The 262,108-nt window shown below is 40.4% G+C and overlaps 10 protein-coding genes, 1 long non-coding RNA gene, 1 other non-coding gene and 2 pseudogenes across 69 annotated transcripts; 7 read left to right on the top strand and 7 right to left on the bottom strand.

Annotated features, from left to right (window-relative positions):
• Positions 1-26,397: 26,397 nt before the first annotated feature.
• Positions 26,398-42,669, bottom strand: LOC123573092 (uncharacterized). The gene is made up of 4 exons (XM_065543116.1): positions 42,579-42,669; positions 41,724-41,958; positions 29,082-29,433; positions 26,398-26,526 (listed from the first exon to the last, which is right to left on the bottom strand). Exons 1-4 carry the CDS (start codon positions 42,667-42,669, stop codon positions 26,521-26,523), a joined length of 684 nt encoding a protein of 227 aa, XP_065399188.1. The 3' UTR covers positions 26,398-26,520.
• On the top strand, positions 36,229-36,310 carry TRNAS-GCU (transfer RNA serine (anticodon GCU)). Its single transcript has one exon. It is a non-coding gene; the product is annotated as a tRNA-Ser (tRNA).
• Positions 41,903-45,511, top strand: LOC102130093 (large ribosomal subunit protein eL30 pseudogene; annotated as a pseudogene).
• A 3,154-nt stretch (positions 45,512-48,665) lies between these two features.
• On the bottom strand, positions 48,666-52,971 carry LOC102116250 (protein Tob2-like). The gene has a single exon (XM_065543091.2). The coding sequence runs from the start codon at positions 49,604-49,606 to the stop codon at positions 49,259-49,261; it is 348 nt and encodes a 115-aa protein (XP_065399163.1). The 5' UTR covers positions 49,607-52,971; the 3' UTR covers positions 48,666-49,258.
• Positions 52,972-56,050: 3,079 nt separating this feature from the next.
• ZSCAN9 (zinc finger and SCAN domain containing 9) lies at positions 56,051-64,619 on the top strand. 12 transcript variants are annotated; one of them, XM_074038652.1, is made up of 6 exons: positions 56,051-56,158; positions 57,823-58,311; positions 58,498-58,630; positions 58,806-58,915; positions 61,211-61,297; positions 63,684-64,619. In XM_074038652.1, exons 4-6 carry the CDS (start codon positions 58,852-58,854, stop codon positions 64,298-64,300), a joined length of 768 nt encoding a protein of 255 aa, XP_073894753.1. In that variant the 5' UTR covers positions 56,051-56,158; positions 57,823-58,311; positions 58,498-58,630; positions 58,806-58,851; the 3' UTR covers positions 64,301-64,619. The 12 variants fall into 12 exon arrangements, 11 of the variants coding, with proteins under 11 accessions (XP_073894753.1, XP_073894750.1, XP_073894749.1 ...); XM_074038649.1 differs by lacking the exon at positions 58,806-58,915 and having other exon boundaries at positions 57,935-58,311; XM_074038648.1 differs by lacking the exon at positions 58,806-58,915.
• Positions 64,620-75,802: 11,183 nt separating this feature from the next.
• ZKSCAN4 (zinc finger with KRAB and SCAN domains 4) lies at positions 75,803-83,607 on the bottom strand. Of its 11 annotated transcripts, none has more exons than XM_005553771.5 (5): positions 82,764-83,607; positions 80,830-80,977; positions 79,220-79,302; positions 78,144-78,267; positions 75,803-77,158 (listed from the first exon to the last, which is right to left on the bottom strand). In XM_005553771.5, the coding sequence occupies exons 1-5, from the start codon at positions 83,319-83,321 to the stop codon at positions 76,299-76,301; spliced, it is 1,773 nt and encodes a 590-aa protein (XP_005553828.2). In that variant the 5' UTR covers positions 83,322-83,607; the 3' UTR covers positions 75,803-76,298. The 11 variants fall into 11 exon arrangements, with proteins under 11 accessions (XP_005553828.2, XP_005553829.2, XP_005553831.2 ...); XM_005553772.5 differs by having other exon boundaries at positions 82,899-83,607; XM_005553774.5 differs by having other exon boundaries at positions 82,986-83,607.
• Positions 83,608-107,574: 23,967 nt separating this feature from the next.
• Positions 107,575-109,211, top strand: NKAPL (NFKB activating protein like). Its single transcript, XM_005553729.4, has one exon. It carries the CDS (start codon positions 107,623-107,625, stop codon positions 108,838-108,840), a length of 1,218 nt encoding a protein of 405 aa, XP_005553786.1. The 5' UTR covers positions 107,575-107,622; the 3' UTR covers positions 108,841-109,211.
• A 6,140-nt stretch (positions 109,212-115,351) lies between these two features.
• ZSCAN26 (zinc finger and SCAN domain containing 26) lies at positions 115,352-126,135 on the top strand. The gene is given in 5 exon segments (XM_074038633.1): positions 115,352-115,649; positions 120,016-120,096; positions 120,184-120,501; positions 120,830-120,947; positions 124,335-126,135. Coding segments are annotated over 4 exon segments (1,350 nt in total). The 5' UTR covers positions 115,352-115,649; positions 120,016-120,081; the 3' UTR covers positions 125,234-126,135.
• Positions 126,136-131,397: 5,262 nt separating this feature from the next.
• Positions 131,398-152,622, top strand: PGBD1 (piggyBac transposable element derived 1). Of its 4 annotated transcripts, none has more exons than XM_074038622.1 (7): positions 131,398-131,817; positions 133,675-134,109; positions 135,457-135,606; positions 136,980-137,068; positions 146,943-147,072; positions 147,997-148,093; positions 150,931-152,622. In XM_074038622.1, exons 5-7 carry the CDS (start codon positions 147,069-147,071, stop codon positions 152,489-152,491), a joined length of 1,662 nt encoding a protein of 553 aa, XP_073894723.1. In that variant the 5' UTR covers positions 131,398-131,817; positions 133,675-134,109; positions 135,457-135,606; positions 136,980-137,068; positions 146,943-147,068; the 3' UTR covers positions 152,492-152,622. The 4 variants fall into 4 exon arrangements, with proteins under 4 accessions (XP_073894723.1, XP_005553784.3, XP_073894724.1 ...); XM_005553727.4 differs by having other exon boundaries at positions 135,457-135,613; XM_074038623.1 differs by having other exon boundaries at positions 133,655-134,109.
• An 8,747-nt stretch (positions 152,623-161,369) lies between these two features.
• Positions 161,370-166,239, bottom strand: LOC141410149 (uncharacterized). Its single transcript, XR_012434097.1, has 2 exons — positions 166,017-166,239; positions 161,370-163,685 (listed from the first exon to the last, which is right to left on the bottom strand). It is a non-coding gene; the product is annotated as an uncharacterized lncRNA (long non-coding RNA).
• A 6,010-nt stretch (positions 166,240-172,249) lies between these two features.
• LOC141410148 (small integral membrane protein 15-like) lies at positions 172,250-172,497 on the bottom strand (annotated as a pseudogene).
• A 5,104-nt stretch (positions 172,498-177,601) lies between these two features.
• ZSCAN31 (zinc finger and SCAN domain containing 31) lies at positions 177,602-205,987 on the bottom strand. 9 transcript variants are annotated; one of them, XM_074038637.1, is made up of 7 exons: positions 205,810-205,987; positions 205,580-205,670; positions 192,846-192,985; positions 188,934-189,087; positions 181,437-181,909; positions 180,592-180,742; positions 177,602-180,065 (listed from the first exon to the last, which is right to left on the bottom strand). In XM_074038637.1, the coding sequence occupies exons 5-7, from the start codon at positions 181,815-181,817 to the stop codon at positions 179,377-179,379; spliced, it is 1,221 nt and encodes a 406-aa protein (XP_073894738.1). In that variant the 5' UTR covers positions 181,818-181,909; positions 188,934-189,087; positions 192,846-192,985; positions 205,580-205,670; positions 205,810-205,987; the 3' UTR covers positions 177,602-179,376. The 9 variants fall into 9 exon arrangements, 8 of the variants coding, with proteins under 8 accessions (XP_073894738.1, XP_073894736.1, XP_073894737.1 ...); XM_074038635.1 differs by having other exon boundaries at positions 205,580-205,987; XM_074038636.1 differs by having other exon boundaries at positions 192,846-192,982; positions 205,580-205,987.
• ZKSCAN3 (zinc finger with KRAB and SCAN domains 3) lies at positions 201,671-218,271 on the top strand. 10 transcript variants are annotated; one of them, XM_065544271.2, is made up of 7 exons: positions 201,671-201,721; positions 211,224-211,687; positions 213,022-213,169; positions 214,851-214,933; positions 215,237-215,360; positions 216,467-216,559; positions 216,952-218,271. In XM_065544271.2, exons 2-7 carry the CDS (start codon positions 211,286-211,288, stop codon positions 217,809-217,811), a joined length of 1,710 nt encoding a protein of 569 aa, XP_065400343.1. In that variant the 5' UTR covers positions 201,671-201,721; positions 211,224-211,285; the 3' UTR covers positions 217,812-218,271. The 10 variants fall into 10 exon arrangements, with proteins under 10 accessions (XP_065400343.1, XP_073894729.1, XP_045246539.2 ...); XM_045390604.3 differs by having other exon boundaries at positions 201,683-201,732; XM_074038629.1 differs by having other exon boundaries at positions 201,683-201,732; positions 211,224-211,819.
• Positions 218,272-230,084: 11,813 nt separating this feature from the next.
• ZSCAN12 (zinc finger and SCAN domain containing 12) lies at positions 230,085-250,292 on the bottom strand. Of its 17 annotated transcripts, none has more exons than XR_012434089.1 (6): positions 250,097-250,292; positions 248,893-249,362; positions 244,353-244,531; positions 241,548-242,872; positions 233,362-233,870; positions 230,085-232,127 (listed from the first exon to the last, which is right to left on the bottom strand). XR_012434089.1 is itself a non-coding variant. In XM_074038626.1 (5 exons), the coding sequence occupies exons 2-4, from the start codon at positions 248,907-248,909 to the stop codon at positions 241,584-241,586; spliced, it is 1,485 nt and encodes a 494-aa protein (XP_073894727.1). In that variant the 5' UTR covers positions 248,910-249,362; positions 250,097-250,292; the 3' UTR covers positions 232,457-233,870; positions 241,548-241,583. The 17 variants fall into 17 exon arrangements, 3 of the variants coding, with proteins under 3 accessions (XP_073894727.1, XP_073894726.1, XP_073894725.1); XR_012434093.1 differs by having other exon boundaries at positions 232,225-233,870; positions 241,726-242,872; XR_012434091.1 differs by having other exon boundaries at positions 241,726-242,872.
• Between the last annotated feature and the right edge of the window lie 11,816 nt (positions 250,293-262,108).

Below are 262,108 nucleotides of genomic sequence, written 5' to 3'. Positions count from 1 at the left end.
GTCTTGTTCTGAACACTTTTGGGAGTGTTTTTCTGGAGAACATACCCAGGAGTCAAATTGCTGGGTCACAAGTATGCACAGTGTCAATATCACTAGCAAGTAATGGTTTCTGTTCTTTGTGAACTAAGAGACCTGTCTGGCAGCTTAGCCTGATCATGATAGCCCCTTTTCTGCATGAATTTCTGAGAGCAACTGACAACTAAACCAGGCAGGCATATTCTCATCTGCTAGCAGCCTGGAGTGAGATGAATCTCCAACATAAGAATGAGAAAACCTCAACCTCAGAAATAATGCCTGACTTTTCAGGGTCTGGTGATGCAAACTGATTATACTACTTAAACTACAGTGTAACCTAAGAAGGCACATATCAGACTATGCTATGAGCAAAGAGAAAATAAAATATTTTTCCTTTTTACCTAAGAACATCATCTCAGGGAGTACAGCCATTGCAAAGGTGCTGACATTGGAGAAACAGCAAGGCCAGTGAGACAGTAGTAGGAAATGAGGTCAGAGAGACAGGGGAGAGGGCCTGTAGAAATAGACTTGTAAGCAGGCTGGGCATGGTGGCTCACACCTATAATCCCAGCACTTTGGGAGGCCGAGGTGAACAGATCACTGGAGGTCAGGAGTTCGAGATCAGCCTGGCCAACGTGGTGAAATCCTGTCTCTACTAAAAATACAAAAATAAGTCAGGCATGGTGGTGCACGTCTGTAGTCCCAGCTACTCAGGAGGCTGAGGCAAGAGAATCAGGAGGTAGAACCAGGAGGTGGAGGTTGCAGTGAGACGAGATAATGCCATTGCACACTAGCCTGGGTGACAGAGTGAAACTCTGCCTGAAAAAAAAAAAGAAAGAAAGAAAAAGAAAAGAAATAGACTTGTAAGCCAATTTATGGACTTTTGAATTTTATCCCAAGTGAATTGAAAGTTATTATAGGATTGTAAGGAAAGATATGACATGTCAGTTTTTAAAAAGTCAAAACTTATAATAGACTATATGGGGCCAGGGTGAGAGCTGCAAAAACAGTTAGGAGCTATTTAGGCTTTCTTTAGTTTTTATTTGCATTAATGAATTAAAGCTAATCCAGCAAGGAAATGAGAATGGCTTAGATAAAGGTAGCAGAGGTGGTGATATGTGATCAGATTCTAGATAAGCATTGAAGGCAGTGCCAAGAAGATTTTGTTGATGGATTAGACATAGAGCTACAGAGAACGAGAAGAGGCAAGAATGTCTCTTAAGGCCCAGCTTGGTAGCTCATGCCTGTGATCTCATCACCTTCGAAGGCTGAGGCAGGCAGATAGCTCGAGCTCCGGAGTTCAAGACCAGCCTGGGCAACATGGTAAAACCCCGTCTCTACAAAGAACAACAACAACAACAACAAATTAGGTGTGGAGGCATGCACCTATAGTCCCAGCTCCTCACAAGGCTGAGGGGAGGATCACCTGAGCCCAGGGAGGTCAAGGCTGCAGCAAGCCATGATCTGGTGGCTGTACTCCAGCCTGGGTGACAGAGCAAGACCCTGTCTCAAAATTATTTTCTTTTGACTCATTTTTATTTAGACTCTTAATGTTTTGGCACTGAGCAACTGAAAGAATGAAAGAATGGAGTTACTTTAACAGTGATGGGAGAATGCAGTTGGAGCAGGGATTTTTTGTATTTGTTTTTTATTTTTATTGAACGTGTTAAGTCTGGGATATCTGTTAGTACCTCACACAAAGTTTGGCATTTTAAAAAAAGGAAGAGGCATTCTTGAGACAGCTTCTGCCCCTCAGTCCAGAAGCATTCCCCAGCCACACCTGTCAGTACCGGTGAAAGTTTTAATTACAGGCAATCCCCTTTTCTCTTCACCCCAGACACTGCTAAAGACCAAGAGTTTAAGAAAGCAGTATTTTTCTCAACTGGATTTTTATTTATTTATTTATTTTAAGACAAGGTCTCTCTCACCTAGGCTGTAGTGCAGTGGTGCGATCTCAGCTCACTGCAGCCTTGACCTCCCAACTCAAGTCATCCTCCAGCCTCAGCCTTCCGAATAGGACAACAGGCGCACACCGCCATGCTGGCTAATTTTTGTATTTTTTGTAGAGATGGGGCTTTACCATGTTGCCCAGACTGGTCTTGGACTCCTGAGTTCAAGCTGTCCTCCCACCTTGGCCTCCCAAGGTGATTACAGGCAATTGCAGACTGGGATTACAGGCATGAGCCACTGCACCCGGCCCTCACTTGGATTTTTTTAAAGGATTTAGGCTTAAAATGCTGAAGGACATCCTGAAATTATCTGGTCTAAAATTAGAGAATTTTTTCAAAATCGATAGTTTCTCAGGAAGAATTGCTTATAATGTATTCTTTTTTTTAAAGAACTTTTAATCAAGTAAGTTAAATGTAAATGTTTCCTTAAGTTAGAATGTCAAAATAATTCATAGGAATTGGAGTTGAAATCACTTTTCTAATTACATCTACCCTGCAAAAACATATGACCAGAATTCTGATTCTGATAATAGCAGACAAGGTACTATGAACCAACTCTTCCACTGAGGAGAAGTGGAAAAGCTGGGAATAATGCTTTAAAAAAAAAATCTACCTAATGGCATTAGAGAACTAATTAGAGAGTGAAAGATTGCTAGATTAGAGGAGCATGGAGATAGACGGAGATGAGCCCTGTCTTTGGGGCCATTGTTTTTCTAGGTATCTTCTGATTCTAGGAGGGGCACCTGAGAAAGTGAGTCAAATGTTTGATAAGTTCACAAAAGAAAAAGACACCAAAGTTGAATTCTGGGAACTTCCAAGTTGGGGTTTGGGGAAAGACAGGACTGACTAACTTGCTCACTGATAATGTGGGACCCCAAAGGATGAGTAAGGGTGAACCAGACAGGCAGGCCATCCCAGGACTGTAGCTCACGTTTGAATATTCTTCTGCAGTTGGATTTCAGTGATTCCATAATGCTATAGCTTCCTGGAAATCCTCTCTATGAGGAAATATTATCATAGCTCTCAAATTATTTCTCAAACAATTTTGCAAAACATTTTAAAAGCTAGGCATATGAGAAGAAAAAATGACACAAAGGAAAACCCAACAGAAGCAACAGATAATAGAATACACTGAAGAGGAATATAGAATTGGAGTTATACAAGATTTTTAAATAACTATGTATACAGTGTTCAAATATAAGTGACAGGATTAAGAAGTTTAACAGGCCAGGCGCGGTGGTTCACACCTGCAATCCCAGCACTTTGGGAGGCCAAGGCGGGCGGATCACGAGGTCAGGAGATAAAAACCATCCTGATCAACAAGGTGAAACCTCTTCTCTACTAAAATACAAAAAATTAGCCGGGCATGGTGGCACACACCTGTAATCCCAGCTACTCGGGAGGCTGAGGCAGGGGAATCACTTGAACCTGGGAGGCAGAGGTCGTGCCACTGCACTCCAGCCTGGTGACAGAGTGAGACTCCACCTCAAAAAAAAAAAAAAAAAAGTTTAACAAAATGCCGGGGGGAGGGGGAGGTAGGCGAGGGGGGCAGTTGGGGGCGGACAATGAAATGGAAATCCTGAAATTGGAAAACAACTGAAATAGTAGTGGATGGATATAGCATCAGATGAAACAGCTGAAGACAATAGCTTAGAAAAAAATATCCAGAATGAGGCACAAGGGGACAAAATATGGGCTATATAGGAAAAGGGTAAGACACAGAGAATATAGATCCAAAATATTTGTCATTAGGATTTCAGGAAAAATGAGAGGAAATGAGACAGACACAATATTTACAGAGAGAATTGGTGAGAACTTCCTAAGATTTATGAAGGGTATCAAGCACAGATTCAGGGACCATAAGAACCATATGAACCCCAAATAAGATAAATGAAAAAAATTATTTAGATATATCATAGTAAAACTACTAAAAATTAAAGTCAGAAATATATTGTTTTTTCTTTGAGACAGGGTCTTGCTCTGTTGCCCAGGCTGGAGTGCAGTGGTGCAATCTCTGCAACCTTTACTTCCCAGCCTCAAGCAATTATCTCCTCAGCCTCTTGAGTAGCTGGGACTATAGGTGCACACCACCATGCTTCACTAATTTTTGTATTTTTTGTAAAGACAGCATTTTGCCATGTTGGCCAGGCTGGTCTTGAACTCCTGAGCTCAAGCAATTTGCCCACCTCGGCCTCCCAAAGTGCTGGGATTGCAGACGTGAGCCACTGCACCCAGCGGAAGTATCTTAAAAGCAAGAAAAAAAAGTACCTTAAAAGAAGCAACAATTAGATTGGCAGCTAAGTAAAACAAAGTCAGTGCCAAAAGACACTGAAATTTGTGGAAAGTAACTGCCAACACAGAATTCTGTACTAAGCAAAGCATTTTAAGAACAAAAGTAAAGACATTTTCAGATAAATAGAAGCTGAGATAAATCAACATCTAGAGGTCCTCAAAACACTCAAAACAAAGCTGGAAACAGTACATATTCCCACCAGCAACATGGAAGAATCTCCTAATTCACAAAGCACTGGGTAAAGTACTTGGAAGGGGTCTGCCTCAACAGTGAGTAATAGGTAGCTATATTAGTTTCCTATTGCTGCTACAACAGATGACCACAAGCTGTCACTTAACACAAGTGTATTATCATCCAGTCCTGGAAATGAGAAGTCCAAAATGAGTATTACTGGGCTAAAATCTCTTTTTTTCAGAGCAGAAGAACTTGAGGGGTAAAATCAAGATGTCAGCAGAGATGCATTCATTTAGGGGACTTAATGAGGAGAGTCTGGTTTATTGTCTTTTCCAGGTTCTAGAGGTTGTTCACATCCCTTGGCCCTATTTTTCCATCTTCAAAGCCAACATTGAGTTGAGTCTTTCTCATGTCATATCATTCCAAGCTCTCTTTGGACTCCCCCTTCTACTTTTAAGGATACTTGTAATTACATTGGGCATACACAGATAATACAGGATAATCTCCCTATTTTAAGGTCAGGTGATAGCAAACCTTAAACTTCCCTCTTGCCACATAACATCATATTCACAGATCCTAGAGATTGGGGCATAGACATCTTTGGGTGGGTGGGAAAATTTCTGCCTACTACATTTCCCTAGGCTAAAAATGTGGTTTCTGGTGAGGGTTGCCTTCTTGCTGTATACTCACGTGGCAAAAAGAGTGAGAAAGCTCTTAGGTGTCTCTTAATAGAAGGGTACTTATAATCCCATTATAAGTGTCCCACCATCATGACCTCATCTAACTCTAGTTACCTCCCAAAGGCTCCATCCCCAAATGCCACCCCAGTGGAGGTTAGGGCTTCAATGTGTGAATGGGAGCAGGGGACAAAAACATTCAGTCCATAACAGCATGTAATGGAAATACCATAAGGAGAAGAGAAAAAGGAACAGAAGAAATATTTGAAGCAATAATGACTGAGTTTTTTCCAAAGTTAATCATAAACACCAAGCTACAGATCTAGAAAGCCCAAGAGAATGTGAAGCAGAATAAACAAAACATCTACACCTAGGCATATCATATTCAAACTGCAGAAAACCAAAGAAATAAAATCGTAAGCTAGAGGAAAATTTACTTCGCCTATATGGAAGCCAGAATAAGAATTACATTGGCCTTCTCTTCAGAAAGCATGCAAGCAAGAAGAGAGTAGAGTGAAATATGTAAAATGTTGAAAAAAATCTCACCAACCTAGAATTCTATATTCAGCAAAATTATCCTTCAAAAATGAAGGAAAAAACAAAAGATTTCCTCAGACAAAAAGTGGGAGAATTTGTCGCCCATACACATCATTTGCCAAAAAAAGTTCTTTAGAAAGGAGCATAATGATATAGGTCAGAAACTGTGATGTGCATTAAAAAAAAAAAAAAAAAAAAAGAGCCAGCCAGGTGCAGTGGCTCACGCCTGTAATCCCAGCACTTTGTTAGGCCAAGGCAGGCAGATCGCCTGAGGTCAGGAGTTCGAGACCAGCCTGACCAACATGAAGAAACCCCATCTCTTAAAAATACAAAATTTGCCAGGGATGGTAGTGCATGCCTGTAATCCCAGCACTCTGGGAGACCGAGGAGGGTGGATCACAAGGTCAGGAGATCAAGACCATCTGGCTAGCACAGTGAAACCCCGTCTCTACTAAAAATACAAAAATTAGGCGGGCACAGTGGTGGGCACCTGTAGTCCCAGCTGCTTGGGAGGCTGAGGCAGGAGAATGGCCTGAACTTGGGAGGCGGAGCTTGCAGTTAGCAGAGATTGCACCACTGTACTCCAGCCTGAGCGACAGAGCGAGACTCCATCTCAAAAATAAAAATAAAAATAAAGAAAATAAAGCATTATATTCTACCACCCAGAGATTATGATTGATGACTTTTATATCTGTACATCTTTTTCCATGTTTATATATGTGTATGTGTGGATATATGCATACATACATATACCTTTTACAAAAATCTGATCATATTATGTATGGTATTTTATAACCGATTCTCTTCAGTTTATAATCTTCTCCTTTCCCCGTCATTACATTTTAATATTACCTAAATTCAGCCCAAATTCAAATTAGCCCAGTTTTCCCATAATGTCTTTAAAATTGATTTGCCCAAACCAGAGCTATACAATACCTATGGTTGTTATGCCTCTTAATTTTTTATTCTAGAGCAGTCCTACTGTCTCTTCCCTGCCCCCCTCCCCCCCCCCCATTAAACAGTCTTTTTGATGAGTCCAGGCTAGTTGTCTCACCCTCTGAAATTTTGTTTGTTTCTTCGTTATGTCACTTCCTTTGATACCTACATTCCCTATATTTCCTGTAAACTGCAAGTTAGATCAAAAGGCTTGAAGGATTCAAGTTAAACATTTGGGGATAAAATTAATATTAGGTTACAGGAGACACTGATATCTGGGTGACCCACTATTAAATCACTTTCTTAGTATGATGAGAGTCTGATCCCTCCATTGAACAGCTAATTTTTCCCCTTGTTACTAACTTTGTGGTGTCACTTTGGCACTATGTGAATGGCCAGTTTCTCATCAACAAAATACATAATGTTTGATAATCTTTTTATGGGTCAGTCATTTTATCAAGGGTGACAGAATGATTTTATAAGTATTTCATTCCTTCTACATTATTAACTGACATTTTTATTTATAGTAGAGTTTTCCCTCATCAAATATGTCAGTTTGGTCACTTCCTACTAGGAAGTTATTAGTACTTAGTTTTTTTCCCTTTATTTACCAATTTTTAAGTCCAAGGAGTGGTTTAATAGGCACTTCAAATTGTGACATGAGATTTTAGGACTTTCTCTATGTTACTATTGTAATAGACTTACAGATTTTCATTGAATCAGGGTTTTAATCCACCATAGTCATTACTTTTTTTAATGCTCAAATTGACACATCTTTGGCTTGTGTAGACATCTTAAGTTTTGCGTCTACATCTGTTTGCCATGACCCTATTAATTTTTGAATGCTTGCTTTCTGAGCAAAATTAATTGTTCCAGGCTCACTTTGTACCTCCCCTGTTCTCAGATCTGGTCTCGAGCATTTCTGAAGGAGCTTTGGTTCTTTTTAATGGAGACTAGTACTGGAAAACAAAATCTGGGTGCTAGGGGTGTCCTTATCACTAGAGTAACACTGCCTCTAGACATTTCCTGGACAGAGCTCAATGGACAGTTCTTTTCTAAAAATTCATGAGTTCCTATTGATGTATTCAATTCAGTTTTAACATGATAGCGTTTATTTTTAATAGTTAATTTGTTTCTGCATTTATTTTGGTTAATTCCTTCCATGTGTTCTCCTTTGGTTCATTTATTTATTTACATATTTTAAGTTGTAGTAGATTGTATCAGAAGTGATTCCAGGAAGCACAAGGAGGGATTATTGAAACAGGAAAGGGAAAAAAAGTCAACAAAGTGTGCATTAATGAGCAGGCTATCTTGGATTATTCTGTTGTGTGTTTTTTTCCTAACTTTTAAGCTGGGTTGGTTTTATTCGCCCTCTGTTTCCACTCTCCCTCTATTACTGATTTATATGGTGCTATGAATATTTCCTTGAACACTGATTTAGATGAATCTCAACTGTTTTAAATGTAGTATTTTTATTATTTTTTAGAAAATATGAAATTTATATTTGTATTTTGCTTTTGAACCAGTAATTAGTTGAAAATTTTGAAATTTTTAAATAGAAGGACTTGTTTGTTTTCTGACTGTGTTATTAATTTTAGATTTGTTGCATTGTTATCTGAGAATATTTATGTTCTTGGTACCTTTTAGAATTTATTGTGGTTTTTTTGTGGCCAAATAAGTAATCAGTTTTCATTAATGTTCACTGTATACCTGAAAAAGATAATTCTCTATTTTTAGGGTATAGAGCTTGACATATGTAAATATTCCATAAGATTTAATTTATTGATTTCATTCATTTTTGTTCATTTGGTGTTTTTTTAGGCAGAGGACAAAGTCTCTGTTTTTTTCTAAAACTTTTTATATCTCCTATAATTTTTGCTTTAAGAAAGTTACTCTTGTTATTTTCTGCATAATTATTCATATCTGTTCTATCATCATTTAAACTGTATTCTTTAACATTATAAAGTACTCTTCTTTATCTCACTTTATTCTTTGGTCTTTTTCTGAAATTGAGAGTTTGATGAATTCTTTCTTTTTATTTGTATTTGCTTAATTTACCCTTGTTCATTCTTTATTTGCAACTTTTTTCAATCATTTTATTTTAGTTATATCTCTTATATACATAATAAAATTGAGTTTTGTTCTGATCAAATCTAATTTGATCTAACCGGTAGATGAAGCCTATTTGCATTTATTTATATGACAGCTATGTTTGATCTTAATATAATTTTCTTCTGCTTTCTGTTTACATGTCATACACATGCAAATATATAGACATAAGTATAAATGTATATACACACACACAGATATGTATTGTGTGTATGTATATATGTATATACATATATATGCTTTTTAATGTGTGGTTTGTTTTTACTCATTTTTTAAAAATTACAGTTCTTATAGTTAGGAAACTTTGCATTTGTATACTAGTGGTGTATTTGTTATTTGTTGCTGCTTAACAAATTACCACAAAGTTAGCAGCTTAAGAAGACACACATTTATTATCCACAATATCTGTGGTCAAGAGTCTGGGTATGGCTTAGCTGGGCCTTTTGCTTCAAGGTCTTTTATGAGATGTTGGCTAGGGCTGGCATCTCATCTGTTACAAGGGAAGGATCCACTTCCAACCACACATGGATGTTGGCAGGACCCAGTTTCTTGAAGGTTGTCAGACAGAGGGCCTCACTCTCCTGCTAACTGCTAGCCAGAGGTTACCCTCAGTTCCTTACAACATTGGTTTCTCCATATAGTGGCTGTCTACATCAAAGTCGGTAAGGGAGTATGTCAATGGAAAGAGTTTACTAGCAAGATAGAACTTGGAATCTTCTATAATCACAGAAGAGACATCCTATAAAATTTACCATATTCTGCTGGTAAGTCAGCCATGCTTTATTCTTTCTCACTTCCATACCTGTGTTACTACCATTCCTACTGCCTTGACTGACATATTTCTCTGAACTCCAAATAAAGAGACTATATAATATCCACTGCTAAAATTAACCTAACATAAAGACTGGCCTTTCTAGCTGTCTGTCTCTTAAACTACTATTTTTGGGTTGTCTTTTCTCCTCAAGTTTTGTGGTTTGTTGTTTCAGATGATGATATGAAGACTGAGATCACAATGTTAGGCATGAAGCAGGAATTTTGTTAAGTAACAGAACCACATAGGGAGGAGTTTGATGGATGTAATGAAACTGTGTCTCAGCATGCCAAACATAGAATAGACAGTGAGCCTAATGGCAATTTGGAATTGCACGATGAGGATGCCACGGGTGAAAAAATATATAAATGTGATGAGTATGGGAAAACTTTCACCTGGATCAGAGGCCTTCAGATACATAGGAGGATCCATAATGGAGAGGAACCATACCCATGGACAGAATGTGGAAAGGCCTTCATCACACGTGCAGAACTTACCCAGCATCAGGGGCTTCACAGCAAGAAAAAAACCCATAAATGTAAAGAGTGTAGGAAAAGCTTCAGTGAAAAGGCAGGACTCTTCCAACATCTTAAAATCCACACTGGAGAAAAGCCCCATCAATGTAGTAAATGTGGCAGATGTTTTAGTTGGAGATCAGTTCTTACGAAGCATCAAATTCTCCACACTGGAGATAAACCTTTGGAATGTATGAACTGTGGGAAAGCCTTCTGCCATAGTTCATACCTCATTGAACATCAGTAATTCCACAACAAAGAGAAACCTTATGAATGTAATGAATGTGGGAAAGCCTTCAGGCAGTGTTCACCTCTTATTAAATATCAATGAATTCACAGTGAAGAAAAACCCTATGAATGTAAAGTATGTGGAAAAGCCTTCACTCAGTATGCCGGACTTAACCAACACCAGAGAATCCACACTGGAGAGAAACCTTTTGAATGTCCTTATGTGGACGAGCCTTTAGCCGGAGCTCAGAACTAATAATACATCACAGAATCCACTCAAGGGAAAAATCCTATGAATGCGCTGAGTATGGAAAAACCTTTAATGTGAGCTCAACCCTGATCATACATCAGAGAAGTCACACTGGGGAAAAGTCCTATAAATGTGATGAGTGTCTGAAGCCTTTAGTCAATGTTCAGGCTTAATAAACACAAGTTAGGAGGCAAGCATGGAAACTCTCCTGAGCCTAGAAAATATAAATGTGATAAGTGTGTAAAGACCTTTACTCGGTCAACTGGACTGAGGAACCACAAAAGAATCCACACTGGGGATAAGACATACCAATGTCCTGAGTGTGGAAAGGCCCTCACAAGGGGAGAGGATCTTATAGAACACCAGGGGATTCACAACAAGGTGAAGCCCTATCAGTGTCAAGTGTGTGGCAAAGCCCTCAGTCAGAAGACAGGTCTTAGTTACCATCTCAGAATCCCCCCAGGAAAGAAACCTTTTGAGTGTTCTGAATGCGGGTGAGCTTTCTGCTGGAAGTCAGATCTCAACAAACATGAAAGAGTCCACTCTGAGGAAAAACCCTATACATGTGAAGAGTGAGGGAAAGCCTAGGGGCAGAGAGCAACCCTGGTTCAACATCAGAGAAGCCACATTGTGCCAAGACCTGGGAGTGGGGTGAGTGGTGCAAAGCCTGCAGTGGAAGCTCAGCCCTGATTAATCACCAGAGAATCCACTACAACTGAATACCTTGCCCATGTGTTTGGTGACAACTTCAAGTAGTATCCAGGATTTTTTCTTACTGAGATAAACTGTTTCTTGAACTTCATTGTTTAAGAACATCATGGATGCCACATTGAAGACTTTTTATAAAAATCATAAATACTGTGAAAGTTGAGAATTTAGGAAAATAAACATCAAGGAATTTACCTGCAATTACCTTTTTTAAATGCAATGAAGTATCAGTGGAACAAAAAAGTATACAAGGGCAGTTGTTTAAAAAATATATTTTTCTACTGAATTCTGTTTATTTTGTTTTGAAGTCATTTCAATTTCTGACTAACTTTAACATAGCCTAGTGTTGAAATTACTTGTTTGAGTACCAGTTGAGGACACTGGAATATCTAAGAGCTTGGAATGTGCGAGGTACGTTGTCTCTGTTTCTTTCCTACTTTGGCTACCTGACCAAGCAAGCCACAATCTAGAAGATGAGTTAAAGACCCTTCCACATCTCAACTCCAGAATCATCATTTCCTAGTGAAAAAAGGATGTGTAATATTCTAAGTAGTGTGGAGGACATAGCAATTTTGGCCCCTAGTAACTCAAAATTTAGTGGCGCCATCATGGCTAAAGCCCAGGGTATATATTTTCCATTGTGAACACAGCTCCTTGAGTTCAAATGGAGATGGACAAACCTTTCATTTCAGCATTTTCACCCTCCTACAAATTATATTTCCTCAACTGAAACCCCTTTCAACTTCAGCACTAACTATGTCCCTCACTGGTCAAGGATATGAGGGACTTCTTTGCCGAAGCTGATAATCATTTTCAAACACTGGAAGAATTGCATTTCTTTGTGCTAGTCACAGTGTAACAGCTCTAGACATGACATACTTTTAAGTTTACTCTGCATTGTTAACATTTTATCTAACATTTTCCTTAATCTGCACAGCCAAGAAAACAATAAACCGAGCCCTGATTTGAAGTGTTTGCCAACATCCAGCTTTCTGTGGTGTACAGTACTTGCACCATGGCTGGTTACCAGTCAAATCACTGAAGTCATGGAGTTGAGAAGAGATGTGGGGTAGCACAGGATTATAGATTCTTTCTACTATATAGATATACAGACAACCTCAAGAGCAGAAGTAATAGTAAAATGTAGTAAATTAGAAATTGATATATTTTGAGTATATATTACCTTTTAATAATTAAATTGTAGCTGAGCATGGTGGTGCACCCCTGTGGTTCCCAGCTACTTGGGAGGCTGAGGTGGGATGATTGCATGGGAGTTCGGGGCTGTAGTGAGTTGTTATCACACCACTGTACTCCAACCTGGGTGACAGAGTGAGACCCTGTCTCAAAAAAATATTAATATTAATAATTTAGTTGTCAGTTTTAATAATGTATTTTTTAATGTCTTGCAGAATTCTGGAAAATTTAACACTCAAGCTCTGAGTCTCTTTGGTCAGGCTCCTACCCACCACTAATTCATGTTACCTGTATTTGTTCCTTTTTATGGCTGAGTAGCATTCCATTGTGTGGATAAGTTACAATTTGTTCTCCACTGCTATCATTTTGTCATTTCAGTAGTAGTATATAAATCATGTAGTATGTAACCTTTTGCGATCGGCTTTTTGCACTCACTGTAATTTGTTAGATATTTATCCAGGTTGTTGGGTATATCAATAACTTGTTCCTTTTCGATGCAGAGTAGTATTTCATGGTATATGCGTACCAAAGTTTGTTTAATCATTCATCATTGAAAGACATCTGGATTGTTTCGAGTTTTGGCTATTATGAATAAAGCTGCTGTGAACATTCGTGTACAGGTATTTGTGTGAGCATAAGTCATCATTTCTCTGCAATAATGACCAAAAATGCAATTGTCAGGTCATCTGGTATAGTCACATATTTAGTTTTTTGTTTTTCGTTTGTTTGTTTGTTTGTTTGTTTTGAGACTCTGTCACCCAGGCTGGAGTGCAGTGACATCATCTTGGTTCACTGCAACCTCCGCCTCCCGGGTTCAAGCAATTCTCCTGCCTCAGCCTCCTGAGAAACTGAGATTATAGGCACCTGCCACCACACCTGGCTAATTTTTGTTTTTTTAGTAGAGATGGGGTTTCACCATGTTGGTCAGGCTAGTCTCAAACTCCTGGCCTCAAGAGATCTGCCCACCTCAACCTTCCAAAGTGCTGGGATTTCAGGTGTGAGCCACTGCTCCTGGCCACATGTTCAGTTTTTTTTTTTAAAGAAACTACCAGACCTTGGCGGGTGCCTGTAGTCCCAGCTACTCGGGAGGCTGAGGCAGGAGAATGGTGTGAACCTAGGAGGCAGAGCTTGCAGAGAGCCGAGATCGCACCACTGCACTCCAGCCTGGGCGACACAGCAAGACTCTGTCTGAAAATAATAATAATAATAATAATAATAATAATAATAATAAAAAGGAAAAAGAAAGAAACTACAAGACTTTTCCAGAGTAGCTCTACTATTTAACATTCCCATTAGCAAAATATAAGTGATCCAGTTTCTCTACATTTTTTTCTATCATTTGGTGTTTGTCTCTGTTTTTATCCTAATAGGTATTCTGATAGAACAGTAATTTCTTACTATGCTTGTAACTTCCATTTCCCTAATTGTTAATGATGTTGAACATTCTTTGGTAAAATGTCTTTTCATATCTTTTGCCATGTTCTGATTGCTATCTTACTATTCATTTTTGAGGGTTTTTTATATATTATAGAAACTAGTATCATCAGATATGGGTTCGTATTTTCTCCCCATTTGCAACTTTATCTTTTTATCCTTCTAAGAGGACCTTTAACAGAGCACAAGTTTTAAATTTTTATCAAGTCCCAGTGGTCAATTCTTCCTTTTATGGATCATGTTGATGGTATCAAGTCTAAGAACTCTTTGCCTAACCTTAGATCCTAAAGATCTTCTATGGCTTTTTTTCATAAAAATTTTATAGTTTTACATTTACTTTTTTTTTCTTTTGGTTTTGTTGAGACAAGGCCTTACTCTGTTGCTCATGTGGGAATATAGTGGCATTATGACAGCTCACTGCAGTCCTGACCTTCTGGGCTCAAACAACCCTCCCAAATAGCTAGGACTACAGATGTGTGCCACCACGGCTACTGAAACGATCCTCCAGCCTCAGCCTCCTAAACAGCTGGGACTAGAAGTGTGCACCACCATGCCTGGCTAAGTGTTTTAATTTTTTTGTAGAGACGGTCTTACTATGAACCTTGACCTAAGTATCATGTCTTATATACAAATTAACAAAAAATGGATCATGGATTTAAAAGTTAAATGTTGGCCAGGCACGGTAGCTCCCACCTGTAACCCCAGCACTTTGGGAGGCTGAGGCAGGAGCCCAGGAGCAACCTGGGCAACATAGAAAGACCCCATTTCTACAAAAAATAAAAATAGCAACATGTGGTGGTGCATCCCTATAGTCCCAGCTATTCAGGAGGCTGAAGCTGGAGGAGTGCTTAAGCCCAGGACATCGAGGCTGCAGTGAGCTGTGATCACACCACTGCACTCCAGCCTGCGTGACAGTGAAACTCTGTTTAAAAAAAAAAAATTAATAATTTTGAGCTCAATTTCCTTGGTATTTATTAGGACATTAAAATTATTTCATATTGGATGAGTTGAGATAGTTGGTGTTTTTCAAAGAATTGGTCTATGTTGTTAAATTTATTGTGTACAGTCTGGGCGCAATGGCTTACGCTTGTAATACCAACAACTTGGGAGGCCAAGGCAAGATTGCTTGAGGCTAGGAGTTGGAGACCAGCCTAGGCAACATAGCAAAACCCCCATCCCCACAAAAAAATTTAAAAATTAGCTGGGCATGGTGGTGAACACCTGTAGTTATAGCTACCCAGGAGGATGACAAGAGGATCGTTTGAGACTAGGAGTTCCAGTCAGAAGTGAGCTATGATCACATACACCACTGCACTCCAGCCTGGGTAACACAGCAAGACTTTGTCTCAAAAATAGAATAAATATATTTGTAGAGAATTGTTCATAGTATTCCCTATTATCCTTTTGGTGTTTGCAGAGTCTGCTGTGATAGCTCCTGTTTCATTGTAGTCATTGGTCATTTGTGTCCTCCCTAATTTTTTATTTATCAGTCTTGCTAGAGGTTTTAATTTATTGATCTTTTCAAAAAACCTGCTTTTTGTTTTATTGATTTTGTTATAGTTTTTAAAATTTTCCATTTGAGTTTTGCTCTTATTTTTATTATTTGATTCTTTCTGCTTGCTTTGTGGTTTTCTTCTTCTTTTTCTAGGCTCTGGAAGTGAAAGTTTCAATTATTGATTTGAGACTTTTTCTCTTTTCTAACATATGCACTTAATGCTATAAATTTGCTTCTTCTGCTTTAGCTGTGTCCTACAAATATTATTGTTTTACAATTTTCATTTAGTTCAATGTATTTTTTCATTTTCCTTAAGACATCCTCTTTGGTTATTGACTTATTTAGGAATGTATTCAGTTTTCAACAATTTGGCAGTTGTTCCCTATCTTTCTGTTATAATTCCTAGTTTGGTTTCCTTATGGATGCAGAACACATTCTAGTTCTTTTAAACTTGTTGAGGTTTGTCTTTTGGCCTAGGATATGGTCCATATTGTTATATATTCTATGGGTACTTAAAAATAAATATGTGTTCTGCTGGTGTTGGGCAGACTGTTTTATAAATGTCCATTGGTTGGCTGATGGTATTGTTCAGTTCTTCTGTATCCTTGATGATTTTCTGTCTAGTCCTATCAATTGTTCTCTAATATAATTGTGGATTTGTCTATCTCTCTTTTCAGTTCTATCAGTTTTTGTTCACATATTTTGCCTACCTATTCTTTGGTACAGATACATTTAAGAGTATTACGTCACATTAGTGAATTCACTCTTGTCATTATGTAATGTCCCCTCTGTGACTGGTACTTTTCTTTGTTCTGTAGTCTACTCTATCTCACATTAATATAGTTGCTCCTCCTTTACTTTAACTGATATTTGCATGGTCTACCTTTTTTCATCCATTTACTTTTTTTTTTTTTTTTTGAGAGGGAATCTCACTGTCACCCAGGCTAGAGTGCAGTGGTGCGATCTTGGCTCACTGCAAAGTCCACCTCCCCAGTTTAAGTGATTCTCCTGCCGCAGCCTCCTGAGTAGCTGGGACTATAGGCGCAAGCCACCACACCTGGCTAAATTTTGTATTTTTAGAAGAGACAGGGTTTCACCATGTTGGCCAGGCTGGTCTTGAACTCTTGACCTCAGGTGATCCACCCGCCTCGGCCTCCCAAAGTGCTGGGATTACAGGCATAAGCCACTGTGCCTGGCCCCATTTACTTTTTTTTTTAGATGGAGTCTTGCTCTGTCACCCAGGCTGGGGTGCAGTAGCATGATCTTGGCTCACTGCAACCTATGCCTCCTGGGTTCAAGTGATTCCTCCTGTCTTAGTCTCCTGAGTAGCTGGGATTACAGGTGCCTGCCACTATGCCCGGCTAATTTTTGTATTTTTAGTAGAGATGGGGTTTCACCACGTTGGTCAGGCTGGTCTCGAACTCCTGACCTCAAGTGATCCTCCTGCCTCAGCCTCCCAAAGTCCTGGGATTACAGGTGTGAGCCACTGCATCTGGCCTACTTTTAATATACTTATATCATTATATTTGAAGTAAATTTCTTGTAGACAGCATATACTTGGTGCCGTTTTATTTTTTGCTTTTTGTTTGTTCTCTGTGTTGCATTTTCTTTCTTTCTTTCTTTCTTTTCCTGCTTTCCTGTGGGTAACTGGGACTTTTTTTTAAAGTTCATTTTGATCTGTATATATATGTGTGTGTGTGTGTGTGTGTGTGTGTGTGTGTGTGTGTGTGTGTGTATCTTTGTATGGCATTTTTAGGGGATTCTCCATATATTGCATTTTATGTATTTAAGTTGTCACAGTCTACCAGCGTCAAGTTCCCATAAAGTATTTCCATACTTACCTTTCCCAACTTATAATGCTTGTAAATACATACTCTACATACATTTAGAATTACTTTAGACAGTGTTGTAGTTTTTACTTCAATCATCAAACACAATTTAGAAAACTCAGGAGGAGAAGGAAAGTCTATTACATGGCCAACTCTTGTTGTTGTTGTTGTTTGCTTTTTAGAGACAAGGTCTCACCCTGTCAGGCCAGAGTGAGGTGGTATGAACATAGCTCATGGCAGCCTCAAGCTCCTAGGCTCAAGCGATCCGCCAGCCTCAGCCTCAGCCTCCCAAGTAGCTAGGACTACAGGTGAGTGCCACCACACCCAGTTAATTTTTGTTGTTATTGTTGTATAGATGGGGGTCTCACTATGTTGCTTAGGCTGATCTTGAACTTGTGGCCCCCAAGCAATCCTCCTGTCTCAGCCTCCCAAAGCACTGGGATTACAGTGTAGGCCACTGTGCCCAGCCCAATATTTTTGCTTACTGTGTTTTGTCTTCTTTTCTGGTGTTACAATGTTCCTTTTTTTTTTTTTCATCATTTCCTATTGTTCAGAGAATTTCTATTAGCCATTATTTTATGGTAGCTCTGCTGATAACAAAGTCTGTTTTCCTTCATCTAAAAGTATCTTGATTTCGCCTTCATCCGTAAAGGATATTTTCTCTGGATATAGGATTCTGGACTGACAGTTCTTTTCTTTCATCACTTGAAAAATATTGTGACACTTCCTTCTAGCCTCTATTGTTTCTGATGAAAAATCCCTGTCATTCTCATTGTTTTTCCTGTATTTTTAAGGTATCATTTTTCTTTGGCTACTTTCAGGAGTTTTTTCTTTGTCTTTGGTTTTCAGAAGGTTAATTATTACCTGTCTTGGTATGGATTTCTTTGGGTTTATTATGTTTAGGATTTTCTCAACTTAATTGAATTTAGTAGGTTTATGTCTTTTGACAAATTTGGGAAATTTTCAGTCATTATTTTTTTTTGCTTTTTCATCCTTGCCCCCCTCTTCTTTCCCTCTGGTACTCCAATGATATGAACATTAGCTCTTCGGTTATAGTTCACAGATTCCTGGGGCTGTTTTTAATTTCCTTAGTCTGTTTTCTCTGGTATTCAGATTGGTTAATTTCTGTTGTTCTCTTTCAGTTCAGTGATTCTTTCCTTTTCCCCCCTCAATTCTGCCATTCTGCCTATCTACTGAGCTTTTTTTTATTTCAGTTATTGTTTTTCATTTCTAAAGTTTCCATTTGGTTCTTTTTTCTCCTATTTGCTGAAATTTTCTGTGTCTTTGCTGTGTCTGTTTTTTCTTATTATTTGTTTCAGGCATGTTAGTAATTGCTTGGTCAAGCTTTTTTGTCATGGCGGCTTTAAAATCTTTGTTAGATAATTCTAATATTTGTCCTCTCAGTTTTAATATTAATTGTTTTTTTTTTTTCATTCAGTCTGAGAATTTCTTGCTCCTTGGTATGAAAAAGGATTTTTGACTGAAACCTGGAAATTGTTATATTATGTTCTGAAACTCTGGATCTTATTCAGAATCTTTTGTTTAACCTGGCTTTCTCTGATACTACTCTGGCAGGGGGAGTTTTTCTGTCATGTTTGGCTGGAGTAGAGCAGTTATTATCTAAAAGGGTTTTTTATCTTGCTAAGCTGCCCCTTTCTTGATCCTTGGGCTGCAGCAGCAAGCTTTTGTTACTGTTAAATCTGCTTCTGTTGGCATTTTCAGGTTGCTACTGTCTTCACTTTCAAGTTTAGGATAAATACGGCCAAAAGAAAACCTAAGGAACTCATTACTGGGTAATTCCTTGAATCCTGAGGTTCCTATGCAGTCTGCCTTCTCTTCACCTTTTAAAGACTTCTTATGTTTGTTTTATATATAATCTCCAGAGTTTTTAGTTGTACTTAGTAGAAAGAACAGGGAAAAGTACATCTACTTCACCATCCCAGAATCCTCACTTTATTTTTAATGAAGTACTCTCATTAATTCATCTTTTTAACTTATGTCAATTTTAGCAAAAAATTCTATTTCCATTTATCATTTACTTCTTGTTCTTCAGGGTGCTCCTTTAATATCTCCCGACCCAGACACTGCTGAGGTCACAGCTCCTGTTGTCCCAGATGGTTGTGGATGCAAAGAAGCCTACTGACTAGCAGCTCCTCCTGGAAGGTTTTGTGATAGTAAAGGTGAAGTTTGAGGAAGACCACTTCAGGGATTAGGGTTTTTACCTTCCAGAGAGAAGACCTTCAGCCAGCAGTTTAGACACTGCTGCTACTAGGATTCCGTAGGACCCTGTCTGAACCTGAAAATTATGACACCTAGCAGTCTCTGGGGTGCAATGTTCAGTGAGAACTTTAAGCAAGGCTGATTTTTTCTTTTCTTTTTTTTTGTCAACATGAGAATCAGTCACTATGAAAAGGCTTATCCATTATGAGACTCAATGTTATTAATCTCTTATTAAATAAGGAACATCTTTGGTGCCACATTGGAGAGTGAGTCTGCATGGGTAATAAATTCTGGGAAAAAAAAAGGATTTAGAGAACTTTATTTGTGATTTGACCCTATTCAGTACAATAAAGTGTTCATGCAATAAAATAGCTATGCTGAAACTGCCATAGAAAATTCTTTTTTCTTTTGAAATTTATGTTATTTTGTGCACATTATCTTTATTTCTAATTATTTTTGGTGTAGCCAGTACTGGTACTACTTTTTTTTCCCCCTTAATAGTGATTGATGGTCATTGACATATAAAAAGAGTTTGGTGTTAGATCATTTGTCTCTCTTTCCATCCCACACTGGAAACCTAACTGAGGTTTAGTGGGTGTGTAGCAGCTCCTCCAAACACCCATGCCCCACATTTTCACCATATTACATTTATTTCACCCCCTGGTATCCTATTATATGTAGGTTTTATTTTCATTTCCCTTTGCTACATATTTCATCATCTTGTTCTGATGACTTCCTGTATTGATGCCACCTGACCTAGTCACCCAGGCTCCAATATGTATTGTTATTCTTTCTCTTATTGTATAAACATGTATTAAGTGCTTATTATATGTCAGGCACTCCTAGGCAGTGGAACTAACAGTGGCATACAAAACAGACAGTCCCTCCATGAAAATGGAGCTTATATTCTAGTGAACATGAAGTAAGAAAGAGAGATAAATAACAAATAAAAGCATTTTAGGCACTAGTAAATATCATGGTCGAAATACAATTGGGTTATAAGACAGAGAGGGAAAGATTTAAAGGTATTGAATAGGTAGAAGCTATATTAGTCTGTTCTGTGGTGCCATGAAGGAATACCTGAGACTGGGTCATTTATAAAGAAAAGAGGTTTAATTGGCTCATGGTTCTGCAGGAAGCCAATTGGCTCACTGGCTCTACAGGAAGCAGATGGTGCTGGCATCTGCTCAGCTTCTGGTGAGGCCTCAGGGAGCTTTTATTCATGGTGGAAGGTGAAACAAGAGAAGCATGTCACATGGCAAGACAGGAAGCAAGAGAGCCATGGAGGAGGTGCCACGCTTTTAAAACAACCAGATCTCACATGAAGTCAGAGCAGGAACTCATCATAAGGAGGGCACCAGGCCATTCATGAAGGATCCACCCCCATGACCCAAACACCTCCCACCAGGCTCCACCTCCAACACTGGGATCAATTTTCAATATGAGATTTGGAGATGACAAACATCCAAACCATATCAGATGCTGAGAGGAAAGCAGTCCAGGGGTGGGTCAATCGCTCTAGGAGCATTAGGGACCCATTCTGCCTTTATCTCTGCTACACCATGGGTTGTAGCTCTTTTCCTCAGTATCACCTCATAGTCCAGTGAAGTTCTAGAACCTCAGTCCACATATCTGTTCTAGGAAGGGGGAAAACAGGAGGGCCACTTATTGGAAGCATCACATAACTTTTTAATATTTAATTATAATAAAAGACAGTAGTCCCCACTTATTTGCAGGTGGTACATTCCAAGATCCCCAGTGTATGCCTGAAGCTGTGGATAGTACCAAACCCTATATATACTATGCATGAATTTCTTTTTCCTCTTGACAATTTCACAGATAGAAGACTCATTCTCACTGTAGATCTTAACAATGTCAGCGTATGATCTTTTTTCTTATTAAGTCAAGGACTTTCACCTCTTCACTTAAAGAAGGCACTTTATGGCTTCTATCTGTCATATCCAAATTGCCAGCATTACTACTCTTGCGCTTTAGGGCCATTAAGTAAAATAAGGATTAGTTGAACACATGCACTGTAGTACCATGACAGTCAATCTGATAAGCAGAACAGCTAAGTGGCTAATGGGCTGGTAGCATCTGCAGCTCAGATATGCTGTACAAAGGGATCATTTGCATCCTGGGTGGGACGAAGCAGGGCAGTGAGAGATTTCATCATACTACTGAGAAAACTGTGCAATTTAAAACGTATGAATGGTTTATTTCTGGAATTTTCCATTTAATGTTTTTGAATAGAAGTTGACCATGGATAACTGAAACCACAGAGAGCAAAACTGTGGATAAAGGGGCACTACTGTGCATGTAACACAAATGTATCATCCTGTTTTTCAAGTGTACAGTTTAATAATGTTAAGAATATTCACATTGTTCTGCAACCAATCTCCACAATTCTTTTTGTCTTGCAAAACTAAACTCTATTCCCATTAGAAAACAACTGCCTATTTTCCTCCTGCCCTCAGCTTTCTACTTTCTGTCTCTATGAATTTGACTATTCTAAGTACCTCATATAAGTGGAATGATATAGTATTTGCCTTTTTGTGACTGTTTTATTTCATTTAGTGTAATGCCATCAAGTTTCATCCCTGTAGCATATGTCAGAATTCCTTTTAAAGGCTGAACAATTATCCATTATATATGCATATACCACATTTTGTTTATTATTCATCTATCATTGGACACCCGGGTTGCTTTTACCTTTTGGCTATTGTGAATAACATCGCTATGAACATGAGTGTACAAATACCTCTTTAAGGCCATTCTTTCAATTCTTTTGGGTGTATACCCAGAAATGAAATTGCTGGATGATATGGTGGTTCTATATTAAAGTTTTTTAAGAACCACCATAGTGTTTTCTATAGTGGCTGCACCATTTTACATTCCCACCAACAATGCACAAGAATTCCAATTTCCCTGCATTCTCACCAACACTTGTTACTTTCATATATAGGGGTGTGTGTGTGTGTGTGTGTGTGTGTGTGTGTGTGTGTGTGTATCATATCTGTTAGAATAGCATATATATCATATACATGAAAGTAACAAGTATTGTGTGTACAATTCTCTCTCTCTGTCTCTCTCTCTCTCTATCTATATATATATATACACACACACATATGGTATTCTAACAGATGTGAGGTCACATAACATTTTTATTTATACATGTCATTGGTATACATCTGGTGGTGATGGTAGTGGTGGGGCTTTCCAATAAATGTTCTTGTTGCTTAGGAAAGACGTAATAAATATTGGAATTGGCACTTGGAAACTCTGCCTCACTAATGGCAGGCACTAGACAGTACCTAGTTTTTCAGTGTTATTTGTCTCTGCTTCTCCTACACTAACTTTTAATCCTAACAGAATTCACCTCTGTTACTTGCACACCTAAGCCTATGTGGTATGTTCTGGGGCATGTAAAGATTAATCAGTCATTGAAGGTCTTGCCTACAAAATTTTTATAGCTGTGTACAGAAAATGAGACATGGGCAAAAATAACTATAATAGCCAGAGAATGTTGTACATACTATAGTAGGTATAGATAAAGAGCTTTGAGAGTTCAGATACATGATAGATTTAGCTTCTAAAACGAAGACAGAGGTATTTTTAATTTTTTAAATTTTTCACAGCTGTACATTAACTTGATTATTTTATGTTTTATAGGCTTTACTACAGTTTTGGAAGCATCATTGTCCTGGATAATAGCTGTTATTTTGACTGTTGAGTTAGAATAAACTTACTACTCTCTTATTATTTAGAGAGAAAGAAACTCTGGGAAGAATGTTATATTGTTGCCAATTTTTCTGGGATTTTAAAATTTATTGCAATCCCTGAAAGACATTATATTAAAAATAAGAAAACTGGGCAACACAGTGGTCATGGATGTCAGAATCTGCTAAGGAATATGTAACAAACCGTCTGCTGGAAAGAAAAAAAGAAAGAAAACTGGAGTGCCTAATCATGGTATAACAGACGACTCCTCAGAAGCCTGCAACCTTTGGCCTAGGCTTGCCAAATTACTACCTGAATAGGAGGGATGGCTATTTCAATGCCTAATTTTGGCCCTGCTAGCATTTATGTGCCTCTAATGCTTATGCTGTGGTGGTAGGATTGTAGCTACCCAGTTCACGCAAATAACAATTCAACTCATACGATGACATAACATCACACTGAAGAAGACAAATCAGAAGGTAGCATAACAAATGCATTTAGCCTCATTTATACTTTACTGATATGTAAGAGAAATGATTTAAAATTTTGTTAAATTATCAACAGTCTGATTTTTAAAACATTTTAAAATTATCTTCTTAGTTCCATCTGTCTCTAAATAGATGAAACCATGGGCCTATTTCCCGTGAAATGTTGCCCTAACAGGAAATGATGCTTAATTGACTCCTGCAATGCTAATCCTTACAAATATATAAGCACAATGAGGAACTACCGCAGATCACTAAGAATAAGAATAATTGAATGGAAAAAGACTCAAATTTTATCTTTTTTTCCTTTTTTTTTTTTTTTTTTTTGAGACGGAGTCTCGCTCTGTCGCCCAGGCTGGAGTGCAGTGGCGCGATCTCGGCTCACTGCAAGCTCCGCCTCCCGGGTTCACGCCATTCTCCTGCCTCAGCCTCCCGAGTAGCTGGGACTACAGGCGCCCACAACCGCGCCCGGCTAATTTTTTGTATTTTTAGTAGAGACGGGGTTTCACCGTGGTCTCGATCTCCTGACCTTGTGATCCGCCCACCTCGGCCTCCCAAAGTGCTGGGATTACAGGCGTGAGCCACCGCGCCAGGCATCTTTTTTTCCTTCTGCTTTCACACCATAGCAATCAACACAGAAGACTTCTGTGACCAAATGTGTGGGAATTTCTCCCCACCAACAAGCAAGCAATCTATCCTGTAGCAAACGTCAGCTGGGTGTCTTCTAATCCAATTCAATTCTGACACAATTTACCTAGAGTTAGAGTTGGATCCCATAGGTTAAAGGCCCAGTCCCATAAGATTGCAACCAGCTTTAGATGCCAAACACCAGTAGTAGATTGTTACCCATACTTCTGACCAACCAGTTATAAATTGGGGTTCCCTCTACTCACTGCTTGGTTTTAGTTTGCTAGGATGACTCATGTAACTCAGGAAAACACTATACTTATGCTTACCCATTTATTATAATGAATATTATGAAGGATACAGATGAATAGCCAGATGGAAGAGGTACATAGGGAAAGGTATGTGGGAAGAAACATGGAGCTTCCAAGCCCTCTTCAGGAGCACCACCCTTCAAGAACCTTCACATGCGCAGCAACAAGGAAGCTCCAGGAACCCTGTCCTTTTGAGATTTTATGGAGGCTTCATTATGTAAGCATGATTGGTTACATATATCACTGGCTACTGGTGATCAACTCAAACTTCAGTTCTTCTTCCCTCCCTTGAGGTAGGGGGTGGGGCTAAAAGTTCAAACTCTCAAATAGTATGGTTGGTTGCCCTGGCAACCAGCCCTCCACTTGAGGTTACCTAGGAGCTCACCAAGATTTTTCTCTTTAGAACAAAAGATGTTCCTATAACTCAGGAAATTCCAAGAGATTTAGAAGATTAGTGTTAGACACACTCCTATCATTCAGGAAATTACAAAAGTCTTAGGAGCTGTGTGTCAGGAACCCAGGTCAAAGACCAAATATTAACTCAGGAACCAGGGGCACAGAACACAGATATATTTCTTGTTATATCACAGTATTCAAACTTCATAAAATCAAAGATTTTTTTAAAATCTTAAAAGAATCCAAAGGAGGAAAAAATATCTATAGAAAAATCAAAGATAACAATTATATCCAATTCTCCTTAAAAACCATGTAAGCAAGAAGATAGCGAAATAAAAGTTTTAAACTGTTGAGAGAAAATACTATCAACCTAGAATTCTGAACCCTGCAGAATTATCCTTCAAAATAAAGATTTATTATCTCAGAAATAAAGATTTTCTGAGACAAAGAAAAACTGAGGGAATTGGTTACCAGTAGACTTGACTGGTAAGAAATGTTAAAAGAAGTTATTCAGAGAGAAGGAAAATAATATACGTCCAAAATTTGGATCTACTTATAGAAAGGATGAACATCAAAAAATGAATACATGAAAGTGAAATTAATTGATCTAATAGATAACAATTTGTTCAAATAATAATAGCAATAATGTATTCAATTATGTATGCTTATGTATAAGTGAAACCAATGACAGCAATGATAAAAGGACAGGAGGGTTCCAGGAATTAGGAATATTTTGTTATTAAAAGGTACATACACTACCCAAGAAACAATATAGTGTTATTTGCAGGTGTATTTGGATTAGCTGTAAATGCATATTGCAAGCTCCAGGGCGACCACTTAAAAAAAGTAAATACAGGCTGGGTGCGGTGGCTGACGCCTGTAATCCCAGCACTTTGGTAGGCCGAGACAGGCGGATCACGAGGTCAAGAAATTGAGACCATCTTGGCCAACATGGTGAAACCCTGCCTTTACTAAAAATACAAAAATTAGCTGGATGTGGTGGCATGCTCCTGTAGTCCCAGCTACTCAGGAGGCTGAGGCAGGAGAATCGCTTGTACCTGGGAGGTGGAGGTTGCAGTGAGCCAAGATCACACCACTGCCCTCCAGCCTGGTGACTGGTGACAGAGCGAGACTCTGCCTCAAAAAAAAAAAAAAAAAAAAAATAGTACATACAGAAGGATAATTGATATACTAAGAAAGGAGAGAAAAGTAAATCATATAAAGTGCTCATTTAAAACCACAAAAAGTTAAAACAACAATGAGATGCCACTACACATCTATTAAAATGGCCAAAATCCAGAATACTGATAACACCAAATGCTGGCAAGGATGTGAAACAACAGGAACTCTCATTCATTCCTGAAAGAAATACAAAATACAGCTTGGCAGTGTCTTACAAAATTAAATATACTCTTACCATGTGATCCAGCAATCACATTCCTTAGTACTTACCCCAAACTTATGTCCACACAAAAACATGCACATGAATGTTAATAGTGGCTTTATTTGTAATTGCCAAAATTTGTAAGCAACTGAGCTTACAAAACTGTCCTTCACTAGATGAGTGGATAAGTAAACTGTAATACATCCAGACAATGGAATATTATTCAGTTCTGAAAAAAAAAGAAAAAAGAGAAACTATCAAGCTATGAAAAACATGGAGTTTTTCATATGGAGAAGACACATCCACATTGCTGAATGAAAGAAGCAAATCTGAAAAGGCTACATACTTATGATTCCAATTAGATGACATTCTGAAAAAGGCATAACTGTGGAGATAGTAAAACCATCAGTGGTTTCCAGAGTTTAGAGGGGAGGAAGGGATAAACAGGCAGAACACAGAGAATTTTTAGGGCAGTGAAATTATTCTTTATAATACAGTAATGGTGGATACATGTCATTATACACTTGTCTAAATGTACAACACCAAGAGTGAATGGTAATGTAAACTGTGCACCTTGAGTGATAATTATGTGTCAATAAAGGTTCATTGATTATAACAAGTGTAACACTCTGGTGGGAGATATTGATAATGGGGGAGGTTGTGCTAGTATGGGCACAGGGGATATGGGGGAAATCTCTGTATCGTCAGCTTAATTTTGCTGTGAACCTAAAAGTGCTCTATAAAAAGAAAGTTTATTAATTTTTTAAAATGTGACTATCATCACTCTACAATAGGGCATGTGTGAGAGAAATAAATCCAAGATCACCGATGTAGGAAGCATGCTATCTACTTTCTCTTTCAACACACACACACACACACACACACACACACACACACACACACACAAACACACACCCCTAGTCTTTCCAGATGATCCTTAACTGGAAAGAGAAATATCAGAAAATTTCCTTGCTGACATTATGCTATACTGATGCAGTCTCAAGTTGATGTGGAAAGGAGAGAAGAATAGAAAACAAAGGCAAGAAAATATTGGATGCCCAGCTGTTTAATGCTCAATTCTTTGAGCTTCAATTGTTTAAAGCTCAATTTTTATTTTGGCCATCTCCAACAGAACAGTCTTGGGCATGGGTAAAATTGAACAGAGATTATTTTTAAAGAAAATTAATTTTTAGAAAAAGAAAAGAGGTGAGGAAGACTCCCAATTAGCAGAGGCTGTTCTTTCTCTTTCAGAGAGAATCCATTACGAAATAATTACCTTGTCAGGCAATTAGTAAAGAGTATTGCAAAACAAAAATGTGGAAAGTGTCAAGGATCTGCCAACTCTTTGCTGGACAAGCTATGCTATCACTATTTTAAAAATAAAATTATACTAGTGGAACAATTTGAAGACTGGGTAACATTAATTGAATGAATTCTTAGTCTCTAATACAAGTTGGATGATGACGTAACTTTTCTTTGATGGACCAGCTACCTTCTTATTTAATCATCTGCTCATTTCAAGCCAGTTAGGAGAAATTAACACTTAAGAATATCTACAACCAAGCAAAAGTCTGGCCCAAACTCTAGAGATCAGGAAAAAGTAAGGTAGTGTCTACTTGGGAGAGCAACTACCATCCACAATCCGAAAGACCTGAATGCAAATCCCAAATAAAGACAGTGTTTTGAATGAAATTGGGGGAAATAAAAAATAGTGGAAAATGAAAGATTCATCGCTGGAAGATCAACTGAGAGGGTAAGAAGAATGTTTGGCTTATTTCTTGCCACAATTTATTGAGAAGCAGACATTTTCTCTGAGAATTGTCTCCAAACAATAAATAAGACAAATAGTCAAGGGCCAAAGTTTAATGTAATTTCTTCTAAGGGATTCTTATCTTATCTCCGTGGAAATGCTGGTTCCCAGCCTTCAGCACTGGATTATCAACCGATATACAATCGTATAAACCATATCAAAGATCCTCACCAAGGGCAAACAGACACTCCCAGAAAACGGAGAAAGAAAAAATATTTTAGGGTTTTATTATTCAACTCTGGGTATATGACAGTTTTGTATTCTCCTAAAAGGGATATTAAAGGAAGAATTTTAGGAATGTTTGTAATTTTTTTTTAAGGTAACCACAATCTAAAAAAAAAAAAAAAAAACTAGGGCAAAATCACAAGTGAGCACTGATTCATTAGAGTCTGGGAAAGCAATTCCTTCAACTACAGAACGGGCTTCATCTGGCTGACTGGATAAGGGCTCTTAAACCCAGCACTCAGGCAGTGCTCCAGTACTGGATCAGTTTCCACAAAGCCCTTCTTGCATCCACCTTCTTCGCGTTTCTGGTGAGACAGCAAGTCAGCTACGCTCCCCAACAGATTTTAACAGAGTGGGAGGACAATTTGAGAGAAACATCTGTGGTTTTGGAATGTCCAAAAGCTACTTGGCACCAATCACAAGTGAGTGGAAAATTATGGCCCTGCTGGGCTCCAGATCTTAAGACGGAAAAATGTTGGAAACTCCTCCTGGTCACCATCCACCCTAACATTCCGCTCCCGCACTCGCGGCTTTGAATAGTTAAAAAATTTCAATTTCCTCTACTAACAGTTGGTTTACCCACAGAATGAATCGAAGGGTACTCAACAAACGGGAGGACTCGGGCAGCTTTCCTGGGTTATCACACTATAGACTGATAATTGCAGAAACGCAAAGTGCGCGTCCCAGCAGGGCGAGAATGGCGTTAACGATGGTGACATCGCCCAAGTTCCCTATAATTTACCACTTACCCTTCTCGGCTTTATTCTCCGTGTGTGCAGGGACATGTAATTCTCTAGGAGACGGTGGTCAGGACTTGGTCCCCGACTCCCTCGCGGCTGCGAACAGGGACAGCTGATTTGGGTGGATGCGGAGGTTGCGGCCAGGGGAAGGGCCGCGGGGCAGCGCGTAGAACTGATTATCAACCCAACTCCCTCCTCCGAGCGAGCCGCTGCTCGGAGTAGCGTGGTTCGAAAGCCACCGGAGATACCGAGGGCGCTCCTTAGCTGCTCACTGAGCAAATTTCGCTTTACAGCTTTTGGGTTGATATTTGGGAAACTGGGTCCTAAAAGTGGCTTCCGGTTTTCAAAAAGCTTTGTTCCGCTTTTGATTTTTTGACACCGCGGGTTTCACACCCCACCCCCACCCCCACCCCCAGACTCAAACCACTCAAACTCGATTGCGTCTCCATTGCGCTTTGGGGAAAAATAATTTAAGATTCTCGCGTCTAAAATACGGCGTGATGGTTAAGAGCATGGCCGTGGAAACAGACCCGGGGAAAGCCTCAGCTCGGCCACTCTTTGCCGCGTGACCCTGGGCAGGCACTCACCTTCTAAGAGTGGTTCTGGGATTCTATGAATTAATGCACGGAAAGCGCTTGCGAGAGCGCTAGCCTGAGTTGGCGCTGTTTAGGTGTTTGCCATTATTATTGTTGTTGTTAACGTGTGAGGGATCTTGGAAGACAGAAGCCGGGAATAAAGTAAACCTATAGAGAGATCCCTCCCCAAACCCCGGCCCCTACCCCTGCAAGACCTCGTGGAGCATGTTAGGTTTCGTGGCGTCGCCACCAAGTTGTGCACCTCCACCTCCTGCACTTCGACACACACAAAGCCCCAGCTTAGAGCGTGCGGTCGTAACTACCGAGAGCCTTCAGACCAGTGAGCACTTTCTGCACAGGTTTGAATCCCATGAACGGTGATGTTTCTTCAATTTTGTAGTCTCATTTACTTTTTTTTTTTTTTTAGATTGTCGAGGAATTTCCGACAAATAGGGTATTAAGCCTCACTCAGCCTTTGCTTTTGTCAGCATAGTGTATTTGCTTATCTACTGACACTCTCCCTGACTATTTTATTAATTCTTTCTGTGCAGAGACGACAACATTTGGGATACTCAACGGAAAAAAACGTGTTAAACATATTATAACTTTCAACTATGGAAATGTAAAATACAAAAAAATGGGAAAAGCTCATATGATGTAGCCTCATATATCCATCACTCAACCTCAGAATTAACAATATTTTGTCAATATTTTATATATATTTCAAACTTTTTCCTTCTGCATTTTAAAGCAAGCATATAATTTTATTCATAAAAACTTCACTGTGTAAAAGTGAGAGCTTTTTTATTTTATTTTGAGAAATAGCATTTTAAAACATTATATATTAAAATACTATATCTTACTGCTTATTTACTGGGAATGTCTAATTTTTAAAATGGCTTTCTCTGATTTGTTTTTTCCTGTTTTGATCAGTGTGTTAATTTTCTTAGAATCGACTTAAAGGATTAGGTGAATTACTTCATAGCACAAAGTTGCCAGGGCAGAATTTTGCTTACATGGGCAGCAAGATAATTTTCCTTCTATTGGCCAATGTTAAATACTGATCTTATCCCTATTTAATTTGAACATAATCAACAATATTGTTCAATAACAGAGTCACCTAAATATAATGTCTTTGACAGAGTGTGGTATTTCCCTCATCTCTCTGCTCTAATTGAATGCCTTGCACTTGTCTCTTAAAAATTTCCTTTCCCTGGATTTCACATAGTGCTCTTTATAATTAACCCAGAATATTACTTTGGTGAAAACATACTCTTTTCAGAGGTTTGCACCTAGGATCTTTAGTATTCAAGGCTCACCTGTCACCTTTGCTAAGAAGACGTCTACTAATAAGTTATTTTTATTCCAGTTGATGTGGATACGAAAAAATTAGCTGTCAAAACTTGTGCAAGATTGGAGATATTTTGTTTTTAAGATCTTATTCTTTTGACTAAACTAAATATGTACAACTTACCCTTGTAGTATTTAGAAAAATGGACAAAATAAAGAATATATTTATTTAAAATGGGAAATAAGCCAAGGAATCAGCAAATGATTTCCTGTAAATTAGATTTACTCCAAGAAATAGAAATTCCAGAATATTAATCATTTGTAGTTAAAATCTTGAATGAGAGTTCCCCATGATGGATATAAATCTCGTATTTCCTATAGTCTTTTGAAATAACAAATTCTTCTCCTGACTCAAAGTCGAAGGAAAAAACATTCTACTGCAGACGGCCTGCATAGGTTAGTTTATGACGAGTCTTAACGTGTAAAAGCAAAATTGTCATTTCCACAATACCTACCACTTCCTCAGTCTTTCCAGTTTTAATAAACACTACTTCCACTTGCCCCACCACTCAAGCGAGAAGCAGGAAACTCATCATTTGTCCTTCCCTGTCACCAACTGTTTAGGTTTACCTGAGACTGGGGGGTCTTCCAGAGACATGGAACTTTCTGTGCTGAAACAGAAAAGTTCTTAGCAAACTAGGATGAATTGTTCACCCTACTCATTACTCACAGTGTGTGTCCACCATTTTATCTCCAATATATGTCTTGGACCCATCTACCTCTCTCCATTCCTATTGCCACTCTCCTAGTCTGAGCCACCACCACCTCTCATGACAACTGCTGTGCTGGCTTCCCAACTGATCTACTCACAACTATTTCTGGGCACCTAGTCTCTCCAGAACAGCTAGAATGATCTTTCAAAAAAATTAAAGAGCGCTGGGAGCGGTGGCTCATGCCTGTAATCCGAGCACTTTGGGAGGCCAAGGTGAATGCATCATCTGAGGTCAGGAGTTCAAGACCACCCTGGCCAACACAGTGAAACGCTGCCTCTACTAAAAAAAAAAAAAAAAAAAAAAAGCCAAGAATAGTGGGGTGTGCTTGTAGTCTCAGCTACTCAGGAAACTAAAGCAGGAGAATTGCTTGAACCCAGGAGGAGGAAGTTGCAGTAAGCCAAGATCACACCATTGCACTCCAGCCTGGGGTCACAGAGTAAGACTCCATCTCAAAAAAAATTAAACAGGTCACATTCTTCCCTACTTATAAAACTTCAGTAGGTTCCCATTGCAATTTGGGTATTACAGTATTTATATCCTAAAGATGGTGTTTATTGCCTGTGAGATTTGGTCAATCTCTCCAGTCCCATTTCCTGACTGTCTCTCTTGTTCAGTTCTGTTCAGGTCACACTGACCTTCGCTCAATTTCTAACTTTCCCAGTTCATCCTGCTTTGGTACCTTCACACATGCTCTTCATTCTGCCTAGAACACTCTGTTTCACTTCTCCCACCCTATCTTCTACTCTTCTCTCAGGTTTTATCCTAATATCGCTCATTCACCCAAAGGATATCTATTTGGAGAGAACTTTTCTAATCTCTCAGTTACATTAATTCTCGCCTGTAGTTTTTCTCATGACATTTTGTACATTTTCCACATCTCTCAATAAAATTTGTGATCATGTATTTATTTGTGTTCTTTTTGTTTCATGTCTGTCTTCCCCACTATATTGTATAAACTTTGCATAGCACAGCACCTGGAATAGAAGAGGCATTTATTAAATAACTGTTGAGAAAACAGATATAGATGATGTGATTTCATCACACACAAATACACATTTGTTGTCCAGTAGATATGCAGCAATCTCTCATTTTTCTGAAACTATAGAATGTTAAAAAATGATCTTAAGATAGTCCAAGATGGAACAGTAAAACCCCCCAGACCACTTAGTGATTTAGCTACATTTGTTGGTGCAGGAAAGAGGAGAAAATCAGAACAGGCACAGAGGACAGTGAGATCATCTGAACGCTCTCAGAGTTGAAGGGTTAGGTGTCAGGTTACAAGGGGTGGAACTGAAACATGGGAAGCTAATGCACGGTGCTGAATGAGAATTTTGCTGAGACTTTGCTTCAAAGGGGTTTGTAATCAAATATCTTTTTCTGGAAATCATTTGCTTTCCCTGTGGAAATGGGAAATATACCCCAGATCTGCAATGAAAAAAGGAGGGAAACTATAGTCCTGATCCCCTGTAACTTAGTGAGAATTTAGAAATGAAGTTAGAAAGCTTTGGTAGGAAGAAAGCCCAGGCAGGACCTGGTGAAAAAAATAGCAATTAGAATCACTATGCTAGAGAACATGATTAAAAGAAGGGTTTCCACTGTCCTGAAGCAGTCTGTGGAATCAGACCCTTTATAGGTAGTGTCTGCCAGCTTGAACTGCAAGATGTTAGGGCAAAACTCCATCTTGTCCTACATAAAATGGTTTCATTGGTAAATCTAATGGTCATTTCTTAATATTATACTTTATTTCTCAGCTGCATTTGACTCTGTTCACTCTTATGCCTTAAATAATTTGTTTAAATTTATCTTTAAAAAAATTAATTACTAAGTAACGTATTCATCATGAAAAAAGTAAAATCTTGAAAAAATGTTTAATATAGAAAGTTAAAAAGCTTTATAGTCCCACTCTTAGAGATACCAGCTATTAACAAGTAGTATATATCCTTCTGGATTTTATGTTTATATCAAGCAGAACCTTCCAGAAGTCCAAAAGGTTCATGACATCTTCATTTTCAGTGTATAAAAAAAATAAATCCCAAATAAGATTTGAAAATATTGGGAATATTGAAAACCTTTAATTTCACTCTTAAAAAATACACAGTAGTTGTATGTATAATACATACACAGATATACATACACAATACTCCTTTAAAGATAACATGAAAAGTCTATGTTCAGAACCTTCATAAAATTGAGGCTGAAGCTAAATGCCCCTCACCAATATTAAATATCTAAACTCTCTATCATCAAAAACAAACAACAGTACTATACATACTGTTCTGCAACTTGCCTTTTTTTAAAACTTAGAAGTGGGAAAATAGGCTGGGCACAGTGGCTCATGCCTGTAATCCCAGCACTTTAGGAGGCTGAGTGGGGCGGATCACTTGAGGCCAGGAGTTGGAGACCAGCTGGCCAACATGGCAAAACCTCATCTGTACTAAAAATACAAAAATTAGCCAGGCGTGGTGGCATGTGCCTGTAATCCCAGCTATTCGGGAGGCTGAGACAGGAGAATGGCTTGAACTCGGGAGTTGGAGATTGCAGTGAGCCGAGTTCACCCCACTGCATGCAGCCTGGGTGACAGAGCGAGACTCCATCTCAAAAAAAAGAAAAAGAAAAAAAAAAAAAAAAAAGGTGGGAAAATATTTACAAACTACTATGTATAGAACAGCATTATTTTTATTAATAATCACATACCACTTATTAATGTTTTGCTTAATCATAATTTATTTAACTAAGTATTCCACTTTGGTGGACATTTGGTAGTTTTTTTTTTGTTTTTTTGTTTTTTTTGTTTTTTTGAGACGGAGTCTTGCTCTGTGCCCCAGGCTGGAGTGCAGTAGCGCGATCTCGGCTCACTGCAAGCTCCGCCTCCCGGGTTCACGCCATTCTCCTGCCTCAGCCTCCCGAGTAGCTGGGACTACAGGCGCCTGCCACCTCGCCCGGCTAATTTTCTTGTATTTTTAGTAGAGACGGGGTTTCACCATGTTAGCCAGGATGGTCTCGATCTCCTGACCTCGTGATCCGCCCGTCTCGGCCTCCCAAAGTGCTGGGATTACAGGCTTGAGCCACCGCGCCCGGCCGACATTTGGTAGTTTTAATGTTTAACACGGGTGTGAGGAAAAAGAAGCCTCTCCCAACAAAGCTGAGAACAAAAGTAGGACATTTCACAGGGAGGAAAAAAAGCACCAACATTCTTCTGGTAGAAAAGAAAACTTTCCCCACCAAACTTCTGCACCAAATATCAAAAAGCACACAAACTCTAACGAGTTTAAGAGTCTTCTTTCCTTCCCTCCCTCCCTCCTTCCTTCCTTCCTTCCTTCCTTCCTTCTTCTTCTTTTTTTTTTTTTTTTTTTTTTTTTTTTTTGACAGGGTCTCATTCTGTGGCCCAGCTGGAGTGCAATGGCGGCAATCAGGGCTCACTGCAGCCTTTAAGCCCCCAGTGCTCCAGCGATCCTCCACCTCAACCTCCTGAGTAGCTGAGACCACAGGTGCGGGCCACCACTTCCGGCTGATTTTTGCAATTTTTGTAGAGATAGGGTTTCTGCGTGTTGCCCCGGCTGGTCTTGAAATTCTGAGCTCAAGTGATCCACCCGTCTTGGCCTCCCAAAGTGCTGGAATTACAAGCGTGAGCCACCGCACCCAACCTCAGGCTTCTTTTCTTGATGATCATTTTATAATTGAGGTTATCAGAGCTGGAAGGAACGTTAGGGGTTACTGTTCTGCTTCCCAAGTTGGGTTGGATTTAGTGAGGTAGCTTAGTTAAGAGCCACAATTAGGACCATGCATCCTGACTCCCGCACCAGGGAGTTAACCACCCCACAGGCCCTTCCCAGTGTCGGCAGCAACTGGACTGAGCCAATCTTGTGCTAGACACAAAAAGATTTTCTTTCTTTCAGTGTCCTCACCAAAGCCAAGAGGAGCGCCACTGGGGCGGCTGAGCGGCTCTAATTTTTGTAAAAAAGCGTGTTCTCACCTGTTGCTGATTTATCATAGACTGATCAATAACAACACCTAGAGAAAGTAACAAAAGAGAAAGGAGGGCATCTCCTGGCCCTCGGGCATATTACAGAAGCAAATGAAAAGGCATTACAGTCAGGTTTCTGGTACGTCACATAAAACAGGAATCTAAGGACAAAGTTTAGATTGGGAAGCAAATCAATCTCTCAAATGCAGAATAAAGCGGCAGAAGGACCCGGTGAAGGTCCCAGCGTGTGTCTCGAGGGGCATGCAGGTCAGCCAACTGGAGCCGGGTCAACAGCAAAGCAGCTGAGCTGATTTGTGTCTACCAATGAATGCCGGCACTGGTTCAATCTATTATTAGGTATTTGCCAAGTAAGTTCACTACTCTAAGTGACATCCGTCATTTTTATGGTGGTTGTGAAATGTGCCTTAATTAAGACACCTGACTCAGAGTATAGTTATGGGGATTAAACCAGGAAAAAAAGATTAGATCGTGTTGCTACAAGACTCACTGGGAGCACTACACAGAGGAAGAAACAAGTTGTCAATTCTTCGTGCGACGAGGTGGCCGAGTGGTTAAGGCGATGGACTGCTAATCCATTGTGCTCTGCACGCGTGGGTTCGAATCCCATCCTCGTCGGCTACTTTACAACCCTTTTGTTCCAGGAATCATAAATGACGTGGTAAGCACTTTATTTGGCGAATTCATTCCCCATTCACCAGCCATTTCAATAATTCCCTCTGATCTTTCCTGTTCTCTGCTTCTTTAGTAACACTTGTCTTCGCTGTGAATGTAATTTGTTAGTTGATGTATTTGATTCATGTTTCACTGTCACCCAAATTTTCATTCCTTCACAAGTTTTACTTAGCATGATTCCCCATTGAGGCAACAATTGAAGATTCAATTGAGGGCTATAGAAAACCATTGCCTAAAAAAGTTAAAGGTACTTATGAAATCATAAAGAGTTACATACACAACATTATGTATATTGAACCATATGGGTTACTTAAGGCATTTTCAGCCTAATTGTATACTTCCACTGCAATTTTCATTTATTATCTTAATGCTAACTTTTAAAGCAGTCACTATTGTCTAAGGATCCCTGTCTTTGAAAAAGGAAGGAGAGTGAGAGTGTCTCGTAGAGATATAACAAAGCTTACAAATACATTCCATAGAACATTTCTAGTTAGTAGTAAAGTATTTCCTCCTGAGAAAGGAAAGAAGAATGTCAATATTACGTAGTTTCTATTTGTAACTTCCATCTTGGCTGATCTTTTGAGAGAAAAAAAGGAACACACATAATTTTATTCAATTTATTCAATTATTTTCATTTTAAAAATAAGTACTGCATTCACATGATTCAAAAAGTATGAAAAGTTGTATAGCAAAGTTTTGTCACTAATTACCATTGCCACCAGTAGGACACTCTTATTAGCTTTCATGTATCTTTCCTGAAACATATTAAGACTATTAGTTATAAGACTTGCATATATAAGACTACTAATCTCTCCAAGATATACTATTAAGTGAAAAAAGCATGATGTAAGACAATATATAAGACAATATATATAGGTGCTACTTGTAAAAAGCAGTAAACATACCTGTGTGTGAATATATATATACACATATAATTTGAATATAGCATTTTATGTGTGTGTCTATATTTCCAATACAAATGTCTAGTAGATATACTGTGTCCTAGGCAATATTCATTTGTAAGATATTGTCAAATTTCTTCCGTATAAGTTGTGTTGATTTACCCTCCCAATAAAGTGAAAAGGAGGTCAGTCCACACGTGCTTATGCAGCCCTTACAAGAGAGATTGTTGTTTCAACTAGCATTGTCCCAGATCATCTAAATGGAAGCTTAAGTACTCACAGTGAGGAGGAAGTGATTGAGAATCCTGGATTCTCATAAACTCAGTGACCTTGGTTTATTTCAGATTTTCTGGGTAACTACTGGCAGTTTATACATTGGGCTTCATAAATATTCAATACTTAATGGATTTTTAGGCATTAATGGTGTTGAGCTTTGTGTGATTTGAGAGTACGACTCATTTGATTTTTTTTTAAATGGGAATGATTTTTTTTTTTTTTTTTTTTTTTTTTTTGAGACAGAGTCTTCCTCGTTGCCCAGGCTGGAGTGCAGTGGCACGATCCCCGCTCACTGTAAGCTCCGCCTCCCGGGTTCACACTATTCTTCTGCCTCAGCTTCCCGAGTAGCTGGGACTACAGGCGCCCGCCACCACGCCCGGATAATTTTTTGTATTTTTAGTAGAGTCGGGGTTTCACCGTGTTAGCCAGGGTGGTCTCGATCTCCTGACCTAGTGATCCGCCCGCTTCGGCCTCCCAAAGTGCTGGGATTACAGGTGTGAGCCACCGCGCCCCACCGGGAATGAGAATTTTAAAGTGTCTTAAGTCAGAGGTCTGAAATTGGATCACTGGCTTCAAAGCATTATTAGCTTTTGGCCTGATGCGATGGCTATAATGCCAGAATTAATCTGTCTATAATTAATTATAGAATTAATCTGTCTATAATGCCAGAATTAATCCCTCTAACTCCTGCACTGTCGGTGTCCACCGAGCGGTAATGTGGTGTTAAAGACACTAGCCGAAGACCACCAGGAACAAACCAAAATCAGATTTAATACATAGATGAAGTGACAGGGTATTCCAGAGTAGTGGAGAAATGCAGTTCAACAAGATGCTAGAGAGAGTTGTCTTTTGTAAGGTTTGGGTTCCCATTCGAGGATTCTGAGGAGTCTCTAAGAGAAGCGGGATCAATTCTGGGTTCCTTGGTGTTTCCGAGGCAGGGTTAAGAGTAGCGGGGATTAGCTAGGGATTGGGCGTGGTCACAAGGAGAGAGTGATCTTCAGTATCCCCAGTAGCACACGGATGGGTGTGGCAAAGCCGGTCTGCGCACTCGTAAAAAGGCAGCAATTGCTCAAAGAGGAGGCCATTGCTAGATTTTACAGCTGCTGCATGATCTTGGAAAACAGTGTTTCCTGTTAACTTTGCATCTGGCTTTACCTGTCCTCCCAGTCCCTGGTAACAGCTTTTGGTTTTTGTTTGTTTGTTTGTTTTCAATTGGAGGAGACTTCCTTTCTTTTCACGGTGACAGTTTTCACTCTTCCCAACACTTAGGCAACTGTTCTCTGGCTCAGTGGGGTAGGAAGTTACCCTGAATGCAATTTCTCCTCCTCCGGCCTGAGGTCGGGTTCGCGGTAGGATTGCCAGATAAGATACAGAATACCCAATTAAATTTGAATTTCAGATAAAGGACGAACAAAAGTTTGCATACAAATCAAGCAACACGTGACCTGGTGAGGCCGGGCGTCCGTGAGCGGGCTAAGGGGCAAAGCGAGAGCCGAGGATCTTCGGAAGATGAGGCCAGCGGGTGTCGCATCCTGAGAAACCTTCCCATTCGGCTTTTCCACCTGGCTGCCGAGCAGTTGATAAACCTAAGACAGTGTCCTTTTCTGAGGTCTCCAGGGCTCAGCCCAACTTGATTCACAGAGAAGAGGCATTAAATTACAACGTGAGAATTCTTTCGTTTTGAAACATAACATTCTCACTCCTTGGAATTAAATATATCAACTTGGAAAGGAGTTTTACTCAGTAAAGGAGAGAAATGAGCAGTTACTGGAGAGGTAAACGCCAAACTAGACCCCCAGGTCTGGTTGAGTCTTGAACTCACATCCCCAGATTCAGTAATAAATCCTTACCCAGCCCAAGAGCAGTTGTCTCCACAATATCTAGCATAGAGAAATGAATTGGCTGCTTCATAGTTTCTGGCAAATATAGATGTTGCTATGTTGTCTGCTACCAAGCTGTGCAGTGGCATCAGCTCATGAGACTTTAAGAAGAGCTGGGTTTGGGCTGAGGGAAGAGAAACTGGAGCACAGGGTACTACTTCTGTTTCTGGTGAGGAAGGGGCAAGGGTCCAAATGAACTGGGAGTCAGCTGTAAGGCTGATATCACACTTTTCTGGTGAGGATGGCAAATTTGCCTATCATTTATCACAATTTAAAAGTAGATATTAGAGTTCAAAAATAGACTCATGATATCAACTGATTTTCATAAAAGTTGCCAAGGTGATTCAGTTAATCCTTTAGAGGGGAAAGTAAAATCTTTTCAACAAGTGGTGTACCAATTGGACAAGAGCCATGTGCAAAAACAAAACAAAACAAAAACATGAATCTCCATCCTTACCTAACACTGTATACAAAAATTAACTCACAACGGCCCACAGACCAAAATAAAACCTAAAACTAAACCTATGACTTTAAGATTTCTTAAAGAAAACTTCAGAGAAAATCCTTATGACTTTGTTAGACAAGGATTTTAAAATAGAAAAAAACCATAAATCATAAAAAATTGATAATTTGACAGTCAAAATTAAAAACTTCTGTTCTTTGAAAGGTACTGTTAGTAAAAATGGACAACTCTCTGACTCAGAGAAAACATGTGTAGATTTTGCACAACAATAAGAAAACAATTCCACCCTCCCCAGTAAAAATGGGGAAAGATTTGAATTACACTTTAACAAAAATGATATACAAATAGCAAACAAGCACATGAGAAAACTTCAATATCATTGTCATTATGAAAATTCAAATTAAAACCACTACATGCCTATTACAATGGCAAAACTTTAAAAAAAATTTAAAAACCTGATAATACTAAGTGCTGATGAGGGTATGGAAAAATTGAAACTCTCATACTTTGCCAGTGAGAACGCAAAAATGGTATAGCCACTTGGAAAAACAGTTTTTCAGGTTTTTTAAATGAAGTTAAGTATATTCTTACTCCATGACCCAATAATCCTCCTCGTAGATATTTACTCAGAAAAACTGAAAACATGTCCACCTGTACACAAATGTTTATAGCAGTTTTATTTATAATTGCCAAAACTGGAAACAATCCAAATGTCTAACACCTAGTGAATAGATTAAGCAACTTGTGGTACATCTATGTAATGGAATATTACTCAGCAGCATAAAGAACAAACCAGATAAACACAACATAAATGAGTCTCAAAAGCAGTGTGCCAAGTGAAAGAAAGTAGAAACCAGACTTAAATGCTTGTACTGTATGATTCTATTCTAGATAAGACAAAAGATAAAGTAAAAAATCACATTAGTAATTGGCTGGCTGGGAGTAGAGGGAAAGACTGACTAAAGAGAAGTGAGGAAGAATTTTGGGGTGGGGGTGCTGGAAATGTATATCTTGTTATTGTAGAGGTCTTTGCATGACTACATGTGTCTGCCAAAATTCATCCAACTACATATAAAAAGGTAAATTGTACTGAATGGAAATTAAACTTCAATAAACTGATTTTTTTAAAGGTAGATATCATCACTTCGCTATTCCACTTCTAAAACTCTATTCTACAGAAATATTTGCATAAATTCAACAAGGTATGAACAAGAGCATAAAAGAATGTTCAAGGTAGCAGCCTTTGAAAGAGGGTTGGTATGAGGTTGGTTAAACAAATTGTGGTGCATCAACTTAATTGTACTACTATACAACGATCAAAAAGAATAAAATAGACAGGTAGTAACTGACATAAAAAGCGTGCTGCAAAACAATATTGTGTGGCAGTTTCTGTTTTTGTAAATATAAGTCTAGAAGTACGCATACAATTATATATTCATTTTTAAGTAGCTTTGAGGAATACACGCCAAAGCCAAACTCTTGCAGATTATTATTCTTTTTATTTTTAGGAATTGAATGGGTGGTGCAAGGGCTTTTTGGTTATTACTAAATTTGCTTTTGCAACGTCTGAAGGGGTTGGCAGGCAGAGGAGCATATAACTTTACATCATTTTAAAAATTGGGGTGGGGCACGGTGGCTCACCCACGTAATCCCAGCACTTTGAGAGGCCTAGGCGCAAAGATCTCTTGAACGCAGGAGTTGGAGGCTGCCCTGAACTAGGATTGCACCACTGCACTCCAGCCTAGGAGACTGTGCGAGATCCAGCATTAACTAAATAAATAATCTGTAAAATACAATTAATAGTCACTTACATAGGACTCCAGAGTCAATGTTACATTCGGCGCTGACCACCTACTGCGTTGACCTTAGTGGTGACGGTAGTGTGAAGACTGTGAAAAAAGTAAAAGGTAGAATTTCCACCTGCAAAGGATTTGTCGTGCTTTGCCTGGCAGAGATGGGGTGTGGAAGTGCTGAAAAGCACGGGGCGGGGGCGGGGGTGAGGTGTTAGTAGTGTCTGGGCAAAGGAATTGGGAGATCTGATCTTCGTCCAGCGGGACCATTTGGGTAGCCCTTTAAGGGTCTGAGGAAAGATTCTTGAAATTCATGGGTTCGGAGATTCTCTGGCGACCATCCAGGAACCTCAAGGTAGGACACTAAGGTGGGATTGGGGGATGGAATCTCAGAGCAAAGAGCAGTGGGTGCGCCGACGTGTAATCTTTACTGGATGCGTTCCCAGGTCCTTCTAGGTTTAAAATGTCTGAATCAGAAAGACCAAAATTTAAGAATCGGAGTCCAAAGCAGGAAAACAACAGAGTGAGGAAGATTTACTTAATAAATATTCCTCAAGCACCTCTTACTCGTTGGAGTGCGCAGTGAGAGCAGGAGCTGCAATCCGGGCTGGCCAAGCTATGGGTACTGTGCTTCCCCACTCTTGGCAGAATCTTGCGGCCCGGACCTTTTTCTTTCGAGGAATTTCCTTTTTGATCCAGATCTAATTTCTTGATTTTTGTTTGTTCGTTTTGTAGAGACGGAGTCTTGCCAAGTTGGCCAGGCTAGTCTCCAACTCTTGGGCTCAAGTGATCCTCCCACTCGGCCTCCCTATTCGCTGGGATTATTACAGCCAGCCACCGGCGCCCAGCCTGTTGGTTTTTCCTCCTTTTGCACCTCTAGTTCCCGCGAACTTTAAATACCCTGGCTGACAAAGCGCGCGCTGCCAAAACCGTGTGTTAGGTGGAAGTTGAGTTCCCCCTCCGCTTCAGTTTCTATTCTGAGCTCTGCCATTCTCTCAGTTCCTGTAACTGCTCTCACTCCAGCGAGTCAGTGGTAGTAGGAATGCTTGTAACCGCAAATGCAGATGAAATTAAAAGATATTATTTTGTTTAATGCTCTGCAATATGATTGAAAAACCTGGTTGCAATGTATTTCTACAAAACATACCAGACAACCTTTAGAAGAAATGGAAAATCAAACATACCAATTAGAATAGAACAAATAAAAGTTGTCAACAGACTTCCCCCAGAAAAAGCATTAGCTCTAACAGTTTCACAGATAAATTTTAATAAACCATTAAGGAACAGATAATTTCAATGCATTTAAAATGATTCCAGAATGTAAAAAGCAAAGAGAATATTCTATTTTTTTCAGAAACAATTCTAAGAGTGATCTCAAAACTCATGATAATTACCAATAGGAAAACCCATTTTTCATTCTTTCTTATGCAGAATCCTAAATAAAATGATAGTGTGCTGCTGGATAGAATCCAGCAGCACGCTAAAGGAATAAATAATTCACAATGACAAAATGGAGATGAGCATAAGTATTATTTAAAATAGAAAAATATTTAAACGTAATTCACCACATTAGCATACGTGAGGAGAAAAAGCATATAAGGATTTAGGTAAATGTGGAAATGGCATTTGGTTGCATTAAGATCCATTTTCTTGGTTGTAATTATTGAAACTTTTAATAAAAGAGGATAGCTCCTTACTTCACATTAGAAAACATATCTAACTTACATCAACGGTCATCATCCTGCTTTTCAGAGAATACATTATATGCATTGCCTTTGAAATTAGCAACAAGTTAGAAAGATGTCCACTTTCATCACAAGAATTTTGTAGTGTTTTGGGTTAGTCAGAATTATTTAAATAAATAAATTCAAAAGAAGGAGATAAAAGTATCATTACATTAGATATATGAAGGTACACAGGATTTATTTATGAAATTAAATATATTTATACAAATAAATAAGAGAAATCACTTGCCTTCCTACCCACACACACAATGGAAGAAAAGACCCCATTTACAATAGCAACAAAAGAGATAAAACATTTACAATAGCAACAAAAGAGATAAAACATTGAGAAATAAATTTAGAAGGAAATTACAAGATGAATATAAAGAATGCTTTGTCAATCTTCTCTACAAGTTAGTCTACATATTTAACATAATGCCAATACAAATTAAAATAGAGTTTTGTTTTCAAACTGTATATATTGCTTCTAAAGTTTATATGGAAAATAAACAACATTAGTAGCCAAGTTCCATATAAACAACAAGTTTATATGGAAAATAAACAACATTAGTAGCCAAGAAAATTCAGAAAAGAATAATGAGGTCTAAATACCTTTTGGGTATTTAGACATATTTTAAGGCATAGCGAATAAAACATTGTAGTACAAATAGGATAGAAAATCCAGAAGCAGGCACAAATATTTAAGCATTTGATAAAGTTGACATTTCAAGGCAGTGGAGAAAAGATGAATTATGCTGTAAAGGGTACTGGAATATCTAGATAGACATCTGAAAAAAATAGAGCATAATCCACATCTCACATCTCACAACCAGGAGATTCAAAATTTAAACAGAAAAAAATAAAATCCCATAAAAGCACTAAAAAAAATAAATAAAAGAGGGAATTTTCTTTTTATAGTTTTGGCAATGAGGGAGGTCTTTCTAAGTATCACAGAAAACCTAGAAAACACAAAAGATTATTAAATTAAACCACTTAAAAATTTAAAATTTCTGTATAACAAAAACCACGAACAAAGTTAAATAGAAAAATTCTGTGTTTATCACAAAGGACTGATTTCCCTAATACATGATAATCATACAAGTCAACAAAAGAAATACTATCACAGGCCACCTGCAATGACTCACACCTTAATCCTAGTACTTTGGCTGAGGTCGCAGATCATTTGAGTTCAGGAGTTCAAGGCCAGCCTGGCCAACATGGTGAAACCCTGTCTCTACCAAAAATACAAAACTTAGCAGGGTGTTGTGGGCACACCTGCAGTCCCAGCTACTTAGGAGGCTGAGGCCCAAGAATTGCTTAAACCTGGGAGGTGGAGGTTGTAGTGAGCCAAGATCACGCCACTGCACTCCAGCTCTGGGCAACAGGGAGACTGTGTCTCAAAAACAAAAAGAAACACCATCACAAACAGAAAAAAATGGAAAAGACATAAACAGAAAATTCACAGGAAGGAAATATGCATGAATACTAATTCATTCAACCTCATTCATATTTAAAGAAATGTTCCTTTCTCACTCCCTTGCAGCATCCTGATGGCTGCTCTTGGTTGGAGGCCATCTGGCACCTAAGGCAGGAAAATGGTGGCTACAAAGAAAACGAAAAAATCGCTGGAGTCCAGCAACTCTAGGCTCCAACTTGTTTTGAAAAGAGGAAAGGATGCGCTGGGGTACGAGCGGACTCTGAAGATGATCAGACAAGGCAAAGTGAAATTGGTCATTCTCGCTAACAACTGCCCACCTTTGAAGAAATCTGAAATAGAGTACTACACAATTTTGGCCAAAATTGGTGTCCATCACTACAGCAGCAATAATATTGAACTGGCCACAGGATGCGGAAAATACTACAGAGTATGCACACTGGCTATCATTGATCCAGGTGATTCTGATATCTTTAGAAGCATGCCAGCACAGACTAGTGAAAAGTAAACCATGCAAAAATTTCCTTAAATAAACTCGCCAGAGCTTGTTTTTTAAAAAATGTTCATTAATACCACAATAATATGCCATTTTTTACCCATCAGACTGTCAAAGATCAAAAACTTTGGTGAAGGTGGGAGGGGAAATAACTTTCAGGTATTGTTAGAGAGCTGTAAATTTTTATAACTACTTTGAGGGCAATCTAGCAGTATGTACACATTTTTAAAAATTATATAATATATAATGCTTTCCATACAAACTTAAAACAATCTGTAACAGTAGAAACTCTACAGATTTCATAAATCTTTTTGTTTTGTTTTTAAACTAAAAATCTCTAAACATGCTAATGTCCCATTCCAAAATATTGCACAACATTCTGAATACAAACCCCTTGATTATATTCTTCCTTCACTAAAGAAAAAAGCTCATGACCCTGCTCTCCTGGCTCCTCTCTAGGCTTGCCTCAATGCCCCCTTCCCATCCCTAGAGAGAAAACTAGAGGATCCATAGCTCACTACATTGAGGAAAAGACATCATTCCAGACTAACAGTTTATGTTCTTCACAAGATAATCCACCTTCTGATTTGTTCCTGGGAAAGAGGGATAGATAAAGACAGGATGGGGAAAGTGGAGAAAAGATTTTATTCTCTTTTCTAAAGTTTGTTTTTCCTGAAAAAAAAAAAAGTTTCTCTCATCTTTTTAAGGAAAAATCTTAAAAAGTAAAAAAAAGGCCGGGCGCGGTGGCTCAAGCCTGTAATCCCAGCACTTTGGGAGGCCGAGATGGGCGGATCACGAGGTCAGGAGATCGAGACCATCCTGGCTAACACGGTGAAACCCCGTCTCTACTAAGAAATACAAAAAAAAAAAAAATAGCCGGGCGAGGTGGCAGCGCCTGTAGTCCCAGCTACTCGGGAGGCTGAGGCCGGAGAATGGCGTGAACCCGGGAGGCGGAGCTTGCAGTGAGCTGAGATCCGGCCACTGCACTCCAGCCTGGGCTACAGAGCGAGACTCCGTCTCAAAAAAAAAAAAAAAAAAAGTAAAAAAAAATGTTTATTATGTTAGAAATATACATCTATTATACATACCTCTTACATTTTACAAGTATAGCAAATTATTCGATACAAATGGACATCAAAAAACATAAAAAAAATTTTAGAAAGTTTTCCTATGAAACCAGGTAAATTAGTACAGGTTTCTGTTTTTGTTTTCTTAAAAAAATAAAATTGAAGCAAAAATGCCTAGATTTGAGACAAGACAGATTGAACTGGGCTCTAGAGCTCAGCACTGAAGTCATGCTCCTGAACACACAATTTTCCTCATATTTCAAAAGACACAAAGGGATTGGTCACCCCTTTCTCCCTGCATGTAGTGAGAAACAAGCTGACCTAGATGTGGGTGGATGCCGGTGTGTGTGGATTGATAGGAGGGCTAGAAGGAGATGTAAGACAGCATCCAACCTTTCCCAGAGAGAAGCTATCTGCTGGGCCTATCACCTATGTGGGAGCCGTGAATGAGGGAGAGCGTGGCCCAAACTGGGCTGGCCCCTGAGAAGTCTAGGGGAACAGATAGTGCTGGGCTGAGAAATCGGGGCACTGCCTGCTGGGGGAAGTAGAGCTAGTGCCCACTGCAGGGAGAGAAGGCTGGCAGTGCCTGCCTGGGCTGGACCCACAGCCACAGCAGTTGCCCACTTGAGGTCCCTGGGGAGGATGGAGTGAGTGTGGCGGCAAGGGTTTTGGTGCTTTCTGGTGATGGTACCCTGATGCCAAGTGCCCCACTTGCCAAAGAATAAAATGTTTATTACCCTGCTCCCCTGGCTCCTGTCCACCTTTGCCTGGCCTTCTAGGGTTGGAGAAACAAACCCTCTTCTAGCAAAGGCAGAGGAGCAAACACTCTTCTGTGATCCAAACACGTCAGCTGGGAGTGCAGAGTCCCTGTCCAGGACACTACCCCTCACTGTATTAAGGTCCAGTGGGGTTAGGTCAGGGCAGTGAGGGGGATAGTAGGAAGTACTGAGAAGCTCTATCAGGCAGGGGCACAAATGTACTCAAATAACATCTACAACCAAAAGACCAAAAGTATCCATTCCAGGCTCAGGGCTGCCCACTGCAGATGCTGACTCCAGTATCCCACCCTGCTTCCCTTCTCACCCCCATAGGTGCTCAGGTAAGCAGCTTCCTACGGGGCTAAGGTCACACAACAGGAGGGTCGAAGTCCAGGGACTTCTCATAGGCATCAGAGGCTTGGGTATTCCCTTTGCCCGTCAGAGCTAACCTATTTTTTTGGTGGAGGTGGTCAAAAACAAAAGTGCAGATCCCTCTGCAGTCTGGAAACCAGTTCCTTCTGCAGTGCTTCTCTCTGGGAGTGTCTTAAGCTTAGCCATAGTGGTGTGACCCCACCACACACACTGTAAAAGGACTGCTAATACTCCTAGCCCACTCCCCAGCCTCACTCATTAATAAGCATTTGTCGCAACCCAGAATCGCATCTACAGAGTAAGTTTCACATGGCTTGGAATCCTTTAAAACTGGACAGCAAACCACACACACACACACACACACACACACACACACACACACCACCTCCCTACCCACAACCTCTGGCCCAGGAGAGAAGAAGCTGCATGAGAGAAAGAAAAGGCCATATGCATCAGTGGCTGGGTGGCCAGGGCCTTGATGATGGTCTGCGCCTGGAGGGAATGGTGAGGTGGGGCCTCAGGACAGAGATGACAGGAATTAAACTAGATAAAATGCTAACCTTCCTGTAGCCACAAACATCAGCTCTAGGGTGTGGGGGGTGTCAAGTGGCCAACTGGCAGCTCCTTGTGGCCCAGCCTGAAATGGAGTGGGGGCTGGAGTCAGTCCTATTTTGGTGGCAGGGCCTGAGAAGGCCTGCCAAGATTGGATGGCTTTGAGTGTGAGGATAGCTGGGTGACAGAGGCAGTGACACAGGCCAGCCTCTCCCTGTTCCAGGGAGGGTCAGGCTCCAGCTGCAGCTCTTCCTTCCCTGTGAGCTTGGACACACCAATCCTAAACCAGGAGTGTGAGGAGGAAGGGAGGAACAGGGAGCAGAAATCCATTTCTGGACCATTCTTAGCAAAGGAAGCCACCACTTAAAGATGTTGTATAGAGAACTACATGTTAAAAAAACGAAGACAGAAAAAAGAAATATAAAACCCAAACCAACCAAATTACAGGCCGATGGGCGAGTAGTAAGTGGTAGGGGGTAAGTTAAACACATTTTGGTGCTTTGGGAGCCCCTCCCATTCCGTGCCTGCACTAGATCTTTTTTTGTAGAAGTGAGAGTGAGAAAATTGAAAATCTTCTTGTACATTTTTCTTTTCCTCTTTTTTTTTTTTGCCTTTCCTTTTCTTTTTCTCTCTTTTCTGTGGTCTTGGGTGCCTGGCCCCAGGGCAGGTAGACGGTCAGTTGGCCAGCACCATGGACTGGAAGGGCTGACTAGGATATTGCATGGTGTTCAGGTTGTAGCTGAGGCCTTCCATGAAGGGTGGCTTCTCCAGGAAGAGGCGGGTGGTGCCACCTCCAAATATCTAGACCATGCAGAAGCTGCTGTTGTTGCAGGTGACAGTCCCACTGCCTCCAAAGGGGGATGGGGTGCCACTGCCCTGGCCATCGGCCCCATCAAAGAAGAAACTGAGCGAGCCGCCACTGTTGTACTTGAGACTGTACGTGGCCTTGGGCGAGAGCTAGGACTGAGGGCCCGGTTGAGCGGGATGAAGTTCAGTGAATGCATAGACAGAGAAAGACTCTTGTGTTTCAACAAGCTGTTGGTGCTGAAGCGGGCCATGGAGGCTACTGTGGTAGCTGCTGGCCACCTGCCTCACCGCTGGCTGCTCCTCTACCACTTGCTGCCCCACCGCTCTTCTTTATCTTCATGGAGCCTAATTTGGTGGCAGCAAAGGAGTCTATGGTGAAGGTGATGGGCTGGCGAGGCAGAGGATGAAGGTGGGGTTGGGTGATGGGAAAAGCATGGCGACGGGGAGTTGGACAAGGAGCTGTCCTGGCTTCCGGTAGGCACGAGTATTCTGGTCGTCAGGGTTGAAACTGCTCTTGATCTCCATGTCCAGCTCTGGGGCCCCGCAGCCCTCACTGTTATCCAGGTACAGCACTTTCACTGCTCCCTTCTCGCCAATCTGGTTGGACACTTCGAAGGGGTCAATCCATATGCTTATCTCCTCAGGCACATTGGCCCGCACATCTTCCACTGCCAGGCCACTTCGCTTGGCGGCCAGCTCCCCAAAGGGGTCCACCATCTCCCCAATGTGGACATGGTGGAAGCCAGAGCCCTTCAGCGGTTTGTCAGGGTACCAGTGGACTTCTTATTTCTTTTTCAGAAGCGCCAGAGCAGCTTGTTATACAAGAGTAGAAAATGATGAAGTCCAGGGGTACTTTCATCTCAAGCTGCATGGTCCTTTCCTAGGCAGAGAATCAGCACAGGGCCGGTGCACAGCCTTGGGCTCCGGAAGGCTTCGGGTCTCCGCCGCGGCTGGGCGCTCTGCCGGCCTCGGGGCGGCTTCTCCCTCTAGAGTGGCCCTGAGCGCGCGGCGGAGGTCGCTCTGTCTTCCTTCCCCGGAGCCGCGCGGCCGGGGGACGAAGTCCTTTTCGTCGTCGAGGGTTGGGGGACGAAGCAGGCAGCTATGGGTCATGACTCTCAAAAATGATTCTTTCAGCTCTTACTTAGGAGGTCGGGCGGTTGGGGGATGGAGGGCTGGCGGGCGGCGACCGGGCGGGGAGAACAGACCGGAGGGTGGCCCGTGTCGGGGGGCTGAAGAAGCTCCGGGCTGTGGCCGCGGCGCGGTCCTGCCCTCCTGGCCCTGCGTCGCTCGAGCTGCTGGCTTTTCTCCGCGGAAGACCCCCACCTTCCAGCGCCCGGGCCTGAAGTCTATACATTTTTTAAATGTGCATATTCTTTGACGCAGGAATTCTACTTCTAGGAATTTATCCTAGAGACAGACTCACACACGTATTATATGTAAGATAATACGTGTCTGAAGCTCAGCAGGGTTTATAAATGGAAAGTGATAGGAAATATTAATAGCTTAATTGCCCATCAATAAAGGACTGGCTGCATAATGAAATAGTATGCAGCTGTCAAAATAGAGATGCAGCTTTGTATGTATGGCTACAGGAAAAATTTCTACTATTTCTGTAAAATCCCAGGGCAAAATTATATATAAATATTTGCTTCTACATACCTAAAATATCTCTGAAAGGCTGTATAAGGAATGAAGGCCGGGCATGGTGGCTTACACCTGGAATCCTAGCACTTTGGGATGAGGAGGGGAGCATATCACTTGAGCTCAGGAGTTCGAGACCAGCCTGGGCAACACGGTAAAACCCCGTCTTTACTAAAAATACAAAAATTCTTCAGGCATGGTGGTGCATGCCTGTGGTCCCCAGCTACTTGGGGGGCTGAGGTGGGAGAATCTCTTGAGTCTGGGAGGTGGAGGTTGCAGTGAGCTGAGATCGTGCCACTGCACTCCAGCCTTGGTGACAGCACTCCAGCCTTGGCGACAGAGAGAGACCCTGTCTAGAAGAAAAAAAAGAAATCAATACCTTTGGCTGTTTCTAGTGAATGAAATTACGTGACTAGTGGTAGGAATAGATTGTATATTTTTATTTAACAAATTTTTATTTTGAAAATGTTTAAATATGCAAAAAACACAGAAAATAGACTAGTGCATATCCAGGATCCCTTAATCACAGTTCTGAAATCCATAAAATTCTAAAAACTCCAAATCTTTCCTCCATAAATTTGGCACTACAATCTATCTGAGGGGAAAACCTAAACTTCTTTATAGCCTTTAACTCATTTAAAGTGACTAATCATAAATCTCAAAGCAGAAATATTGAGGTGTTTGATATGCTCTGAAACTCTGCTGGAAGTTACATTATATACAGTGTATGCACATTATCTTCTAAAATTAAAAAAAAAACAAAAACCTGAATTTGGAAACACATCTGCTCCCAAAGGTTTATGTATTTTTAACTTAAAGAAAAGATCACAAGGTACAAATTTGGAAAAAGAGAGAAAAGACTGTATTTCTTCTTAAGGGTTACAGCCTGCCAGGTGGCCAAACTGCAGGCTGGGAAGCCTTCCTCCGGCCACATCCAGAGACAGGCACTTTGAAGGAGGAGGGGTTGAAGTGGAAGCTTTATACTGAATGAGTTGACCAAACATACATATTCAACAGGTTACTGAAGGAGCTATGAATATTCAGGAAGGGGCCATGACACATGCACATTGAACAAACATGCATGTTACATGTTCACTTTGAAGTGGAGACTTAACATTTGCATGTATTACAACTAGGCTCTATATGTCAAATGGTCACTTTAGGACAGGAGAGCACAGAAGTGCGCAATCTCTGTAAAAGGGCTAGAATCAGTCCATGATTGGTCTTATCAGGAGAAAGCTACTGAAATCAGTCTCATGTCCAATCAAAGCTATAGTTACAGTTGATGGAAGAAGGTACAGTTAGTCAGCATCTAGTGTAGCTGCAAATTGTTTGAATATTGCTTATCTCAGGGCCAGTGCTTGTTTAGCTGCCAGAGAAAAAGGAAAACCTGTGTCAGTTAGAATATAGTTTCTTCTTTAAGTGAAAGGATGCGTGACTTAACCCTTCCCTGGCATGGACTTAGGTCCTGCTTATAATTTGGTATCTTATTGCCACAAAGAATCTATTCTATCAGTCTAATGATCTCTATTTTAACTTTAATGCTGGTCAGTTGTGTCTAAACCACAAAAGGGAGGAGGGTATAATGAGTCGTCGTGTCTGACCTCTCACTCTGTCAGGGCTGGGAATTCAGTTTTTAAGTTTTTTCTGGTATCACTTTTGCCACAAGGGGTCTGTTTAGTTGGCCAGGGTTGGGGTGGGGATTGGATTTTATTTCTAGTTTATGTTATATAATGTGTAATGAACATCTATATACTTATCATTTAGATTTTATAATTGTTCATATTTTGTCATATTTAACTCCCCACCTTTCTTTCTCTCTGCTGAAGTATTTTAAATTAAATTATAGACATCATGGCGTACCATCTTTGAATACTTCAGTACCCATCCCTAAAAAGTAAGAACATTTTCCTGCAGAACTACAATATCGTCATCACACATAACAAAATTTAAAATATCACAGAGATTTTTCAATGCATGCCCTTTTGTACCTCTTATATTTTGAATCCTTGGCTATGTAACTTATTCAATAAACAATACAATTTAAAATTAAAAATAAACTGAATAAGACCTTTAATACTTAAAATTGCCAGAAAGCTATGGGAGCTGCTCAAGGCACCATTAAGGGACAGGAAAGGATTTACAAGAACAAGTTGAACCGTCTCAAAAAAAAAAAAAAAAAAAAAAAGGAAAAAACCGAATCATTATATTTTAATGCCCACCTAAGTTGAGGCTGGTGTAAGTGGGGCTTTCAACAAGTCAGTACTGACAGAGCATGGTAGGTATGAAAAGTCAATCCAAATCCCAAAGTGTCTATTGCTTTGAAGAAAAGTTTTGTCCTCTCCATCATGGAAAGAGTTGAATGTAATCAATTTACCATCAGGTGACTGGCTGTTTCCACTGTGATATTACATCATATCTAGGGATTAGGATTGGTTTTGGCTCTTGCAAATTGGATTTCAACAGAAAAGCTTTTGTCTTGTTTTTTGAGCCTATGTACGGCCTTCATCATGGCAGGCATGGTCCCTATGTTCAAAAGTTTCTTGAGCAAATGCTGAAATAGCTGAAAAAAGAGTTGCTGATATCCATAGAGCAGATTGTTAAGCAACAAAACTTGGGTCTGCTTCTCCAGTGCAGCAAAGCCAAACATTGACACTAGGATTTGCAGTGAGAGAAAGTAAGGCATTTATTGCAGAGCACCAAGCAAGGTTAATGGGCCACTAACACTTAAGATCTGAAATCTTTGTAAGATGGCTTACAAGCAAGAGTTTTTAAGCCATGGATGAGGGGGTTCTCCAATGTGAGTTAAAGGCTGGAAAATTTCTAGGACTTCCTTATCCATCTTCTGGTTCCTGTTTGTCAAGGTCTATATGACAGTGACCAACATTTTCCATCTAGTGGAGGTCCTGGTTTCTGAAAAACAACTCAACTCAAGGACATATGTCAACATGTTATCTTTAGTTTCTATAAGGAAACAAACATCTCATGACTGACTCACTTGAGTGACTATTGTTTGTGCTATTATTATCTTCTTGCTTAGCAGGTTATTAATTTATTTCCCTAGTTGCTGGTTGCAGGGTGCCCGGAATTTCCCTTGAAGGGACTCACAATTTTTCCTTTATTTTCAAGCTTAAGGAGGGATCCCAGTAGGCTGTGAAGAGGAGGAGTCCATGTTCTCTTTCAACATCATCTTGTTCACTTGCTTACTGAAACCCTCTGACACAGTAGGTTAATGAAGATTCATATAGGATACAAATATTTGTACATTTGGTATCCATTCTAAGAGATCTATCCACATGCAAGCTAGTTCCATCAATAATCTCTTTGTCACCAATCCTCCAAGTCCTTCCTTCCTTCCTTCTTCCCTCCCTCCCTCTTTTCCTTTCTTTCTCCCTTTCTCTCTCTCTCTTTCTTTCTTTCTTTCTTTCTTTCTTTCTTTCTTCTTTTCCTTCCTTCCTTCTTTGCTTCCTTCCTTCTTGCTTGCCCTTTCTTTCTTTTTCTTTTTTTGCTTTATTTCATTTTAATTTTTTTTAGCTTATGGCATAACCCACAGCAGAGTTAGTATCTCAATACGTCTGCTTCTAGATTCAGGTAATCCTCAACCTTTTGGACTGATTTTGCAGTCAGTATTTCTTGTCTTTGAGTTGGTATGGCATTTTCAATATTCAGTGGGGATTTCCAATTATAAGTTAAAAATAATCTCTTCTGTCCCAGGACACTCATCAAAGTATTGCTATAGTGGAATCTTCCCCGAAACAGAAAAATGAAAGCTAGTCTCTATCAGGGCTGTTTAACCACTGTGAAGTCCAATGTGCTGCCCACTTGACTCTGAGCTGGAGCCTGCCTGAGCCCTATAGTTGACCCACTTAGCAAACACGTATAAACCAGTGAGAGACCCTAACCAACTGCCAGTGAGACATTTAAGAAGTTTCATACAAATATTAAATCGCGTTTACTTGTCACAGATGGTCATCCAAAATGGAAAAGAATAACATATTTATATAGTCTATTCAAGTCCAAGAGAAGTTGAGCATTTACTCTCATTTCATAGTTTGTTAGGAAAGTTTGTAATGAGGGATTTGCAAGTGAACATGTTATGGTGGAAAAAGTGATGTGAATTTTTGAGCAAATTTTCTGCATGTTAGTGCTCTTGATGATTATATACTTATCGGATATTTGAAAGAAATAGAAGTAAAGCATAAAACTCAGGTTTATTTAATGACCTCAGAAGGCTAGGCTGAGGAAAACAATAAATAAATTTTCAGAGCTACTACCGTTTTGGAGTTTAAACAGATCATGGAGCCTCCATTAACACACAAGATACTTTCTTACTGCTTTAATAAAATAAATGATAAGATTCTGTTAAAACAAACAGAATATAATTTAATCTATGTAGCACCATCATTCTAGTTGGCATAGTAAAACTGATGAATGACTAACAGCACCTACAATTATGCTCTTTTGTACCAATAAAGTTTATTTAAGGCTGGGCATGGTGGCTCATGCCTGTAATTCCAGCACTTTGCCAGGCCGAGGTGGGAGGATCGCTTGAGGCCAGAAGTTAGACACCAGCCTGGCCAAGAAATCGAGACACTGATCTCTACCTCCCCCCGCCAAAAAAAAAGCTGGGCAAGGTGGTGTGTGACTGTAGTCCCAGCTACTCAGGAGGCTGAAGCAGGATTGCTTGAGCCAGGAGTTGGAGTCTGCAGTGAGCTATGATGGTGCCACTGCACTCCAGCCTGGGTGACAAATTTATTTAATTGGTTTTGGTTTGATTTTGTATTATCATATTATTACTAAAACTCCAGAAAACTTTTATAGCAAAAACAAACAAACAAAAAAACAAAAAGAAGAAAGAAATAAAAGGAAAGGAGGATAGGAGAAAGGCAGGAAGGGAGGGAAGGAGGTAGGAAAAGAGGAAGGGAGGGAGGAAAGAAGGCAGGCAGGCAGGCAAGCAGATGCCTAAATAAAGAATACGTAGGGGCCTGGACAAATAAATTGCTTTATGGACTATTATGCACCCATAGAATAAGTTAGACCTACATGATGAGTAAAACTGTTTAGGATATATGAAGTGAAAACGCTAAAATAAGCGGGGGAGAAAAGGCTAAATATAAAATAATGCCGCCGTGTGTGAGAGGATCACAATGATATACAAATTCCAGGCTAACGGTGGCAAGTGGCTGCCTCAGGGAATGGGACTAAGGAGGGGTAGGTGGGGTTTGACATTTTACTTTATTAATTTTGGTATTGTCTGAGGGTTTTTTAAACCATAAATAATGTATTAATTTTAAAAATGCTTTTAAAATCAGCATTTTCAATAGTTAACGGTCTATGCTTCATCAACGTTTTCCGTTTAAAACCTGTGTGCGGCCCATACACGTATGACATTCTGTTTATGTGATCACTGCTGAAAAAGAACTGGACGCCAGGAAATTAGGGGTTGAGCCCGAGGCAAGGTGGACGCCGGACAACGAGACACGGAATCCTAGACCGGCCCGGAAGTGCCTCTGCTCGTCCGCCTTCGAGGAGGGGTGGGCATCTTCCCCGCCCTACCATTGTTCGTGCAGCGCGCCTAGCAACCCCGGGCCGGTAACCCCCTCTCCCTCCTCCCGCGTTCCGGGTCTCGTGAGTTGGCTGTGGGGGCCGGGAATGGAGGAGTGTTGGGGAGGGTGGGGCTGGGAAAGGGGTGTGGAAAGTGAACCTCAGCCTCTGGGAAGTGGGAGACGAAGGAGGGGGCCGCGGTCAGTGCCGGCCGGCTTCAGGCGTCCCCTAGACCAGGGTGGTCATCCCCAGCTGTGGGGACATTGTACAAGAAAGGGTTGTAGGAGGACTGCGAGGCGAAAGGGTCACCTCGGTGAATAACGACAACAGGCTTAGGACTCAGGGAAAGAAACCCCCGGGAGAGGAAGTTAAGGACAGTTAAGACTTTGGCAGCCTTCAAGATGGAGAGCCCGTATACCCTCTTACCTCTAGATTCTAAAAGCAAATTAAGGGGCGTTGAATGGACTGGTTTTAAAGTACAGAATGTGACAGTTCCCGATTTCCTTAGTTCTTTGATTCTCAAACCTTATAATACATACAAATCACTGAGGAGCCCGTTAAAGGTGCATATTCTGGGGCTCCCTGTACTTCTCTCCACCTCCCAATTCAGATTCCCCAGATGTCTGCCACAGAGCCTGTCAAGCTGCAGTTAAGCTGCTGCGCTGTGCTTTCTGACATTTTGGAGACCCACATTTTGGGAACACCCCCGGGGTTTCAGGCGCTGCCCGGGTCTCTGGAGAAAACTTCTCCCTTGGGCTTCTTTGGCTTCTTAGGCTTCTTAGGATTGTCCTCACAAAGAAGTTGACCTTGGGCAATCTACCTAACTTTCCCTGGCTTCCATTTCTTATCTAATGAAATAATTATTACAATAAAACCTCAGTGGGTAATTGTGAGGATGAAATATGGTCTTGTATCTGAAAGCATATTGTAGACTTGTGCAATGTTGACTGTTACTCTTAAGTAGCAGCAGGGCGGTGTGGAAAGCTCCAGGGCTTGGAATCCACCCAAGCCTTTCTTTCTGTAAATTTAGTGTAAATAATACTAACTTTAAGTGGTTGTTTTGAAGATTAATTTAAGAAAACTGAAGTAAATAGTAAAGTAAATGTTGGTTCATTCATTTAGTCGACAGTAATAGTATTTCCATTTATTCTTTCTCTAATTTGATGTTTATACAGTGAGCTCAAACTTTTTATTCAGACTTTCTGAGTGATCTGTGCAGTCCCTAATTCATGGGCTGTTTTCCTCCACGAACTCTGTAAAGTATTATTGCTATTTCTTTTTCACATAAAGAAACAAAGACTGAAAGAAAATTTAAAAACTTGGCACAAGGTCACACAATTAGTAAATGTTAGGATCAGAATAAAACCTAGGTCTGGGTCAGGTGTGGTGGCTGACACCTGTAATCCCAGCACTTTGGGAAGCCAAGGTGGGAGGATCGCTTAAACCCAGGAGTTTGAGGTTGCAGTGAGCTGTGATTATGCCACTGCACTCTAGCCTGGGAAACAGAGTGAAATTCCCTGTTTTTAAAAAAGAAAGAAAGAAAGAAAACCCATATCTGGGTAACTTAAAAGCCTATACTCTTTGCACATTATGAATATATATATATTTCCATTATTTCCATCCTTTGGTCACCAAATCACTTTCAGAGGAGAGCTTTAGGGCCTATGATAAATGCTTATATTATCAGTTTCTGTCATCAGTTATTGTCATTTTTCCATATAAATAATTTATTTTTACTGCTTAGGCAGGCGCCTCCAAGGTTTGTCTTGAAGCATAGCTGCAGTTGGAGGGTACCTTTTAAGTTGTTCAAGGTCAAGATGAATACAAACTCAAAGGAGGTTTTATCCCTGGGTGTTCAAGTTCCCCAGGCATGGGAAGAACTTCTGACAATGAAAGTGGAAGCAAAAAGTCACCTCCAAAGGCAGGAATCCAGATTGAAACGCAATAATCCACTGGCAAGGGAAATCTTCCGAAGGCACTTTCGACAGCTGTGCTACCAAGAGACCCCTGGACCAAGGGAGGCTCTTACCCGACTCCAGGAACTTTGCTACCAGTGGTTGAGGCCACAAGTGAGCACAAAGGAGCAGATTTTGGATCTGCTGGTGCTGGAGCAGTTTCTGTCCATCCTGCCCAAGGAGCTCCAGGACTGGGTGAGGGAACACTGTCCAGAGAGTGGAGAAGAGGCTGTGATTTTGCTGGAGGATCTGGAGAGAGAGCTCGATGAACCACAACACGAGGTAGGAAGGGAGATTTGCTAGAGAAAAAAGTGTATTTTGGCATGCCAAGAATCCTTGTATCCTCTGCTTTGTGTCTCCTTGACATTGGTGACAAAATACTCTCCTTCCTGTTTCCTTCTTTTTTGGAAGTGTTTATTTCAGACAGTTAATTTCTTCAAAAGTCAAATCTTGTCTTTTTGTCTCCAGATGGTAACCCACAGACACAGACAAGAAGTCCTCTCTAAAGAGATGGTGCCTCTAGCAGAGCAGACACCACTGAGCCTTCAGTCCCAGCCCACACGTGACTCTGCTCTGAAGTGCCATTCTATTGGAGAGACAGGTGAGGGACAGCATTTATTTGATGTTGAACGAATCTCACCTGGTCAAGCAAAAACAAACAATAAACCCAGAGCTGGGAAAACAGGAGATCCAAAGACTCCTTACCAGATAGCAGCAATGTTCAGTGCTTCTTAGACCCTAGTGTGCTCATCTTTGACCCTTCTCCCTGTGTGCAGACTTCTCTCTGAGTACCATCCTGGAAGCTCTCTGGAGTTCTGATGCATGGTACATGAGGAAGGCTTTCAGGGATCGCTGTGGAGCACAGCTTCAGAGAATGGACTTCAAGGTTTGACAGACAGGTTCAGATCCTGGCATCGCCTCATGGAAGCTGCTTGTATTGGGCAGATTACTTAACCACTTGACCTCAGATCCCTCATCTACAAAATGGGGTTGATAATAGCTTTGGTTTAGTCTACTTGCGCTGCCTTAAGAGAATACCACAGACTGGTTGTCTTTAACAGAAATTTATTTTCTCACATTTCTGAAGGCTAGTAGTCCAAGATCAAGATGCTATCAGGTTTGGTTTCTGGTGAGGCCTCTTTCTGGCTTATAGATGGCCATCTTCTTGCTGTATCCTCACATGGCCTTTCTTTGTGTGCATACAGAGAGAGAGGAAGCTCTCTCATCTTCTTATAAGGACAGATACCATTCCTACCAGATAGAGCCCTACCTTATAACCTCATTTAACTTTTAGTACCTCCCTCAAGACCCTATCTTCAACTATAATCATATTGAGGGTTAGGACCTCAACATATGTGAGGGAATACAATTTAGTCCATAACCAGTATGTACCTCAGAAAGTCATTGTGAGCATCAAATACAAACAATTTATGAAAAGCACCTGGCATGCATTATGCTTAATACGTGGTCGCTATTGCCACAAATCACCAGTGCCACCCTTGCTGATTTGGGTTCATAGTTGCAGTAGAAAGATATGAGATATGCTTAGTAAGTGGCAGACTGTATGGGAGAATCCAGTGAAATCAGACTTTACCATTTCCTTCTCTGTAATCTTCTGAATGGTGGCAGTGGCCACCCTTGTGGATATAGATCTGAGCACTTGGGACTGAATCAGCTGCTTCCCCATTCTAGCCCTCCCTGCAGGAATTATCTCCAGCTTGTCTGATTTCCCACACATAAAATCATACCCTCTTACTGACTTTTTGTTAATCTTCTGACAATCAATCTGTAGCAAGGTTCTGCTGTTTTCAGTTTCATACTACCCCCATATGCATCAAAGCTGCAAATTCCCTTGCCTCTTTGTCTCTAGCTTCTGTTTATTTCATTTACCCTAGCAATTATGGATTTCTGTTACATGGAACACATCTCTCGATTTAAATTAAAGTGTATGTGTTGAATAAATTCTGTGCAGACCTTCCTATAGCTCCCATGACTTTATCAGATTAAAATTGCTTCTGATATCATTTTTCCTCTTTATGAACATCTTTCCAGTCAATTTCTTTTTTTTTTTTTTTTTTGAGACGGAGTCTCACGCTGTCGCCCAGGCTGGAATGCAGTGGCCGGATGTCAGCTCACTGCAAGCTCCGCCTCGCCGGTTTACGCCATTCTCCTGCCTCAGCCTCCCGAGTAGCTGGGACTATAGACGCCCGCCACCTCGCCTGGCTAGTTTTTTGTATTTTTTTGTAGAGACGGGGTTTCACCATGTTAGCCAGGGTCGTCTCGATCTCCTGACCTCGTGATCCGGCCGTCTCGGCCTCCCATTGCTAGGATTACAGGCTTGAGCCACCGCGCCCGGCCTCCAGTCAATTTCTTTCTTTCTTTTTCCTCTCTCTATGAACTTGGACCTTTTATTTTCTAGCCATTTCCTTTCTTCTACCTTCCAAACTGCATCTAAAACCCTGCTGAGAACCCCCTTTTCCAAGAAGCACGTCTACATTTTCCATCTGTCCACTCATCTATCCATCTATCATTCAACAAGTGTTTATTAAGCATCTACTATAGCTGTAGGAGAGTATCCAGAGGGCATCTAGAGATTGTAGAGTTCTCCTTGTAGGATATCAGTGCAGGTATGTGTTACAAATTTAGGTAAAGCCAATATTATAAAACAACATAGTGTTTGAAATTACAAGGACCAAATTCAAGTTCCAGCTTTTCAAATTTTTAGCCAAGCAATATTTAATAGGTAAGTTTGAGTTTCTTTTTAAGTAATGCTGATTATTTAAAAATCCAAATAATACAAAAGTTTATATAGTAAAAAATGAAAGTTCTGCACATCCTACCTACTCCCTAGAGGTAACTACTCTTGTCACTTTGCTGCATATTTTCCAGATGTTTCTCTATATAGTCTGTCTACCCATATATATGTATCTTGCCGTATTTTCCTATAGTTCTTTAAAGAGATGGGATAATAACATCAAGGAGTTTTGTGGTGAGTCAGTTTGATAATATATTTGAAAGTGCTTCATAAGTCATGAAAGTTATATAAATGGTAATCATTGAAAGGTGGGAAATGTCCAAGTTTTTATATTCTACCCAGCTCCCTTATGGATTTCAGATTTAATATGAAGTTTGAGCAAAAGGGCACTACTGATCACACTTGGGGCCCATCTCTTCTCTACAGACACATTTTTATTTTCCAAACCTCTTGTGATCCCCCAGCTAAAAGGAGGAAGAGAACCACAGCCTAACAACAGAGGAGTCCTAAGAGGTACTTATTCTTGTGTGTGAGAGACAGGACAGTTAGATGTGGGAGAAAGATGTAAATATTTTGGTCAAAAGAGGAGGTCTGGGTCTGCTGTCCTAAGCCTGTTTCTGGGTTGTAAAGTGAAATCAGACCTGGGGAACCCAAGACATCCTAAGGATACCATAGCATCTGCTCTTTAGTGTTTAGACAGTTTGGGTCTGTTTCTCTCCATTCTTACCCTCAACTCCTCCAAGCAGAAAGGGTTTGATTGGGTTGGCTGGACACTATTCATTATGGACCAGTCCTGTGTGGCAGCCTTTGCTCCAGATGCCAGTTCCTGGGCCAGTCGGTTGAGGCCATAGTAGTAGAATTGGTTTCAATCCTTTCCCTTTTATTTGTTCAATCATTCAACAAATATTTTTTGAGCAACTACTGTGTGCCAGGCATGATTCTCAGGGATAAAACAGAAGGATCCTCCTCTCATAGAGATTAGATTGTAGCAAGAGGGAGACAATAATAAATATAAAAGTAAAGAGATGATACAGTGTGTTAGAAGGTGATGAGACTGTGGAATAAGGCAAAAATAGAACAGGATAAGGGAGATTAAGAGTGCTATGGATAAGGCAAACAGATCATGATATTAAATAGAAGAATTAAGATAAACCTCATTGAGAAGGTGAGTTGAACAAAGACTTGAAGGAAGCGAGAGAGAGGGCCTTGCTTTCATTTGAGGTGAGAAGTTTCCAGGAAGAGAGAAGCACTAGAGCAAAGGTCTTATGATGGGAATACACCTTGGATAATTGTGGATTTAAAAGTCATATACTATGGTAGTCCCCACTATTTAAGGGGATACATTCCAAGACCCCCAGTAGATACCTGAAACCAAAGCTAATACTGAATGAACTCTGTAATACTGTTTTTTTCCTATACATACCTAAGATAAAGTTTAATTTATAAATTAGGCATAGTAAGAGATTAACAACAATAACTAATAATAAAATGGAACAATTATAATAATATGCCAGCCTCACTACTTTTGCAGTTTGGGGCCATTATTAAGTAAAATAAGGGGTATGTCAACACAAGCACTGTGACACTGCAACAGTCAATCTGATAACCAAGATGGCTACTAGGTGTGCAACAGGCAGGCAGCATGTACAGAGCGGATATGCTGGACAAAAGGAGGACTCAATGTCCTGGGTGAGACAGAGCCAGATGGCATGAGATTTCATCATACTAGTCAGAATGGTGCCAAATTTAAAACTTAAGAATTGTTTGTGCCAGGCGCGGTGGCTCACGCCTGTAGTGCCAGCACTTTGGGAGGCCAAGGCAGATGGATCATGAGGCCAGGAGTTCAAGACCAGCCTGGCCAGCATGGTGAAATCTCATCTCTACTAAAAATACAAAAAAAAAAATTAGCCGGGCATGGTGGCATGTGCCTGTATTCCCAGCTACTCAGGAGGCTGAGGCAGGAGAATCGCTTGAACCCAGGAAGCGGAGGTTGCAGTGAGCCAAGATCACACCACTGCACTGCAGCCTGGGCGACAGTGAGGCTTCATCTCAAAAAAAAAAAAAAAAAAAAAAAGAATTGTTTGCTTCTGGAATCTTCCATTTAGTATATGTGAACTGTGGTTGACTGTGGGTAGCTGAAACTTTGTAGGGTAAAACCACAGATAAGTGGGGACTACTGTGCTGCCTGAAGCACCTAGAATAGTAGAAGTTTAATACTTGTTCTGAAAATGAATGAATGAATACATTAAGTAACTTTCCTTGGAAAGGGTCACTTTGAGGTTATCTCAGAAAGGAGAGAGAGGTCTAAGGGAAGACTCCAGAGAAGCCACCCTGATCTTTACCCATCCCTCCCCATGAAAAAGTATAAAAAAATACTGCCAACTGGGTGCAGTGGCTCATGCCTTTAATTCCAGCATTTTGGGAGGCCGAGGTGGGTGGACCACCTGAGGTCAGGAGTTCGAGACCAGGATATCCAACATGGCAAAACCCCGTCTATACTAAAAGTACAAAATTAGTTGGGCATGGGGGTGCGTGCCTGTAGTTTCAACTACTTGGGAGGCTGAGGCAGGAGAATCACTTGAACCCGGGAAGTGGAGGCCACAGTGAGCTGAGATCACACCATTGCACTCCAGCCTGGGCTCCACAGCAACACTCTGTCTCAAAAAAACAAAACAAAACAAAAAAACAACTCCCCAGTTGAAGTCTACGTGGGGATGGACTGACCTGCATTTTGCCAAAGAGGGCAAACTTTCCTCCTTACCTAGGGGAAGGTGTTACCACACTAGCCCTTCTGTTTCTAGCCCACTTGCTTTCGTTTGATATATTTTTATAGACATAGTCACCTTCCCATATGCTCAGGGAACAAGTGACATTTACCTAGACTTTTTCTTTGTTTCAGATGAAATAACCAAGACTGAGGACATACAGTTGGTGCTAAGGAAAGACTGTCCTAAGATAGTGGAACCACATGGGAAAATGTTTAATGAGCAGACCTGGGAGCTATCACAGCAGGATCCCCCACATAGAGAAGTTGGTGAACATACGGACAGGATAGAGAGGCAGTGGGGAAACCTCTTAGGAGAGGGGCAACACAAATGTGATGAATGTGGGAAGAGCTTTACTCAGAGCTCAGGTCTCATTCGACATCAAAGAATTCACACTGGAGAAAGACCTTATGAATGTAATGAGTGTGGGAAAGCCTTCAGTCGAAGTTCTGGTCTTTTTAATCACCGAGGAATCCACAATATACAGAAACGGTATCACTGTAAGGAGTGTGGGAAGGCCTTCAGTCAGAGTGCAGGTCTTATCCAGCATCAGAGAATCCACAAAGGAGAAAAGCCGTATCAGTGCAGCCAGTGCAGTAAGAGCTACAGTCGGCGTTCATTTCTCATTGAACATCAGAGAAGCCACACAGGGGAGCGACCTCACCAGTGCATTGAATGTGGGAAAAGCTTTAATCGACACTGCAACCTCATTCGCCATCAGAAGATCCACACACTGGCTGAGCTGGTCTAGGGCTTGCTATGAGCAAGTTTTCCAGATCACCAGCCAAGTCATGTGGGGTAGCTTGAGGTTAGAAAATGCCTCTCTCTTCCTTTCTCCATTAAGTGTGTTTGAAACAAATAATGACTTACGGCCCAGGGACTTCCTAAAAGGAAAGTTGGGTGTTTGAAGCTACTGTTTTCCCTTTTGTTCATTTTACCTCTTTCTTATTCTTACTAATTGTGTCCCTCTTATTTATTATTTATTTATTTATTTATTTATTTTTTGAGACGGCTGCTAAACCCTTCTAATAATATAATAAATGGCACTGCTAGAGCCAGCATGCCTGAAAGATTTGGTGTCTGTGTTTAACTACAAAGGATAACAGAGTTATACTGATGGTTTATAACAATTGGGTCTTTGGTGTTCCCCGTGACCAGGGTCTACACTATAAACACCTTTTCCACCTTACTGCTTCTCTCTGATACCTATGTGACTCTCCCTTGGAAAGTGACCAGCATGGGCTGTGTGTTTCAGTGTCTGCAGTGTGTGTCCACTTACTTAACCATAGTTGGTCCTCACAACAGCCATACAGGGAAATGAGCGTTATCATTATCCCATTTTACAGGTGAGGACTCTAAGGCTCAGAAAATCCAGGCATCAGAGCCAAGGCTGAAACCCTGAACTTTTGTTTTTAGTAATGCTTTAATTTTGGAATAATTTTAGACTTACAGAAATGTTGCAAAGATAGAGTTCTCATATTCCCTTCACCTAGATTCCCCTAACGTTAACTTAAAACATCGCATCTTTTTAGTTAAACCTTGTCTTTTAACTCCAAATCTCAATTTCTTTACGAAGTCATGCTTCATACTGATATCAGATTTCTACATTTTAGTCACCTGGAACTCCCTCAGAGTTTTTCTATCACAACTTCAGTGTTAGAAAGTGATCTGTATCCTGAGTACCAGGCCACATCAGAGAACTGGATTAATGCAGATAAGATGCTAGCTACTGTCCGAAATGTCCTCAGTCTTTCTCTTCTGTTTGCTTGGCTTAGGTCTAGAGAAAAAAATTTCTTCCCTGTGTAGATCTTTAAGAAAATCGATTGTACGTGAGGCGTGGTGGTACAAGCCTATAATCCCAGAGCTTTCGGAGGCCAAGGCAGCAGTATTGCTTGAGGCCAGGAGTTCGAGACCAGTCTATGCAACATAGTGAGACCCTGTTTCTACAAAAAAAAAATTTTTAATTGGCTGGGTGTGGTGGTATGTGCCTGTAGTCCCCTGATAGGAGGTTGAGGTGACAGGATCACTTGAACCCAGGAGTTTGAGATGGCAGTGATCATGCCACTGCACTCCAGCCTGGCCACAGAGAGAGACCCTGTCTCAAAACAAAACAAAACAAAAACCCAGAAACCTTGTCTCAAAAAAAAAAAAAATTCAGTTATGCTGCCTCCATCAGAAAATGTAAAAAGGAAGAAAATGTTTTTTAAAAACTGGAGAAGACTTACGTAGCCTTAAGTGTTCTGCCCCAGAGGAGACTCTTTCTCAGTGAAGTTTACTCATGGAGAAGAGGAATCTCCCCTTCTTAGGACTAAAGACTTGAGACTTGAGGTTTTCCAAGGCCCTTTGCCTGCCCTCCCTTACTCCCTTTTATGATTACTAAGGCTGCAACCCCATCTCTGTCCTTTCATCTATTTGATTTAAATGTTCAGAGGTTTCCTGACAGATGGAAAAGGAAAAATGCTGCAATTTGCTTAGGATGAGTCCATACACAGTTGAGTTTTGCACTGTTTTCAGTAACTCCTAAATGTTTTGCAGAGCAGCCAACTCCAGAATTGGGGATTGTATAATTTAACTTTTTTATATAAGATTCAAACAGAAGTGGAATAGCATAGTGAACCCCATGAACTTGTTGACGAAAAGAGTCAAACTCTCTAAAATATTTGAAGAGACTTATTCTGAGCCAAATGCAAGTGACCATGGCCTGTGACACAGCCCTCAAGGGGGTCCTGAGAACATGTGCCCAAGGTGGTCAGGGTACAGCTTGGTTTTATATATTTTAGGGAGGCATGAAACATCAATCAAATACATTTAAGAAAAAGATTGGTTTGGTTCAGAAAGGCGGGATAACTCAAAGCATGGGCTTCCAGGCTATAGGTAAATTTAAACATTTTCTGGTTGACAATTGGTTGAGTTTATCCGAAGACCTGGGATTAATGGAAAGGAATGTTTAGGCTAAGAGAAAGGATTGTGGAGATTTTAAGTTTTATCATACAGAGGAATCTCTCAGGTAGCAGACTTCAGAGAGAGAGAGCAGGTTGTAAATGTTTTTTCTTGTTTCTCCACTGAATGAGTGGCCAAGGAAGTTGGATTTTAAGTCAAAACCCTTAGCAACACTTTCCCATCAGAGGGAAAATAAATTACCAATACTTAGCATCACATAAAAATGCCACAAAATGTCAGCTTAAACTAAGATACTCATTTCTCCTTTTGCATCAGGAAAAAGTTTTACACATTGTGGGAAGCCTAAGAAGAATTTTTGTGTCATAGTAGGTTTAAAGGATAAACTCCAGGATCATCTGACAGAAATGTTAAATATAATACCTTCCTATACCAAACAAATGGTATGGGAATTACTTATTAATGATGACATTAATCGTCTTGAGTGAGTTAAAATTCAAAAATTTAAATGTTAAAGTAGCCTCTTCTCTTTTTTTTGTTATGTCTTAATACCACATGGTGTAGTTAAAAAAAAGGAGTGGACCAGGAGCTGGGACCCCTGAGATGGAGTCCATGCCTAATCAATTCTAGAGTTTGGACCTTGGATAAGTCACTTGGGTTGGGTTTCCTAGAAGCGGAGCCTAGGCATGGATTCAAGTCTAGGGAATTTATTGAGGCAAAATAAGCTGCAGAAAAAAAGCTGCAAGGCAGAGAGGGAAGCAAGATATGGAAGAGGAAATGAGCTGAGCAAGATGTGGTCTGAGCTTAAGTCTAGTTTAGTGTAATTTGGAAGAAGGATCTTTGGAACAAACCTTACCCTTGTAAGTTACAAAAGGGGCCAGCCTTTTGTACCTTGATCAGTGCCTTGTGGATTGGGGACTTCCTGGAGATAAGAGATTATCTCCCTTTTCCAAGGACAATTCTTCAGAGAAGGTGAAGACTGTGAGCCAGTAGCAGCCAGTGCTCCTGATAATCGGGGAATGGGTGCACTGACCTTCCTGGCAAATGGAGAATGGGTGTACTGACTTGGAAAAGGGGACCTGGGCAGGATACTACTGGCATCCATCACCACACTTAACCTCTCAGGCCCCAGTTTCTTCACTTATCCTCCTATTTGCAGGATTGTTTTTGAAAAACAGCAGCTAGCAATTACAGTCCTATAAATGACAGGGATACATCCTGAGAAATGTGCTGTTGTATGATTTTTGTCACTGTGCAAGCATCATAGAATGTACTTACACAACCTAGATGATATACCCTACTACGCACGTAGGGTAGGTGGTATAGTCTGTTGCCCCTAGGCTGCAAACCTGTACAGCATGCTACTGTGTTGAATACAGCAGACATTTGTAGCACAATGCTGTATTTGTGTATCTAAACATAGAAAAATGTAGTAAAAATGCAGTATGAAAGATAAAACGGTATACCTATATAGAACACCATGAATGCAGTCTGTAGGACTGGAAGTTGCTCAGGATGAGTCAGTGAGTGAGTGAAGAGTGAATGTGAAGACATTATACTACTCTAGACTTTATAAACATTGTACACTTTAACTATACCAAATTTATTTTTAAAATATTTGTTGACACCATCACTACAAACACATGAATAATGCATTGCGCTAAGCTGTTAAGATAGCTACAATGTCACTAGGTGACTGAAACGTTATGTGGCACATGACTATATGAAAGGACAATGCAATCTATAAAATGCTGCATCAAACAAATAGAAGGAGATCAATTTTGCATATAATATGCCAAGGTAAAAGGAGTATCTGACATACTGGTGAGAGAGTTTTAAGTTGAAGTTTTTGTGAGACTTTTTCTTTTGCCTCATTTTTTTAAAAAGTGTATTACAGACTGTACTCACATGGGTTTTAAAAGTAAATTAATATTAAAAAGTAAAGGTTTCTGTATTGAATGAAATTCTCCATTTTTTATATATGTCTCTACCCAACCTAATCATTTAATCATACGTAAATTCCATTTGTTCTGCAACAGTCTCTCAACTAATCCATCTAAATGTTCTTTGATCCTAACTTCTTTCCTTCCCTGCTCTTCCCACCCCGCCTCACTACCTCTTCTGCTCTCAAAACATCTCCCTCAATTGTTTCTTTAGCTCTGTTTGAGAACTAACATTGAATTTAAAAAATAACATTGTTGTGAATAAGGAGAGTTTTATTTCTTCCCTTCCTTATTTCCCTTTCTTGTCTTGATGCAGTGGCCAATCTCTCCTGGACAATGTTGGGTAGAAATCATACTAATAGTCATCTTATGCCTGATTTTGAATGGATTCATCTAATGATTCATATCGTATTTGTTGTGAGTTTCTGATAATTATCCTCCATAATATTAAGAACATTCCCATTTAGTCCTCATTTACTAAAAGTCTTTCTCACAAATGGATATTGAATTTTATCAAATAATGTTTCTGCATATGTTAAAATGATGGTATAGTGTTTCCTCCTTTGATCTTAATGTGAACAGATTTTCTGTTGTTAAAATATCAGTTTTTCGAGTTTGTTAACTATTCAAATTTTTCTATAGCCTAAGTTTTTGTTTGCCCTCTGATTTTTTTTTTTTTTTTTTTTTTTTTTTTTGGTGGGGGGACAGAAACTTGCTGTGTCACCCAGGCTGGAATGCAGTGGCATGATCTCAGCTCACTGCAACCTCAGCCTCCTGAGTGGCTGGGAATACAGGCCTGTGCCACCATGCCTGGCTAATTTTTGTATTTTTAGTAGAATTGGGGTTTCATCATGTTGGCCAGGTTGGTCTTGAACTCTTGGCCTCAAGTGATCCGCCTGCCTTGGCATCCCAAAGTGCTGGGATTACAGGTGTGAGCCACCCCACCTGGCCTGATCTGTTGATTATTGGGAGAGATTTGTTAATACTTTGCTGTGGGGAAAAGACTTGTCAATTTCTCCTTGTATTATGTCAATTTTGCTTTGCATATTCTAAGGTTATGAGTTGAGGTATACAGAAGTTCAGGAATTGCATGTCTTCTTGACATGCAAATAAATCTTGAGGAATTATTCCTTTAATCATGATGTTTTTATTGCTAACAATGCTTGTGTGGTCTGATATGAATGTAACTAGGCCAAAATCTTTTAGAGATTATTAGCCTCGTATCTCTTTCTCATCCCTTTGCATTTTAAAAAAATGATTTCCTTTGGACATCAAGTGCACAGAATTGTATTATTCATATTCCTTTATGTGATTAATAACACACTGATATCACTGGTCCATGTATTAGTCTATTCTCTCATTGCTCTAAAGAAATGCCCGAGACTAGGTAATTTATAAAGAAAAGAGGTTTACTTGGCTCATGGTTCTGTATCCTGTACAAGAAGCATGATATTGGCTCTGCTTGGCTTCTGGGGAGGTCTCAGGAAGCTTACAATTGTGGTGAAAGGCAAAAAGGGAGTGGGCATGTCACACAGCCAGAGCAGATGTAAGAAAGAGAGGGGGAAGATGCCATACACTTTTAAACAGCCCAGTCTCACGAGAACTCACTATTGCAAGGACAGAACCAGGGAGGATGGTGCTAAACCATTCATGAGAAACCCACCCTCATGATCCAATCACCTCTCACTAGGACTTGCTGCCGATACTGGGGATTACAATTTGACATGAAATTTCATGGGGACACAGATCCAGACCATGTCAGCCCATGAATGGCATGCTTTTGATTATTACTTTCTTAATTTAAGTAGTTATTTTAAATAATCAAATTAGCACTCTTTAACCTGCCATTCAAAACAAAAGACCTTGAAAACCACATATATATCTAATCATTTGGTACTCCTTATTTCAGCCACCTGACTTCTTCCAATTGAGGGAACATCATCCTGAATCCCAATTTTATCATTTCTTGCTTTCCTTTTTTATATATAATTTTATTGCGTATATATGCATTCCTAAGCAGTATGTTTTTTTAATTGATTTTAATATCCTTTTATAATATTTTTATGTCCAAATCTTATCTTTTAACTATGAATCCCTTTCATCCATAGATATTTTTATGATTATTGATTTATTTCCACCACCTGATTTTGTCATTCTATTTTTCATGATCTTTCTTTGAGTTTTTAGTTCCTGTCTTGTGTTGATTAATTTATATTTTCTTCTTTTCCCCCATTTACATGTTTGAAAACCATACATTTACACATGAGCATAAAGTGTCCATATACCCACCTAGCTTGTGAGATTATGAAACTAATCTCTTTCCCCACCCTTCTCCATATTATACAAAACTTGGAATGCCTCCTATCAACCCCCTCCAATATTATATAATGTTATTGATTAATACTTTATTTCTTCTTGTTTTTAAGCTTTCCTTTCCCCAAAGTGATCGTTATTATCGTTGTTGTTATTATTGGATTTTTATCATCAATGATTAACTAGGTTTCCATGTATACATTTTAACAAATTGGTTTTACTCACTGGGGCTTTCTTGAAGATTCGTTTTTCTTCTCCCTGAAGCACATGTTTCAGTGGTTTGTATAGCAACTGCAAATTCTCTCATGCTTTGTGTTAACATGTTTTTATTTAACCTTTACCCCTGAATGGTAGTTTCCATGTGTCTGCAGTAAGGTAGAGAGCCCTCATTAACTCAGTCTGCTCAGGTTGACAGTTATATTCTTCAACACTTTAAGTACTTCTTTTTAGACTTTTATTTTAGGTTCAGGGGTACATGCACAGGTTTATTATATAGGTAAATTGCAACAGCGTGAGACCCCCACCTCAAAAAAAAACCAAAAAAACAAAAAAAGAAAACGCTGAGGTCAGAGAGATAATGTGAAGCCAGACTGTGAAGAGCCTTGCCCATTTCTGTAAGGGCTTGGGCTGTTAATTTTGGTGAAAATGGAAACCATTGCAGGGTTTTGAGTGGAAGAATGATGTGTGTGATCCGACTTAGATTATGCAGGGATTTAAAAAGGGTTACTCTGACTGATATATTGAGAAGAAACTGTAGGGGGGACTCATTTGTAGGCTTCCATAGTAATAATCATGGGAGAGCAAGAGTGGCTCAGACCAGGATGGTAGCAGTGGAGGTGGTGAGAAATGATTAGCTTCTGAATCTACCTTAAAAGTGAGTTACAAATCAAAACCTAGCAGGTTAAAATAGAGAGTAGCTCTCAAGCTTTTCCAAGGCAAAGACAACATCTTGTTCATCTTTATTTCCTTAGTGCCTGAGCATAGACATGACATAAGCAATTGGGGGTTGTTGAATGAATGGTTAGGAATACATAACTTATTTAGAAACAGGGAAAGCCTAGTATTTCTGGAAGCAGATATGCAAATACTTTGGCTGTCAAGAAATCTTGATTTACTTAAATAATACAAAAGAAGAAGTTGAGTCAGCCAATTTCCACATTCACTGATCTAAGAGGAACTCTTTTAGGTGCTGAGGTTACAATGAAAAGCCAGTCATATATCTTGTATATTTCATGTGTCCCTCATATCTCTCAGCCCTTCAGCAGGCCTTGTATACCCTGTGCTATAAGTGGGTCTGTAAGGCTACAAACTCCATTTCCCAGGCTCCCAATGCTTATGGGCAGAACTGGTGGGAGAGAAAAAAAGGGAGAAAATTGTTAAAGGTTTTAATGCCTTAGTTTATACCTGAAATGATAGTTATTATTCTGACAGTTTGGAAATTATGCAGTCCATTGTCTTATTTAATAATTCATTCAGAGGAAAGGAATAATCATATGGTTTATTACTTGTATACAAGTAAGTTACATTAGGATTGCTTTCCTAGATCCCTGAAAACCTTGAAGTACCAACCTTAGAAATGGCAATAAAAACAGGAATTTGAAAAAATGTGCAGAGGATTCTGGGTAATCTTCCAATTCAACAACATACACAGAACAGGCAGGAATATACCCCAGTGTTTAACCATTAATTCAGAAAGGAGTCCAGGAAATCTTACTGCATTCAAATTCCAGGGTCATTGGTTGATATTGTAAATAGAAGGGGACCGCAAATGCCAGAAACCAAGTAAGAAATCTGGGTAAATACAACAATGAAAGGATATTTCTATAATAAGGGAACATGATACATATAAAAAAAAAGTTCACAAGAAAGTAGTCATGGAAAGTATTCATCCCAAAAAAGTTCTGTCATAGCAACTCCCTTTGAAATGTACAAAAGAGAAACTACTTATACAAAGCTGACTGAAAAATAAAGCTTCCTCATTTGAATCTATCAGACCCAATTTTGACTATCACGAGGAAAAACAAAAAATGGACTAAAACAGGTATTTAGAGAAAAGTAGATAAATTGCATTTACTTAGTGGTTAAAGTTCTTATGAATAATTGAGGAAATGGTACCATGTAGGTTTGGGAAATTATTAGAAGATAAGAAGACCAATACTGTCAAATAGTTACAGGATATTTTTAAAATATAGTTTTTACTATTAAATAATTATAATTCCTTTATATGGAGGTTTCCATTAACAAAGTGTTCAATCTCAACTTCTCTACCAATTAGCAACATTTTCAGAGTTTTTACATAGCACTTCTTATTTGTATAAGCAGATCCTCAGAATCCTGTGAGGTAAGTTGTCACTCCTACTTTTTTTTTTTTTTTTTTTTTTTTTCACTAAAGGAAGAGGCAGAGAAAGTCTTTTGCAGAATTATATACATCTTTGCCAAAATTAAGAACAAATCCAAGAGTGCCATTCATCAAAAGCTTTTTTCATTATAACCATTCATTCTTTCGAAGTAGGAAAAAACGCTATAACCAGTTACTATTCAAGCAAAGGGAGAAAAAAGAAAATAGAGGATTTCTGCACTGCTTGGGTTACAGAAATGAAATAGAATGGCAGACTAGTCACCACTAAAATTCCTAAAAACAATTTAAGAAAATATGAAAAGTGACATTTTATTGTGCTTTATATACTGCTTATATCTTAACTAAATAGTTTATTTTACTGGATCTGATTTCACTGGAAAATAAACTTTTTTGGCCATCCTTTTCAATAGGCTACAGATAAACCCATTTTATAATTCAGCTATTTATAAACACATACCTCTGTTTTATACAAAAGTGGAGTATCTAAAAGACTGTAAGCAAAATAATTTTCTTACTTGATATCATATAATATACCAGATAAAGTTTCCTAGATAATATTTTGATTATGAAATATCATGGCTCCCTAGTGCTTACTGAATAAAATTTAAACTTTTTGCTCTGGCACTGAAGGCTCCTACAATGTCCCTATCTCTTAAAATTTGCTTTATTTACTCAATTAGACAAAGTTGTGAGTCCATTCAGCTTTCTAACATGTAAAGCTGTCCATATAATAATAACAGCTTGCACAGCTGGAAGTATCATTTTCCTTCTCCGAATTTCTACAAGCCTCAGTTTACCACTCATAAGGCATTTATCATTGCACTGCCTTATTTGTGTGCAAATCTTACCAACCTGATTGTACTAAAGGCCTAAGCCCAAGTGTGTATATACACACACACACCCAAATAGAGGCTTTATTTCTTCCCTTGTCTAGCATAGCAGACACTGAAAAGTACTTTTCAACAATATTTCCCTCCGCTACAGAGAAGACTTTTAGGCTTGGAGGCGCAGGAGTGAAAGGAGGCACAGTGGTCCTTAGTTAATCTCAGGAAGTTATATTCGTATAATACTTTCTGGTTTGTAAAAAGCTTTCACATGTATCTCTTCATGTAACATCAGAAACAAATACCACAGAAAAGTGAATAGAGTTGTCTGTAATGAGTTTGAGTGTGTAAAATCAGAGCTATTAGCAAATATTTAGGAAAAGTAAAAATTAAAGGAGAAAAGAAAGTGGCTAGCTTTGTGGAAATAACATAAATAAAGCTGATTTTAAAGAAATTAAAAACCTAAAAAGATTGAGTGGAGAAAGTCTACAGAACTTTGGAATGCTAAAGAAGTTTTAAATTAGACTGAAAAGAAGGAGATAATGAAGGCAATAAAAGATTGTAGGGAACTAATAAAGGCAGAGCTTTATGGTTTTGAAAGTCTCTGGTCAGCCTGTGGTATTTCAGAGCAGAAATCCAGAAAGGGTATTTGAGAATAGACAAGAACACTATGCTGGTGACTGAATAAAACATGGTCAGGTAATTCATCAGAAGCAGAATCCATTCATGAAAATCTGGCAATGCTGGAAGATGGTAATAGGCACTTGAGCACTTCAGAAATCAGTCTTTAAGCACACAGGTGATTTGGATGAAAACAGAAGATATCAAAACATTCTTATTTCTTGTGAATAACTCACAGCATTGAGCCTTGACATCACATATCAACACTTTGGATATTGTGAAATCCTTTTCATCAGATACCTAGGATTCCCAATGTGCTTCTGAACAGACATATTTTCTTTTTTTTCTTTTTGAGACAGAGTCTCACTCTGAAACCCAGGCTGAGGTGCAGTGGCACCATCTCGGCTCACTGCAACTTCAATCTCCAGGTTCAAGCAATTCTCCTACATTGGCCTCCCAAGTAGCAGGGATTACAGGCATGTGTCACCATGCCTGGCTAATTTTTGTATTTTTTGAAGAGATGGGGTTTCACCATCTTGGCCAGGCTGGTCTCTTAAACTTCTGACTTCATGTGATCTGCCCGCCTCGGCCTCCCAAAGTGCTGGGATTACAGGTGTAAGCCATGGCACCCAGCCTGAACAGATACATTTTCTCCTACCACTCAAGACGTGAGTTTCTCTCCTTGTAGGCTGCCTCTAACCTGATCTTCCTGTCCCCAACTGATAGTGCAGTTTTGAAACCATGAATAATAATTATAAATATTTGGTATGAACCTTCAGACCTGGAGAAAGTTTAAGCTTAGCTGGCATAAGCCTTGATGCACAGTCAGCTATAAACTGGGGAAGACGGACACAGATGACGTCTTAGCACTTCGTTAGGACCAAGATAACTAAAAGGTAAGAAACAAGATGGTAAGTCTTACAGAATGTCTTCAAAATTCATAATAATCATTTTGATCTAACTTGATAGGTTGATTTTTATTTACCTGAATGTGAAAGATTCCCCCTAAAGTGTAGCAAAATTAATGTAAACTAACATAATTAACATTGACTAAACAGTGGAGTTCTATGGATGGAGCAATTTCACAATGTCTTAATGATAAAGCAGCTGTTTAAGGCATTCTTCTCATCTGTACTATCATGGTAGAGAAATATGGATTCCCCCACCTCAATTCTGAAAACAGTATGTACATGGCAACAAATACACTAGATTGACCCAGAATCTAGAACCTCAAAGAAGAATACATAAACAAAAATGGCATAAGTTAGAAATTTCTCAGAAATACAGACATCAAATTTTTGGAGCTACAAAGGCCATTTTACTGGTACATTTAATAGATGTTTATTAGCACCTATCATACAAGGCACAATGAAGAGTAAAAGACCTCATTGATCTGACCAATATGTGAAAGATTCATTAGAGGCAAAATGAATGGTCAGAGCAGCAGCCCCCCAGATCAGAGCCATCCAACCAGATGTCCTAAAGTGCTAGCTGAGGGCAATTAACAAGTCCAGAAGGCCATTTAAATCCACTGGGTGAGAACAAACTATTTTAGGTCCTACAACTTTCAGATGACTCTCCCATGGCCTCCTATCAAATGACTTCTTCTTCCAATCACTTTCTAGAATGTAGAAGATAACTCATCATCTCAGCCAGACTACATTTTCCCATACCTGATGATGTATAGTGGTAAATAAAGCCCTGGTCCACAACTTCTGTAACCATTAAGGGCTCCAGGGTGGCTTCAGTTCAGTGACAAATGAGCACCAGTGCTGGCATGAATACTATGGGTCACTGTGAAATAATTTTTTTCCCTACATGGCTTCTCTGATGTTGAACAAGGTATGAAGTTCGAGTGAAACCTTTTCCACATGTATCACACTGATAGGGTTTCTCACCAGTGTGGATTTTTTGATGTTCAATAAGACTTCTATTCCGGGTGAAACTTCTCTCACACTCATTACATTTATAAGACATGGGAGCCTCAATATTTTCCCACTGGCTTTCCGTCCTACCCTGCCTTTCCCAGGACTCCCCATGCTCAGGATTCTGAACATTTTTATCACCATGAATCCTCTGATGTCTCAGGAGATGTGAATTCCGCCTAAAGGTTTTGCCACACATATTGCACTGATATGGCTTCTCCCCAGTATGAATTTTGTGATGTTCAAGGAGGCTGCAGCTCTGGCTGAAGGTCTTCCCACAGTCATCACACTCATAGGGCTTCTCCCCAGTGTGGGTTCTCTGGTGTTTGATAAGATTTGAGCTGTGACTGAAGACCTTACCACATTCTTCACACTCATATGGTTTCTCACCAGTGTGAACTCTCTGATGAATGACAAGGGCAGAGCTCCCAATGAAGGTCTTCCCACAGTCTTCACATTCATATGGTTTCTCGCCAGTGTGGATTCTCCTGTGTTTAGTCAGGCCTGAACTTTGAGCAAAACTCTTTCCACATTCATGGCAATAATGTCGCTTACTCCCTACAGCATTTTTCTGCTTTCTTTGTAACCTGCCCTCCTGTTCACCAGCTTCTGCACATGTAGGATTCTGGGCAATGTCTTCCCTCAGGTGGCATATCTTCCCATGCTCCTTTTTTGAAAGCTTCTTGACTGGAGGCAAGTCCCTGCTCTCAGTCTGTTTTTCACCACCTGAAACAACAAATGGCCAGCAACCGTGGGTTATGCCCTGCCATGGGAGGAAAGCTCTGTGATGAGTACCAGGGAAGCAAGAATTACAGAAGTCTATATATGCCCAGGATGAGGATTTAAGTGCTAGAATAAGGATGGGAATAAAAGGGGAGAACAGGGGTGCTGGGGAGGAGGGAGACCTAAGAATGAGAATGGGGCCACTGGAAGGGTTCAAACTGGGAATGGAGGGAAAGTGGTGAGGACCCAGGACTATGCAGGGGACATATGTGGTGGTTCTAAACTCTAAGAATAGTAAGGCAGGGCCATGCACCTAGGATTAGATTTTGAAAGGGCTAAGCAGAGGGTGATAGTAACAGGGCAAGTGGAAGGATTTCTGAAGCATCTGCAAGAAATGACAAAAGCAAAGACTAGAAATTGGTGATGGATCAATGACATGGGCCGTCATCTCTAACTGTGCCCCAGGCAGAGGCAAAGTTCTCAAACAGAGCTGGCACTGGCACTAGGAGTTCTGAGTTAGAATCCCCACCATGCCACCAATAAGCTATGAAATTTCAAACAATTGAGGTAATTTACGCCTCTGCACCCTCAACCCTAAGGTCAGGGTCTGTAGTTGATTTCTAAGGTTGCTTCTGGCTCTCACATTCTGAATCCATGGCTCATTTCCTGAAGAGGCCCCCCAGCTTTCCTCTTCAGTCAGGGATAGGAACAAGAGGACATCAACATTTACTGAGCATCTCCTATGAGCCAGACCTGTACTAGGAGTTGTGTCAATTTCACCTCACTTATCCTAACTAGAACAATGGCATGGCAGAGGAGAAAGCAAGGTCAGAAGGAGTAAGAAGCTAGTAGTCAGTAACAGACTTTCAGGAATGGTGATTCTGAATCCAAACATAACGGGGACTCAACAGCTTCTAACAGCCCAATAGGTTCTAATACACAAAAGAATGCCAAGCAATCTTAAGACAAATTAGTGTCTCAGTCTTACCAAGGGAGACCAGGCTGCTATGGTTCTCCTGCTTTTCATCTCTGTAGATGTTCACCTGAGATGAATCCAGCTGTGTCCACCCAGGAGAGAGGGTCAGAGCCACATCTTCCATTTTCAGCAACCCCTAAAACAATAGGTAGTCCTAACTAGCTCCTCTTGCCTAAAATTACTCCCAAAGCAAAGAATGAACATCACCTTTAAAGAGCAAGTGTGGCACACCTACACCGATTTAGCTTTATCTCTAATAACATTACCAAAAACACCTGCCAAATGAAAGAAATATTACACACATTTTAGAATAAGTACTTTCAATAAATATCGAAACAGTCCAGAAAGTGAAAAGGTTTGGAAAACAAGGGTCAATGCAGCAAAAGGAATGGAACTATGTTGAAAATTTTCAAAAGATTTGCAGTATGCTTTGGCAAAGTGAGGGTAGAGGTTCATTTACATTAATAGTTTTAAAAATACAATGAAATCTAGGACTGAAGGGAGAAAAATTAGGGGAAAAAAGGATACTACAGAGCCTTAAACACTGAGATCTTCAAGCAGGACATGAAAGGCTGCATAGTAAATTGAAATCTAGGTTGAGAAAAGATTGTTCATATTGTAATATAAATAACTTTAAGAGACTATGCCTTATCTGACCTTTCAGGTATAAGTTCTTTGAGGGCAAGGGTCAGGCCTTTATATCCCCCACCAACAGCACAGCTTATTCTATTTTAAAAAGCAAAACAGAATGACCATCCCAACAAAACCTTCCATTTGCTTTTGCGGAACTGCCCTTGTTGAAGAAGAAAAATCACATTGAGGAAGAGGCTGACCTAAGAAATGTAGTAGGAAAGATCTGAGAAGCACAAATAACATTCCAAGGTTGTTGTGAAACAGGAAAATCCTCTTAGGTGGGCACCAAAATGATGGTAGACAATAATAGGCAACTTTGGGATAGATGAGAAAACTCAAATCCATATAGATCTAGGATAGGGGTGGGGTAGGACCGGGGAGGGAGGAACCTAATGCGGAGCCCAACAGTAGTGAAAGGTATGGGGTGCTGGGGAGGGAGAGGAGCTCCAGCTCACCTGGGACCCTGGAGTGAGCCTGGAAGCTACCATTGCATCTTCTCTGCAGCACCGTCCCTGGGCAAGCCCAGGAACCTGGAGAACTAAGAAGGAAAGAAGCTCTGGATGAGAACTACCCTAGTATTCAGCCTCCCTGCCTTGCAAAATCCAAGTTCAGAAACTGGGGCAGTAAGTTATTGCCAATAAGTTTATACAGAATGTGTTCCTTCCAAAAATGCCTGATTCCCACCAGCTCAGGCCCTAGGGCCGAAAGAAATCTGGTGTGCTCTGCAGATATACAAAAACCACGTGCAGAATCCTTGGTAGGAGTGGTGAAATGAAAGCAACATAACAAAGCTTTCCATTTGAAGACCTTTGGGTTTTGAATTTTGCTAGGAGATGGTGAGTAAAGAGGGTTTTTTGGTTTTGTTTTGTTTTGGTTAAAATGTCTTTAGTAGACATTAGGATGCTTTCTACTTCAGGTATGAAAAACTAGGAGGAGGCCAGGCACAGTGGCTCATCCCTGTAATCCCAGCACTTTGGGAGGCTGAGACAGGTGGGTTGCCTGAGTTCTGGAGTTCGAGACCATCCTAGGCAACCTGGAGAAACCTGTCTGAACCAAAATTACAAAAAATTGGTGGGTGTAGTGGCCTGGGCCTGCAGTCCCAGCTACTCAGGAGGCTGAGTTGGGAGGACTGCTTGAGCCTGGGATACAGGTTGCAGTGAGCCAAGGTCTCACCACTGCACTCTAGCCTGGGTAACAAAGTGAGACCCCCATCTCAAAAAAAAAAAAAAAAAAAAAAAAGAAAGAAAAGAAAAGAAAAAGAAAAAGGAAAAACTAGGAGGAGTCAAATAAGGCTTGGTCCAGAAAGGAGGAAATGGAAGACTGCTTAAATAGAACTTGCTCAGACTCAAAAGAGAAGTAGAAGAAACCTTAGGTTTCCCTACAATAAGTCAATTTGCAAGGGGCAGAAAACAAGTTGGTTTAGGCAAGGAACTCTGCTGAGAAATAAAGATTGCATGTTGGATGGCATGTCCAAGTGTTGTATGTCTTAGGAATCGACCCAGATATTCACAGCACGTGAGGAACAGCATGGAACACACAGCTGCTTCCTGTTAAGTGATTTTCACTCTTCTAGTTATAGATTTTACAGGGTTTAGATTTACACTCTTCTATTTGTGGTAGTCCTACTATCTCTGGAATGTTCTGGCTGGCTTTACAAATTCTGCCTTACTTTCTTCATAGCACTTACCAATATCAAAAATTATATTATTATTTGCTATCCTCCCTGCTAGAATGTAAGCTCCATCAAAGCAAGAATTCTGTCTTATTGGTGGCTCTCTCTCCAGTACCTACAACACTGGTTACCACAGATGAGGGCTCCCTAAATATATCTTTAATGAATGGAGATCACCATGTTGTTTAAAAACTGATTATTTCTAGACATCAATTTTAATAAAATAGGATTTACTATGTCCTAGTTTGGTTTGAAATTTCTCTTTTAGACTCAGTCTTAAAATAGAGTCTCTCTGTAAAGAGCATATAAACTGTAAATGGATCTTTTGAGTGATCCTTAAATGAAATTGGATGAAGTGTATAGAATTCATACAACCCAGAAGAGAATACTCACCTCTGTCTTGTAAGGGCTGGGATCCCAGAGATTCATGCTTGAACAGAGCCTTCACTGGTTGGCATTGGTTACTTTGAGACCCTTGAGTTTGTGTCAACAGTGCCATCTTGCAACAGAGCATTTCTTGCCCTTGGTCACCAACTGGAACCTAGAAGTCATTATTTTTAGTTATCTACCCAAAATTTCTATGTTTTCCATGTGCAAGTGATTTCTATTTTCTAGGCACTGTTTCTGAAAGCCTTATGATATTAACACAATTCATATAGATAACAACCCTATGAGCTATTATTTTGGATTTTTGTGATAAGTTGCTGAAAACGGAGATGTGGCCCTGATCCTCTCTCTTGAGTGGACAGCATTTTTGTTGTTGTTGTGTCTTTTTTTTTTTTTTTTTTGAGATGGAATTTCACTCTTGTTGCCCAGGCTGGAATGTAATGGCATGATCTCGCCTCTCCACAACCTCCACCTCCAGGGTTCAAGCGATTCTCCTGCCTCAGCCTCCCTAGTAGTTGGGATTACAGGCATGGGCCACCACACCCAGCTACTTTTTGTATTTTTAGTAGACACGGGGTTTCTCCATGTTGGTCAGGCTGGAATGTAATGGCATGATCTCGCCTCACCGCAACCTCTGCCTCCGGGGTTCAAGTGATACTCCTGCCTCAGCCTCCCTAGTAGCTGGGATTATAGGCATGGGCCACCACACCCAGCTACTTTTTGTATTTTTAGTAGAGATGGGGTTTCTCCATGTTGGTCAGGCTGGTCTTGAACTCCCGATCTCAGGTGATCCATCTGCCTCGGCCTCCCAAAGTGCTGGGATTACAGGCATGAACCACTGTGCCCAGCCAAGGGTGGACAGTGTTTAAGCAGCTTGCCCTTGTCACCCAGCCTGGGCAAGGTGCTTTTAAGCAAGCTGCTTCAATAAGTGGCAATGCTAGGATGGGAGCTCAGACAGAATGACTCCAGATCCTGTGGTCTTACCATTACTCTAGGCTCCCTCATTATATACATCTGTGTGTTTACGAAAACCCTTTGGACACTGGTGCTAAATTCCCAAAGAATACTAATATATTTTCTAATCTGAAAAATGAGGATAATAATTTCTACTTTATGGGGTTTTGGAGACCAGTAAATAAGATCACAGTATGTGAAATCACCTAACATAGGGCCTGGCACATAGTTATGTCCTCATTAAAAGCAGGTTTCCTCCAGACATTTATAGCTAAATTATAGTTTTCAAGTTGCTGTCTCATGTGCAGCTCAGAATTTCCCACATCTTTTATGAAGAATGAAGCTAAGAGATTTATAATGACTTCCCACTGCTACAGGGCTCGGGTGCAATAGACCTAAGTCAAGAACCTCGGTATCCAGCTCACCAGTTAGAAGGCTTTGGCCACACAGGTCCTCTGAGGGTGTGTGCACAGGGACACAGGACAATGAGAAGAGGAAATAGTCCCTCATAAAACAGGGAAGAACATGAAGGTAAAAATCGGCCCAGTTTCTACCAGAGGTTCATAACCAGTGGTCCATGGACTTTCTCCTAAGTGGTCCATGAACTTAGACAGGACAAAAACTAATCTTATTTTTACTGGTCTTTAAGAGAGAGTTAACATTTCCTTCAACTATGAATGGAAGCAACAAATCAAGGTAGCATAAGCAGTACCCAGGACTTTGTCACCAATAGAACCTGCACATGTTTTCACATCACATTACAACCAGGCAAATAGATGCTTATCACCATTCTGAAATTGCCAATTATAAGCCCTGTCCCTAGGTCTTATTATTTAGTGCACTAATAAAAATCCACATATATTACTTTAATACAAATTTAACTCTTTGCTAACTGTATGTCATTATGGTTGTGTTCTTTTGTAATCCTTTATAGTTTCTTTATATATTTAAAAACATAATTCTGAGAAGGAGTCCGGGGACTTCACCTTACTGCCAAGGACGTTCACAGTACAAAAAGAGATGGAGAGCTCCTGGATCTTAAAGGAATGCCCCTCACTCCGATCTGGGATTTCAGGAGGAAACAGACCACAGCGCTCAGATATTAAACCTGTTCTTTCTACCTGCGGCGCCGGTTCATCCAGCTGCCTCTCCAAATACTCCAATAGCACCACCACCTCCTCCCCGCTCTCTGGATGCTGCTCCCGCACCCAGCTCTGCAGATTCCCCGGCAGGATGGTCAGGAACTGCTCCAGCACCAGCAGCTCCAGGATCTGCTCCTTGCTGTGCATCTCAGGCTGCAGCCACTGTCGGCAGAGCTCTCGGAGCCGGCTCAGCGCCTCGCGGGGACCCGCAGCCTCCGGGTAGCGGAAGCCTCGGAAGCGCTGGCGGGAGCGTTCGGGGCCCCGAGCAGGGCTGCAGGATGCGCTCACCTCCGCCGTCAAGGCGGAAGCTTCCTCCTTCTCTACCTTCACGGTCAGAAGCCCCGTCTGGTCTTCTGCAGACTGGGCGTCCAGGGCTGCGTTTTTTCTCGGTTCTCTAGCCATTCTGACCCAAGGCAGTACTAAGGTCTCACTCTAGTTGCGACTTGTATATCTTCAGAGGATTCTGGAAAGGTGGTAAATTGTCCAGTAAAACTGCAAGTGGTCCCCCTCCTCTCATGCCCAGAGGCCCAGGACACTCCTGAGGCGCAGCTGCACAGATCTCTCTTATAGTCCGTGCCCTTGCAGGGTCGTCCTCTGCACTTCACTCTGAATCCCACAGTAAGTATCCCCAAAGGATGTCTGGAAGTGAAAGTGATCACTCTCCAGACACAGGAGGGAAGTTGAGGCTGGAGCACAGGAAGCCTCGCTGGCAACTAAGGCAACTTCCTGGGCTCTCTAGGAAGCTTCTCTCAGTGGTTGTCTCCGAGTTAACCCTTTAGCTACCCTGTCCTTACCACCACACAAGGGAAGGCAGTTAAGGGAAAGAAAAGGAAAGGATGACGTACACTGGGATCATAAGAAATAGGACTGAGCCTTTAAATCCTGGAAGGATGCCGTTGTGGCTCATATTTCTTTCCTATGTAAAGCTTGCTTAAGCAGCTGGCATAAAATTAACACTAAAATTGAGCTGGAAAGCAGGGGTTCCCCAGAGCCCTAAAAACTCTGGCAAGAGGACCAGAAACATCAAAGCAGCGGAACACATCACCAGGCACTTGCCTGGAGTGAGCAGTGGCTGCCCTTGGTCCTTCCCCACTCACCCCCTTAATCTGTCACTTTTTTTCCTCCTCATTAAGGTCAAACTACTTGAAAGAAAGCCCCCCCACCCCAACTGTAGCCCTCACCTCCCACTAATCCTTAACACAGTGTCCCACTCCCCCCTCACCACTTTGCACATTCTGTGGCTGCTTCTCTGGCAATCAGGCTTATGCTTCTCTCCACCTTCAGAAACTCTCTAGTCTCTGGCTTCAGGGACCCCATTCTCTTCTGCTTTCTTCCTTCCTGTTTCTTCCCAGCCCCCATTCACAGTCAAGCACAGTGGCTAGATACACAGGTAGCCAGGTTACCTGTGTAATCCTGGCTTTACCACTAACTGGCTGGGTGAGCTTGGTAAATTATTTACCCTCCCTGTGCCCGACTTTTCCAATCTGTAAATAGGGAAAGTAATAGTAGATAGGGATGTTACAGGCATTAGTAGGGATTAGATAATATTGAGAGCACTCTTGTGTAAACTGCTTAGAACAATGCCTGGCATGTGATAAACTAGGCCTATCCTATAATAGGAGAAAGCCTTGAGAATTCTTTGAACTAGATGGGACTCGATTTTAAGCCGTAATTGACTGTAAGTTTTTTTGGCTGGACACTTCAGTAAGCCCCTTTCTGCCCAGTGGAATGGAGAAGCTACAAAATGCAAGTTCAGTAATTTATTAGGGGAAAAAATACCATGTCAGTGCTTCCCTGAGTTTTTCTTTCTCTGCCTATGCCTCTATGTTCCAAGGATTAGGAAGGAAAAGAACTTCAGAAAATGAGAGGTCCCAAAGACTTTTGCAAATGAAAACTGCTACAAAATATCTTTCTCTTGATGAGCTACCACAGAAGGTAGAGGGCAGTGCCCCTGAAGTATCCTTATAAGTAAACTTTAATATAAGTAAGTTTCTAGATCCTAATATTTACAGAAACAAGTTAAGTTAGCAGTTTTCACACTCTGTCAGAGAAAATCACTGGGGAGCTTTTAAAACATCCTGATACCTAGACTGCAAGCAGGATCAATTAAATCAGAGTGTCACAGGATGGGACTCAGGCATTAATAACATCTTTTTGTTGTTTTTGTTTGTTTTGCGACAGTCTTGCTGTGTCACCCAGAGATGGAGTGCAGTGGCACAATCTTGGCTCACTGCAACCTCTGCTTCCTGGGTTCAAGTGATTCTAGTGCCCCAGCCACCTGAATAGCTGGGATTACAGACATGCGTCACCATGCTGGTCTCGAACTCCTGGCCTCAAGTGATCCACCCACCTCAGCCTCCCAAAGTGCTGGGATTACAGGTGTGAGTCACCATGCCTGGCCAACTTTCCTAGATGATTCCAACATGCAGGTGAGTTTGAGAGTTAAGGAATTAAATGACACTTTAAAAATCAATCAGCCAAATCCAGCATGTGGGATATTCTGTAGAACAGAATGATGCAGGACAAGTGAGCCCCAAAATTAGGGCTTAGCTCAAGAGGATGCTTTGCTTTGCCCAGGGAAGAGTTCAAGGGCAAGCCAGTGGTATGAGGCAACAACTTTTATTGAAGTGTCAGTGTACCACAGCAGCAGAGGTACTGCTCCTTACAGAGCAGGGCTACCCCCTAGGCAGTGTGCCCAGAGTAGCAGCTCAGAAGCAGTTCTGCAGTTACATTTATACCTACATTTAATTATATGCAAATTAAGCATCCAATTATGCAGAAATTTCTAGAAAAGGGGTGTTAACTTCTGAGACACCTGGTCATTGCCATGGAAAGGGGTGGCAACTTCCTTGTGTTGCCATGGCAATGGTAAACTGACATTGCACATTGGTGGGTGTGTCTTGTGGAGAGGTGATTTTGCCTCTTCCCTCTTAGCTAGTCTTCAATTTGGTCAGGTGTTGGAGCCCCACTTCTGGAGTTGAATTCTGCCTCCTACCTCATTCCTCCCTCAGAGATTAGATATGCCTTCTTAATTTTAAGCAGGCTGCAGAAGGGCAGTGGTCCATCTTCTGTAACTGCTTCCTGCTTAGTTTATGGGTATAGGCCCTGCCTAGCACTGGAAGAGTACAAATCTCTGGATACCATATCTAAGGGCAGGATGCTTTTATTTTCTGGGTCAGTAGATGGGATGGGTTGGAAGCCTTTTGACAGCATTTTCTTTATCTGGAACTGTTGTAATTTAGAAGACACAGATTTTATAAAGAGGTTAAACAAGCAAGGGCCAAAGATTAGTAATAACAAGATGGCTATTAAAGGTCCTAGGAGAGAGAAAAACTAGGTGAGACTTTGAACGGCACTTTTGATAATTGACCAGATATAGTTGGAGTCAGTGCCCTGATTATAGATATGTAACCGGGTAGCTTGCTTATAGATCTTGTGAAAGTTAAACTCAACCTGTTCAAAGTTGTTAATACATGTGCAGCAGGTTTTATTAATAACTGCACAGACTACATCTTGTTTGGCTAGTAAATAATCTATACACTGGGGCTGGCAAGTCAGGGGCTCTTCTCTGGGCATTCCAGATACCCATCTTATGACACTTTTTCAGGATGGGTAACCCTGAAGGGTCAGGTTACTTAAAGCATTTGCTAATAATTGCACTTTTGGCTATTGTTAAACCTCTTTTGCCCTGTCCCTATTGTTGTAAACTTTAAAGGCCACATTTAAAAGGCTCATAGGGGTTTGAGGTCCTATTGCTGCTTTTTGTAGCTTCCTCCTAGTGTAAGGGACAGATTGAGTAATAAAATGCATACCTAGGAGAGCTTGTCCTTTTTGGGAGTCTGGGTCTGTATTAGTATATTTTCTGAGTGTTTCACCGAAATGACCCTGAAATAGAGTGGGATTTTCTCATTTTCCCTGAGTTATTTCTATAACCTTGTCGTAAATGACTGGCTTAACCACACAATTTTCCTTCACTTTTTTTCTTTTCATGGCACAGCAAGCAAATGGCAATACTTGCAAGTCATGACAAGTGAAATCAAAGAATATGGTAAAATGTATAAACCTTTTTTTTTTTTTTTGATTCTCTGAAAACTGGCCAAATTTTTCCTTGTATAAAACCAAATTATAGATAGACAATGCCCCTTGTACTGTAAGTGTTCCTCCATTTCCATCAGCTACCTCCTGCAATGGACGTAGGTTTGACTTTAGGGGCTTATATGGGGCCCTACTCCTGGTGGTCCTGGTTGGGCTTACTTTTTTGGGCCCTGGGGGGTAAGGGCTTGGGCTAGTTGGATAAGGGGAAGGGGTGCCTGATGACCTTGAGTTAGAATCCTTCATTAGAAAACTAATGGGACTACCCTCAGAATACGACTGAGGAGACTTCAGACAGGGCATAGGCCTTCTACAGGGGAGCTGCTTGGAGAGCATCCCTTAGGTGTGGCTTTCTGGTGTTTGGAAGTAATGTGAACCACTATAGAGCCACAGAAGCCTGTGCATAAGAGATCTCTATTTTCCTTTCTTTTTAGAGAGCAAATCTACTTGTTAAATATCACTATGATGTAAAGAACCCTGCCTAGGTTCTTTATCTAGTTTAAATTTACTCCAGTTGTCTACAAGCCACCCTAGTGGCGAGTCTCTTGGGATGCTCACTGTTGTCCCCGTGTTTAATAAAAATATCTACAGGGGTTTCAACTACCCTAAGTTTATTTTATCTTACTTTTTAAGAACGAGTCTCACTCTTGTCACCCAGGCTGGAGTGCAATGGCACAATCTTGGCTCACTGCAACCTCCACCTCCCAGGTTCAAGTGATTCTCATGCCTCAGCCTTCCAAGTAGCTGGGATTACAGGTGCCCGCCACCATGCCCTGCTAATTTTTGTGTTTTTAGTAGAAATAGGGTTTCGCCATGTTGCCCAGGCTGGTCTCAAACTCCTGGGCTCAAGCGATTCACCCACGTCAGCCTACTAAGGTGCTGGGATAACAGGCATGAGCCACCACGCCTGGCCTAGTTAGCCTAAGTTTAGCAAATGCCTAGTTATTTTTCCCTTTTAATTTCTCACTTTATTCTACAGAGAAGGCATAATTGAGGGAGCAAAGTGTTACGAAGGTGCATTATGAGCTGAACTATGAATGGGCAGTAGAATGTTGAACCTAAATTTTGCAGACAGCAAGTGTTATGCGGAGAGAGGCTAAACAAATGGTGACAATGGAAGGGAGAAAGGAAAAGGGGTTGCCCAGGGGGAAATCTCGGAGGCCCTGACTTGCTGGAGAACCTACCTACCAGCAGAGACACTGAAAAAAAATGTTTGGGTGGCCACTTGTTTACTGCTGTAGGTGGTTGGCTGTCATGCCAGGGGATTGGGTACTCCCAGCTTCTTCAACCAAGAGGGCTGAGCAAGGCAGTTATAAGCTAGCACAACGGAAGGGGACTGCAACTGGCTATTAGGGAAGTAACTTCTAACTTTAGGGCAGACAAAGGCGAGACCAATATTTTCCTAGAGGTAGGGACTGTAATCCACAATCCTAGAGGGAATGTCAATGCTGAAAACCCCAGAGCATCTGCCGGGGCAGCCGAAAATACCAAAACCCAGAGTGCCTGAGTTTCAGCCAGCGAGGGTCTCCTCACCAAATACTGAAAACCCCATGGAGGCTGGACATGGTGGCTCACGCCTGTAATCCCAGCACTTTGGGAGGCCAAGATGGGTGGATCACCTGAGGTCAGGAGTTCAAGACCAGCCTGGCCAACATAGTGAAACCCCTTCTCTACTAAAAACACAAAAATTTGCTGGGCCTGGTGGTGCATGCCTGTAGTCCCAGCTACTCGGGAGGCTGAGGCAGAAGAATCACTTGAACCTGGGAGGCATAGGTAGCAGCAAGCCAAGATCATGCCACTGCACTCCAGCCTGGGTGACAGCAAGGCTTGGTCTCAAAAGAAAAAAAAAAAACTGAAAACAAAACATATATTTTAGGACTGAAAATGACTGGTGGAGCAATAAAATGGAGTCAGAGGAGAAAGAACTGGGGGAAGATGTGGCAAGGATGTGCTTCAAGGCACTCAAACAACAGGGTACTTTTAACTGACCACTTACCCAAAGACTTTTACTTCCTATCTTACCCGATATTAGGGGGTGAGGTAGGGGAACACAAGGAACATTCACTTATCCTCAAGAGTCAAAATGGCTCTGACCGATCTTTCACATGGGACCCAGGTGAAAGTCTCTCCCGATTTCCTCAGCTTAGGTGGGCTCAGCTGTCACATGGGGGACCAGGATGGGGCTGGTAACCCACCGGCCTGCTGGCTGGAGCAGTGGGTCCCATATAAGGCAGCAGCATTATGACCCCTTACACATCCACTTGGCTCCACCTGTCAGGGAAAATGATGGCTCTGAAAAGAACCTCTGGTTACTGTTATAGCTCTGTAGTGTTGGCAGCTCTTTATTGTTAGAACTCTTGCAGCCTCAGTCACAGACTGCTTTGCCATCTCTCCATTTACCTTCTCACCAATCGCCATCTCTCACTGGTCTCTTGCTGTCTTGCTGACTACCATCTCTCATCATCTCTTGCCAATCACCACTTCTCTGCTGATCACTGATCATCTCTTTTGTCTCGCTGCCTTACTACTATCTTGCCTTCATGCTGATTGCCTCTTTCTCCACTGTCTCTGCTGTCTTCATCCCATCTGGGTTGCCAGATGATGCAGGACAGGTGAGCCCCCAAACTGGGGCTTAGATCAGGAGGGTCCTTTTTTTATTTCTTTTTTATTTCTTTTTGCTTGTTTCATAAAATGAATGAATCAATGGTTCTCAGCTTAATTCAGGAAAGAATTCAAAGGTGAGCTAGTGGTGTTAGACAACAGCTTTTATTGAAGCAGTAATGTACAGCAGCAGCAGAGGTACTGCTCCTTTGCAGAGCAGGGCTAACCAATAGGCAGCATGTCCAGAGTAGTATCTCAGAATCTGTTCTGCAGCCATATTTATACCCACTTTTAATTATATTCAAATTAAGGGGCAGATTATGCAGAAATTTCTAGAGAAAGGGTGGTAACTTCCTGGTCATCAGGTTGTTGCCATGGAAAGGGGTAGCATGGCAATGGTAAACTGACATGGCACATTGCTGAGCATGTCCTACAGAGACGTGCTTTTGCCTCTACTCTGTTTTGGCTAATTCTCAATTTGTCTGGTGTCAGCCCCACTTCTGGAGTCGAGTGAAGACTCCTACCTCAGGAAGACCTAGATTCTTCAACAAATAAATGGCATTAATAAACATTCAGAGGAGAAAGGGGAACTATAAATTAAAAGACACTGAATAGACTTATCAACCAAATGTAATGGAAATGGTAAACCTTATTTGGACCCTGATAAGAACAAAACAATTGCAAAAAGACATATTTGAGACAATTGGGAAAATTAAAACACAATGATATTCATGAATTACTGTCAATTTAGTTGTCATAATGATACTATGGTTATGTTTTTGAAAAGTCCTTATTTGTTAGAAATTCACGCTGAAGTACTTGTCCTTGTAAGCTGATATAATGTCTGGGATTTTGCTTTACAATACTCAGAAAATAAAAGAGGAAGAAAAAAAGAAAACAGCACAAACATGATAATTGTTGAAGTTAGGTGAGACACATATGGGAGTTTGTCATAATATTCTTTCTATACTTACATATGTCTGACATTGTCCATAGTAATTTTCTTTTAAATTTAAAAAATCCTACCTTCCTTCATTCCTGAATAATTCAGTCCAAAAACCATTAGGTGGGGCCACAGGAGATGGAGGAGGAGGTGGCAGTCCAGCCTAGAGTGAACTTGGACCCCAAGTGGAGTGAGGAGAGTGTCACATGGGTGAGAGGAGGAAACTATGGTAGAAAAATTGACACATACATTGCTACCATCTATTCCATAGGCCTCATTCCAATTTCACCAAGTTGTAACATTTGAGGTCTGAGCCCAACTGAGATAAGTGAGAAGGCATGGGGAAATTGATTATATACATGAAAGATTGATTAAATAATCAGTTACAGTCATCCTTTGGTATCCTTGGGGGATTGGCTCCAGGACTCTCTCAGGTACCAAAATCTGAGGATGCTCTTTTCCCTAATATAAAATGGAAGAGTATAGTATTTTCATGTAATCTATACCCAGTATACTTTAAGTAGTTTCCAGATGTACTTATAATATCTAATACAATGTAAATGCCATGTAAATATTTGTTACAATGTATTTCTCTATTTGCATTATCTTTTTCATCATTGTCAAGAAAAAAAAAAAAACCCTTTTTATCTGAGGACTGCAAACCCCTTTAAATGATCAGACCCAGAGAAGCACTGATATGCAATAGCACTCATGTCACACTCCCCTCTTGAGCTAAATAAATTCCTCTTAAAGGCACTTGCTTATGTGGGCTCTGCATAACTGTCCTCATTTTGGCTTAAGTGATCTCTTTAAAATAGTATTTTGTGCCTCAGCTTCTTCCTGTTAGGTCAACATTGCATTGTTATTTTCAATTTTTTTATTTTAAATGTTTTTTTTATCTGTAATTGGTTGAACCCAAGATACAGACAGCCCGCTGGTCATATTAGCATCCAGGTTTCTCACTGTCAGAGAAGGGAGTTACAAACATAAAAAATAAAAGGCCAAAATGAATCCTGCAGTATTGGATTAAAATTAAAGGTGTTGGTGTGAACTCAATGTTCCACTATCTGTAGTTACTTATAGAAATAAATATAGACATAGGTATGTAGGTGTGTGTAATATATATATATATACACACACACACACTCACACATATGTAATTCCCACATGAGCCACAGGTCTCTTGGAAATGTTATCCAAAAGACCACTAGAATGGCTAAATGGTAGAAAAGAGGGCTTTATTGGTTATATTAGTTTTCAAACTGGGAAGAGATTGTCTCTTGCGTGGACCAAAGGTACCCTCTTCCAGGAAGGAAAGGACAAGTTGGGCTTTATGCTTCACAGTGTATGACAATAAAGTCATGCATATTCAGCAGGTTTGGGGGAAAGCTGGATATATTTATGAGGGGAGCGGAGTTCATGTGCGGTAAGTAAACATAGATGCAACATACATCCCATGTTCACTTTGGGGTAGCGTGGGGTGGGTAGCATTAAAATGAGGGAGAATTTGGCTCTTCATGTCTAAAGGTGAACTACAGGACACAAAGACAATTTATATGCAGCCCCTATGAGCCGGCTGAAACTGGCTTAACATCTACAATTGCTAATCAGAAAATAATGCTTGTAAGGTTGGTCCTCTATTCAGTCGGAGTTGTAGTGCTCTGGGTTATAAATCAGAATTGGGATTTGCCTGATAGCTCCTGTTATTAAGGCGTTTAGTAAGAATATGGCTTTTCTTGTAGCCGTCGGAATTTAGAAATTTGCTTTACCAGCAAGGCCCTGAACCATCGAACACAAGCAGGTATACATGAACACATGCAGGTAAGGTTAAGATTGTTTCCTTAACTTTAAGGTTCATCTTAGTTGATAGAGGTGTGTCTATTTTGGTCTCTCAGATCACAGAGACAAGACTCTAAAAAGATGACACCTTTTTAGCACTGATCAGGGTCGGTGTATCTCAGCCTTCCACTGACAAAAATCTCTTTTCCTTCTCCTAAATCAGAGGAGTCAAGGAGAGGCATTTCCAACTCTTGGAGCTACTGTGGGTTTGAGCATCACGACAAACACCACAAACTATTTGAGAGAGGCTCTTCCTAAGAATATCTCTTCTCCCCACTCCTCTCACTCCCATGTAAGAAATAGTCCATTACCAACAAAATTGATAAAGGGCCTAAAAATTTAAAGAAAGGTAACAAAAGCCAGTCATCAAGACACTAAAGGTAAGGTGCTCCTTATAGGAAAAAAATAATAAATAATAATAGGAGATCATTATTACATCATGCTTACTCCATGCAAGGTACTATTTTAGGTGCTTTACATATATTCATTTAATCCTCGCGGACACAATCCTCACAGTCTTATCTAATGGGTTAGGTGATATACATTATCTCCATTTACAAAGATGTAAAATGCAGCACAGAGAGGTTACGGATTAGCCAGAAGTCACACAGTTAGCAGGACCCAACCTGACAGGCCAACTCTAAAATCCAGGCTCCTGACCAGTAATGCCAACAGTAATTTAAAGGGCTTTTAATACTGAACTTGTCTCTAAGAGCAGCAAAGATTTAAAGGCTCTCATTTTTTAAGGCCTGTGACTATAACCCAAGAATCCCGTCTCCTAACGAATTAAGGCACCAACCCAGAGAACGGAACCCCAGTCCACAACACGGCCCTGAACAAAAAGGCTCTTCTAGTGAGCCCTTTGTGGAGACCACGGCCCAAAGGCTTCCTGGGAAGACAGGGTTCAGGGAGTTGGGGAGGATCGGAGGCGGGGGGAAATTGGTGAGGGAGGGATTCCCACCCCCCCCCCCCCACCACACACACACATACACACACACACACGGACCCTAAGAACTGCATGACAGGTCAGAGAAGAGCAACCGAAGGAGGCGTGACCGCACATCTATAGGCAGATTCCGCGTGAGCCCACATCTGTAAGCGGGTTCCCAACCGGCTTCTGCCATAGACCACACACTGACAGTGTCGGAAACTAACAAACCATACACACAGGGCGGAACACAAAAGCCACTTCTGTTCCTCTCTAGCCACCTACCTGACAGACTCTGTGGTTTGCCAGCCCCCAACGCGTCTTCTTCCCTCCAGTGTCGCTGTTAAAATGACTTTTAAAAATGATTCTTTCAGCAAAGGGAGAAAAGGATCAGAGATATGTCTATATTTTGCTAGATTTTTGTGAAGATAGAAGAGATTAATAAGACTTTAATATATATTTGTTTCGATCTTGTATATTCAGAAGAAACCCCAGAGAGATACATTACATTAATAACGGTGGTTATCTATGAGGGATACATTAAGTTAATAATGGTGGTTACCTATGAGGATTAGAAACTGGGTAGACTAGGGGATATGGGTAGGAGGAAGAATGATTACTGTACACTTTTTAATATATTTTGAGGTGATTGCATTATCTAATTAAAACAAAGAATGATTATACCTTTTAATATATTTTGATGTAAATGAGTGCATTATCTAATTAAAACATTCAATATAAATGAATAAACCATGCTTTAGAAAATGTGTTGTAGTTTTTACACAGAAAGCCCAAGATAATCTAACACTTGAATTATTTTGATTAGTAAGAGAGTTTAGCAAGGTTGCTGGATGAAAAACATCAGTATTCACAATTGCTCTTCTGGTCTACCAACAAGAGTTTGAAAATGTAACTTTTAAAAGACAGTAACTACAAGAGCAATGAAATAAAAAGACACCTTAACGAAAACATAAAATTTTATTAAGAAAAGGATAAATAATGGCGATACATACCATGTTTATGCATAGAAAAATCCAATATGGGAAAGATTTCATTCCTTCCTAATTGATACACAAATTAAATGTAATGCTAATCAAAATCCCAGTGAGCCGTTCCATGGAATTTGACTAGCTGATCCTAGACTCATAAGGAAGAACAAAAGAGTGAAAAAGACCCAAGGAATTTTTTGAGCAAACAAAGGAGGTGCTGTAACTTGCCCTACCTGATATTAGGATTTATTATATATGTACAGTAGTTAGGTAGTTAAGCCAGTGTGGCATCAGCACAATTATAGACAAGTAGACCAATAGAACGGAACTAAAGGCTGAGAAGCAATTAGGCATGTATGGATGCTTGATATGTAACAGAAGTAGCATTAAAAATCAGTGGGAAAAAAAAGGGCTACTTGATAAAAGATATCCAAATAGAAAAAAAAAAGTTTGGTTCATACATGCACAACAATTAATTTCTATGAAGACTTAAAAGTCAAAAAGCAAAACTGGCCAGGTGTGGTGGCTCATGCTTGTAGTCCTGGCACTTTGGGAGGCTGAGGTGACTAGATTGCTTGAGCTCATGAGTTTGAGACCAGCCACAGCAACATGGCAAAACCCCATCTCTACAAAAAAGGAAAAAATTAGCCAGGTGCAGTGGTGTGCACCTATAATCCCAGCTACTTGGGAAGCTGAGGCAGGAGGATCCCTTAAGCCCAGGAGTTTGAGGTTGCTGTGAGCTATGATTGCACCATTACACTCCAGCCTGGATGACAGAGTGAGACCCTCTCAAAAAAAAATTAAATAGAAAAATTTTGACACTTTCAGAAGAAAATTAGGAGTATTTCTTTATGATCTTAAGTAAAGCAGGAATTCTTTTAAAATACATAGCACATACTGTGAAGGAAAAAAATTAGTAAATTTGACCTCATTAAAATTTAAAGCTATATCAAAAGACACCAGAGACATGTGGAAAACCCAAAAGACTGAAAGAAGATATTTGCAACCCATATAATCAACAAAGATCAATAGCCAGAATATATAATGAACTTCTATGTATGAACAAGAAAAAAGCCAACAATCAAACAGAAAAAAATAACAAGGAATACACACAGGCAATTCACAGAGGAGGAATCTTAAATGGCCAATTAACATAAGCAAAGATCCTTAACCTTGTTATTAGAAAAGGCAAATTTTAAGCCAGTTCATACCTATACCTTAGCAAAATGTAAAAGTGTTTCAATAATATTTGCTAGTAAATGTGTGAAAAAACTCTTACACAGCTGATGGGTGTATAAATTCATACATTTATCTTAAAAAGCAATTTCAAAATATATGGTAAAGTTGAAAATGATATACATATTACACATTAGGACTCAATAAACTTTAAATTATTTAACCTTGTACAGAACAAGAATGTTGAGTTACTCTTCTGGGCTGGACAGTATTTTAGGTGTTCAGGATACAACAGTGGCAAAAAGGACAAAGGTCTGTGCCCTCATAGTGTTAATATTCCAGTGGAGATTGACAATAGAATAAACCATAAGCAGAATGCATACATAAACTTTAATAGAAAGTTACGAGAATGATAGTTTAAAAAAAAAAAATCAGGATACAAGACCCTAGTCATTTTTTTTAAGCCAGTCTATTCCTCAGACTGTTTATGTAGCTGGTGACCTTGAAAGATAATGTCTTCCCTTGTACAATTACCAGGCTTACTCAACCCCTTGCTATAAAAGCTGCAGATTCCCTAAGCTCAGGCTTCTCTGGATGCAACACAACCCCACTGTGTGCATAGCATCCATCTGGGCCCATCATGTCACCTTCTTGAGACTTGGTGGCAGTGGCAACTGATGCAAATATGATAGCTGCTTGATATCTATGAGTAACAAATAGTAGACTTGCTATCTCTGGGAAATAGACTGGTAAAAAATGATCAGAGACTTATATCCTTGGCACATACAGCAAGATGCGCAGAAGCACAAAAGGCCCAAGGGGGACTGTCTCTCCTAATAAGGTTTTTTTGGTTTTGTTTTTTATAGAGATGGAGTCTAGCTATGTTTCCAAGACTGGTCTCAAACTCCTGGCCTCAAGTGATACTCCTGCTTCAGTCTCCCAAAGTGCTGGAATACAGGCATGAGCCACTGGGCCTAGACTATCCTAATTGGGAAAAAAATAACAATTATAACTTTGAAATAGTAGGACTGTTTGGGGTGGGTTATTAATGCAGTAGAAAGAGGCAATGAAATTCTGAAGATGAAGTGTAAAAGTCATAGGGCCTCCTTGTAATCATAAAATTATTTTGTTTCTGACTTAGGCAATTTGTGTTATATGCCAGATTCCAATAACAGGCTAAGCTATTGCCTTGTTAGTAGAGTAAAATCAAATCTCAGACCCCCAAAACCTAAGACGGCACCTACCAGTTCTTGTTGAACCTCCTCTGGTCTTGCTTGTTCTTGTATCCATTACTCTGATTATGCATACACATATATTTCACAATTGGGAGTACTATTTATGAATTTTCCTTAGACTCGTTCACTCCCTTTCAGTCTTATGATGATAGAGCTTGCATGCCTAACTATTTTTTTTATAATTATAATTCCCTTAAGGCATAAACATGTACAGGGATAGTAGGCCAGTACTCACTATAGACATATTTTATCTTCTGCACAGCTTTTGCCCCTTGAGTAGTAGTTGCCTTGTTTATAAACTGCTCATCTGCTTTTTTGACTCTTGTCTTTTACTCTTCTCTCATGTCTCATCCAATTAATCAGGAAATCCCATTAGAACTACTTTCCCAATATATCCACAAACTAAATCACTTCTCACCATCTCCACTGCTACCACTGTTTTTCGTTACCATTATATGTTCCCAGGATTACTGCAGTAGCCCGCTACTGAGTTTTCTTGCTTGCACGTTTGTCTCTCATATAGTTTATTCTCAACACGACAACTACAGTGATCATTTTAAACCCCAAGCCAGATCTTAACTTTCCTCTATCAAAAAATATCAAATGGTTTCTCATTTACTCAGAATAAAAACCAAAGTTCTTACAGTAGTTTTTGAACCTCTATATAACCTGGCTACTTGCCTCCTCTCTGACCAGATTTTCCATTGCTCTCCCTCATTCACTTTGCTCCAGCTACAGCCAGTGAGCTGTTCCTTGAATCTAGACATACTCTCGCCTCAGAGCTTTAGCAGTTGCTGTTTGCTCTGCCTGGGATTCTATGCCCCCGATAACCACATGACTGGCTCTCTCACCTCCTTCAGGTTATCAGTGAGGTCTTCCTCATCACTCTATTTAAAATCTTCACCCCCTGTTGCCTGATGGAAGTCCCTGTCCTCTTTTCCATAGCACTTATTACCACCTATGTACTTTATTTTTTAGTTGTTTGTTAATTGGCCAACATCCCATAGAAGTTATGTGAGTGTGAATGCAGGAATTTTTTCTGCTGTTTTGTTTATTGTTCTAATACTGATGGCTCCAATACTGCACATGGTACACACAAGGTAAACATTTGTTGAACGAATTAATCAGAAATTTGAGTTGATCAATGAATCATCACCTCAACACAAATCCACTTCATTCACATTCCACATTTCACATTCTCATAACACCCCAGCCAGTTCTTTTTTGAACTGATTCTCATTCTGTTCTTTTCGCTCTTTTCCTTATCCTACATATATGCTTACTGCCTTTTTGCCAGTGTTTCCTCTTTTGGCCACTGGCACCACATATGTCACCTTTCTCATGTTCTCCTCATATTATGCCTTCTTCATATACTTTTCAGATAAACACAAACCTCATACTCATATTTTATTAGGAAGATTTTTCTCTCCTATAATAAGCCCCTTCTTTTCATTGGATTATTGTTTCCAATGGTAAGGTGAAGACTGAGAAAAGGACAGCAGCTCCAATTAAGGAAATTGCAGAAAACAGAATTATATGGGAAGGTATGTGGAACACTCAATGGGAGCATGTACCAGGATTCTGAGTGTGGGAAAAAAAAATGGATCAGATTAGAACATCAGCAGGCGACTTTTACATTTAAAAAAATGACACAAATCTAATGAATTTGGGAAAAGCTTCATCCAAAATACAAGCCTCATTTACCACTACAGAATTCACCTGGGAGAGAAACTTCTTAAATGTGAAGTGGACAGAGAAGCTTTCTCTTCATGATTGGTATTCTGTTATCACCAGAAAATACACTCTGGATTTAGACCTTAAAAATGTGATTAGTGTGGGAATGCTTTCAGTGGGGTTATCAGTTTTGTTCTGTATCAGAGACTCCACAGTAGAGATACATCTTATCTATGTAAAGAATGGGGAAGGCCTCCATGAAGAGGTCAAGCATCATTCAACATCAGAGTGTTCTCAACAGGGAACTCTGTCTTTTAGAAAAAAGATGTCTAGATGTCTTCTAGACATCTACATGTCTTCTACAAAAACTCAGGTGTCGAAGCACTGAAAATGAACAGAAGATAAGCTAATACCAGAGGCTCCAAAATGCAGGCAATACAACCTACTACTGAAGAGGAGAGTTAAATTCCATACCTCTGAGGCAGTTTCTTGGGAATAAAACTTTCTTTTTACACTTTTTTTTTTTTTTTGAGATAGAGTCTCACTCTGCTTCTCAGGCTAGAGTGTAGTGGTGTGATCATGGCTTACTGCAGCCTTGATTTCCTGAGCTCAGGCAATCCTCCCACCTCAGCCTCCCAAGTAACTGAGACTACAGGCACATCCCACCATGCCCACCTAATTTTTAAATTTTTTGTAGAGATGGGATCTCACTATGCTGTCCAGGATGGTCTCAAACTCCTGGGCTCAAACAATCCTCCCACCTCGGCCTCCCAAAATGCTGAGATTACAGGCATGAGCCACTGTACCCAGCCTTGAATCAAAGTTTCTAGAAAGCCAATTTTAAACATCCTAGAAAGCCCATAATTAAACTTTCTAGAAATGTTTCTGAAAATCCCATAATTAAATTTGCTAAGGAGGAAACTATTCGTTGTTGGTGTTTAAACCCTGCATAATTGATTATGGGTGTTAAGAGCTTCTGCCTTTTCCCACAGCTTCTCATCCTTTTTTCATTCATATTTTCTGCCACTTGTGTTCATGACATTCATCATTATATTGAATATTACACAAGATCTTTGATTAAACACTGAGGTCTCTAAAAGTCCCACAAGGGGTACATTTCTTCTTGTCTTGTGCTTAAAAGTATAAAAACTTAATTCTGACACATCCTAATATTATGATCAAATTAATTGTCCAAGTAACAGTTGAGATGTTGGCTATAAATGTTAGAGGGCGTCTGATCCTTCTAGGGATCAGTATATATAAGTCTTCAGAACAACATAGAGGGAAACAATTCTCCCAATTCCACAGAAACTTTAAAGATGTCTAATTCTTCAGGTATTTTTGACTCACTTAGTACAAATCATACAGATCTTACCAAACTGTTACAATACAAGCTGGATATTATTCCAACAATCCACAGCATTTTTTTTTCTAGTTCTGTATGTTCTTTGTGGGACTATAGATGACTCATGGAATTTCCTTTATATGTTAAATGGGGGGAAAATGGGATGATCTTTTGTCTATCACTTATCTTTAAACAGTGCTGGAAGAAGGATAAGGCAAGAGAGGAATTTAGGCACAAAATTTAAAAGAGTGGGTTCATCCTTTGCCGTTCTGCAATATTTGCTGTTCTGCAGCCTCCGCTGGTGATACCCAGGCAAACAGGGTCGGGAGTGGACCTCCAGCAAACTCCAACAGACTTGCAGCGGAGGGTCCTGACTGTTAGAAGGAAAACTAACAAACAGAAAGGACATCCACACCGAAACCCCATCTGTACATCACCATCATCAAAGACCAAAGGTAGATAAAACCACGAAGATGGGGAGAAACCAGAGCAGAAAAGCTGAAAATTCCAAAAATCAGAGCACCTCTTCTCCTCCAGAGCAATGCAGCTCCTCACCAGCAATGGAACAAAGCTGGAAGGAGCATGACTTTGACCAGTTGACAGAAGAAGGCTTCAGATGATTGGTAATAACAAACTTCTCCGAGCTAAAGGAAGATGTTCGAACCCATTGCAAAGAAGCTAAAAACCTTGAAACAAGATTAGATGAATGGCTAACTAGAATAAACAATGTAGAGAAGACCTTAAATGACCTGCTGGAGCTGAAAACCATGGCATGAGAACTACATGATGCATGCACAAGCTTCAGTAGCTGATCTGATCAAGTGGAAGAAAGGGTATTAGTGATTAAAGATCAAGTGAATGAAATGAAGCAAGAAGAGAAGTTTAGAGAAAACAGAGTAAAAAGAAATGAACAAAGCCTCCAAGAAATACGGGACTATGTGAAAAGACCAAATCTACATCTGGTTGGTGTACCTGAAAGTGACAGGGAGAATGGAACCAAGTTGGAAAATACTCTTCAGGATATTTTCCAGGAGAACTTCCCCAACCTAGCAAGGCAGGCCATCATTAAAATTCAGGAAATACAGAGTATGCCACAAAGATACTTCTTGAGAAGAGCAACTCCAAGACACGTAATTGTCAGATTCACCAGAGTTGAAATGAAGAAAAAAATGTTAAGGGCAGCCAGACAGAAAGATCGGGTTACCCACAAACAGAAGCCCATCAGACTAAGAGCAGATCTCTCGGCAGAAACTCTACAAGCCAGAAGAGAGTGGGGGCCAATATTCAACATTCTTAAAGAAAAGAATTTTCAACCCAGAATTTCATATCCAGCCAAACTAAGTTTCATAAGTGAAGGAGAAATAAAATCCTTTATAGACAAGCAAATGCTTAGAGATTTTGTAACCACCAGGCTTTCCTACAACAGATCCTGAAGGAAGTACTAAACATGCAAAGGAACAACCAGTACCAGCCATTGCAAAAACATGCCCAAATGTAAAGTCCATTGATGCTAAGAAGAAACTGCATCAACTAACGAGCAAAATAACCAGCTAATATCAGGATGACAGGATCAAGTTCACACATAACAATATTAACCTTAAATGTAAACAGACTAAATGGTCCAATTAAAAGACACAAACTGGCAAATTGGATAAAGAGTCAAGACCATCAGTTTGCTGTATTCAGGAGACCCATCTCACATGCAGAGACACACATAGGCTCAAAATAAAGGGATGAAGGAAGATCTACCAAACAAATGGAAAACAAAAAAAAAGCAGGGGTTGCAATCCTAGTCTCTGATAAAACAGACTTTAAACCAACAAAGATCAAAAGAGACAAAGAAGGCCATTACATAATGGTAAAGGGATCAATTCAACAAGAAGAGCTGACTATCCTAAATATATATGCACCCAATACAAGAGCACCCAGATTCATAAAGCAAGTCCTTAGAGACCTACAAAGAGACTTAGACTCCCACACAATAATAATGGGAGACTTTAACACCCCACTGGCAACATTAGACAGACCCATGAGACAGAAAGTTAACAAGGATATCCAGGAATTGAACTCAGTTCTGCACCAAGTGGACCCAATAGACATCTATAGAACTCTCCACCCCAAACCAACAGAATATATACTCTTTTCAGCACCACATCACACTTATTCCAAAATTGACCACATAATTGGAAGTAAAGCACACCTCAGCAAATGTAAAAGAACAGAAATTATAGCAAACTGTCTCTCAGACCACAGTGCAATCAAACTAGAACTCAGGATTAAGAAACTCACTCAAAATTGCTCAACTACATGGAAATTGAACAACCTCCTCCTGAATGACTACTGGGTACATAACAAAATGAAGGCAGAAATAATGATGTTCTTTGAAACCAATGAGAACAAAGACACAACATATCAGAATCTCTGGGACACATTTAAAGCAGTGTGTAGAGGGAAATTTACAGCACTAAATGCCCACAAGAGAAAGCAGGACAGATCTAAAACTGACACCCTAACATTGCAATTAAAAGAACTTGAGAAGCAAGAGCAAACACATTCAAAAGCTAGCAGAAGGCAAGAAATGACTAAGATCAGAGCAGAACTGAAGGAGATAGAGACACAAAAAACCCTTCAAAAAATCAATGAATCCAGGAGCTGGTTTTTTGAAAAGATCAACAAATTGATAGACCACTATCAAGATTAAAAAGGAAAAAAAGAGAGAAGAATCAAATAGACACAATAAAAAATGATAAAGGGGATATCACCACCGATCCCACAGAAATACAAACTACCATCAGAGAATACTATAAACACCTCTATGCAAATAAACTAGAATATCTACAAGAAATGGATAAATTCCTGGACACATGCACCCTCCCAAGACTAAACCAGGAAGAAGCTGAATCCCTGAATAGATCAATAACAGGCTCTAAAATTACAGCAATAACCAAAAAAAGTCCAGGACCAGATGGATTCACAGTCGAATTCTACGAGAGGCACAAGGAGGAGCTGGTACCATTCCTTCTGAAACTATTCCAATCAATAGAAAAAGAGGGAATCCTCCCTAACTCATTTTATGAGGCCAGCATCATCCTTATACCAAAGCAGAGACACAACAAAAAAAGAGAATTTTAGACCAATATCCCTGATGAACATCAATGCAAAAATCAATAAAATACTGGCAAATCGAATCCAGCAGCACATCAAAAAGCTTATCCAGCACAATCAAGTTGGCTTCATCCCTGGGATGCAAGGCTGGTTCAACATACGCAAATCAATAAACGTAATCCAGCATATAAACAGAACCAAAGACAAAAACCACATGAATATCTCAATAGATGCAGAAAAGGCCTTCAACAAAATTCAACAGCCCTTCATGCTAAAAACTCTCAATAAATTTGGTATTGATGGGATGTGTCTCAAAATAGTAAGAGCTATTTATGACAAACCCACAGCCAATATCATACTGAATGGGCAAAACTGGAAACATTCCCTTTGAAAACTGGCACAAGACAGGGATGCCCTCTCTCACCACTCCTATTCAACATAGTGTTGGAAGTTCTGACTGGGGCAATCAGGCAGGAGAAAGAAATAAAGGGTATTCAATTTGGAAAAGAGGAAGTCAAATTGTCCCCGTTTGCAGATGACATGACTGTATATTTAGAAAACCCCATTATCTCAGCCTCAAATCTCTTTAAGCTGATAAGCAACTTCAGCAAAGTCTCAGGATACAAAATCAATGTGCAAAAATCACAAGCATTCTTATACACTAAGAACAGACAAACAGAGAGCCAAATCATGAGTGGACTCCCATTCACAGCTGCTTCAAAGAGAATAAAATACCTAGGAATCCAACTTACAAGGGATGTGAAGGACCTCTTCAAGGAGAACTACAAACCACTGGTCAATGAAATAAAAGAGGACACAAACAAATGGAAGAACATTCCATGCTCATGGATAGGAAGAATCAATATCGTGAAAATGGCCATACTGCCCGAGGTAATTTACAGATTCAATGCTATCCCCATTAAGCTACCAATGACTTTCTTCACAGAATTGGAAAAAACTATGTTAAAGTTCATATGGAACCAAAAAAGAGCCCACATTGCCAAGACAATCCTAAGCCAAAAGAACAAAGCTGGAGGCATCACACTATCTGACTTCAAACTATACTACAAGGCTACAGTAACCAAAACAGCATGGTACTGGTACCAAAACAGAGATATAGACCAATGGAACAGAACAGAGCCCTCAGAAATAATACCACACATCTACAGCCATCTGATCTTTGACAAACCTGAGAAAAACAAGAAACGGGGAAATGATTCCCTATTTAATAAATCGTGCTGGGAAAACTGGCTAGCCATATGTAGAAAGCTGAAACTGGATCCCTTCCTTACACCTTAGACATAAATTAATTCCAGATAGATTAAAGACTTAAATGTTAGACCTAAAACCATAAAAACCCTAGAAGAAAACCTAGGCAATACCATTCAGGACATAGGCATAGGCAAGGACTTCATGATTAAAATACCAAAAGCAATGGCAACACAAGCCAAAATAGAAAAATGGGATCTAATTGAACTAAAGAGCTTCTGCAGAGCAAAAGAAACTACCATCAGAGTGAACAGGCAACCTACAGAATGTGAGAACATTTTTGCAATCTACCCATCTGACAAAGGGCTAATATCCAGAATCTACAAAGAACTTAAATTTACAAGAAAAAGTCAAACGACCCCATCAAAAAGTGGGCAAAGGATATGAACAGACACTTCTCAAAAGAAGACATTTATGCTCCCAACAGACACACGAAAAAATGCTCATCATCACCGGCCATTAGAGAAATGCAGATCAAAACCACAATGAGATACCATCTCACATCAGTTAGAATGGCGATCATTAAAAAGTCAGGAAACAACAGGTGCTGGAGAGGATGTGGAGAAATAGGAACACTTTTACACTGTTGGTAGGACTGTAAACTAGTTCAACCATTGTGGAAAACAGTGTGGTGATTCCTCAAGGCTCTAGAACTAGAAATACCATTTGACCCAGCCATCCCATTACTGGGTATATATGCAAAGGATTATAAATCAATCTGCTATAAAGACACATGCACAAGTATGTTTATTGTGGCACTATTCACAATAGCAAAGACTTGGAACCAACCCAAATGTCCATCAGTGATAGACTGGATTAAGAAAATGTGGCACATATACACAATGGAATACTATACAGCCATGAAAAAGGATGAGTTCATGTCCTTTGTAGGGACATGGATGAAGCTGGAAATCATCATTCTGAGCAAACTATCGCAAGAACCGAAAACCAAACACCGCATGTTCTCATTCATAGGTGGGAACTGAACAATGAGAACACTTCGACACAGGGTGGTGAACATCTCACACCGGGGCCTGTCATGGGGTGGGGGGAGGGGGGAGGGATACCATTAGGAGATATATGTAATGTAAATGATGAGTTAAGGGGTGCAGCACACCAACATGGCACAGGTATACATATGTAAGAAACCTGCACGTTGTGAACATGTACCCTAGAACTTAAAGCATAATTTAAAAAAAGAAAGAAAGAAAAAAGAAAATATGCATTACAAAATTATTCTCAATTATAGTTTGAATAATAATATAATTATATTGCATCAATAAAAATGTCCTTTTTCTTTTGTTATATGTATGTAATATACACCATGGAATACTACATAGCCATAAAAAGGGAATGAGATCATGTCCTTTTCAGGGACACAGATGAAGCTAGAAGTCATTATCCTCAGCAAACTAACACTGGAACAGAAAACCAAACCCTGCATGTTCTCATAAGTGGGAGTTGAACAATGAGAACACAAGACAGAGGGAGGGGAACAACACACACCAGGGCCTGTGGAGGGTGGAGGAGGGGAGGGAGAGCAGCAGAACAAATAGCTAATGCATGTGGGGCTTAAAACTAGATGATGGGTTGATAGGTGCAGCAAACCACCATGGCATGTGTATACCTATGTAACAAACCTGCACTTTCTACACATGTATCCCAGAACTTAAAAATAAAAATTAAAAAAGTTATCTATTCCTTGGAAAAATTGAACAAATTGTTTATTATACTTTATCCTTTAAAATAAATGTACATTTTGTTTTTTAAAAAAGTATGTAATAATATCCTCGATTTTGCCTCTTGGCCCACAATGCCTAAAATATTTACTATTGGCCTTTTGCAGAAAAGGGTTGCCAGCCCCTAGTCTAGGTCATAACTTTTCTAAAGATCAAAAATATATTCTAACTTTAATTTTCCTGTGTGCTACCTGAAAGAAGTATTTCATCAATCACCTTGTTAATTCAAGTCTACAACAGATATGAAATGGCTTAAATTTACAATTATCCAAGTAAGACATATCCATTTCATTGGCCTATCGAGTAGTTTATAACTCCAAAAGAAAATTTTCTTTACTTACACAAACTCTATAGTACTCACCCTATCCATATATTTTCACTATACATGTGACCATTCACATATAATACTCCCTGCTGTTTACCAGTTCCTAAATTTATGCATGGAACCAATTCTTATCCCCTTCAATCAAATTTACTAAAATTCTACTTAGAGCAAATGATATAATTTGGTCTTATTCAATTTAATTTCCCTGATTTTGTTGTTTAGAGTTCTAGCATCAGGAAGACATCATTCTTAAGTTTTGACCTGGCTGTCAAACAACTGAGCAGATCAACTTAATTAGAGAGAACCAAGATGATGTTAATGCCTATTTACATTTTAAGATGAGGGATAAATGATCTTGCATAAAATGTTTGTCATTTCTAAGAGTGAGATCTAATGTGTATTGAGAAAGTGGTTTCCAAACTACAGTTTCTGAAGAAATCTCCCTAGATAGAAAGACATCTGTCTACAAGATCGAGTGGGATGCTTCTGTGTGTTTCTAGGGTGGAAAAGTCTGTGAATTTAATAATTAAAATCATGACTCTGGGCCGGGCATGGTGGCTCACACCTGTAATTCCAGCACTTTGGAAGGCTGAGGTGGGAGGATCGCTTGAACCCAGGAGTTTGAGACCGGACTCAGAAACAAAGTGACAACCGTCTCTACAGATAATTATTAAAAAGTCAACCTGGCGTGGTGGCAGGCACCTGCAGTCTCAGCTCCTCAGGAGGCTGAGTTGGGAGGATCACTTGAACCCGGGAAGTCAAGTTGGCCCTGAGCCATGATCGTGCCACTGCACCCCAACCTGGGCGACAGAGTGAGATCCTGTCTCAAAAAAAAAAAAAAAAAAAAAAAAAAAAGTACAACTCTGGCCTGGCCTTCACCTAGCTTAGAGGGTGAGCTCAAACTGATTCCAAAAGAAGTTCTGCTTCTTGCTTCCAGTGGTAACAAGGGGGGTTGGGAAGTGATTAAATATATTTCCTCCATGAAGAGGGTGGACAACCTCCTTTTTTAGGAAGGAAAAAATGAGGAGCGTAGGTAGTAGGGATCGTCCACAGAGGGGTAAAGTTAAGGAGGCAGAAATGAAAGGGAAGAACAAAGCGTGATAAGCAAAATGGTAAAAGGCAAAATCGAAAAAGAGCAGTGGCTGTTTCAACAGCAGAGGGAATCACTAACGCAAATTCGTCCTTTTATGTTCCCACACGGCTCAAGTTGGGGAATATAAGCCCTAAAAACAGGTGCGCCCTAATCCTACCCACCTCCCACAAGAAGCCTTCACGCAGCCAAGGCCCGCGCCTCACAGCACGCGCTCGGATTCGTTTTCCGTTTGGTAAGTGACAGGAAGCGGAAGCCGTGCACGGGAGGCCGATTCTAGTGCGCCTGCGTGGCCGCGAATCACCAGCTAGCGTCTGTGTCTGTAGTAACCGCCCATCTGTGAGGCGCGGCTCATGCCCCCAGTATCCCGGTCCAGCTATTCCGAGGACATTCTGGGCTCTCGGAGGCGGCGACGCAGCTCCTCAGGGAGCCCACCATCCCCGCGGAGCAGATGTTCTTCTGGGGATGGTCGTTCCCGTTCTCACTCCCGCGGCCGTGAGGGCCTCAGGCCTCCTTGGAGTGAATCGGACGTGGGCGCTCTTTACCCCTTTAGTCGCTCTGGGTCGCGAGAGCTGCCCCCAGGGCTCCGCAACTACGCCTACCCGTCTTCTTCGTCGACCTCGTATAGCGGATATCGCTACCATCACCACTACTATGCAGAAGAACGGCAGTGGGCGGAAGACTATGAGAAGGAGAAGGAAGAGAACTATCGGCAGAGGAGGCTGAAAGAGAGAGAGAGGATTGGGGAATTGGGAGCGCCTGAGGTGTGGGGGCCGTCTCCAAAGTTCCCTGAGCCAGATTCTGACGAACATAACCCAAGTGAGGATGAAGAAGAGATAATGCATCAGAAAAGGAGCGGTTCAGATTCCAATTCGGAAGAACATAGGAAAAAGAAGACCAGTCGTTCAAGAAACAAGAAAACAAGAAATAAAAAGTCGTCTAAAAGAAAACATAGGAAGTATTCTGTTAGTGACAGTAACTCAGACTCTGACACAAATTCTAACTCTGTTGATGATAAGAGAGTTAAAGCCAAGAAGAAAGAGAAGAAAAAGAAACACAAAACAAAAAAATACAAGAAAATGAAGAATAAGAAGACCAAAAAAGAATCCAGTGACTCAAGCTGTAAAGACTCAGAAGAGTTGTCAGAAGATACCTGGATGGAGCAGCCAAATATGGCAGATACTATGGATTTAATAGGGCCAGAAGCACCTATAATACCTACCTCTCAAGATGAGAAACCTTTAAACTATGGCCATGCTTTGCTCCCCGGTGAAGGTGCAGCTATGGCTGAGTATGTAAAAGCTGGAAAGCGAATCCCACGAAGAGGTGAAATTGGGTTGACAAGTGAAGAGATCGCTTCTTTTGAATGCTCAGGTTATGTCATGAGTGGCAGCAGGCATCGCAGAATGGAGGCTGTACGACTGCGTAAGGAGAACCAGATCTACAGTGCTGATGAGAAGAGAGCTCTTGCATCCTTTAACCAAGAAGAGAGACGAAAGAGAGAAAATAAGATTTTAGCCAGTTTCCGAGAGATGGTGTACAAAAAGACAAAAGGGAAAGATGACAAGTAAGAACTTGTTTGTTGTGCAGCAGGACTTTTAACAAAGTTTTATGTGTCCGAAAGTGTTAAAAGGCTTTACAGTGCTACTGTACTTACCATATTACTAAGTCCCTCAGGAAAAGCTTCTTTTGAGATACCTTTAGCAGCTTATTTTTTGTTATTTTAACTTTAAAAAGTAATATGTGCACATGGTTTTTTAAATATTCAACCATTACAGGAGGATAGTTCGTAAAAAGTGAATCTTTCACTTTAACCCCTGACACCTTTCCCCCAAAAAATATCTTTTTGGCGTCTTATATACAGAATATACATTGTGTGCTTATACAAGGGTATATGTTGCAGCATAAAAGTTAACAGCTATTAAAGTTTTTTCGCCTGTCACTCTGACTGTTTTGCCATTCATTTGTCCCAGGGGAACCAAAAGAAGCCCAGAAAGAACAAAGGATTCAACCAAGTGTATACCTCTACTTTCAGTTAACAGACTGGCTTGGAAAATAGAAAAGATTTAGTGGCTCTTACAAAGGAAAAGTCTAGACAAAGGATGGATTTTCTGCATGGCTTTAATTGGACTTTGGCTTTCTTCTCCACTTTTTTTTCCAAGGGTCATTTTCCTTGGGCTGGTTTCCCTTATATAACAAAAGGGCTGCCAAGGCTCCTGAGTTTGGTTATCTTTTTTCTGGTCCACCTCTGAAGAGAGAACATTTCTTAGTTGCCAATCCAAGCAAGAATCCAGAGATTCACCATAATGGGATAAGCTTAGGTCACATGCCCACTCAAAACAAGTGTTATTGCTTAGGAAATGGAATTTCTTATCTCTGGAGTCATAGACCAGTTGTAGAGGAATGGATTCTTGACTGAAAATCAGGGTAATTTTGGGCAAGGGGGATAGACAACCAATAAATGCCTACTACAGTTTTGAATGATTTTTTAAAAACATATAATGAAAGTACATGTGCTAAAAGTGAAAATTTTGAAGAAAAGCTTGGCTTTGACTATTAGCCAAATTCTGATTTAAGAGGATATAGGGTTTATTCATGAAAAGAGATATAAAAGATGACGATCAGAGCGCTTGAGTAGATTAGGGCCACCTAGACTAGCAAGAGAAAGAGAAAATGATAAGGTATAAAAAAGAAGACCCAGGCATGATGGCTTGCCTGTAATCCCAGCACTTTTAGAGGCTGAGGTGGGAGAATTGCTTACGTCTAGAAGTTCAAGAACAGCCTGAATAACGTAGCGAGACCTACAGCGAGACCTACTCTCACACACACACACACAAAGTTGTTAGGTTGTGAAGGGAAGGCAAGGGTTAAAGAAAGACATACACACAGAGGTCAGTTCAACAGGAAATGCAGGCTTTATGTCCAGCATAACACCCACAGAGGTGAGGAAGCAGCCTAATGCCAGTGCCCACCACTGCTTACAGGCTGGGGTACTTATAGGCCTAGGTGGGAGGGGTCTGGGCAGTATGGCTTGCTGCTACGTACTGCTATGTGTTGATAAGACGTTCCCATGATGAGGCAGTTTGGCTCTTGTTCCCACAGAATGTGATGTTCCTTGCACTTTTTCCCAGCAGAATATGATAAAAGGCAGGCTATTTCTCACAGTCCGAACCCCCATGGAATGTTTTACTTTGATCAAGGCCTGAGAAATTGTGGGAGACTTACAACATGATGCAATTTGAACTAACGAGAGAGAGAACTAGAAGAAGAATAAGGTAGTTGGTAGAACTCATGAGGAGGAGACCAGGTCAGGAGGGACCACAAGGACAGGAGAATTAGCATCGAGAGACTGGCTAGCACCAGTCTTGGGGAAACTTCAGAGTGAGCTCCATTCATGGTATATTAAAAGGCCTTTGTTGTCATTCACTGATATGTGCCTGGCCCCTGAGACTTTAGTTCAACACTAGCCAAACTATCTCATTTTAATAACCCCCATTTCAAAGTTCAAAATACTGATTAGCCCCCAGAGACATGAAGGTGAGGAAATGGGGTTCTAGAATCTGGCGGGGCAGTGTGATGTGGAAGGGCACCTTTACCCTTCCACAGGATGTGACATGGCTGACACTGGACCACACCACCTTGAGATTTTTGCCAAAGGGGGTTGTGGCATGTTGGTGATAGACATGCTGTTACATGTGCATATTTCGATTCTTAGAACAAACTATACCACACTATGCACAAGGATTGACACCTTGCTCTTTTCAATTAATACATCCTGGAGATGTTTTATATCAATACATATGAATCTTCCTTTCTTTTAAATAACCTTATAGTATTCCATTATATGAAAGCACCATATTTTGTTGGATGGTTAGGATGTTTTTCTATATTTTGCTATCACAGAGCACTATAGTGAAAGCCTCTGTGGATATGGGACAATATATCTGTAGCATATTCATCTGAAAATAGATGAATATTAGCTCAAAAAGAATCCTTTTGGTCATCTAGAAATGCTAACCTCAAAATAGAAGTATTAAACAAAGGGAAAATATCAGGTGCTTCCTACGTATTAGGCACTATGGCTGGTACTGGGGATAAACCAAGAAACAAGTTAGACTTGCTCCTTGCCATCATAGAATTTTACATTTTACTGAGGGAGACAGACTTATAAAAGCCAATAGACAAAAATTACAAATTACAGTATGATGTGAAGAAAGTAAGGGGCTAGAGACAGTATTGGGGGAACTTTTTTGATATAGTGGTCAAGGAAAGTCTAAGAATGTCACATTGAAGCTCTGTGTGCTTTTAATAGATATTGCAACAACACCTTCTGTGTTTACACACTCACCAACATCATCACCAATATTGTATTTTCGAACCTTTTGATCTTTCCCAATCTAAGGTGAAAATGGCATTTCATTTTTATTTATTGTTAAGAGTAAGGTAGAACATCTTTTCACAGATGTATTTATGAGTCTTTTGAAATTCTTTTGTATGTGAACTGCTCCCCTGATAACCTTTGTCCATTCTTCTATAGCGTTGTTGGTCTTTTTTCTTACTGATCATAAGAACTCTTTAATAAATAAATTAGATCTTTATCCAATATCTTGCAAATATATCTCCGTGTTATTTACCTTTGACTTGTTTTTCTGGGAGACACTTGACTATAATGCCCTTTAAGATCTAAAAAGATTTTCTAACAGTGATCAAATATCTTTATCTTTCTCGCTTGGAAGAAGATGCAGCTGAGAAACTGTGACTTCTAAGTAAGCCAATGTAAGATTGGTGAGCTTCTTTCCCAGAAAGATAAAATACACACCGTGCAACAAATAGTATATCTAATGCCTACAGCGGAATACTCATGATAGCTTTTTTGCTGTAGTTATGCTTTAACTTGCCATTTAATGTTGCTATTAGAGAGGGACTTGGCCAATAAATCTGCCTTAAAAGAGATTTCAAGAGTTGCAATTTGACTGCAGATCACTGTTGTCTCAGGGGAGCTAATAAAAAGGGTTACAACTTTTCCTTTGAAGTAGTTTTGCCCAGAGTATGTAGTTATGGACTGTGAAATAGAAGAAAAATAGCACAACGAAAATTTTGTATTATGTTTACATTTCAAGAAACTATCAGAATCACTTTATTACTTCACTCTGCTCAAGCAGGAAGTTGAACAGATCAAATAACTTGTCTTAGCCACTAGAGTTACACTGAGTTTTATTCAGTGCTGAGAAACAGCCTAAGAAAGCAAACTAGTGAGGCTACTGCTGATTTACAATTGACACATTTTATGAAATAGCATTAATGTTCTCACAGACCATTATTAGATGGCTTTATGGAATTATCAAAAGTAGTGTTTCACAAAATATAAAAATCTCCCACTGGCATAAGGGGTCTAATGTATATTTCATGTTTGTTTTAAAATTCTATAGTACAAGGGAAGGTGTTTCTTAACCTTAGCTACCAGCAATTTAGGGAGTAAGAAATTATAGATTTAGCAAAATTGCTCTTTTTATTTTTAGCTCAATGAATTCAGCTAGATTTTAATCTGAATTTATGGGGGATATGTCTAAGATTTCACCATCAAACATAAGGGATGTTTTTGGTATATTTGGGATATATTTATTTTTGCCTTATAAAGGAATCATCCATCTATTTCTTTTTTATTAGGAATTTCTGCTTTTAGTCAGAAATATATGTTGAGTTTTATGAAATGACATTGTAGCATTTGTGGAGATTATATGATTTTTCTTTATCAGCCTACTAATATGGGTGACTTAAAGTTGTAGGTTTCCTAATATTGAACTATAAATTCGTTAGATTCATTTGTAGGCTTTGATTGTTTAGAACAATCACTGGACAAATTAAAATTTAAAAACTCAGAGTAATGAATGAGACCTTCCTGTATAGGTACAAGGAGAGAGAAGAGCAGGAAGCATCATTACCAGAAGATAAGAACTGTAAATCTTATGCTGCAGCATGGTGGCATGACTTGTAATGCAATAGCATCTCTACTGATGATATGGAAAAGAAAGTTCTTATCTTGAATATCCTATGAATGGACCTGGTAGAAACGCGATCACTATAGTTTACAAAAATGAGGATAATCCTGGAAAATGAAAACCTCAAGTTTGAAAATTGATTTGTATTTTAGTATTTTGTCCCTCCTGGTGATAATAGTGTTTTGAGCTATTCTCACCTTATCTACCCCTACCCCTCCCAAAAGATACAAACAGACTGTTTAAATGAAAAATGCACACCTTGTAAATTTTTAAAAACTCTTCTTTGTCTAGCTATTTTAAAGGTTTTGATTTTCATGGGATATCCAATGCAATGCCAATAATGTCAGCCTTGATAATAAAAGTGACAGATTTAAGGAACTAGTAATGGTAGGGAATTTTAGAGGAGGAGTAAAATAGTATTTACTTTCTATTTAAATTAAATTTTTTATCCCTTATATAATTTTTTAAAAAGTCCTTTTCTAGATATTAAAAAATAAGATATATGAGTTTTCCCTTCAAGAAAGAATATTGACTTCTAATTAGTAACACATTTATATTGACTAGATTTTTTGGCCTAATGAAAAGTTTTAAAGTAAACATATTTAATTTTTACTTTAAAAATATGCTTTCAAAGATACATTCAGTCACCTAAGAAGAAAAGATAACTGCTTGTGATAATGAAACTGATAGCTTTTTCTTTTCTATTGTGATAATTTCAATGCTTGAAACACTGAATAAATTACATGTCATAGTACAATGGTTTGTATATTTAATGATATTTCAAAGCTTCTATCAACTGATCGGTTAAACAGAAAAGTTTGTTCAGAGTTTTTAAAGAGTTTTTTTTTTTTCTTTCTTCCAACTTTTGTTTTAGGTTCAGTGGGTACATGTGCAGGTTTGTTACATGAATAAAGTGCATACTGCTGGGGTTTAGTGTACAAATGATTTCGTCATCCAGGTGGTAGCATGGTACCTTATAGGTAACTTTTCAATCTTCACCTCCCTGTCACCCTCCACCCTTAAGAAGTCCTTGTATCTGTTGTTCCCCTGTTTGTGTTCATGTCTACTCAATGTTTAGCACCCACTTAGAAGTAAGAACATGCAGTATTTGGTTTTCTGTTCCTGTGTTAATTGGCTTAGGATAAATGGCCTCCAGCTGCATCCATGTTGCTGTAAAGGACATGATCTCATTCTTATGGCTACGTGATATTCCATGGTGTATGTACCACATTTTCTTTATCCAGTCCACCACTGATGGGCATCTAGGTTGATTCCATGTCTCTGCTATTGTGAAAAGTGCTGTGATGCACATACGAATGCATGGGTCTTTATGGTAGAACAGTTTATATTGCTCTGGGTATATACCCAATAATGGAATTACTGGGTCAAATGAGAGCTCTGTTTTAAGTTCTTTAAGAAATTTCTAAATTGCTTTCCACAGTGACAGAACTAATTTACATTTCCACCAGCAATGTATAAGCACTCAAAGAGTTTATCTTCTTCAAAAACTATAAAAACCCAGTTTGTGATACTGTGGGAAGAGAGACTATTTCTATTCTCTGTTGTAGAATTTATTTTGATAAAGTGATATCTGTTGCTTTTATTCCCCCTAAAACTTACATTCATTGCAAAGTGTTGTTGATTTATTTTCTCTCACAGTAATAGACTTAATTTCTTATTACCTTAAACCTTTAAATCCAAACGTATGTCATTGTTTAGTTTAATTTTCGAAGTACTTTGACAACTATTTTTGCCATTGTGTTTGATGAATTTTTAAATTGGGAAAAAATGGCGAAGTGTGTGTGTTTTATTTATGTGAGCAAAGTGAAAATATTGGTTGTTTGTGGTATCACTCAACGGAGCTGGCCTGTTTTTACATCAATAAAATAAACATTGGCTTTAAAATGAGAAAGAACTAAAAAAAAAAACCCAACAATCTCAGCTCGCAACGAAATGACCCTCCCAGCTATGCTCAGCAGGCGGTACCCATGTTAGTCTCCTTTGGCTATGCCTGAGCAGTGGCACCATCGAGCCACGGTCCTCCAGCTTTCCTAGAGCGGAGAAAAAGGTGCTCCGAAGAGCTAGAGCTGACCCTCGGTGATGCGCTAAGATGGTGTTTCAGAGCGTTTGGCTCCTCTGAGGCCCCTTGGCCAGGTGAGCGGACCCTGGAGCTGGGCCCCGGGCTGGGGCGGAACTGAGGCTTAGGGGCCTAGGGAGCAGCTGGTTCCCCGCAGGTGCAGAGAACCTTCTCTTGACCGAGGGGGCGGGGTTCGTAGCAGAGATGTCCGCCCTGGGGCCTGTGATAGTGATGAAGCTGTGGATCTAGTTAACCGAGTACAACCTTCTGCTGCATATTTTTCATCCACTGAGCGCAATTTTAAGTAGGTATTAAATGTAGGCGTCACCGAGAAGGTAATATTTGAGCAGAAATCTGAAGGAGGTGGGTGGAAAGATCTAAGTGGCTTTTGCGGACAGGAACTTTCTAGGTAGAGGGAATAGCAAGTGCAAAGGTCCTAAAGCAGGAGCTTGCTTGGCATATTTGAGGAATAACGGGGAGACCAGAGTGGTTGGAGCAGTGAACAAAGGCGACCTTTGTAGGGAATGATGTCAGAGAGATTGGGGTATGGAGAGGAAAAGTGTAGAGTAAATGATGACTGTATCATGTAAGGAATTTTGTCTTGGTGAGGGTTTTTGGAGGGTTTTGAGCAGAAGAAAACATGATCTGACTTATGTTTTAAAGCATCTTTACGTGGAGACTCATGATGATAATAGATTGTAAGTGGGCAAGAATGGAATCAAGAAAATTTAAAAGTTAAGAGTAATTTTTTTAAATTCCAAGTAATTCAGGTGGAGCCAGTGGTCAGATTATTGATCTGCTTTGAAAATAGAGCCAATAATATTTGCTACTGGGTCAGATGTAGGGTGTGGCAGTAAGAGAGAAGGCAAATATAAAGTTTTGGGCCTGTGGGTGCAAGAGATACTGGAGGAAAGATCTGAGGTTTAGCTTGATACCTTGTGTAAGTTCTTCAACTCTCCCTGTCTCAATTTCCTTCTCTGCACGATGAAATTAGGAATAGTATCTTTATAGGGTTGTGTGAGAGTTAAATAATTAATATATGTGAAACATGTAATATAGTTGTCCTGGCTCATTGTTTTATTATGCTGAGACATGAAGTGTGAGTGGGCATTAACAAGAAAAAAATTGGAGGGTTGGAGGGTGGTCCAAGCAGAAGGAATAAGCTGTGGAAGGGCCAATGAGCAAGAAGGAGTATTGCAGATTTGAGGAAATAAAGTAGTTCATTAGATCAAAAAACAATTTAAACCATATTAAATGTTTTGAACTTAAGCTTAAGGGTAATAATCAGCCATTATATGTAACAGGCATAGCAGGTATATAATAATACTTCATATCCTCCTTAGAATGATCACTGTTTGTGTGTGGAAAATAGATTGATGTGTCAGTCCAGTCTGTTTGTCACAGTAGTCCGGGTAGGAGAAGATGATGGCAAAGGGGATGAGAAGTGGATTGATTTGAGAGAGATTTAAACAATAGAATCAATAGAACTTGATTGATCAGATATATGAGATATGAAAGGAGGAAGGAATGGTCAGTTTTCTGGCTCAAATAGCTGGGTAGATGGAGCTCCTCCCAAAACAGTTTATCAAATTATTATATATTGTGTTTGATATATTTAATCACATTATAGAAATGAACTCACCACTAATTCAGCATCATACCTGGCCAGTAATCCCAGTACTTTGGGAGGCTGAGGAGTGTGAATCACTTGAGGTCAGGATTTCGAGACCAGCCTGGCCAACATGGTAAAACACTGTCTCTGCTAAAAATACAAAAATTAGCTGGGTGTCATGGCAGGCATTTGTAATTCCAGCTACTTGGGAGGCTAAGGGAGGAGAATCACTTGAACCCGGGAGGCAGAGGTTGCAGTGAGCCAAGATCGCACCGCTGCACTCCAGCCTGGGCAATAGAGGAAGACTCCGTTTCAAAGGAAAAAAAAAAACACACACACACACACACACATTGTACTCTATATATACGTATCAACATCATACCACATATTTATTTATATACCAATACTGATATAGATATCAGTATATATATATGTATGTGGCATAGATATATTTATATACTGATATTGGTAAGATATCTCTATAGATGTAATAATAAAAATACAGGTATATATGCATAAATAGTAATATGAATTATATATATATATATACACACACACACACACACAAATGCCTGTATTTGTATCATTATTTGCATAACTAGGGTATCTATATTGGTAAAGATAGAGATCTAGAAAGAGATTTACTATAGGGAATTAGCATAGGTCATTATGGAGGCTGGCAAGTCCCAGTATCTTCAGAGTGAGTTTTCAAGCTGGAGACCCAGGAGAGCAAATGGTTTAGTTCCAGCTCAAGCCCAAAGGCCTGAGAACCAGGAGAGCTGATGGTGTAGTTCCTGTCTGAAGGCCATAGGATTGAGATTCAGGAAGAGCTGTTTTAGTTCCAAGTCTGATGGCAAGAAGAAAGCTGATGATTCAGTTTGAAGCATTTTAGACAGGAAGAATTCTCTTACTCAGGGGTGAGTCAGCCTTTTTGTTCTTGTCAGACTTTTAACTACTTGGATGAGGCCCACCAACATTATGGAGGGCAGTCTGTTTTAGTCTACAGTCTACCAGTTTAAATGTTAATCTGATTTCAAAAACATCCAGAATAATGTTCGACCAAATATCTGAGCACCCTGTGGCCCAGGTAAGTTGAGACATGAAATTAACCATTATAATACCAACCTTTTATTTTCTGGCTAATAATCATCACTTTTTTTTGAGACAGAGTCTCACTCTGTCACCCAGGCTGGAGTGCAGTGGCGTGATCTCGGCTCACTGCAACCTCTGCCTCCTGGGTTCAAGTTATTCTCCTATCTCAGCCTCCGAGTAGCTGGCACTACAGGCATGTGCCACCACGCCCAGCTAATTTTTTGTATTTTTAGTAGACACAGGGTTTCACTGATAATCATCACTTTCTTGGACTTTTTTACTTATATTAAGAATACTAGGAATTGGCTTTTTAAAGTTTAAGTTCATTTTGACTAAGAAAAATAATTATCAGCTGGGAAGTGTTACTATATACACATTCAGGAATATGTAACAGCAAACTATTTGAAGGCTAAGCCACTGATTAAGTGAGCTTTCCCCCGTTCTGCCACTTACCACATGCACATTGATTCAAAGGCATGTATCAGCAGCTGACAGATGGTATTTCACTGATCTATAGGGACACTCAAGCATAGTCAAAGTCAAGAATACTAAATCTCCACATACCAAGGGCCTGCCGCAAAGGATGATAGGGAATTGTCTGAGTTCATTTTTGACACGTTGGATTTGAGAGGCTTCTGTAGGGTATCCTGGTCCCAGATAGGCAGAAGGAAATTCAAGTGTGACACTTGAGATGTCTGACCTGAAGAATAAGGAAATCATCAGCATAAGGACAGTAACTGAAGTCGCAAACATATTTATACTCTACATTAGCCCTTTCTAGTTTCTGCCCTATTTCTCTTGTTCCATTCAATGTATTACTTTTTTGAAATTTGTCATTTATGCTCACTCTCTCCATTTTCTCATTTCCTACGGCAGGCTAGCTATTCTTACTACCAAAATTACCTTCACAGAGGTCACTAATGACATCTTTGTTTTTGAATCAAGTATCTATGCCAGGTCTTAGATTAATCCACCATCGTATAGCATTTCACACTCTTGAACACTGTGTTCATATCATTTCCCTTATAAATCAATGAATTCCTCATGTTCTTTAGAATTATCTCATTTGCCTCAAAACTTCTGTGAATTAGGTATTATCTTCATTTTACAAATGAGTGAACTAAGTCCAAAAGGATAAGTAACTTGCCCCAGGTCACAGCATGTAAGTGACAGGGCTGTATTGGAACCCAGGCCTGTCTAAGGCCCAGGGTCTTTCCACCATTCCACATTTGCAGAAATAGACCTCCTTGACCTTCTGGATACTATTGTCTTTTTTCTCCTCCTACCTTTCCAGTTCCATCTCACTTCTCTTTGTTACGTGTAGATGTTTCCCAGGATTCCGGCTCCGTATAACGTTTTCCCGGCCATAACTAACTACTACACTGAACATCCAACAGCTTTATGCTGTCTTTTTCTCTGTCTGAAAAAACTTTCCCTATTTCCTTGTCTGACTTTCACTTGTCTTTTTTCTTTTCTTTTTCTTTCTTTCATTTTCTCTCTTTTCTTCCTTTTCAAATACAGGTCTTGGGGTTGCTATGGTTGCCCAGGCTGAACTCAAACTCCTGGGCTCAAGCAGTTCTCTCTCCTGAGCTTCCCGAGTAGCTGGGATTACAGGCATGTGCCACCATGCCCGGTGTCACTATGTTGCCCAGGCTGGACTCAAACTCCTGGGCTTCAGCAGTCTTCCCACCTCAGCCTCCCAAAGTGCTGAAATGAAAGGGTGAGTCACAGTGCCTAGCCTCAGTTATTTTGAGGGCTGCAAAATGGTGATTTTTCAAATCTATTATTCTTTCTACATTAGAGGGTATTCTGTAAGATAGTTTTTTCCTTCTGTATATATGTTTAGAAATGGTTGTTTCAGAGAGAAAAAAATGGATAATAGGAAATGTATAAACCCAAGAAAATGTTACTGTTCTTGTTAGCAGTACTATTACTGTTTCTATCGTTCCTGCTACTATATTTTTAGGAGTGTCTCTGAAGATACAGTCCAAAGAAAGTTCTCCAAAACAAGGAGAGCAGTCTGAAGCTGGGGATGGCGACAGCACTGGTGAGTGCCCATTCCCTGGCTCCCCTGAATCTGAAGAAGGAGGGGCTTCGGGTAGTGAGGGAGGATCACTACTCTACTTGGGAACAGGGATTCAAGCTGCAAGGAAACAGTAAAGGCCTTGGACAGGAGCCATTGTGCAAACAATTCAGGCAGTTGCGTTATGAAGAGACCACAGGACCTCGAGAAGCACTAAGTTGGCTCTGGGAGCTCTGTCAACAGTGGCTACAGCCTGCGACCCATACCAAGGAGCAGATCCTGGAGCTGCTGGTGCTGGAGCAGTTTCTGACCATCCTGCCTAAGGAGCTCCAGGCCTGGGTGTAGGAGCATCACCCAGAGAGCAGGGAGGACATGGTGGTGGTTCTGGAGGATTTGCAGCTGGATCTTGGAGAAACAGGACAACAGGTGGTAAGGGTCAGATGTGCTCTTTTTCAGGAATGCAGAAATTGAGATCTCTGGCCAGACAGGTGGACGTGGGCTCACCAGCGGAAGGAGAATTACTAAGCTTTGATTCAGTTTTTTTCCAGTCTAGCTGTTCATTTCTATAGGTCTTACCTCAACCTTACCTGGCCCTTGCTGGGAGAAAACAATGTGTGCCAGATTCCCCATCTTCTTTTCTTTGCCCCTCTGGGGTTTCTCTTTGTTCTCTTTTTTAACATGTAGGTGTTTTTCTGAACAGCAGTTTCCTAAACCCACCTGTATCTAATTATGCCTCCATATACCTAATTGTCCCTAGGATCCAGACCAGGCAAAGGAACAAAAAATACTTGTGGAGGAGATGTCCCCCCTGAGAGGAGTGCAGGAACAGCAGGTTCGGCCTGAGTGTGAAGTTACAAAGCCTGAGAAAGAGAAGGGTAAGAACTGGATTGCATCTGCTGTGTGTGAGATGTGGTGGACTGTGCCTTTCCCTCTGAGGTTCTGCTTAGCACCCTTGTCTTTTGTTTTTTGCTTTTGTTTTGAGTTAGGTTTACTGAAGCATAATTTACATGTAGTAAAATTCACTCTTTTTAGATGTACAGGTCAACGAGTTTTCACAAATGTGAAATAATTATGGTCTAATCAGAACACTATCAAGAGATAAGAGATGTCTATCACCCCATATATTTTAGTTGAACAAAATAGCAAGGAAAGGGTACAAAGGGAACCTGGACCTTCACTTTGCTCTTCTTCCTCTTACTGTAGGGGTGAATAAAAAAAGTAGTGCTAGGCCAGCTACTTGGGAAGCTAAGGGAGAAGGATGGCTTGAGCCCAGTTCAAGGCTGCAGTGAGCAATGATTGTGTCACTGCACTTCAGTCTGGGCAACATCTCTTAAAAAAAACAAGTAGTGGCCAGGCATGGTGGCTCTTGCCTGTAAACCCAGCACTTTGGGAAGCCAAGGCAGGTGGATTACAAGGTCAGGAGTTCAAGACCAGCCTGGCCAAGACAGTGAAACCCCGTCTCTATTAAAAATACAAAAATTAGCCAGGTGTGGTGGCGGGTGCCTGTAATCCCAGCTACTTGGGAGGCTGAGGCAGAGAATTGCTTGAACCCAGGAGGCAGATGTTGCAGTGAGCCGAGATCACACCAGTGCACTTCAGCCTGGGTGACACAGCGAGACTCTGTCTCAAAAAAAAAAAAAAAACAAGTAGTGCTCGTTTCTTAATCAAGGCAAAGAAAGCCATTTTTAAAAAATTTCCTTCAAATTATTGTAAATGGCCACTATCTTTCATTTCTAAATGTCACCTGGATTTTTTTTTTCTATATTTTCTTTTTTGTTGTTGTTTTTCTATTGAGACAGGGTCTTGCTCTGTCTTCAGGCTGGAGTGCAGTGGTACAGTCATAGCTCACTATAACCTTGACCTTCCAGTCTCAAGTGATCCTCTCACCTCAGCCTCCCAAGTAGCTGGGACTACAGGTGTGTATACCACCACACCTGGCTTTTTATTATAATTATTTGTAGAGACAGGGTCTCCCTATATTGCGCTGGCTGGTCTCGCACTCCTGGTCTTAAGTATTTCTCCCATTTGGGCCTCTCACAGTGCTGGCATAGGTGCAAGCCACCTCGTTCAGCCTCCTTTATTTTCTTTGTCACTGAAGTTCTTCTTCCTAATTTTTGCTCCTCACATTTTTTCATTTCTTCTTTTTTTTTTTTTTTTTCCTGTCATAGGACTGATTACATTATATTGTAGTTTCTGGTTTGCTTCTCTTTTTCTCTTGCCAGACTAAAAGGGAAGGGTTTTGTTTCCTGAGTCAGCTACAGTCCCTGGCCTAGCGTAGACCCTCAATAAATGTCTATTTGATGAATGGCTGATTTCATATCTAAAACCATGCTTTACATGCTACCTATTCCTCTGTTCAATTTCCAAGTCACCTTCAAAGTTACCTTTCTTCTGGGAGCATTCTGAATAAAGTAGCTGAAAGAAAGGGGCCTACCTTTTCTCAATAGCCTTGTAGAAATGAATTTGTACCATGTAATCAGTGATGGGTATATAGTTTAAATACAAAAAGTAAATGTGGCTGCCGTGGTGGTTCATACTTGTAATCCCAGTACTTTGGGAAGTCAAAGTGGGAGGATTGCTTGAAGCCAGATGTTTGAGACCAGCCTGGGAAACATAGTGAAACCTCGTCTCTACAAAAAATAAATAAATAAATAAATAGCTAGGCATGGTGGCATGCAGCTGTAGTCCTAGCCACTTGGGAGGCTGAGGCAAGAGGATTGCTTGAGCCCAGGAGTTCAAGACTGCAGTGAGCTATGTGATTGCACCACTGTACTCCAGCCTTGGCAACAGAGCAAGACCATGTCTCAAAAAAAGTGAATGTAACATCAGTAGACTCTTGAAAATGTTCCTTACCCCCTGGATCTGTTGAAAATGTTATTTTCTATTCAAAATTCAGGGTTCTTTTGGTTTCATCCTCTCTTGCTTTTTTTAAGTTGTATATGTGATTATGTCATTACTGAAAGAGTCTTATTCCTTTCCCTTAATCTCTCACTCCTGCCCCCTGCCCCCATGTAGGACTGAATACTTCATTCTGTCGTAGAGGGTCTTTGTACACAGTACATTATTACTTTATTTAATTTCTTCACTCCTCACCTGTGACCTTCCTTTCTCTGATATCTCCTTACTAATCCCTTCACTTTCACTTTTCCTTTTGGCTGTCATCTACTCTCTCCTTTTTAATTATCTGCTGAATTAACTTGCTCACACTGATTAACCCTCCTTTGTTATTAGTGCTGCTTAGAGTCTCTTTCTTCTATTTTCTCCATCCAGCTTTCCTTTTACTCTCTCATTCTGACTTTGCATCCCCAGTCATGCTCCTAGCCTTTAAAGAGTTATCCTTAGCTACAAGAAAAACTGGTAAATAAAAATATAAAATGAAACAAAACAAAAAACTTGACATTCTTCTCACCCGTCTGCTTGTGTATCTATCTGAGCTTAAGTTTTCTCTATTTTCATTTAATTTCACCCTTAGGACACAGGCCATTTATTTAGTAAACATTTGTTTAATGTCTGTTATGTACCAGGCTCTGTGCTAGAGAAAACAAAGTCTGCTCTGCATGTGCTTACAGTCTCTTGGGGCATTGTGCATCAGGGGTGCAGGGAGAGAGACAGACATGAATAAATTATCACAGCATTGAGATAAAAACTTTGTTGAACCACACAGGAGAGCAGTTACTGTTGTCCAAGGAGATTAGGAAAGCCGAAGGCATTTTTGTGAACTTCATGTTATTGTCACGGTCTTATGGTGCAATATTCTTTCTTTATTGATGAGGACACAGAGCCCAGATAATTTACCTTACTTTTTAAAGATTACACAGTTAGTGATAAAATTGGCACCACATCTACATTTCTTCATTTTCAGTTAAAATGCTGTCCCTTTCTTATGGGCCCTGGGGGTCTCAATTAACCTACCTTTTTTATTTTCCATGTGACATGTTATCTTCAAGACTGTACAGGCATGCCCTTTTAGACAGTTTATTTGCTTGCTTGCTAGCTACTCTGTGTGTGGTATCACATGATAAAATTTAAACTATTTAAAATAAGTTACCTCCCACCAGAATTCCCCATCTTTCCCCAAAGGCAGTCATAGTTAACAATGTCTTGTGTACCATTCTGTAACTCTTTTATACAATCACAAGCATCCACAGTGTTTTTACTTTGCACACATGGCTTCATTAAGTTTTTTTTTTCCTTCTAGTTGCAGATTCCTTTCCCCAAGCATCAAAAGACAAGTAATTGGTGGTATATATTTAATATTGCAGGTGAGGAGACAAGGATTGAGAATGGGAAGCTTGTTGTAGTAACAGACTCTTGTGGAAGAGTAGAGTCATCTGGGAAAATATCTGAACCCATGGAGGCTCATAATGAGGGCTCTAACTTGGAAAGGCAGCAGGCCAAGCCCAAAGAGGAGACTGAGTATAAATGCTCAGAATGTGGGCAGGGATTCCTCCAGCACTCAGACCTGATTGAACATGCGAGTACGCACACGGGAAAGAAACTCTGCGAGTCTGATGTGTGTCAGAGTTCCAGTCTTACAGGACATAAAGTCCTCTCTAGAGAGAAAGGTCATCAGTGTCATGAGTGTGGGAAAGCCTTTCAGAGGAGTTCACACCTCGTCAGACATCAGAAAATCCATCTTGGTGAGAAGCCTTATCAGTGCAACGAGTGTGGCAAAGTCTTTAGCCAGAATGCAGGCCTTTTGGAACATCTCAGAATTCATACTGGAGAGAAACCTTATCTATGTATCCATTGTGGAAAAAATTTTAGGCGCAGCTCTCACCTTAATCGACACCAGAGAATTCACAGCCAGGAGGAGCCCTGTGAGTGCAAGGAGTGTGGAAAAACCTTTAGTCAGGCCCTACTCCTCACCCACCATCAGAGAATTCACAGTCACTCCAAAAACCATCAATGTAATGAGTGTGGAAAAGCTTTCAGTTTGACCTCAGACCTTATTCGACACCACAGAATTCATACTGGAGAAAAACCTTTCAAGTGTAACATATGCCAGAAAGCCTTCCGACTAAACTCACACCTTGCTCAGCATGTAAGAATCCACAATGAAGAAAAACCCTATCAGTGTAGTGAATGTGGAGAAGCCTTCAGGCAAAGGTCAGGTCTTTTTCAACATCAGAGATATCACCACAAAGACAAACTGGCTTGATGAGGCGTTCTCTCCTTGTAGAACGTCAGAGAGGGCGCATTGACTATCAAACAGCACTTTAGGAAAGTCACCATAGCCCACTGTGGCATCAGAAAATTCTTGGGGGCTCCCTGCCTCTATTCCTTCTCCTTTGCTTTCCTTGAAGTCAGCTTTGGACCCCAATAATTTCATCCTAGATGATATGATAGGATCAAAGTTAACCAGCATTCTTCACTGCAGGACATCTCAGAGCTTTTAACATAACTGCATGATTATATACTCTAAGCAACAGAGAGCTTCATGACTGAGTAAGGGTTTTGAAGTCAGCAGTGAATCAAGTGCCCACAGATTTGCAGGCTTAAGCAGAACAAGAGAAGATTGATATTTTTGCATTTGCTGTAGCAACTTACTCCTATAAAATAAAACTGATGATGTTTGCACCTTGAGACTACTCTCAAAGGTGTCTTAAAGTACAGGTTAATGGTGAACATTTTCCCCCAGTGGCTTCACCTCATTCCTCCCACTGGCCTTACCCCTTCCTTCCTCAGTGGAAGCATTTTCAAAAGCAAAGATATTTTTCGCTGGTGAACTTTAGAACTTGCCTTCAGGGTTAGCTTCATGTAATTTTACCACTTCCCCATCCCCACCGCATTATGTCAAGATTCAAGTTATAAATCAGCGTTTTAGACTTTGAAAGAGATTTCATGAGTAATTTGAATGCACCTTGCTGAATTAATCTGAATAGCAACTGTCTGACTTGATAACTCCAGTGCCAGTCTAGTGGCTGCTGCATAGACACTATTCAGTAAATGTCTGATGAAAGAAATTGGACTTTTGCCCTTTAATATTGATGATGCAATTTTGAAATGTTGCTTGTTCTGGAATACTTTGGAAGTTGAACAATAAAGTCAGCTTGGAGAGGAGATCATGATCTTTATATTGTGAATACCAGAATGTTACAGATGAAGAATATTAAAATTAGGGGTGTCCACTCCAAAACATATCACCAGAGTGATAAACACCACCTACTAATTGTTAGTAGCTGCAGAGGGTATTCCTTTTAGGAGAAGACTTTTCGGTGTTCCAGTGTGAAAAGATCAGTGAAACCTCATGTAGTGATTGGGACTGGATTCAGCTGCATATAGTTTAAAAACAAGGCATGAGTGACTTCATACAAGTTTATTTTTCTCTATAATAGAAAAGGGCTGGAGATAATTAGTCCATCCTTGATGGCTGCTGAAGCTCCAGTTATCACATGTAAAATGTGGACAAAAGGTAGAGGAATAGAAAGAGGCTCCTCTCAGTTCAGTTACCTCCTTTTGAGCAGCCTCCAAAAATCACTTAGCGAGTATGTCATAGGCAAAAACCTAGACAAAGAAGGCTGGAAAGCGTGTCTTATTCTGGATTGCAGAGTGCCCAGCTGAAAATTAGGCTTCCATTACTACATTACTAAGGATAAAAGGAAGACTTAAGCTGACCAAAAGCAACAATCAATACAATTTCTTGGAGGGAAAAGAAAACAAATCTGTCATAGAAGCAGCTATAGCTTCTTCTTTTTTCTTTTTTTTTTCAGACAGAGTTTTGCTCTCGTCCAGGCTGGAGTGCAATGACGCGATCTCGGCTCACTGCAACCTTCCCTTCCTGGGTTCAAACAGTTCTCCTGCCTCAGCCTCCCAAGTGGCTGAGATTACAGGCATGCGCCACCACGCCCAGCTAATTTTGTATTTTTAGTAGTGATGGGGTTTCACCATGTTGGTCAGGCTGTTCTTGAACCCCTGACATCAGGTGATCCACCCACCTCAGCATCCCAAAGTGCTGGGATTACACGCGTGAGCCACAGCGCCCAGCCTTCAGCTATAACTTTTTGAGACACTAAAAGATTTCATGTAAAATCAGTTGTAGTGTGTTGCTTAGGAAGCCAGAAAGCTATGTATATTTTATTCTGCCTTTATAAGTAAAGTTAACTTGATGTCTGGAATTTTCCCCACAGTATTTTGAGGACTATGTTAAGATAAGTATCTGAACATTTAGCACCATCTCATAGTTTAAATCTATTTGATTCAGTTCAGTTTAAGGAAGAAAGTACATAGAATATATTATTATGATGAAAATGAAAAGATTCAAAGTGTGAAGTACTTTCCCTCACAATTATCTGGAAGACGTATATTGGCTTTCTCCATGATGATTTTGTAGAACAGATGTAAACATTCTAAATGTATTGACACCTTACACAACTTAATTCTTCCTTATAGGTCCAAAGGAAACGATGTTCTCGTTATTTCCCTTGAGTCAGACCCATATCCACATGGGCATAAATGTCAACTGGAGGTATATTTAATTAATAATGTCTTACTACTTTATTCTAAAAAGTTATAGAAACATTGAACAAAGGGCAAATGTTATAACAGATCTCAAGGTTTTGCCTGCAGTGTAAGATACCCTGAAAGGTAAATTTAAAATCCCTATTCAGAGGACAGGAACCTAGGAGGGATGTATTGCAGCAATATTTTCTACTGATCAGGCTTTTCTGTTTGAGTAGTATCCTGTAATATCCAAATATACAGTGAAGTGGGAAGTCACTGTGTCTCCATTTCCCAGTCACTCACTTGTTTAAAAAACTGATAAAGTTACTATGTAGTTTGCCATTAAAAGTAGTATGGAAAAATAGGAAAGGGAAAAAATAACCCTAATTGTCTGTATTAATATCTTCATCAATTATTAATTTATACCTGATAGAAGTTCATATCCATTGTTTTAAAAACTTGAAAAATGTAAAGAAAGCAAATCATCTTGTTCATGGTACAGATATAACCTCTTAATGTAGATTTGTAGATAACTGGTCTTTTTCACATATAAACAATTGACTTTTCTCACTGGACTTTATGTCATGAACAATTTTTATGTGTAACAGACAGGATAGTCAATTTACCTATCCTCACACCCCATTCTAATCCACTCCTGCCATAATTCTGACTGTGCAGCCTGCCATATGACCTGTCCCCCACCACTGATGATTGGATCAGGAAGGGACCCTCAAGCCAGGCTTTAGATGCCCATAGGAATTTGACATTGGATCACAGATTCTGATTAATGTTTATTAGGCATATGAACCCAAAAGTAATATAGAGTTGGAGGCTAGGTGCAGTAGCTCATTCCTGTAATCCCAACACATTGAGAGGCCCAGATGGGAGGATCACTTGGACCCAGGAGTTGGAGACCAGCCTGGGCAACATGACGAAACCCCATCTCTACAAATAAGAAAAAAATTAGCTAGGTTGGTGGTGCACACCTGTAGTCCTAGCTACTTGGGAGGCAGAGATGGGAGGCTTATTCAAGTCCAGGAGGTCAAGGCTGCAGTGAACCATGATTGCACCACTGCAGTCTAGCCTGGGCAACAGAACAGGACCCTGTCTAAAATATACATAGAAAAATAGAGGACACAAGCACACACTGGAACAATTTTGGTGGCCACATAAAAACCAAACCAAATCGAGACAAACTGAGAAACAAAAAATGAAGCGGACTCCTGAAGTGGGAATCCCATGAATCAGGTGTGGCAACTTCAGCCCTCAGCCTCTGCAATCCATATATATCCTGGTCTTGGGAGTCCATAGAATACTGTTTCCTTCTAATAAAGGTTTCAAACAAATCCCTGATTAAGACATGCTAATCATTAAAAGTCTTCGTGGAAGGTAATTTTCCATATAAGCTGTGCAATATTCTATGGTATATGTCTCCAGTGTTAATCATTTACGTCATTTACACTTTGATCACCATAAACAATTTTTCAGTGAACATTCTTGGAAATACAACTTTGCCTACTTACAGAATTTTTTTCTTTGTTCAGTTGCCATAATGAGAATCAATGAGGCAGAAAGTAGGCATGTTTTCTAAGGCTTTTGATGTATTTGCCAGAATGCCCTCCAGAAAAGTTATACTAATTTGGATACCTTGTTAGCAGCCTGTGATAATGCCCAATTTTCTATACCCAAATAAACTCTGGGAATTATTCTTTTGAATATTTGACAACTGATACATACAAAATGGATTGCTTTTTTTAATAGACTACTTTTTAGAGCAGTTTTAAGTTCTCAGCAAAATTGAGAGAAAGATACAAAAATTTCTCATATACCCACTGCTCCCATTCAGGTATACCCTCCCCTATTATCAACATCCTGTCCCAGGGTGACATTTGTTACAATTGATGAACCTACATTGACATATTATCACCCAAAGACCACAGTTTACATTAGGGTTCACTCTTGGTATTGTACATTTTATGGGTCTGGACAAATACATAATAATGTGTCCACCATTGTAGTTTCATTGCCCTAAAAATCCTCTCTGTCTTACCTATTATGCATCCCTCCCTTTCTCCAGTCCCTAGCAACCACTGACCTTTCTACAGTCTTTATAGTGTTGCCTTTTCCAGGATGTCATGTATACAGGTGGAGTACCCCAATCTGAAAATCCAAAACACATTACAATGTGAAACTTTTCAGCACCAATATGATGCCACAAGTGCAAAATTTCACACCTGACCTCATGTGACAGGTCATAGACAAAATGCAGTCAAAACTGTTTCGGCCAGGCACAGCGGCTCAAGCCCGTAATTCCAGCACTTTGGGAGGCCAAGGCTCCTCACCTGAGGTCAGGTGTTTGAGACTAGCCTGGCCAACATGGCTAAACCCCATCTTTGCTAAAAATATAAAAATTAGCCGGGTGTGGTGGCACGCACCCGTAGTCCCAGCTGCTCGGGAGGCTGAGGCACGAGAATTGCTTGAACCCCGGAGGCGGAGATTGCGGTGAGTCAAAATTGTGCCTCTGCACTCCAGTCTGGGCAACAGAGCAAGACTCAATCTCAAAAAAAAGACTTTGTTTCATGTACAGAATTATTTAAACTGTATAAAATTAGCTCTATGTGAGTAAGGTATATATGAAACAAATGAATTTCATGTTTAGACTTGGGCCTCATCCCTAAGATATTTCATAATGTATGTATATATTCCAAAATCTGAAATTGGAAACACTTCTGGCCCCAAGCATTTCAGATAAGGGATACTCAACTTGTTGTTGAAATCGTACAATATGTAGCTTTTCAGATTGGATTCTTTCACTTTCTAGTATGCACTAAAATTTTCTCCATGTCTTTTCATGCCTCGATAGCTCATTTTTTTCATTTTTTTCTTGTTTTCTTTTTCTTTTTTCTTGTTTTCTTATAAACAGATGTTTATAGCAGCTTTATTCATAATTGCCAAAACTCAGTGGGTAAATGAATAAATAATGGGTCTGTTTTTAAAAGAGTGTTTTATATTTTTACTATTGAACATCTTTTCACATGTTAATTTGTCACTTACCTTGTTTTGTGTATAGTAACATTCATATCCTTTACTGATTTTTCTACTAAAGTCTCCTTTTACTCTTAAACAGAAGTGCCCTTAAAAATCAAATAGGGAACTTGCATATCAACATTTTAAATGCATATGTCCTTTGGCTGATCAGTTCTAATATGTGGCATTTATCCTAGAAATACATTCTTAAAAGAATGTAAAGGTATTGAATGATGTTCCCTCTAGCATGGCTTTTAAAGAAAAAATATAACCTAAGTATGCATCAATAGGATAGTTAAGTAAATTATGGAACACCCATACAATATTACTTAGCTGTTAAAGAATAAGCTGATCTGTGAAGATCTCCAAGCTGTCTTAACCGAAAAGAGCTAAGGTGCAAAATTACATTATGATACCATAAGTGTTTTTAAATGTATAAATGCTTATTCACTAAACAAAATGTTTATTACATGCTACTGTGTGACAGGTAGTGTCCTAGATAAATATGCACAAAATACAATGGTTAACTCTAAAGAGTGGGACATTTTTCGTTTTATGGTCCTTCTGCAACTTGACTTTTTTATTGTACGTATATTATGTATACTTAAAATAATTTGTACAGCTTACTATAATGGTCTTTTAATTGATCTGTTTCGCCTCCTAACCAGTGATGACCCCGAAGACAGACATTTACCACTCTGTTGGTTTTTTATTGAAATGATGTACATAAATGTGGGGCGTGCTTGCACCGTCCGGATGGGCCTGAGGTCCGGCAGCGGAGAGCGACCTGGGCGGGGCGGGAGGTGGCAGTGGGGGTCCTCCCGGATCACCAGAGAGACGAGCGGCCGTGCTCCTAGAGAGGCAAGGAACCCGCCAGACTCCGCCACTCGGCTGCGGGCGCGGCGAGTGGAGAAGCTTTTGTGCTGGCCCAGCTGCCGGAGGCGCCGGCGACACCCATCAGCCCCGCCAGCCCGCCAGTAGCACGGCTTGGGCTCTGGGGAAACCGGCGCTCTCGACTGGGCAGCCCCGGGCCTCTGCGCTCCCTCGGGAGCCTTTCACGAGGTCGGCTACGTCTTTGTTGTGCGCGTTCCTGAACTTTTGGTCCATTAACCAACAATTAGACACGCAGGTATTCAGTGCCTGGCGCGGTGCTAGATGCTGGGTGTAATCTCAGAAAAATACATTCTGGGGTGCGCCTGAGGGTGCTGGCTGCTGGCATCTCAGGTGCTTTACGTGCATTCGTGAAGAAGTCCATCAGTATTTGTTGAATACCAGGTACGTGCCGGGCTTGTAGAGTCTATGCAGAGATAAACTCCTGTCCTCAAGAACCCGGGTGGGGATGGGCTGGGTGATCTGTAATACGAGATGGAGGAGATGAAGGTTGGGAGCAGTTTTCCATGGGAACACCCATCTCTATCTGTGTGGCTTACTTTTCCTGTCTATATGTTAGGGTTAGGGGTGGCCAGGGAAGGTTTCACATAGAACATTTGCGCTGGCCCTTGGGATTTTACCCTTAGAAGGGGGGTCCTGACTGTATAGAGTGGGTGGAAAAAAAATTGAGTACTTAGCATGGCAGTGAGATAAGGAATTTGGGAAGACCATGGCTTTCTTGAAAGTAGGAACTAAGTCTTTTATTCCAGAGTTAGCTTTATGCCTGGAAAACAATGAGATGCTCCACAAATGTTTATTGAGTGACAAACAAATCAGCAAAATCCAGTAAAGATTAGATCCTGGAGAGTTTGAGTTTACTTCAACGAGTTTAATGAAAACTTTGTATGTGTTTATGTGTGTGTAAGGTATGTTGAATATGGTCAGAATTGTGCTTTAGGGAATATTAATCCAGTGACCATAGAAGCGGGGAATTGGGCAGGAATACCATAACATTATTGTGACAGTGAATGAAAATGATAGTAAAATAATAAGGAAAGAATGGCTGCAAGAGGCATTTTTAAGAATTGACTTGATTCACTGATTGTATATAGAGGCTGTTTAAAAGACTGAATGCATGGAAGATGATGGTGATGCCAGTAGAAATGGAGAAATACGGAGTGAATGCAGCTTTGAGGAACTCTGATCTTAGTTTGAGATCTGTTGAAATTATAGTGCAGGAGAAGCCCACAGCTGCTGGCATTTCAAGATGTGGGTTTGGAGTGCAAAAAGCAAGCTGGAGCCAAAGATTTGAGTCTTCTTGGGAACAGAGATATATTGAAAGTGTGACTAAGGAGATCACAAAGGAAAAAATGAAGAGAGGGAAGAAAAGAACTTGATGCATTTCTACTGTTTCAGTTATGTGTTGTTGCATCAAAAATCAAACTCTAAACTTAGTGGCTGAAAACAAGCTCAGCTTATTGTTCCTCAGGATTCTGCAGGTTGACTGGGTAGTTCTACTGGTCTCACCTGGAGTTACTAATAGAGCTGCATTCCGCTGGTGAATTATTTGAGCACTAGGCCCGGCTGGGTTTTAGCTTGGTCATTTTGGTTCTCATCCACATGACCTCTGTCTAGCTAGCTTGGGCCTCTCACAGCATGGCAGTCTTATGGCAGTGAACCAAGAGCTACAGCAGCACTCTCTCTCTTACAATGTCATTTCTGCCGTATTCCATTGGTCAAAGCAAGTCATAGGCCAGAACAGATTCAAGGGAAGGAAAAATAGACTCCACCCCTTGATGAGAACAGTGGCAAAATCTCATCACAAAAGGTATTTGAGGATGGGAGACTTTGGAAGCAGTCTATTACACCTACATTTAAAGCGGAATATTCAGTGAGAGTTACACAGATATAGATGACCTTTGAGACTGTATTATTTGCCCATGAAGGCAGCCATCTGCCTCCTCAATGGGTAAAATGATCCCTTCTCCCCAGCTAAAGTGCAAGCTTCTTGAGCATTCTTATTGCTAACGCTTCTTCCCTCATATCCTACATCCCTTACCTCTGGACTCAGACCCTTTAGTACTAGTTCAAAACATACTTCTGATTCATTTCACTGAGAAATAGAAGGAAGCAGGCTCAGCTTTTGAGCACTACCTACAGTGGGTACAAAAATATAAGTAGATTACATACAGTTTTGAAGGTCTTAGAATTTGTGTGTTGCTGATCAATTCTTATGCCTCAGATCTCTATTTCTGAACACAGACCCCCAAGCTAAGTGAAGCTTTAGCCTCTAAACTCAACATGTATGAAGCTTTGCCAGGCCCTGCTCCTGAAAATGAAGATGGCCTTGTGAAAGTGAAGGAGGAAGATCCCACCTGGGAGCAGGTGTGCAACTCACAGGAGAGCAGCTCCTACACTCAGGAGATTTACCGCCTGCGCTTTCGGCAGTTCTGCTACCAGGAGGCTCATGGACCCCGGGAAGCTCTGGCCCAACTCCGAGAACTTTGTCATCAATGGCTGAGACCCGAGATGCACACCAAGGAACAGATAATGGAACTGCTGGTGCTGGAGCAGTTCCTGACCATCCTGCCCAAGGAGCTCCAGCCCTGTGTGAAGACATATCTTCTGGAGAGTGGAGAGGAGGCAGTGACCGTGCTGGAGAATCTGGAGACAGGAAGTGGAGACACAGGACAACAGGTGGGAAGAAAATGTGTGTGGTGGTGCGGGAGAAGAACAGGGGGACATGTATCAGTTGATGTTTAGCTTTTTATTTTGAAATAACTTCTAATTTATAGAAGTATTAGAAGAATAAAGAACTCCTGTAAACTTCATCCAGATTTGCCAGTTAACATCTGTTTCATGAAGTCCCATTGTTGTGTACACACTTGTGCAAGGAAGTGCATCTCCCCCAATATGCATATGTACATGTATACACGCACATACATACATACACACATACAGTATTTTTTTTTTCCTCAAACCATTTGAGAGTTAGTTGCAAACACTATATCCCTTTACCTCACTGTTGCCCAGGCTGGAGTGCAGTGGTACAATCATAGCCTCATTGCGGTCTTGAACTGCAATGGTGGAAGGCTCAAGCAATCCTCCCGCCTCAGGCTCCTGAGTAGATGAGGCTACAGGTGTATGCCACCATGCCTGGCTAATTTATCTTTAATTTTTTGTAGAGGGGGTAGGGTCTTGCTGTATTGCCCAGGCTGATCTTGAACGCCTGGCCTCAAGTTATCATGCTGCCTTGGCCTCCCAAAGTGTTGAGATTACAGGCGTGAGCCACTGCACCCGGCCATTCAGTGTGGATTTCTGAAGAGTGAAGACATTCTGTTGTATAACCAGAATACAAAAATCAGGTTTAGGGAAATTAAAATTATGATACTGTCATATAACCTTAGTCTTTATTCATATTTTGCCATGTTATCCTAATAATGTTCTTTATGATAATTTTCCTCTGATTCAGGATACGAGCCAGCATCACATATTGCAGTTAGTTGCCATATCTCTAGTCTTTGTGAATCTGGAGTAGCTGCTGTCTTTCTTTGTCATGACATTGTTATTTTTGAATAGTACAGCTAGTTTTTTTGGAGAATATCCCTCAATTTGAGTTTGTCCTATAATTTCTCGTGGTCAGATTCAGGCTGCACATTTTGACTAGAATACCACAGAGGTAATGTTGTGTTCTCAGTGCATCACTTCAGGAGGTGCGTAGTGATGATTTGTCCCATTACTGATGAGGTTACAGTGGTACCTGTCAAATTTCTCCACTAGAAAGTTACCATTTCCCCCTATGTAATTACTAAGTAATCTGTGGGAGACATTTTGAGTTGGTGTACATATCTTGTTCCTCATTAAACTTTGACCAGCTAGTTTAAACATCCACTTGTTTGTTGTTTTTGTTTTTCTGGGCTGGAGTCCTTTGCCTATCTTTTCTGCTTTGTTTGCTGCTGTATCTTCAGCATATAGAACAGTGCCTGGCTCTTAGCATGCAGTCCATATATGCATGCCTTTTCAAAATAAATCTTTTGTTTCCAGGCCTCTGTCTATATTCAGGGACAGGACATGTGCCCAGTGGTGACAGAATATCAAGGAGTCTCTTTGGAATGTCCGAGCCTCCAGCTCCTGCCTGGGGTAACCACTCTGAAGTGTGAACCTCCACCGCTTCCTCAAGAGAACCCCCAAGAAGTGAGTGGTGAGTGCTAGAGTGAGTTTAGTGAGGACAATGGGAACTGGCCACTGACACTTGCACAGCCTTCTTGTCCTCAAGTTTGTATACATTGTGAAATGATTACCACAAGCTAACTTACGTATCTCACAGTTACCTTTTATGTGTCTGTGGTAAGAATTCCTAAGATCTACTCTCATGAAATTTCAAATATACAATACATTATTATTAACTATAGTGGCCATTCTGTACATAGGTCTTCAGAGCTTATTCATCTTATAACTGCAAGTTTGTACCCTTTGACCAACATCAAGTTTTATTTTTTTGTCTAACCCTGTATCTGGACAAACTTTTAAAGACCTGCTTTATTTTACACTGTGCTTTTTAAGCTGGTTTATTTAGTATGTATGTGTTGTGGACAAGTACATATAATAGTAAAAGTGAATTGGGGCAAGGCTGTTTTTTTTCCAGCAAACTTTATTCCTTCTAGAAATGAAACAACTGCAATAAAAAGATTCCATAGTGGTCCATTACGGAAGCAAAGAAAAGCAGAGCAAAGAAAAGTGATGTTCTGTTTTATATTTTGGGTTAGAATTACCACATGTGCTCTTCATTTGATAATTTTGTACTCTGCCATCTGCCAACTGCCAACTGTGTGACCTAGGCAAGTCATTTAATAGGCCATTCAATTAGTCAACAATTATCTGTTTGATCTCTGTGTGTACTCTGCACTCAGCTGTGATTCTTCTGAGTGTGCCTAGGATTTTGGCAGCAATAATTTGGACCTTCTTGATCATTTTGAGGATTGGAAATAATCTTTTAAAGTAACAGCACAGTGGCTGGCATTGTGCAGTCATCATCGCCGTTTTGATTATTGTTGGTTCTTTGGGATCAGTACCTCCTAACAGTTTTTCTAGTTCATGGCTAACATCTCTTCTCTACTTTTTTTTAATATCTTTATTTTTCTGTCTCTTTATCTTCCTTTCTTCTGCTTTCCTGTTTCCCCTCTGTCTCATCTCTCTACTCTCCACATCCTTTCTTTTGCCTCTGTGTTCTCTCCTTGATCCTTCCTTTATCACCAGCTTCTTCCTCCCCTTTATTTTTATCTATGATTTTTATTTTTTCTTTATGTAAAAGTGAATGACTATAAAACACCTTATGAGTTCATAAATCCCACTCCATTTTTTGCGTGAGAGACCCTAAAGCTGTAGAATTTTAGAATTTCTGACAGAATGAAAGCAGTTGTGATGCTCTTTCTCACACAGTAAAATCTACATCTTAGTTCTTGAATGTTTCACAAACATAACATTTGGGGGAAAAGGCTGAGTCTCCAAAAAGGGTACCCTGAAGGCCATCATGTCTCATTTAGGACTCTTACCTTCTCCCTCTACAGGGCCTGTTCCCCACGGATCAGCTCATCTCCAGGAAAAAAGCCCCAGAGACAAGGCTGCAGTGCCTGTGTTTAACCCAGTCAGGTCCCAGGTAAGTAGGATGCCCAAGCTTGTAGGAATGTCAGTAGTGGTCTTTCTCCTTCATTCCATGTTCCTTGCCCTTCTCTTGGCTCACACTCATCATCCCGAGAGCCATTCAGGTGGCATAGTCCCTCTGCCTTCACCTTGTCACAGAATATCACAAAGTGTGTTGCATCATTCAAGGAGCTTGTATTGATTACATGCCATTGTCTCATTTCATTGTTTAGGAGGCATGTCCAAATCTCAAGGCATGGGAGTGAGGGGTGGAGTGAGGCTCCTGGTTTCAGAAAGTGCTCCACTCATTTGCTGTTGAGTAACTGATATTTTCTCTTTTGAAGTCTCTGGTTTATCTCCCCAGCTTTAGAACAAGGGCCCTTTCTCACACTACTTTATATTCAGCACATATGCAATTAATGCTTGGTGATAATAATGGAAATTCTATATATCCAAGGTAATACTTAACATCTTCTTCACAAAATGGACTCTGGTTTTTTTTTTTTTTTTTCTTATCAGTGGTTCATTCATTTTCCTAGTCATTCATTTACAAAAAAAATAAATAAATAAGTCTCTCATTTAAGTCCTCTTAATATCGCTGCCACATCAGTTTCCTCAAGACACTTGCTCAGTCCTCTTCTATGGCTTCTAATTGATTTTTAATTCTATCAGACCCAGTGCCTCCTATTATTAACAAATACTTCCTGAGAAGAAGTGTCTAGAAAATAAAACGTACTCATGCACATTCTGAAAATCAACATAATTCCCTTAAATGTAATATAATGGTATAATGTAGAAACAAAAAAGTTACTTATTTTAAAAGTAGCGTTTCAGTAGGTAGGAATTGAACAATGAGAACACTTGGACACAGGAAGGGGAGCATCGCACACCGGGGCCTGTTGTGGGGTAGGGGGAGGGGGGAGGGATAGCATTAGGAGATATATCTAATGTAAATAACGAGTTAATGGGTACAGCACACCAACATGGCACATGTGTACATATGTAACAAACCTACCATGTACCCTAGAACATAAAGTATTAAAAAAAAAAGTAGTGTTTCAAAATGCAAGTGCTTCACGTGATTATAACTAGGAAATAACATAGTCAGGTGTTTGCACTGAAGTATCATTAGTAAGTTCAAATGAAGGAGGAATAAGATCAGAAGTCCAAGAAAATCAAAGGGCAATGGTGTAGGTGGACAGTGGAATGAAACTAGTATTGAGTCAGATAATACAAGACTAGACAAAGTGGGGCCCTTAATTGAAGTAGGGCTTAGATGTTATAAATTGAATTATGTCCCTCTAAAAGATATGTGAAAATCCTAACCCCAAGTACCTGTGAATGTGACCTGATTTGGAAATAGACTCTGTCTTAGTCCATTTTGTGTTGCTGATAACAGAATTCCTGAGAATGGGTAATTTATTTTAAAAAGAGGTTTGTTTAGCTCAAAGTTCAGCAACCTGGGAAGTCCAAGATCATCAGCCTGTCTGGTGAGGATCTCATGCTGCTTTAGCTCATGACAGAAAGTGGAATGATGGAGAATCAAGTGTGTGCAAGGGGACCAAACGTTAGAGGCAGCCATCCTTTAAACAGCCTGCTCTTGGATCTGAGCAAGAGCAAGAATAGAAAGCTTATTCAAAGAAATAACAATAGGCCAGGTGCAGGGACTCTCACCTGTAATCCCAGCACTTTGGGAGGCCATGGCAGGAGGATTGCTTGAGGCCAGGAGTTCGAGACCAGCCTGAGTAACACAGCAAGACCCTGTATCTATTAAAAGAAAGAATAGGCCGGGCGCGATGGCTCACGCCTGTAATCCCAACACTTTGGGAGGCTGAGGCGGGTGGATCGCGAGGTCAGGAGTTCGAGACCAGCCTGGCCAACATGGCAAAACCCTGTCTCTACAAAAAATACAAAAAAAAAATTATCCAGGTGTGGTGGCAGGCACCTGTAATCCCAGCTACTTGGGAGACTGAGGCAGGAGAAGCGCTTGAACCTGGGAGATGGAGGTTGCCGTGAGCTAAGATCAGGCCATTGCACTCCAGCCTGGGCAACAAGAGCAAGACTCCATCTCAAAAAATTAAAATAAATTAAAAAAAATAGAGAAATAATAACAAAAATCTTCACAAAACTTGAGAAAGATATAAGTGTCCAGGTACAGGAAGATCTGAGAACACTGAACAGAATCATCCCAATTAAGATTACTACAAGGCATATAATAATCAAACTCTCAACTCTCAAGGAAAAAGAGAGGATCTTAAAAACAGCAAGAGAAAAGAAATAAACGCTGCACCTCATCTGGCAACAGACTTCTCAATGGCAATCATATAGGCCAGGAGAAGGTGGAATGACGTTTTCAAAGTACTCCAAGAAAAAAACTGACATTCAAGAATATTGTACCCAACAGAATTATCTTTCATTTATGATGGAGAAAGCGTTTCCTAGACAAACAAAAGCTGAGAGAGTACACCACCACCAGACACATCTTACAAGAAATGCTAAATAATTCTTAATCTAAAAGGAAAGAAGACTAATATGCAAAAAGAAAACTTTTGAAGGCATAAAAGTCACTGATAAAATTAAGTACATGGACAAACCCAGAATACTTTATTACTATAATAGTAGCATACAATATACTCACAACTGTACTGTGAAGTCCCAAGACATACCTATCAAAAACAATAATAGGACTGGACACAGTGGCTCATGCCTGTAAACCCAGTTCTTTGGGAGGCCGAAGTGGGAGGATCACCTGAGACAAGGAGTTTGAGACCAGCCTGGGCAACATGGTAAGACCCTGACGCTGTACCTGGAGACAGGAGACAGAGTAAGACCATATCTTTAAAACAAAACAAACAATAATAGCTAGCAACCTGTCAAGAGATAGGTAATATAAAGATATAAATTGAGACAGTAAAAAGTCAAAATCTAGAGGAATGGAATTAAAGCATATAATTTTTTTCTGTGTGTTTCTGCCTTTGTTTCTACTCTTGTATTTGGGATCTAAGATAAGTTGTCATCTCTTTAAAATAACTTATTATATCTAAAGGTCTTCTTTGTAAGCCTCATGATAATCGCAATGCAAAAACCTATAATAAACACACTAAAAATAGCAACAAATGAAGGCATACTATAAGAGAAAATCACTTAGCCACAGAGGGTTTTTGTTGTTGTTGTTGTTGTTGTTGTTGTTGTTTGAGATAGGGTCTCGCTTTCACTGAGGCTGGAGTGCAGTGGTATCATCTCAGCTCACTGCAACCTCTGTCTCCCGAGCTCAAGTGATGCTCCCACCTCAGCCTCCCAAGTAGCTGGGACCACAGGTGTGTGCCACCATGCCTGGATAATTCTTTGTATTTTTTATACACCTGGGTTTTTACCATGTTGCCCAGGATGGCCTTGAACTTCTGGCCCCAAGCAGTCTGCCCACCTTGACCTCCCAAAGTGCTGGGATTACAGGCATGAGACACCGTGCCCGGCTATATATAATAATTATAAATACCTATGTATGTAACACCAGAGCTCCCCAGTATATAAAGAAAACATTAATAGATCTAAAAGGAGAGCTAGACTGCGATACAATAATAGTAGGATATTTTAATTACCCCATTCTCAGTAATTGACACATCATCCAGATAGAAAGTCAACAAAGAAACAGTGGAATTAAACTACATACTAGATCTAATAAGCCTAACTGATATTTACTGAACATGTCACTCAACTGCTACAGAATGCACATTCTTTTCATCAGCACGTGGAACATTCTTAAGAATAAACCATATCTTAGGCCACAAACAAATCTGAACAAATTTTTTAAAACTATAAATCATATCAAGTATCTTTTCTAATCACAGTGGAATAAAACTAGAAAGCAATAACAAGAAAAACCTTGGAAACTACACAAACGCATGGAAATTAAATAGCATGCTTCTGAACAACTAATTTGTCAGGGAAGAAATTAAAAAGGAAATCTAAAAATGTCTTGAAACTAATGAAAATAGAAAATGTGACATAACAAAATTTGTGGGATACAGCAAAAGCAGTACTAAGAAGGAAATTTATAGCAATAAACACCTATATTAAAAAAGTAAAAATACATCATATGAACAACCTAATGATACACCTCAAGGAACTAGAAGAGCAACAACTGACCAAACCCGAAATTAGTAGAAGGAAACAAATAATAAGGATTAGAGCAGAAATAACTGAAATTGAGACCAAAAAAAAAAAAGAAAAACCCAGAAGAACAGTGAAACAAGAAGTTGGATTTTTCGAAAAGGTAAACAAAATCAAGCCTTTAGCTAGACAAACAAAAAAAGAGAAGACCCAAATGAATAAAATCAGAAATGAAAAAGACGTAACAGCTGAGACCTCAGAAATACAAAGAACTGTTAGAGACTATTATGAACAACTATATGACAATAAATTTGAAAACCTAGAAGAAATGGATAAATTCCTAGATACATGCCAACTACTAAGATTGGACCATGAAGAAATAGAAAACCTCAGCAAACCAATAACAAGTAACGAGATAGAATCTGTAACAAAAAGTTTTCAAAGAAAACTTTTTCAAAGAAAAGCCCAGGAGCTGTTGGCTTCCCTGCCAAATTCTAAACATTTAAAAAAGAACTGATACCAATCCTATTCAAACTCTTCAAAAAAAAAAAAAAAAGAAGAAGAAGAGGTACTACTTCCAAATTCATTCTAGGAGGCCAGGATTACCCTGACACTAAAACCAGACTAGGATACAAGATAAAAAGAAAATCAGACCAATATCACTGATGAGCATAGGTGCAAAAATTCTCAGTGAAACACAAGCAAACTGAATTCAACAACACATTAAAAAGATCATTCACCATGATCAAGTGGGATTCACTCCAGGGATGCAAGGATGATTCAACATATGCCAATCAATAAATGTGATATATCACATTAATATCAGGAACAAAAACCATATTATTATTTCAATAGATGCTGAAAAGCATTTGATAAAATTCATTGCTTTTTGATAAAAACCCTTGTCAAAATTGGTATAAAAGGAACATACGTCAAAATTAGGGCCATATGTGACAAACCCACAGCTAACATCAAACTGAAGGCCTTTTCTCTAAGGACTGGAACAAGACAAGGATGCCCACTCTCACCACTGTTATTCAACATAATACCCAAAGTCCTGGCCAGAGCAGTTACACAAGAGAAAGAAATAAATGGCATCCAAACTGGATAGCAAAAAGTCAGGTTAGTCTGTTTGCAGATGATATAATCTTATACCTAGAAAAACCTGAAGACTACACCAAAAAAAACTGTTAGTGCTGATAAACTAAGTAAAGTTGCAGGATAAAAAATCAACACTCAAAAATTAGTAGCATTTATATACTCCAGTAGTGAGCAATCTGAAATAGAAATCAAGAAAATAATCGCATTTACAATAGCTACAAAAAATGTAAAATACTTAGGGAATTTAAATACTAAAAATTTAAACACCAATTTAAGTTAAATTTAGTGTTTAAATTCCCTAGGTATTTAATATTTTTTAGTATTTTATAATTTATAATTTAGTATTTAAATACTAAAGGAGTGAAAGACATATAAGGAAAACTAAAACTCTCATGGAACAAATTGAAGAGGACACAAAAACAATGGAAAGATATTTCATGCTCATGGATTGGAAGAATTTATATTGTTAAAATAATATAAATTATTAGAATTTATATTATTAAAATTATTTCCCAAAACAATTTACAGATTCAGTGTAATCACTATCAAAATACCAATGACATTCTTCACAAAAATCAGAAAAAAAATTCATGTCATGAGCCCTAAATCTAATGACTCGTATTCTTATAAGAAGTCCGTATTTGCAAATTTACCAAGGGGTTGAAAAAAAAAGAAAGAAAAATGCCCAAGTGAAAACACACACAGGGAGAATGCCATGTAATGACTGAGGCAAAGATTTGTGTAACACATCTGCAAGCCGAGGAACACCAAGAATTACTGACAAACACTAAAAACTTGGAGAGAGACATGGAAAATTATCTCATAGAACTTTGTTTTCTTTTCTTTTCTTTTCTTTTCTTTTCTTTTCTTTTCTTTTTTTTCTTTTTGAGACAGAGTCTTGCTCTGTTGCCAGGCTGGAGTGCAGTGGCGTGATCTCAGCTCACTGCAACCTCCGACTCCCTGGTTCAAGCGATTCTCCTGCCTCAGCTCTAAAATAGCTGAGATTAAAGGCACGCACCACCACGCCCAGCTAATTTTTGTATTTTTAGTAGAGACAGGGTTTCACCGTGTTGGCCAGGATGGTCTTATCTCCTGACCTAGTGATCCGCCCACCTTGGCCTCCCGAAGTGCTGGGATTACAGGCATGAACCACCGCACCCGGCCTCCCATAGATCTCTCAAAGATAACATGGCCCTGCTGATATATTGATTTTGGATTTCTAGCCTCCAGAGCCATGAGAGAATATAATTCTGTTGTTTTCTGCTATTGAGGTTGTGGTACTTTGTTACGAGAGCTGTAGGAAAGCAATATAAGTTACAAAACAAATTGTGGACAGATAAAAAGGGAGAAAATAAGGAGGTGTGATATTACAGATATACCTCCTTTATTGTGTTTCACTTTATTGTGTTTCACTTTATTGTGCTTTGCAGTATTGAAAGTTTGTGATGACTCTGTGTGGAACAAGTCTGTCAGCACCATTTTTTCTAACAGCGTGTGCTTACTTTGTGTCTGTATGTCACATTTTGGTAATTCTTGCAGTGTTTCAAACTTTATTTTTATATCTGTCATGGTGATCTGTGATCAGTTATTTTTTATGTTGCTATTGAATTTGTTTTGGTGTGCCACAAACCATGCCCATTTAAGATGGCAAACCTAATCGATAAACATTGTATGTGTCCTGACTGCTCCATTGACCAGCTGTTCCCCCATCTCTTTTCCTTTCCTTGGTCCTTGCTATGTCCTGAGACACAATAATATTGAAATGAAACCATTTATAATACTACTACTACAGTGACCTCTATATGTTCAAGTGAAAAGAAGAGTCACATGTCTCTCAGTTAGTTAAATCAAAAGCTAGAAGTGATTAAGCATAGTAAGGAAGGCATGTTGAAAGCTGAGATAGGCCAAAAGCTAGGAGGCCTCTTGTGCCAAACAGGCAAGTTGTGAATGCAAAGGAAATGTTCTTGAAGGAAATGAAAAGTGCTGGTGAATATACAGATGATAAGAAAGCAAAAAACTTTTCGCTGATATGGAAAAAGTTTGAGTGGTTTGGATAGAAGATCACACCAGACGCAGCATTGCCTTAAGCCAAAGGCTAATCCGGAGCTCATCTCTTACTCTCTTCAATTCTGTGAAGGCTGAGAGAGGTGAGGAAGCTATGGAAGAAGAATTGGAAGCTAGCAGAGGTTGGTTCATGAGGTGTAAGGAAGAAGCCATCTCCATAAAATGCATCAGCAACAAGTGCTGATGTAGATGCTGCAGCAGGTTATTCAAATCTAGCTAAAATCACTAATGAGATGGCTACAGATTTTCAGTGTAGATGAAACAACCTTATATTGGAATAAGATGCCATCTAAGACTTTGATTGCTAGAGAGGAGAAGTCAATGCCTGGCTTCAAAGCTTCAAAGGACAGGCTGACTTGTTAGGGGCTTATGCAGTTGGCAACTTTAAAGTTGAAGCCAGTGCTCATTTATCATTCTGAAAATCCTAGGGTCCATAAGAATTAGGCTAAACCTACTCTGTCTGTGCTCTAGAAATGGAACAACAAAGCCTAGATGATAGCACATCTGTTTACAGCATAGTTTACTGAATATTTTAAGCCTACTCTTGAGACATAGTACTAAAAAAAAATTCTTTGAAAATATTACTGCTTATTCACAGAGCACCTAGTCACACAAGAGCTCTGAAGGACAGGTACAAGGAAAATTAATGTTTTCAAGCCTTCCAGTACAATACACGTTCTGTAACCCATGGATCAAGGAGTAATTTTGACTTTCAAGTCTTATTTTTTGAGAAATACATTTTGTAAGGCTATAGCTGCCATAGATAGTGATTCCATAGATAGTGATGGATCTGGGCAAAGTAAATTAAAAACCTTCTGAAAAGGATTCATCATTCTAGATGCCAGTAAGAACATTTGTGATTCAAGGGAGGAGGTAAAAATACCAACATTAACAGGAGTTTGGAAGAAATTGGTTCCAACACTCATGGTTGTCTTTGAGAGATTTAGGACTTCAGTGGATAATGTAGCTGCAGATGTGGTGGAAAGGACTGGTATTAGAAGTGGAACCTGAAGATGTGACTGAATTGCTACCATCTCATGATAAAACTTGAACAGATAAGTTACTTCTTATGGATGAGCAAAGAAAATGGTTTGAAATTGAATCTACTCCTGGTGAAGCATTGTTGAAATGACAACAAAGGATTTAGAATATTAAATAAACTTAGTTGATAAAGCAGCAGCAGGTTTGAGATGATTGACTACAATTTTGAAAGATGTTCTACTGTGGGTAAAATGCTATCAAACAACCTCGCATGCTACACAGAAATCTTTTGTGAAAGAAGAGTCAAGCAAGGTGGCCAACGTTACTGTTGTCTTATTTTAAGAAATTGCCACAGCCACCGAAACCTTCAGCAACCACCACACTAGTCAGCAGCCTCCAACATCGCAGGAAGGCCCTCTACCAGCAAAAAGATTATAACTCTCTGAAGGCTCAGATGCTTATTAGCATTTTTTAGCAATAAAGTATTTTTAAATTAAGATATATACTTTTTTTAGATATAATGCTTATCTACAATTAATAGACTACATAGTATAGTGTAAACATAACTTTCACATGCACTCGAAAGCCAAGAAATTTATGTGGCTTGCTTTATTGTGGCGGTCTGGACCTGCAATATCTCTGAGGTATGCCTATGTTTAAATGAGGTGGGCTTTGCCTTTTATTATCAAAATAATTATCTGTTTGTAGTTTGGGATACGGTGATGATGAGTTAAAGAGAAAATATCTTCTGTCTTGAAACCCCCTCCTTGTCAAAACGGACATTCATTCTGTAAAAGACTGGCACTGTATCCTTTTTCAGGCAACAAGAAAGAGAAAGTAGATTGGAAAATGAGAGAAAATCAAGAGGTTTATGAAACCATGTGGTAGCCCTTTGGAACAGTGTCAGAGAGATAGAAAATCTCAGACAGTTTCCAAAATAAATAATTTCAGTGTGTGATTTTTCTAGCCTAAATATCATTACTAGCTTTGAAATGTTTTTAAACAATCTTTGTTCATGAAATTTAGTGAGATTTCTGCATTTACGTTAGATTCCAAGTCTGTTTAAAGGAGTCTGAAAACTCCATTATGTATTTGTAGTCAGTTTAATTGTGTTTGTTATAACTGCAATATTATATTGAAGTGCTGTTCAACCAAATACATAGAAAATGCTGTAAAACTGTGTAGAATAATCTAAGTGAGTCAACTTTTGTGACAATGTCTTTAATCGATGTAAGCTTCCTTCTCTAACTTTCTTGAATCACTTGATTTTTTTTTCAGTATCATCCTATAAAAACTCTTAGGATTCCTATGTTTCAGTGCAGCTGATTTATATTGATTGTAGGTTTGATTCAGGAGGACACTCAAAAGTCCGCAGGATGTGGAAGAATTATTTGTAGTGTGGGACTGTCCCACATATTGCAAGATGCCTAGCATCTCTGGCCTCACCCTCTGAATGGCATTGGCTTGGAGTGGTGGTGGACTTCATTGTTATAACCAGAAAGATTCCCACAAATTTACTTAATGCCCTGAGGGGCTGGAACTATTGGTCTGCAGTGTGGTATTCAAACCCTTCACAACTGGATTCCTTAACCATGTGAAAACAAAGAGGCTATTTTCTTCTTTTGACTTTTTAGACATTGGTGAAGACTGAGGAAGAAACAGCCCAGGCCCTTGCTACAGAGAAGTGGCCACATCTGAGTCTGGCTCGGAGGAACCTCTGTGGGAACTCAGCTCAGAAGACAGTTACAAGCCTCAGTCTGATGAGTAAGGCCAGGCCTCTGACTGGACCCCTGTCTGGACTCTCATTTTCCCTTCACTCACCCCGGCTTGGCCCTTGGGAGCCCACGTTTCCTTCCACAACCTTCCATTCCCTTCTTCTAGCCTGTGCCTCCAGACTTCTCCTAGGCCTTATCACCTTGCATCCTTCCCAATCACATTTTCTTCTGTTGCTAATCAGCTTACTGATTCTTGTGGTTATCTTCTCTGATCAGTTCCCTGTTTCCTTCAGTGACTCCTTTGTATCCTTTTCCCCTTTTTTCTTCCCTATCGAGGATTCCATATAAGTTGTCTTTCAGATATCCCTTCATACTTGGAAGCCCCACGAACACCTCTGTCTGATCTTGTCTTTACCTCAGAGGAGGTCGTCTTCACTCTCTAAGAACACTACGGTTCATGTTTATTTTACTTTTTTAGTTTTTTTTAGAGATGGGGTCTCACTCTGTTGCCCATGCTAGAGCATAGTGGCATGATGATAGTTCACTGCAGTCTCAAACTTCTGGGCTCAAGCAGTCTTCCCACTTCAGCCTTCTAAACAGCTGGGGCTACACCCAGGTAATTTTCTGTAGACACAGAGGCTTGCTTTGTTACCCAGGCTGGTCTTGAACTCCTGGCCTGAAGCAGTCCTCCCACCTCAGCCTTCCAAAGCACCCAGCCTAATTTTCTTCAAATGTGCTCTGCCCTGTTGGGATCTCTGTCCAGCTGGGCTTTGTTGCCTTAATTAACCTTTCTTACCGTTTTCCCATCCCATGCCACATTTTGTAGGATTGCTGAAACTGTGCACCCTTGAAACACCAATATGATTTTTTGTTTGTTTGATTTGGCACATCTGTTCCCTACCTTGGAAGTTGTTTTTTTTTTTTTTTAATTAACAGAACAGATGACATTTAAATCATTAATACTATATTTTAGCTGAAGAAATTGTAACTAAAGATACATTGTTTAATGCAAAGCAAGAAACTTCTGAAGAAATGGAACAAAGTGGAGAAGCCTCAGGAAAGCCCAACAGGTGAGTGTCCATGGTCCTCAGTGAATCAAATCCTACAGATATAAGAAACTGGAATGGAATCAGAGAAACCAATTGGTCAAAAGCCTGCTTCCCTGGAATAAGATATGATGACTGCCACTCACTTGTGTGGTCATAGAAGGTCCATGCCAAGAAAGTGACCTATTCAAAATGTTCAATATGCAATAAATATACAAAACCTTCAGTTGACACTCAGTTGCCTCCGAGAAGCCTATCCTCATCCAGTCTGTCCTTGATTACCCTTCCCTGGGCTCCCTTACATTTCTGTGGAGCTATAGAGAAGCCAGAAGGCAGATGATTTAACAAGAGTGAGGGCTACAGATGAAGCTGCCATGACAGTTAAGAAAGAAATGTCAGAGCAGAAGAGGACAAGCAGGGTACAGCTTGAGCATTCCAAATCTGAAATGTTCCAAAATCTGAGCTGTTTTGAGCACCAGCATGATGCTCAAAGGAAATGCTCATTGGAGCGTTTTGGATTTCGGATCTTTGGTTAGGGATGCCCAACTGGTATAATGCAAATATTCCAAAATCTGAAAAAATCCAACATTCAAAAATCTTCTGGCCCCAAGCATTTCAGATAAGGGAAAATTAACCTGTATTTTCAACCGCCATTAGACCTGAACAAGGTATAGGTCAAAAGGAAAGTTAGCTGATGAAGTGGAAATGAATGACAGTGGTGGGCACTTCATAAGTGCTGGTTGTGGGAATGAATGAACTTGTAACACATACTTCTATGCAAATCAAGAAACTTCTGAAGAAATGGAACAAGGTGGAGAAGCCTCGGGAATGCCCAACATTCCAAGGCTTCTCAGGATTGCAGAAAGAGAGGAAGCAAATCACAAGCAGAGGGTTGGCTTCTGGTGAGGCCATTTGGTCCTCAGAGACTTGAGAAAAGAGAGAGGAAGCAAGGTGGGATACTTGGCTAAAGAGCGGAGAAGGGGGTATGAATTTTCCTTATTGACATTTGTTCAACTTAGAGAAACTGGGAGCTAAATCTCAGCTAAAGTAGAAATGTCTTAAAGCTTAAGAAGAGAAGTGAAATTTTGCATTAAGATTAGTGAAGACTGAGCCAGCCTCCGCTAAAGGAAGAGAAATGATGTTCAGTAACTAAGAGCAGAGTTATACAACTGGAGAATAGGAATCTGTTGTTGTGTCTGTGAGGTACATTTATTATCAGGCAACTATCAGGTAATTCACAGTGCCTATAAGAATAAAGATATTCATATAACAAAAAGTCTGAAGGTAGGCTATTTCAGGTTTGGTGCAATAGCTTAACCATGGTATCAAAGGTCTAGCCCCCTGCCCTGCTTTGAGTCCCCCTCCCTCACCTCCACCCCACTTTCTTAGCTCACTCTTTTTTCCCATTTCTCACTCCCATTTCCTTCCCTCACAATATTGGGCTTAATGCACTGTAGCTATTAGAGTTTAGATGTCAACAGTAGAAAGACTCAGTGTGATCAAGGAATGCACATACCTAAAAATTCAAAAGTTTGTGTAAAGGCCGGGCGCGGTGGCTCAAGCCTGTAATCCCAGCACTTTGGGAGGCCGAGACGGGCGGATCATGAGGTCAGGAGATCGAGACCATCCTGGCTAACACGGTGAAACCCCGTCTCTACTAAAAAATACAAAAAACTAGCCGGGCGAAATGGCGGGCGCCTGTAGTCCCAGCTACTTGGGAGGCTGAGGCAGGAGAATGGCGTGTACCCGGGAGGCGGAGCTTGCAGTGAGCTGAGATCCGGCCACTGCACTCCAGCCTGGGTGACAGAGCATGACTCCGTCTCAAAAAAAAAAAAAAAAAAAAAGTTTGTGTAAAATAATACTTTTCAGCCAGGCGCAGTGGCTCACACTTGTAATCCCAGCACTTTGGGAGGCCAAGGTGAGTGGATCACGAGGTCAGGAGTTTGAGACCAGCCTGGCCAACACAGTGAAACCCTGTCTGTACTAAAAATACAAAAATTAGCTGGGCATGGTGGCACGTGCCTGTAGTCCCAGCTACTCGGGAGGCTGAGGCAGGAGAATCGCTTGAACCTGGGAGGCGGAGGTGGCAGTGAGCTGAAATCATGCCACTGCACTCCAGCCTGGGTGACAGAGCTAGATTCTGTCTCAAAAAAAACAAAACAAAAAAAAATTTCATCTTTGTAACTTTAGCTTACTTCCTTGTAGACCTGATAAAAATCAGTCCAAGTGCAATGAGTTGAGAGTTGAGTTTCATTTGTTCTTCCCCAGAGTAGTATGTCCATCAGATGAATATAGAACTAGCAGGGGCTAAGTCCTTCCATATTCAGAAATTCTGTGAGAGGTGTGAGGAGACCTGGTAAATAATAACCTTTGTTTCGTGTTCAGGTTCAGAACCAATTGACAGGGTCGCAGGAGTAAAATAGATGGTTCTGCAAACCTCAGTTTCTTACTGACAGAAGTTAGAACAGATAAAAACGGCTTAAAGGCAGAGCTAAATAGGCTTGTACTGGCAGAGGAGGAATGTAGCAGATGTCCCTCTGCATAGGTCTTCTCAATGCAACTTGGGGCACCAAGGAGCATGGGATGTCTGCATCCTGCTCCTAAAGAGGACAGAGAGAGGGGTGTACCAAGGATACCCAGTTCTTTCTCCCAGGCTCAACAGTTAGTTCCATTCTGAGGAGTAAGAGGTAGAGAGAGGCTAGAAATGTTCAATCTAGCCAAAGTCCTTCCCATGGAAAAAAAGAGAAATAAGTATCTCCTCCCCACCCCAAGCCACGAAAGATTTAAGCTTCAGCAGATTTATCATGTGTGAGAGAATATGATTGAGGATTTTTATAACATGTTCTTTTTTTCTTTCCCAGAGAGTGTGCACCCCAGATTCCTTGTAGTACTCCTATCCCTGCTGAAAGGACAGTTACACATTTGAACACTCTGAAGGACCGTCACCCAGGTGATTTGTGGGCCCGGATGCACATCTCATCCTTGGAATATGCTGCAGGAGACATTACCCGAAAAGGGAGAAGAAAAGACAAAGCTCGAGTGAGTGAACTGCTCCAAGGTCTCTCATTCTCTGGTGACTCAGATGTGGAAAAAGATAATGAGCCTGAGATCCAGCCTGCTCAAAAGAAGTTAAAGGTGTCTTGTTTCCCAGAAAAGAGTTGGACCAAAAGAGACATTAAACCCAACTTTCCAAGCTGGTCAGCACTAGATTCTGGACTTTTGAATCTCAAGAGTGAAAAGTTGAATCCAGTAGAGCTTTTTGAATTATTTTTTGATGATGAAACATTCAACTTAATTGTCAATGAAACCAATAATTATGCTTCTCAGAAAAATGTCAGCTTGGAAGTCACAGTTCAGGAAATGAGGTGTGTGTTTGGTGTCCTACTTTTGAGTGGATTTATGAGGCATCCTAGAAGGGGAATGTATTGGGAAATCTCTGACACCAATCAGAACCTGGTTAGAGATGCAATCAGAAGGGACAGATTTGAATTGATTTTCTCAAACCTGCACTTTGCAGATAATGGCCACCTAGATCAAAAAGATAAGTTTACAAAGTTGAGACCTCTCATAAAACAAATGAATAAAAATTTCCTCTTGTATGCTCCCTTGGAAGAATACTATTGCTTTGATAAGTCAATGTGTGAATGCTTTGATAGTGACCAATTCCTGAATGGAAAGCCTGTTAGAATTGGATATAAAATTTGGTGTGGTACAACCACACAGGGTTATCTGGTTTGGTTTGAGCCCTATCAAGAACAATCAACTATGAAGGTAGATGAGGATCCTGACCTTGGGTTAGGTGGAAATCTAGTAATGAACTTTGCTGATGTTCTTTTAGAGAGAGGTCAGTATCCCTATCACCTGTGTTTTGATAGCTTCTTTACCAGTATCAAATTGTTGTCAGCCTTGAAGAAGAAGGGGGTGAGGGCAACAGGAACAATTCGTGAGAACAGGACCGAAAAATGTCCCCTTATGAATGTAGAACATATGAAAAAAATGAAGAGAGGGTATTTTGATTTCCAAGTAGAAGAAAACAATGAGATAATTTTATGTCGTTGGTATGGGGATGGCATTATCAGTCTGTGCTCCAATGCTGTGGGCATAGAACCAGTCAATGAGATAACTTATTGTGATGCTGATGATGAGGAAATCCCTCAGATAAGTCAACCATCCATAGTAAAAGTGTATGATGAATGCAAGGAAGGTGTAGCTAAAATGGATCAAATTATTTCAAAGTATCGGGTGAGGATAAGAAGCAAGAAATGGTACTCAATTTTGGTAAGCTACATGATTGATGTAGCCATGAACAATGCATGGCAACTACACAGAGCCTGTAACCCAGGTGCTTCCCTAGACCCCTTGGATTTTCGGAGATTTGTTGCACATTTCTACTTGGAACACAATGCTGATCTGTCAGATTAAGGCACATAAAATGGACATAGTGCAGACATTAATAAGACATAGAAAAATAATTGTACATGCTGTTGTACCCTCCCGAATTAAATCTGATATATGTAATGAAGTTATTAAATAATTAATACTTTTAAAAATCAGACATTTAGTTTCAAGGACTATTGTAACAATGTTAAAAATTATCTGTGAAAATGTTGAACTGTAGTACTTTTCTCTATGTCAAATTTTGTGTCAGACATGGGAAATCCTTTATTTGTTCAATTGACTATTTTGTGCGTTCATTTATTTATTTTTTGAGACACAGTCTCGCTCTGTGGCCAGGCTGGAGTGCAGTGGCACGATCTTGGCTCACTGCAACCTCCGACATCCTGGTTCAAGCAATTCTCCTGCCTCAGCCTCCCGAGTAGCTGGGATTACAGGCACGTGCTGCCATGTCCAGCTAACTTTTGTATTTTTAGTAGAGACGGGGTTTCACCATGTTGGCCAGGATGGTCTTGATCTCCTGACCTCGTGATCTGCCCACCTTGGCCTCCCAAAGTGCTGGGATTACAGGCGTGAGCCACCATGCCCGGCTATTTTGTGCATTTAAAGAATGAAATCCTACCTCTTTAAAAAAATTCTCTGAAGACGGCCATTTTTAAGATGCAAGCAATGTCATAGTAACCATAGAATGATGCTGACTCCATAGTTCAAACTAGTGACACAGCTTATGAAGTAAGAATGGTCTAAACAAAACATAGGTGGTAGGAGACTAAAAACCTTAGCATTGGTGTAAAACTGGATTGGATTGTGTGTAAGTGAGAAGGGTCAGGCATGGATATTAAAGGAGAATGCTATAAAGGAAAAACCAGAGGTGAAGCAGTGCCTTCGAATATTGAAATGATAGGTGTATCCTGTGGTGATGGTGTGAGTTGGCAGCAGAAGTCAGGAGAGTAAAGAAAATCAAGGAAACATGAAGCAAATCAGGGTAATAAGTAACCGGGAGAGTTAAGGAAAAGATAGGCATAAAGTCAACGTAAAGACCATGTTGAAATCACCTGATCAGATATCTAGGCTTAAGGTCATCAGTGATAGGTAACTGAAGGAGAAACACTTGGAAAAGTGAATGATATGGACTGTGACTCCTTAGTGTTGAAATCTAGTATTGGTGGATTAGTCTGGAGGGTAGAGAAGACAGGCTCCACCTCATTTCTGTGGGCTGTAGCCACAACAGCTCCTTGCCTTTCTTTCATATCCTAATATTTACAGTCCCTTTCCTGGCTGGAAGGCAAGTGGTCAGGTTTGAATTCTTTCAACAGGTGTGTTTATTATGTGGATGACTGGTGAAAGTGTAAGCCATGCGTAATGTCACAGATTCACCTATTCCATGCAAGATGTTCAAAGAAAATATAAGTTCATTACTTCCTGTAATTGATCTGATATTCTTTGTGAAATACATCACCAGGGTGGGTTGGTTTCTACTTTTAAATGATGAAGTGTCTGGTTAAGTACCTACCCACAAAAGGGTATTAATAGAGTGCAGGTTTTAGTTAAATGATGAGTGGGTGGTGCAGATAGTAATTGCTAATATAGGCAGGAAATAGTTACAGAATAACTTCTTATTTCACTTTCATGTCTGCCTTGATGTTTAGAGCCCTCTAGCCATCCCCACTTGGCAGTTATCAAAGGCTGCACTTTATATCTCCCACATTCTAAATCTGCTTTTCTCTTCTCCAGGGTTCCATAATTATGTAAATAATATTAATCACTGACCACCCAGGTATCAAACAAGACACCTAAATGTTACCTGTCACCCTCTTCTACCACTCATCTCTAATACCTCTTGAATCTATTCACACCATTCAACCTCTTTGCCATCATTCAGACCACAGTTCTGTGATGTTGCTTGACTGCTCACCAAACCCTTCCTTGACCCTCCCCCTCCCCAAACCTGTCTCCAAACAATGACTGTGAAAGTTCTAAAGAGCAAATCTGAGCATCAGCTATTCAGAAGATAGAAACAGTATGTTATGAAAAAGCATAAATAGTGGACTGTATGTGCGTCTTGGCACCAGAAAGTCTTTGAATTTCAGCCATGTAACCTTGGGCAGATTAACTCTCTGAGCCTAACCCACGCTCTCCATGGTGCTCAATATACCACTCTACAGTTGAGAAGTAAATGTGGAGCCCAAGGAAAATGGGGAGTGATACCCTAAGATGAGCAGAACCGGCCCATGCTGTACGCACCAGCACCTGCCCAGGAAGTGAAGTAAGCTGGAAGGAACCTGATTCCCTGAAGACTGGAATAGAGTCTTGAAAATTGCCTACGGCTGAGATTTACATGTGAGGGCAAAAACCTTCTATCTTGGTGAATTCATTGTTACTGGGGATGGGGTAGGTGTATTTGTTATTCCCAGCTGAACGTAATTCTAAGTGAGAATCACTGATCCATGTCAGGTCTCCTAGGTTAGATAAAGTTGGATACAGGAGAACAATTTTGGATGACTCCTATTTCACACCCACATATAAATTGAACAAAAACTTGTAGCATTTGCTACATATGACTGTTCTAAGAGTTTTAAAAATACTAATATCCCCATTCTATGCATGAGAAAACAAACATAGGTTAAGTGACATTTTATAAGTCATATAGTTAGTAAGTGGTGTAATCCTTGCAGCCAATATTGAGCGCCGATTTGTTTTATGGTTTTTCCTTCTAGTTTTTATTCCTTTTGTTCTTCTCTCTATAAAACCCAAAGAAGATCACACTGCAGGAGAGGTCAACACCTTTGTTATTGCGAAAGGGTTAGGAAAAGACATTACAAAGGTTCCTGGAGATCTGTACCAAGAGAATGACTGTCTACCACACAACTGTACTGAACATCTATGGTACTTCTGCACACACCATGTTCATGGTGCTCCTTAAATACTGCTGCCTTACATGGTAGTTGTTTTTGTTCAGGGCATATCCTTTATTAGACAGCAAACTTACAGGGCATCTCTTTTGCAACCCTCCTTGCAACCAAAACAAGACCTGAAATTTGCTATATTACTTATATTACTCAGGATACTTAGAATACACTGCAATTTGATGGGAAAATTTAGCTATCCAAATACATAGCTTTATCTTTAAAGTGTACTATAGAACAGTGGAATATGAGAGTAACCTTGGAAACAATACAGAATAATTTGGAGTGAGAGATAATGAAGACAAATGGTGACTTTAAAACATTATTAGGTACATTTTTACTTCAGGAGAGGCCCCAGCATCCTTTACTAATCTGGCTGGCTTCAAGGAACTGTTTCCAACTGAGTCATAGGACAGTGACTTTTTAAGGCAGGACAATTCTTGAAGGCAGGACAAACATCATGATTAAGTTCTCCTATAGTCCTTACACTGAGGTATCTAATTAGGGGTTGGCTGATTATTAATAACTGGATACCAAATTAACATCAGTCTGACTTGCATTTGTGCCTAAACATTCTGACTTAACCCCCAGGCTCAGACTGAACTTTTTCCTTATTTTAAACTATAAAGTTCATTCTTTTAAAATTTTATGTATTTCAATAGGTGTTTGGGGAAAAGGGAGTGTTTGGTTACATGAGTAAGTTCTTTAGTGGTGATTTTTGAGATTTTGGTGCACCTATAACCCGAGCAGTGAACACTGTACCGAATTTATAGTCTTTTATCCCTCACCCCTGCTCCCATCTTTTCCCCCCAAGTCCCCAAAGTCTATTGTATCATTCCTATACCCTTGCATCCTCATAGCTTAGCTCCCACTTATGAGTGAGAACATACGTTGTTTGGTTTTCCAGTCCTGAGTTACTTCACTTAGAATAATGGTCTCCAATTCCATCCAGGTTGCTGCAAATGCCATTATTTTGTTCCTTTTTAATGGCTGAGTAGTAGTCTATGTTGTATATATGCCACAATTTCTTTATCCACTGTTGATTGATGGGCATTTGGGCTGGTTTCATATTTTTACAATTGTGTATTATGCTGCTATAAACATATGTGTGTAAGTATCTTTTTCATTTAATGATTTATTTTCTTCTGGGTACATACCCAGTATTGGGATTGCTGGATCAAATGGTAGTTCTACTTTTATTTCCTTAAGGAATCTCCACACTGTTTTCCATAGTGGTTGTACTAGTTTACATTCATCCACCAGCAGTGTAAAAGTGTTCCCTTTTCACGACATTCATGCCAACATCTATTATTTTGTTATTATGGCCATTCTTGCAGGAGTAAGTTATTGCATTGTGGTTTTGATTTGCATTTCCCTGATAATGAGTGATGCTGAGCATTTTTTTATGTGTTTGTTGGCCATTTGTATATCTTCTTTTGAGAATTGCCTATTGATGTCCTTAGCCCATTTTTTGATGGGATTGTTTTTTTCTTGCTGATTTGTTTGAGTTCCTTGTAGATTCTGGATATTAGTCCTTTGTCGGATGTATAGATTGTGAAGATTTTCTCCCATGCTTTGGGTTGTCTGTTTACTCTGTTGATTGTTGCTTTTGCTATGCAGAAGCTTTTTGGTTAAAGTCCCATCTATTTATCTTTGTTTCTGTTGCATTTGCTTTGGAGTTCTTGGTCATGAACTCTTTGCCTAAGCCAATGTCTAGAAGGGTTTTTAAAATATTATCTTCTAGAGTTTTTATGGTTTCAGGTCTTAGGTTTAAGTCCTTGATCCGTCTTGAGTTGATTTTTGTATAAGGTTAGAGATGAGGATCCAGTTTCGTTCTTCTACATGTGCCTTGCCAATTATCCCAGCACCATTTTTTAAATAAGATGTCCTTTCCCCACTTTATATTTTTGTTTGCTTTGTTGTAGATCAATTGGCTGTAAGTATTTAGCTTTATTTCTGGGTTCTCTATTCTGTTCCATTGCTCTATGTGCCTATTTTTATACCAGTACCATGCTGTTTTTGTGACTATGGCCTTATAGTTTGAAGTCAGGTAATGTGATACCTCCAGATTTGTTCTTTTTGCTTAGTCTTGCATTGGCTATATGAGCTCTTTTTCGGTTTCATATGAGTTTTAGGATTTTTTTTTCTAGTTCTCTGAAGAATGATGGTGGTATTTGCATAAGAACTGCATTGAATTTGTATATTGCTTTTGGCAGTATGGTCATTTTCACAATATCGATTCTACCCAACCATGAGCATGGGATGTTTTTCCATTTGTTGGTGTTGTCTTTGATTTCTTTATTCAGTGTTTTGTAGTTTTCCTTGTAGGGGTCTTTCACCTTGGCTAGACATATTCCTAAGTATTTTATTTTATTTGCAGCTATTGTAAAGGGGATTGAGTTCTTGATTTGATTCTCAGCTTGGTGGCTGTTGGTGTATAGCAGAGCTACTGATTTGTGTACATTAATTTTATATCCTGAAACTTTGATGAATTCGTTTATCAGTTCTAGGAGCTTTCTGGAGGAGGCTTTAGGGTTTTCTAGGTATATGATCATATTATCAGCAAACAGCAACAGTTTGACTTCCTCTTTATCAATTTGAATGCCCTTTATTTCTTTATCTTGTCCAATTGCTCTGGCTAGGACTTTCAGTGCTATATTGAATAGAAGTGGTGAGAGTGGGCATCCTTGTCTTGTTCCAGTTCTCAGGGGGAATGCTTTCAACTTTTCCCCATTCAGTATTATGTTGGCTCTGGGTTTGTCATAGATGGCTTTTATTACATTAGGGTATGTCCGTTCTATGCTGATTTTTCTGAGGGTTCTAATCATAAAGGGATGCTGGATTTTGTCAAATCCTTTTTCTATGTCTACTGAGATGATCATGTGATTTTTGCTTTAATTCCGTTTATGTGGTGTATCACATTTATTGACTTGCATATGTTAAACCATCCCTGCATCCCTGGTATTAAACCCACTTGATCATGGTGGATTATCTTTTTGATATGCTGTTGGATTTACTTAGCTAGTATTTTGTTAGGGATTTTTGTGTCTATATTCATAGGGTCTATAGTTTCCTTTTTTGTTATGTCCTTTTCTAGTTTTGGTATCAGGGTGATATTGGCTTCATAGAATGATTTAAGGAGAATTCCTCTTTCTCTGTCTTGTGGAATAGGGTTAATAGGATTGGTACCAATTTTTTGAATGTATGATAGAATTCAGCTGTGAATCAATCTGGTCCTGGACTTTTTTTTGTTGGCAGTTTTTAAAATTACCGTTTCGATCTTGCTGCTTGTTATTGGTCTGTTCAGAGTTTCTATTTCTTCCTGGTTTAGTCTAGGAGGGTTGTATATTTCCAAGAATTTATCCATCTCCTCTAGATTTTCTAGTTTATGTATATAAAGGTGTTCATAGTAGCCTTGACTGATAGTTTGTACTTCTGTGGTATTAGTTGTAATATCTCCCGTTTGATTTCTAATTGAGCTTATTTGGATCTTCTTTCTTTTCTTCTTGGTTAATCTTGCTAATGGTCTATCAATTTTATTTATCTTTTGAAAGAACCAGCTTTTTGTTTCACTTATCTTTTTACTGGTTTTTGTTGTTTCAATTTCATTTAGTTCTGCTTTGATCTTTGTTATTTCTTTTCTTCTGCTGGGTTTGGGTTTGGTTTGTTCTTATTTCTCTAGTTCCTTCAGGTATGACCTTAGATTGTCTATTTGTGCTCTTTCAGACTTTTTGACATAGATATTTAAGGCTATGAACTTTCCTCTTAGGACCACCTTTCCTGTATCCCCGAGGTTTTGATAGGTTATGTCACTATTATCATTCACTTCAAAGAATTTTTAAATTTCCATCCTGATTTCATTGTTGATCCAACAATCATTCAGGAGCAGGTTATTTAATGTCCATGTATTTGCATGGTTTTGAGGGTTCCTGTTGGGGTTGATTTCCAATTTTATTCCACTGTGGTCTGAGAGAGTACTTGATGTAATTTCAGTTTTCTTAAATTTATTGAGACTTGTTCTGTGGCCTATCATATGGTTTATCTTGGAGAACTATATATTCTGCAGTTGTTGGGAAGAATGTTCTGTAAATATCTGTTTAGTCTATTTGTTCTAGGGTATAGTTTAAATCCATCATTTCTTTGTTGACCTTCTGTCTTGGTGACCTGTCTACTGCTGTCAGTGGAGTATTGAAGTCCCCCACTATTATTGTGTTGCTGTCTATCTCATTTCTTAGGTCTAATAGTAATTGTTTTGCAAATTTGGGAGCTCCAGTGTTAGGTGCATATGTATTTAGGATTTTCCTGTTGGACAAGTCCTTTTATCATTATATAATGTCCTTCTTTTTCTTTTTAAACTGCTGATGCTTTAAAGTTTGTTTTGTCTGATATAGGGACAGCTACTCCTGCTCACTTTTGGTGTCCATTTGCATGGAATATCTTTTTCCACCCCTTTACCTTATGTGAGTCCTTATGTGTCAGATGAGTCACTTGAGGACTGCAGATACTTGTTTGGTGAATTCTTATCCATTCTGTCATTCTGTATCTTTTAGTGGAGTGTTTAGGCCATTTACATTCAACGTTAGTATTTAGACGTGAGGTACTAGTCTATTCATCATGCTATTTGTTGCCTGAATACATTTTGTTTTTTATATATTGTGTTTTTGTTTTGTAGGTCCTGTGACATTTGTGCTTTAAGGAGGTTCTATTTTGGTGTATTTCAAGGATTTGTTTCAAGATTTAGAGTTCCTTTTAGCAATTCTTGTAGTGCTGGCTTGGTAGTGGCTAATTCTGTCAGCATTTGTTTGTCTGAAAAAGACTATCTTTCCTTCATTTATGAAGCTTATTTTTGCTGGATACAAAATTCTTGTCTGATAATTGTTTTGTTTAAGGAGGCTGAACATAGGGCCCCCATCCCTTCTGGCTTGTAGGGTTTCTGCTGTGAAATCTGCTATTAATCTGATAGATTTTCCTTTATACATTACCTGGCACTTTTGCCTCACAGTTTTTAAGATTCTTTCCTTTGTCTTGACTTTAGAAAACCTGATGACTATGTGCCTAGATGATGATCTTTTTGTGATAAATTTCCCAGGTGTTCTTTGAGCTTCTTGTATTTGGATGTCTAGATTTCTAGCAAGGCCAGGGAATTTTTCTGCGATTATTCCCCAAATATATTTTTCAAGTTTTTAGATTTCTCTTCTTCCTCACAAACACCAATTATTCTTACATTTGGTTAACATAATCCCAAACTTCTTGGTGACTTTCTTCATTTTTTAGAATTATTTTTTCTTTGTCTTTTTTGGATTGTGTTAATTCAAAAACCTTGTCTTCAAGCTCTGAAGTTCTTTCTTCTGCTTGTTCAGTTCTGTTGCTGAGATTTTTCAGTGTGTTGTGCATTTCTCTAAGAGTGTCCTTCATTTCCTGAAGTTGTGATTTTTATTTATGCTATCTATTTCACTGAAGATTTTTCCCTTCGTATCTTGTATCATTTTTTTTTTTTAAATTTCATTAAGTTTGACTTCACCTTTCTCTGGTGCCTCCTTGATTAGCTTAATAATCAACCTGAATTCTTTCTCTGGCAATTCAGGGATTTCTTCTAGGTTTGGATACATTGCTGGTGAGCTGGTATAATATTTTGGGGGGCATTAAAGAACTTTTTATATTATCAGAATTGTTTTCCTGTTTCCTTATCATTTGGGTCAGAGGGAAGATCTGGGGCTTAGGGATGCTGTTCAGATTCTTTTGTCCCACAGGGACTACTTGATGTAGTGCTCTCCCTCTTCCCCTATGGATGTGGCTTCCTGAGAGCTGAACTGCAGTGATTGTCTTCTCCCAGATCGAGCCAGGTAGCTCAGCTGCATACTGGGCTCTGGGCTGGTACTGGGGGAGTCTGCATAGAGTCCCGTGATGTGAACAGTCTTCAGGTCTCTCAGCCATGGATACCAGCACCTGCTGTTGTGGAGGTGGCAGGGGAGTGAAATGGGCTCTTGTGAGGATCCTTAGTTATAGTTTTGTTTATTGCACTAGTTTTGTGTTGGTTGGCCTCCTGCCAGGAGGTGTTGCTTTCAAGACAGCATCAGCTGTGATAGTATAGGGAGGATCAGACAGCGGGTGCAGCCCCAGATCTCACAAGAGATTATGTCGTTTGTCTTCAGCTAGCATGGTGGGTAAAGACCATCAGGTTGGGGCAGGGTCAGTCATGTCTAAGCTCAGACTGAACTCAGATGGTGGGTAAAGACCATCTCCTTGGGCAGGGCTTGCTGTGGCTGCTGAGGGATGGAGGTATGGTTCCTAGGCCAATGGAGTTATATGTTCCCAGGGGGATAATGCCTACCTCTGCTGAGTCATGCAGGTCGCCAGGGAAGTTGGGGAAAGCTGGCAGTTACAGGCCTCACCCAGCTCCCATGCAGCCTAAAAGGCCAGTCTTACTCCCACTGTACCCCTACCAGCTGCACTGAGTTTCTTTCCAGGCAGCAGGTGAGCAGGGCTGAGAACTTGCCCCAGCCTACCAACCTCCTGACTGAGAAAGCAAGCAGTGCTTTCAGGTTTTGTGCCTCCCGACCTGCTGTGGTTTCTGTGCTGTGTCTGGACTCCCGATTCACCCCCTCCCAGGAGTTCTGTACAAGACATCTTGAATTTGGTCAAAATTGTTACAAAGTTCAGCTGGAAGTTTCCTTCTCTCTGTGGTCTTTTCTCAGTTCCTCTAGCAGCCTTCCCCAAGGACCCCTGTGAGACAAAGTCAGAAATGGCTTTCCTAGGGTCTAAGAGCCCATAGGGCTCTTCCCGCTGCTGCTTCTACCCCTGTGTTTCACTCAGCTCTCTGATTATGTCTCAGCTCCAGGTCAAGTCAAATTCTTCTCTCGTGATCTGGACCTTTGGGTTCCCTAGTGATAGTGGGTGATCGGGGCAGATGATCCCCCTTTCACACTTTGGGCACCCACAGTTTTTCAGCTATCTCCTGGGGCCTGCAGGAGCAATCCGCTTCCTTCAAAAGGTCTGTGGGTTCCCTTGGATTTCCTGGTATGTTCCCGTGATAGTTCTTGGAGCAAAAGTTCACAATGTGAGTCTCCACACACTGCTCTGTCCATCTGAGTGGGAGCTGCAATTTAGTCCTGCCTCTTATTTGCCATTTTCCTGCTTGTCCGGTAAAGTTCATTCTTTACTGAGGTTTCACTCCCTTGTCATTCAGAGCAAAACTCAAATGAAAGTGGGACTTCTTGCGCACGTGGAGTTTCTGATGTTGGAAGTCAGAATGAAGAAGGAAGATAGCGCCAAATTCAACTGTCTGATAAGGTTTCTCTCCAGGACAAATTTACCAAAGTATATATATTTGTCTTCCAAGGTAAGGATGATGTCGGTGTCAATTCAAGCTCCAGCTCTGTTTTATTTTCCATGCTCCTGCTCCAGCTTGACACAGTCTGGGAAATAGTGGACTACCGCTATTAGTAAAGTATAGGTTCTGGTCAAAGATATAATTGGTTTATATTGTAATAGATGCACTTCTGGTATAAGAATTAAGCTCTTCATTTCTTCTTTTAATGATTCATATATTAATCTAAACTTATTCAAGTTCTATTCAAAGGTTTTCTTGCTATCACACTACCAATTAGCATCTTTTCTTGGCTTTTTTTTTTTTTTTTTTTTTTTTTTTTTTAGTAGAGGGTTCTTATGGCCAAGAAGTGTTGAGGTCGGCCCAAAGGCATTGCCAGATACACACTGATAGGGCCTCTCGCTGGTGTGGACCCGCTGGTGCGGGATGTGGCAGGAACTCTGGCTGACAGTTTCGAGGCAGCCTCTGCAGTTATCAGGCCTGTCACCCGTGTGTGTACCTGCAGGTGCTGGAAGCAGGTGGAGCTTCTTAGGAAGCGCTTGCCGCAGCGTTTGCTCGCGTGTGGAGTAGGAGATCGAAGCTGAGGAAGAAGACGGTAACCGCCGGAGGCATGCGCACGGCGGTGCTAAGTGCTCGCTGGGTGAGTGGCCGGCGCCCCTGGGCACACGCAGTTGCTGGGTCTGGTTGGATGGAGCGCTGCTCCCACGCCGACTTCCCCTTGGAGCACTCATACGGTCTTTTTCCCGTGCGAGGAAATGCATCCTCAGGTGGATCTGGAGGTCACGTGAACCTTTTTTCCTTTGCGGGTTTGCCCATTCACTGCTTCTGTCTCATTTAGGACTGAAAAACTTTTATTCGAGGTCTGCATAGGATTGCTTTAGGGAGTTTCACTTATTCAGGTATTTCTTGCTTTAAGGCTAGTTCTTTTTTTTTTTTTTTTTTTTTTTTTTAATTCGTAGTCTCCACATCTTCAACCTTAGATTCTGATCTGAAAACATACAAGGAATTTGTCAACCGGTCCTCGTCCTGGGGGAGAACAGGATGAATCAAGTGAAATGAAAGTGTAGTAAGCTTGAGGGTTGGTAAAGGCCTGCAAGGGATCACTGCCATAAACTGAAGGAAGGGGACAGAGCAAGAACCTGTCTCAAAAAATAAAAAAAAGAAAGAAAATAAAAAAGAAAGGACAAAATATTCTGTTGAAGCTGAACACTGAATCATGAGGAGCCACTCTGGATTCTGACTCTCTGGACCCCTTACTTTCATTCTTTGCTTAAGGCTGTAGAGTTAACAAAACTGACTTTTTAATCCCTGAACGGTGGCATGTATATATAAAATCTAAATGCTAAGATTTAGGAATCGCTATTCCCAACTGTCCTGTTGACTGCTGAATGTTATCTAGATGTCCATGACTAAAAGAGGCACAGTAATTCCCTTCAGCACAGATGCTGGGACAAATCATCAATGAACTGAAACCAGAAAACCACATATTGACTCAAGCAAATATATGTTGAACCTATGGCATGGACAAAAAGGAATTTTTAAAAATATGGATATAGTTTGCTGATAATTCTTTTTCTTCACATTCTGGACTTAAGGAAGCCCAAGAGTTGGGGAGGGGAGCTGGTTGGTTGAAAGGGAAATAATACAATTTATATAGTCTCACCTGGCGTCAAGGAAGAACATCAAAAGAAAATCTGGCAGAAAAGCTAACATTTATGAGAAGTTGGGGTTTGAGGTGCAGATTGGCAAGTCTGAAACTAAAACAAGTTTGGTGGGGAGGTAAGGATATCCAGGTGAAACCTGGGATTTCTCAATTCAGGCATGAGAGCTAAAGGTGAGATACAAGGCAGCTCACATTTTTATTCTAGGGCCAGAGGACTGGGAGTAAATGAAAGATTATAGCTAGGAAAAGGAATATAACAAAATTAGGCAGATATGAAAGGCGAAGTTGTAATTAACAAAGGAGATTCTACAGAGTAAGTCCTAGTTATTTTCTCCCCAGTGCATAGGAAGAAGCCAACAGGGAGTCTTTTAGTGTTCTTTTCTTTCTTTGATGCTTATATTTTCTGTGTCTTGCTCTTTCCCTTTAGGGAGGTACCTGTAACACAGAGAGTTACTAACCCAAGAAAGGCAGCAATCCAACTGTGAGGGGCAGTACACAGGGTTCTTCACTTGGTCCTAGAGCCATGGTTGAGTCTAGAATTGTGTGTAGTGGCTATATAATCGTGTGTACACATTTACATGCTAATGTGAAGGTGTCTTAAGCACAGATCACACATTCTCAAAAGGTCACATCAACACTCTTATGGTAAAGGCTATAGTCAATTCCATCCTGTTTATGCTGAAACACAGACTAAATGCAGGCCACTCAAATGATAGGACAAACAAGAGGCCGAACACACTTTGTCTCCAGAAGGAATGGGTAGATGTTGGTTCTGCCCACATATCTTTTGTGTGCATCAACTGGGCATGAGAAGAATGGATAGAGTTTTAATGAAAGGGGAAATGAATAAAAAAATGGGCCTGAAGATTACTTCTATGTCTCTAGCTGGCAATACTTCCATCTCAGAAGAAACTCTGCTTCTCACCAGTCTTTGGAAAGGTACATGGTTTTTGAGGTTCTCATTTACTTGGGTCTTTATGGGCTGCAAATGGATGACTAAGCATGCCTCCCCTGCCCTCAGAGATAATTTATCCTTCAAGATTATGTCATTTTTATGGAGATGGGCTGGACCCTGAATCAGTAGGTTTCTGTAGAAATTATTATGAGAATTAGGGCTAAATCCTTAGAGAAGAGATTGCAGGACATAGAAAAAACAGTGTTTCATTAGGCCATTCAAGGGCTGCAAGGATGATGTTTGAAAGTTGAAAAGGGCCGGGCACAGTGGCTCATGCCTATAATCCCAGCACTTTGGGAGGCCGAGGCGGGTGGATCACCTGAGGTCAGGAGTTTCAGGCCAGCCTGGCCAACATGGCGAAACCCCGTCTCTACTAAAAATACAAAAATTAGCCGGAGGAGGGTGGCAAATGCCTATAATCCTAGCTACTTGGGAGGCTGAGGTGGAAGAATCACTTGAACCTGGAACGTGGTGGTTGCAGTGAGCCGAGATCCTGCCACTGCACTCCATCCAGCCTGGGTGACAGAGCGAGACTCCGTCTCAAAAAAGAAAAAAAAAAAAAAAAGTTGAAAAATGCAAATAACTAATAACTTCAGCTTGGCTCAGTAAAGACAGAAGTTTCTAAGAAATAATCTCCTTACCACCAACCTGTCAGTGCCCCTCGTTCTGGCTTTATACCTCCAAGCCTTCTACCTTCTCACCTGCTGTCTTGATCAATCAGTCTTTCTCTTCTACATGGCCAAGCAGGTCACAGTCTCTTCTCCTTGCATAGCTGTTTGTTGTACCTCAGGGAAGTGGCCACAACTAGGACTTCACTTGTCCTCCAGATAGGTTGAGCCTTGAAAATTTGTAGCAGGTTCACTCTGCCTATAATTTTGGGATCTAGGAAGATTCCCATTCAGCATTTTATCTTCAGGGTTAGTCCTAATTTTTGTAAAAAATGAAATTGTATAATATACATGTACATATACATATATCCTATATATAAATATACATACACACATATAACACAGGATTAATATCTAAAATAGAAAGAATTTCTACCCTCTGATAAGAAAAAGTTAAAATGCCTACCAGAAAATCAGACAAAGGATATGAATAAGGAATTCACAAAGGAGGAAATGCAAATGGCCAATAAATGATTTCAAAAGATGTGTAGTTTCATTAGTATTCAAGGATTAAAAATAGAAGCAAGATACTTACACACTTAAAAGCTTGGTATATATTTAAAAGTTTGATAATGGGCAAGGATACAGAATCACAACCATACTGTGCTAGTGGTAATATACATTGGCATAGCCAATTTGGAGGCAGTTTAGTAGTATTAAAATTTTAAATGCACATATGATGTCATGTTTTAATTCTGTCATTCCCCACTGTCTCTGAGAACTGGGATACTTGACATGGAAGCTGAGTGTGAGTGACAGCCTCTAAAATGTCCCCCAGTAATCCCACTTCCCAGTATTCAAGGCCTTGCATAATCCTCTCCTTTTTTTTTTTTTTCAAGTTCTGACACACAAACTTTTATTTATTTGCTTATTTTTGATTAAATGTTTGTTACAGGCAACCTGGGGATAGCTTTCTTTTTCCCCTCAAACCAGCTATAGAAAGGTTATTGATTGTGCTTAGTTCTCAGAACTTCAGAAACAACATAATAGGTAAACAATTTCTTAAAAGAAGTATTCTAGATAATAGTAAATGGGATTCTTTCAACAATAGTACTCTGTTGCAGTGAGAGATGATTTTTCTGAAGAATCCCAGACCTCACAATATTCTATATATTTCCTGGACCCTTACACGCACATACCACACAATTATTGTAAAATCTTGATCTCACATATATAAAAAGGCTCTATAAATGACAGGAAAAAGTGAAAAAAAATAGCAGCTTACGTCAAAGAAATACAAAATAGGCATGTGTTGACTATACCAGAAATTATAGAAAAACAGACTTTTAGTTCAATACCTTTGCGTTGTTACAACAGAACTGATGAAACCATAACTTTGATAACTGAGAATTATGACTATATCCTTTGCTTCAATACTTTTGCTCTAAAATATGACCATAAGTAAAACATATGTACATAAATTCTTTCCATGAACAGCTTGATTGCAGAAAACCAAACGTATTTTAGACGTATCTTAACTAAATACTGAACTATTTCAGTGCCTTCAGTTACAATGCGTTGCTCACACTGGCACCACGTGGAGACTGATAATCTAAAATAATAGCATTAAGTGTTATTCAAACTGGTCCATAAACATTCTCAGTGGTTGTTAGGTTCTCAAATTTGAGGAACATAGTCCTAAAGATTTACAAGTTTGCTTAGCTGTAATTGAAATTCTAACCTGCATAACATAATGTAACTTAAAATGTTAGTCCCTCCAAAAAAAAAGAAAAAAAAAAACCCAGGACCTCTTTGTAAAAAATCATCAAATTTATTTGATGATTTCTAGTTTCGTTTTTAAACTGTAGCTGCTGGACAATTTTTGTAAGTTAAAATTCATTATTGGGGTATAGAAAACACTAATAAGCTGACAGTGAATTAAATACTAACAGTGAATAAAATTACTGGACCATGCAGTTATAAAAGCCATGTTTAATAATAAAACATCCCAGTTATACTACTTAACTGAAAGAAATATCCTTTAGCTCCTTACTTCCAATTACAGTATATTCTCATTTTGAGATAATTTATCCTCTTTCACCCAATTACTGCTATGCCCAACAAAATGTTTCCAAATTTTGTACCTTTCTTTACCACTTATGAAGTATGACTTCACTGTTACTCATTAAGAGTTCTTTAAAAGAAATTTGAAATTTAAAGTTTCACTTTGAACCTGTTTGATCAGAAAGTATTAAATATCACTACCACATGAGTTAAAACAAAAATGGAATAAAAAAAGTGGTGTCTATGTAATCAGCAAATTACTTGATAAGACATTTAAACTATTTTACAGTTCTGCTTAGCACAAGAATAAACTGGTTCCAAGGTACTACCATGTTCAGCATTTTTACTGCAAACTCTAAACCATAGTATTACTCCTCTCAACAGGCCATCTCTAAGAAAATGGCAGTGTTTGAAAGTACAAAAAGTGTTCTATCCAATAGGTGGTATTCTACATAGTCAAGGTAAGAGGATTCTTTATAAAATAACATTTCAAAAAATGTGGCCGGGTGCGGTGGCTCACGACTATAATCCCAGCACTTTGGGAGGATGAGGGAGGCAGATCACAAGGTCAAGAGATCGAGACCATCCTGGCCAACATGGTGAAACCCTGTCTCTACTAAAAATACAAAAGTTAGCTGGGCATGGTGGCCCTGTAGTCACAGCTACTCGAGAGGCTGAGGCAGGAGAATCGCTGGAACCCGGGAGACAGAGGTTGCAGTGAGCTGAGATCGCGCCGCTGCACTCTGGCCTGGTGACAGAGCGAGACTCTGTCTCAAAAAAAAAAAAAGCAAAATGTCTTGATAATTACCAGTTGTTTCAAAGGCTAAAGTAAGAAAAATGCAGCAAATAGAAGTCCTTGTTGATTAATATTATTTTGAGAAAGCCAGAAATGTTTCTAAGAAGCAATGATAATAAAAGACATAATTAATACCTTATAGCTCTTTTAAGACAAAGCACATTTTTCACCTCAGACAGGATAGTTCTGACTTTTACATTCTTAACTTCCTTTGTCCAAAACAGGACCCCATTTTTTTTCCTTTGTTTTAATTATTATTATACTTTCAGTTCTAGGGTACATGTGCATAACGTGCAGGTTTGTTACATATGTATACTTGTGCCCTGTTGGTGTGCTGCACCCATCAACTCATCAGCACCCATCAACTCGTCATTTACATCAGGTATAACTCCCAATGCAATCCCTCCCCCCTCCCCCTAATAGGCCCCGGTGTGTGATGTTCCCCTTCCCGAGTCCAAGTGATCTCATTGTTCAGTTCCCACCTATGAGTGAGAACATGCAGTGTTTGGTTTTCTGATCTTGCAATAGTTTGCTGAGAATGATGGTTTCCAGCTGCATCCATGTCTCTACAAAGGACACAAACTCATCCTTTTTTATGGCTGCATAGTATTCCATGGTGTATATGTGCCACATTTTCTTACTCCAGTCTGTCACTGATGGACATTTGGGTTGATTCCAAGTCTTTGCTATTGTGAATAGTGCCACAATGAACATACATGTGCATGTGTCTTTATAGCAGCATGATTTATAATCCTTTGGGTATATACCCAGTAATGGGATGGCTGGGTCATATGGTACTTCTAGTTCTAGATCCTTGAGGAATCGCCATACTGTTTTCCATAATGGTTGAACTAGTTTACAATCCCACCAACAGTGTAAAAGTGTTCCTATTTCTCCACATCCTCTCCAGCACCTGTTGTTTCCTGACTTTTTAATGATTGCCATTCTAACTGGTGTGAGATGGTATCTCATTGTGGGTTTGATTTGCATTTCTCTGATGGCCAGTGATGACGAGCATTTTTTCATGTGTCTGTAGACTGTATGCATGTTTTCTTTTGAGAAATGTCTGTTCAAATCCTTTGCCCACTCTTTGATGGGGTTGTTTTTTTCTTGTAAATTTGTTTGAGTTCTTTGTAGGTTCTGGATATTAGCCCTTTGTCAGATAAGTAGATTGCAAAAATTTTCTCCCATTCTGTAGGTTGCCTGTTCACTCTGATGGTAGTTTCTTTTGCTATGCAGAAGCTCTTTAGTTTAATTAGATCCCATTTGTCAATTTTGGCTTTTGTTGCCGTTGCTTTTGGTGTTTTAGACATGAAGTCCTTGCCCATGCCTATGTCCTGAATGGTATTACCTAGGTTTTCTTCTAGGGTTTTTATGGTATTAGGTCTAACATTTAAGTCTCTAATCCATCTTGAATTAATTTTTGTATAAGGAGTAAGGAAAGGATCCAGTTTCAGCTTTCTACTTATGGCTAGCCAATTTTCCCAGCACCATTTATTAAATAGGGAATCCTTTCTACATTTCTTGTTTTTCTCAGGTTTGTCAAAGATCAGATGGCTGTAGATGTGTGGTATTGTTTCTGAGGACTCTGTTCTGTTCCATTGGTCTATATCTCTGTTTTGGTACCAGTACCATGCTGTTTTGGTTACTGTAGCCTTGTAGTATAGTTTGAAGTCAGGTAGCGTGATGCCTCCAGCTTTGTTCTTTTGACTTAGGATTGTCTTGGCAATGCGAGCTCTTTTTCGGTTCCATATGAACTTTAAAGCAGTTTTTTCCAATTCTGTGAAGAAAGTCATTGGTAGCTTGATGGGGATGGCATTGAATCTATAAATTACCTTGGGCAGTATGGCCATTTTCACAATATTGATTCTTCCTATCCATGAGCATGGTATGTTCTTCCATTTGTTTGTGTCCTCTTTAATTTCACTGAGCAGTGGTTTGTAGTTCTCCTTGAAGAGGTCCTTTACATCCCTTGTAAGTTGGATTCGTAGGTATGTTATTCTCTTTGAAGCAATTGTGAATGGAAGTTCATTCATGATTTGGCTCTCTGTTTGCCTGTTACTGGTGTATAAGAATGCTTGTGATTTTTGCACATTAATTTTGTATCCTGAGACTTTGCTGAAGTTGCTTATCAGCTTAAGGAGATTTTGGGCTGAGATGATGGGGTTTTCTAAATATACAGTCATGTCATCTGCAAACAGGGACAATTTGACTTCTTCTTTTCCTAACTGAATTGCCTTTATTTCTTTCTCTTGCCTGATTGCCCTAGCCAGAACTTCCAACACTATGTTGAATAGGAGTGGTGAGTGAGGGCATCCCTGTCTTGTGCCACTTTTCAAAGGGAATGCTTCCAGTTTTTGCCCATTCAATATGATATTGGCTGTGGGTTTGTCATAAATAGCTCTTATTATTTTGAGATACATTCCATCAATACCAAATTTATTGAGAGTTTTTAGCATGAAGGGCTGTTGAATTTTGTCAAAGGCCTTTTCTGCATCTATTGAGATAATCATGTGGTTTTTGTCTTTGGTTCTGTTTATATGCTGGATTACGTTTATTGATTTGTGTATGTTGAACCAGCCTTGCATCCCAGGGATGAAGCCCACTTGATCATGGTGGATAAGCTTTTTGATGTGCTGCTGGATTCGGTTTGCCAGTATTTTATTGAGGATTTTTGCATCAATGTTCATCAGGGATATTGGTCTAAAATTCTCTTTTTTTGTTGTGTCTCTGCCAGGCTTTGGTATCAGGATGATGTTGGCCTCATAAAATGAGTTAGGGAGGATTCCCTCTTTTTCTATTGATTGGAATAGTTTCAGAAGGAATGGTACCAGCTCCTCCTTGTACCTCTGGTAGAATTCAGCTGTGAATCCATCTGGTCCTGGACTTTTTTTGGTTAATAGGCTATTAATTATTGCCTCAATTTCAGAGCCTGCTATTGATCTATTCAGGGGTTCAACTTCTTCCTGGTTTAGTCTTGGGAGAGTGTAAGTGTCCAGGAAATTATCCATTTCTTCTAGATATTCTAGTTTATTTGCGTAGAGGTGTTTATAGTATTCTCTGATGGTAGTTTGTATTTCTGTGGGGAACAGGACCCCATTTTAAATAGAGTTCATTTGAATAGAGTTCATAATATAAAGTCATTTTTGCCCATAGGATGTTTTAATTTCAGTACATAAACTGATGTTTTCATTCGGTACATAAATTACTAAGTGGGAAATGACTATGTCAGTTATAAAGAATTTGTACCATAATAAATGCTAAATGCTAATTTACAATAACTGTCAATAGAAACCTATAAACTCCTACACCCAAACCTAAAAGTTACTACAGTATTGAGGTCAGAATGGACCTCATTCTTCCATTTGGTCAAATTTCATTTACTAAGTAATAACGTCAAGAAATCCAAAGAAGAAACCTTAGGGGGTCCTTCCAAAGCTGCATAATTTTCCAAAGGATTTCCTCTGGTTGCAGAGCCTGTTCAGTCCTTCAATCCTTTTTCAGTCGTTTCGCTTTTGCATGTTTTCTTGATGTTTTGTTTCTTCTTTTGCTCCTTCCCCCTGGCCTCAATCATCTTGGCCAATTTCCAAGACAGTATAACACTTGCTAGGAACAGTGGAGTAAGGGCCAAAATAACAGTTGTAAGGAAGCCATATGGGTCCTTTGCAGCCCATTCCACAACTCAGCCCAAGCCTTTATATCAAACATCTTCATAGCAGTCTTATGAAAACTGGGGGCCAGGCGCGGTGGTTCACACCAGTAATCCCAGCACTTTGGGAGGCCAAGGTGGGTGGATCACCTGAGGTCAGGAGTTCAATACCAGCCTGGCCAACATGGCGAAACCCTGTCTCTACTAAAAATACAAACATTAACAAGGCGTGGTGGCACATGCCTGTAATCCCAGCTACTCGGGAGGCTGAGGCAGGAGAATTGCTTGAACCTGGGAGGCAGAGGTTACAGTGAGCAGAGATCGCGGCACCACACTCTGGCCTGGGCAACAAAGCAAGACTCCCTCAAAAGACAAAAAAAAAAAAAGAAAAGAAGAAAGGAAGGAAGGAAGGAAGGAAGGAAGGAAGGAAGGAAGGAAGGAAGGAGGGGAGGGGAGGGGAGGGGAGGGGAGGGGAGGGGAGGGGAGGGGAGAGGAGAGGAGAGGAAAGGAAAGGAGAGGAAAGGAGAAGGAAGGAAGGAAGGAAGGAAGGAAGGAAGGAAGGAAGGAAGGAAGGAAGGAAGGAAGGGAGGGAAGGAAGGGAAGGAAAGGAAGGAAGGAAGGGAGGGAAGGAAGGGAAGGAAGGGAAGGAAAGGAAGGGAGGGAGGGAGGGAGGGAGGGAGGGAGGAGGAAACCAGGGCTTATGCTTGAGTAGTGATCTCTAACTTTGTCCTGGTATTATGAGTGACTCAATCACAATTTCAGATGACCCTTAGTAGTCTGTCTTTTTTCTATCATACACATTGGAGAGACAGTTTAAATTCCTATCAGGGCTGCAGACCCATGGGGGCCACGTTCACCCCTTCCCCTTGGCCTTGGCAAGAGCGGCCCCCTTATTGCACAGAGAGGAGGGTCCTGGGGGATCCTGGGTCGGCCCTGCCACACCTTGCTCAGCCACCATTTCTGCTGGGCACCAGGAGAAAACCATGGCAGCAGCAGCCACCAGCCTCTCCTCCATCACCCCCAACACCCTCCTTTTAAATAACTTGCTTCTAATTAATAGAAAACAAAATGTTGAAAGGATGTTATTTCTGTGATTAGGTTACAAAGAAAACAGTGACTTCTGTCTTGCTAGCAGATGCTCTCCCTTGGGGATTTTGATTAATCAAGTTGTCACGTTAAAGAAGCCTATATGACAAGGAACTGAGGATTTCCTATTGCCAACAGCCAGCATGTAACTGAGGCCCTCAGTCCACAAACCCTCAAAGGGTTTGTTGATTTCTGACAACAATCATGTGAACTTAGAGCTGATCTCTCCCCAGTTAAGCCTTCAGATGAGATGCCAACTCTGGCCAACACCTTGATTTCAGTCTTCAGAGCCTCTGAAGCTTAGGACCCTGCTGAGCCATACCTGGATTTCTGACCCATGGAAAGGATCATGTGCATTGTTTTAAACTACTAAGTTTTGAGTTAATTCATTATACAGCAATAGATGATAATAATACAAGAGGAGATACAAATGTAAAGAGAAGTAAAAACTCTGTAACTCTGAATTAGAAAGAAAAACAAACAGGCATACATAGATATATATCTCCTAGGTCTTGCTATTGAAAAGGCTTGGAAACAATAACCAGCTAAGCAGGGAGCCTTTGCTAGCATTCAATTTGTCATCTTGAAATTCCATATCCTCATAAAGAAATCAAGATTCCTGGGAGAAATGGCTGAATCCAGATCGGAGGCAAGAAATGTATGGCATGAGACTGAAACATCTTGTCATATCATAAAGCAAGGGTCTTGAGTCAGAAGTACTCAGGTGCCAAGTTGAAGACCTTCCCACTTGAAGATGGGAAAATTTGAGCCCCAGTAATGATAATGACAGCAAAGAGTTGAAACACTTCAAGTATGTTTATATCCCTGAGTCTGTAATTATTCTTAAAAAAAAAAAAAAACATTGGTCACCATTGGAGAATGCTAGAGAGCCAAGTATTTTGAAAACACATAAGTAAAGGGAAACAAGTATTTATCCTGCCTTTTTCTACATGAACTGTACAACTTGGTAACCACATAGATGGTAAGAAAAAGTTTCTTTTAATGTATTAAAATAAACTTTTAATATATTACAAGAAACATTACCTATATAGCAGGGTGCCTCATGCCTCGGCTGCCTACAAGCTGTGTGACCTTGGGTGAGTGACTTAACCTCCTTGTGCCTCAGTTTCCCCATCTTTAAAATGGAGTTGACTACATATTTAGATCATGTTTGGGGATTAAATGAATTAATACATGTCAAGCAACTAGAACAGTGCCAGGCATACAGTATTTCAGAAGTATCTATTATCATTATTATATTTTTATTCCTAAAATGCTGGCATTTATCCAACCACAGTTCTTGGCACCCCTTGCACCATACACCTCCAGTCACTCCTGGGCTTTAGCCTGGAGCCCAGTGTGCATCCCCACCCTGCATCACCCCACTCACCCTAGGACTCATAACCCCACTCACCACGGACTCACCCTGAGCTGAGCCAATCTTTAACAGAGACTCTTCCAAAGCCCTTGGGCACCTTGACACCTGGGCAAGTCCTGCACCACTGACCCACCTTCTGCTGCCTCCTTAGGTGGCTTGGAGAATATTTCATGTCATTAACTTCCTCACTTTGAGCCCATCTAGGGCAAAGAGGCAAGTGGGAGACTCTTTTCCTTACTCCCCAAACATCCTGGGACCTTCTGTTTCGTTCTTTTCCAATTCCTAACCACTCCAGATCCCACCCCACCCCATACACCACTTGCCCCACAAATGGATTTACATGCTTTACCTGTATTGCTTTACCTCCTGAGATTTCTCTCCTCACCCACCTAACCTTCATGTCTTTCCACAAGAGCACAGAGAGGTGAAGTAACTTGTGCACAGTCACACAGCTAGATAGTAACAAACTACAGCTATGCTATGCTACCAAGCAGCAAACTTAACTGTGTCTTCACTTTCCCAGCCCTTCCTTCCCATGACGCTGCACTTTCCCAATCACTGTCCAGCCTCTCACACCTGACCTGCATTAACGCACCTGACCTACCAGAATTCTATTCGTTTCTTCCTCTTGTATACCAACAGGTTATCCCCCGCACCCCCTCCCTCCAGTGCTTTCAGGGCACAGCTACTCATTCAAAATAATTACTCAATACCTGTTTATGTGGCATCACGTTTGGCTTCTACAAAAGGAAAAAAAGCATAATAATTACCCAGATTGGAAAACAAAATTCCAACAAAAGAACACTAGATGGGGAATCATTCAGTCTTCAACGCAGACCTTTGCCACCTCACAGGCATGTGACATTGAGCAATCACTTTTACTTCACTGTGCTCAGTTTACACAATAAACACGTATGGCAAACACCTGTGCCTTCCTCTTCTAGGTTGATTGTGAGAATCTGTTGACAACCTCAGTGGGAAAACTATTTTTATTCCATACCTTAGCCTTTGCACCAGCTCAGCTCTTCCTGGAACATCCTTCTTCTAGATAGCATCGAGCTGACCCCCACTTCACCTCTTCATCTTAGTTTAAATGTCTCCTCCTCAATGAAGCATCCCTGACCCCACCTGCACCATATAATGAAATCTTACTCCTTACACTGCTCCACTTTCTTCTGTTTCAAAAGTACTTTATCACCTTCTAATATACTACATAGTTACTATGATTATTGTCTATTATTTTTCTCTCCTGCTAGAATGTAAACTTTGTGAGGGCAGGAACCTTTGTCGGCTCTGCTGATGTATCCCAAGTTCCTACAGTGGTACCCACTGGCCTAACAAGTGCCCCATGGATGTTTGCTGATTGACAGAGTGCCCCCATCCACAGTCTGAGCCTCCCTTCTTTAGGTCTCTTGGTGCTCCTCTAATTATAGGGGCACTGAAAATCCTTCTTGTTACTGTTAATGAGGCCAAATGCAGGAAGTAGTGGCATCAACTACTACAACACTTTGGACCAGATCAGTGAAAGAGAATCTGGAAAACAACAACAACAACAAGAAAAAACAAACAAACAAAACCCAAACATTCCCAAATTCTCCCTTCAATTTTCTCTTTACTACAGGCATGCCCATTTGGGCCCTTTTTACATCCCTATCTCTCCCCTCCTCTTCTCTTACTCATTTGGGATGTCCCTCATTCCCTAAATGTTCCTCCTTCACCCTTTTGTCTTCCATTTTGTGGCTTTTTCCTCTGTGAGCTTTACTTTGCTTTTCTGAGTAGATGAGAGAGAAAGGGACTGTCTGAGCACTGGGGTTGGAGTCACAGAAGGACCACGCCAGGCTTCAGTGTTGAAGGTAAGTGTGGCATGCCATAGCACCATATATGAGGAAACCTCAGCTGGGACCTTGTTGCTTTGGCCCAGGCAGTTCAGAGAGCCCAAGAGAGGACTGGGGGTGTGGACTGGCAGGTCTGCATGGTGCTGGTAAACATGCAACAAACAGCCCCTTTCCTTTCGCCCTGCGAGCTCATGCAAGAGGAGCAGAAGCTCTGTAGAAGTAGCTTTTTCCTAAAGTAAACATTTATGGGTCCTGTTTAGATTGCCTGGATAAACATTTAGCTCTATTTGCCTATTCCAGAGCAGAGGACGCTGCCTTGCTCTACAAACTCAGCTCAACTCACTTGCCCATTGCACTTCACAGGCATCTCAGTCCTCTTAGGGTGGGACAGGCAGTAGGTCAGTGAGGGGAGCACAGGTTTAGGGACTACCTACTGATGTAGAGGTTGCAAGTGGAAGGATGGAAAAGAAGCTATTATTTGCTTGATGCCTCTAGCATATTAAAAGGACCATACTAATCCTCAGGGTAGTCTGGGACCTTGATACTCAAAGTGCACTCCATGAACCAGCAGCATCTGAGGCACCTAGGAGTGCATTGCTCATTTAAAAGGTAGGTTCCTGGGCCCCCTTCTGACCTTTTGAATTAGGAATCTGCATTTTAACAAGATCTCAAGTGATTTGTAGGTATTATACAATTTCATAAACACTATTCCAGAAAATCTGAATTCAGCTAATTGCTAATTGTTCTATTGACAAATAAAATAGTAAGTGACTTTTAAAGAATCATTTATGTTTCCTAAACCATGAGGAAAAAAAATACACATATATATGTATTCTTTAACACTTTAAAAATAAACTTCAAAGACAAAGGTTTAGGGCAGAACAGTTTTAAGCTCAACTTTTATTTCCTCTCTTTTGAAATATTCTGATTTAGGTTTTGACTATGGAGAAAAGAGTAACAATGTCAGCAGAGGCATTTCATATCCTAATTTTAACATGATACTTAAAATTCTACCTATATTTGTTAAATGGTATTATTTCTTATGTAAATCATAATGTACATTTATTGAGAGCTACATTTTAAGTACAAGTTTGTATTTATTTAATCTTATGTACCCTATGAGGAAGGTACTGATGTCATCCTCTGTTTTACAGATGGGGAGACTATAGCATAGGAGCATTTAGATAAGTTGCCTAAAGTCCCACAGCTCACAAATGGGGAGGAAAGATTTGAACTTGGTGCCAGAGCATACATTTAACCCTAACAATAAATGTCTGAGCATGCTGGTCTCCCTAGTAAGCAGCAAGCTGCCCAAGATATCAGACTTCTTTTCTTTATAAAACTACTTCAATGATGCTGCCTGCAATGGCACTCAAAGTTGCTGACCAACCCCCAAAAAAGAATAATGCGGACATAAAAGGCTATGAATTAAAGAGGTACCTTGTGAAGAATAGAGATTTTAAAGTATCATCTTATTATTTGTAACAAAAATGGAAAACTTAAATACAGTAATGACCAGCATTGAGAATTTGATATGAATCATCAACATAGTTATGTTGATATGTATATGCTACGTACTACGTTGATGATTCATATCAAACTCATTAACATGATATCAACATATATATATGGATGATTCATATCAAAAACATGAGTTAGATATGAAATGAGACATAGATTTCTATTTTTTTTTGAGATGGAGTCTCGCTCTGTCGCCCACGCTGGAGTGCAGTGGCGCGATCTTGGTTCACTGCAAGCTCCGCCTCCCGGGTTCACGCCATTCTCCTGCCTCAGCCTCTGGAGTAGCTGGGATTACAGGCACCCGCCACCACGCCTGGCTAATTGTGTGTGTGTGTGTGTGTGTGTGTGTGTGTGTGTGTGTGTGTTTAGTACAGACGTGGTTTCACCATGTTAGCCAGGATGGTCTCGATCTCCTGACCTCGTGATCCGCCGGCCTTGGCCTCCCAAAGTGGTGGGATTACAGGCGTGAGCCACCGCCTGTAATCACCTGGCCGAGACATAGATTTCTAAACCATTAAAACTACAGGTTTTATACCATGGATAATGCTGCTTAAAGAAGCTATCTATCACATTCCTAGGGGAGACCATAGCAATGATTTCCTGTGGGAATGTGGACAATTCTTATTCCCAAAAACCTTATGTTTGTTTAAAACGTCACTCTTACAGAAAAAGATGCACCTCTGAATATCCTTTGATCTTAGCCAATCTTTTTTAAAAAAGTATACATAGATACTGGTCTTTTAGAATTATTCAATGCTCAGTATTGCTCAAAAACAGCCCCTCCATAACAATTTATTTCCATATAAGATTTGGTCCCTTTAAAGGAAATCATTAGAAATGGACCAAAGGATAGGAAATAAGAAGGCCACCCAGCAACCCCCTACAATCACAGTCATCCACACAGGAGGCACCAACACCTGGTTTGTAGACAAGTGGTTCACTGCAATGCAAAATAAGTTTTATATGAACAGAATAAGCCACTTGAAAATCTTACTTTCCAAGATGGCCCCATTTAGGGGTCTGAGGGTCCACAGAATTAGTCTAGTTCTGCTGGAACAGTACAGATTCTAAAATGCCTAATAAGATTGCAATGATGACTGAAGGCTTTTCCAAACTCATCACACTCATGTTCTCTCTCCAGTGTGGATTTTCTGATGTTTCTTAAGAAGGGTCCGCTTACTAAAGAGTTTACTGCACTGACTGCACTGATAGGGTTTCTCACCAGTGTGGACTCGGAGATGCTGGAAAAGCCCTGCATTCTGAATGAAGGCTTTGCCACACTCACGACACTGATAGCGCTTCTCTCCAGTGTGTATCCTCTGATGCTGAACAAGGCATGAGCTGAGAAGGAAAGCCTTTCCACACACTTTGCATTCATATGGTTTTTCCCCTGTGTGGATTCTTCTGTGTCTAGTGAGGCCATTGCTGGCACTGAAGGCTTTCCCACACTCCTTACACTGATAGGGTTTCTCTCCAGTGTGGCTCCGCCGATGTTCATTCAAGCTTGACCTCCGGCTGAAGGCCTTCCCACATTCTTCACATTCATATGGCTTCTCCCCAGTGTGGATTCTCTGGTGCTCAATGAGTACTGAACTCTTAGTGAAGCTTTTCCCACATTCATTGCACCTGTGGCGTCTCTCTGCAGTGGAATGTCCCTGCTGCTTTTCTGCCCTGCTGTCTTGTTTACAAGTTTCTCTGTACTTAGAATCCAAAGATACGTCTCTTTGGAGTCTGCTATCCCGCAAATGTTCCATTTCTTTTAAGATTTCTTGCTTTGATACCAACTCCTGGTTCTCAGGTATACTTTCACCATCTGGAATAATAAGTGGACCAAACAATGTAATCTCTTTCCTTTATGAAAGAACACAATCATAGGATGGAAATAGAAAGATCCATATCAAACAGACATGTTCTAGGAATGAAGAACTGCCAGTTAAGGAGGGGATTGGGTTAAACAGGGATGTTTAAGCTAGTAGAGTAAGGTCATCAGCACTGCTGAAATGGCTGGAGGGAGCACCCAGAGGCTCCCAGAGAGGATGCACATAAGCAGGTACTATATTATATTCATTACAAGGCAGGCACTGTTCTAAGTGTTTTATGTATGTTAATTTATTAAATCTCAAATGACTCTGTGACTGACGTGCTATGATTATGTCCACTTAAAATATGCATAAACTGAAGACACCAGGAGGTTACCTGACTTGTCCATTGTCACAGAGTTATTAAATGCAGCATTTAAATTCCAACCCAAGCAATTTAGCCCCCGAGTCCACAGTCTTAACTATTGCCCTATATAGACCCACCAGAGATCTCCTGAAAGGACCTGTCAAAATCCTTACCTTGTTCTCGAAATTGGTGGAGGCGAAAAGAATCATATTTGAGCTGTGTCACCATAGGCTGAAGCTGGATGTCTGTTGGTTCCTGCTTGACCTTCAGATGTTCCACCTCCTCCGAGAGCACTTCAGAATGTCCATGTTCATGGTCTAGAGCCTGAAGGCAGGTAGGCACATTTGGTTCATAAGAGGGGGATTATAGGAGTCCAAGCTAATATAAAATGAAAGATATCACATGGAACTATATGAAACATTTTCTAGAGAGATGTCACAGTGGAAGGACCAGAGTTTAATTCCATACCCAAAAGCAAAACAGGGAAGAGTGGCCCAATTTAGTATGGTGGTTTAAAATAAATCCACCAGGTAGAATCGAACTGCCCACCTCCAGCCCCCTGAATGTGGGCTATACTTGATAGCTCAACTCTACTGAATAGAAAGTGAGGCAGAAGAGATGGTATATAACTTCTGAGTCATAAAAAGCACTGTGGCTTTTTCCTTTCTCTCTCTTTCTCTCCTTCTTCCCTCTGGAGGAAGCCAGCTGACATGTTGTGAGGGCACTCAAGCAGCCCCATGGAGAATACCAACATGGTAAAGAACTAAGACCTCCTGCCAATAGCCGGTGAGTAGCTGAGGCCCCCTACCAAAAACTGTACCAGTGAACCATCTCGGAAGTGGATCCACCTACCTGAATCTTGTCTTCAGATGACTGTAGTCTTGGCCATTAAGGTTTAGGGGTAATTTGTTACACAACAGAGAACTAATACATATAGCTATAGCCAACCAACCTGTGTCACCAAACCCCACCTTTCATTTAGTATTTAATGTCTAGAAGTCCATCTTTGTCCTCTCACCTGGTTCCCTGGCTCACTAAGCTCTTGTTCCAGATCTTCGACTACAGCCACAGCCTCCTCCCCACTCTCTGGATGGTGCTCCCGCACCCAGGCCTGGAGCTCCTCAGGCAGGATAGTCAGGAACTGCTCCAGCACGAGCAGCTCCAATATTTGCTCTTTGGTGTGGATTTCTGGCCTTAGCCACTGACGACAAAGTTCTCGGAGCCGGCTCAGAGCTTCTCGGGGACCAGGAGTCTCTTGGTAACAAAACTGCCTAAAAAGTTGTCGGGAGGCTTCTTGGCCAGAAAAGTTGTTCACTTGAAGGTGGGCTTCTTGATCCCAGGTAGGGTCTTCCTCCACTTTCACAATCTTAAGATCGTACTGTTCCTCTGTTGAAGCCATTCCTGGGGTTAATTTAGAAGGCTTACTCTGGCTTTAGGTGAAAGGATAACTGTGATTTAAAATTTTCTGATTTAATCTTCCTTAGAAGACACCTGATGATAGAGCATTATATATTAATGGAAATAAATCATAAAGTAGTGGGGAAAAAAGCAAAGTATGGAAATATGAATGGTATTCTATCATTTATGTTAATACAATGTATATATGGTTACTGACTTACATATGTTTAGCAACTGGGAAAAGGTTATTCCAGAGTACGTTAATGGCCTCAAGTCTTCCCCCTTCCCTGTAGCCATGTATTAATATTTTGCAGTGCCCTTCCATTGTGACACTGAATTCAACAATATGACTTGATTTTGCCAATGATATTAGCAAATGTGATGCATGCAGAGGTTTGAACAGTACTTGTGTAACTGGGTTTGCTTACTCTTGCCCTCTGAAATTGCCAGAAGAAGGATATTTTTTCAGATGATAAGAGACATGTAGGACAGAGCCAGATCACCCCAGTGGAGTAGATGAGACCATCCTAGATTAGTTGACAGCCAGCTAACTGCCAGACATGTGAGCAGGCCTAGCCTGAGGTCTGCAGAGCTGCTGAATGCAGATGTATAAATAGGGCCTGCCCACCCTAGGTAAGCTATGCCCCATATACTCACGTGCTATACATAAGTTTATCACTATATGCCACTCATGTTTTGTGGCTATTTATTATACCACATTATTATGGCAACAGATAACTGATATAGAAGGGTGAACCTCTGGGAAGGAAAATTAGGTAACTGTGGAATAAAAAAGCAAGAGATATTTACTTTTTGAGCATAGACATGATGCTAAAAGGAAATGCTCATTGCAGCATTTCATATTTCAGATTTTCAGATTAGGGATCTGTTAAGTTTAATGCAAATATTCAAAAATCCAAAATACTCTGATCCCAGGGGTTTTGGATAAGGGATACTCAGTCTGTAGAAGTGATTTAAAGGCCTGGGCAATATGTTTATATGGTAGATCTAGGAGGAGAACAGGATATATAAAACTAGCTATAATATCAGATGATTAATGCTGTAATAGAGGCCTCGCCAGAATATTCAGGGAGTAAAGAATAGAAAAAATAATTTCTGACTGGGTATGCAACATTGAAAGAATATGACTTAGGGGCAAGTACATTTGAATTAGGCTAAAATCATGAACAGGAATTTATCAGGCAGAGAAAGGAAGGGATCCGCCATCATAAATCAAGCAAACAACATGAGGAAAGGTATTTAAGGGCACACACAACGGCGATAAGGACAGGCAAAGCTGAACTATAGAATATCGGTTGTGGGTAAAAATGTGAGAGATGAGGTTAAAAAGATGCATTATAGGGGACAGAAAACGGCCTTCAACTCTAGGCTGAGACATTAGACTTTACTACATGGAACACTGAGAGGCAAGGCTTTTATTTCATTGTCATGGTGTTAGATCTGTATTTAAAAAAATATTGAGTAAGATTCAGGATGGAAATGGTAAGAATATGTTGCAGCGTTGTGGCCTTTTAAGTTGGGAAGTTTAATGGTAGTTACACTGATACAATGTTGACTTTAGTGGTGTAATTTAAGTTTTATCTGACTTTTGCCCAATGCTAATGGAATCATTAAGGTCTGAGAGCACTTGGAAGTTTTTCAGTTACACTTTATTGGGTGAAAATGCATTTATTCCATTCATTCATATATCATGTGTCTGTTAGGTGTCTGGAATAGTGTTGAGGTGCTTAGTTCAAATTGGTGAAAGGAAAGGTCCCTGCCTTTATGGTATTTACCGTGGGAAAGACAGACCTTAATAAAATATTCACATAAAATTATGTTACAGAATTGAGAATTTGAAGAGTTACAAAGACCATGGCATTTATTATTTGTCAATGTCCAAGGCGATATGTATATCTTTTTACTCCTTACTGTATTATCTGGTAATTTGGTTTGTTGAGTCTTCAGTTCAGGAAGACTGAAAGTCTGACAGTTTCTAATTATGAATTTGTATTGGATTCCATTATTATTAAACATGTAGCTTCTTGTGGCCTTAGGTTTATAGTCAAAAATTGTTCTACAAATATGGGTTCTGTACTTTAATGCTATTGAGAAACCATGGAGATACAGCTGGCTCTTTTTGTTTTTTTTTTTTTTTTTTTGGTTTTCTGGATCACTACAGGCAATCTCTCACATACCCAAAGCCACAGGTGGAGTATTCCTCCATCAGTTGTATTCTTCTCCCCACAATTGGTGCTTAGGATTTACCTCCTGGTCTTATGCCACCATGAACTGTCTTTATCCTTAATGCATAGCACAGTGCCTGGCCCACCGTCAGTGCTCCAGAAATGTTTTCCAGGCAAATAAATATATTCTCCCCTCCTATATCCCCTTTCACTTCATCAAGCCATGGTAAGGACAGGGAAGGGAACACAGAAGGGAAAATACACTCTTTATTCTTGTCCCCCCAAACCACTCCTGTTCCCAGGATGTATATGCATTACCCTATGTTCCCCAGTCCTCCCATCTCTTCCTATCTCCTCTCCCAAACGGCTACAGATTACAGACACTTCTTAGTTTTAAAATGCCTAGAGGACTTACAAGTCTGGACTTGCCACAAAATTATGAATGCATCATCAATGTTTTGTTTACCTGATTTATTTGATTAAATGCAAATTTGGTGTCATCTGATATCCTAGCAGGGAACAAATACTTGATAGACATCTGACAAATTAAATGGAATAAGCTATTTAAAATCATCTTTAGTGAAGTACTGCAGTACAGTGAATAATGTTCATATCCTGTGACCTCTCTAAGCAGTAATGATCATAGTACTCCTCTTATAAGTGTTGTGATTATACAAGGTAATGCATATAAAAAGCTTAGCACAGCACCTGGCCCATAGCAATTATTACATAAATATCAATGAGCAGGTATTATTAGTAAAGTAGTATTAGTAAATTGAATATCTTCATAGAGGAAATAAACCCAATAAAATAAAATATTGATGTCATGTGTTAATACTCAGTGGACAGCTGAAAATACTAGAAGAAATATTCCAGAAAATCCAGGACAGACAGTGACCAGTGGTGACCTCCCATTTGTGTACTGAAGCCCATCTCTAGATCCCACCAGGGGTATCCCCCTGAACATCCCAACAACAGCTCAAAAGCAACATTAAAAATTGGATTCATTTTTCCAGGGTGATATGAAACAGGCCAATTTATGACTAATTACCAATTGACTCCAAACATTTGGCATTGGAAGATGATATATAAAAGGAGATAAAGAAAAAGATATGGCCAGCTACAAATACAAGACAAAAATCTCAGTGGACCAGAAACAGAAACACAGAGTAGTTAGTGGAGTTGATGCTGTGGGCTAACTGACTTGACTGTAGAAACAGTCAAAGACATCCTAGAATTCAACTCCTGCAGGATTAAATGTGGTATGTCTCAGCTTGTAGGGAACCAGGCTCACTGTTTCATGCCAGGGCATGAAAGGGGGATAAAAAAATAAAAGGCAGTTGACTGCTGACTCAACTTATGACTTTATCAGCAACTAAGGCTCAGGAGGCAAGGGACAAGGAGAGACTCATTACTGGTAACTGATCCATTTACTTGCTCATTTAGTCAATAAATGTTCATTGAGCACCCATAACATACCAGGTACTTGGCTGGGCACTAGGGCTACAGTGGTGAAAAAGATGGGACCAGGCCCTGTTTTGCTGAAGTATATATTTTAACAGGGAAGACAAACTGAAAATAAAAGCAACAACAAAAATAAGTAAGGAGGCAAATAAAATAATTATGAGTTGTGATGATTACTTTGAGGAAAATAAACGAGGCACTGAGTTACCAAATACATGTAGCCTATTTAGATGAGGTGGTGGGAGGTGAGGTAACATTTAAGCTGAGCCCTTAAGTGCAAAAGAAGTGAGCCATACAGAGTAGGGATGAGGGACGGGAAGAGCACTCTGGACTATCCAAAGGCCCTGAGGAAGTGCATGCTGCCATCAAAGACAGGAGAGGAGGCTGGAGTGTCTACAGTCATGTGGGAGAAGAGTGGCAAAATATTAGGCTGGCAAGACAAGCAGGAGTCAGATCATGTAGGGCATAGGAGTTAGGATTTTATAAATGCAATAGAGAAACCACTGAAGGCTTTACGAAAGGAAGTGACAAGGCTGAATTATGTACTGAGAAGCTCTGCTACTGGATGGAGAATGAGCTGAGGGAATCAGGGTAGAGGCAAGAGTGGAAGAAGAAAGCAAGAGTAGAAGCAGAAGAGGCAAGAGTTGAAAAAAGGGTAAAGTGGAGGGGGTGAAGGCTATTGCACTGAATCTGGAAAGACTTCCACTTAGTTTAGATGTTACTGTACACATGAAAGGAGAAACAGCTTAACCTTTGTAAAAGCAGTTCAGTCACTGGACAATCAATTTATGGAGCTGTGCTAAGAGCTGGGAATACACAGGTGTTTATAGCTCTTGAGGATATAATTACAATACAATAAAATAAAAGCCATAATTTGAAAAATGTATACAAGGTATACTCCTGGAGGAAGTGGGAGAGCTCATCCTAAATACAAGATTAAGTTTCTATGCATTGCCTGTAATCCACAAAGGAATTCATTAATCCGTAAGTGTCTATGAGGTGTCAGACAGCAAAGAGTGAAACAGTGCAGAGTTTGATGTGTCCCCATTGTCCTTCACTGAAATAAAAACATGGCAGAAAGAGCATAAAAGAGAATGTTTTCATCGTGAGAACGTTATCTCACGTCAGCATAATTAGCAACAGCAACAAAGAGATCATGTAAATCACAAATCATCTGTGTTGTAAAATACATCCCAAAGGATAACCAAGTACGATGACAAGAAAACAGAGGAAGAACTTAGATACCATGAGGAAACAGTCAAATCAAAAATTGGGGATGCACTACAGGAAGACTGGAAGAGCCTCCTTTTCAACAAGGCAATGGGATGGGAGGAAGGGAGGCAAAGGGTAAAATTGCCCTAGATTGAGACTTAACTACATGCAGTGAGTGGTCTATGATTGGATGCTAGTTGGTACAAACAGGTGTAAAAGACATCTGTGGAACAACAGGGGGTGGAGGGATTTAAACATGAACTAGGTGTTAGGTGAAGCGCCTACACTTAGTTGGGTGTGCTAATAATATTGTGGCTATGTAGGGAAATGTCCCTAATTTTTAGAGATGCATTAGAAACTAGAGGTGACAAGTTATGAGGTTTGTGGTTTTACAATATTTAAAGAAAACATTATATGCGACAAACATTGCATAATGTTGACTTATTAAATAAAAGTTACGTGTATATAGGAAATAAGGCTTTTGAATAAGGCTTTTGACAGGGAGCGAAGTCCACCCCTTCTCTACCTCTCGACCTCCGTTTCGCTGCTAAAGCTCCTCCCTCTCTAGGGGTCTCTTCCACCACCCTGTGAAAGGAGCTACCTAGCTTGCCTTAGGTAGATAGCAAGGGAAGGGTCCCTGGAGAGCCCGCCCCCGTCCATGGGTCAGTGTCTCATCTCCACATAGCATAAAACGCAGCCTGGGAAAACATTCACGTTGCAGACACCGATAAGGGAACTAGCACAGGGTGTTGTGCCTATAGATATGCCCACGGCTGCACAGATAGAAAAACCTCGGGCCGTTTGGATAAAAACTTGCACAGAACCTCCAGCTCACTCAGATAAGGGAACAAGGCCTGGCACATAATGCCTTTGTCCTTTGTATAGTCAGCAGGTTCCCAGGAAAAGTTTCTTCTCCTTTGTGGGTATGGGCACGGTGGGCTCTGGTAGGTTCCGGCGGGAGCTCTACTTTCCTTCATTAGCACGATAAGCCCAGCTTCTATGAATCATCGCCTCAGCCCCTGATTGGTCCGGGTCCAAGCTTTCACATCAGATTCTGATAGGTCCTGGGCCAAGCTAAGCCGCATCTATGAATCATCATTTCAGCTCCTGATTGGTCCTGGGCCAAGCTCAGTCAAGCGTTCGCCAAGACAGCCCGCAGACTAAGCGCATTCTCCTTTCCAGTCCACAAAAACGTCAGAACGGGCCCCATAGTGGGTACTCCGGGTCGGGAGCCTATCTCTGCTGGCAGAGAGCTTTTTCTTTTCGCTTATTAAACTTTCGCTCTAACCTCACCTTTTGTGTCTGCGCTCCTTAATCGTCTTGGAGGCAGGACAAAGAGCTCCGGGCGTTATCTCAGACAAGGAAAGGCTGTTTAACCTTCAGGATCAGGGGCGGGACCTCCACCTACTCCACTGGGACTTCAGGCCAGTGAATGTGTAGGGGCGTGGGTCACGCCTGCGCAGACGTTCCCTCCCCGCCTACTTCGAGGCACAGACCTGAAATGTTCCGGGAGCCTGGCGGGTCGCGACCAGGGACCAAGACTCACCTTCGGGGCACCGGGAAGCTACGGAACAGGTGGCGGGGCTGCAGCACCCCAATGACCGATCAACCGCAAAGGCCGGAAATGCGTCAGCCGTTCTGAGCCCACTGGCTGAAGCCAGGCAACTCTTTCCTTTCTAGGAATTCCAGAGGTGGCTGCATCTTGGTGACTGCCTTATTGCAAAACCCGGGGCCAAAAATCCCAGCCTCACTGGTTACGAGGCGGAGAAATGCGGCGAGGGATTTCTATGGGGAGCGGCCCCCAGCATTTAGGAGCTAGATGGTCATCGAGACGCAAAACATTAGAGCTGGAAGGTGTTAGGAAGATATAAAGGAAGAGAGCGAGTAACAGGAGGCAATTCCACGGCCAAACAGGTTTATTCACAGGAATAAGCCTGCGAAGAGTTCCAGTCAGGAATCTGGCTGATACTCTGATCGCTTACAAGCTGAGGCTTTTATAATAAAGTTCCTATTGGGGAGGGGTTGGGGAAGTGCTGGCCAGTTGGAACTGTTTGCAGACTTTCCAACTGGGGACAGATGTGGTTAGGGTCATTGGGCTCTGTTGCGGTTAGGGCTGTAATGCTCTGTTGAAGCTGAGGGCAGGGTTAACATTTGCTTTGTTTCTTGAGAACACAGTCATCAAGGTTGTAAAATGGCATCACTATTGTTAGTCCTCACAGAAGAGACTTCATACTTTTTCTGTCTCTAATACTTACCTATGCTTCTCCTAGTCTGTCCACTTCCTCTGGTCTCTTTGACATCACAAAGGGGAGATGGTAATGGTGGGGACGAGAATACAGAGTTGTTTTTGTTGTGGTCTTGTTATTTTGTTTTTTACTCTCAAACCTCTGTCTTCTGGAATCCCAAAGTCTAGAAGAAGAGCATGTAAACAAGTAACTACGTAAAACTGATGCATGTGAAATGAAGTAAAATAAAATCAGTGCTTGTAAATCGATGAGGATAGTCTCTGGAACATATAAAATGCTAAGTACGTATGTAGGAAATAAATGTATGTATTAGTTTGAATTCGTGGCATGAAAGAGAGAGGAAAACTAATGGGGCAAAACAAGAAGCAGCAGGAATCTGCCAATGTGCACTGGAAAAGGAGCAAAGGAAATAAATTTCTGGGAGAGGGAATCAAATGTACAAAAGCAGAACTGGGGTGAGATCCTTTGGTACATCCACAGAACTGGGCTGATAGCATGACTGGAGAGTGGATTATGTGGCAGGGGCACCAGCTCTTACTTTTTTTGGATCCCTAACCAAGGAATTTGAGCAATCTGATCAAATTTACTTCTAGAAATGTTATATTGGCAGCCATGTGGGGATGGACTGTAAGGAAATGAGTCTACAAGCAGGGAGACCAGCTAGGAGACTACTACAAGAATCCAGGGTAGAGAGAGTGAGGGCCTGAATCAAGGCAGTAGCAATAGAAATCGAGAAGACAGATAATACATGTTAAGAGGTTGAATTGATTTTTTACAATTCATTCCATATATAGGAAATCCATATATAGATTTCCATTGAATGCTATCTTTGTGCCAAGGGCTTGCTGGATATAATAATGAAGGACACAAAGTCCTCATCCTCATGGGGTTTATAATGTAATGAGGAATACAGACAGAGGGAGATCCATTTTATACAATTCAAGAGACCCTACTTGAGAAAAAGAATTCAAAATTACAAGTACAAACATAGGTATGAAAATGGAGATTTAGGTCAGGTGTAATAGCTCACACCTGTAATCCCAACACTTTGGGAGGCCAAGATAGGAGGATCTCTTGAGTCCAGGAGTTCAAGACAAGCCTGGGTGACATAGTAAGACTCTGTCTCTACAAAAAATAAAAAATATTAGCCAGGCACAGTGACTCATGCTATTAGTCTCAGCTACTGGGGAGGCTGGGCAGGGAGAATCAGCAGTTGTAGTAGCCATGATCATGCCACTCCACTCTAGCTTGAGTGACAGACTGAGACACAGTCTCCAAAATTAAAAAAATATATATAAATAAAAAAAAAGAAAAGAAAGAAGGAAAAAGAAAAAAAAATTGAGATTTAGCATGGAAAATGGGCCAGGCATGGTGGTTCACGCCTGTAATCCTAGCACATTGAGAGACTGAGGCAGGCAGATTGCATTAGCTCAGGAGTTCAAGACCAGCCTGGGCAACATGGTGAAACCCCATCTCTACCAAAAATACAAAAATTAGCCAGGCATGGTGGCACATGCCTGTGGGTCTGAGGTGGGAGGATTGTTTGAGCCTGGGAGGTGGAGGTTGCAGTGAGCTGAGATTGTGCCACTGCATTCCAGCATGGGTGACAGAGTAACACCCCATCTCAAAAAATAATAATAATAAATAATAAAAATAGAATGGAAAATACATTCTTTATATCACATTACAATTTTTTTTTTGAGATGGGGTCTCATTCTGTCAACCAAGCTGGGGTGCAGTGGTGTGAGCATAGCTCACTGCAGCCTCAAACTCCTGGGCTCAAGCAATCCTCTTGCTTCTGCCTCCTAAAGTGCTGGGATTAAAGGTGTGAGCTGCTGTCACCACACTCGGCCATACTACAGATTTTAAAGTCTCCCAACCATCACAAACAAAAATCAGAAAAATAACAAAATATTTTTATTATTTAACTGCCTGACACCTATAGTAACTCTCCCCTAATTTGTTGGCTTTATGTTCTTGGACTGCTTCTTCATACGTTAATTTCATAATTTAAATTTTTCTAGAAAGAATAAAAAGTTAATGTAGCCTTTCCTCTAGCATAGTTGATCAAAAGCTTTTCAAATTGTTGACATTTGAGTAAACTTCTATCAAGTTTCTTTCAATTATGACCTACAAGATTTCAGGACATTAAAATTTTTTTATGTGGGGACTAATCTGAGAATCTCTGTGTTGATGACACATTAACTAGTTGGTCTTAGATGTCCTCATTGCCAATGGCATATTATGTTGTTTTTGTCAATATCGGTATTTTGTGTCAAATGTGCAAGAAATTTAAATCTCTTTTCAATGTGTTCAGTGATTCACTTTTCTTCACTAGAGAATTAATCCAAGAGCCTATTTTTTACCATATTCAAAGTTTAGCTTTTTTTCTTAATGAGTTGCTGATTTCATATACTTTGACATTGTTTCTTTTGTTATAATTTGCTTCCTGATGTCAGAATAATTTCCATTGATTTTATTATCTTTCTTTTGTTTCTCATTCCATGAACTTTTTTGGCAGGGGGTGGGGAAGGAGTCTTGCTCTATTTCCCAGGATGGAGTGCAGTGTCTCGATCTCAGCTCATTGCAACCTCTGCCTCCCGGGTTCAAGCGATTCTCATACCTTGAGTATCTGGGATTACAGGCATGTGCCACCACGCCCAGTTAATTTTGTATTTTTAGTAGAGACAGGGTTTTGCCATGTTGGCCAGGCTGGTCTCAAACTCCTGACCTTAGGTGATCTGCCCACCTTGGCCTTCCAATGTGCTGGGATTACAGGCATGAGCCACCATGCCCAGCCTCCATTAATTTTTAAATTTAAATTTGCTCTCAGTTCTTTAATAAATTATTTCATTTTGTAATTTAGCATTTATTGCTTAAATCATGCCAAAATATCTTTTCAAATTGTAGTTAAAATGATTTATTTCTAAGATAGTGTCCCCTTACCAGATGCTAAAATTCTCTGTTGTTATTTCAGTGCCACTCAACAAGAGAAAAATAAGAGATGGGGAGTCAGAAATGGAAACAAACAAACAGTGGTTTAAACACCTGTTGCTAAAATATCCATTTTTTCCCGTCAAATTTTGCAAGTTTATGAACCATGTAAACACATTGCTAGGTATCATTCCAGGCCAGGGCATTTGAAGAAACATGCAAATGTAGACTCACTTATGCTTTATAGACTTAAAAATAAACCCATTTCTGAATAAGTAAGTGCTGCAGTGGAAATAGACAGGAATCTGATGACTGTTACAGTAATTACAGTACCCATCTTTAATTTATCACAGCCTAATTGGAAATAATATTGTATCACTTCACATTTTAGTCTTAGTTGCATATTTAACACTTTCCATTTCACATATAGACAGAAACTTACAACACTATTATTCCTTTGCTCTTGCCCATTGATATGGTTTCGCTGTGTCCCTACCCAAATGTCATCTTGAATTGTAGTTCCCATAATCCCTACATGTGGTGGGAGGGGCCCAGTGGGAGGTAATTGAATCATGGGGTGGTTTTCTCCGTGCTATTCTCATGATACTAAGGTCTCATGAGATCTGAGGTTTTATAAGGGGTTTTCCCCTTCACTCTGTTCTCTTCTCTCTCCTGCCACCATGTGAAGAAGATGTTGCTTCTCCTTCTGCCATGATTGTAAGTTTCCTGAGGTCTCCCCAGCCATGCAGAACTGTGAGTCAATTAAACCTCCTTTCTTTATAAATTACCTGGTCTTGGGTATTTCTTCATAGCAGCATGATAACAGACTAATACACCCATCTTTTGTAGTACTATTCTTATATATTTTACTTCTCTGTATGTTGTAACTGCCAGCTTAAAATGATACTATTTTTGCTTTAAATGATCCCTTGTTTTTTAAAGAAATTAACTAAAAAGCAAGGCTTTTATATTCACATGCATATTCACCATTCTGATGCTCTTCATTCCTTCTTGTAGATCTGAGTTTCCAGCCTCACCTCCCTTCGGTCTGAAGATTTTTTGTTTTTCTTTAGGGTTTGGTTTTGGTTTGGTTTGGTTGGTTGGTTTTCCATGCAGGTGCAAGTCTGCTGGAGAAGGATTTTTCAGTTTTCATTTAATAGAAAATGTCTTTATTTCACTCTTATTTTTGAAGGACATTTCCACTGGATTTAAAATTCTGGGTTAGGAGTGACATCAGAAAGATGGCAGAATTGGAAGTACTAGCCCTGTTCCCCTACAGAAATGCTGATTAACAATTATATATGGATCAACATATCCTTATGAGAATTCTAGAATCAAGTTTAAAAGTTGCAGTACCCCAGGTGAACTAAAAGCCAAAACTGCTACATTGAAATGGATAAGAAGTACAATTTCACTTTACACAATGTCTTAGTCCAGTCAGGCTGCTATAACAAAATACCTTAAACTGAGTAATTTATAAACAACAGAAATTCATTGCTCACAGTTCCGAGGGCTGAGAAGTCCAAGGTCAAGGCAATAGCAGATTTGGCATAGAGTGAAAACTTTTCTCTACTTTATAGATATGGTGCGTTCTATGTGTCCTGTTTTGGTAGATGGGGCAAATAGGCTCCCTCTAGCCTTTTCTTATAAGGGCACTAACCCCATTCATGAGGGCAGAACTCTCATTACCTAATCACTCCCAAGTCCTCACCTTTTAATGCCATCACCTTGGGGGCTAGGTTTAAATGTAAGAATTTTGGGGGAACATAAACTTCAGACCATAGGGGTCATGTCAGCCCTTCCCCCAAGTGGGCACAGCTCAGAGCTAGGTGACAATGTCCTGGCTTATGAATTCTTTCTTGGGAGAAAGAAAAAATTGGAGCATGCATCCTCTGTTCTGGCTCTTTGGAGGGTGGCCCAAAGGACTGGTTTCTATCTTACCTCATTCGGAGAGCTGAGGGAACTGTCATAGTTTGGATGCCTGGGAGCCACTAAAAACAAAGAAGAGTTGGGGTAGCTTATGAGCTGCATAAATAACCCTGAGAAATAGCATGGGCAAAAGAATGATCAGGGCCTTGCATTGTTGGCATATACTGTAAGACGTGTCGGAAGACAAAAGGCCCTAGAAAGAATGTTCTACTAATATTTTTTTTAGAATTTAAGTAGAAAACGTATTTATAATGACTTTGAAATGGTAGAGCTGTTTTTGAGGACCACAGATGCGTTGGAAGAAAGCAATGGAATTGGGTGATTATGAATGTAAGGCGAAGTGAAAAATTCAGAGACATTCCTGGTACCATATAAAGAGTCTCCTTCAGCCACAGGGAAGCAAAGGCTGAGGATCAGGCCTGGGGCTCAGCTGAATGTGTAGCAGAGCTTGAGAAAAGATGTCACATCCAGCAGGCTTGCTACGCTAATGCCAGAGAGCTAATTGGAAAGAAATGGAACTCTACAATTGAGGATACGGGTATCTAGGCCAAAGCACTAAAAAGTCTTGACTCCTCAGATTCTCCTGAACCCTATGGACCTTCAAAAGTATCCCATTCCTCCCTAGTGTTCTCTACTTGCTTGAAGATGTGTGCCTGCTCAGGACACACCTCACCACCACAACTGGACACTACGTTAGTTCCTAGGGTTACATCACAGCAAAATCTGGCTAGATAAGTACTGGGTCTGCAAAGGGAGTAAAAACACTATCTACCAAAGTTGCTGTAGGACCTAGCCAACACGTAGTGTCAGAACCTAGGATCATACATATAGAATTGGATCCTAAGAGAGCTGGGTCAACAGGAATCTGATATATAAACTTGGATAAGAAAGAATGTATCAAGATAGAGACACTCTACTATGATTTAATATTCTGGCAAGGGCCCTGGGAGATGTTGCTTATATACAGATGAATATTATTTGATCCATAGTACTTTTTAAAAAAATCAAGGGTAAGTGATAAGGCTGAGGGCAACTATCATAATAAAAAGTCTCAAGTCCTTCTGCAGTTTTTGGACTAGAGCTAATTCTCAGAACTGGCTGTGTCCCCAAGAGGACAGACCATGTAGCACTAAACCAAATAGCATATGGAACATTTCCCCAAGTCTTCTACAGAAAGACTGCAGTCCAGGACATTTATTTAGTTAGATATATATTGAAGAAAGGAGGAATATCCAAAGCTTTTTAGGATGAACCTTTTACACAAAGTGTGAGTTGACATTGATACCTAGGTACCCAAAGTGTCATTGTGGCCTCCTGTTAGGATGTGGGCATATAGGGGCCAGATAAGAAATGAAGTTCTGGCCCAGATAAGGCTCATATTGGGTCAACAGACACTCTCTGCCTGCATTGGTCATTTCTCTCATTTCTGAATATAAAACAATATATATTACTCTCATTTCTGAATATAAAAATATGAACATACTTTAGAGTTGGAGTAACCCCACGTTGATCATTTGGGCTAGGGTTTATTATAGAATTATTGTACTGGAAAAAGCCAAGTGGTTGTTTCTGAAACTGCTACCCATTCCCCAACCAAAAGTACTCAGAAAAAAATTTTTGCATCTCAGTGGGAGTGGAAAGGTTAATATCAATCTTAAAGATGAAAAGAATACAAAGGTGGTAGACATGATTATCCCCCACCTTTATCTCACCAGCTCTCTACAAAGCCAGGCAGACTCTGAAGAATGACAGTTAACTACTGCAGACTCAACCAAGTAGTAGCCCCAGTTGCAGCTACAATGCTATATGCAGTATATTTTCTGTAACAGATTAATATGACTTCAGGTACATAATGTGTAGTCATTGATTTGGTAAATGCATTCTTTTCCATCCCCCTTAGAAAGGGGGAACAAAAGCATGAAAAGATACACAAAGGTTTCTATTTCTGGTTGTTTCCCAGGGGCTATGTTATCTCTCCTGCCCCCTATCATATTATAGTCAGAAGGGATGTGGACTAAAGGTACAATTCTAAGGGTGTTATATTGGTTCACTCTACTGATAATGTATTATTCAGACCACATGAGAAAAATGTGATATGTTAGAGGCCTTGTTAGGATACATTTTCTACAGAAGCAGGGAAATATATTCAATTAAGATGTAAATGGAAAGGTAGGGCTGCCACAAAGGTTTTTTGGCCTCTTTTTTCTAAGACATCAGCGACAAAAGGAGTCACTACCCTGGCAGAAGTTAATGGTTCCAATATATCTTCAATGATATATTCTTCAATGAAGAATTATTCTTCAATAATATTCTTCAATGAAGAATTATTATAATTCTATCAGATCCACCAAGATACCAGATTGGATAGGTCCAGCAACAGTGCCTCACAAGATATGTGTGGTATGTTCAGCATTGGACATGTGCAGGACTAGAGGGCAAATAAGCTTTCTGAGTAGGTGGCCCACATGTTCCTGTCATCCATCTCAACTGCACTAGCACCTATCTTTGAGCTCATCCTTGTGACTATAGGAGTGTGTGATAATTGTGTTTGGTGGAGTTTCCTTATGACTAATTGACAGAGGAGGAAAAATACTGAGTTTGGATTATTTGGGTTAAGTATCATGGTATGTTAGTAAAGGCTGAAAATGGATGGTGGCTATCTTAGAATTCCTCTCTGATGTGATCCTAGCATTAGTAGTCAAGGGAATTCCATCCAATGGGCAGAGTTTTGAATGGTACATCTAGTTAGGTGCAGTTAGTTATCTATATGGCTACAGGTAAAAATATATATAGTACATTTAGGGTAATGATGAATGTCATGTCTGGTTTTTAGGGAACTAGAAGAAAAAAGATTGGGCCAGACATGGTGGCTAACACCTGTAATCCCAGGACTTTGGAAGGCCAAGGCAGGTGGATCACTTGAGGTCAGGAACTCCAGATCAGCCTGGTCAACATGGTGAAACCAGTTCTCTACTAAAACTACAAAAAAAAAAGAGAAAAAATTAGCCAGGCATGGTGGCATGTGCCTGTAGTCCCAGCTACACAGGGGGCTGAGGCAAAAGAACTGCTTGAACCTAGGAGGTGGTGGTTGCAGTGAGCTGAGATTGCACCACTGTACTCCAACCCGGCAACACAGTGAAACTGTGTCTCAAAAAGAAAAAAAAAAGAAAGTAAAAGAAAAAAGAAAGAAAGGAAAGAAAAATGATTGGAAGATTGAAAACAAAGAGGTCTGGGAAAGAGTCATGTGGATGGACCTATAAGAGTGGGAAGAAAGTCCAAAGATCTCTGTTGTACACATTAAAATCCATTATAGAACATTCACCATGGAAAAGGCAATGAACAAATAAGCAGACAGAATGACCTTGCTGGTTTATATTAACCAGCCTCCATCATTAGCTACCCCAGTGCTGGCAGGATGGACTCATGAACAAGGTAAACATAGCAGCAGAGATGGAGGCTATCTATGCCTAACAGCATGGTCTCTCCCCGCTCAGTGGCGCCTGGCTATAACTGAATGTCCAACTTACTTGCAACAAAAATTAATATTGAGTATTGATACGGTAAAACATCATGAAGGGACCAATCCCATCAGTGGCAAGTGATTCATCTTGAATCACTAGAATTAACAAATATTCTGGTGTGGGTTTGCCTCTTCTGCTCACAGGACTCAGCTAGTACTATTATCCAAGAACATACAGAATCACTGATCCACTGACATAGGATCTGGCATAACTTCACATAGGTTCAAAGAAGGTGTAGCAGTGAGCACATGACCATGGGATCCACTGGTTCTATCACACACTTAGCCACCAGGAGCATGCTGGCCAGATAGAGCATAGCTTTGAAAGCATAGCTAAAGTACCAACTTACATATGATACCCTGAAACAATGGGGTGTCATCCTCCAGAGCAAAGTATAAACACCCTAAAACAATAATTATTATGTAGTGTTTGTTTCCTAGTACGCAAGTATACATGCCTGGGAACAAAGTATAAGTAGCTCTGAATTCCCTCACTCCTAGTGATCCACATAGGGAAAGATGTGCTTTCTATGTACCCTCTTGATTCTAGGCTCTGTGAGTCCAAAAGTCTTTGTTCCTAGAAGAACATTTTCACCATGACAAATACGGAGTCCCTGTAAACGGTAGGGCTGCCACACAGATTTTTTCGCCTCCTTTTTCTGACATCAGCAGACAAGAAGAGGAGTCACCACCCTGGCAGAAGTTGATGGTTCCAATATCAAGAGAAGGTAAGGCTGCTGTTACACAGTGGGGACAGGGAAAAGTGAAGTTTGTCACTCATGTTATCCATTAGGTTGTCTCTTACTTCTTGCTTCTCCTCAGTACAATCTTTTTATTTTTATTTTTATTTTTTTTAATTTTTATTTATTTATTTTTTAGACTGAGTCTCACTCTGTGTCTCCCAGGCTGGAATGCAGTATGCAGTGGCATGATCTCAGCTCACTACAACCTCTGCCTCCCAGGTTCAAGCAATTCTCATGCCTCAGCCTCCTGAGTAGCTGGGATTACAGGCACCCGCCACCACACCTGGCTAATTTTTGTGGTTTTAGTAGAGATGGGGTTTCACTGTGTTGTCCAGGCTAGTCTTGAACTCCTGACCTCAAATGATTCACCTGCCTCAGTCTCCCAAAGTGCTGGGATTATAGGTGTGAGCCATGGCACTCAACCTCCTCAGTACAATCTTTATTATTAAATGGACAAGTGCAACAGCCACAATCTGAGAGGAACATAGTTACCAGAGTGTTTTGGTCACCTACCAGGTAAACTACCTAAATGATCACAGATGATAGTAAAGGATGAGGGGAATCTAGAATGGATAGTAGAGGAGAGAGACAGTAAATATCCCTTATGACTTTAAGATATGCTACAACACTAGGAACTGTAAATCTTTTTACTAATCTATTCTTATAAATTTCCTCAGGAAGAAAGGAAATTATAAATATTCCTCTGGAATAGTTATTTCCGTTTCTTACTATACCAAACAAACAGGAGAGTAGGTAGCTGATGTCTCTTAATTGAGCCTGTCTCTGGGAATTTTCCTTGGTCAAAAAGTTGCCTCACAGAAGGTTACATTCCTTCCACCTCATGCCCCTTACATCAAGGCAAAGCAATTCTTAAGGACTGTCCCATCCCTTGAGCTCCTGAGAGGATCAGCTGGAGCCTCTCTTGTAACTGCACCACAGTTCAACTACTCTGCCTAGCCCTATTTCTTTAACTTCTCTTGAGTGTTATTCCTGAAAGCACAACTCACTAAAATTCTTGCTTAAAAATCCCAGAGTAACCTTATCTCTGATACCCTCTATTGTTCACTCCACCTCAGCCAATCTGGCTCTCTTGCTGTTTCCTCTACCAGGAACACTCTTCCTTAGATATGCAGAGGGCTAACTCCTTCATCTCCTTCAGATCTTGGCCAAAATGTCACCAGACTTACACCATCTTATTTATATTGAAGTTAGCCCCCTCTCATGCCAGGACTTCTCATCTCTCTACCCTGATTTTCTTCTTTTTCTTCCTCTCCTTTCCCTTTTTAAAATCACAGTGCTTATCAACTTCCATTCCAGTTTATGTATTTATTTATTCTGCTTAATTCTTTTCTTTGTTTTTGTTTATTTTATTTATTTATTTATTTTTGATTCAGTCTCCCTTGGAACATTAGCTGTATGAGAACAGGGGTCTTTACCTTTTATTGCCCTTGTTATATCCTGAGCATCTGAAACTATGTCTGGCCTAGACTAGTCAATTAACATTTTTGTTTATGTACAAGAGCTCCTACAGGGTAAGTCCTTTGAAGCTGCTGGGCCAATGTGTGTATCATTTTTAGGTTTACCATATATTTCAACTTTACTATATAATTCAAAATTGCTTCTTTAGATGAGTGTACCAATTTATAGTCCCAGCAACTATGTATGAGAGTCTCAAAATTTTCACATTCTTGTCAGTGTTGGTATAAAATGATTTACAATTTGCCTTTATTTAATTGCTAATGATTAACTATATATGCTTATGTTTATTGGTCATTCAAGATTCCTCTCTGGGAATTGCCTGTGCATATTTTTTGCCTTTTTTTTTTTTTTTTCCTACATGATTGTTGACTTTTTCTCTCTCACTCATTTGGAGATGTTAATTATATATTCAGTGGACTGATCCTTTGTCGACTGTATGTGTTGCAAATATCTTCTCCCAACCTTTTAATTTAACTGTCTTTTCCATTAGTTTCTAGTATCTTTTGATATAGTTTTAATTTTTCATGAGGTCAAATTTATTTATTGTTTTCCTTATAGCTTGTATGTTTGTGCAGTTTAAAAGAAATCTTGCTTTACTTGAGCTCATAAAAAATGATTCTATAGAAGCAAACTTGGGCCGGGCGCGGTGGCTCAAGCCTGTAATCCCAGCACTTTGGGAGGCCGAGACGGGCGGATCACAAGGTCAGGAGATCAAGACCATCCTGGCTAACACGGTGAAACCCCGTCTCTACTAAAAACACAAAAAATTAGCCGGGCGAGGTGGCGGCGCCTGTAGTCCCAGCTACTCGGGAGGCTGAGGCAGGAGAATGGCGGGAACCCGGGAGGCGGAGCTTGCAGTGAGCTGAGATCTGGCCACTGCACTCCAGCCTGGGTGACGGAGCGAGACTCCGTCTTAAAAAAAAAAAAAAAAAAAAAAAAAAAAGAAGCAAACTTGTGAATAGAAAAAAGAGCAATGATTCTAAATTTTCTTTTAAAAGTCTGAAAGTTTGCTTACTGGAATTGATTTTTTGTGCAACATATAAAGTAGAAACCCAATTTTATTTTTTTTCCATTTAGATATCCAAATATTACAGTACTATTTGTCAAGTAGCTCCTTTCTTCCTCACCGATTTGTAATGCAATTTCCGTCATATATCAAGCAGCCACACATACATGTTTGTTGCTCAGTCCTCAGTTCTGTTTCACTGGTCTATTTGTCTGTAGTTGTGCAAATACTATATTGTCTTAGCTGCTATAAATTTATAATAAATTATATAGGGCAAGTTTCTGCAGCTCCTTCATTTGTTTTAAAAATGGATTCATCACTCTTTAATTATTCCATATAAATTTAAAATCAACTAGTCAAGTTCCACCGAGCATAATTGGAATCTTGATTTGCTTTGTACTGAATTTGTGTATTATTTTAGGAAGGAATTATATCTTTATGATATTGAGTTCTCATATATATAGACATGGTATATATTTCACATACTTATCCTTAATGAATAAAGTTTCTAATGTATCTTTTGTGTATTCAGGTATCTTTTGTGTTTCTTTGCTTCTGTGATAGCTGTCTTTTAAAAATTACATTTTTATAATTTTGATGAAGAATGTGATTGTGAACATGAATTTTAAAAAGTCCAGCCACCTTGCTAAACTCTCTTATTAATCATCGTAATTTGAGTGTTAGATTATCTTGGATTTTCTATGTAAACCACGCAGCATACTCCTTAAAATTCATGTATTTAGAATTCATAGTTTAATTAGGCAATGCAATCAACTCTAAAATTAAAAGTACATTTAAAACACGTACCCTAACACTTTCCTTCTCACTCTTGTCCCCCTTTTCACTCAGTTTCTGACCGTTCACCTCTCATAGGTAACCACCATTATTAATTTTCCGATTTTTCCAGAGCTGCTTTGTGCCACACAGGCAAGCATAGTTTAGATTCTTTTTACTCTCTTCTATTCACAAATATAGCAAATGATGGAAAGAGTTCTGCACCTTGCCTTTCTCCCTTAGTTATAGCTGGAAAAATAAAAAAATCAAAAGCCTCTTTAATAGCAAAAGGGGAGGGGAAACGAGGTGTCGAGCTAGCAAACGACAGAGTCTATCAGGGAGGTGGCTAGAGAGGCCCGGAAGTGGCTTCTGTGCCCCGCCTTGCGGGTGGTTTGCTAGTTTCGAGCACTTTGTGAGTATGGGGTGAGTAGCGGACGCCAGTTGGGCGTCCGCCTTCCACTGTGGGGTTAAATCTCATCCCGCGGCTCTCCTCCTGTCGGTCCTGCAGTTCTTTTGTCCCCTGGTAGAGGTGCGTTTGCAGAGGTGTGTGTGTGTGTGTGAATTTGTGGAGAGAGGCCCTTCCCTCCCCAATTCCTGCAGCCTCGGCTCCCAAGGAGGGAGACCCCTGCGAGAAGCCGTGGGGGAGGGAGGGGCGCTCTGCGTCTGAACGAAGTGGTGCTCGGCGTTCTTTCGTAGAGCCCAATATGAGTGTCCCTTGTTTAGCGCCGTTACCGAGTGTCTGGGTCGGTTCTTGAGGGTATCTGGAGACGGGATGCATGGGTCACATAGACAAGCCTCGAAAATGGGAGCCGTTACATTTTTGCACTGCCTGGTAACAAGGTCAGTTTCAAGGTCTTTAAATTATTCTGTGGTACTGGCCAAGAGCCAGAACGTTGGAGTCAGATTACCTGATTCGAATCCTGCCTCTGCCACTTATTGGCTGTGTGACTTTTCACTAGTTCCTAACCTCTCTCTGCCTCATTTTACTATTTTGCAAAATGGGGATAATATTCCTTAACTCACTGGGTTGTGAGGATTGAATGCATTAATATGTGTAAGGTGCAGAGTAAGCATGATTTAAAGATTTGCTTTTATTAGTAGTACCATTATTATTTATAACTATGATGACACATTATCTTTAATTACTGGTTTTTGTACGGTTGCTTTCAATTTTAGTGTCATTCATCAATTCACTTTGTAATGGATTATTTCTATATTTTAGGAGGGAAAAATAAGATACTCTGAAAAAGAGCCTATCCCAAAGCAAAGACCAAAACTGGTTTGTGTTGTACGTTGTGATACTCAAACTCCCAAAGGCTTTAAGATTCGGGGGTACCTTTTCCTTGGCTGGAGAGTAGGAGGAACAATAGAAGTTTTTAATAGTGAAAAAGGACGAGGACCCCTGGTTTTAGCAAAAATCTGATGTCCTGCTTAGTGCTGGAGATGCACCAGTTTTTGAGCTTCCAGGAACGCCCTAGCCTGAAACTGGCTTCCTACTAACACCCTTCATTTCAACCCAGCTTCCACAGGGTTAACTCTCTTTTCTAGACTTGTAACTCTTTTCTGTTAATGAGAAACTTTCCTTTCCTTATCGTCAGTATATTTACTGATTTGATAAATAATTTGTGTTTGCAACCAATTTCCCAATCTTGTGCCTTCCCACTGTGATCAATTTGGCTCAGATCCAAGTAGGGTCCAGGTAGTGAAACCTAAATGGAGTTTGTGGAATAAATGATATAAATGTATCAGTGTTGTTTTCCTGCCATAGACTTCCTCCCTTTCCCACCGTGGACACCCTCCTCATTCCACTTGGGCTCCAGATTCACTCTGGATTGGGCTGTGGCTCTCTCTTGCCTTCTTTGACCCTACCTTAATGCTTTTTGACTGTATTATTCAGGAAGGAAGGAAGTTAGGACTTTGTTCAATTTTCTAAAATTTTGGAGAGAAATTTAAACACATTTAATTGTAGAGAGAATGTTACAGTGAACACCAATATAACCATGACTCGGCTTCAGCCATCATCTTCTGGTCATTTTCATTCTTCTTTTCCCTCCTTTCCCCTCTCTTTCCTTCCCTTCTCCTCCTCCTTCCCTTCTGTCTTCCTCCTTCCCTTTTACCTGTTTCCTCTTTCCCTCTCTCCTTTTTTTCCCTCTCCCTCCTTTGTCTTCCTTTCCCTCCCTCCCTCTCCCCCTCTTTCTTTATTTCTTTTTTTTTCCTCATTACATCCCTCCTCTCTTTCATTTTATAACAAATTGCAGATGGAAACATTTTAATTCACTCACAAGTACAAGTACTTCAGTGTCAATTTCTTATATATAAGGACTTTTATCTTGATATAATCATAGTATCATCACACGCAACAAAATTGACAGTAATTCCATGATATCATTATCTTGATTTTCAAATAATTGTCTCAAATATTTTTACAGTTTTTTTTTTTTTTCAGTCTTTTTACAGTTGTTTTCAGTGGGGTCCAAATATGGTTCACCATTTGCATTTATTTGATAAGTCTGTTCAGTCTCCTAATCTATGACTGTTCCCATTCCCTCCCACTCCTTTTGGTAAAAATACCATTTATTTGTTGAGGAACTTGAACCTTCTGTTTTATAAAATGCCTCACATTCTGGATTTGGTCGATTGCTTCTTTTTAGTATCTTTAACTTATTAGATCTCAAACTCAGCTGCACATTAGAATCACCTAGAAAGTTTTAAAAGTTATTAATGCTGAGTCCCACCCCCAGAGAGTGATTTAATTGATTTTTTTTTTCATTGCTATCTCCACCTCCCAGGCTCAAGTGATTCTCATGCCCACAGCCTCCCAAGTAGCTGGGATTACAGGTGTGTACCACCACGCCCAGCTAATTTTTGTATTTTCAGTAGAGACAGGGTTTCGTCATATTGGCCAGACTGTTCTTGAACTCCTGACTCCAGGCAATCTGCCTCAGCCTCCCAAAGTGCTGGGATTACAGGTGTGAGCCACTGCACCCAGCCTGATTGATCTTGATTGTACCCAAGGCATTAGGAGTTTTAAAAGTTCCCTAGTGATTCTAATATGTAACAAAGTTTGAAAGCCTTTAATATAATTTTTTCCTATATTTTGCCTGTACACTGGTATTTGGATCTAAAGACTAGATTAGATTTAGGGTCACTTATTTTGGTATTATTAGCTCATGTAGCAGTGCCCCAGATCTCTTGTGGCAACTTATTAGGAGGAAGTGTTTTCTGGTACTTTTCATTTGTAACAATCAATGGGTTCTCTCAGTTTCCTAATTTCCTTCTATTCCCTACCATCCTTTGAACTATAGAGAGTTGGCCTGAGGAATAGAGGTTCAGGATACAGATTTGGAATTGTTTTTCCCTTTGTAACCTCTACCAGCCTTACTTTTTTTTTTTGAGACGGTCTTGCTCTGTTGCCAGGCTGGAGTGCAATGGCACGATCTCGGCTCACTGCAACCTCTGCCTCCCAGGTTCAAGTGATTCTGCTGCCTCAGCCTCCCAAGTAGCTGGGACTACAGGCGCCTGCCACCACGCATGCCCAGCTAATTTTTGTATTTTTAGTGGAGACGGGGTTTCACCATGTTGGCCAGGATGGTCTCGATCTCTTGACCTTGTGATGCACCCACCTCGGCCTCGCAAAGTGTTGGGATTACAGGCGTGAGCCAGTGCGCCTGGCCCAGCCTTACATTTTCTAGCCTCTCCATTCCACTGAGTAAAGACAGACTTACTGACATCTGAGTCCAGTCAAATAATTTTGCAGTCACTCACTTCTAGTTTAAAGTCTAGTCCCAGCTGGTTCACAGGAATCTCAGGTTTCCCTTCCCTCTTAGATCAGGCCCAGGTCTCATGGCTTCTGGGATAGGCTGTCTTTCAGAATATCTTACTTTTCCCTCCTAAAATATAGAAATCATCCATTACAAAGTAATGACTCTGAGGAAACCTGGTGGCTGGTGCTATTGTTTCTAGAGAATACCATACTGAGGAAGGAGTAGATTAGGAGGCAAGAAAATCAGTTTGATTGGGGGCATATTGAATTGGATTTGTTTGCAAGATTTCCGTATAGGACTATCTGGGAGGCAGCTCAGGATAGGGATCAGGAGTCTACAGCCTAGAAATAGAAGTTAAAACCTTGCAAGTGATTAAACATAGTTCTGGGGAAGACTGTGGATAGAGAAAAGAAAAGGTCAAGAACAGAACCACCAGGCCTACTCTTATTTTAAAAAAAGAAAGACCAGTGAATTATACTATTAGCCAATATGTATATGGTACTTACCACTGTCATGCCAAGTGTCAGGTTCCAGCCCATACTGAGGTCCGAGGGGAGTTGTTGGATAGGTGGCAGATAGTTGAAAAAACAGTTGGGGCTGTAGACAGGTAAAATATGATTTTAGTCAGCAGCAGCTGCTGCAGCTCTCACACTGTCTGCCTCTGTCTCGGGTGCCTCCTCCGACCACAGCCCTTCTCAGCAACTGGCTCTGTGGCTTCTGCCGCTCCCACACTTACAGCTATACTCCTTGGCACACTTGTTAATTCCTGGCTCCCCTCTGTCGGTCTGCAAGACGGCCAGTTCTCTCTTCCAAGGTCAGCAGTTTTTCCCTCTCTCTCTGGGCATGAGTCCTATGTACAGTGTCAGCAGGGCAGTTATACCATTTACACACAATAGTGGCTGTGAGCCAAGTATGAGCTTACACAAACAGGTTATATAACAAGTGGAGTGGTGCGCCTGCGTTGGAGACTCGCTGAGTCACACTGGCCTGCATATCTGCCTCAGCCTGTTCTTGACCAAAGCACATCCATTTTTACCTTACACTCCACCCCCTTGGCCAAGGGAAACATAAGTTTTTAGGTACACAGGCCCAATATATAGGTTTGGCACGCAAGCCTGACATATACACTTTCAGCACCCAGGGCTGATACATACACACAGGCTTGACACGTAAGTCTGACACATAGGCTCTGGGCACACAGGCCCAGTGTATACATAGAGGCTTGACACATAAGCTGTAGGCACTCGGGCCACAGTAGTAATACAGGGAGCAATAATTTCAGGTTATAGTAGGCAACCACCCCATGGTGATGTTACCCCGATGTTGCTTTATATATTAAGCCAGGTTTTTTGCTTACCTACCTTTAGGGGCATTGGGGCAGGCAACAACAGGTTACCGTTTGTCCCCATACCTGGTTAGAGGAAGTCATCCTTTCTCCTATAGGTCTGGCCACATGGCCTGGCCCTACATAGATCAGTGACTAACCACTTCTGTAACTTCTAGGTAGTTAGCCACAAGGTTAAGCCTTGATAAACTGCCCAGCTATTGGTGCAGATTACCATAGGTGTCACCTTCTTGGTGATCATCATTTACATTGCCCTGAGTTCAGCTTATTAGCTACTTTGTCCACACCTGGTATCAAACCGTAGGGTGTCAGTACTAGGCTGGGCTTCAACAGCAGTCCAGGCAGCAGTAGCACCCTGGCTAGACCTATCTGTGTACCACGCCCTATTGGGAATGCAGGGATGCCCTTCCTTAAAAGATGAAGGCTCAGGGTCTAGGGGTGCCTCAGGTCCCATAGCCTTATCTTGCATTAGGATAGTAGGTACTAAGACTTCTTGTAATTGTGCTGCTAAGGGACTTGACTTAGCATACTTTGCTGTTCCGTGTAGGCTTAGGCACCCCACTTTGCAAAAGTGGATGTCTGTGCCATCCCAGTGTGCGGGTTGTTACCTATGAGCATACCTACCCTACTGTTGGGTAAGTCATGCGCACAACGACTGTAGCCCATCCTGCCAGGCTGTCATGAGTCTAAAGGGCAGCATATGCAGTTACTAACTCCTCTGTCGAGGAATACCGGAGCTCAGCTCCTTTTCAAAGTTGGGACGAAAAATCTACTGGCATTCTAAAGAGCTCTGTGCAATGCCATAAGCCCCAGTCAAAAATATCTGTGGTCACATGCACATCAAGTTTAAATGGGTGCCCCTGATCAGCTACCCATAGGGCTTGTGCCTGCTGAATAGCCTGTTTGGCTGCCAGGAAGGTGGTTTCAGCCGCATCATCCCAATTCCAGGCAAGAGGCTGCATTGCTGCTTCTAAATCTGCAAGAGAATCAGAGGTTAATATAATAACATCATTAATAAGATCATGACATATGTTGGGGCTATGCATATATCCCTGCAGCAACACTGTGAAAGTCCATCATCACCCTCCCATGAAGGCAAAGTGTTCCTGGCTCTCTGGAGCAATGTCCATTAAGAGGAATGCATTGGCCAAGTCCACCACACAGTGGCACCATCCCAGTTCTGTTGTCAGGTGGTCTATCAAATCCATGATAGATGGCACAGCTGCCAAGCCGTGCAAAACATCCACCCCAGCCTGTCCTCAGGCATGGGAGAGACATACACAGTGCATAAGCGGGGAGCCAAGTGGCCGATGCCAAGGTCCGAAGGTACAGGTTTCACTTTCACTGACCAGCTTTCATAACTGTCAATAAATGCAGCTCTGCCCGGAAACTTATTCAGGTTTAGGGACCAGTAGATTGCCGAGTCCACATACAGCCTTTGGTTGTCCGTTGTCCCCCTAAGTCCGGCACCTTGGCCAGTTCCCAATCAAACAGGAAAGGCTTTACATTTCTGCCTGACTGCAGCAGGTAATCTTTGAGCTGGAACGCTCCGGCGGGACCGAGTCACCCAGCAATGTCCTTTTCACGAATGACTTGCACAAGTCTGTATACGACTGCCATCTACTGACAGTTTCTGGTATTTCACTGGCATCAGTCCACACTGTAATTAAAGAAGCCAGCTTTTCCATCTCAGAGGCGGAGCAGGAAATGGATCAGCTCCTTTGTCCCAGAGAGAGAGAATTCAGGAAGGGAGGGGCTCCCCCAGATGCTACTGGCACTGCTTACCTAACTCCCGCAACTCAGTGGGGGTACAAACACTATATGAAATGTGCTTCACTATGGTAGGGAGTCTCTAGGCCCACCCTTGGGGCCCAGTGGCTGTTCATGCTCTATTTTCTGGCAGACCACTGGGTGAGCCTGTAATGGAGGTTCTTCCTCCTCCCTGCGTTGCGTCCAGCAGAGACTGGGCATGCACTTCTTGCAGCACAGTCACAAATGCCCATCTGACTCTGTTGGCAAAGGCACACTCCTCAGTGCTGTGCACTTCCAGGTGCTTCAGCTCCTTCTCCACACTTGTGGAGGGCCTGTCCAGTGTCGCCCATGTTTCCACCAGAGCCCATCCTCGCACCACGGCTGCCACTGGGTGCCACAGCTCATGCTGTGGCTGCATAGCCGTCCCGGGAGCCTGGGAGCTGGAGACCCACTCACCTCATCCTGCCCACTATGCCAAATGTCAGGTTCAAGCCCCAGCTGAGGTCTGAGGGGAGTAGGTGGATGGGGGGGCAGGGAGCTGGAAGAACACTTGAGAGACAGCAGGTAGATGGGACATGGCTTTATTCAGCAGCTCTTTCACAGTGTCAGTGCTGCATTTATACACCTCACAACAGTGTCTTAGAGCCAGGTGATGAGCCTCCCCAGGTTATGGCTACATAACTGTGATTGTATAATGCACGGAATTGTGTGCCTGCGCTCCAATCCCACTGAGTCATGCAGGATGTTTACCTCGGCCTATGCCTGCCTGGCTGCAGCACAGCCATGTTCCTTATGTCCACATACCAGGCACTGTTATACAGACGTTATACACTCACTTAATGCTTACAATGGCCCTATCTACTATCACTATCCCTATTACAGATAAGGAAAGGGAGGCACAGAGCTAGTAGGTAGTAAAACCAGGATGACGACGACCTCAGGAAACCTGGGTTCAGAACACTTAACCAGATTATGATGGGAGGTGAGAAGAACCAGGAAGGAGGAAAGCAGGAGAAAGGAAGGTTCTTGAAACAAAGGACAAGTGAGTTTCTGGAAGTGGGCAGTATCCTCAGCCCAGTTGCCTGAGAAGAGGCCATGGAAAATGGGAATTGAGGGAAGTCTCTTTGGTTACTTCTGCAGGCGAAATCTTAGTGGTGTTGGCAATTTGCAGCCTACAGTGTGTGGAAGGCTTAGTAGGAGGTGAGGACTAGAATCAGGGACTGAGGGCTTTCTTTCAAGTTCAGTCTTGAAGGGGAAGAAAGAGAGTGGCAGACTGAGGAGGTGGCGAAGACCAGGGGCAGCCTGTGCTCTCTCCAGGGCAAGGGCTTGGTGATGTTTTCAGCTTCCTTGATGTTTCTGGGAGAAACTGAAGGGCCTCCAGCCCATAGATCAGAGGAACCTGCAGAAACCCTACTTTCAGCTGACTTTTAATGTGAATATTTTGCCAGTTTTTTGGGCAAGTGTCACATCAGATATAACTGAGGGTCTCACTAGCAGGCAGCCAAGGTTTGTTAATTCAGTCCTATTTCTTTTGGTCCAGGGCCTTCTATCCTTCTTCTTCCCCTCACTGCAGTACCTTGACCACAGATAAGACCTGGTACAGCCATCCTTCATTATCTATGGGGGATTCATTCCAGGATCCCCACTGATACCAAAAGTTGTGGATGCTCGAGACTTACATAAAATGGCATATGGTATTTGCCTATAACCTACACACATCCTCCTGTATACTTTTTTTTTTTTAAAGAGATGGAGTCTCTACACTGTTACCCAGGCTGGAGTACAGCAGCACAATCATAGCTTACTGCATCCTTGAACTCCTGGGCTCTCAGGTGATCCTCCTGCCTCTTCCTCCTGAGTAGCTGGGACTGCAGTAGTGTGGCACCAGGCTCAGCTTCTCTTGTACACTTTAAATCATCTCTAGATTACTTATAAACCAAATACAATATAAATGCTTTGTAAATCCTTGTTATATTGTATTTTTATTTGTATTTTTTAATTGTTGTTTTTGTTATTTTTTTCCCAGATATTTTCCAGCTGTGGTTAATTGAACCTCTTGATGCAGAACCTGCAGATATAGAATCAATTGTATTAGTTTTCTATTGCTGTATAACATTTACCTCAAATTTATCAGCTTAAAACAAAATCTGGGCTGGGTGCAGTGGCTCATGTCTTTAATCCCAGCACTTTGGGAGGCCGAGGCAGATCTTTTGAGGTCAGGAGTTCAAGATCAGCCTGGTGAACATAGTGAAACCCCATCTCTACTAAAAATACAAAAATTAGCTGGGCATGGTGGTACACGCCTATAATCCCAGCTACTTGGGAGGCTGAAGCAGGAGAATCTTTTGAACATGGGAGGTGGAGGTTGCAGTGAGCTGAGATCATGCCACTGCGCTCCAGCCTGGGCGACAGGGCGAGACTCTGTCTCAAAATAAACAAGCAAAAAAAAGAAAAAATCAGCTTGTTTGTTCCAGTTCTCTAGGTCAGAAGGCCAGGCAGGCTCAGCTGAGTTCAGTATTAGGGTCTTCCCAGGCCAAAGCCAAAGAGTTGGTAGGGCTGGGCTCTTATCTGGAAGCTCTGAGAGGAATCTACTTATGAGGTCATTGAGGTTGTGGGTAGAATTCAGCTCCTTGGGATCAGTCCAGTCAGTCTGGACTTGCTATCTCATATTGAAAGTCCTGAGGATTAGGGCAGGAAATCGTTAGAGTCGTCTTAGAATTTAGACAACCACAGACCTGCTTGTTAATGGGATAACTGAGCAAGTCACTGAGAGGAGCTTCCTAGAGAGACCAGGAAGTGCCCTGGATCCTCACCAATTTCAGTTTTTTTCCTGATTAGTCCGGGGCTTGGGGATGTCCAGGATCACCCCAGGACATCCTTTGGAATCTTACTGTGGGATTCAGGCTTGGGGTGGTGTAGAGGATTAAGCTGCAGAAGCATTGAACGTGGAGAAATTTCTGCAGCAGTTCCCCAGAGATGTCTCTGGGCCCCTGGGCAGGAGAGAAGGGACTACTTGCAAGTTTACTGGTTAATAATTATTTCCCACCTTTCAGGAATCTTCTGCAGAAATAGCGCTGGAAGCTAGAGTGAGGCCTGAGTACTGCCTTGGCCCAGGATGGCTAGAGAGTTAAGTGAAAGCACAGCCCTGGATGCCCAGCCTACAGAAGACAAGATGGAGCTTCTGGTCATAAAGGTGGAGGAAGAAGAGGCCGGTTTTCCCAGTAGCCCAGATCTGGGCTCTGAGGGCTCCCGCGAGCGCTTCCGAGGCTTCCGCTACCCGGAGGCTGCAGGTCCCCGCGAGGCGCTGAGCCGGCTCCGAGAGCTCTGCCGACAGTGGCTGCAGCCTGAGATGCACAGCAAGGAGCAGATCCTGGAGCTGCTGGTGCTGGAGCAGTTCCTGACCATCCTGCCTGGGAAACTGCAGAGCTGGGTGCGGGAGCAGCATCCAGAGAGCGGGGAGGAGGTGGTGGTGCTGTTGGAGTATTTGGAGAGGCAACTGGATGAGCCGGCGCCGCAGGTAGAAAGAACTTAGTATCTGAGCGCTGTGGTCTGTTTCCTCCTGAAATCTCAACATCGGAGTGAGGGGCATTCCTTTAAGATCCAGGAGTTCTCCATCTCTTTTTGTACCGTGAACCTCCTTGGCAGTAAGGTGAAGTCCCCGGACTCCTTCTCAGAATACTTTTTTTAAAATACATAAACCATTAAGGGTTACAAAAGAACACAATCATATCAACATACAGTTAGCAAAGTATTAAATTTGTATTAAAGTCATATATGTGTTTTTTTTAATTAGTACACTAAATAAGACCTAGGGACAGGGCTTATAACTGGCAGTTACAAAGCAGTGATAAGTATCTATTTGCCTGGTTGTAATGTGATGTAAAAACATCTACAGGTTCTATTGGTGACAAAGTCCTGGGTACTGCTTATGCTACTTTGATTTGTTGCTTCCATTCATAATTGAAGGAAATACTAACTTTCTCTTAAAGACCAGTTAAAAATAAGATTAGTTTTTGTCCTGTTCAAGTTCATGGACTCCGTGGGAAGGAGTTCATGGACCACTGGTTATGAACCTATGGTAGAAAATGGGCCTACTTTTACCTCTATGTTCTTCCCTGTTTTATGAGACTGTGTCCTCTTTGCATCATCCTGTGTCCCTGTGCACACACCCTCAGAGGACCTGTGTGGCCAGAGCCTTCTAAATGGTGAGCTGGATACCAAGGTTCTTGACTCGGGTCTATTGCACCCAAGCCCTGTAACAGTGGAAAGTCAGTGCAAGTCTCTTACCTTCGTTCTTTATAAAGGATGTGGGAAATTCTGAGCTGCACATGAGAAAGTAACTTGAAAACTGTAATTTTATAATACTGTAAATGTCTGGAAGTAAACCTGCATTTAATGAGGACATATCATATGCCAGGCCATGTGAGGTGATTTCACATACTATGATGTTATTTGGGTCCCCCAAATGCTGTAAACTAGAGATTGTAATCGCCTTTTCAGATAATAAAAGGTATCAATATTCTCTGAGAATTTTGCACCAGTTTCCAATGGGTTTTCATAAAACACAAATGTATATATGAAGTAGCATAGAGTAATGGTAAGAACATGTGCTTTGGCATCATTCTACCTGAGCTCCCATTCTAGCATTGCCATTTGTTAGCTGCTTAAACTGGCTATGCCTTCATTTCCCTATCAGTAAAATGAGTATAATAATACCTCCCTTATAAGATTGTTGTTTTCTGTATTAAATGAGTTAACATTTATAATGATCTTGGAAATAGTGCCAGCCACCTAGGTAATTCTATGGAAGTGTTTGATGAATAAATGAAAATAAGAACAAATGATTTCTAGGTTTCAGGTGTTGACCAGGGGCAAGAACTGCTCTGTTGCAAGATGGCATTGTTGACACCAGCCCCAGAGTCACAAAGTAGCCAATTTCAGCTAATGAAGGCTCTGCTCAAGCATGAATCTCTGGGATGCCAGCCTTTACAAGACAGAGGTAAGGATTATTTTCTAGGCAGTATGAATTCTGCAGACTTCATCCAATTTCATTTAAGGATAGCCAACAAAATTCATTAATAGGTGGTGTATATGCCCATGACAGATCAACTCTCATTTAAGACTGAGACTAAAAGGAGTATTTCCAACATAATGATGGAAAACTTTTTCGACCAAGACTGGACATAGTATATAAGATATTAGTAAAACTTAGGTTTGGAAAGAATTGGTTCTTGTTTGGATTTTGTTTTGTTGTGTTGGTTTTTGTTTTCTTGAGACAGGTCTTGCTGTTTCACCAAGGCTGGAGTGTAGTGGCATGATCTCAGCTCACTGCAGCCTCCACCTCCTGGGCTCAAACGATCCTCTCACCTCAGCCTCCTGAGTAGCTGGGACTATAGGTGTGCACCACCATGCCTGGCTAATTTTTTTAAAAAATTTTTGTGGATATGAGGTCTCACCATGTTGCCCAGGCTGGTCTCAAACTCTTGGGCTCAAGTGATCCTCTTGCCTCGGCCCCCCAAGGTGCTGGGATTATAGTGTAAGCTACCACATTGTGTATACCAGCTACTTGTCTTTGTTCTTCTTTGTTTAACTTGTAATTATGGAGGCCTCCAGTGTGGTGGCCAGTTAGCTCTGGGGATGGAACAGTCAGTGAGACTGTTCTTATTCCAGTGGAGCTTACATTTAAGTGGGGAAGATGGCAAATAAACACATTAATAATACAATTTGTATGACAGTGGGAAGTCCTATGCAGAAAGTAAACAGAATTTGTAAAGCCAACCAGCCAATCTCATAAATTATAGGACTATTGCAAATTAAAGGGTATAAATCTTCTAAATCCTGGGTCTGTTATTAAAGTAATATGAAATTCACTGCATAGGAAATGGCTGTATGTTCTGAGATGTCCTTTCATGTGTCTTAAACACATGTACAAGTTCCCAAGACACACATCACTGGGATATTCTAGCCAACATGAGATCTTTATTTTTCAACAGAGGTTCTAGCCTAAACCACCTGTTTTGTGCCCCTTTAAAAATTTGCTTCCTGAAGTTATATAAGGAATATATGAGGAATATATGTGCTTCCTGAAGTTATATAAGGAATAATAAGGAAACCTGAAGTTCTTCACTTTCCTGTAAAGCCAGACCCTTACTCTGCTTTTCATAGCCCAGCTTCATCTGACTCCTCTTAGCTTTTCAAATCCAAAGTGAAAAGCACCTTAACAGCTACTAAGGACATACTCGCCCAAAATCTGATTTTTCCTCCTATATCTAGCAAAATTCAAAGGATCTTCAAATGGAAAACTTTTTTATTTTTATGTTCTTTTTATTTCACAACTGCTAACAGGGATCCTGCCTTTTTGCATTGTTTTCATGTATCTGCAGAGCACAACAGGTATGTTTAGCTATAGGATTGCAGCAGGTAGGGACAAAGAATTTTGGAAAGGAGCACACTCTGTATAAACTTGTTTGGCAGGAATTTATTTATTTAGAGAGACAGGGTCTTAGTTTGTTGCCCAGGCTAGAGTGCAGTGGCCCAATCACAGCTTATTGCAGCTTCAGACTCCTGGGCTCAATCACGTGAGACAGGAATCTATTAATCCAGTTATTTAACTTAGATTCCACAAGGCAGGGAGGCTGAATGCCAGGGTACATCTCATACACAGCTTCTTTCCTTCTTAGTTCTCCAGGTCCCTGTGCTTGCCCATGGAGGGTGCTGCAGAGAAGATACAGTGGTAGCTTCTAGGCTTACTCCAGAGTCCCAGGTGAGCTGGAGCCCCTATCCCTCCCTCAGTGCCCCTCACTACTGTTGAGCTTCCTATGAAGACTCCTTACTCCCCATTCGCCTATACTCCCATCCTAGATCCTCCATAAAGATCTCAAATGGGATCTACATTGTCTCATCTATCTTGAGGTTATCATTAACTTTATTTAGGTGCCCACTTAAGAGGCTTTTCCTGTTTATTACTAGCTCTTGACAGGGATGGGGATTGGGGGTGCTTCCCAGATCTTCCCTACTCCACCAGTTTGGTCAGCCCCTTCTTCAATGGGATTACCTATTGTTTTAGGGGTTGTTGAAAGTGGAAGATGTGGCCTTGACCGTCACCCCTGAATGGACACAGCAGGATTCATCTCAGGGGAATCTCTGTAGAGATGAAAAGCAGGAGAACCATGGCAGCCTGGTCTCCCTGGGTAAGACTAAAGGACACTAATTTCTGTTAAGGTTTCTTGGCATTCTTTGTGCATTAGAACCTGTTGAGTTGTTGGAAGCTGTTGAGCCCTATTGTGTTTGGATTCACAATCACCATTTCTGAAAACCTGTTACTGACTAGCTCCTTACTCCTTCTTTTTTGTTGTTTTTGAGAGATAGGGTCTTGCTCAGTCACTCGGGATAGAGTGCAGTGGAACAATCATGGCTCACTGCAGCCTCAACTTTTTGGGCTAAAGTGATCCTCTTACCACAGCCTCCCAAACCGCTGGGACTAAAGGCATGCACCACCACGCTTGGCTAATTTTTTAATTTTTATTTTTTGTCGAGATGGAATTTTGCCATGTTGCCCAGGCTGGTCTCAAACTCCAGGGCTCAAGCAATCTTCCTGCCTTGGCCCCTCAAAATGCTGGAATTACAGGCATGAGCATGAGCTACTGCACCCAGCCTGCTTATCCCTTCTGACCTTGATTTCTCCTCTCCCTGCCAATATTCTAGTTGAGTTAAATGGGTTGAAGACAATACAGTCCCAAGTACAGGTTTGCCTCATAGGAGATGCCCAGTAAATGATGATGTACTCCTTCCTGATCCTATCCCTGACTGAAGAGGAAAGTTGGCGGGCCTCTTTAGAAAATGGGCCTTGGGACCATAGATTGTGAGAGTTAGAGGTGTTCTTAGACATTGACTATAGACCCTGACCTCAGAGATGAGGGTGCAGAGGCTGAGAAGACTGCCTGACTTGTCTGAGGCCACGTAGCTCATTGGTGGCATAAAATTCACAGCACTGAATCCAGTTCTGTTTGGGGACCCTGCCTCTGCCTGGGATATGAGCCGAGACAACTGTCTTTATTGTTTCATTGATCAGTGCCCAATTTCTGAGTCTCCACTTTCACTGTTTCATTTCTTTCTTTCTTTTTTTTTTTGAGATTGAGTCTCACTCTGTCACCCAGGCTGGAGTGCAGTGGTGCAATCTTGGCTCACTGCATCCTGTACCTCTCATATTCAAGCTATTCTCCTGCTTCAGCCTCCTGACTAGCTGGGCTTATAGGCACCCACCACCATGCCTGGCTAATTTTTGTTTTTTTAATAGAGATGGGGTTTCACCATGTTGACCAGGCCGGTTTTGAACTCCTGACCTCAAGTGATCTGCCAGCCTCAGCCTCCCAATCGCTGTTTCTCAAAGGTATTTCAGAAATCCTTCCACTTGCTCCATTTAATGTCACTTTCTGTTCAACTCTTTTAGTATCTAATCCTAGATGCATGGCCCTGCCTTACTATTCTTAGAACTTAGAACGACCACATATATCCCCAGCATAGTCCTGGATCCTCACCATCTTCCACCCACTCCCTCCACTCCCAGTGTGTACCTTTCCAATGGCCCCATTCCCATTCTTAGGTCTCCCTCCTCCCCAGCACTCCTGTTCTCCCCTTTTATTCCCATTCTTATTCTAGCACTTAAATCCTTATCCCAGGCATTTATAGACCTCTGTAATTCTTGCCTCCCTGGTACTCATCACAGAGCTTTCCTTCCATGGCAGGGCATAACCCACAATTGCCGGTTATTTGTTATTTCAGGTGGTGAAAAACAGACTAAGGGCAGGGACTTGCCTCCAGCTGAGAAGCTTCAAGAAAAGGAGCATGGGAAGATATTGTGCCACCTGAGGGAAGACATTGTCCAGATTCCTACATGTGCAGAAGCTGGTGAACAGGAGGGCAGGTTACAAAGAAAGCAGAAAAATGCCACAGGAGGGAGGCGGCACATCTGCCATGAATGTGGAAAGAGTTTTGCTCAAAGCTCAGGCCTGAGTAAACACAGGAGAATCCACACTGGTGAGAAACCCTACGAATGTGAGGAGTGTGGCAAGGCCTTCATTGGGAGCTCTGCCCTCGTCATTCATCAGAGAGTCCACACTGGTGAGAAGCCATATGAGTGTGAAGAATGTGGTAAGGCCTTCAGTCACAGCTCAGACCTTATCAAGCACCAGAGAACCCACACTGGGGAGAAGCCCTATGAGTGTGATGACTGTGGGAAGACCTTCAGCCAGAGCTGCAGCCTCCTTGAACATCACAGAATCCACACTGGGGAGAAGCCGTATCAGTGCAGTATGTGTGGCAAAGCCTTTAGGCGAAGTTCACATCTCCTGAGACATCAGAGGATCCATACTGGGGATAAAAATGTTCAGGAACCTGAGCAGGGAGAGGCCTGGAAAAGTAGGACGGAAAGCCAGTTGGAAAATGTTGAAACTCCCATGTCTTATAAATGTAATGAGTGTGAAAGAAGTTTCACTCAGAATACAGGCCTCATTGAACATCAAAAAATCCACACTAGTGAGAAACCCTATCAGTGTAATGCATGTGGAAAAGCCTTCACCCGAGTTTCATACCTTGTTCAACATCAGAGAAGCCACGTAGGGAGAAACATCCTATCACAGTGACCCATGCTATACATGCCAGAGTTGGTGCTCATTTGTCACTGATCTGAAGCCACTCCCCCTGGAGTCTCGACTATAGGAATTGTGGGCTGGGCTTTATTTACCACTACACATTATCAGGTGTTAGAAAATATAGACTGGGTTAGACAAATTATCTTCCAAGTTCTAGAAGGTGTTTGGAATCAAAACATATTTGATAGGAGGCTATGGGAGAGTTGTCTAGAATAGGTAAGACCTGAAATGGTTTGTTCTCTCCCATTGGAATTAAATGGATGTTTAGACTGGCTACTTGCCCTAAACCAGCACTTTGTGGTGTCTGTTGGGTGGATGGTTGTGATTTGGGGGCTGCTTCTCTGACCATTCCTTTGGACTGTAATGAATCCTCCACAGTTGGTCAGATTCACAAAGTCTTATATCCCCCTCTGTGCCTTTTCCACAGGTGCTAATAAATGTTTATTGAATGTACCAGTGAGATTACCTTCATAGATCTGAAAATCTGATGTTATCCAGGTTTCTGAAGAACTTCTCGCCAAGGCCATTTGTGCTTGTGTCCAATTCTCTGACCTAGATTGTGACTCAATCTAGTGTATTTCTTACCAAGTACATAGGCAGAGCAGAGGTGATGGCAGGGTTACTGTGATTGAAAGAATCCATTTTTTTGTTTGTTTGTTTTTGAGACAGAGTCTTGCACTGTCTCCCAGGCTGGAGTGCAGTGGCACGATCTCAGTTCACTACAACCTCCGCCTCCTGGGTTCAAGCGATTCTCCTGCCTCAGCCTCCTGAGTAGCCAGGACTACAGGCGTGTGCCACCACACCTGGCTAATTTTTTATGTTTTTGGTAGAGACGGGGTTTCACCATGTTAGCCAGGATAGTCTCGATCTCCTGACCTCGTGATCCTCCTGCTTCAGCCTCCCAAAGTCTTGGCATTATAGGCGTGAGCCACCATGCCCGGCCAAGAATCCATATTTCTTTACCAGACTAGGAATTCTATTCTAGTGCAAATGCCTTAAACAGCTTATCACTAAATCATTATGAATGTGTGCCATCCATGGAATTGCATTTTTTTTTTTTTAATATGAGGTCTCACTGTGTTGCCCAGGCTGGTCTCGACATCCTGGGCAATCCTCCTGCCTCACCCTCTCAAAGCTCTGGAATTATAGATGTGAGCCACCATGCCCAGCCCAAATTTCATTCTTTAATGTTTTCCTGTTGCTACTCTTTAAGAAAAAACTTACCTATTCAGACAGTGTGAAAATCAGTCATCAAGTCAGAATAAAATGATAAATATTCTAATGCTCCATATCTTAGTTCTCTCCATTTAGTTCTCTTGGGCCTAACCAATGCCTGCTAAAACAATAGACACTATCCTGCCCCACCCTACTACCCAGCATACACTGTATAGTAAACTGCAGCAAAACTTATTCCTGCTAAGTTCATACTTTCTCCTGATGAATGGATTCACACCAAATATTTAAAACGAGTATCACTTATGGTTTCAGAACCCCATTATTAGTGTCTGACGTCTTGGTCTTCTTATACATTGATTCCCAAATCACCTGTGTGGTAACAGCATCTCAGTTTTTCATGATGACTATTTTAACCATAAATTTAACTCCTCAGGCTATCTACTTTTTTGTTAAACACACTGTGTAGATCATCTTTTTTTTTTCTTCTCATCATGATAGTCAAAATTTTAGTCTTGTGAATTCAAGTGAGAAAATGTTTAGTCAGCATTATACAAGTAGTATTTATTATGTATACATTCAGTGGAGTTGTTTCTACAAAAGTATTTTGGAATGACTATTCTGCTGCAAACTTTTGTGTAAGTGCTTCACCTTATTCCTACAATAAGGAGAAGTGCACTAACAAAATGAACAATGCAGCAAGGGCTTCAGTCGCAGCTCAGGTCTTATCAAACACCAGAGAACCCATAATGGGAGAAGCCTTATGAGTGTGACAACTGTGGAAAGACAGTTCCTTTTTTGTTAGTATCACTTCTCCTTATTGTAGAAATATGCTTTCATTGGCCGGGCGCGGTGGCTCAAGCCTGTAATCCCAGCACTTTGGGAGGCCGAGACGGGCGGATCACGAGGTCGGGAGATCGAGACCATCCTGGCTAACACGGTGAAACCCCGTCTCTATTAAGAAATACAAAAAACTAGCCGGGTGAGGTGGCGGGCGCCTGTAGTCCCAGCTACTCGGGAGGCTGAGGCCGGAGAATGGCGTAAACCCGGGAGGCGGAGCTTGCAGTGAGCTGAGATCCGGCCACTGCACTCCAGCCTGGGTGACAGAGCGAGACTCCGTCTCAGAAAAAGAAAAAAAAAAAGAAATATGCTTTCATTGTTGGATCTACTCACATTTCTCACTCGATTTCTGGCACCAGCAATCTCTTCCATATTTACAATATCAGTCAAAAACTCGGGAATTCAAACATAACAAGATTTTTCTGGTCACTTTTAATGGTTAATGACTTGGGCATTGTGATATATTATCTCCTGCTGTATTTTGTTTAGTAGAAATTGAATCATCATCCAAAATCCTTTATAGAAATATCCAAGTCCCTGTTTTTATGCTGGTTTCCAAGGCTTGGTCCTTCAAGGTTTTCAGGGATCTAGGGGACACAAGTCTGACAAATCCTAGTGTAAATTATTTGTATTATAGTAATAAACCATATGGTTACTTCGTTTGAGTGGATTCTTAAATTGAGAAAAATGCATTGCATGATTTCTAAACTTCCTAAACATACATTAGGATTCTCCAGAGAAATAGAACCGATGGGATCTGTGTGTACATATGTATGTATACGTATGTATGTGTATGCATATATATTTGTATTTATAATATTGGTTTATATATATATTATACACACTATATATGTGTTTGTATATATATTTTATTTATTGGCAAGAATTGGTTCATATGATTATGGAGGCTGAGAAGTCCTAGGTTCTCCTATCTGCAAACTAGAGAACTAGCGGAGCCAGTGGCGTGAGCGCCAGTCCAAAGACCCACAGGTTCAAGACCCAGGAAGAGCCAGTGTTCTAGTTTGAGTCTGAAGGCCAGAAAAGACTGATGTCCCAGTTCAAGATGGGCAGGAGGAATACCCCTTGAGGGAGCATCATCTTTTTTGTTTTCTTCCTGTCTTCAACTAATCAGATGGGGGCCACCCACATTAGTGGGGGCAGTCTGCCTTACCTAGTCCACTGATGCAATGATTCATCACATTCAAATTCAAACACTCAGAATAATGTTTGACCAAATATCTGGGCACTTTGTGGTTTGGTCAAGTTGACATATAAAACTGGCCATCACAATGCTATAGTTTCAACATTAAAACTACAGTATAGTATTACAGTTTCAGTAAAGCATTAAAACATTTAATCCGTGCTTCCCCCTTTTGTCAATTCTTCCAATTGGCAGTAGGAGCCTGGGAAATAATGTTTGTAGCCTCCCTACCCCATTTACGGGTCAGGATAGGAAACGGCTGGTATGAGGCAGCCTGAGGGACAAGATAAACAACTAGATCACCATCGTATCCTCAGCATCTAGCAGAGTTCCTGATAAATGAATGATTCTGAAAATTGGCTGGTTCTACTTGTTCTTTTGTATTATTAACATAACATAAAATCTCCTGACACTGAGTGCCAGAGACCAAAGTATTCACATTCATATTTCCAGATATAAAAGTCTTCCCTTATTTCTAAAGAAATTATGTGTTTATAACCATTCATTCAGTAAACCTGATTGTGTTAGGTCAGGTGCTAAGGAATCAAAGATGAACAAGACATTATCTCTGCCCCCAGAGAACATAAGACCTAAATCATCTTCTGTCTTACAAGCTATTTTGTCCATTTCTGTTCTCACTTTTGTGCCAGCTTAATAGTTCTTCCTTCAGGGGAATGACTGCACCAATGGCTGCCCTGGCAACTTGCATCTCTTCATATGAGCCATATATGCCAGGATTTAACACCAGCTGATCTAAGCCTTATAATTCACCTAGAACATGAGTGCATGGTAGGTTATGTGAGGAGCTGATACAATGCCATTTCTCACACACTTCCCTACCTACCATGGAGGCTGTCCTGAGACAGTTTGCTCTGATGAGGAATGAGGCTTTCTACTTCTCCCTATTTAAGGTATAACTGCAAGCTATAAACTGCTTATCTGCAGAACAACATCAGGTTCTCAGCAACAAAATGTTTCACCATATGTGTTGCAGTCACATGACCTCTTCTGATGCCATCTTGTGGGGAAAAGACATACAGAACTGAACTGTTTTAATCCAGAAAGGGCTTATTTCTTTTCTGATCAAATACAGTCATGCACTGCATAATGACACTTCGCTCAATGATAATTTGGTCAATAACAGACCACATCTACAAAAGTGGTCCCATAAGATAATGACAGGCTAGGTGTGGTGGCTCATGTTTGTAATACCAGCACTTTGGGAGGCCAAGGTGGGAGGATTTCTGAAGGCCATGAGTTTGAGACTAGCCTGGGAAACAGCGAGACTCCATCTCTAACAAATATAAAAGTTAGCTGGGTGTGGTGGCATGCACCTGTAGTCCTAGCTACTTGGGTGGCTGAGGTGGGAGAATTACTTGAGCCCAGGAATTCAAGGTTACAGTGAGCTATGATTGTGCCACTGCACTCCAGCCTAGGTGGCAAAGCAAAACATTGTCACACAAAAAAAGATTATAATAATATTTTTACTGTACCTTTTCTATGTTTAGATACGCAAATACCATTGGGTTACAATTCAGTATGGTAACATGCTCTACAGGTTTGTAACCTAGGAGTAACAGCCTAAGTTTGTGTAAGTACACTCTGTGATGTTCACACAATGACAGAATTGTCTAATGATGCATTTCTCAAAACATAACCACTTTCATTAAGTGACACATGACTATATGCTAGCCTTTCCTTGACAAATTGGTGCCAAACACGGGGCTGGTAACATTACAATGCCCTTTCAGAAGAAAGACAGATGTGCTCCCACAGGACTGGATAGGACACATGATAAGATTTCCCAGGATCTGGTAGCACATGTTCTTGCCTAAGTGGTGGGCAAGAAGGAAGGAGTAAGAGTCTTCCCATTGTATTAATAGCTATACTGCGTTGGCTAGATTATAGGATGTGAATAGACTCCCCAGGACCCAGTATCATATGCCACCTGCTGATGAATGTTTAGAGGTTAAGTTACTTTAGGTAGGATTGAACCCAGTTGCCCAATGCCTTAGTTGTTATTAAAAGTTTGTTGCAGGCCAAGCATGGTGGCTCATGCCTGTAATCCCAACACTTTGGAAGGCCCACAGTGTATGGCTTGAGCCAAGGCGTTCAAGACCAGCCTGGGCAACACAACAAGACCTTGTCTCTACAAAAAATTTCAAGAATTAAAAAAATTAGCTGTGCATGGTGGCACATGCCCATGGTCTCAGCTACTCAGGAGGCTGAGGTGGGAGGATCCCTTGAGCCCAGGAAGTCTAGGCTGCAGTGAGCTGAGCTGTGATGGTGACACTGCACTCCAGCCTAGGCGATAGAGCAAGACCCTGTCTCAAAAAAAAAAAGTTTGTCATGACTGAGTGGATGATTTAAAAATGAAAGTGCAAATCTGTGCTTACCAGTGTGGAACAGGTCTTCTTGTGCTCCCTTGATTTCTCTCTGGCCTATATCCAAACCTCAGTTTTTTAAGGAAAGAAGATTCTCTGGTGATCCAGCTAACTCTGCATGATGGACTCCTCCACATTACTTGGCACTCTGTGAGCTCCCGGCCAACAGTCTGTGTGCTCTCCTGACAGTTGCTGTTGTAACCTTTTACACGTCGGCACAAAACTTCTTTATCTGTTATTTTTTTTTAAGTGTCTGCATTCAGCTGATAAGAGTTTGGGGAAAACTTGCAATGAAGAGAAAAAAGTTAAGCAACCTTGTGAGTGAGGGTGCCTGGAAGATGTTATTCACTGGGGCATAAAATGGCCCAGTGAATGACACAAATAGCTGCCCATTGTTGGGCACTCTTCAGCAAAATGTTTGTTCATGATTTTTGCCCATACCTAGTTAAATTGTTTGCTGTTTAACGGTTGAGATTTGGTGAATTCTTTTTATATTCTAGTTACAAGTCCTCTGTCAAAGACTTGTTTTGCAAACATTTTTCCCTATCTGTAGCTTGTCATCTTTTTTTTTTGAGACAAAGTTTCGCTTTGTCGCCAGGCTGGAGTGCAGTGGCATGATCTTGGCTCACTGAAACCTCTGCCTCCCGGGTTCAGGCGATTCTCCTGCCTCAGCCTCCCAAGTAGCTGGGACTACAGGTGCGCACCACCACACACAGCTAATTTTTGTATTTTTGTAGAGACGGGGTTTCACCATGTTGGCCAGGCTGGTCTTGATCTCCTGACCTCGTCATCCACCAGCTTCAGCCTCCCAAAGTGTTGGGATTACAGGCGTGAGCCACTGTCCCCAGCCATCTTTTCATCTTTTTAACAGGGTCTTTCAGAACATAAATTTTACATTTTGATAAATACTAAATCATAAACATTTCCTTTAATGAATTATGCTTTTGATGTCAATTTTAAGAATCGTTGCCTAGCCCTAGGCTCTGATGTTTCTAAGAGGTCTAAAGTTTTAGGTATTATTTTAGCCCATGACCCATTTTGAGTTTGTTGTTGTTTGGTTTACGGATGTTCAGTGCTCTGTCAACATTGTCTGAAAAAGCTATCCTTCCTCCATCCAATGACTTCTGCACCTTTGTCAAGAATTAGGCATTTCTGTTTGGATCTATTTCTAGGTCCTCCATTAAACTATATGTCTGTCCCTCTATAATATCCAACTCTCTTGATCACTGTAGGTTTATAGTATGCCTTGACATCAGGTATGGTGATTCTTCTCACTTTATTCTTTTTCAAAATTTAGTTATTAGTCCTTTGCTTTTCCATGCAAATTTTAGGATACATTTGTATGTACAAAAATTTTTGCTGAGATTTTGATAGGATTTGTGTCAAACCTATAAACATAAGGAGAATCGACATCTTTACCATGTTGTATCTTCTAATCCACAAACATGTCTCTCCATTTATTCAGATTTCTTTCTTCAGCATTTTATCAGCATACAGATCCTGTAAATGTTTGTCAGACTTCTACATATTTCATTATCTTTGCAGTGATTACAAATGGCTTTGCATTTTAAATGTCAATGTCCAAATGTTCATTATTAGTACATAAAAATAGGATTGTTATTTGCATGTTGATTTTGTATCTTGCAACCTTGCTGAATTCATTTACTAGTTCTAGCTATATTTTGTACTAGATTCAAAATTGTAATCGATTATTTGGAATATTCTATACACTCCATTATTTAATCTGCAAATAGGAGCAGGTTTGTCTCCAATTTGTATTTTGGTTTCTTTTGTGTGTGTACACAAAATCTACAAACAATCTGTATGCTTTTAATCATTTTTTACCTATTGCATTGGCTTGTATTTTCAATATTATGTTGAATAAGAGTGATGAGAGTGGACATTCTTGCCTTGATCCCAATGTTATGGTTAAAACATAGTCTTTTACTGTTAAGTATGAAGTTATCTGTGAATGTTTTGTAGACATTCTTTATGAAGTGGGAAGTTTCTATTTCTAGTGGGCTGTAAGTTTCTGTCATGAATGGGTGTTGGATTTGTCAAATGCTTTTTCTGTGCCAATTGTATGGTTATACAGTATTTCTGTTTTATATATATATATATATATATATATATATATGTTGATGTGATGAAATACAGTTTAATTTTTAAATATTGAAACAACCTTTTGTACTGGAAAAAAAAATCCCCCTTAGTCATGGTGTGTACTTCTTTTTATAAATACCTAGGTTCAATTTGCTAATATTTTGTTGAGAACTTTTGCATCTAAGTTCATGAAGGATACTAGATTGTAATTTTCTTTTTTCGTGCTGCCTTTGTCTCCTTATGGTATCACAGTAATTCTAACCTTATAAAATGAGTTGGAACTTACACTTTTCTCTTCTATTTTCTGGAACAGATTTTGTAAAATTGGTGCTAATTCTTCTTCACATGTCTGGTAGAATTCTCCAATGAAGGCATCTGGGCCTGAAGATTTGGAAACTTTTAGATTATGAATTCAATTTCTTTAATGATTATAAGACTACTCAAACTATCTGTTTCATCTCGGCCACTTGGACTTTTTGAAGAAGAGATTTATTTCTTCTAAGTTGTCAAAGTTATTAGTGCAAATTTTCGAATCTACCTTTATGATCCTTCAAACAGATGCAGCATCCCTTGTCTCATTCCTGTTATTGGGGATTTGGTCTTTCTTTTTATCTTTGCCAGTCTTGCTAGAGGCTTACCTGTTTTATCGATTAAAATATTTTTTGTTTATTTTGACACAATGTAATTTTACATATTTATGGAGTACAATTTGACATTTTGATAAATATGTTGTATTATGATCCAATCAGTGTAGTGCATCCATCATTTCATGCATTTATGACTTCTCTGTGGTAAGAATATTCAAAAGCCTCTATTCTTGCTATTTTGTAATATACAGTGTTTTACCATTAACCACAGTCACCCTACTGTGCAATAGAACCCCAGAGTTTATTCCTCCTATCTAATTGTAACTTTGTGCCTGTTGACCATCTCCAGTTTCTGGTAACCTGCTGTTCTGCTCTCTGGTTCTACCATATAAACTTTAATAGCTTTTCTTCTTTCAACTATTTTCTCTGTTGCTATCCTGTTAATTTAATTGATTTGTTATCTCTGTTATTTCCTTCTTTCTGCTGCCTTAGGTTTGCTTTGCTCTTGATCTTTCAGTTTCTTGAAGTAGGAACTTAATTATTGATTTGAGACTATTCCTCTTTTCTAATATAAGCAGTCAGAGCTCTAACTTTCCCTGTCAGCATTCTTTAGCTATGTCTTATATATTATGATAAGTTGTATTTTTATTCAGGCCTATGTTCAATTTTTTTCCCCTTTGAGACATATTCCTTGACTTAGGCATTATTCAGAACTGTTTCATTTAGTCCCAAATGTTTAGAGATTCTCCTGTTGTCTGTTATTTTTAGTTTGGTTCCATTGTGGACAGAGAATATACTCTATACGAATTCAGTCTTGAAAATTTGGTTAGGTTTGTTTTATGGCCTAGTATGTAGTCATTATTTGTGAATGTTCTGTGGATATTTAAAGAAAAAATGTATTCTGCTATTGTTGGATGGAATTGTTTGACAAGTATTTTAAAGCAGTCACCATAAAAATACTTCAGGAAGCATTTAGTTAAATGTTTGCAAAAAAAGTCTCAGCAAAGAAATAGTCTCAGCAAAAACTAGAAGATATTTTCAAAGAAGTGCAAATATAAATTTTATAACTGAAAAATCAAATTACTGAAATAACTCCCTGGGTAGAATCAACTGCAGCACTTTTGAGTTGCAGGCTTCTCTAGCACTCAGATCATGCAGTCTCTACTGTCACTACAAGATATATGAGGCAGAAACAAAAATATAAAAATAAAAACACCAAGGGTATTCACCTCTGGGTCTTTCTCTGCATCCTGAGGGTCCTAAATGCCTTTTTCCCTCCAACTTGCAGTGTCTTCTTGTTTGTTTTATATATAATGCCTAAGGGTTTCAGCTGTACTTAGTGGGAGAAATAAGGAGAAGTGTATCTGCTCCATCTTGTCAGGAACTGGATGCCCATACATTATTTTTCATTTGTTCATTGGTCAACTGGCCTACATCTCTTACAATGTAGATTCTTTGTGAAAACTAGAAATTTTGCATGTTTTGTTTTCCACTTTAATAACAATACCTACATTTTCTGGCACGTAAGTATTTGTTGAATGAGTAAATCAGGTAATTCAGATTGGGTAGCTGCTGAAATGATAGGAATTTTTGTTATGTGGCTGATAAATTGTTATTATAGACATACATCAGATAATTAGAGTGACTGAACTTGGCCAGTTACGCTTTTCTAGAGTTAATAAGAAACAGGAAAGTAAGTTAAAGATATTAAATAATTTCATATATTTTATTTTATTTTATTATTTTTTTTTGAGACAGAATCTCACTCTTGTTACCCAGGTTGGAGTGCAGGGGCTTGATCTTGGCTCACTGCAACCTCCGCCTCCTGGGCTCAAGTGATTCTCCTGCCTCAGCCTCCAAAGTAGCTGGGATTACAAGCACCCACCACCATGGCTGACTAATTTTTGTATTTTTAGTAGAGATGGGGTTTCATCATGTTGGCCAGGCTGGTCTTGAACTCCTAACCTCAGGTGATCCGCCTGCCTTGGCCTCCCAAAGTGCTGGGATTACAGGCATGAGCCACTGTGCCCAGCCTTAAATAATTATATTTTAACAGGCACAATATTTCAAAAATAGGGTGGAGGAAAAGAACCTCAGTCCTGTGGTAAAATGGTTGGGAACTCTTATACCATTTCTGAAGACTGTTTATATCTTAAGTGACTAACTTGTACAGAATTCTCATGAGAAAAAATTAAAATCAGTATATTTGAGGACATAGAGATATGTAGATTATTTTACTAGTATAATATTGAACTGGAAACAAAAACAGATTAGAATATCTAAATAAAATTAGACTAAGTAGCTATTATGAATCTTCAGTGTTACCTTCATTAAAGTAGGAGTTCAAAAACAATTCCAATTACAAAATAAGTTGACCAAATAACTCAATTGAATAAGATATATACATCAGATTAGGGGTGAAAGCAAAAGCTTCTAAGAATAGATAAATTCAGAGCCCATGATAAAAGAAAATAAAAGGACCAATGTAGGAAATACAAGCCAATAAACTGTAAATATTTCACACTCCTGTAGTGCAAATACCTGGCAAGAGACCTGGTACTTAGCTGATAAAATTATTGCAAAAGCAAGCTGGGTGTGGTGGCTCACGCCTGTAATCCCAGCACTTTGGGAGCCCGAGGTGGCCAGATCACAAGGTCAAGAGATCGAGACCATCCTGGTCAACACAGTGAAACCCCGTCTCTACTACAAATACAAAAATTAACTGGATGTGGTGGTGCGTGCCTGTAGTCCCAGCTACTTGGGAGGCTGAGGTAGGAGAATCACTCGAACCCGGGAGGCAGAGGTTGCAGTGAGCCAAGGTTATGCCACTGCACTCCAGCCTGGCAACAGAGTGAGACTCTGTCTCAAAAAAAAAAAAAAAAAAACAAGAATTATTTACACATCCAACAACATGGATGAATGTTGAAATCATTATGCTGAATAAAAGAAGCAAGACCCCCCTGAAACAGAACATTCTGTATAAGTCCATTTATATAAAATTCCAGAAAATGCAAACTAAATTAGCAATAGAAGGCAGAACAGAGGTTGCCTGGAGAGGGGTGGAAGAGTGCAGGTAAAGGTGGGAGAAATTATCATGAGATATGAGGAAGCTTTTTTGGGTGACATATTGATGGTGGTAACTGTTTCACAGGTGTAAACACGTTAGAACTTATCAAGCTGCACACTTACGCAGTTCACTACATATCAATTTCCTTCCATAAAGCTGTTTAAAAAGTCATAAGGAAGCCAGATATGGTAGCTCATGCCTGTAATCGCAGTACTTTGGAAGTCTAAGGCAGGAGAATCGCTTGAGGCCAGGAGTTTTGGACCAGTGTGAACAACAGAGACCCTGTTTCTACAAAAACAAACAAAAAAATTAGCTGGGTGTGGTGGTGTGTGCCTGTAGTCCCAGCTACTTGGGAGACTGAGGTGAAGGATTCCTTGAGCCCAGGAGTTCAAGGCTGCAGTGTGCTATGATTGCACCATTGCACTCCAGCCTGGATAAAAGAGCAAGACCCTGTCTCTAAAAAAATACAATAAATAAAATTTGTTTTAAAAGTCATTAGGTTACATTGCATATTCTAGGCAAATAAATTTGAAAGTCTTGATGAAATGGATAATTTCCAAGGCAAATAAATTACCAAAATGGAACCCACTATAAATAGAAAGCCTGAATGGATAATTTTCATAGAATAGAGGAAGTTACCATGAAATTATCCCACAAAAAAGCATATGACCCAGAGTTTCACATCAGAATCTATCCTTCAAAGACTAGCTAGTTCCAATGCTTCGTAAATTGTTCTAGAGCATTAAAAATGAACACAGACTTAAGTTATTTTTATGATGCAAGTAAAAGAGTGAAATCTAAACCTCAAAAATATGATATAAAAATTACGGACCAATTTCATATGAATATTGAAGAAAATGTACTAAATATTAACAAGTAAACCCATTAATACATTAAGAAAATAACACATCATGGCTAAGTGAGGTTTATTCTAGGAATACAAGGTTGGTTCAATATAAAGAAATCATTTTATATAATAGTAATAGAGTTTAAAACAACTGTATGACTTGCAGATACTGGAAAAGCCTTTTACAGAATGCAGTCCCTCTTTAAAAATAATGAATGTATTAATAATACCTATGCAAAAAATTTAGGGATGTACACCAGAGAGAAACCTAGCATTCTGAGATAATCACTAAATAAAGTTTTTAAATACATGGTTCCTATATTTAGTGTCCTACTATAAAATACATAAGCCTCACTCTCCTATTATGGGTAGAGTTTGGGCTACATTACCAACTTGTTGACAGCTTCTAAAGATTCTTTCCTATAGGTTTTAGAACTGAAAAGAATAAGCAAGTTACTTAACATATTAGTCTTCACAATGTTTATTATGTGTTATCTATAAGAAAAAATATCAGTCATTATCTGTCAATAGGCTATACATGAAGTATATTTTTCTATCTTAAAAAAACAGCCAGGCACGGTGGCTCATGCCTGTAATCCCAGCACTTTGGGAGGCCAAGGTGGGCAGATCATAAGGTCAGGAGTTCGAGACCAGCCTGGCCAACATGGCAAAACCCCGTCTCTACTAAAAACACAAAAATTAGCTGGGCGTGGTGGCAAGCACTTGTAAACCCAGCTACTCGGGAGACGGAGGCAGGAGAATTTCTGGAACCAGGGAGGCGGAGGTTGCAGCGAGCTGAGATCATGCTGCTGCACTCCAGCCTGGGCGACAAGAGCAAGACTCCGCCTCAAAAAAATAAAGAAAGAAAGAAAATAAAGAAGCCAAAGCTGGAAAAATATACTGTCTGAAGGGACACCTACATGGTCTTGTGTTGGAGAATAAAAAGGTAGTCCCAAATTTATAGAAATGCCCAGCAATTTCATAATATAGTTCCTTTCACTACATTTACTGAAACACGATATATGTGATTTTTGTGTACTAGGGTACCTATACAAGCCTACTCAGCCCATAAAGAAAATAATATATATATATATTTACAACAAACAGTAGATGATAATACTACTGTGTATACTTGCTGAATGAATTAAAGATATGAGATGAGACTAGAGCAGGCATGAAGAAAAAATACCTGTCCCCCAAAACAGAGATAATCATCCAGGAGACAGATCACAAATCCAAAGATGCAACTTATTTCAAAAGTCCTGGTTGCTTACACATATAGATCTCTCTGGAAGGGAAAACTAACTTGTAACATTTCCTTTTCTTGATCTAAGAAACTCATTTAATGTTTTTACTGGCTAAAAGAGCAATTTAGACTACCCATTCTCCATACAACTTGCCCACTTACATTAATTATATTAACTTTTCAATACTGTGGAGACTCCCTTGTTGAGGTCTGATCTCTGTCTATACAAGTTCCCACAATCCTCTCATTTATAAGAGCCTCTAATATGAATTCACTCACTGATTTTTCCAAGCCTTTTCCACACTCATCACACTGGCAGGGTTTCCCTTTAGTGTGAATTGTCCAATGCTGAAGAAAGCATCTCTACATTCATCACGTTTATGGTGCGGATTCTTTGGTGCACAGTCAGTTCTGGCTTCTGGGCGAAGGTCTTCCTACATTCTTCACACAAGTTTGTATAAGGTTTCCTTGCTGAACAAAGGCCTCCTCAGTTATCATATTTATGCAGTCTCTCTCTCATGTGGATTCTTTGATGTCAAATAAGGCCATGTGGCTGAAAACTTTCCCACATTTCTTATGCTCACAGCATTTTTCCTGTGGTGGTTCTTCTGCGGGAAAAGAGGGTTCCACTACAAGCAAAAGCCTTTCAAAACTTGTTGATTGCAGAGATTGCAAAGATATTCTCTTCATCGTGGACTACATGATGCTGACTAATGATGCACCAGAAACTAAAGCTTTTACTACACTTATTGCATTGATGTTGCAGTTCTACAAACATTCCCCCTAATAAAATTCAGCATATCCAGATTTTTTTTTTGTTTTGGAGCCAAGTCCTTAGTTTCCTTCTCAGTAACACCATCTAAAATAAAATGCACAGATAATTCAAATGTCAGTTGTCTCTTCTGAAATGAAATTTATGATAGGGTACAGTGATTAAAAATAAAACCCACTTTTACCTAAAGTGCATGCCTTTTCTAAGTCTCTAAACAAGCATCTCATTTTTGTGAAGGCACGTGGCAGGGTAGGAGTAGAGGGGTCCAATTTGGGTGAGAAGAGACAGCTAGGCAGGAAGAAACTGGAAATGCATGGAAGACTTTTCACAAAATGTGACAATAAAAGAAATCAGGAAAGCGTAATCAAAAAAGTTAAGAGAAGATCAGTTTGAATCCAAAGCTGAGAAACAAGGAATATCATGAAACCAAGAGAAAGTTTAATTTGTTAAGGACAGTTAAAAGGACTATTTCTACTCACTGATAAGTATCTTGGCTACTACTACAGACCTACAAAATGTTCAATAAATATTTGTTGAGTGGATCAGTAAACAATGGGATATGATCAAAGTTAACTTGAAACAATAGCTAAACCAGTTTCAAAATACATACTAATCTGATGTGGGGAAATCAATAAACTGGAAAATTTACAGTGGGGTAATAGCTTTTCTAGGTAATATTCATGTCTAAAATGTAAGAAAGCAACATTTTGAAGTTAAAGGAGTTAAGTGAGTCAAAAAACAAAACCCCAAGCCCCTACAAATATGGTTGAGATTTTCTACTTAAAGAATCAGGTAGACAATGAGAAGGAGATGAGTAGAGACAAGGTTTCCGGGGAGAGGATGCTACTAAAAGTTCTAAAAGCTTCCCCTGTGAGGCTCTCTTCTTCTTTCTCTCCAGAGATGCTCTCTCATCAACTTTCCATATCAAAAGGCAATAACACTGAGAGGTAAACTAAGATAGGATCTTAGGTTTGATCTGAAACCTTTGATTCCAAGGTACTATCTTGACCAAAAGCATACCTTGTTCTATCTTTTAGCCTAAGATCCAAAGGCAATGTGATAAAATTGGTCTTGGGAAATGGAATTTGAAGCTAACCCCTAACTTAAAACACCCAACAAACAAAAAACCCAATATAGAAAGAGAAGGTCCCAGAGATGCACCTAAACAGCAGGAGAATTAAAGCCTGCTATTTACGGGAAATGCTGGGTTATGGTTCCAGAGACATCCGGTGGATCTTAAAGTTCAGGTTTGCTGCTTTCTATCCTATTCCCAAAGCCTTTTGCTAGTCCAGCTATAAGTGATCCTTCCAACCTTTCCCACCTGTGGTTTGTCCTTCATTCAAGCTGTCTCTTCAACTTTTCCAGCATCATCGATTGCCTCCTCTCCACATTCTGGATGACATAATCCTACCTATATCTGCAGCTTCACAAGTAGGAGTTAGGACCTGTTCCAGCACCTGTTTCATAATATGTATTTCTGGTCTCAGGAACTACTGGCAAAGCTTCCTAAGTCTTCTGACAGCTCTGTGAAGTCCAAGTGGCTTTTTCCAACGCTGGCAAACCTTCCCAAGTCCTCTGACAGCTCTGTAAAGTCCAGGTAGCTATCTCCAGATAGTAACAATTTGAAGTTTGAGGAAAGACCTGTGATTTCTTTGCCAGCCTGATTCTTTATTCTAGGCACAGCCTTCTTCCTTTACCATCAGTCACTATTAGAGATCTTTCCTGCAACAAGATTGCCATTCTGGAATGAGAGAGCTCAGGAGAAGATTCACTCCAGCTTGGGGTTCAGAATGATTTTTCAGAAGTATTTCCTTGTAGCTGGTCTTCCTCCTGAGGCATAAAATAACAATGTTAACAGAAGCTAAATTTTGTTTACCTCTTTAGCCAAGAACTCACTCATCTGAACAAGGCACTGAAAGAAAACGAAACTCTGTCAGGAAGGTAAATAAATTAGGAAAGAAGAGTGACTGCAAATTATTAGCTAGCCCCATCTGCTAGCCTTTTACTCTCTAAAAGTTTTTATTAATAAAACTTTAAAGATCATGACCCTCTTCCCTTGGCTCCCCCCCCCCAACTTCAAAATATCCCGTATAAACGGCAGAGATAAGAACATCGGAAATGAAAAATAACAACAGCTAATATTTACTTAAAATGCACCATGCATGCAGCCATTTAAGTAGACACTTATAATCTCACTGACAGATGAATAAAACTGAGACACACAGAAGTTAAGTAATTTGCTCAAAGTCACACAACAGCTAGGTGGATTCTGTCTTTTCTTGTACTCAGCGTCGATCTTGGGAAAACCATGAATCACATCATTTCCCCAAATAAACCCAACTTTCTTTCACCAAACAGGGAACCCAGACTCCCTTTTCTCAACAGCCAGTTTTCCTTATACCTCAAAACTTGGAAGTCACCCTTAACTTCCCCTGGCAGCTCTCAACCTATCAGGCCCAACTTCACCAGAGACACTTAAAGGCCAGAGTGCACGAACCTGGGACCACCCCACTCCTAAAGGTCCGTCACAAAGGTCAGAAAGGTCGGTACTTTCGTGTCCCGCCGCCGTCAACGGCTGTCTCAGCATTCAGCTTCTCTAGGATTCTGGAGGCTTTCTCCTCTCTGTGGTTGCCCGGCCGAACCCCGCGCCAGCTCAGGAGCGCGAGTTCCAGCTGAGCAGTCAGGTAAGCCCGGGGGCCCATGCTCCCAGGCCGGGGAGCGTCTGACCCGCGCGAGGCCGGCCTTCCAGCTGCAGAACGTAGGAAGAGTAGTTTCGAAGGCAAACGGAGGATATAGCACGGGCTGCTAGGTACCTCTGATAACTAACAGGGGCGGAGACAAAAGGGAAGAAATCTCTCTTCCCAGCTTGGGCGGTAAGTGTCCCCTGCTGGCCACTGCTCATCAGTTCTCCAGGCAGGAAAGTAAAAGTATACCTGCGTGGGAGCTTTTATCCCAGGGCTAGGAGGACTGCAGCAGTCTGGGAAACCTGCAGCATGGTTAAAAGTAAATTTTGACCTGGGGCACTGGCATCTAGAGACAATGCATTTGAGAGAGCCCACAGCAACAATCAAAATAGCAGTTGTAAAGCACTAATGTGCCAAGCACTATTCTAAGCACTTTGTAAACTAATTTAATCTACATTGGGTTGGTATTATTATCTTTGTCATTTTACATAGGAGGAAACTGAGGGACAAGAGAGGTTAAATCGCTTGCCCAAAGTCACTTAGCTAGTAAGCTGAGATTCGAACCATGGCAATCTGTCTCTAGAATCCAGGTTCTTAAACCCTATCTCAGGAATAAGTAGAGAATTTGGCCACAGGAAGCTGCAGAGTCCCTAAACTGCCTCAATCTTTATCAGGGATGAAATGCGGAGACATCTACTCCTAAATTCATTACTGAAGTAGGCAGAACTAAGGCACTAAATCAAAACACTAAGATATGCCCACCAAGCTTGAAGAGGAGTAATGATGATCTAATCATAAATCAGAACTAACAAATGGCTTCCACTATGGAGCCCTTCTTGGGACTTCCAGAAGCAGGCCACCGGGCTTAGGAAAATGACTGGCAGGAACAAGCAGACATATACCCTAGAGATCAACTTGAACTATGATAGGTGAAAGCTCTGGGAGCCTTGACTGATGGGTTTCAGACACCTAAATGGTGTTTTTAAAGTGTATGAAGAGAATCAACTGTCCATGAAATCAAGGGAAAACTGCTGGCTCTAAATGATGGTCTTACAATGTAAGCTAGGGGGCTAATCAACTGAAAAGCTTAAAACACTTATCATAGTTGGCTCTGTCAACATCAAATTATATACACGAGGCCATATATATAAAATACAAATTACAACACATAAAAATATTCATACATACTTTGTACACATTAATATATATATGTAGAAATACTATACAAGTAAAAAATAATGTGTGAGGACTCCTTACCAAATACATGCAGAATGTTTGAGAGGGAGAGGATCCAAAGAAATTCCAATAAAATGAGCTGCTGTAGTGACTGTGGTATAACTTTTCGGTTTAAAGGATAAAAGTTAGGAAGAGATTCAATTAAAGGCTATCGAATGATTATGTCTAGGTTGAACAAGCATTTGCTCAAATTCTGGCCTTGTGGAGTTAGGAGGGACATCATTTGAACTGTAAAACTGGTGAGTCTTAAGCAAAGAAAAATATCATATATCACATATATGTGTGTGTGTGCATTTTGAAATCCAAGAAGTATCTTCTAATATAAAATCACTTTTAAAAACTCACATTAAAGATACATCCATCATGGGTTATCAACACTTGGGGACAAATCTTTAAATCTTTCTGTATTAAATTAGACAGCCAAATATTCCTTATTCTGTGAGAATAATGCAGAGTGATTTATGATTCTAAGCTAAGAAGGATGATCTTTTCATATAAAGAGCCCATTTTTAAAGTGAAATGTCTCCTGTGACACCCTCTCTGTGCAGGCAACAAGTAGAGCTGTTTATGCTGGCCAAACCTCATCCAAGATTTGGTATGCAGAGGGGGTCATAATACTATTACCTGAGGTGTTTGGACTCTAGGACTTTCTGAATCATTTTTCAGAATACCGACTAGAGATAAAAAGTTTTTACAGATAATTACTCAAGACACTGAATTACCACTGCAACACATGGTTTGTTCAACTGAAATAAACTGAGGAAGTGTATCACAGAAGTTAAAAGTGTGGACTCTTGAAGTGGGCTGCCTGGGTTCAAATCTTGGCCTTACCACATACTAACTCTGGGATCTTGAGCAGCTTTAGCTTATCTATTTCAGTTTCCCCAGCTGAAAGTGAGATGTTGTAAGTAAAGCATTTAGTAATGTCTGGCCCTTAGCAGTTAATAAGTGTGGAGTATTGTCATTAATAAACCCTTTTCTCAATTCCAAAAGATGGTCAATAAGAACAGCTTTGTTTTGACTATAGCAACTCGACAAATAATCTGTATATTAACAAAAAAGACTACTTCTGTACTGAGAACAGGAGCGCAGACTTGTCTAAGTTCTTGTATCTTAGTGCTCTCTACAACCAACGTCATTATACAGTTGAGATGTCTCAATTTGGAGCCCTCATGAATCCCACTGTCCTTCCTCATTAGCTTCATCTCATACCTCAAACTCTGGTAACCTCTTAATACAATGTATTGTTGGAAGGAGGGCCCCGTTCTGTTTTCCTCTGCAGTCCCTTCCCACTGCACTCTCTGGAATCAGTTTGTCAGGTTATGTTTTCATTCACAGCCTGAGTTGAAACTCACTTCACTTTTCATTACTTTAGAAACTTGGCTCTTCCCCAACCTCTCCATGCTTTTTGCCTTGAACACTTAATGTCATGTTTACCTTGAACCAATTAGAAAAGACAAGCCAGTCAATCTTATTCTTGTCCTTAATATTATTTGCAAACTTTATGATTCATTTGAGTTTTACACCAGATACTTCTATCTGGCTGTTGTTACAATTGATGACCATTATTTCTACCTTGGACCTGCTTCACTTTCATATTCTTCCTTTCCATCCCACCCCGTTATTGTTATTTCAAAATCCACATACATCAAATGCTTCAGAGGTTTCAGGTTTCCTAGGATCTTGTCACTGTCACACCACATCTGTATTTTATCCATAAAATGTACTCTTGACTTCATCACAAAGCATTCTCTGTTCACTGCACTCCCCAGTGTAGTACTCCTATTCCATATCTAACATGTCACATCCTCCATTTGCCCCTCAGGGCCTTAAATTTCCCTATATTGCCAATTTAGCTCCAATTAGTAGCCTTATTCTACTATATTTCCTCTTTATCCTGGAGAGCTAGTTTAATCCCCTTTGATGCCTACCTGGAAATTCCATGTCACTCCACCATTTTTTGGTACTACAACTGTATTTAAGCATGAGAAATAACCAGAACAAAACCCCAACATATATTTATATTTTTATTTTATTTTATTTTGAGACGGAGTCTCGCTCTGTCGCCAGGCAGGAGAGCAGTGGTGCGATCTCGGCTCACTGCAACCTCTGCCTCCTGGGTTCAAGCGATTCTCCTGCTTCAGCCTCCCGAGTAGCTGGGATTACAGGCACATGCCACCACACCCAGTTAATTTTTGTATTTTTAGTGGCGATGGGGTTTCACCACATTGGTCAGGATGGTCTCGATCTCTTGACCTCGTGATCCGCCCACCTCGGCCTCCCAAAGGTGGGAAGCATGAGCCACCACGCCCAGCCTCCACATTTATTTTTAAACAAGTATGAACTGTACCCTCCTGTAATCGGCATATTCCATTGTTCTGAGTCTTTGTTTATGGCCCCTTTATAATATTAGGTATATAAGAAATATTAAGTCACGTGCAGAAAGGCAAATGGAGGAATGTGCGCAATGACAGACCATATTAAGCAGAAAATGAGCTGGAAAGATCCCCAAGTAAAGGCACTGAGAGGAACAGAAGGCAAGTTTAAAACAAGGATTGCATTCCAGTGAGCAGTCAGATTAAAAGAGAGGCTCTGAAGTTACTATGAACAGTAATTTCAGTTTGGATAACAAGTCTATAAAATCAGATTAGATAAGGAGTATGCATAGCATATTTGGTAAGGAGAACATTCTCACACAGGTTCTCATCATTAAGTAAAGTCCCCTCCACTGAGAGGAGTTTCTAACAGTGAAACAGCACAAGAACTAACATAAGTAACTCCATTTTTGTTTAAGGAGCCTTTACCCATTCCTCCATGTAGGCTAATTTTAGAGCAGAGATAATATGCAAAACAGCAATCATGTAGTTTTAAAAACAAACTCTGGTATTAAAGAAGTATGTATAACTATGTTTTGTTAAAGATTTACAGGAGCATTGTGACCCAACCAATGACAAAGAAGTTCCCAACTTCCTTGGACTCTTGCTGGCACCCAGATGTCTGTGGTCATAGGTTACCTCTTCATCCCAACTCTATCCTCTTCCCTTTGCCCTTAACATAAAAAGAGCCTAAAATTTGTACTGACTTAAGATGGTACTTTAGGACACTAGCCTACCATCGTCTCAGTTTGCTGGCTCTCCAAATAAACCTGCTTTTCCTCCCACCAACTCTCTTCTCTCCCGAGTTTTGGCTTTGGAGCCGCAAGCAGCTGAACCTTGGTTTGGTTACAAGTTTGCATTCTCATTATGTGAGAAATGGGAGGCAGGGTAAACTTAGGTAGAGCATAGGCCTCACATACTTATAGCTACAGAGCTCCCAGGCTCACTCTGGGTTCCTTGTTTCCTGGAGGAAGAAAACTAGGTTTCCAATCCCAGTTGCCTCAGTGCCTTATGCGTGCAACTCCTATGCTGGGGTTATGAAAAAAAACCTAACTAAGCAGTCCTCAACTTATGAGTAAGTTGTTTTTCAACTGTTCATTTGCCTTTCTCTCTCATGAACTCAAGAAGTTTTTTCCACACAGAAAGTCATGTAAGTTCCAATCCCAGAAGCCAATCTGACACCCAATATACCTGAATTATAATACTTAGACCATTATGACTTCTATGGGAATATGTGTTCATATTTACAACTTAGCTAGAAATATAATATTGCTATAGGACCAACGGGTGCTTCTAGTTCCAACCCAGGGATGAAATTCTGTACAGGGTTTATGGCTAGAGAGGCAAGAGACAGTGGCACTAAGAAAATGGGGGTGGGGAATGTATTACAGGAGTGAAGATGGGACAAAGACACAGGACTGTGTAATTAGGTAATTAGGAGTGGGACTTACTAAGGAAGAATGCAGATTACCCTTCTTTTATTTTTCCCCTTCCCCTTTTATCACTGTCTCACCACTTCAAACCCATTGACCAGCTAGAAATATGAAGAGAAGAGAGGATTGGAGTTGTGTTGGGGTGCAGTAGGAAGTTAGTCCCAGAAATTGTGAAGTTTGCTGTGGCAGGGTAGAAAAGGAAGGAACTAACAGGCCATCTCAGTAGAGATTAAGAATGATTTCTGTAAATAAAAAGACAGATCAGGAGCCATGTGTACTTCTATGTGGCTTGCCTGTTGTCCACTAAAACAATCAAGACAGGTTCTCATCCAAAGCAGAATTTTTACTCAGCAAGACAAGGTGAGAGTCAACCAGTTTTTGGTTCATTTTTCAGAAGCCCGAGGGGTAGTATCTCTAATTTGGGGTCCTTTTATGTGCTCAAGAAGTATACAAACCAACAAAATGTAAATCAGTTCTCAAGAGCAATTATTAGGGAATTCAGAACATAGTGGTAACAAGAGATCTGGGAAACAAAAGAAGGTAAAGCGTAAAGCAGAGGAGCACCAAGCCCTCCCCTAAATAAACAAACAACACAAGGCCTTGCACTCAGAAGACCCTTGGAATGTAGGTCTGTCTCTTTTTCTTTAAATACTTAAATCTGAAGGGATGGAAAGACCACCTTAAAACCCTAGTTTTTGGCATGATGGGGGTCTAATTCCCGGTTTACTCCAAAGAGCTGGTGGCACATGTTCCCTGTAAGGATCTCCTTGTGCTAAAAGTCTGCAGTGGCCTTTAGTTTACAGGACTGTGTTCAGGCTTCCCCACTTTGCAGACAGCCATGAAGTCAGCTGTCATTCAACTCAACATTTCTCAAATTTTAAAGTATATTAAGTAGCTGTGGAGCTATAAAAATGAAGATTCTTAACTTGCATCCTAGGCCTAATGAAGCAGAATGTGAGTGGGATTCAGGGATGTTAAACAAGCCCCAAATGTGATTTTGATGTTCATCAATGTTGGAAGATCACTAGTGTAATGGCCAGGACTAGAAGTCAAGAGACCTGCACTTAGGTTACTGGTCTTTTTCTTTGTGTGGGATTATAGCTGTGTCGCCATCTTCATAGGCAAGAGTATTCTCATTTTTAAAATGGAGACTGCTTTTGATTTACCAAGGTATTTTAGGAATAAGAAAAGTGCTCTGTAAATGTCAAAGTGCTATAAAGTATGAGATGAAATTATTCACATTCTGGCCTTCTTATAGTCTGTCCCCAAGCTGTTTCCAACTTAATGCTATTGATTGCCCAATTTGCATGAACCTTTTACTTCAGGTTGGCTAGTTTTTTCCCTGATGCTTCCAAACCACATGCACTCTTAAGTTGGCTTACATTTGTTTTACCCATTTTCTCCCTTGTGACTGCTAAGTCTGTCCATCAAATCCTTATTTTAAATAAAATCTTTCTTCACCACTCCAGGCAAAAGTAACCTGTCCTTTAGAATTTACAGCACTTACAGGCTACAAAGTACCACTTTTATTCAACACCGACTTGTGCATCTATTCTACTCTCCTGTAGTCTTATTTAACTAAATATGTGGATCTTATCTATCCCAAACTAGGCTATAAACTCTCTGAGAAAAGAGTTTGGGGTTATCTTCTTGTTCTCCACAGCACCTAATACAATGGGCAGCACGTACTGAATTCTTATTAAATATCTGAGGTTTCCCTGTAACAATGGTGACTGAAGTTTTACCCCAATAATTGTAAAGCTAAATAGTATTTCTCACCGGCCTGAACTCTGTGAGATAACTTCCCTGTAGTCATCACACAGAAACAGATTTTTCTCCTTTGTGGATAGTCTGATGTTGAGTAAGAGCTGAGTTCTGCCTGAATGATTTCCCACACTCTTTACATACATAGGGACCACCTCTATTATGGATGCTCTGGTGTTTACTAAGATCTGACCTCTGTCTGAAGGCTTTTCCACACTCATCACATTGGTAGGGCTTCTCCCCAGTGTGGATTCTCTGATGCTGAATGAGGCTGGTGATTCCTCGGAAGGCATTCCCACACTCATCACACTTGTAGGGCCTTTCTCCAGTGTGAATTCTCTGATGTTCCGTGAGGACCGATCTTTGAGTAAATGCCTTCCCACACTTATCACATTTATAGGGTCTTTCTCCAGTGTGAATTCGCTGATGTTCTGTAAGACTTGTCCTTTGAATAAAGGCTTTTTCACATACCTCACATTTGTAGGGTTTTTCCCCAGTGTGAATTCTCTGATGCTGAATAAGGCCACTCTGACTGAAGGATTTCCCACATTCCTTACACTGATAGCATTTTTCTTTGTGGTGGATTTCCTGATGGGAAACAAGGGATGAGTTATAAACAAAGGCTTTTCCACACTCATTGCACTCATAGGGCTTCGCACCGGTATGAACTCCTTGATGCTGAGTAAGTATGGAACGCCGACTAAAACTTTTATTACACTGAGTACACTGATAAGGTTTGTCTCTTGTGTGGATCTTGATGTGGTGAAAGAGGCCTGCTTTCTGACTAAAGGCTTTGCCACAGTCATTACAGTGATAGTGTTTTTCTCCTGTGTGAAGTCTCTGATGTTGGTTAAGAGCTGACCACCGGCCAAAGGCTTTGCCACACTCATTACACTTATATGGTTTCTCTCCAGTGTGTATTATTTTGTGTCGAATAAGCACAGTTCTCCCACGGAAAGCTTTTCCACATTCTTCGCATTTGTAGGGTCTGTCTCCAGTATGGATCCTCTGATGTTCTGTGAGGTGTGAGTGCTGACTAAAAGCTTTTCCACAGTCATCACATCCATAAGATTTTTCTCCTGGACAGATTCTCTGATGCTCAGTATGGTCAGAGTTCTCAGTCAGGCTTACTCCATTTTCATCACAGGTAGGTTGTTTATCTTCTCTGGAGCATGCAGAGGGCTCTTCTGTTATTTCTTCAGGTTCATGAGTTTCTCCACACCTAGCAGACTGGGACATATCATTTTCAAATTTATTGGATGTATTCCCATGTGGTTTCATTTCTTCAGAAACTTCTTGCTTTAAATTTCCATACTCATTTCCAGTCTCAACATCTAAAACTAAGAAGGGATCATAAATGTTACCTTTTGTACCTTTAAAATGTATCCATACATTTTAATATTAAGCAGCTGTTAGGAAATTAAAAATGCAAGACTCTACCATCTTAGTGATAAAGAGAGGAAAATATATTTGTTTCAATATGGAAAACATATATGCATCAAAAAATATCTGGAAGGACACACAAAAAATTAGTAACAGTTACAGCCTATTTCAGAGTAGGAGGAAGAGACTAGGTGGCTGGGAAAATCAAGTGGAATAGAAACTTTTCATTAAATAACTTTAAAACATTTTGTTTTTGAGCCATGTACATTTTTACCTACTTAAAAAATTAAATGAAAATGAAACAGATACAGAGAAAGTAGAAATAAGGTAGTGGATCTTTCACACATTCATGAACTTTTAATATTTTGTAACATTTGTTTTATTATTTTTTCTTTTTTTTTTTTTTGAGACAGAGTCTTGCTTTATCGTTCAGGCTGGAGTACAGTGGCGTGATGTCAGCTCACTGCGACCTCCGCCTCCTGGGTTCAAGCGATTCGCCTGCCTCAGCCTCCTAAGTAGCTGGGATTACAGGCATGTGCCACCACACCCAGCGAATGTTTGTATTTTTAGTAGACACAGGGTTTCACCATGTTGGTCAGGCTGGTCTCGAACTCCTGACCTCGTGATCTACCCATTTTGGCCTCCCAAAGTGTTGGGATTACAGGTGTGAGCCACCACACCCAGCCTGTTATTCCTTTTCTTTGTAAGTATACAATTTTTTTTTTTTCTTGAACCATCTGAAAGTTAGTTGCAGAAATAATGGAGCAAAGTCTTATTTAATGAAGCAGAAAGGATATAGTGCAAGTGGAAGATAGAGGTATTGTCTGATAGGATAAAAGCTAAAAATAGCAAGGAGGTAGGCCGGGTGCGGTGGCTCACGCCTGTAATCCCAGCACTTTGGGAGACCGAGGCAGGCGGATCACAAGGTCAGGAGATTGAGACCATCCTGGCTAACACGGTGAAACCCCATCTCTACTAAAAATACAAAAAAATTAGCCGGACGTGGTGGCGGGCGCCTGTAGTCCCAGCTACTGGGGAGGCTGAGGCAGGAGAATGGCGTGAACCCGGGAGGTGGAGCTTGCAGTGAGCCGAGATCGCGCCACTGCACTCCAGCCTGGGCAACAGAGCGAGGCTCCGTTTCAAAAAAAAAAAAAAAAGAAAGAAAAAAATAGCAAGGAGGTCAGTATAAAGAGAGAGAATGTCTCAGAAGGACTAAATTAAGTGTTAAAGCCAGAATTTAGAAGAATATGAATATACAAGAAAGTAAGGGTTGAAGAGTGACAAACCAGGCCATCTGAGAGTCTATGTATGAGCCATCAGATTCAGAGAGGGCCTTTTTGACTTTAATGATCAGAAACAGTAGCAAGTACAAAAAAGCCCCAGTGTCCTATGTTACCCATCTTCCCCTTCCTCCCAAGATGGATCTTTCTTCTTTACCTTGCTCCTGTTGGGATTCAAGTTCTGGAGATTCATACTTTAGCTGGGCTTTCATGGACTGGAGGGGCATACTGGGTTCTCCTTCTTTTCCTAGAGGTACCATCTTCTGCAAGAACATTTCATGTTCCCCAGTGTGGGCTGAGACCTGAGGAAAATGAGATGTAGCTGACAGACTCACTCTGATAACAGAAAACAAAAAGTATACATTTGTGGCAGTGGCTGAAACCTGAAATGACCATTTTCCCAGATATAAGCCTGCCATAACCCTACCCATTCTTCAAGGCTAATATAAATGTCACATGCTCTGGGGAATCTTCCCTTCTACACCCAGATGTAATTTCTCCTGTTGTTACTGCTAAAGTATGTTGGTTGTGCCACTTTTACTTCTTTGTCTTATGCTCAAAGAAGTGGAGAAAGGAAAGGGAGAAAGACAAAACAAAGGAGAGAAGAAAAAGGTGAAAGAGGCAGAAAGGAGGAAATAAGATAGAACTTCGGGTAAAATAAAACATTAAGAGAGAAAGAGGAAAAGGAAAGGGGATATGTAAAGATAAATAATGTAGAGAAATAATAAAAAAGAAAGGCACCCTTGGGATGCTATGATGGGAGGATTACTTGAGGCCAGGAGTTTGAGACCAGCCTAGGCAATATAGCAAGACCCCATCTCTCCAAAAAAATTAAAAATTATCTGGGCATGGGGGCGCACATCTGTAGTCCTAACTACTCAGGAGACTAAGGCAGGAGGATTGCTTGAGCCCAGTTCAAGGTTATAGTGAACTATGATTACACTACTGCACTCCAGCCTGGGTGACAGAGACACCGTATCTCCAAAAACAAAACAAAACAAAAGGTATAAGGGAACAAATGAAGAGAAAGAAAAGAAAGAAGGTGGGAGAAGAAAGAAAGGGAAAAGAAGGGAAGGAGAGAAATCTCTTCCATATTCATTCCTAAGCTGTTCCCAATAGTCTCTGCTCTTCTGAGGTGCCCATCCCACTTCTCTCTGGGAAGATTATCTTATTTTCTATTTATCCAAGATCACAATCATCTCAAAAATCATCTACTATTCATTTTATCTATCTCCACCCTCATACTCCTCTCCATTTCTTCTATCTTAGAGGATGATGTCTTCTCTATTTCAAGGCTCACATCTCTACTTTTGCCTTCAATCCCATCACTTTTGGCTTCCCTCTGACCCTTGCTCCCTCAGTTAACTAACTCATTTATTCAGCAATTTCAGTCACTGGGTGGCTGCCATTCTTCCATGGGCCTATTTCCTCTTGCATTTAAAAATAATAGGTTTCTTCAGCAAGGTATTGTAAAAAGCAGGGATATGGAATCACATGGATTACTAACTCTCTCTCTTAGTCTAATAGCTCTGTGACCTTGGGCTAGTTACTTACTCTCTCTGAGATTATAAATAATTTTTGTATAAAGCACCTTGCACAGGGCTTGGCATACAACAGGCTCTCAAATTACTCCCCCATTCTCTTCAAAGGTTAAATTTTATAAATAAGAAATCACCATATACTGCCTCTATTTCCCTGATACGGTTTCATTTTGTAGACTCAGTCTTCAGAATAAAAGCCAGAGTCAGCAAAATGCTATCTCAGATGTACAGAAAATGGTGTTTTGATATCTCACATTTTGAAAAAAGAAAGCGGGGAGAAAAAGCCAGTACTGTGAGCTGTGCCTTCTATTCCTGGATCTCTGGTCAGGCCTCAGAAATCAAGCTGTAAACTCCATTAGATGCCCCCTGCAGTGCTTTCAGAGAAAGAACTGGTTGGCAATACAGATTCAGCACATTTAAAACCAAATTACTTTTGGCTGCATCTAAGAATCCTGTCCTTCCACCCCAAACCCACTTCTCTCCCAGTCTTTACCATCTCTATGAAAGACAAATCCACTCTATCTGATATTCAGACCAAATACTTGGGCATAATCCTTAACTTACTTTCTCTCATATTCCACATTCTATATAAAAACAAACCCTGTCAAGCTCTACCTCCAAAATACATCCAGAATCCAATCACATTTTACCACTCCCACTGCTACTATTCTAGTCCAAGTCACCAATATCTCTTGCCTGGATTATTGCTTATTATTATTGCTTCTACAAGGTTTCTTTGCCTCGAACTTTTACTCCTATGCCTACCCCAGCCCCATTGTGGAACTTTCTCACAGAAGCCAGAGTGACTATTTTAAAATTCAAGTCAAATTATGTCTCTCTTCTGTTCAAAATTCTCCAGTGACTTTCCATCTCAGAATACAATTCGAAATTCTTATAATTGCTACAAGTTCTGACATAATATAATCTTATAAGGATTTTATTTCATCTCCTCCTTGACAAACACATCTCTACTGTGATAAGTAGATTCTCACTTTAAGACCCTCTGCCTGAATGCTTTTATCCCTGATAGCTGTATGGCTTGCTCTTTTCATTCAGATTTCTCCTGTAAATGTCACCTATCTGAAAAGCCTTCTCTGACAAGTCTACAGAAAACAGCACAATCCCCACTTATTTCACTATTCCTTTTCTCTGCTTTTATTGTTGTTGTTGTTGTTTGAACAGAATTTATTACCACCTACATCTTGTATGTTTGTTGATTTTTTTTTTTTTTTTTTTTTTTTTTGGAGATAGGGTCTCACTGTGTCTCGCAAGCTGGACTGCAGTGGTATAATCACGGTTCACTGCAGCCTCGATCTCCTGGGCTCAAGCAATCCTCCCACCTTAGCCTCCCAAGTAGCTAGGACTACACGTGCCTGCCTGGCTAATTTTTGTATTTTTTATAGAGATGGGGGTCTCATTATGTTGCCTGGGCTGGTTTGTTGATTTTTAATTTACTATCTGTCTCTCCTCAGTAGACCAGAATCTACATAAGAATAGCAACCCCCTGTGTTTTGTTGGCTGTTGCATTCACAGTGCCTAAAACAGTACCTAGTCCAAACAGACATACAGTAAATATGTACTTAATTATTTCCTACAGTCTTTAACTTTGTTAGGAGTGTCTCCATTATACTAGTCTTTCAAGCTTAAAATCCCTAGTGTTTAGCTTAGAATACATTGCTCTGTAAAGAGTTCTCCATTGGTTCTTCCTTCTTTATTTAATAGATCTAATCTGTCATCACTTCCAAACAATTCTTACCTAAGATATGCTTCATCCTTGGTAATCACACTTTCATGATCCTGTTTCTTTTTTTTTTTTTAAGCAGAGTCTCACTCTGTTGCCCAGGCTGGGGTACAGTGGCACAATCTTGGCTCACTGCAACCTCTGCCTCCTAGGTTCAAGTGATTCTCCTGCTTCAGCCTCCCAAGTAGCTGGGATTACAGGCACGTGCCGCCATGCCCGGCTGATTTCTGTATTTTTAGTAGATACGGGGTTTCACCATGTTGCCCAGGCTGGCCTTGAACTCCTGACCTCAGGTGATCCACCTCCCTCGACCTTCCAAAGTGCTAGGATTACAGGCATGAGTCACTGCGCCTGGCCTCGTGATCTTATTTCAAACTTAGATCTTTTTGCCACATGTTCCTACCCTCTCTATTGTATTTTGTATCACAGTGTTAGATTATACTTCCATTTCATTATTTCCCTAAGTTTCAAACTCTTTATATCAGGGTTTCCTAGTGTTGGCTCTACTGACATGTTGGTTTAGATAATTCTCTGTTGTCTGGGGCTGTTCTGTGTGTTGTAAGAGGCTTAGCATTAGCCTTGTCCTCTCTACCCACTAGATACTAGGAGCACCTCCCTGAGTTATAACAACCAAAAATGTCCCAAGACATTGCCAATGCCCTCTGGGGCACAAAATTGGCACTGGTTGACAACCACTGTCTCATTTTAGTATTAAAAACAAAACAAAAAAGTTCTATATAATTTGGTTCTCTTTTACATCTTACAATTAGTAAAGCTCATTTAGACTCAAGAAGAAAAGGTTAGGGGCGTCTGTCTACAGAATAAAATCTCAATTCCAGAGGTTGAGATTCAAGGTCCTGGACACTATCTCAACTCTTCTACTCAGAATTCACCTTTCCAGCCTAACTGGGCTTTCTACTACTCAAAGAAACACAGAACCCCACCCTGCTCTCCTCACTAACTTTCCATTGTACTCCCACATCTCATTCCCCTGAAATAGTTAATTTTTCCATTTTAAAACCCTGTAATGGAGTCAGAGCAATGGATATATCTGCAAAACCTTAATTCTTAATTATTTGTATTGTGCAACAGAGTGATGCCCCTCCAAGAGACTGCTTCCCATCCTGCTACTTTCATCTCTCTGATACCTTCTCTTGTCTTAGAAGTTTTCTAAGATGAGCAGCATATTTATCAAACAGAATTTTGTAGCTTAATAGAGAAATATAAAATCCTTCCACAGAAAAGTTATAAATAAGTTGGGACCACATTAGCCAACTTTCCCTGAAACTCATGCCCCTTTCTGATGCATCAAACTGTCAAAAAACATGCTTTGTGAAAAAATGGCTGTTCTTCACTCTGGCCTAGAAATCCACAATTTATCTTTTCTCAAACAGAAGTCACCTCTTTTTTCTCACCTGCTCTCCTGGCTCATCCAATTCTCTCTCTAAATCCTCCAGCACAGTCACCACCTCCTCGCCACTCTCTGGATGCTGCTCCTGCACCCAGGCCTGGAGCTCCTCAGGTAGGATGGTCAGGAACTGCTCCAGCACCAGCAGCTCCAGAATCTGTTCTTTGGTGTGGGTCTCTGGCCTCAGCCACTGATGGCAAAGTTCTCGGAGTCGGCTCAAAGCCTCACGGGGACCAGACGTCTCCTGGTAGCAGAACTGTCTGAAGTACTGACGGAAGACCTCTCTGCTATGGGTGTTGTTTTTATGCAGGTCCCAATCCTGTCTGGTGGTATACTTCTTCTCCTCTATCTTTACTTCCAAACGTTCATCCTGGTCCATGTGGGCCTGGATAGCCCAAGTAGATGCCATTTTAGCTGTGCCAGAACTACCGGTGTTTCAAGTAAGATCTCCCCTGGAAAATTTATTCCTGGACAGTCCTGAGGAATAAGCCATCATTATTAACACAAACTCCACCATAAAGTAAAACTGCAAATTCTGAGAACTTAACTATGATCTTTGAAATCTGGCCTCCAGGTTAATGTACGATACTTACTCAGAAAAATACTCTGATAGAAAAGACTTAAGATTAGACCAATTTAAAGAGAAAGACTAAGGAAAGGTGCCAAGTTGTTTCAGGACTTTAAGAAGAAGAGTAAGACTTGTTAGTAAACTTATTCTCATTTGGTCCTAAATGAAAGGCAAATGGAATAAAACTAACATTTAGATCAAGTAAACAATAATGATAAAAGGTTAGGACATCCTTGATTAGTTACTTTTATCTTTTGAATATCCAGATGTCTGGTAGAAACCATGAAATCACAAAAGCAACAAAGTCATGTAAATTTATTTCCTCAGGGACTTAAACTTTCCGCTCCTTATTCTTCATTTATAAAGTGAGAAGGCTGAAGAGGTTACTCTTTAAGCCTTCCCTCTATCCTCATGGTCTGTGATTATAATCTGAAGTGAGGAAGGCCCTGGGACGCCGGCCAGCGTCTGTGAACCACCACTGTCTAGAAATGTCGGTACGCGCTGAACCCAAGGATACAACGCCGAGGCAAACGCGGAAGGTAGGTATGGGCCTTACAGCACGGAATTGCTGCAGACTGGGAGCCGATCCCTCATCCTAGTCTCCCAGCGCACTTTGGGGAGGGAGAGCTTCCCGCGGATCCACCTGGGTTTGGGAGGACCAGGGTCCATTCTGCACCGGCCAGAGCCGAGGGGCCCAGCAACTAGAATACAGCAATCTTCCGCCCACCTCCTCGCAGCATACAGAGCACAACATCGCTCACCTGCGGCCCCCCCGGGCCAGAAGAGAACTCCCCCCTAAAGGCCTCGAACCCTTTTGGGACCCGGAACCCATCAAAAGTGACCCACAAAGGCCGGAAGCGGCCACGGGAGGGCTGAGAACCAACCCGCGTGGGGCGCACTTCCGCGGCCGCTCTAGGAAGGGGGCGAAAGGGGCTTTCAACTCGGTAGTAGTGTTTCCGCGCGTCTACGTGAGAGGAAGGGTGATGATGGCTCTCAGACCCGCGGGTAAACGGAACGGGTTTATCTTTCTCCTCTTCTTTACTCAGCCATTGTCCACACTTCCCCCGGCCCGATGGGTGGTCAAGGCTTGTAGAACTGATCTTAAGACAGGGAAATCCCTTGCGTCTCCATTCACTTTGGGATTCTGTGTCTCTGAGGTTAGAGATGCCTCAAAGGGATGTTCTCGGGGGACCTTCTGCCGGGGAGCTTCCCAAATCCGCGCTTAGCGGTGGCGTAGGGATTTCTTCCACACAGACTTCTCAAGGGCCAGCGGGCTGGTTTCTGCCGGCTATTTCGCCATCCACGATCCTCTTGATGTTCTCTTTTATGCGCCGATGTATGATTATATGTCAGAAAACCCGGTTCAATGGAAAAACTATTAAAAAAAAAAAGGATAATTTAGTAAATTAGCAAGATATAAAGTTAACACACTAAAATCAATGGCCTTCATATATGTGAATAATCAATGATAACGAGTTACGAGATATAATGGAAGAGAAGACTATATTTACAATAGCAACAAAAAATTGAAACTAGGAATAAACTTAACAAGAAATGAACAAAACTTCTATGGAGAAAGCTTTAAAAAGCTCCTAAAAGGCCAGATGTACATTTAAACAAACAAAGCAATATGCGGTTCTTAGAAAGACTCAAAGAGGTCAATCCTCCCTAAATACGTATGCAACTCTAGTATTCCAACAAAAATATCAACAAATATTGTTCTGGAATTAGATAAACTGATTATAAAGTTCAAGTGGGAAAATAAGAATAGCCAGGAAACCCATGAAAAAGAACAATGGTGAGGGTCAGCCTTATCAGATACTGGAACATACCCATATGATTTTATTGTATTAACAGAGAGAAAGAATAGACCAGAAATAGATCCAGGTATGTAAGGATATTGAGTAAATGATGAAGGGGACACCACATGTCAACAGAGAAATGAAGAACTTAGAAGTTGTGCTGGGATGACAACCATTTGTCAAAGGTAAAACTGGATTTGTATTTCCCACCACACATCACAATAGAGATAAATTCTAAATGGATCTGAGATCTAAATGTAAAAAATCCACCTATACATGTATTAGAAGAGAACATGAACAATAATTCTAACACGTGGGAATGGGGAAACATCTAACCATATGACTCAAAATCCAAAACTCATAAAAATAATAAATCTGACTACATGAAAATAAAATGTATTGCTTGTCAAAAAAAATAATAAGGAAAGAAAAAGACTTGCAACATATCACAGGCAAGAGCTAGTTTTCCAAATATCTAAAGAGCTCCTAAAAGTTGAGAATAACCAATAATCCAATAGAGAAAATGGCTAAAAGAAATAAATAGTTGACAGAATAAGAAATGCTAGCAGCCCTCAAACATCTGTAAAGATGTTCAACTTCGCTCAAAATATGAACATACAAATTAAAAACTATGCTGACTGAGGTACCATTAGTCATCAGAATGGCAATGGTCCAAAAGTTTGACAGCATACTCTACTCAAGAGGAAGGAGAAACTCCTAACATTCTAGTGGGAATGCAAAATGGTACCACCCATAGGTAGGAAAGATAATACTACACAGCAGAATTGTATATGTAAGTTTACCCTTTGTTCCTGCAATACCACTTCTAGAAATCCATCTCAAAGACACTTTGACATGCACAAGATTAAATGGGATCGGGGGAGGCCTGATTTTTAAAATGCCAAATATGAGGGGATGAAATTGAGAAATAGGAGGAAAAATGGATCAGGGCTTCATCATTGATTGTATGGGGGTTAAGATAACCAAAAATAGAAGCCTGGTATCATCAGAGGATGGTGGTCCCTCCACCAAGACAGGGGACTAAATGACAAGTAGCATTTTGAGAAGAAATTTATGAGCACAGCTTGGCCATGTTAAGTTTGATATCCTAGGGAGCATTACACTGTAGATGTTGCTATTCGTTAACGGATTGGTTTAGGGATTTGTGGGTTTAGGAGTCATGAGAAGAGAGTTAGCTTGAGATCCATATTTTGGAGCCTTCCACCTTTCAGTAATGGTTAAAACAATTAAGAGATCTCATGAAGTGTGTGGTGCCAAAAGACAGCCTAGGACAGATTTCTGGAGTGCCCTTTGCCCCCTACTGCCAGCCCTGTAGATTCTTCTTTCAGGGCATCTGGGGAGAAGGGAGAGAGAGATCCCTCCTCACACCGTGTCAGGGCTCAAATGTCACCTGAAGCCATAGAACATCTCAGAAAACAACAGACAGAGAAATTATTGGACAACAACCTGAATTCAACCTGGAAGTGAACCTCAAGCTCACTTTGGGGTCCTTTTCTAGGCATCTTGAAGGATTTTTGCAATGCAGTCATTTTCCAAGTTTCACTTGGCATGACTTACTGAAAGAAGCTGATATGAAAGTCTCACTTAAAAAGTCAACTTGCACCAAGAATGATTGACTTGGCATAGTTCCCAGGGACCTAGGTGAAATAGTCAACTTTTTGTCACAGATGCAACATAGCCACAAGAAAAGAGCATCTAAGCACAAAGAGAGCTTAAGACAGAACTCTGAGTAAAACCAATCTCCGTCTTTTGACACTAGAGAAACACAAGGATATAGAGACAAAGAGCAGACAAAATGCATCTCTAGAATATCTTTATTTTAAACAATTTTTGTCTAACGTTATTACACTTTTCGGCCATTTTACTAACCAAATAACTCTAACATTTAAAAAGGAGAAAGTTTCCTGTGATATATTGATAAGCCTTCTAACTGCACTTAAAAGGGAAAAGAAAGCAGATGTCGAGAGCTAGGACTCAAAGACTAAGAGAAAAGGTAAAACTGTAATATTGGAAGCCCAGCTATGCAGCCATAAAAAAGGATGAGTTTGTGTCCTTTGTAGGGACATGGATGCAGCTGGAAACCATCATTCTTAGCAAGCTATCACAAGAACTGAAAACCAAACACCGCATGTTCTCACTCATAGGTGGGAACTGAACAATAAGATCACTTGGACTCAGGAAGGGGAACATCACACACCGGGGCCTATCATGGGGAGGGGGGAGGGAGGAGGGATTGCATTGGGAGTTATACCTGATGTAAATGACGAGTTGATGGGTGCAGCACACCAACATGGCACAAGTATACATATGTAACAAACCTGCACGTTATGCACATGTACCCTACAACTTAAAGTATAATAATAATAAATAAATTAAAAAAAAAAAAAGAATAGCTGTATTAAAGCCTTTGCCAATTCTAAAAAAAAAAAGAAAAAAAAGAAAATGAAAGCATGTATAAACTTGATTAGCTCGTAATTGTGCCAGGTTTATTTAGTGAGGTTGAAAGGGGATGGAGACAATTGAGAAAAAAGTTATTTAGGAAAAGATTTCAAAAAAGGCTTATTTTTCCTTCAGACTTTAAATCTGAGGTGGATAAAGGTATTGTGGAAAATTAAAGATGGCTACAAATTCTTTGACATTTCCCATCAAGATGTGGGGTCTGTGTCACTTTCCCTTGAATCTGAGTGGGCTTAATCATTAATTTGACCAATAAAATACTGCAAAAGTTATGCCATGGTTTCTGGCCTGAGCCTTCGGAGAGCAGCAGCTTTCACTTTTTGTCTTTTAGAACAATTGCTCTTGAAGTCCTGAGCCACCATGGAAGAAGTCTATCAACCCTGCTTTCCAGTGACTGAGTTGCAAGAATCCTTCAAGATGCTGAGAAAATGACCCCAAAGTGAGCCTTATGTGACTCCAAGACCACATAAAGAAACTCTGAGACCACATGGAGAAGATTAGCCCAGCTAAGCCCACTTTTCTGGCTGTCCCTGCCAAGGCACTTGGCATGGCAGTAAAACTTCTTGGATTTTCCAGACAAATTATAATGCCAGATGAATACCACCAAGTGACTTTAGTTGACACCACATAAAACAGAAGAATTTCTCAGCTGCGTCCTCCCCAAATTCCTGGCCCAAAACATGATGGCGTGGTTTTTCTCCACTCTTTTGGAGAAACATTTTATGCAGCAATAGATAACAAGATCAGATGTTTACTAGATTATAACAGTTTGATTAGACTATTTCCTAAGAACATTAACTTTCCTGAGTTTCAATGACATAGTCAACATGCAATTTTTAATTTGTAGTTGATATTTAAATTTCCAGTTAGGAAAAAGCTTGATGTTGAGGATTTGCACTAAATTTTAGGCCAGGATAGCAACAATTTTTATGGAAATTATTATGTACAGTATAAGGTAACTTTTTATGGGCTATAGTTACTAACCAATTTCTTTTTTTTATCATTTTTATTGTTTATTTATTATTGTAATTTAAGTTCTAGGGTACATGTGCACAACGTGCAGTTTTGTTACATATGTATACATGTGCCGTGTTGGTTTGCTGTACCCACTAACTCATCATTTACATTAGGTATTTCTGCTAATGCTATCCCTCCCTCATCCTCCCACCCCATGACAGGCCCTGGTGTGTGATGTTCCCCGCCCTGCGTTCAAGTGTTCAAGTTGTTCAGTTCCCACCTATGAGTGAGAACATGCGGTGTTTGGTTTTCTGTCCTTGTGATAGTTTGCTGAGAATGATGGTTTCCCGCTTCATCCATGTCCCTACAAAGGACATGAACTCATCCTTTTTTATGGCTACATAGTATTCCATGGTGTATATGTGCCACATTTTCTTTATCCAGTCTGTCACTGATGGACATTTGGGTTGGTTCCAAGTCTTTGCTGTTGTGAATAGTGCTGCAATAAACATATGTGTGCATGTGTCTTTATAGTAGCATGATTTATAATCCTTTGGGTATATACCCAGTAATGGGATGGCTGGGTCATATGGTATTTCTAGTTGTAGATCCTTGAGGAATCGCCACACTGTCTTCCCAAATGGTTGAACTAGTTTACAGTCCCACCAACAGTGTAAAAGCGTTCCTATTTCTCCACATCCTCTCCAGCACCTGTTGTTTCCTGACTTTTTAATAATCGCCATTGTAACTGGTGTGAGATGACATCTCATTGTGGTTTTGATTTGCATTTCTCTGATGACCAGTGATGGTGAGCATTTTTTCATGTGTCTGTTGACTGCATAAATGTCTTCTTTTGAAAAATGTCTGTTCATATCCTTTGCCCACGTTTTGATGGGATCATTTGATTTTTTCTTGTAAATTTGTTTAAGTTCTTTGTAGATTCTGGATATTAGCCCTTTGTCACATGCGTAGATTGCAAAAATGTTCTCCCATTCTGTAGGTTGCCTGTTCACTCTGATGGTAGTTTCTTTTGCTGTGCAGAAGCTCTTTAGTTTAATTAGATCCCATTTGTCTATTTTGGCTTTTGTTGCCATTGCTTTTGGTATTTTAGTCATGAAGTCCTTGCCCATACCTATGTCCTGAATGGTATTGCCTAGGTTTTCTTCTAGGGTTTTTATGGTTTTAGGTCTAACATTTAAGTCTTTAATCCATCTTGAATTAATTTGTGTCTAAGGTGTAAGGAAGGGATCCAGTTTCAGCTTTCTACATATGGCTAACCAGGTTTCCCAGCACCATTTACTGAATAGGGAATCCTTTCCCCATTTCTCGTTACTAACCAATTTCTTAATCACATTAGGCACTAAACCAAAGCAGGGTTAGACCTGAAACCTTTTTAAAAAATCAGACTGTGGGATCCTGTGGTAACTATACTAAAACAGTTGTTGTCATATCACATTTTTGTATTTTAAATCCGTATTTCTCACCTGGAAAAATGTTAGTATTTAAACTCAATATATAAACATTTAACATATTACCAAATTTTAAATTCTCCTATTTATTAAAAAATACTAATTTCTGGCCGGGTGTGGTGGCTCATGCGTGTAATCCCAGCACTTTGGGAGGCCAACGTGGGAGGCTCACCTGAGGTCAGGAGTTCAAGACCAGCCTGGCCAACATGGTGAAACCCCATCTCTACTAAAAATACAAAAATTAGCTAGGCATGGTGGTGGGCACCTGTAATCCCAGGTACGTGGGAGGCTGAGGCAGGAGAATTGCTTGAACCTGGGAGGCAGAGGTTGCAGTGAGCCAAGATCACACCACTGCACTCCAGCCTGGGTGACAGAGCAAGACTCCATCTCAAAACAAAACAAAACGAAACAAAAAACTAATTTCTTAACTCTAAATCATCATTAGCGATAATAAAGGAAGTATTTCATTTACAGATTTGAAATCAGAAGCCAAAAGCAAAACAAAGTTTTGTGATGTGAATTCTGTGAGCTTCAGAAAGTATATAGTTGAGAACACAGGTACTTCAGAGAAAGCATATAGTTAAGAACATAGGTAAATATTCAATAAAGGAAGAACTTTCAGGGTTCACTTGGGTACAGTAGAATGTTTTGTTTCCTATCTACAGCTCTACTGGGAGAGTTCATCACTAGTTGTTTTTTTAAAAAATCAAATTGTATCTAATTGATGAACCATTGATATCATTTGTTTTTTGCCAGTCATCTCTCTTCTACCTTTAAGAAATGTGCAACAGATTGAGAAAAAGTCTGAAAACTATTTCAGTAGGTCCATGCTGGTAAGCAGATAATGAGCCATATAACTGGGCATAAATTAAATAAAACCTTGTTTTAAAAAGTGAGCAAGTAAAAAAGTAAAAGATGAGTAAAAATTTAAGCTGCCCTTCATCCCAAGGAGACAAAAGTAGAAACTGAGAATAGTAACATAATCATATATTTATTGAAGATTATGACTTAAGTTCCAACTGTACATAGCAAATACTCAATAGGCAATGTTAAGAGTAAATAAACAAAACAACAACAACAAGTAATAGAACTAAATTGCTTAGTAATATGGAGGTGACCATTAGGAGAACCAGAGATAGAAAAGGGTACCTCTCAGGAGTACCAGGGAGTGTGTCAAATGATAAAGTAGGTCTGTTGCTTTTCATTCTAAAACCTGGTTTGCTATTTGATTTTTTTAAGTATTACAAACTTTTCAGTGCAAAGTAGTTGATAAAAATTATAAGCCTTTCTTACTTTGATTAAAGAAAAAGACAGGAGCATGTCGGCAGTTTTCATGTTCGAAAAAAAAAAGAGCAGAAAAAGACAACAGCAAAAGAAAAATTAAAGGGCAGTGGCATATGCCTGTAATCCCAACACTTTGGGAGGCCAAGGTTGTTGTTATGCCCAGACCGTTTGTTCCCCAAAGAAGACCACCAGAGTCCAGAGTCAAAGCCAAGCGGCAAGGATCTTTTACTGCAAGTTCGAACTTGGTCCCTCCATTCCACAGCATACAAGAGGGCCCCGAACAATGCGAGTGCTTGCCTTTTATAGCCCGAGGTAAATAGGATAGTAAAGTTACAGAGGAACAAGGGAATTCTTTTGGTTACAGCATTACAATTGGTTTACATTTTAAGTTATACATTTAGTAGTTTTTCTATTGGTTCCCGCGCTTTCAGTGAAACCTCAAACGCTGTGTCCTTATCGGGGATTTTCCAGGTGGTGTTTGTCAGGAAATTGAGAGATATATGGTGGGATGTGTTTGTACTGGGCTCAGGAAGTTGAGAGATATATGGTGTTTGTACTGGGCTCAGGAAATTGAGAGATATATGGTGGGATGTGTTTGTACTGGGCCTGTTTGTGTTGAGCCCGGGGCTAAGGAATGTGCCTGATTTCTTTCAAGGTGATAGGATCACTTGAGGCCAGGAAGTTGAGGCTTGCAGTGAGCCATGATTGCACCACTGCACTGCAGCCTGGGTAACAGATTGAGACTCCGTCCCCAAAAAAGGAAAATTAACATTTTGAGTGTTTGTCAAAATGCGGATGCTACTGCCCAAGGTGAATAATACCCTGTTGCGGGAAGTCAGGGACCCCAAACGGAGAGACCGGCTGAAGCCACGGCAAAAGAACATAAATTGTGACGATTTCATGGACACTTATTAGTTCCCCAAATTAATACTTGTGTAGTTTCTTACACCTATCTTTACTGTAATCTCTGAACATAAATTATGAAGATTTCATGGACACTTACCACTTCCCCAATCAATCCCTTGGGATTTCCTTGCCTGTCTTTAATCTCTTAATCCAGTCATTTTCGTAAACTGAGGAGGATGTATGTCGCCTCAGGACCCTGTGATGATTGCGTTAACTGCACAAATTGTTTGTAGAGCATGTGTGCTTGAACAATATGAAATCTGGGCACCTTGAAAAAACAGGATAACAGCAATGTTCAGGGATAAACGGATATAACCTTGAACTCTGACTGCCAGTGAGCCCGGTGGAACAGAGCCGTTTTCTCTTCTTTCAAAAGCAAATAGGAGAAATATCGCTGAATTCTTTTTCTCAGCAAGGAACATCCCTGAGAAAGAGAATGCACCCCTGAGGGTAGGCCTCTAAAATGGCCGCTTTGGGGGCGGCTGTCTTTTACGGTCGAAGACAAAGGGATGAAATAAGCTCCGGTCTCTTGTAGCACTCCCAGGCTTATTAGGACGAGGAAATTTCTGCCTAATAAATTTTGGTCAGACTGGTTGTCTGCTCTCAAACCCTGTCTCCTGATAAGATGTTATCAATGACAATGTGTGCCTGAAACTTCATTAGCAATTTTAATTTTGCCTCATCCTGTGGTTGTGTGATCTCGCCCTGCCTCCATTTGCTTTGTGATATTTTATTACTTTGTGAAGCATGTGATCTCTGTGACCCACACCCTATTCGTATACTCCCTCCCCTTTTAAAAATCACTGATAAAAACTTGCTGATTTTATGGCTCAGGGAGCATCACAGAACCTGCCGACATGTGATGTCTGCCCCCAGACACCCAGCTTTAAAATCTCTCTCTTTTGTACTCTTTCCCTTTATTTCTCAGACCAGCTGATGCTTAGGGAAATAGAAAAGAACCCATGTTGAATGTTGGGGGTGGGGTCCCTGATAATACCCAAGATGAACAATATGAACATATTAACAAAATAGTAAAATGTGCCTGTCCTAGAAGCATCAACTAGGCAGTTCTGTTGTTTAACACAAATGGTTTCTTTGGGAGGGCTAGATGGTCCTCTGAGTTACAGGTCCTTAGGTCTTGAAATTCACAGGTCACTAACATCTCATGGCCCATCTACAATATCTGCTGTGTGTGTGTGTGTGTGTGTGTGTGTGTGTGTGTGTGTGTGTAACATAAACTTTGATCTTTTGGTAAAACTGATATTTTTGCATGACCTCTTAGAGGCCCTATAGGAAATTACTCCCATGTTGAAGACTGTTGAGTTCCATCTAGGATTGAATCAAAGCATTAAGAATATGAGTATGAATAAAGGAAAAGGGGAAGGTGGCAATCTATATCTTCCACAAGCACTAAAAGAAACACTGTTAGGAGCTGCAATAGTAGATAGTTTTGATAGCACAAGGAGAGAGTCAGTGTGACACAGAAGCAGAGCACTGATTTAAGAGAAAGGGTCTGAATCTAAGATATTTTGATATAGGTCTGAACCTCACTTCTGGCACTTAATAACCGAGTGACTGTTTTATAAAATTTAAAGATTATTTGACGAAGAGACACAACATACTGATGATGAAAAGCAGAACTTTGTTAGTTACAGCTCCGAAAGAGAGAAGCTGCCATGCAGGGCTACGCAGAGTTGGACCCAGGGACAGAGTAATGGCAAGCTGGAGCTGCAGAAGGCAGTGTATATATGGCAAGGAGGTGGAGTTAGCTCGGTTTCAGGGGCTCCCTGTGGATTGGTTAATTTCATAGCCTCTGGGTCATAGGGGCTGTCCCTAGTTGTCTAGTACCTGTCCTGAGAGAATGAGGCCCTAATAAGGGAGGCAGTTGTGGTGTGTTGCACAGTGGCTTCAGAGAGTGGAGGACCAATAAGTAAAGAGATTGGGATAGGGGTTAGCAAACTACCTGCAAAGGGGAATTGAAGATTTGTTAGCCATAACTTACAAACTGGGTCAAGATAGCATTTGTGAAATATGTCACAGTGACCTTGAGTACAAGATCACTCAGTTGCCTCACCTGTAAAACATTTCCATGTGTGAAGTATCTTCTACTAGTACCTAGTTACAATATATTCACAATAAATGGAATTTACAATAATATATTATAGATAACTTGCTTTGATGTCTGACACCAGTTTATTCAATTTCTTTGTCAATAATCCAGGAGATAAATAAGGTATTTACAGTAAAGGCAGATTTCCCACTTTAAAAGCAATCATAAAATCTTTCCTGATGTTTAATCAATATTGTTTACTGTACTGTTTTATGATAGTCTCAAATTAAAAAAACAGTTTACTAAACTACTACACAGTTTACACTGAAAAGGCTTTTCCTCCAGTTTGTACTCAGAGATGGTAAAACAGGCCTGTGTTCTGAAGTCTTTGCCACACTCATTGCCATAACAGTGCTCCTCTCCAGCATGGAAAAACTGGTGCTAGTTAAGGGCTAACAACTGGCAGGATGCTTTCTGACATTGCATTTGTAGGGCCTCTCTCCAGTGTGTTTTTAAAAAAAATGTCTGATATAGCTACTGTTTTTAAAGTCTTTTTACATTCTTCATGTAAAATGAAGATTGTAGGATTGGTCTCTTGCATAAGTTTTGTAATGTTCAGTAAGCCCTGGGCTCAAGTGCTTCCCACAGTCAGTACCTTCGAGGTATTTCTCCCTTGAGGAGTGTATATTCTGATGTTTCACAAGACTTTTACTGAGTCACTAGTCTCAATCTCATTATGCTCACAGAGCTTGTTTTTCAGAAACTCATTTCCAGGAAGGCCCCCATTGTGACTCTCACTTTCCTACTGGGTATCTTCTTTCTCCTCTGAGTGAGCATTCTTAGTACAGATGCTGGGTTGCCCATGCCAGTCCTATTCGCAGAAGAAATCCTGCAAATAGGACCTCATAATGGATCCTTGTAGTAGATCTCTGCTGCTCAGTGTGGCCTGCTTTCTAACTGAAGGCTAACACTGAATACATTTAAAGAATGTTTTCCTCTAGTGGATCTCCTGAAGAGGGATAAGTTGTGTACAGAAGTTTTCCTGCTATCATGGCACTTACAAGCTTTCTCTGCTATATAAACTACCTGATGCTGAATCAAGGCAGACTGATGAATCAAGGTTTTACTACACTGATTCCAACCAAAGCATTTGTCTTCTGAATGTTTTTCAAGATCATCAAAAACTCTTACATTCTGAGTAAAGCCGTTTCAACAAGTGTTTTTCACCTGTGTAAAGTCTCCAATGTCGACTAAAAACTGATCTTTAACAGTTCTTCCACACCCATCACATTACAGGATTTTTCCTTCCGTCTGGATTCCCATTTGATGAATAAGGCCATTGTTTGATCTAAGGGTCTTCCCACACTTTTCACATACAGTGGGTAGGCTCAGAGTTGCTTTCTTTGATGCTCAGCAAGGTCTGTATTTGGAGTAAAGTCTCCCCCATGTACCCCATGCTCCAAGACTTTCTGTGTTCAGAGGAGCCTCTGATGCTGATTATGTACTAAATTCTGGATAACACTCGTTTTGGAGTCACTGAGTTTGATTTGTTACTTAATCGTGGAATGTACCTAACTTCTCCTTCAGATTTTGCAAAATTTTCCTTTGGGTCTGCCAGATAGGTCCCTGTGTGGTTCCCTTTCTTCGTGTTTCCTGCTTTGGACCCGTATTTCTGTATTTGCTTCTAGAATCACCATCTGAAGCTACAA

The sequence above is a fragment of the Macaca fascicularis genome, chromosome 4, assembly GCF_037993035.2.
Source record: "Macaca fascicularis isolate 582-1 chromosome 4, T2T-MFA8v1.1".
NCBI lineage: Eukaryota > Metazoa > Chordata > Mammalia > Primates > Cercopithecidae > Macaca > Macaca fascicularis.
Note: the sequence above shows the minus strand (reverse complement) of the source record. Positions and strands in the feature narration are given on the sequence as shown.

Coding starts and splice junctions, on each gene's coding strand:
- LOC123573092 (XM_065543116.1), bottom strand. CDS start 42,669: ATGGCAGAGCTCAGAATAGAAACTGAAGCGGAGGGGGAACTCAACTTC. Junction 41,959..42,578: donor CGCGCGCTTTGTCAGCCAGG/GTATTTAAAGTT, acceptor AGACCCTTAAAG/GGCTACCCAAATGGTCCCGC. Junction 29,434..41,723: donor GTAGGTGGTCAGCGCCGAAT/GTAACATTGACT, acceptor AAAAATCAAAAG/CGGAACAAAGCTTTTTGAAA.
- PGBD1 (XM_005553727.4), top strand. CDS start 133,714: ATGTATGAAGCTTTGCCAGGCCCTGCTCCTGAAAATGAAGATGGCCTT. Junction 134,110..135,456: donor GTGGAGACACAGGACAACAG/GTGGGAAGAAAA, acceptor TTTTGTTTCCAG/GCCTCTGTCTATATTCAGGG. Junction 137,069..146,942: donor TTAACCCAGTCAGGTCCCAG/GTAAGTAGGATG, acceptor TTGACTTTTTAG/ACATTGGTGAAGACTGAGGA.
- ZKSCAN4 (XM_005553771.5), bottom strand. CDS start 83,321: ATGGCTAGAGAACCGAGAAAAAACGCAGCCCTGGACGCCCAGTCTGCA. Junction 80,978..82,763: donor TGAACGTCCTTGGCAGTAAG/GTGAAGTCCCCG, acceptor AATGACTTCTAG/GTTCCAGTTGGTGACCAAGG. Junction 78,268..79,219: donor GGCTCACTCCAGGGTCCCAG/GTGAGCTGGAGC, acceptor CTATTGTTTTAG/GGGTTGCTGAAAATGGAAGA.
- ZSCAN12 (XM_074038625.1), bottom strand. CDS start 249,294: ATGGCATCTACTTGGGCTATCCAGGCCCACATGGACCAGGATGAACGT. Junction 244,498..248,892: donor TGGATGAGCCAGGAGAGCAG/GTGAGAAAAAAG, acceptor CATTTTCCTCAG/GTCTCAGCCCACACTGGGGA. Junction 242,873..244,352: donor TGAATCCCAACAGGAGCAAG/GTAAAGAAGAAA, acceptor ATCCCTTCTTAG/TTTTAGATGTTGAGACTGGA.
- NKAPL (XM_005553729.4), top strand. CDS start 107,623: ATGCCCCCAGTATCCCGGTCCAGCTATTCCGAGGACATTCTGGGCTCT.
- LOC102116250 (XM_065543091.2), bottom strand. CDS start 49,606: ATGGTGGACCCCTTTGGGGAGCTGGCCGCCAAGCGAAGTGGCCTGGCA.
- ZSCAN31 (XM_074038635.1), bottom strand. CDS start 181,817: ATGGCTTCAACAGAGGAACAGTACGATCTTAAGATTGTGAAAGTGGAG. Junction 180,743..181,436: donor TTAGTGAGCCAGGGAACCAG/GTGAGAGGACAA, acceptor ACCTGCCTTCAG/GCTCTAGACCATGAACATGG. Junction 180,066..180,591: donor CCACCAATTTCGAGAACAAG/GTAAGGATTTTG, acceptor TTATTATTCCAG/ATGGTGAAAGTATACCTGAG.
- ZKSCAN3 (XM_065544271.2), top strand. CDS start 211,286: ATGGCTAGAGAGTTAAGTGAAAGCACAGCCCTGGATGCCCAGCCTACA. Junction 211,688..213,021: donor TGGATGAGCCGGCGCCGCAG/GTAGAAAGAACT, acceptor AATGATTTCTAG/GTTTCAGGTGTTGACCAGGG. Junction 213,170..214,850: donor CCAGCCTTTACAAGACAGAG/GTAAGGATTATT, acceptor TTTCCTTCTTAG/TTCTCCAGGTCCCTGTGCTT.
- ZSCAN9 (XM_015449716.4), top strand. CDS start 57,739: ATGATAAATGCTTATATTATCAGTTTCTGTCATCAGTTATTGTCATTT. Junction 58,631..61,210: donor CCATTCTATTGGAGAGACAG/GTGAGGGACAGC, acceptor TCTTCTCTACAG/ACACATTTTTATTTTCCAAA. Junction 61,298..63,683: donor CAACAGAGGAGTCCTAAGAG/GTACTTATTCTT, acceptor TCTTTGTTTCAG/ATGAAATAACCAAGACTGAG.